Source organism: Streptopelia decaocto, assembly GCF_964273445.1.
Source record: "Streptopelia decaocto genome assembly, chromosome: 18".
Lineage (NCBI taxonomy): Eukaryota > Metazoa > Chordata > Aves > Columbiformes > Columbidae > Streptopelia > Streptopelia decaocto.
Genome location: NC_138673.1, coordinates 11,052,670 through 11,324,275, shown reverse-complemented (window position 1 = coordinate 11,324,275; position 271,606 = coordinate 11,052,670). Strand labels below are relative to the sequence as shown.

The 271,606-nt window shown below is 48.4% G+C and overlaps 11 protein-coding genes and 2 long non-coding RNA genes across 29 annotated transcripts; 4 read left to right on the top strand and 9 right to left on the bottom strand.

The window, feature by feature from the left end:
- Positions 1–32,440: 32,440 nt before the first annotated feature.
- On the bottom strand, positions 32,441–37,239 carry LOC309447818 (uncharacterized protein; the record flags this gene model as incomplete). The annotated part of the gene is made up of 7 exons (XM_082068796.1): positions 32,441–33,024; positions 33,123–33,218; positions 33,393–33,543; positions 34,626–34,746; positions 35,045–35,147; positions 35,391–35,430; positions 37,032–37,239. 7 exons carry the CDS (start codon positions 37,237–37,239, stop codon positions 32,658–32,660), a joined length of 1,086 nt encoding a protein of 361 aa, XP_081924922.1. The 3' UTR covers positions 32,441–32,657.
- Positions 37,240–43,255: 6,016 nt separating this feature from the next.
- Positions 43,256–44,895, bottom strand: LOC309447521. The gene is made up of 3 exons (XR_014185622.1): positions 44,735–44,895; positions 44,320–44,440; positions 43,256–43,772 (listed from the first exon to the last, which is right to left on the bottom strand). It is a non-coding gene; the product is annotated as an uncharacterized lncRNA (long non-coding RNA).
- Positions 44,896–57,493: 12,598 nt separating this feature from the next.
- On the bottom strand, positions 57,494–68,568 carry PIMREG (PICALM interacting mitotic regulator; the record flags this gene model as incomplete). Its single annotated transcript, XM_082068795.1, has 7 exons — positions 68,459–68,568; positions 67,334–67,646; positions 66,214–66,548; positions 60,980–61,138; positions 59,377–59,468; positions 58,722–58,826; positions 57,494–57,669 (listed from the first exon to the last, which is right to left on the bottom strand). The coding sequence occupies exons 2-7, from the start codon at positions 67,622–67,624 to the stop codon at positions 57,494–57,496; spliced, it is 1,158 nt and encodes a 385-aa protein (XP_081924921.1). The 5' UTR covers positions 67,625–67,646; positions 68,459–68,568.
- A 2,929-nt stretch (positions 68,569–71,497) lies between these two features.
- On the top strand, positions 71,498–75,035 carry FBXO39 (F-box protein 39; the record flags this gene model as incomplete). Its single annotated transcript, XM_082068794.1, has 3 exons — positions 71,498–72,690; positions 74,143–74,319; positions 74,907–75,035. Exons 1-3 carry the CDS (start codon positions 71,677–71,679, stop codon positions 75,033–75,035), a joined length of 1,320 nt encoding a protein of 439 aa, XP_081924920.1. The 5' UTR covers positions 71,498–71,676.
- Positions 75,036–75,762: 727 nt separating this feature from the next.
- On the bottom strand, positions 75,763–85,797 carry TEKT1 (tektin 1). Of its 2 annotated transcripts, none has more exons than XM_082068269.1 (9): positions 83,500–85,797; positions 82,570–82,674; positions 79,519–79,762; positions 78,965–79,130; positions 78,555–78,683; positions 77,974–78,117; positions 77,204–77,426; positions 76,426–76,622; positions 75,763–76,141 (listed from the first exon to the last, which is right to left on the bottom strand). In XM_082068269.1, exons 3-9 carry the CDS (start codon positions 79,706–79,708, stop codon positions 75,982–75,984), a joined length of 1,209 nt encoding a protein of 402 aa, XP_081924395.1. In that variant the 5' UTR covers positions 79,709–79,762; positions 82,570–82,674; positions 83,500–85,797; the 3' UTR covers positions 75,763–75,981. The 2 variants fall into 2 exon arrangements, with proteins under 2 accessions (XP_081924395.1, XP_081924396.1); XM_082068270.1 differs by lacking the exon at positions 83,500–85,797 and adding an exon at positions 83,201–83,414.
- Positions 85,798–85,942: 145 nt separating this feature from the next.
- SMTNL2 (smoothelin like 2) lies at positions 85,943–104,105 on the bottom strand. 2 transcript variants are annotated; one of them, XM_082068267.1, is made up of 9 exons: positions 103,482–104,105; positions 97,146–97,233; positions 95,868–96,107; positions 95,129–95,182; positions 93,509–93,584; positions 91,972–92,142; positions 91,283–91,400; positions 89,776–89,927; positions 85,943–87,493 (listed from the first exon to the last, which is right to left on the bottom strand). In XM_082068267.1, exons 1-9 carry the CDS (start codon positions 104,022–104,024, stop codon positions 87,367–87,369), a joined length of 1,569 nt encoding a protein of 522 aa, XP_081924393.1. In that variant the 5' UTR covers positions 104,025–104,105; the 3' UTR covers positions 85,943–87,366. The 2 variants fall into 2 exon arrangements, with proteins under 2 accessions (XP_081924393.1, XP_081924394.1); XM_082068268.1 differs by having other exon boundaries at positions 103,764–104,102.
- A 7,067-nt stretch (positions 104,106–111,172) lies between these two features.
- On the bottom strand, positions 111,173–160,398 carry PITPNM3 (PITPNM family member 3). Of its 11 annotated transcripts, none has more exons than XM_082068742.1 (22): positions 160,260–160,385; positions 158,343–158,452; positions 148,389–148,484; positions 145,405–145,438; positions 144,841–144,948; positions 140,153–140,200; positions 137,662–137,738; positions 136,443–136,678; positions 131,362–131,551; positions 129,361–129,480; positions 126,834–127,015; positions 126,036–126,205; positions 125,353–125,523; positions 124,896–125,090; positions 124,028–124,176; positions 123,470–123,586; positions 122,712–122,828; positions 121,678–121,826; positions 119,485–119,634; positions 118,429–118,612; positions 117,905–118,033; positions 111,173–117,544 (listed from the first exon to the last, which is right to left on the bottom strand). In XM_082068742.1, the coding sequence occupies exons 2-22, from the start codon at positions 158,376–158,378 to the stop codon at positions 117,236–117,238; spliced, it is 2,967 nt and encodes a 988-aa protein (XP_081924868.1). In that variant the 5' UTR covers positions 158,379–158,452; positions 160,260–160,385; the 3' UTR covers positions 111,173–117,235. The 11 variants fall into 11 exon arrangements, with proteins under 11 accessions (XP_081924868.1, XP_081924874.1, XP_081924877.1 ...); XM_082068748.1 differs by having other exon boundaries at positions 122,772–122,828; XM_082068751.1 differs by lacking the exon at positions 158,343–158,452 and having other exon boundaries at positions 160,260–160,392.
- A 4,209-nt stretch (positions 160,399–164,607) lies between these two features.
- KIAA0753 lies at positions 164,608–179,482 on the bottom strand. 4 transcript variants are annotated; one of them, XM_082068755.1, is made up of 15 exons: positions 178,869–179,482; positions 177,475–178,087; positions 176,901–177,007; positions 176,559–176,621; positions 176,091–176,306; positions 174,725–174,935; positions 173,807–174,036; positions 172,527–172,696; positions 170,624–170,713; positions 170,370–170,457; positions 168,904–169,077; positions 167,927–168,008; positions 167,703–167,823; positions 167,307–167,531; positions 164,608–165,800 (listed from the first exon to the last, which is right to left on the bottom strand). In XM_082068755.1, the coding sequence occupies exons 1-15, from the start codon at positions 178,956–178,958 to the stop codon at positions 165,683–165,685; spliced, it is 2,598 nt and encodes an 865-aa protein (XP_081924881.1). In that variant the 5' UTR covers positions 178,959–179,482; the 3' UTR covers positions 164,608–165,682. The 4 variants fall into 4 exon arrangements, with proteins under 4 accessions (XP_081924881.1, XP_081924879.1, XP_081924880.1 ...); XM_082068753.1 differs by lacking the exon at positions 164,608–165,800 and having other exon boundaries at positions 165,808–167,531; XM_082068754.1 differs by lacking the exon at positions 164,608–165,800 and having other exon boundaries at positions 165,808–167,531; positions 172,527–172,687.
- Positions 179,483–179,727: 245 nt separating this feature from the next.
- Positions 179,728–182,069, top strand: TXNDC17 (thioredoxin domain containing 17). The gene is made up of 4 exons (XM_082068758.1): positions 179,728–179,954; positions 180,710–180,791; positions 181,090–181,165; positions 181,785–182,069. Exons 1-4 carry the CDS (start codon positions 179,813–179,815, stop codon positions 181,851–181,853), a joined length of 369 nt encoding a protein of 122 aa, XP_081924884.1. The 5' UTR covers positions 179,728–179,812; the 3' UTR covers positions 181,854–182,069.
- Positions 182,070–182,408: 339 nt separating this feature from the next.
- MED31 (mediator complex subunit 31) lies at positions 182,409–185,544 on the bottom strand. The gene is made up of 4 exons (XM_082068757.1): positions 185,406–185,544; positions 184,960–185,037; positions 184,229–184,325; positions 182,409–183,540 (listed from the first exon to the last, which is right to left on the bottom strand). The coding sequence occupies exons 1-4, from the start codon at positions 185,413–185,415 to the stop codon at positions 183,348–183,350; spliced, it is 378 nt and encodes a 125-aa protein (XP_081924883.1). The 5' UTR covers positions 185,416–185,544; the 3' UTR covers positions 182,409–183,347.
- Positions 185,545–189,158: 3,614 nt separating this feature from the next.
- LOC309447751 lies at positions 189,159–191,458 on the top strand. The gene is made up of 3 exons (XR_014185667.1): positions 189,159–189,549; positions 189,931–190,129; positions 191,315–191,458. It is a non-coding gene; the product is annotated as an uncharacterized lncRNA (long non-coding RNA).
- Positions 191,459–198,758: 7,300 nt separating this feature from the next.
- On the bottom strand, positions 198,759–211,549 carry SLC13A5 (solute carrier family 13 member 5). Its single transcript, XM_082068187.1, has 12 exons — positions 211,276–211,549; positions 208,556–208,684; positions 207,569–207,705; positions 206,907–207,121; positions 205,675–205,846; positions 204,427–204,549; positions 203,671–203,883; positions 202,830–202,951; positions 202,426–202,544; positions 201,023–201,184; positions 199,681–199,818; positions 198,759–198,934 (listed from the first exon to the last, which is right to left on the bottom strand). The coding sequence occupies exons 1-12, from the start codon at positions 211,378–211,380 to the stop codon at positions 198,806–198,808; spliced, it is 1,764 nt and encodes a 587-aa protein (XP_081924313.1). The 5' UTR covers positions 211,381–211,549; the 3' UTR covers positions 198,759–198,805.
- Positions 211,550–211,747: 198 nt separating this feature from the next.
- Positions 211,748–225,667, top strand: XAF1 (XIAP associated factor 1). 2 transcript variants are annotated; one of them, XM_082068189.1, is made up of 9 exons: positions 211,748–211,875; positions 215,364–215,536; positions 218,279–218,345; positions 221,324–221,380; positions 222,175–222,427; positions 223,225–223,292; positions 223,566–223,913; positions 224,392–224,461; positions 225,333–225,667. In XM_082068189.1, exons 2-8 carry the CDS (start codon positions 215,436–215,438, stop codon positions 224,443–224,445), a joined length of 948 nt encoding a protein of 315 aa, XP_081924315.1. In that variant the 5' UTR covers positions 211,748–211,875; positions 215,364–215,435; the 3' UTR covers positions 224,446–224,461; positions 225,333–225,667. The 2 variants fall into 2 exon arrangements, with proteins under 2 accessions (XP_081924315.1, XP_081924314.1); XM_082068188.1 differs by lacking the exon at positions 211,748–211,875 and adding an exon at positions 220,234–220,369 and having other exon boundaries at positions 215,399–215,536; positions 225,333–225,660.
- Positions 225,668–271,606: the final 45,939 nt, after the last annotated feature.

Here is a 271,606-nt window from a genome sequence, read left to right as displayed (position 1 = left end):
AACCCTAACCCTAACCCTAACCCTAACCCTAACCCTAACCCTAACCCTAACCCTAACCCTAACCCTAACCCTAACCCTAACCCTAACCCTAACCCTAACCCTAACCCTAACCCTAACCTAACCCTAACCCTAACCCTAACCCTAACCCTAACCCTAACCCTAACCCTAACCCTAACCCTAACCCTAACCCTAACCCTAACCCTAACCCTAACCCTAACCCTAACCCTAACCCTAACCCTAACCCTAACCCTAACCCTAACCCTAACCCTAACCCTAACCCTAACCCTAACCCTAACCCTAACCCTAACCCTAACCCTAACCCTAACCCTAACCCTAACCCTAACCCTAACCCTAACCCTAACCCTAACCCTAACCCTAACCCTAACCCTAACCCTAACCCTAACCCTAACCCTAACCCTAACCCTAACCCTAACCCTAACCCTAACCCTAACCCTAACCCTAACCCTAACCCTAACCCTAACCCTAACCCTAACCCTAACCCTAACCCTAACCCTAACCCTAACCCTAACCCTAACCCTAACCCTAACCCTAACCCTAACCCTAACCCTAACCCTAACCCTAACCCTAACCCTAACCCTAACCCTAACCCTAACCCTAACCCTAACCCTAACCCTAACCCTAACCCTAACCCTAACCCTAACCCTAACCCTAACCCTAACCCTAACCCTAACCCTAACCCTAACCCTAACCCTAACCCTAACCCTAACCCTAACCCTAACCCTAACCCTAACCCTAACCCTAACCCTAACCCTAACCCTAACCCTAACCCTAACCCTAACCCTAACCCTAACCCTAACCCTAACCCTAACCCTAACCCTAACCCTAACCCTAACCCTAACCCTAACCCTAACCCTAACCCTAACCCTAACCCTAACCCTAACCCTAACCCTAACCCTAACCCTAACCCTAACCCTAACCCTAACCCTAACCCTAACCCTAACCCTAACCCTAACCCTAACCCTAACCCTAACCCTAACCCTAACCCTAACCCTAACCCTAACCCTAACCCTAACCCTAACCCTAACCCTAACCCTAACCCTAACCCTAACCCTAACCCTAACCCTAACCCTAACCCTAACCCTAACCCTAACCCTAACCCTAACCCTAACCCTAACCCTAACCCTAACCCTAACCCTAACCCTAACCCTAACCCTAACCCTAACCCTAACCCTAACCCTAACCCTAACCCTAACCCTAACCCTAACCCTAACCCTAACCCTAACCCTAACCCTAACCCTAACCCTAACCCTAACCCTAACCCTAACCCTAACCCTAACCCTAACCCTAACCCTAACCCTAACCCTAACCCTAACCCTAACCCTAACCCTAACCCTAACCCTAACCCTAACCCTAACCCTAACCCTAACCCTAACCCTAACCCTAACCCTAACCCTAACCCTAACCCTAACCCTAACCCTAACCCTAACCCTAACCCTAACCCTAACCCTAACCCTAACCCTAACCCTAACCCTAACCCTAACCCTAACCCTAACCCTAACCCTAACCCTAACCCTAACCCTAACCCTAACCCTAACCCTAACCCTAACCCTAACCCTAACCCTAACCCTAACCCTAACCCTAACCCTAACCCTAACCCTAACCCTAACCCTAACCCTAACCCTAACCCTAACCCTAACCCTAACCCTAACCCTAACCCTAACCCTAACCCTAACCCTAACCCTAACCCTAACCCTAACCCTAACCCTAACCCTAACCCTAACCCTAACCCTAACCCTAACCCTAACCCTAACCCTAACCCTAACCCTAACCCTAACCCTAACCCTAACCCTAACCCTAACCCTAACCCTAACCCTAACCCTAACCCTAACCCTAACCCTAACCCTAACCCTAACCCTAACCCTAACCCTAACCCTAACCCTAACCCTAACCCTAACCCTAACCCTAACCCTAACCCTAACCCTAACCCTAACCCTAACCCTAACCCTAACCCTAACCCTAACCCTAACCCTAACCCTAACCCTAACCCTAACCCTAACCCTAACCCTAACCCTAACCCTAACCCTAACCCTAACCCTAACCCTAACCCTAACCCTAACCCTAACCCTAACCCTAACCCTAACCCTAACCCTAACCCTAACCCTAACCCTAACCCTAACCCTAACCCTAACCCTAACCCTAACCCTAACCCTAACCCTAACCCTAACCCTAACCCTAACCCTAACCCTAACCCTAACCCTAACCCTAACCCTAACCCTAACCCTAACCCTAACCCTAACCCTAACCCTAACCCTAACCCTAACCCTAACCCTAACCCTAACCCTAACCCTAACCCTAACCCTAACCCTAACCCTAACCCTAACCCTAACCCTAACCCTAACCCTAACCCTAACCCTAACCCTAACCCTAACCCTAACCCTAACCCTAACCCTAACCCTAACCCTAACCCTAACCCTAACCCTAACCCTAACCCTAACCCTAACCCTAACCCTAACCCTAACCCTAACCCTAACCCTAACCCTAACCCTAACCCTAACCCTAACCCTAACCCTAACCCTAACCCTAACCCTAACCCTAACCCTAACCCTAACCCTAACCCTAACCCTAACCCTAACCCTAACCCTAACCCTAACCCTAACCCTAACCCTAACCCTAACCCTAACCCTAACCCTAACCCTAACCCTAACCCTAACCCTAACCCTAACCCTAACCCTAACCCTAACCCTAACCCTAACCCTAACCCTAACCCTAACCCTAACCCTAACCCTAACCCTAACCCTAACCCTAACCCTAACCCTAACCCTAACCCTAACCCTAACCCTAACCCTAACCCTAACCCTAACCCTAACCCTAACCCTAACCCTAACCCTAACCCTAACCCTAACCCTAACCCTAACCCTAACCCTAACCCTAACCCTAACCCTAACCCTAACCCTAACCCTAACCCTAACCCTAACCCTAACCCTAACCCTAACCCTAACCCTAACCCTAACCCTAACCCTAACCCTAACCCTAACCCTAACCCTAACCCTAACCCTAACCCTAACCCTAACCCTAACCCTAACCCTAACCCGACACCCTAACCCTAACCCTAACCCTAACCCTAACCCTAACCCTAACCCTAACCCTAACCCTAACCCTAACCCTAACCCTAACCCTAACCCGACACCCTAACCCGACACCCTAACCCGACACCCTAACCCGACACCCTAACCCGACACCCTAACCCGACACCCTAACCCGACACCCTAACCCGACACCCTAACACCCTAACCCGACACCCTAACCCGACACCCTAACCCGACACCCTAACCCGACACCCTAACCCGACACCCTAACCCTAACCCGACACCCTAACCCGACACCCTAACCCGACACCCTAACCCGACACCCTAACCCGACACCCTAACCCGACACCCTTACCCGACACCCTTACCCGACACCCTAACCCGACACCCTAACCCGACACCCTAACCCGACACCCTAACCCGACACCCTAACCCTAACCTGACACCCTAACTGTAAGTTTACAGTGGAGTTTGGCAGTGTAATGTGATATTATAACTGTGAAGTTACGGCCTAAGGTGCAATTGTCATACTATATTGAGTCTGTAATGTTGTGAGTATTGTGTAGTGATTAGTTTGTGGTGCTAATATAAATCTATATGGCCAGTGTTTTTTTGAGGGGCAATGAATGCATAGTATCTGTTTTGATTGTGATATTTCTGTATGTTTAATGAGTCTTGATGTTAGTGTCTTGGTTTCAGTTTGTGTTACTGTGTATCATTCTATGTGTTGTGTAAGCTGTGTGGTGTAACTATTATTGTAGTTTTGTGTATAAGGTTCTGATATTAGTTGATGTTGTTTTTGTATGTGTTTGTGGTGACTGTTGTTGCTCCTGTAGGTGATTAGTGAAGTGTATTATGTGTGGGTGATTGGGTTGTGGTGTATGTATTAATGTGTTGTTTTGGCCTTTGACCCTAATTTGCATATGTGATGTGTTGTGGTGCATTTCTGTTTATGGCATTTGTTGTGGCTTTTGGGGTGTTGTGGTATGTAATGTAGATGAGGGGTAGAAAAAAAATTTTTTGCCTAATTTGCATATTTAATGAGCTCATTTGCATAATTAGTGTTTTATTTGCATGGCCAGGGGAGTAGTCCCTAATTAATGTTGTGGTTTGTTGTGTTGATTAATTAGGGAGTACTCCCCTGGCCATGCAAATGTTTTTTTGTGGGGGCCCATATGGTGTATGTATATTTGTGTATAAAAAGAATAAAAATAATAAGTCTGGTGCAGCAGTAGGGCTTTGGATGCTCAAGGGGGGTACTTGATTTCTTTATTCTTTTATTTTTTTTTTCCTCCCCTTGAGCATCCAAAGCCCTACTGCTGCACCTGAAAAAACCAATAACTTTTAGTTTAGTTTTATTTAAAATGAAACTACCTGCCATGCAAAACAAACTCTACCATAACAGCACACTCAACCACATTCAAGCTGAACTGTCACTCCACTCAAAGTCCAGGACACACACACAACACAAAGTCCAGCATGCACACAAGACAGAGACAGAGACAGAGGCAAAGTCCAGAACACACACACACACACACAAGACAGAGACAAAGTCCAGCACACACACAGACACAAGACTGAGACAAAGTCCAGCACACACAAGACACAAGACTGAGACAAAGTCCAGCACGCACACAGACACAAGACTGAGACAAAGTCCAGCACGCACACAAGACACAGACAGAGACAAAGTCCAGCACGCACACAAGACACAGACAGAGACAAAGTCCAGCACGCACACAAGACACAGACAGAGACAAAGTCCAGCACACACACAGACACAAGACAGAGACAAAGTCCAGCATGCACACAAGACACAGACAGAGACAAAGTCCAGCACGCACACAAGACACAGACAGAGACAAAGTCCAGCACGCACACAGACACAAGACTGAGACAAAGTCCAGCACGCACACAGACACAAGACTGAGACAAAGTCCAGCACGCACACAAGACACAGACAGAGACAAAGTCCAGCACGCACACAAGACACAGACAGAGACAAAGTCCAGCACGCACACAAGACACAGACAGAGACAAAGTCCAGCACACACACAGACACAAGACAGAGACAAAGTCCAGCATGCACACAAGACACAGACAGAGACAAAGTCCAGCACGCACACAGACACAAGACAGAGACAAAGTCCAGCACACACACAGACACAAGACAGAGACAAAGTCCAGCATGCACACAAGACACAGACAGAGACAAAGTCCAGCACACACACAGACACAAGACTGAGACAAAGTCCAGCATGCACACAAGACACAGACAGAGACAAAGTCCAGCACACACACAGACACAAGACAGAGACAAAGTCCAGCATGCACACAAGACACAGACAGAGACAAAGTCCAGCACGCACACACACACAAGACAGAGACAAAGTCCAGCACACACAAGACACAAGACTGAGACAAAGTCCAGCACGCACACAGACACAAGACTGAGACAAAGTCCAGCACGCACACACACACAAGACTGAGACAAAGTCCAGCACGCACACACACACAAGACTGAGACAAAGTCCAGCATGCACACAAGACACAGACAGAGACAAAGTCCAGCACGCACACAGACACAAGACAGAGACAAAGTCCAGCATTCAAACAGAACACAAAGTCCTCCATGCAGACAAAACAGAGACAAAGACAAAGTCCTGGACACACACACACACTCACAAGACAGAGACAAAGTCCAGCACACGCACAAGACAGAGACAAAGTCCAGCACGTGCACACACAACACAGACAAAGACCAAGTCCAGCACACGCTCACCTGCACAATCCACACACTCTCAAACTTGGGTACGTGCACCAAACATCCGGCTGTCACTCCACTCGAACTGAAAAAAAGACGCCAGACAACAAAAACGTATGTCTGCTTTATTAGCTTTGTGGTGGCCCTTAGATAGGACCGACCTCTTCAAACCAAACATTACAACATCGTAACCAACTATTTGTTTAATCTAAGCCAGCAGATTACAAACATGCTTACTTTACACTGTTCCATGGTCACAGTTTCCATAACCTGAAAAACTCCTCCTTATTACAGCTTTTAAACATAATGTATCACAATGCATAAGGCGACAGAACGCCATCCCTTCAGGTTCGTGGCCGTTACGGCGTTTCTCACCCGAGGGCGAACCTTAAACGGACTCTCAGTTCCTGCATGCATTATCAAACACGCACCTTTATTACATATTGGAGGTATTACAATGATTACACATTTGAGGTAGTACAATTATAACACAACACAGAAAATCCAACTCATCTTTCTCACATCCCATTACAGAAGATAACACACTCCTATAGCAACCCTGTCCCTGTCCTCAGCCCTTTACTCACCCTGCTCCTGGGCCAATCGCGACCGCCTTCCTGGGACCTTTCCCTCCTGACGAGGACCAACCGCGGCCGTGATCCAGAACGGGTGTCAGTGGAAATGCTGTTCCTGGCAGCCTCAACGATAACCCTGCCTCTGAAACCGCTGTCCCAGACTGACCTGAATCTGAACATTGGCAATTAACATGACCGCATCAAGTGGTGTGGACCTGGGATAAAACACGCTCCTGAGGGCAGTGGATGGACAGGCGGGGAGGGAATCCCCTGGCTGGGGTTTTTGTAATCTATTTTGATTTTTATTTTTCCTTTTCAGGTAAATTTAAAAAAACCTACAACACCAAAACACAATCGTACCAGATCACACAGCCAAACCACACCGCTGGCTCGGATACCAAACCCACCGCTCACTCATACAGCACCTGTTCCCCCGGCTCGTTCCCTTGCCCCACGTCTGCGTCGCCCCTCGGGAACGCCGTTCCCGGGAGCCTCAAAAATGACCCTGCCTACCAAAACCCCGGCCCGACAGGCGCCCGCGTCCGAACCTTGGCGATGAACGTCGCCTCACAGAGCGGCCGGGACCGGGGAAAAAAAAACCCAGCCGGGGGAAAAAAAAAAAATCCCCCGGCTGGGGTTTTTTTATTCTAGTTTAAATTTTAAATTTAGCTGAAAAGAAAAAAAATATTAACCTGAAAGAAACAAATACAGGACCAAAACACAACCGTTCCAATTCACACAGCTAACCACACCGCTCATACCCCTACCGACACCACCGCACACTGACACCGCAGCCATTCTCTGCCGTTCTCCCTGTGTGCCGTGACACCGTCTCCCCTCGGGAACGCCGTTCCCGGGAGCTTCGAAAATGACCCTGCCTGCCAAAACCCCAGCCCGACGGGCACCCGCGTCCAAACCTTGGCGATGAACGTCGCCTCGCGGAGCGGCCGGGACCGGGGAAAAAAAAACCCAGCCGGGGGAAAAAAAAAAAATCCCCCGGCTGGGGTTTTTTTATTCTAGTTTAAATTTTAAATTTAGCTGAAAAGAAAAAAAATATTAACCTGAAAGAAACAAATACAGGACCAAAACACAACCGTTCCAATTCACACAGCTAACCACACCGCTCATACCCCTACCGACACCACCGCACACTGACACCGCAGCCATTCTCTGCCGTTCTCCCTGTGTGCCGTGACGCCGTCTCCCCTCGGGAACGCCGTTCCCGGGAGCTTCGAAAATGACCCTGCCTGCCAAAACCCCAGCCCGACGGGCACCCGCGTCCAAACCTTGGCGATGAACGTCGCCTCGCGGAGCGGCCGGGACCGGGGAAAAAAAAACCCAGCCGGGGGAAAAAAAAAAAATCCCCCGGCTGGGGTTTTTTTATTCTAGTTTAAATTTTAAATTTAGCTGAAAAGAAAAAAAATATTAACCTGAAAGAAACAAATACAGGACCAAAACACAACCGTTCCAATTCACACAGCTAACCACACCGCTCATACCCCTACCGACACCACCGCACACTGACACCGCAGCCATTCTCTGCCGTTCTCCCTGTGTGCCGTGACGCCGTCTCCCCTCGGGAACGCCGTTCCCGGGAGCTTCGAAAATGACCCTGCCTGCCAAAACCCCAGCCCGACGGGCACCCGCGTCCAAACCTTGGCGATGAACGTCGCCTCGCGGAGCGGCCGGGACCGGGGAAAAAAAAACCCAGCCGGGGGAAAAAAAAAAAAATCCCCCGGCTGGGGTTTTTTTATTCTATTTTAAATTAAACATTTACCTGAAAGGGAAAAACCATTAACCTGCCAAAACCAATAACTACAACCCCAAAACACAGTATTACCACATCACACACCTCTAACGCACCACTCATTCGCCTACCGACACCACTGCACCCATTCTCTGCCCTTCTCCCCCTGTGCCTTCGCCCATCTCTGCATCGCCCCTCAGAAACACCATTCCTGGCGGCCCCTAAACTCACCCCGCCTGCCTAAACCCCGGTCCCGGCCGGACCTCCGTCCGTACGTTGGGGATTAACGTCACCTCGCGGAGCCGCCGGGACCGGGGGAAATAAAACCTGGACGGGGGGTAAAACCCCCCAGCTGGGGCTTTTTTAATTCTTTACCTTTGGAATTTACCTGAAAAGGAAAAAAATTTGAACATCCAAGGAAAAAAAAACCTAAAACCCCGAGCTACATTCGCTCCAGGTTTCACGCTATCCCAACGTGCTGCGCGTCATCTACCGCACCGACCCTTTTAAGTACCTGCCTCGAGCTAATTGTCAGGAGAGGAAAACAGTTTGCACTTAATTCCCTTGCCATCCTTCATATAGTTCTTGACCATGGTGACCTATTCTTCCACGGCTTCCCGATCGTGACATCGTGGAAAGTGATGGCGAGGGACGCTATTACTTGCTAAGTGGACAAAATATGCCGATCAAAATCGGCTGGAACTTGATTCAGATTGATTTCTACGTGGACGGGAGATGCCAAAGGCTAGAGGGAGGCCTTTCCCTTGAGTCGTGAGGTTCAGAATGGACCCCCTTGCTTTCTAAACTCCTCCAAGAGGGGAGTCTAGGTGCGGCTGGATCCGAACTTAGCCCCGCACCGGATCTACGGTTTGGCTCCCGGACTCACAGGGGATAGGGGAAACACCTAAGATATTATATTTACCTAAGGCCAAAGGATTGTACGTGTACACCTCATTCCTTATATCGCTGAGCCTGAATTTCAGAATTGCATCGCTCTACACCTCGACGTCCCTGCCTCCCTCCCGGGGGCGTGGGGACGGGTGGGTTGGGGTCTAAATCCTTGATCTATTGGGGCAAACTCTCAGACAAAAACCCTGTAAATAACTAACCAAACAGAACAGTACAGTGGGAAGGCTGAGTGGAGCTGCTGCTTCTGCTAAAGTCGCAGCCAAGCATAGAGATCCCTGGGTATTGATACCCTTACAAACTATTCACCCACCCCTCTACACTGTCATTTGGGCCAATAGCAATAGCTGAGTCTGTGGTCTTCTTGCTTCTCGGTGGATCCTTTGCGCTGACCTCGGACAGGACTTGGCTCTGCGCAGCTGTAGATTTTGTTTACGGTCCGTAGGAGCTCCTTTCCGGCCTTGAATGTGGCGTTTTCGCTGAAAGAAGCCTATTTCTTCAAAAAGGTGTAAAGCGGGCCTTATCTCACGAGTGTTAATCGGAGTCTGTAGCTGCTTTTGTTAAGATCAAAAAAGGCTATAACTGAGTGTTACATAGCCTAACAAAATGCCTTTTTGTAAGTAAGTGACTCATATTGACAATGTGATCACCTGCAAGGAAAAGAAAATAAAAGATTTCATTAAAACACGCTTCATCTCTGATAAAACAGCACACTACAGAAAACACTAGTGAACAATGTTCTTAGTAACAACTGCAAAACACCACTAAAAGGACTATGGACTCCCCTGCCCACAGCTACTCCATCCCACATGACTGCACAACCTCTGCCTATGCAATTTAACACGTCACCAGATTAACTGGGGACTCCCAGACCTCCGCCCACCCCCCCCGACTCCACGTGTCCGGGCAGAGCAGCTCCAGCCAAACGCGCACCCGTGCAGACAGACGCTGCACAGCATGTTATAGACCACACGATGGCAACGGCACCGACAACACCCAACGATGAGAACGACGCGAAACCAGACACGCATCGACCAAAATAACCTGCGGGGAGGCAGTGGCATAGCAAGGAGCCTCCACTGTGACCCCAGAAAACAAAGGAGCCGAAAGTCAGGGCCCCTTATGAGACGGCAGCACTGAACGACAAGAACGACTCCAAACCAGAGACTGCATCAATCAAAACAACCTGCAGGGAGGCAGCGGTGAGGCAAGGAGCCTCTACTGCAACCCCAGAAAAACATAAGAGCCGAACATCACGGCCCCTTATGAGACAGCGGCACTGGCGCAAACACACACAGAGACGGCGGCACTGGCGCAAACACACACAGAGACGGCGGCACTGGCGCAAACACACACAGAGACGGCGGCACTGGCGCAAACACACACAGAGACGGCGGCACTGGCGCAAACACACACAGAGACGGCGGCACTGGCGCAAACACACACAGAGACGGCGGCACTGGCGCAAACACACACAGAGACGGCGGCACAGCTTAAAAACTTCAAGATGCTGGGAAGAAGTGCCAGTCCCTGAGACTGGATGGGTAGAGAGCAGAGCTGCCGACGCAGCCCTCAGCAACACCAACTGACCAGAAACATCCAAAACGCCACGACCTGCCACACTTTCAGCTGCTGATATGGGAAAACCAGCACCCAATTGGCGCTACGTCAGTCAGCACCGGTGTTCCAGATCCCAGGATGGCACCTGAGGTGCCTTTCATGTCCCTCAAATGCAATAAGACCCCAGGATCGTCTGACAGGCGCAAGGCAGGCTTCCCGAACTACACCACAACGCAGACACAAGCTGGAGCTGCCCTGCCCGGCACACGCTGCTGTCGCACTCGGAAATTCTCTGGACCCTTCACCTGCCCAAAGGGACAGTTCCTGGAGGGCCCTTGCCCCGAACAGAACTTTACCCACCTCCCTGCAGTTCCCAGCCCCTTCCCAGCCCCCCAGTCTCCACTTAGCTTTCAGAGGGCCAAGAGACTGAATCCATCTTCAACGGATGAAAACACCACGTGCGCTGACAGGGATATTCCAGCATCGCCGGCTTCCTCCTCAACATCTACAGCAAGACGAGAAAACAAGCTCACTAAGCAGAGCAAGCACACAGTATAAAGGCACAAGGCACATCTTCCCACTGACACCACGCAACAACCCACCTGCTTGCGGCGCACGGCTCGCCTCCTCCGTCGCTCTTCTGTGCCAAGTTGTCCCTCTGCACCTGAAATCAAGGTATTCAACAAGTCACCCAGATGATCACCAACAGCTTGACCATCCCACAGGTCTGCTTTCTGTTTAGGAATCCCACCAGAAGCTCTAATTGAGTCTCTAAAACACTGGCAAAGGGACAGTCCGCTCCCCTGCCCACGGCTACTCCATCCCAGATGACTGCACAACCTTTGCCTGCGCAGTTTAACATGTCAACAGATCAACCGCGCACCCCTAGAGCTCCGTCCACCCACCCCTGACTCCACGCCTCCGGGCAGAGCAGCTCCCAGCCAAAGGTGCACGTGCGCAGACAGACGCAGCTCAGAACGTTATCGACAACACATCAACAGCGCCAAAGACGCTCTATAACAAGAACGACTCCAAACCAGAGACTGCATCGACCAAAAGAACCTGCAGGGAGGCAGGGGTGAGGCGAGAAGTCTCCACTGCAACCCCAGAAAAAAATAAGAGCCGAACGGCACGGCCCCTTAGGAGACGGCGGCGCTGGCGCAAACACACAGAGACGGCGGCGCTGGCGCAAACACACGAGGCTGCTGCAAGACTAAGAACTTCTTCCCAGCATCTTGAAGTGCCAGTCCCTTAGACTGGGTGGGTAGAGAGCAGAGCTGCTGATGATGCAGCCCAGAACGACGCCACAAATCACAACTGACCGGAAACATCCCAAATGCAAACACCATCCACACTTTTGGCTGACAACACAAGAATCCAGCACCCAATTGGCACCAAGCCCATTGGCACTGGCGTTCCACATCCCGGGACGGCACCCGAGAGGCACGTTGTGCCCCTTGAGCACAACGAGACCCCAGGATCGTCTGACAGGCGCAAGGCAGGCTTCCCGAACTACACAACGCAGACACAGGCTGGAGCTGCCCTGCCCGGCACACGCTGGCGTCACACTGTAAAGTTCCCTGCGCCCTTTACCCGCCCAAAGGGGACTGCTCCTGGATGGCCCTTTCCCTTACCAGAACTTTACCCCCCTCCCTGCGGTTCCCAGCCCCTTCCCAGCCCCCCAGCCTCCACTTAGCTTTCAGAGGGCCAAGAGACTGAATCCATCTTCAGCAGAGAAAACGCCACGTGTGCAAATGGCCGTCTTCCTGCATCGCCGGGTTCCTCTTCAATGTCTACAGGAACACCTAGGATACAGAGAAACGACCAAGCTCAGCGAGAGCCACACGGCACAGCTTCCCTCTGGCGCCACGCGCCGACCCACCTGCTTATGGCGCGCGGCTCGCCTCCTCCGTCGCTCTTCCAGGCCAAGTTGTCCCTCTGCACCTGAAATCAAGGTATTCAACAAGTCACCCAGATGATCATCAACAGCTTGACCACCCCACAGGTCTGCTTTCTGTTTAGGAATCCCACCAGAAGCTCTAATTGAGTCTCTAAAACACTAGGGAAGGGACGGTCCGCTCCCCCGCCCACGGCTACTCCATCCCAGATGACTGCACAACCTTTGCCTGCGCAGTTTAACATGTCAACAGATCAACCGCGCACCCCTAGAGCTCCGTCCACCCACCCCTGACTCCACGCCTCCGGGCAGAGCAGCTCCCAGCCAAAGGTGCACGTGCGCAGACAGACGCAGCTCAGAACGTTATCGACAACACATCAACAGCACCAAAAACGCTCTATAACAGCAACGACTCCAAACCAGAGACTGCATCGACCAAAAGAACCTGCAGGGAGGCAGCGGTGAGGCAAGGAGCCTCTACTGCAACCCCAGAAAAACATAAGAGCCGAACATCACGGCCCCTTATGAGACGGCGGCACTGGCGCAAACACACACAGAGACGGCGGCACTGGCGCAAACACACACAGAGACGGCGGCACTGGCGCAAACACACACAGAGACGGCGGCACTGGCGCAAACACACACAGAGACGGCGGCACTGGCGCAAACACACACAGAGACGGCGGCACAGCTTAAAAACTTCAAGATGCTGGGAAGAAGTGCCAGTCCCTGAGACTGGATGGGTAGAGAGCAGAGCTGCCGACGCAGCCCTCAGCAACACCAACTGACCAGAAACATCCAAAACGCCACGACCTGCCACACTTTCAGCTGCTGATATGGGAAAACCAGCACCCAATTGGCGCTACGTCAGTCAGCACCGGTGTTCCAGATCCCAGGATGGCACCTGAGGTGCCTTTCATGTCCCTCAAATGCAATAAGACCCCAGGATCGTCTGACAGGCGCAAGGCAGGCTTCCCGAACTACACCACAACGCAGACACAAGCTGGAGCTGCCCTGCCCGGCACACGCTGCTGTCGCACTCGGAAATTCTCTGGACCCTTCACCTGCCCAAAGGGACAGTTCCTGGAGGGCCCTTGCCCCGAACAGAACTTTACCCACCTCCCTGCAGTTCCCAGCCCCTTCCCAGCCCCCCAGTCTCCACTTAGCTTTCAGAGGGCCAAGAGACTGAATCCATCTTCAACGGATGAAAACACCACGTGCGCTGACAGGGATATTCCAGCATCGCCGGCTTCCTCCTCAACATCTACAGCAAGACGAGAAAACAAGCTCACTAAGCAGAGCAAGCACACAGTATAAAGGCACAAGGCACATCTTCCCACTGACACCACGCAACAACCCACCTGCTTGCGGCGCACGGCTCGCCTCCTCCGTCGCTCTTCTGTGCCAAGTTGTCCCTCTGCACCTGAAATCAAGGTATTCAACAAGTCACCCAGATGATCATCAACAGCTTGACCATCCCACAGGTCTGCTTTCTGTTTAGGAATCCCACCAGAAGCTCTAATTGAGTCTCTAAAACACTGGCAAAGGGACAGTCCGCTCCCCTGCCCACGGCTACTCCATCCCAGATGACTGCACAACCTTTGCCTGCGCAGTTTAACATGTCAACAGATCAACCGCGCACCCCTAGAGCTCCGTCCACCCACCCCTGACTCCACGCCTCCGGGCAGAGCAGCTCCCAGCCAAAGGTGCACGTGCGCAGACAGACGCAGCTCAGAACGTTATCGACAACACATCAACAGCGCCAAAGACGCTCTATAACAAGAACGACTCCAAACCAGAGACTGCATCGACCAAAAGAACCTGCAGGGAGGCAGGGGTGAGGCGAGAAGTCTCCACTGCAACCCCAGAAAAAAATAAGAGCCGAACGGCACGGCCCCTTAGGAGACGGCGGCGCTGGCGCAAACACACAGAGACGGCGGCGCTGGCGCAAACACACAGAGACGGCGGCGCTGGCGCAAACACACAGAGACGGCGGCGCTGGCGCAAACACACGAGGCTGCTGCAAGACTAAGAACTTCTTCCCAGCATCTTGAAGTGCCAGTCCCTTAGACTGGGTGGGTAGAGAGCAGAGCTGCTGATGATGCAGCCCAGAACGACGCCACAAATCACAACTGACCGGAAACATCCCAAATGCAAACACCATCCACACTTTTGGCTGACAACACAAGAATCCAGCACCCAATTGGCACCAAGCCCATTGGCACTGGCGTTCCACATCCCGGGACGGCACCCGAGAGGCACGTTGTGCCCCTTGAGCACAACGAGACCCCAGGATCGTCTGACAGGCGCAAGGCAGGCTTCCCGAACTACACAACGCAGACACAGGCTGGAGCTGCCCTGCCCGGCACACGCTGGCGTCACACTGTAAAGTTCCCTGCGCCCTTTACCCGCCCAAAGGGGACTGCTCCTGGATGGCCCTTTCCCTTACCAGAACTTTACCCCCCTCCCTGTGGTTCCCAGCCCCTTCCCAGCCCCCCAGCCTCCACTTAGCTTTCAGAGGGCCAAGAGACTGAATCCATCTTCAGCAGAGAAAACGCCACGTGTGCAAACGGCCGTCTTCCTGCATCGCCGGGTTCCTCTTCAATGTCTACAGGAACACCTAGGATACAGAGAAACGACCAAGCTCAGCGAGAGCCACACGGCACAGCTTCCCTCTGGCGCCACGCGCCGACACACCTGCTTATGGCGCGCGGCTCGCCTCCTCCGTCGCTCTTCCAGGCCAAGTTGTCCCTCTGCACCTGAAATCAAGTTATTCAACAAGTCACCCAGATGATCATCAACAGCTTGACCACCCCACAGGTCTGCTTTCTGTTTAGGAATCCCACCAGAAGCTCTAATTGAGTCTCTAAAACACTAGGGAAGGGACGGTCCGCTCCCCCGCCCACGGCTACTCCATCCCAGATGACTGCACAACCTTTGCCTGCGCAGTTTAACATGTCAACAGATCAACCGCGCACCCCTAGAGCTCCGTCCACCCACCCCTGACTCCACGCCTCCGGGCAGAGCAGCTCCCAGCCAAAGGTGCACGTGCGCAGACAGACACAGCTCAGAACGTTATAGACAACACATCAACAGCACCAAAAACGCTCTATAACAGCAACGACTCCAAACCAGAGACTGCATCGACCAAAAGAACCTGCAGGGAGGCAGCGGTGAGGCGAGGAGCCTCTACTGCAACCCCAGAAAAAAATAAGAGCCGAACATCACGGCCCCTTATGAGACGGCGGCGCTGGCGCAAACACACAGAGAGACGGCGGCGCTGGCGCAAACACACAGAGAGACGGCGGCGCTGGCGCAAACACACAGAGAGACGGCGGCGCTGGCGCAAACACACAGAGAGACGGCGGCGCTGGCGCAAACACACAGAGAGACGGCGGCGCTGGCGCAAACACACAGAGAGACGGCGGCGCGACCAAGAACTTCTTCCCAGCATCTTGAAGTGCCAGTCCTTTAGACTGGATGGGTAGAGAGCAGAGCTGCTGATGATGCAGCCCAGAACGATGCCATAAATCACAACTGACCGGAAACATCCCAAATGCAAACACCATCCACACTTTCGGCTGACAACACAAGAATCCAGCACCCAATTGGCACCAAGTCGATTGGCACTGGCGTTCCAGATCCCGGGATGGCACCCGAGAGGCACGTTGTGCCCCTTGAGCACAACGAGACCCCAGGATCGTCTGACAGGCGCAAGGCAGGCTTCCCGAACTACACAACGCAGACACAGGCTGGAGCTGCCCTGCCTGGCACACGCTGGCGTCGCACCGTAAAGATCCCTGCGCCCTTTACCCGCCCAAAGGGGACTGTTCCTGGACGGCCCTTTCCCTTACCAGAACTTTACCCCCCTCCCTGCAGTTCCCAGCCCCTTCCCAGCCCCCCAGCCTCCACTTAGCTTTCAGAGGGCCAAGGGACCGAATCCATCTTCAACGGATGAAAACGCCACGTGAGCGAACAGCCGTCTTCCTGCATCGCCGGGTTCCTCTTCATTGTCTACAGGAACACCTAGGAAACAGAGAAACAACCAAGCTCAGCGAGAGCCACACGGCACAGCTTCCCTCTGGCGCCACGCGCCGACCCACCTGCTTACGGCGCACGGCTCGCCTCCTCCGTCGCTCTTCCGTGCCAAGTTGTCCCTCTGCACCTGAAATCAAGGTATTCAACAAGTCACCCAGATGATCATCAACAGCTTGACCATCCCACAGGTCTGCTTTCTGTTTAGGAATCCCACCAGAAGCTCTAATTGAGTCTCTAAAACACTGGCAAAGGGACAGTCCGCTCCCCTGCCCACGGCTACTCCATCCCAGATGACTGCACAACCTTTGCCTATGCAGTTTAACCTGTCAACAGATTAACCGTGCACCCCTAGAGCTCCGTCCACCCACCCCTGACTCCACGCCTCCGGGCAGAGCAGCTCCCAGCCAAAGGTGCACGTGCGCAGACAGACGCAGCTCAGAACGTTATCGACAACACATCAACAGCACCAAAGACACTCTATAACAAGAACGACTCCAAACCAGAGACTGCATCGACCAAAAGAACCTGCAGGGAGGCAGGGGTGAGGCAAGGAGGCTCTACTGCAACCCCAGAAAAAAATAAGAGCCGAACGGCACGGCCCCTTAGGAGACGGCGGCGCTGGCGCAAACACATGAGGCTGCTGCAAGACTAAGAACTTCTTCCCAGCATCTTGAAGTGCCAGTCCATTGGACTGGATGGGTAGAGAGCAGAGCTGCTGATGGTGCAGCCCAGAACAAGACCATAAATCACAACTGACCGGAAACATTCCAAATGCAAACACCATTCACACTTTTGGCTGACGACACAAGAATCCAGCACCCAATTGGCACCAAGCCCATTGGCACTGGCGTTCCACATCCCGGGACGGCACCCGAGAGGCACGTTGTGCCCCTTGAGCACAACGAGACCCCAGGATCGTCTGACAGGCGCAAGGCAGGCTTCCCGAACTACACAACGCAGACACAGGCTGGAGCTGCCCTGCCCGGCACATGCTGGCGTCGCACTGCAAAGTTCCCTGCGCCCTTTACCCGCCCAAAGGGGACTGTTCCTGGACGGCCCTTTCCCTTACCAGAACTTTACCCCCATCCCTGTGATTCCCAGCCCCTCCCCAGCCCCCCCAGCCTCCACTTAGCTTTCAGAGGGCCAAGGGACCGAATCCATCTTCAACGGATGAAAACGCCACGTGAGCGAACGGCCGTCTTCCTGCATCGCCAGGTTCCTCTTCAATGTCTACAGGAACACCTAGGAAACAGAGAAACGACCAAGCTCAGCGAGAGCCACACGGCACAGCTTCCCTCTGGCGCCACGCACCGACCCACCTACTTATGGCGCACGGGTCGCCTCCTCCGTCGCTCTTCCAGGCCAAGTTGTCCCTCTGCACCTGAAATCAAGGTATTCAACAAGTCACCCAGATGATCATCAACAGCTTGACCATCCCACAGGTCTGCTTTCTGTTTAGGAATCCCACCAGAAGCTCTAATTGAGTCTCTAAAACACTGGCAAAGGGACAGTCCGCTCCCCTGCCCACAGCTACTCCATCCCAGATGACTGCACAACCTTTGCCTGCGCAGTTTAACACGTCAACAGATCAACCGTGCACCCCTAGAGCTCCGTTCACCCACCCCGGACTCCACGCCTCCAGGCAGAGCAGCTCCCAGCCAAAGGTGCATGTGCGCAGACAGACGCACCTCAGAACATTATCGACAACACATCAGCAAGACCAAAAACGCTCTATAACAGCAACGACTCCAAACCAGAGACTGCATCGATCAAAAGAACATGCAGGGAGGCAGCGGTGAGGCGAGGAGTCTCTACTGCAACCCCAGAAAAAAATAAGAGCGGAACATCACGGCCCCTTATGAGGCAGTGGCGCTGGCGCAAACACACGGAGACGGCGGCGCTGGCGCAAACACACGGAGACGGCGGCGCTGGCGCAAACACACGGAGACGGCGGCGCTGGCGCAAACACACGGAGACGGCGGCGCTGGCGCAAACACACGGAGACGGCGGCGCTGGCGCAAACACACGGAGACGGCGGCGCTGGCGCAAACACACGGAGACGGCGCAAATACGAGAAGCTGCTGCAAGACTTAAAACCTTCAAGATGCTGGGAAGAAGTGCCAGTCCCTTAGACTGGATGGGTAGAGAGCAGAGCTGCTGTTGCAGCCCACAACTACACCGTAAAACACAACTGACCGAAAACGTTCAAGATGCAAGAACCGTGCGCCCTTTCAGCTGCCGATACAAGAAAACTGGCAGCCGATTGGTGCTACGCCGATCGGCACCAGCTTTCCAGACCCCGGGATGGTGCTTGAAATGACTTTCGTGCCCCTGGAGCGCAATGATACCCCAGGATCGTCTGACAGGCGGGAGGCGGCTTCCCGAACTACGCGACAACAGACATGGGCTGGAGCTGCCCTGCCCGGCACACGCTGGCATCGCACTGTAAAGGTCCCTGACCCCATTTATCTGCCCAAAGGGGACTGCTCCTGACTGCCCTCTTCTATCTCAGAACTTCAAACCCTCCCTGCAATTCCCAGCCCTTGTGCCTGCACTTAACTTTCAGAGGGCCAAGGGACCGAATCCATCTTCAACAGAGGAAAACGTGACGTGGACTAACGGAGTTCTTCCTGCAGTTGTCACTTTCTCCATCATCACCTACAATAAGGAAAACAAGGACATGCGTACGATTAGGCACCCGAATAATATTTATCGGTAGTAGCCTACGAGTCATTGCTCACCTTGGCTGAGTTCCGGGAGGTACATTTGAAAGACCTACCGGGGGCCGTTGCACGCTGCAAAGGTTCTGGAGACGAAACACTCTTCTAGGATAGGAGATTATATTAACAGCTATTAATACAGCAATACAAACCAAAAAACAACACTCCATCTTCATCGTGGTCAGGAATTACTGGAAAATGCAAAGCCCCTGGAACTGAATCAGCAAATGAAACATAATGACAAACAACCTTTCTACTACAGCTGCTACTGAACCTTTGCTGCGCCCGAAGCTCTTACCTCAAACAGACACCTCCGCTTCTCCTAAGACATCTGCCCACGTAGCTTAAACAGCTCAAAAGCTGCCGACTGCCAAAGGAGCGACAGAGAACCGGCACCGAAGCCGTCCTGGAGTGGAATGAGCTCCCTACCCGGGGACTGGGGCTCAAATACCCGGAGCCCCACCCACCCCTGCCCACAATCCCCTGGGAAAGGGGAGGGATCAATCACCCCAGGCCCTGCCCACCACCCTTATCAAATTACCTGGAATCTCACTTGAAGTGACAGCACCTGCACTTCGTTACTGCTATTGCAACTACAATGAGACTCAGTATGGATGTCAACTTAGGTTTTCTAGGGAGCAGATAGAAAAGGAGATACAATAACCAATGCTCCATCTTCATCGTAGTCAGGAACTACTGGAAAATGCAAAGCACCTGGAACTGAATCAACAAATGAAACATAATGACAAACAACCTTTCTACTACAGCTGTTACTGAACCTTTGCTGTGCCCGAAGCTCTTCCCTCAAATGGACACCTCCGCTTCTCCTAAGACTTCTGCCCATGTAGCTTAAACAGCTCAAAAGCTGCCGACTGCTGAAGGAGCGACAGAGAACCGGCACCGAAGCCGTCCTGGAGTGGAATGAGCTCCCTACCCGGGGACTGGGGCTCAAATACCCGGAGCCCCACCCACCCCTGCCCACAATCCCCTGGGAAAGGGGAGGGATCAATCACCCCAGGCCCTGCCCACCACCCTTATCAAATTACCTGGAATCTCACTTGAAGTGACAGCACCTGCACTTCGTTACTGCTATTGCAACTACAATGAGACTCAGTATGGATGTCAACTTAGGTTTTCTAGGGAGCAGATAGAAAAGGAGATACAATAACCAATGCTCCATCTTCATCGTAGTCAGGAACTACTGGAAAATGCAAAGCACCTGGAACTGAATCAACAAATGAAACATAATGACAAACAACCTTTCTACTACAGCTGTTACTGAACCTTTGCTGTGCCCGAAGCTCTTCCCTCAAATGGACACCTCCGCTTCTCCTAAGACTTCTGCCCATGTAGCTTAAACAGCTCAAAAGCTGCCGACTGCTGAAGGAGCAGCAGAGAACCAGCACCACAGCCGTCCTGGAGCGGAATGAGCTCCCTACCCGGGGACTGGGGCTCAAATACCCTGAGCCCCGCCCACCCCTGCCCACAATCCCCTGGGAAAGGGGAGGGATCAATCACCCCAGGCCCCGCCCACCACCCTTATCAAATTACCTGGACCCTCACTGGAAATGACAGCACCTGCACTCCTGTCGGGCTCTGTCAGACACTGTTGGTTTTTGTGAAGACCTGTCGAGACCTCTTGGGGCCTGTCAGGCTCTATCAGGCTTTGATGGGCTCTGTAGGGCTCTGTCGAGACCTGTTGGGGTCTGTCAGGCTCTATCAGGCTGCGATGGGCTCTGTAGGGCTCTGTCGAGACCTCTTGGGGCCTGTCAGGCTCTATCAGGCTTTGATGGGCTCTGTAGGGCTCTGTCGAGACCTCTTGGGGTCAGTCAGGCTCTATCAGGCTTTGATGGGCTCTGCAGGGCTCTGTCGAGACCTCTTGGGCTCTGCTGAGCCCTGTCAAGATTTCTCAGGCTCTGTTGAGGCCCCCAGGGCTCTGTCATACACATTGAGGCTCTCTCAGGAACTGACAAGATTTGTCAGGCCCTGACGGGTCCTGTTGGGCTCTGTCAAGCTTTGTCGGGCTCTGTGAGGATCCGTCAAACTCTCTCGGGCCCTGTCGGGCTTTGTCAGGCAGTGTCGAGACCTGTCGGACTTTCTCGAGCTCTCTCAGGCCCTGCCTGGCTCTGTTGGTCCTTCCTGAGCTTTGTCTGCCCCTGTCATGCCCTGATGGGTACATGGCTCAGCAGGGGCGGGGAAGGAGTTGTAGGTCTGTAGGCCACACCCCCTGCAGGGAGCCCACCAAGGGGGGTGGAAGTGTGGGTCAAGGGGGAGGAGCTCAGCTGGGAGGGTGGGGTGCTTGGAAAGGGGGTGGGGCCTGGTTGGGGCACACCCCTCCGGGAAGGCACATTGGGGACAGCTTGGGAGGGGAGTGGGGTTGGCAGTGGCCCCACCCACACTTTCAGCCCCACCCTCAACCCTAAACCTCACCCCCAAATTCCTCACTGGAAATGGAACAAACCACATGCTTAAGGTTTTTAACATTATTTTATTGGGTGAGAATTGGCCCCAAAACCAGGTTAAAAATCCCCCAGCATGGCCCAGGGGAGCAATGTCAGGATGGCAGCGGCACAGCGCTGCCCTTTTCCAAGATGGCCATCGGGGTAAACAGAGTCACAGGTCCCACCACCCACCTTGGGCACCACCCCAAAATGGCCACCCTAGGCAGGCCCCGCCCACCTCAGCCCCACCCTTCCAGCACAGGCTTGGCAGCCATGGCCCCGCCCACCAGCAGGGACACAGCAGCCGAGATGGCCACCCATCAGGGCAGCCATCTTGTTCCCATGGGCAGGGTGCAGGGCCACAGGGGCAGCCAATGGGAGCAGCCGATACAGCCGGGAGCTGCCGCCTGAGCACGGCCCAGATGAGCAGCCCCTCCGGCAGTGCCAGCAGGGCTGCCAGCCCCCCCCCAGCCATCTTGGATTCCAAGCCAGGTGGAGCCCAACAGCCATGCTGTCCTCATTTTCTATTGTACACAGGGCCCTGTGCAGCATCACAACCCAGGACATCTGGTGGGGTGAGGGGGCCCAGGAATGTGGATCTATGCGCAGAACCCAGTAGCTGTGGGCTGCTACATATCAATGGGGCAGAGTGCTGGAACTATATGGTGCTGCAGAGCAGTGCTGTGGATGTATAGGGCACACTGGATGTGTAGGGCACTGAGGGGCATTGCTGTGGTTCTATGGGGCAGGGTGCAGGAGCTACAGTGTGCTGTGGGGCAGCACTGCTGGCCTATGGGCTACTGTGAAGAAGCTACGGTGTTTTCTGGGACAGTGCTGTTGATCTATAGGGCAGAAGAACTGTGGGGTGCTGTGGGGTTACACTGTGGGTCTATAGGGCAGAGTAAACAAGATACAGGGTGCTGTGGGTGATGTATGGGGCAGAGTGGAGACATAGGGTGCTGTAGAGCAGTGCTGTCCATTTATGGGGCAGAGTAAAAGCAGCTATGGGGTGCAGTGACTCTATAGGGCAGAGGGGCTATGGGCTGCTGTGGGTCACTCACTCATAGAGGGTTCAGCCTCTTCAGGGGTGTTTCACCCGACAACAATCCCATTGACCCCACAGCCCCCCTGACCCCCACACCCGCCCCATAGACCCTTGTGACCCACCCATAGTGGGCAGTGCAGGCGTGGCCAGGAGGGAGGGGTGGTCAGGTGGACAGAGGTGTGTGGTGCTGTGAGGCAGCACGTTGCACCAACAGGGCAGAATGCAGCACCTACAGGCTGCTGTGGGGCAGCTCTCTGGGTCTAAGGGGCAGAGTCGAGTCCTATGGGGTCCTGTGGGGCAGCACTGTGGGTCTATGGAGCAGAGTAGAGTCACTATGGGGTGCTGGGGGGCACTGCTATGGATGTATGGGGCAAATTACAAGAGCTATGTGGTGCTGTGGGGCAGTACTGGGCATCTATAGGGCAGAGAGCAGGAGCCATGGGGTGCTGGGGGACACTGCTGTGCATGTATGGGGAAGAGTATAGGAGCTATATGGTGCTGTGGGGCAGTACTGGGCATCTATAGGGCAGAGTGCAAGAGCCATGGGGTGCTGGGGGGCACTACTGTGGATGTATGGGGCAGAGTACAGGAGCTATATGGTGCTAGGGGGCAGTACTGGGGATCTTTAGGGCAGAGTGCAGGAGCCATGGGGTGCTGGGGGGCACTACTGTGGGTGCATGGGGCAGAGTACAGGAGCTATATGGTGCTGTGGGGCACTACTGGGCATCTATGGGGCACAGTGCAAGAGCCATGATGTGCCGGGGGGCACTACTCTCGATGTATGGGGCAGAGTACAGGAGCTATATGGTGCTGTGGGGCACTAGTGGGCATCTATGGGGCAGAGTACAGGACCTATATGGTGCTGGGGGGCACTAGTGTGGATGTATGGGGCAGAGTACAGGAGCTATATGGTGCTAGGGGGCACTACTGGACATCTATGGGGCAGAGTACAGGAGCTATGTGGTGCTGGAGGGCAGTACTGTGGATATATGGGGCAGAGTACAGGAGCTATATGGTGCTGGGGGGCAGTACTGGGCATCTACAGGGCAGAGTGCAGGAGCCATGGGGTGCTGGGGGGCACTACTGTGGATGTATGGGGCAGAGTACAGAGGCAATATGGTGCTGGGGGGCACTACTGGGCATCTATAGGGCAGAGTGCAGGAGCCATGGGGTGCTGGGGAGCACTACTGTGGATGTATGGGGCAAAGTACAGGAGCTATATGGTACTGGGGGGCAGTACTGTGGATGTATGGGGCAGAGCACAGGAGCTATAAGGTGCTGTGCGGCAGTACTGGGCATCTACAGGGCAGAGCGCAGGAGCCACGCGGTGCTGGCGGGCACTACTGTGGATGTACAGGGCAGGCTACAGGAGCTATATGGTGCTGTGGGGCAGTACTGGGCATCTATAGCGCAGAGTGCAGGAGCCATGGGGTGCTGGGGGGCACTACTGTGGATGTATAGGGCAGAGTACAGGAGCTATATGGTGCTGGGGGGCACTACTGTGGACGTATGGGGCAGAGTACAGGAGCTATATGGTGCTGTGGGGCAGTACTGGGCATCTATGGGGCAGAGTACAGGAGCTATATGGTGCTAGGGGGCAGTACTGGGGATCTTTAGGACAGAGTGCAGGAGCCATGGGGTGCTGGGGGGCACTACTGTGGGTGCATTGGGCAGAGTACAGGAGCTATATGGTGCTGTGGGGCACTACGGGGCATCTATGGGGCACAGTGCAAGAGCCATGATGTGCCGGGGGGGCACTACTGTCGATGTATGGGGCAGAGTACAGGACCTATATGGTGCTGGGGGGCACTAGTGTGGATGTATGGGGCAGAGTACAGGAGCTATATGGTGCTGGGGGGCACTACTGGGCATCTATGGGGCAGAGTACAGGAGCTATATGGTACTGGGGGGCAGTACTGGGCATCTACAGGGCAGAGTGCAGGAGCCATGGGGTGCTGGGGGGCACTAGTGTAGATGTATGGGGCAGAGTACAGGACCTATACGGTGCTGGGGGGCACTACTGGACATCTATGGGGCAGAGTACAGGTGCTATATGGTGCTGGGGGGCACTACTGGGCATCAATGGGGCAGAGTACAGGAGCTATATGGTACTGGGGGGCAGTACTGGGCATCTACAGGGCAGAGTGCAGGAGCCATGGGGTGCTGGGGGGCACTACTGTGGATGTATGGGGCAAAGTACAGGAGCTATATGGTGCTGGGGGGCAGTACTGGGCATCTATAGGGCAGAGTGCAGGAGCTATATGGTGCTGTGGGGCACTACTGGGCATCTATAGGGCAGAGTGCAGGAGCCATGGGGTGCTGGGGGGCACTACTGTGGATGTATGGGGCAGAGTACAGGAGCTACATGGTGCTAGGGGGCAGTACTGGGCATCTATGGGGCAGAGTAGAGGAGCTATATGGTGCTGGGGGGCACTACTGGGCATCTATAGGGCAGAGTGCAGGAGCCATGGGGTGCTGGGGAGCACTACTGTGGATGTATGGGGCAAAGTACAGGAGCTATATGGTACTGGGGGGCAGTACTGTGGATGTATGGGGCAGAGCACAGGAGCTATAAGGTGCTGTGCGGCAGTACTGGGCATCTACAGGGCAGAGCACAGGAGCCACGGGGTGCTGGCGGGCACTACTGTGGATGTATAGGGCAGAGTACAGGAGCTATATGGTGCTGGGGGGCACTGCTGTGGATGTATGGGGCACAGTACAGGATCTATATGTTGCTGGGGGGCAGTACTGGGCATCTATAGGGCAGACTACAGGAGCTATATGGTGCTGAGGGGCACTACTGGGCATCTATAGGGCAGAGTGCAGGAGCCATGGGGTGCTGGGGGGCACTACTGTGGATGTATGGGGCAGAGTACAGGAGCTACATGGTGCTAGGGGGCAGTACTGGGCATCTATGGGGCAGAGTAGAGGAGCTATATGGTGCTGGGGGGCACTACTGGGCATCTATAGGGCAGAGTGCAGGAGCCATGGGGTGCTGGGGAGCACTACTGTGGATGTATGGGGCAAAGTACAGGAGCTATATGGTACTGGGGGGCAGTACTGTGGATGTATGGGGCAGAGCACAGGAGCTATAAGGTGCTGTGCGGCAGTACTGGGCATCTACAGGTCAGAGCACAGGAGCCATGGGGTGCTGGGGGGCACTACTGTGGATGTATAGGGCAGAGTACAGGAGCTATATGGTGCTGGGGGGCACTACTGTGGACGTATGGGGCAGAGTACAGGAGCTATATGGTGCTGGGGGGCAGTACTGGGCATCTATGGGGCAGAGTACAGGAGCTATATGGTACTGGGGGGCAGTACTGGGCATCTACAGGGCAGAGTGCAGGAGCCATGGGGTGCTGGGGGGCACTAGTGTAGATGTATGGGGCAGAGTACAGGACCTATATGGTGCTGGGGGGCACTACTGGACATCTATGGGGCAGAGTACAGGAGCTATATGGTGCTGGGGGGCACTACTGGGCATCTATGGGGCAGAGTACAGGAGCTATATGGTACTGGGGGGCAGTACTGGGCATCTACAGGGCAGAGTGCAGGAGCCATGGGGTGCTGGGGGGCACTACTGTGGATGTATGGCGCAGAGTACAGGAGCTATATGGTGCTGGGGGGCACTACTGGACATCTATGGGGCAGAGTGCAGGACCTATATGGTGCTGTGGGGCACTACTGGGCATCTATAGGGCAGAGTGCAGGAGCCATGGGGTGCTGGGGGGCACTACTGTGGATGTATGGGGCAGAGTACAGGAGCTACATGGTGCTAGGGGGCAGTACTGGGCATCTATGGGGCAGAGTACAGGAGCTATATGGTGCTGGGGGGCACTACTGTGGGTGCATGGGGCAGAGTACAGGAGCTATATGGTGCTGGGGGGCACTACTGGACATCTATGGGGCAGAGTACAGGAGCTATATGGTGCTGGGGGGCAGTACTGTGGATGTATGGGGCGGAGCACAGGAGCTATATGGTGCTGGGGGGCACTACTGGGCATCTATAGGGCAGAGTGCAGGAGCCATGGGGTGCTGGGGGGCACTACTGTGGATGTATGGGGCAGAGTACAGGAGCTATATGGTGCTGGGGGGCAGTACTGTGGATGTATGGGGCAGAGTACAGGAGCTATATGGTGCTGGGGGGCAGTACTGGGCATCTATAGGGCAGAGTGCAGGAGATATATGGTGCTGTGGGGCACTACTGGGCATCTATAGGGCAGAGTGCAGGAGCCATGGGGTGCTGGGGGGCACTACTGTGGATGTATGGGGCAGAGTACAGGAGCTATATGGTGCTGGGGGGCACTACTGGGCATCTATAGGGCAGAGTGCAGGAGCTATATGGTGCTGTGGGGCACTACTGGGCATCTATAGGGCAGAGTGCAGGAGCCATGGGGTGCTGGGGGGGCACTACTGTGGATGTATGGGGCAGAGTACAGGAGCTATATGGTGCTGGGGAGCACTACTGGGCATCTATAGGGCAGAGTACAGGAGCTATATGGTGCTGGGGGCACTGCTGTGGATGTATGGGGCAGAGTACAGGAGCTATATGGTGTTGTGCAGCAGTACTGGGCATCTACAGGGCAGAGCACAGGAGCCACGGGGTGCTGGCGGGCACTACTGTGGATGTATGGGGCAGAGTACAGGAGCTATATGGTGCTGGGGGGCACTGCTGTGGATGTATGGGGCAGAATACAGGATCTATATGTTGCTGGGGGGCACTACTGGGCATCTATAGGGCAGACTACAGGAGCTATATGGTGCTGGGGGGCACTACTGGGCATGTATAGGGCAGAGTGCAGGAGCCATGGGGTGCTGGGGGGCACTACTGTGGATGTATAGGGCAGAGTACAGGAGCTATATGGTGCTGGGGGGCAGTACTGTGGATGTATGGGGCAGAGTACAGGAGCTATATGGTGCTGTGGGGCAGTACTTGGCATCTATGGGGCAGAGTACAGGAGCTATATGGTGCTGTGAGGCAGTACTGGGCATCTATATGGCAGAGTACAGGAGCTATATGGTGCTGTGGGGCAGTACTGGGCATCTATACGGCAGAGTACAGGAGCTATATGGTGCTGGGGGGCACTACTGGGCATCTATAGGGCAGAGTGCAGGAGCCATGGGGTGCTGGGGGGCACTACTGTGGATGTATGGGGCAGAGTACAGGAGCTATAGTGTGCTGTGGGGCAGTGTTGTGGATCTATAGGGCAGAATGGAGGTGCTATGGAGCACTGTGGGTCAGTGTGGGTCAGCGTGTGGATCACTCACCTGCAGGGCGTTCAGCCTCTTCAGGGGTGTTTCACCCCACAACAGCCCCATTGACCTTAGAGCCGCCCTGACCCCCACACCGCCCCATAGACCCTTGTGATCCCCCCTCCCGTCCCCGCCATGGTGTGCAGTGGAGGCGCAGTCAGCCGGAGTTGGGGGGCGCAGTCAGCCGGAGTTGGGGGGCGCAGGCAGCCGGAGTTGGGGGGCGCAGTCAGCCGGAGCTGGGGGGGGCGGTCAGCCGGAGCTGGGGGGCGCAGGCAGCCGGAGCTGGGGGGCGCAGTCAGCCAGAGGGGGGCGGCCAGGCTGCCTTCGCTGTTCTCTGAGCAGGAGCTGCAGTGGGAAAGGGAAGGAAAGGGCCGTTATTTGTGTCACAGTCCTGGGAAACAGCCCCGAATCCCCCCGCTTCAGTATTAACCCAGTGAGCAAATTAACTGCCAAAAAAATGGATCTTAAAAGCTTCTTTGAGCACAAATTATCCTAAAAACAGCCCCAAAATGAAGTAAATTGAATTTGAGACCAAGCAGCCTTAAAAATCTCAAAAACCCGCCCAAATATGGTCCCTCACAGCTTTATATAATAAGATATCTATGTAAAAATAGATTAGATACATTACATAGTAATTATATATTAATATAGATATTAATAATATATAATGAATATCATTATTATTACAATATTAAGTTATATATCATTATATTATGCCATTATATATTAATTATAAATTACATTAAGTAATATCATTGAATATTAGTTGATCAGTTAATTATATCAGATTATATATTATATATATTTCTGCTATTCATCATATTATATCTTGTTGTAGTATATTACTATATGGATTTTATTTATACATTTAATATTAATATATTATTTAATAAATTAAATAATAAATTAAAATTAATTTAAATTAAATTAAAATACATAACTAAATGTAAAAATCCCATGTAACCAATGCAGCGGGTTCACCTTCCTCTCCTCGAGACAGCGCGCGGGGCGGAGCCAGCGGGAGGCTTTCCCGCCAGACGGCACCGGCCAATCAGCGAGCGTCTCCTCGGCCCCTCAGCGTGCGGGGAGAACGGGACGGGGAGACAAAATGGCGGCGGGTTAAAAAGCCGAATTTGTTCCCGCTTAAATATTAATTCAGTAAATTATCAATAAATAGATTTTTAAAGCTTTTTTGGGGGCGCAAATCAGCACCAGATCTGGGACCCCCAGCTCTAGACACGTTCAATAAAGTGAATTCAGCCCTAAAACCCCCAAAAAGCAACGAAATGCCCCTCCCGACTTTAAACACAATAATTTACACACTGATTTCAATAACTATTTAAATTATTTTAACAATTAATAATTTAAACAATTAAGCGGCTTTAGGAGCCTCCGAACCGCCCAAAATGCTCAAAAAAACCCTCATAAAACCTCAAAAAGCCCCGTTTAAATATAATAATTTAAATTAATAAGCGGTTAAAAGAAAAAAAAGCATTTGGACTCGCAACCCTGGAAACAGCCCCGAATCCCCCCCGGGCTTTAAACATCAATCTACTGCAGAAATTCTGATCACAAGTAGATTCAAAAAGCTTTAAAGTGGCGAATCGGCCCCTCGGGCTCCAAACGCGTTAAATGAACCTTTAAAAGCCGATGGAGCCCAACGGCCCGAGCGGCTCCGAGAGCTGAATGATTGAAACAAATCAGATCTGCAGGAGCCGCGAACCGCACCGCGCAGGGAATAAAACCGCAAAAAGCCCTTTAAACATCATAATTTAAATACATAAGGGCTCTAAAAACCCTGATTTGGACTCAAAATCCCGGGGAAAAGCCCCAAATCCCCCCGAGCTTTGAACTTTAATTCTCCCGATAAACCGCCAATAAACAGATTTTAAAGGCGCCTTTTGGCACAAATCGGGACCCAAAATACCCAAAAATTACGTAAAAAAACTTTTAAAAGCCGAATTCGACCCAAACCAGCCGCGATTCCTGAGAAAAGCCCCGAACCGGCTCCGCTTTCAACACAACGATTCAAACCGTTAAAGCGGCTCCGGGAGCCTTAACCGCCCCCCCCCCCCCCCCCAACACAAACCCGCGGCTTTAAAACCCCAATTTCCATCAAAACCCCCAAACCCACCCCAGCCCGCCGCTCGCTCACTAACCCGCCGAGCCCCAATTAACACCCGCACGATAATTACCGCCCTAGCCCCCCCCGTTACCCGACTCCGGCCGCTCTCGGGTTTCCCGCCGCGGGGGGGGGGGGGGGGGGGGGGGGGGTGCTCAGCCGGTTCGTCAGCGCTGAGGATCTCGCGCAGCCGCTGCCGCCTCCACGTGTCTGGTCCTGCGCGGGCTCTGCGCCGCCCCCTTTATCACCTCGTTGTCCCGCCCAGTCCCGCCCCCCGCCCGCCCTCCGGACAATGGGCGAGCGGCGCCCTCAGCCGCGCTGCCCAATCAGCGCTCCGTTGCTGTGGGCAAACGTCGGCGGGAAAACGACGACCAATCAGCGCCTTCTCTACCTCAGGAGCGCTAGCGAATCAGCGCCGGTTACTGGGAGCGCGAAATTTGGCAGAAAGGCAGTGACCAATCAGTGCCTTCCTCCCCTCAGCCACACGATGACCAATCAGCGCCTTTCTCTCACCCCCTCTGAGAACCCCACGTGGGGATTAGCCAATGGACGACTCCCGTGGCTGACACCGTCAGCCAATCAGCGAGCGCCTCCTCCCTCCCTCGGTATAAAAGAGCGAATGCGAACAGAAGAGGGAGACAAGATGGCGGAAGAGGAAACGTCATGGCTGCGTGCGGCGGCGATTGAGGAGGAAGGAGGACAGTCGGGGCTGGGCGGAAAACCGGCGGCTCCTCCGGCCGCGGCGGCTCCTGCGGCAGCGGCAGCAGCAGCGATCGGGGATGTGGGGGCGGAAACCGGCGGCTTCTCCGGCCGCGGCAGCAGCAGCGATCGGGGATGTGGGGGCGGAAACCGGCGGCTTCTCCGGCCGCGGCCAGGACGTGGCTTCACCGGCACCGGGGGCGCGAGCCCGCGCGCTGCGGGGCTGCGGGCGGGTGCGGGGCCGGGGGCTCCGGGGGTCCCGAGCGGCGGCCGTGGGGCGGGAGGGGCGGCTGTGGTGATAACCTGCGGGGCACTGAAGTGGCTGCTGTGGGGGCTCCTCAGAGGCGTGTCTGGAGTTATGGGGCAGGAACGGGGCTGCTATAGCGGTACCGGTGGGGCAGCCATAGGGCTGCTATGGAGTTACTTTGGGGTCACCTGGGGGGGGGGGGGGGGGCGGCAGCGCGCGCAGCTGAGTGTGGCCCCACCCACGCGGGTGGGGTCAGTGCTGAGGGGCGGGACTGGGAGGACACGCCCATTAGGAGGTCCCCCTGGGGAAAGTGGGCAGGGGGTGGAGCCTCCTTGTGTCACGCCCCCATAGGAGGAGCCTCTTGGGGTAGGGAGAGGGGCACGCCCGAGGGGGGCGTAGCTTAGGGAGGGAGGGGTGGAGCCGAGGTAAGGGTGGGCTCTGTACAGCACGTGCTCTGAGGGGCGTGGCTTAGGAGGGGCTGAGTATGGGGGCGGGGCTTTGATACATCATGATGCTGGGGGGTGGGCGCGATGAAAGGGGAGGGATCTGTAAGGGACACGCCTCTCAGGGAGGGCACAGACTGGCAGGGGCGGAGCTTTTGATGGGGTGGAGTTGGGGGTGTGGCTTTGTCAGACCACGCCCTTGGAGGGAGAGGCCAGACTGGACAGCACACTGAAAAATTAAAATTAACTGTTGTTAACCACATCGAGTTTGCTGTCTTTTATTTTAACTCAGAGGTAATTAATACCAGTCATGTTTTTGCACAACCCCAGAAAAGCTGTGGTTAAATTCAGACTGTCATAACTCACTGTTTTCTGATTTTATTTTACATCTAAATATCTTTTACTGTTCCGTTGGGAATCATCACTGCCTGGGAACTTTTTAATACCTCTATTTATAAACAGCCACTATTTAGTGGTTCCTTTTTACTTCTCTTTAAAAAAAAAAGTAACATTTTGACTCCGTTTGGTTCTGAGCTTTGTTGCCTCCAATCTCATGGCTCTGTTATAATTTAAATACTAAACACTCCCCATTACTTTCCAATGCTCTTTAAAATCTAAAGCTTCCTTACTTTGTTTCCTATGCAGTCATTCGTGCCTGCAGTTTATTTCATAACGGTTGTGCAAATGGAGCTACCAATGACTCCACATTAGTTTTCTGCCTTTACCATTTCAAAGGAATTCCAAACAATGTGGTTTTAAACTAGGATTCAGATTGGGAATAACTGCTGCCTAGTGCACCAAGAAGTAATAGCTGAAATTAAATTTAGTTATTGCTCACGCCTAAATAATTTCATTTATTTACACTTTAACATTTTTATCATTACATTACTACCAGCCGGATTAACTAGCACACATTATTTTTTTATTATAAACTAGAGATTTTTTCTCCACAGGTATTACTTCCAATTAGTGCTCCAGTATTTATATTCCACTCTTTTAAATTTTACTACATCAACTGGAGATAATTACTGTCTGCAGAGTTTTGAGTAACAGCTAGAGTAGATGACAGGCATTATTTACTCCCAAAGACTCTTCTGGTTACTCTTATTTAAGTTTTCATTCTAAATGTCTTACAGTAAGTAAGTAGTTACAATCATAAAACACCAGCGCCTTGGAATTTCCAGGAAAACCCACCGCAGCGCCTCGACGTGTCCAGAGATCGTCGGTGCCGGCTCCGCCAACGACGCGTCCAACCAGCCCCACCGTGCTGCCGAGGCTGCGGCAGCGCGACGGAACCGACCGGAGCGGGGGAAGGAGACTCAGCCCGGCAGGTACCGCACGGAACGGGAAACACCGGGCAGCGCAACTTCATTTCAAAGGAGGAACACGCACACGGAGCACAAAGGATGTTGTTCTGCACGGGACACGCGCTGTCCTTGGCAGCTGCACGGCAACGTTCTCTCTGTGACTTGGAGATCTGGTGGCAAATGAGGGAGCTCTGCACGTTGCACCTTTCAAACCTGCGCACAGAATCACACTTCACCCCGCAGGTGACACCAGAAACTAGGAAGCCTCCAAAAAGAATTTACAACCCCACACCCAAACCAGTTACACTCACCTCCACAACCAGTCCTGCTCTACACACATCTCCTCCTCCTTCACACACCCTTCAACAGCCAGATCCACAGCCGGCTCCTCACGGTCACTCACTGCACTAAACGCAGCAGGGCGGGGGGAGAAAGCTAAAGGAATTTTTTTAAAAACTCCCTGTGTTTTTTTCGGTGGCAGTTCTGGCGTTATTTTTGTTGGGGGTTGGGGGACATGCTGGGGTGTTTTTCGTTAAGGAAACTGCTGTTTCAGCCTGCAAGTGAAAACAAACCACACGCACAAGGCTGGACACGGTCGAAGAAGTCCCAGCTCGTCCGGCAGTCGCTGACAGCGCGTCCGTTCAGCCGTCTGCCCACCCTGACGCGCTCGCCCCCAGACGGACCGGCTGGACACACACACGTGTACTGGGGAACTCGCACCAGCGCCGCGTTCTGGGGAGGAGGGAAGGACAAACCAGAAATCAATCCTGCAAGAATCCGTCTCTAAAACACTACAGACCAACAATGACAGTTGTAAGTCACAGAGACTCCTCATTTTCTCTCTGACTCTCACAACAGTAACAAGGAAGTCCCGAAGGATGGAAAACACCAGGATAGGCTGGGAACAACAACAAAGGTAGGTAAAAGAAGATAAATGGGGGCTCTCAGGGTCACAAAAGACAAGCTCAGCTGTCCTGAGAGGAGCAGATGGGAATCAGAGGAGTTCTGAGGGGATCGCGGTGGGGGGCTGTCCTGGTTTTGGTAAAAAACAAGTTTCTCTTTTAGTGAATTTGCCTGTCAGCCGTGCGCTGCAGTACCCGAGTTTCGCCACAGGGTGCCAGCACTGAGGCGCGCCGCGGCACCGCATTGGGGCGGCCGGGTGCAGCACCGCGCTTTGTCCACAGGACGGCGACACTGAGACCCGCCGCGGCACAAATCTCATTTGTGCATCGTTTCTGTCCCCCCAGAACTCCTGGGTCCCCCCCTGAACTCCTGGGTCCCCTCCGGAACTCCTGGGTCCCCCCCCTGAACTCCTGGGACCTCCCTGACCTCCTGGGTCCCCCCCTCCTGAACTCCTGGGTCCCCCCCTCCTGAACTCCTGGGTCCCCCCCTCCTGAACTCCTGGGGGAAAAAAACATGCCCCTCGCGGTGGGGGGCTGTCCTGGCTTTGTTAAAAACCAAGTTTCTCTTTTAGTGAATTTGCCTGTCAGCTAAAGCTTCATATTAGCTGCATTTTCCTGGAGAACCAGATACATGTTGTGGTAAACAGAGTAATGGAATGCTAACTTGTTGCTAAGGACAGATTCACATCTTGCAAGAGGGGCAACAAGAAACAGGTGACCGAGAAACTGGCCAACTGTGTATAACATCCCATTCACGTGAATACTTCATATAAAAGTGGGAGATCATGAGGATCTCGTCCTCTTTGCCCTTTTTCGTCCCTTCTGCTTATGGCGACATTAGGCGAGTAAGCTGGTGAAGGGTCCAGAGGCAAAGGGACGTGCCCTGAGGAGAACAAATCGAAAGGTTCTTACCTCCGAGAAGTTGTCCTGGACTTTGGTTCCGCCAGCAGCCGTCCTGTGGTCCCGGCACAGCCTGGGGATCCCTGACCCGCACCACCGCAACCTTTAACAGGACACTGGGCCGTTCTAGAGCCTGAATGACAAACAGCAAGTATTTCTCTAGGACAGCTTTGATGGGGGATTGTTCTGTTTTCCCTGCAGCGGACAGGGAGAAATTTCTCCTCCTCACACTACCACTGAACACCCCGCCCGTGATTCTTCAGGCATTTTGGGGCTATGAGCCCCCAGCTCTCGCTGGCCTGCTCCTCCGGTAACATCATCGTCATCCCCCGAGTCCCCCCATTGATTCACTCCAAAAAAAAAGTTAGAAAAGGAAAACAGCCCCAGCGGGCAGCTCATTACTTTAAAATGCCATTTCCATACGTACATACCGGAGCCACCTCCAGAGAAATCCCTGGGGCGCGCCGAGAACGTCCTCGACTCCGCGCCGCCCTTGCTGCCGAGAAGATGACAAACTCGGCTGCCGGCTGCAACCTGGTCGGCCAGAGAGGCAGAGGGTGTAGAAACCTGGACCTGATCCTCTTGCTAGGAGTGGGGACTTACTGTTCCCAACTTAGCCTGGCCAACCCCTGTACCAAATGCTATGAGCGCGTGAGAATAGGACGACTGACACAGGATGTTCTCAGTTATCACACTCATGTTAATTCTGGGTGTTATGACAGAACAAAATTGGAAAAATGTGAAATCCAAGGGCAGAAGTTACAGGTAGCAACTCACCTAGGGAAAGGTGGACTCGGTGTGGGCTCTGTCTCCTGCCCTAGGGGAGAACAGAGTACCTGTTTTACACAAGCTGCTATGTGCGGCTGTTCAGATGGAGGGGGGGTGCAAGATCAGTATAAGGAGGAGTTAGTTAAGAGTGCCACTCAGGAATTGAAAAGAAGGCAAGAGAAACAAAATTGGTACCGAAAAATAGCGATCGGTATGAAGAAATAAGGAAAAAAGACAAGGGATTACAATTACCAACAGTAGGGAAAAACCTGTTTACAGATCTTATGGAAAAGAGAGCCCGGGAAGTAAGTTAGTGTTACGGGCAAATTCATCAAATACCTCTATTCCTCCCACTCGGTGGCCAGGTCCACCTAATGGATATTGGTCTCGAAATTGTAGCCTGGGAAATGAAACGACATGCTGGAAGAATCGAAGCAAAGCAAACCCCTTGGAGGAAATGGGGGATTTAAGGGGATCTTGGCAGAATCCTGCCTCTACTGATGTCAACGAACCGTGGAAAGCCCCCGATAGATTATTTTGGATATGTGGGAATAGAGCTTAGAACGAGTTAATGCCTAAATGGAGAGGGTCTTGTACAATAGGGATAATTCAACCAGCATTTTTCCTTTTCCCAAAGGAAAAAGGGAGTCATCTGGGGAAACCTCTGCACGAAACTTTAAAGAGAGAGAAGAGGGGTTTAACAAATGTCCCCATAGGAGGAACGCAAACTTGGAAAGATGATGAATGGCCTGCGGAAAGGATAATTGAATACTATGATCCAGCCACCTGGGCCCAAGATGGAAGCTGGGGATACCGTACCCCAATATACATGCTAAACCGAATTATCCGGTTGCAAGCAGTGGTTGAAATAATAAGCAACCGGACAGCTGAGGCACTGAATCTCATAGCGAGACAATTGTCTCAGACCAGGGCTGCAGTGGACCAAAATCGGGTAGCCTTAGATTATCTTTTAGCTGAAGAAGGGGGTGTCTGTGGGAAATGGGATACTTCTGAGTGTTGTTTAGAAATAGATGGTAATGGGGAAGCTATCATGAAAACAGCAGAGGAGATAAAACGAGTTGCGCGTGTCCCAGTACAGAAATGGAATTCTATACTTACCGGCCATTGGTTGGATCACTTCTTTGGGGGAGCTGTTTGTACCGGGTATGATCCCGTGCTTTATTCGGTTAATACATTCAGTACGCCAAGCCATGCAAATCTCAGCCGTGCCTATAGATCCTGAAATGGCAACAAAAGGAACAGGGTATAAATTGATGATTTTCAAAGATAACACCAAACTGGACCTGGCCGCCGCTAGGCAAGTACTAGCTAACTTTGAGGCCAAAGCACGAATCAAGAGGATAAAAAGAAAACGTGGCAACTGTCAAAAATGCACTTGTGATTCGTGCTAAGATGCTGAATGTTTACAGATATAACCAAATGAGGCACGGGCTCTGAACCTGGAAAAGGGAAAAGCTGTAGTTTTTGCCGTTCCAGTGCACGGTCAGAACCAAGGCCTATCCAAGAATTAAACCGAACTACGGCACGCCTCACCGCTACATACAGAGCCGGCTTTACACCGCAACGGAGCACCGCAACAACCGGTACCAAAAGCCCGGCCCCAGCTCTCCGCAAAGAAAGACTCCTCACCCGTCCTCGCGCGTCCCCTCGTCTGGGCGACCCGACCCAGACGAGGAGTCTCTCCACAGAAATCCCTGGGGCGCGCCGAGAGAGTCCTCGACTCCACGGGTCCTGCGGCCGCACAGAGCGGGTCCTCCGGCCGCCTCGCCGCCTGACACGGGGAAAGAAACAGGACGGCAGAGTCAGCGGCGCTGCTAAGCCGCGTGCTGTACTGCATTGGATGAGGTTAGTTATAACCGTTTAGTTTCTGGCTGACAACACATCTGTTAATTATTAGTTAAATATAAACTAAGCTCTCAGCTTCTAAACAACGTGTTATTTAATCTTCTGTCTCCCTCCTCTCATGCAGAAGGATCTAAAAGGCGAAAAGTGTCCCCTCACCGTGCAGGCACTCAGAAAGCATTTCCCTCACGTCAACCGGTTCATGAGGGCTACATCTTCTATAACTTCATCGCAGCATACGTTAACTTGGCAGCTTCTCTTCAAAAGCGAGAAGAGAACACAGGGACAGGCACCTGAAAAAACAAGGCAGAGAACAAAGCAGCTGGGAACATTGTGTCATTTACACGTGCACGTACCACCACCCCCCAAAAGTGGGGGGGCTCCCCTAGGAAAACAAAGCGGAGGCAGCGCCCCAAACAGCCGCAGCCCCCGGCCCGCAGGCCGGCAGCTGCCCCCCGGCACGGCAATGCTGCTGGCCAGCCTGAGCAGGGAGCTGTTCGTGCCGGCCAATATCGATACCCCCCTTCGCTCTCTCGCGGGAGAGCAAGTTCTTCAGCTTTCTGGGCAGAAGTCCCTGGAGGTAAAGGTTCAGCTCCCATTACCTGCTGGGCAGCCGTCCCCGCACGCCCGGCTTCACGTACCCCTTGCTTTACGCAAAGCTGCTTCCATCAGTGACCCGGGAGTCTTCGGCATCCTCCAGCGGCCGGTCCTTTCAATCCGCTCCTGCTGTTGCCGAGCATTCGTGTGCCACCGACTGCAAGACGGATCCACTGAGGAAAGAAGCCGCACCGACAACGTTAGCAGTAGCAATATTTACGTCATTAAACGTTCTAAGGAGGCACCGAGAGAGGGATGTTGTTTGCACACAAACGGGGACCTGACCCCCGTCGGGGGGACGGACACTGACACGCGGAGACCTGACTGCGAACCCCGCGGGTCACACAGCGTCTCTGCCCCCTGGCAGCTTCTCTTCACAAGCGAGAAGAGAAAACAGGGACAGGTATCTGAAAAAACAAGGCAGAGAACACAGCAGCGGGGGGGACAGAGGAAAAGAGGCCGGAAGAGCACCGAGGAACAGGGCAGAGGAAGAAACAAATCGGCGCGGCGGGGCGGAGACGGAGGAAAAAAGCCCGGCACGGTCAATGGGACAGAGAGGAACGCGGCCACGGGCAGGGAGCGGGACACGGGGACGCAGCGAGAAACCACGGGACGCGGGGAGATACCAAAACGTCGGCAAAAAAGACTCCTTAACACTGTTCTGAAAGTGTTAAACGGCAGGCAATTTTAATACAGCGCACCGCACGCTCAAGGATCGCCCCTGTAATCCAGCGCGCATGTGACTCACGCTTCTTGGTATTGATTACATCTACCTATTGGATATTCATTTGCTCCCAGCGCTTAGTTAATGCATTAAACGGAAGCTCTTTCCATAACCCCACCCTTCGCTGGCAGTCCCTCCTTGGTGTGCCAGCGTGTCCACCAAGGGTCTCCAGCGGTCCCCGGTGCCCCCCCGCCCCGGTGTGGGCTTCTCGACCTCATTTCTTGAGCACGCCCACTGTCATTTTGTGCTGCTACTAGAGTAGCTCCTTCTCCATTCTGTGGAACGTTCCATTTTCCCAGCCTGCAAGCCAAGGACATCCCGCTTTGCCCCACCTCCAGTCCCTGTAGAGCCAGTTTTTCTCTGTTAGGTTTCTGTTACGTTAGGCCTGGTCTTGCTACCTTATGCCGAGGGCTTTCTAAAAGATTTTTGTTCCTCCTATCAACGGGAAGCAAGAGGGAGAGCAACAGGCAAAACCGATGGCAGAGCGAGAGAGACCGCGGGGAGCACAGGGGGCTGGAGGAAGAAAGACAGGAATGAGGAGCCCCGCGGAGAGACGGAGGGCAGGGAAAAAACAACAAAAAAAGAGAAAAACGGGGCGGGGGGCAGCACGAAGGCTCAGAACAGGAACGAGGACGGGAACAGCGCCGTACAGAATGAAGAACGCCAGCAACGCTGAGCACGACAAAGGCACAAAGAGAGCAGACGAAGGGAGGGAGGAAGGAAAGAGAAAGACAGGAAGGTCGGGGGACAGAGCAGCACGTACAGACACAGAGAGGAAGAGAAGAGCGCGGGGACACACAGACGAGAGCGCAACGGGGGGACACGCACACGGACGAGAGCGCAGCGAGGGGACGGACGCACAAGAGAGTGCAGCGGGGGGACGGACGCACACGAGAGCGCAGCGGGGGGACGGACGCACACGAGAGCGCAGCGGGGGGACGGACGCACACGAGAGCGCAGCGGGGGGACGGACACGGACACGAGAGCGCAGCGGGGACAAGAGAACAGCGGGGACAAGAATGGGCCAGAGAAAGCGTGGGGAAAAAGGAGACGGAGGGGCAGGGAGGCACCAGGACACGGAAGCCGGGGACGAGGCCCGAGGGCCAGGGACTCACAGCGGCTCTCGCTTTTGGTGGCTGCCAGGAGGCTTCTAACATCTCAGACGCTCCTGTCCCCTCCTCTCCTCCCTCGGGGCGCTCGGCCGTCCTCAGCCTAGGAAAACACGGTGGGGTGTCAGGGCTGCTACGAGACGAGGCTTCGGGGACACGGAGCCTCGCTGGCTCGCTCGCCACGCAGCCGTCCCGCTCCGGGATACGCGCACAGACCTGCCGCGCACGTTGACGGCCTGGCCCGCTGCACGCCACGCAGAGGGACCCTTCGCCACCCAGAGAGAGGGGCTCCCTCTCTTGCCCGCCGCAGGAAGCAGACGTCGGCCCGACGGCCCCGCATTTCTTCCTCTTTACCTCTCCGGCTCCAGCCGCGGCAGCACCCGTCCACGGACGGGACGCGCTCCCTCGTCGCTTTTCCCGACGCACTGCCAGACGAGCCTCGCCAGCCCGAGGCGGGCGCAGCCGACGGCATCCCCGGGGTGGCAGCGAACGGCCGCATCCTCAGCGTGGCCTCTGGGAGCGGGAAAGAAGAAGCGGCGGCCGTTAGCACCGTAGCTCACCCCTGCCTGAGCCTGCTCCTTCCGCACGGGCCACCGGAGAGGTGCCGAGGGCCGGCCGGCCTGCCGCCTTCGCCATGGGGCTCGGGAGCGGCCCAAGAACACGGGACGGCTTCGCAGGAGCTGCCGCAGCTGGGGGCGGCTGCACGGGGCGAGCGGGGCCGCGGGAGGAGGCTCAGGGGGAGCTCTGGCGAGCTGGGGACGCACCCGGTATCTGCCCCCGGCCGGCTGGCGCCTCCTGCTCCTCTGCGGCACGCTGGCCAATACGCTGACAATACACCTATTAGTTAAATAGAAACTAAGCACTCTGCTTCTAAACAACGTGTTATTTAATCATCTGTCTCCCTCTTGTCATGCAGAAGGATCTAAAAGGTGAAAAATATCCCCTCAGCGTGCAGGGGGTCAGAAAGCATTTTACCTCACATCAACTGGTTAATGAGGGTATGAGTTGTATAACTTCATCACAGCATACACTAACTTGGCAGCTTCTCTTGAATTCCCCCCTTTGCAATATACTTGCAAATTCTTTGGCAGTATAAATCTACAAAATATTATCATCTCGTGCTGTGGTACAGCACAATTATTTGTTACCCACTAGCACTGCCAAACAGAACACTGTAGCATAATGTAAGTCAAAATGACTAGCATCAACATCAGACTCATAAGATCAACGCTGATGGAGCTCTGAAGCCGCAGCTCCTGCCGGTTCTGACGGTTGTTTCTTATCTGGCACTTTTGAGTGCTTGTGTTTCTTATCTGGCACCGCTGGCTGCTTCGGGTCAAGCAGCGTCTCTGCCCCCTGGCCGTGCGCTGCAGTACCCGAGTTTCGCCACAGGGCGGCGACACCGAGACCCGCCGCGGCAGCCCCGGGCGAGCGGTCGCGCCGCGTGTCGCGGGAATCCCGAAAAAAAAAACCCCAAAAAACAAACGCAACAAAACAAAAAAGCACACGGAGAGCCGCGGCACGAAAGCCGCGCCTACAGGACACGGAACCCGCCGCACCTCGCCCGGAGCTCCCGCCGAAGCGGCGCCCCACCACCGAGCCTGCAACCGCGCCTCAGCTCCGCTTTTAAACGTGCCCCCACTCACGGGGGCTGCGCCGCTCCCGGAGGGACTGCCGGACCGGGCACGGGCGCTGCGCCGGAGGGAGACGCGGCTCCAGACCGCAAGCCTTCAGCGCACCTGCCCTCGGGGTCGCACACCGCCCACCAGCTTCGCCAGCTCGGCCGTAAGGGCGGGGGGGAAACGGAGCCCCTCCCGCTCCCCCCGTTCCAGCGGCACGGTCCCCGTGGCCGTGGCTGCACTCACCTGCCGCGTCTCTCGCCGCTCCGTTCCCCTCACGCTCTCCCGCCGTCCCGCCGGGCTCCGCGGGCACCGACCCCGCCGGCCGCAGCGAGCGCTCCGCAGCAGCCCCGACCCCCGTTCCCGTTCGCTCCCGGTTACCCCCCCCCGCCCCAAACCGAGGCGCTCACGGCTTGGACATGCGCAGTAGGGATACCGCAGCACCCGCCCCTTGCCGCATCTCGGTTGGCTGCCTAGGACACGTCAATCACCTCTCTCGCCGCCTATCAGCGCTCGCTATTGGGGCATGCGCAGTAGGGAGACCACAACGCCCGCCTCTCCGGCAACATCATTGGCTGACGGCTGCACGCCAATCACCATGTTCTCCGCCTATCAGCGCTCGCTCTTTGGGGCATGCGCAGTACGGAGCATTCAACGCCCGCCCCTCCAGCAACCTGATAGGCGGACAGAGTGGCAACTGACGTGCCTAGGCAGCCAACCAGCGCTCCGCCCCTCCAGCCCTCCAGCCCTCCCGCGCCATCTGATTGGCCCGCTCCGAATCCTCTCAATCCTCACCCGCACGGCCTCTCCTTGGGGAAAAAACATGACCAAACACTAGGGAGCCGTGGGGAAACCAGTGAGAGACAAGACGGACAGCAGCAACGGCAAGTGCAATCTGGCTTCAATTCTGATCGTGCACTTCAAAGCCTCTCTCAGTCCTACCAATGACTGTTCCTTTTCTGGAAGGACAAACTTTCTTACCCGAACATCCTAAATTGAAGACTCCACGGAACAGAACGGGGATTGAGCCGCAGGACAACGTGCCATCGATTTACACTAATGGGGAAAAAAAACCCTAGAAGTCAACCCCAAATTTAAAATGGCACGTGTCTTTTCCAAGCAGAATGAGCCTGTGATTCCGCAAAAAAGGAGGACAAAGAGCAGGTCAGCTTATCAGAGAAAGACAGTGACAGGGAGCCAGACAAGGTGACACAGAGAGAGGGAGAGCGAGGCAAACGGGACGGAGAGGCCAAAATGAGCGCTCCACAGCCTCCCCCCCCTCGCCCCGAGACACCACGGAAGCGTTTGCAAGGCAGGCAGCTGTTCAAACGGGATTGAGTCGGCACACTCTGATTGGCTGCTTTCCACCCCACCGCGCCGTCCTCCTATTGGATGCGCCTTCCGCGGTCCGCGCCCAGGTGCCCGCCTCACGTCGGACCTGACTGAGGACTGCGCACTTTGGGCATGCACAGTACGGACAGCCCAACGCCCGCCCCTCCGGCAACCTGATTGGCTGCCTAAGCACATCAATTGCCATTCTCCCCGCCTATCAGCGCTCCGCCCCTCCAGCCCTCCCGAGCCATCTCATTGGTCCATTCTGAATCCTCACCATTTAGAAACAGCCGCTATTTAGTGGTTCCTTTTTACTTCTCTTTAAAAAAAAAAAAAAAAAAAAGTAACGTTTTGACTCCGTTTGGTTCTGAGCGTTGTTGCCTCCAATCTCATGGCTCTGTTATAATTTAAATACTAAACACTCCCCATTACTTTCCAATGCTCTTTAAAATCTAAAGCTTCCTTACTTTGTTTCCTATGCAGTCATTCGTGCCTGCAGTTTATTTCATAACGGTTGTGCAAATGGAGCTACCAATGACTCCACATTAGTTTTCTGCCTTTACCATTTCAAAGGAATTCCAAACAACATGGTTTTTAAACTAGGATTCAGATTGGGAATAACTGCTGCCTAGTGCACCAAGAAGTAATAGCTGAAATTAAATTTAGTTATTGCTCACGCCTAAATAATTTCATTTATTTACACTTTAACATTTTTATCATTACATTACTACCAGCCGGATTAACTAGCACACATTATTTTTTATTATAAACTAGAGATTTTTTCTCCACAGGTATTACTTCCAATTAGTGCTCCAGTATTTATATTCCACTCTTTTAAATTTTACTACATCAATTGGAGATAATTACTGTCTGCAGAGTTTTGAGTAACAGCTAGAGGAGATGACAGGCATTATTTACTCCCAAAGACTCTTCTGGTTACTCTTATTTACGTTTTCATTCTAAATGTCTTACAGTAAGTAAGTAGTTACAATCATAAAACACCAGGGCCTTGGAATTTCCAGGAAAACCCACCGCAGCGCCTCGACGTGTCCAGAGATCGTCGGTGCCGGCTCCGCCAACGACGCGCCCAACCAACCCCACGGCTGGGTGCCGGCTCACCACGCTTCGGGTGCCGGCTCTGCAGGTGCTGAGACATTCAAGATTGGTTTTGTATATTTTGTATTATTTTCTCTATTCTTATCAGTAGCATTAGTAAAACATTGTTACTATTTCCAGCTCTCTTCTCTCTGTCCTTCTCCCCCTCCCGATCGCCTGTCCTGAGTGGGACGGGGGGAGAGGGAGGGGCAAAAGGGGGAAGTGGGGGGGAGAGGGGGTTAACAATACACCTGCCAGGGTTTTACTGTCACCCCGCAATCTAAACCCTCGACAGCGGCCAACACATGGGGGGTCCTGAGAGGAGACAAGAGGGCAAAAATGAGGCCTCTGGGATGTGTCAAGAGCAAATGGGGAAGTTTTCAGGGGAAGAGAGAAAAGAGGGGAATTTAATGGGGCAAGAGGTCAAACGGGCACCGTGATGCCACCAAAGAGCCTGCAGGGACCCAAAGGCAGGCAGGGTCATCACAGAGGAGCTGGTAGGAAATGGGTTTCTGAGGGAACCAGGGGGCGAGTAAGCTGGTGAGGGGGACAGAGGCAAAGGGACGTGTCCTGAGGAGAACAAATCGAAAGGTTCTTACCTCCGAGAAGTTGTCCTGGACTTTGGTTCCGCCAGCAGCCGTCCTGTGGGCCCGGCACAGCCTGGGGATCCCTGACCCGCACCACCGCAACCTTTAACAGGACACTGGGCCGTTCTAGAGCCTGAATGACAAACAGCAAGTATTTCTCTAGGACAGCTTTGGTGGGGGATTGTTCTGTTTTCCCTGCAGCGGACAGGGAGAAATTTCTCCTCCTCACAGTGCCACTGAACACCCTGATTCTTCAGGCATTTTGGGGCTGTGAGCCCCCAGCTCTCGCTGGCCTGCTCCTCCGGTAACATCATCGTCATCCCCCGAATTCCCCCATTGATTCACTCCAAAAAACAAAAGTTAGAAAAGGAAAACAGCCCCAGTGGGCAGCTCATTACTTTAAAATGCCATTCACATACGTACATACCAGAGCCCCCAAACCCGGGGGGGCAGCGCCCCGAACAGCCGCAGCCACGTCCCACAGGCCGGCAGCCACCCCCCGGCACGCTGGGGATGGACGACGGTGCCGCGTCTCCCGCTCCGGCGCTGCTCCCCCCACCGGGGCTGGGGGTCTGCTGAGCATGGGGCGGTCACAGCTCCCCCTGAAACACAGCAATTCCACAGGAGAGTTCTTGAAACATAGCCCCTCGTTTTGCACGTTTCCAGAAAGCATTTCTTATGTCAACTGCCTGATGACAGGCTTGTCTTTTGTAACTTCATCACACTATACATTAATTTGGCAGCTTCTCTTGAATTCCCCCCTTTGCAATATACTTGCAAATTCTTTGGCAGTACAAATCTACGAAATATTATCACCTCGTGCTGTGGTACAGCACAATTATTTGTTACCCACTAGCAGTGCCAAACAGAACACTGTAGCATAATGTAAGTCAAAATGGCTCGCATCAAAATCAGAGTCATAAGATCAACGCTGACAGAGCTCTGAAACCGCAGCTCCTGCCGGTTCTGACGTTTCTTTCTTATCTGGCACCTCTGAGTGCTTGTGTTTCTCATCTGGCACCTCTGACTGCTTGTGTTTCTCATCTGGCACCTCTGACTGCTTCGGGTCAAGCAGCGTCTCTGCCCCCTGGCCGTGCGCTGCAGTACCCGAGTTTCGCCACAGGGCGGCAGCACTGAGGCGCGCCGCGGCACCGCATTGGGGCGGCCGGGTGCAGCACCGCGCTTTGTCCACAGGACGGCGACACTGAGACCCGCCGCGGCACAAATGTCATTTCTGTCCCCCCAGAAATCCTGGGTCCCTCCGGAACTCCTGGGTCCCCTCCGGAACTCCTGGGGGGAAAAAAACATGCCCCTCGCGGTGGGGGGCTGTGCTGGTTTTGTTACAAAACAAGTTTCTCTTTTAGTGAATTTGCCTGTCAGCTAAAGCTTCATATTAGCCCCATTTTCCTGGAGAACCAGATACATGTTGTGGTAAACAGAGCAATGGAATGCTAACTTGTTGCTAAGGACAGATTCACATCTTGCAAGAGGGGCAACAAGAAACAGGTGACCGAGAAACTGGCCAACTGTGTATAACATCCCATTCACGTGAATACTTCATATAAAAGTGGGAGATCATGAGGATCTCGTCCTCTTTGCCATTTTCGTCCCTTCTGCTTATGGCGACATTAGGCGAGTAAGCTTGTGAGGGGTCCAGAAGCAAAGGGACGTGCCCTGAGGAGAACAAATCGAAAGGTTCTTACCTCCGAGAAGTTGTCCTGGACTTTGGTTCCGCCAGCAGCCGTCCTGTGGTCCCGGCACAGCCTGGGGATCCCTGACCCGCACCACCGCAACCTTTAACAGGACACTGGGCCGTTCTAGAGCCTGAATGACAAACAGCAAGTATTTCTCTAGGACAGCTTTGATGGGGGATTGTTCTGTTTTCCCTGCAGCGGACAGGGAGAAATTTCTCCTCCTCACACTACCACTGAACACCCTGCCCGTGATTCTTCAGGCATTTTGGGGCTGTGAGCCCCCAGCTCTCGCTGGCCTGCTCCTCCGGTAACATCATCGTCACCCCCCGAGTCCCCCCATTGATTCACTCCAAAACAAAAGGTAGAAAAGGAAAACAGCCCCAGCGGGCAGCTCATTACTTTAAAATGCCATTTCCATACGTACATACCGGAGCCACCTCCAGAGAAATCCCTGGGGCGCGCCGAGAACGTCCTCGACTCCGCGCCGCCCTTGCTGCCGAGAAGATGACAAACTCGGCTGCCGGCTGCAACCTGGTCGGCCAGAGAGGCAGAGGGTGTAGAAACCTGGACCTGATCCTCTTGCTAGGAGTGGGGACTTACTGTTCCCAACTTAGCCTGGCCAACCCCTGTACCAAATGCTATGAGCGCGTGAGAATAGGACGACTGACACAGGATGTTCTCAGTTATCACACTCATGTTAATTCTGGGTGTTATGACAGAACAAAATTGGAAAAATGTGAAATCCAGGGGCAGAAGTTACGGGTAGCAACTCACCTAGGGAAAGGTGGACTCGGTGTGGGCTCTGTCTCCTGCCCTAGGGGAGAACAGAGTACCTGTTTTACACAAGCTGCTATGTGCGGCTGTTCAGATGGAGGGGGGGTGCAAGATCAGTATAAGGAGGAGTTAGTTAAGAGTGCCACTCAGGAATTGAAAAGAAGGCAAGAGAAACAAAATTGGTACCGAAAAATAGCGATCGGTATGAAGAAATAAGGAAAAAAGACAAGGGATTACAATTACCAACAGTAGGGAAAAACCTGTTTACAGATCTTATGGAAAAGAGAGCCCGGGAAGTAAGTTAGTGTTACGGGCAAATTCATCAAATACCTCTATTCCTCCCACTCGGTGGCCAGGTCCACCTAATGGATATTGGTCTCGAAATTGTAGCCTGGGAAATGAAACGACATGCTGGAAGAATCGAAGCAAAGCAAACCCCTTGGAGGAAATGGGGGATTTAAGGGGATCTTGGCAGAATCCTGCCTCTACTGATGTCAACGAACCGTGGAAAGCCCCCGATGGATTATTTTGGATATGTGGGAATAGAGCTTAGAACGAGTTAATGCCTAAATGGAGAGGGTCTTGTACAATAGGGATAATTCAACCAGCATTTTTCCTTTTCCCAAAGGAAAAAGGGAGTCATCTGGGGAAACCTCTGCACGAAACTTTAAAGAGAGAGAAGAGGGGTTTAACAAATGTCCCCATAGGAGGAACGCAAACTTGGAAAGATGATGAATGGCCTGCGGAAAGGATAATTGAATACTATGATCCAGCCACCTGGGCCCAAGATGGAAGCTGGGGATACCGTACCCCAATATACATGCTAAACCGAATTATCCGGTTGCAAGCAGTGGTTGAAATAATAAGCAACCGGACAGCTGAGGCACTGAATCTCATAGCGAGACAATTGTCTCAGACCAGGGCTGCAGTGGACCAAAATCGGGTAGCCTTAGATTATCTTTTAGCTGAAGAAGGGGGTGTCTGTGGGAAATGGGATACTTCTGAGTGTTGTTTAGAAATAGATGGTAATGGGGAAGCTATCATGAAAACAGCAGAGGAGATAAAACGAGTTGCGCGTGTCCCAGTACAGAAATGGAATTCTATACTTACCGGCCATTGGTTGGATCACTTCTTTGGGGGAGCTGTTTGTACCGGGTATGATCCCGTGCTTTATTCGGTTAATACATTCAGTACGCCAAGCCATGCAAATCTCAGCCGTGCCTATAGATCCTGAAATGGCAACAAAAGGAACAGGGTATAAATTGATGATTTTCAAAGATAACACCAAACTGGACCTGGCCGCCGCTAGGCAAGTACTAGCTAACTTTGAGGCCAAAGCACGAATCAAGAGGATAAAAAGAAAACGTGGCAACTGTCAAAAATGCACTTGTGATTCGTGCTAAGATGCTGAATGTTTACAGATATAACCAAATGAGGCACGGGCTCTGAACCTGGAAAAGGGAAAAGCTGTAGTTTTTGCCGTTCCAGTGCACGGTCAGAACCAAGGCCTATCCAAGAATTAAACCGAACTACGGCACGCCTCACCGCTACATACAGAGCCGGCTTTACACCGCAACGGAGCACCGCAACAACCGGTACCAAAAGCCCGGCCCCAGCTCTCCGCAAAGAAAGACTCCTCACCCGTCCTCGCGCGTCCCCTCGTCTGGGCGACCCGACCCAGACGAGGAGTCTCTCCACAGAAATCCCTGGGGCGCGCCGAGAGAGTCCTCGACTCCACGGGTCCTGCGGCCGCACAGAGCGGGTCCTCCGGCCGCCTCGCCGCCTGACACGGGGAAAGAAACAGGACGGCAGAGTCAGCGGCGCTGCTAAGCCGCGTGCTGTACTGCATTGGATGAGGTTAGTTATAACCGTTTAGTTTCTGGCTGACAACACATCTGTTAATTATTAGTTAAATATAAACTAAGCTCTCAGCTTCTAAACAACGTGTTATTTAATCTTCTGTCTCCCTCCTCTCATGCAGAAGGATCTAAAAGGCGAAAAGTGTCCCCTCACCGTGCAGGCACTCAGAAAGCATTTCCCTCACGTCAACCGGTTCATGAGGGCTACATCTTCTATAACTTCATCGCAGCATACGTTAACTTGGCAGCTTCTCTTCAAAAGCGAGAAGAGAACACAGGGACAGGCACCTGAAAAAACAAGGCAGAGAACAAAGCAGCTGGGAACATTGTGTCATTTACACGTGCACGTACCACCACCCCCCAAAAGTGGGGGGGCTCCCCTAGGAAAACAAAGCGGAGGCAGCGCCCCAAACAGCCGCAGCCCCCGGCCCGCAGGCCGGCAGCTGCCCCCCGGCACGGCAATGCTGCTGGCCAACCTGAGCAGGGAGCTGTTCGTGCCGGCCAATATCGATACCCCCCTTCGCTCTCTCGCGGGAGAGCAAGTTCTTCAGCTTTCTGGGCAGAAGTCCCTGGAGGTAAAGGTTCAGCTCCCATTACCTGCTGGGCAGCCGTCCCCGCACGCCCGGCTTCACGTACCCCTTGCTTTACGCAAAGCTGCTTCCATCAGTGACCCGGGAGTCTTCGGCATCCTCCAGCGGCCGGTCCTTTCAATCCGCTCCTGCTGTTGCCGAGCATTCGTGTGCCACCGACTGCAAGACGGATCCACTGAGGAAAGAAGCCGCACCGACAACGTTAGCAGTAGCAATATTTACGTCATTAAACGTTCTAAGGAGGCACCGAGAGAGGGATGTTGTTTGCACACAAACGGGGACCTGACCCCCGTCGGGGGGACGGACACTGACACGCGGAGACCTGACTGCGAACCCCGCGGGTCACACAGCGTCTCTGCCCCCTGGCAGCTTCTCTTCACAAGCGAGAAGAGAAAACAGGGACAGGTATCTGAAAAAACAAGGCAGAGAACACAGCAGCGGGGGGGACAGAGGAAAAGAGGCCGGAAGAGCACCGAGGAACAGGGCAGAGGAAGAAACAAATCGGCGCGGCGGGGCGGAGACGGAGGAAAAAAGCCCGGCACGGTCAATGGGACAGAGAGGAACGCGGCCACGGGCAGGGAGCGGGACACGGGGACGCAACGAGAAACCACGGGACGCGGGGAGATACCAAAACGTCGGCAAAAAAGACTCCTTAACACTGTTCTGAAAGTGTTAAACGGCAGGCAATTTTAATACAGCGCACCGCACGCTCAAGGATCGCCCCTGTAATCCAGCACGCATGTGACTCACGCTTCTTGGTATTGATTACATCTACCTATTGGATATTCATTTGCTCCCAGTGCTTAGTTAATGCATTAAACGGAAGCTCTTTCCATAACCCCACCCTTCGCTGGCAGTCCCTCCTTGGTGTGCCAGCGTGTCCACCAAGGGTCTCCAGCGGTCCCCGGTGCCCCCCCGCCCCGGTGTGGGCTTCTCGACCTCATTTCTTGAGCACGCCCACTGTCATTTTGTGCTGCTACTAGAGTAGCTCCTTCTCCATTCTGTGGAACGTTCCATTTTCCCAGCCTGCAAGCCAAGGACATCCCGCTTTGCCCCACCTCCAGTCCCTGTAGAGCCAGTTTTTCTCTGTTAGGTTTCTGTTACGTTAGGCCTGGTCTTGCTACCTTATGCCGAGGGCTTTCTAAAAGATTTTTGTTCCTCCTATCAACGGGAAGCAAGAGGGAGAGCAACAGGCAAAACCGATGGCAGAGCGAGAGAGACCGCGGGGAGCACAGGGGGCTGGAGGAAGAAAGACAGGAATGAGGAGCCCCGCGGAGAGACGGAGGGCAGGGAAAAAACAACAAAAAAAGAGAAAAACGGGGCGGGGGGCAGCACGAAGGCTCAGAACAGGAACGAGGACGGGAACAGCGCCGTACAGAATGAAGAACGCCAGCAACGCTGAGCACGACAAAGGCACAAAGAGAGCAGACGAAGGGAGGGAGGAAGGAAAGAGAAAGACAGGAAGGTCGGGGGACAGAGCAGCACGTACAGACACAGAGAGGAAGAGAAGAGCGCGGGGACACACAGACGAGAGCGCAGCGGGGGGACAGACGCACACGGACGCGAGAGCGCAGCGGGGGGACGGACGCGAGAGCGCAGCGGGGGGACGGACGCGAGAGCGCAGCGGGGGGACGGACGCGAGAGCGCAGCGGGGGGACGGACGCGAGAGCGCAGCGGTGACAAGAGAACAGCGGGGACAAGAACGGGCCAGAGAAAGCGTGGGGAAAAAGGAGACGGAGGGGCAGGGAGGCACCAGGACACGGAAGCCGGGGACGAGGCCCGAGGGCCAGGGACTCACAGCGGCTCTCGCTTTTGGTGGCTGCCAGGAGGCTTCTAACATCTCAGACGCTCCTGTCCCCTCCTCTCCTCCCTCGGGGCGCTCGGCCGTCCTCAGCCTAGGGAGAACACGGTGGGGTGTCAGGGCTGCTACGAGACGAGGCTTCGGGGACACGGAGCCTCGCTGGCTCGCTCGCCACGCAGCCGTCCCGCTCCAGGATACGCGCACGGACCTGCCGCGCACGTTGACGGCCTGGCCCACCTACGCCATGCAGAGGGACCCTTCGCCACCCGGAGAGAGGGGCTCCCTCTCTTGCCCGCCGCAGGAAGCAGACGTCAGCCCGACGGCCCCGCGTTTCTTCCTCTTTACCTCTCCGGCTCCAGCCGCGGCAGCACCCGTCCACGGATGGGATGCGCTCCCTCGTCGCTTTTCCCGACGCGCTGCCAGACGAGCCTCGCCAGCCCGAGGCGGGCGCAGCCGACGGCATCCCCGGGGTGGCAGCGAACGGCCGCATCCTCAGCGTGGCCTCTGGGAGCGGGAAAGAAGAAGCGGCGGCCATTAGCACCGTAGCTCACCCCTGCCTGAGCCTGCTCCTTCCGCACGGGCCACGGGAGAGGTGCCGAGGGCCGGCCGGCCTGCCGCCTTCGCCATGGGGCTCGGGAGCGGCCCAGGAACACGGGACGGCTTCGCAGGAGCTGCCGCAGCTGGGGGCGGCTGCACGGGGCGAGCGGGGCCGCGGGAGGAGGCTCAGGGGGAGCTCTGGCGAGCTGGGGACGCACCCGGATCTGCCCCCGGCCGGCTGGCGCCTCCTGCTCCTCTGCGGCACGCTGGCCAATACACTGACAATACACCTATTAGTTAAATAGAAACTAAGCACTCTGCTTCTAAACAACGTGTTATTTAATCATCTGTCTCCCTCTTGTCATGCAGAAGGATCTAAAAGGTGAAAAATATCCCCTCAGCGTGCAGGGGGTCAGAAAGCATTTTACCTCACATCAACTGGTTAATGAGGGTATGAGTTGTATAACTTCATCACAGCATACACTAACTTGGCAGCTTCTCTTGAATTCCCCCCTTTGCAATATACTTGCAAATTCTTTGGCAGTATAAATCTACAAAATATTATCATCTCGTGCTGTGGTACAGCACAATTATTTGTTACCCACTAGCACTGCCAAACAGAACACTGTAGCATAATGTAAGTCAAAATGACTAGCATCAACATCAGACCCATAAGATCAACGCTGACTGAGCTCTGAAGCCGCAGCTCCTGCCGGTTCTGACGGTTGTTTTTTATCTGGCACTTTTGAGTGCTTGTGTTTCTTATCTGGCACCTCTGGCTGCTTCGGGTCAAGCAGCGTCTCTGCCCCCTGGCCGTGCGCTGCAGTACCCGAGTTTCGCCACAGGGCGGCGACACCGAGACCCGCCGCGGCAGCCCCGGGCGAGCGGTCGCGCCGCGTGTCGCGGGAATCCCGAAAAAAAAAACCCAAAAAACAAACGCAACAAAACAAAAAAGCACACGGAGAGCCGCGGCACGAAAGCCGCGCCTACAGGACACGGAACCCGCCGCGCCTCGCCCGGAGCTCCCGCCGAAGCGGCGCCCCACCACCGAGCCTGCAACCGCGCTTCAGCTCCGCTTTTAAACGTGCCCCCACTCACGGGGGCTGCGCCGCTCCCGGAGGGACTGCCGGACCGGGCACAGGCGCTGCGCCGGAGGGAGACGCGGCTCCAGACCGCAAGCCTTCAGCGCACCTGCCCTCGGGGTCGCACACCGCCCACCAGCTTCGCCAGCTCGGCGGTAAGGGCGGGGGGGAAACGGAGCCCCTCCCGCTCCCCCCGTTCCAGCAGCACGGTCCCCGTGGCCGTGGCTGCACTCACCTGCCGCGTCTCTCGCCACTCCGTTCCCCTCGCGCTCTCCCGCCGTCCCGCCGGGCTCCGCGGGCACCGACCCCGCCGGCCGCAGCGAGCGCTCCGCAGCAGCCCCGACCCCCGTTCCCGTTCGCTCCCGGTTACCCCCCCCCCCGCCCCAAACCGAGGAGCTCGCGGCTTGGACATGCGCAGTAGGGATACCGCAGCACCCGCCCCTTGCCGCATCTCGGTTGGCTGCCTAGGACACGTCAATCACCTCTCTCGCCGCCTATCAGCGCTCGCCATTGGGGCATGCGCAGTAGGGAGACCGCAACGCCCGCCTCTTCGGCAACATCATTGGCTGACGGCTGCACGCCAATCGCCATGTTCTCCGCCTATCAGCGCTCGCTCTTTGGGGCATGCGCAGTACGGAGCACTCAACGCCCGCCCCTCCAGCAACCTGATAGGCGGACAGAGTGGCAACTGACGTGCCTAGGCAGCCAACCAGCGCTCCGCCCCTCCAGCCCTCCAGCCCTCCCGCGCCATCTGATTGGCCCGCTCTGAATCCTCTCAATCCTCACCCGCACGGCCTCTTCTTGGGGAAAAAACATGACCAAACACTAGGGAGCCGTGGGGAAACCAGTGAGAGACAAGACGGACAGCAGCAACGGCAAGTGCAATCTGGCTTCAATTCGGATCGTGCACTTCAAAGCCTCTCTCACTCCTACCAATGACTGCTCCTTTTCTGGAAGGACAAACTTTCTTAGCTGAACATCCTAAATTGAAGACTCCACAGACAGAACGGGGATTGAGCCACGGGACAACGTGCCATCGATTTACACTAATGGGGAAAAAAAACCCTAGAAGTCACCCCCAAATTTAAAATTGCACGTGTCTTTTCCAAGCAGAATGAGCCTGTGATTCCACAAAAAGGGACGGCAAAGAGCAGGTCAGCTTATCAGAGAAAGACAGTGACAGGGAGCCAGACGAGGTGACACAGAGAGAGGGAGAAAGAGGCAAAAGGGACGGAGAGGCCAAAACGAGCGCTCCACAGCCTCCCCTCCCTCGCCCCGACCCCCGTTTCCCCGTTAACTCCCGCTACCCGCCCCGAGACACCACGGACGCGTTGGCCAGGGAGGCAGCTGTTCAAACGGGATTGAATCGGCGCGCTCTGATTGGCTGCTTTCCACCATGGCGCCGTGCTCCCATTGGATGCGTCTTCCCGCGGTCCTCCCCCAGGTGCCCGCCTCAGATTCGGACCTGACTGAAGACTGCGCAATTTGAGCATGCGCAGTAGGGAGACCTCAACGCCCGCCCCTCCGGCAATCTGATTGGCTGCCTACTCACATCACTTGCCATTCTCCCCGCCTATCAGCGCTCCGCCCCTGCAGCCCTCCGGAGCCATCTGATTGGCCCGCTCTGGATCCTCACCCGCCTGCTCTGCCGGGACCCCCACGCCCTTTGGCCGCGCGGCTTCCAGCAGCCGCGTTTAAAAGGAAACAGCAAACCGCGCTCATTTGCTTTACACTGAAAAGGGCGGCGGGTGGTCACCTACCCATAAATTCATTGAGAACAGAGAGAGCCCTAAGGAGCTCCGGCCGGCAGGTTTATCTCCCCTGTGCCCGGGACCGAGGAGACGCCGCCGCCTCCTGCTGCCGCCTCGCCCGTTCCCCTCGCAGCGGGGCTGCCCCCGGAGAGCCGGGGCCTCTTTTTTTCCCGGCGGCTCATCCGACCGCTGCCCCCCCCTTTCTGACCGGCACGACCCCGCCCGCAGCGGCAGCGCCCCCTCGTCCCCCCGGCACGGGCACAGGGCGCCGCTCCCCAGCTGCAGTACCGGGCTGTGGCCACCAGACGGCAGCACCGAGCGCGGTCACGCAGCGCCCCCCGGGCCCCGCAGCGCGGGCGCTTGTTCTTGACCCGTGGGCAGCCTGAGCTCCCTGAACGCGCTTTCCCAGAGCCGCGGACATGGCAGACACACTGATAAAAGATAAAACCCCGACATTTATAAAGTATTATTTTTCCTCAAGATGTCTTCTGGTCTAATAAAATATATTGCCTCTGCCTGTTCCCGTGTCTTGTCTGCAGCAATAACTCGGCTCCTGCGCAGCTGTGGCAGCTCTGGGGTTGTTACAGGGTCAGTTCCAGCCCTTACCCACGGCTGAGCAGCAGCCGGGCAGGTGTTGCTGTTCTGGGCGCTTCGCATCCTTCAGGAACGGTTCTCAAACGATCCTGCACAACGATGTCCAGAGCCAGGACAGCCCGCGGCGGTGGGACAGGAGCACACGGCCGGGGGCGCGTCCCGGCTCGGGGCTGTTTCCGCAGTCGCTGTGAGTTGTTCCGTGAGCTGGAACCAACCTCCCGATGCCCCGGCCCGGCCCTTTGTCCCCGGCTTTCCCAGGGCAGCCCAGCGGGTCGGTCACACAAACTGTTCTCTGCTGGCACCACCCAGCCGGGCCACCTCTGTCTGTGGTTCTGGGGACACCCCACGGACTCCCTGGAAAATGGACATCACAGCACTGACAGGGGGCGTTCAGGAGCCTCTGCGCTTTTGGGTTGGTTTGTTTGCGGTTTTTTGCCTCTTTTGTTGTTTTTATCATTAGCTTCTTGTTGTTGGTTTGTTTGTTTTTAAGCTCTTACTCTATATAGCTCATCGATGGTGCTTATAAAGTACGGGTAAATCTACCCTGCTTCCTCACAGGAGACAACCATCTTGCTTTACAACAGGTGACTGAATCTGCTATAGAAAAGTTCAACCACCTCCTGTACAGCAAAGGATAAAAGAAAGTATGGATTTTTGTTGCATCTAATCCATAATGCAAGTACCAATTAACAATACATTAGCAGTGGGTTCCTCAAATATTCACTGTGAAGGCAGTTCCTGGCACGATTATATTATCATTCTTACTATTTTACAGGAGAAACACAGGGCACGGCTGATTTTGCCCACGTGCAGCGCAATGATCACACGGGTGCGGTGAAACGGGTGAAAGGCCCTAGAGAAGGAAAATCGGGCTCCGTGTGCTACAGGGGGTATAAAGCAGAAAAAAGAGCAGTGAATGTGTATAATGACACAATTAGATGGTTTTTCAGCTCCATGATGTGCTCTTCTACTAACAGCATCTGCTGGAGTGGATATGCTGGACACAAACAGGCGGTTCCTGGTGTTGTGCCCACGGTGATTCATCCACTGGGGCCGTGGGTGACAACAGACACAAAACCTTGGGAGGGAGGTGATCACAGGAAAACGCTTAAAGATAATGAGCTAGCAGACTTGATTTAGTCTTTATTTAAAAATACACACGGCTGCTGTCTTTTTTCCAGTTTAGCTAGGACGGGCTTCAAGATCTCTATTAATTCTAATTACAATATGTGACAAAAATTAAGGGGGGAAAGCTTTATTTTTATAATGGTGTTTAAATCGCAATTTTGGAAAACAGATAAAGGGGTGTAGCAAATGAGGCACAGACTCTTTAAGGTGCGAAGAGACATTTAATACAAACTCAGGTTTGCATTTGAAACATCGCGTACCTCTGTCCCTGATGTACCGATCCCGTATCAATCCCTGTCCCTGAGGTACCGATCCCGTATCAATCCCTGTCCCTATCTAGTATCTAGTGCAGAGCCTCAGGGGTCAGTACTGGGCCATTATTATTCAATATATTCATTAACGATTTGGCCGAGGGAATAGAGTGACTGTCAGCAAGTTTGCTGATGACACCAAGCTGGGAGGAGCGGCTGACACGCCAGAGGCTGTGCTGCCATCAGAGACCTGGACAGGCTGGAGAGCTGGGCGGGGAATAACCTGATGAAATTTAACAAGGGCAAGTGTAGAGTCCTGCACCTGGGCAGGAACAGCCCCAGGTTCCAGTATAGGTTGGGAGATTACATATTAGAGAGCAGTGTGGGGAAAGGGACCTGGGGGTCCTGGGGACAGCAGGGTGACCATGAGCCAGCACTGGGCCCTTGTGGCCAGGAAGCCAATGGGACCTGGGGTGGGTTAGAAGGGGGTGGTCAGTAGGTCAGAGAGGTTCTCCTGCCCCTCTGCTCTGCCCTGGGGAGACCACACCCGGAATATTGTGTCCAGTTGTGGCCCCTCAGTTCCAGCAGGACAGGGAACTGCTGGAGAGAGTCCAGTGCAGCCACCAAGATGCTGGAGGGAGTGGAGCATCTCCCGTGTGAGGAAAGGCTGAGGGAGCTGGGGCTCTGGAGCTGGACAAGAGGAGACTGAGGGGGGACTCATTCATGTTTATAAATATATAAAGGGTGAGTGCCACGAGGATGGAGCCAGGCTCTTCTCAGTGGCAAACAATGATAGAACAAGGGGTAATGGGATCAAGCTGGAACACAAGAGGTTCCACTTAAATTTGAGAAGAAACTTCTTCTCAGTAAGGGTGACAGAGCCCGGCCCAGGCTGCCCAGGGCGGGTGTGGAGTCTCCTTCTCTGCAGACATTCCAACCCGCCTGGACACCTTCCTGTGTAACCTCATCTGGGTGTTCCTGCTCCATGGGGGGATTGCACTGGATGATCTTCTGAGGTCCCTTCCAATCCCAAACATACTGTGATACTGTGTGATACTGTGATACACGAAAACTAAATTGGGCTCATCCAGTGACCTGTGAGCAGTAAAACCCATCACCACACAGTCACTCAGAGAGCTCGCAGCAGCGCCCCGGCTGCTGCAGCCATGGAATAAAGCGCTTGGCTGGCACACAGACCACGGCAGCCCCCGCTCCCACCGCGGACCGGGCGCAGGGGCCGTTCTGCTCCCCGGACAGCTCAGGCCTCTCCCTCTGCGGAGCCTGAACCGCCGCTGCTTTGGCTGGGGGGTCGAGTGCACCCGCCAGAGACATTTCCAGGGGAGGATGAGTTTCTTAATCCTTTCTATAAACAGGATTTTTTTTCATTTTAAACACCTTATACCTCACTGACATTTACTCCTATGTCTCTTTTTACACATACATATGTATTTAGGGAATATCTTTGTTTCATATGTATCATCTATTTCCACTGTAATATATATCTACTTAGACATCTACACACTTGCGTACGTATTTACATGTATATAACTGCTTAAACTTATACAGAATATTGTTTACGCTTATATATCAACACTTATCTACAATATCTATTTATACTTATGCACCTGTTTAGCCTTCTCTTTGGACACAAATATCTTTTTAGACTTGCAGATGCTGGCACATTATTACAATCATATTATTACAATGATGTATTTAGACAGAGATACCGATTCCCACGTGGCGTGTGACACGATGAGCAGCGACACGTGTCCAGCCGCACGGCCCCAGCAAGAGGCGCAGCCCTGACCCGCCAGGGACACGCGCCATGGAACCAGACAAGTAAAGTATGTCAGAGCGCTCTGCCAATATTGGGAAAACACTCACAGCATCCAGTTGCCTGTCTTTGTAAGCGTCTAGAACAAATACCCATATGCTTAAGTACACCTAATCATATGCTGCACCTACTCAGCAATTACTCTTTTAACTATGGAAGTCAACATGTAAATTAGACCATTTTTTTGTTTAAAGTTTCATTGATGATAGGAAAATCAGTGAGATAGAAGTCATGGGTTTACTTAAAGATAAATAAATATCCCCATTCCTGCAGTACAGCATAAGGCTGTGAAAAAGGAGCGTCAGACCCGCTAACGCTTTTGGCTGCGCTGCAGCACACAGGGGAACACGTTTCTGTGACAGCTCGACTGTCACAACTGGGAACCCAAAGCCCAGCGGTGCCACCAACCTTTGCCAGGCCTGCTGTGCTGGGCTCTCTGGAAGGAAATGGACTTGGGTCGGTTGTTTCAAAGAAAATGAACGGTCCTGTTGCTGATGAGGCCACTGCCCATTACATCACCTGGGAAGATCCACTCGGAGGGCAGGTTCATAAAACGCAGCTCCTTGGAATGAGGAACACTGCCGTTCTGGAAGACTTCTTGCCAACTGAAGTCAGAACTACACACTGTACGTTAAGAGAAAAAAAGTCATTATTGAAACAGTAACTCACCCAAACCACACCAGGACTCACTGCCGCCAGTTACGAGGCTGAAAGTGCTTCTTGGGAACACCTGGCAAATGCGCAGAACAAAACCGATCTGCCCAGGTGCCTGTATCTCAGTCAGAATAGCACTCAAAAAGCTACGATATTTTAAAAACCTGTTGGCTGAAAAAGAACAAAGCATTTGTCATTGAAGCAGCTGTTTCTTCTGGACATCTGAACTCTTACAAACACCTCCTTTCCTCGTTTAGTACAAAATCATTTCCACTGTATCATTCAATCATAAGCCCACAGAAACAGAAGATTACGCTTTCAGGAAGAGAAAATACGCAGAGGGAGGTGAGCTCTGCACAGTGTACCATGCTCCAGAACAGACCTTACTTTTAGTACATGTGGTAAAATGTTTGGTATTAAAAATATAGGAGAGACGGTGCATTCTTAATGTTAACTTTAAAGTCCACTCTACAAGTACCTCAGGAAAAATGCAGACACACGTCTCAGCCGCACCCTGTACGGGCAGACCACTCCGGATTCTGTCTGTCTGTCTTGTCCTTCTGTAGCAGAACACGAGGCAACCGCAGTGAGACGGTGGCAGTGGACACCCAGCTGAAAGAGGAAAAAACCCTTCAGAACAAAGCTGGATAGGAATCTGACACTTCCTTTTTTCTTGCGAAGGCTACAGCTGAGTGGAGGAAAAGGTACTTTGCACCATCTTTAGTACAGTTGTTGATACGGCCACTGGAGCGTTTGCATTTTTTAGACAACCAGGCCGTTTTTTGACTCATTGGCAGCCTGAGTTCCCTAGAACGCACTTTCCCAGATACACACAGAACACAGATATCACCTAAGTACAGCCAAGATTTCCTTCCTCGCCCTGAATGTTGGCATTGAAGAGTCCAGCAGCCCATCTGTCCTTGTGAACTGCCCCACTGAAAAAAAAAAAAAATTATCTTTCCCAGGCTGTTTCTTCAAAGGGTAAAGATATTTTAAAATTGCAGTTATCTTTTCCAACAAAGTGATTTTGTGATTCCTTTGAAAAGGAGGGTAAGGAGCAGATCAGCTTGCCAGAGAAAGATAGGGACAGGGAGCAAGACAAGGTGACACAGAGAGAAAGGCAAAAGGGCCAGGGAGGCAGCGCAAAGGGGAGCCCAAAATCAGAGACAAGGAGCAGGAGACAGAGACGGTGGGAAAAATCCTAAAATGGGCAGCGGGAGAGACAGTGGGAGAGAGGATGGAGATGGAGGAAGAAACCTGGGATGGCCAACAGGACAGGGAAGAACATGAGTGTGGGTAGGGAGCAGGGATACAGTGAGAAACAATGGGACAGGGAGCAGCATTAAAGGTCAGAAAGAACAAGAGATTAACAGGAAGGAGGAAGGGAACACTGAGATGCTGAACAAAAAACGCCAGCAACAGTGAGAAAGACAAATGAATAGAGAGAGAAGGACAAGGAAGGAAGGAGAGATAGGAAGGTAGGGAGATAAGAGCTGCATGTACAGGCACAGGGAAGGAAAGAACAGCAGGGAACGGGCCAGAGAAACCGGTGGGGAAAAAAAGAGACTGATGCAGATCCAGACGAAGAGACGGAAAAGAGAAAAACAGCTACAGAAGATGGAGCAGGACACAAAAATAAAGAGAAAAGGAGAGGTATAGGGAAGCAAAATTAAAAAATAATAATAACAAAAAAAACCAAAAACACCACCAAGGATGGGCAGGGAGGCACTGAGACATGCAAGTGGGGGGCAAGGCCCTGAGGGCCAGGGACTCACAGCGGCTCTCGCTTTCGGTGGCTGCCAGGAGGTTTCTAACAGCTCAGACGCTCCTGTCCCCTCCTCTCCTCCCTTGGGGCGCTCGGCCGTCCTCAGCCTAGGAGAACACGGTGGGGTGTCAGGGCTGCTACGAGACGAGGCTTCGGGGACACGGAGCCTCGCTGGCTCACTCGCCACGCAGCCGTCCCGCTCCGGGATACGCGCACAGACCTGCCGCGCACGTTGGCGGGCTGGCCCGCTGCACGCCACGCAGAGGGACCCTTCGCCACCCGGAGAGAGGGGCTCCCTCTCTTGCCCGCCGCAGGAAGCAGACGTCGGCCCGACGGCCCCGCATTTCTTCCTCTTTACCTCTCCGGCTCCAGCCGCGGCAGCACCCGTCCACGGACGGGACGTGCTCCCCCGTCCCTTTTCCCGCCGCGCTGCCAGAGGAGCCTCGCCAGCCCGAGGCGGGCGCAGCCGACGGCATCCCCGGGGTGGCAGCGAACGGCCGCATCCTCAGCGTGGCCTCTGGGAGCGGGAAAGAAGAAGCGGCGGCCGTTAGCACCGTAGCTCACCCCTGCCTGAGCCTGCTCCTTCCGCACGGGCCACCGGAGAGGTGCCGAGGGCCGGCCTGCCGCCTTCACCATGGGGCTCGCGAGCGGCCCAGGAACACGGGACGGCTTCGCAGGAGCTGCCGCAGCTGGGGGCGGCTGCACGGGGCGAGCAGGGCCGCGGGAGGAGGCTCAGGGGGAGCTCTGGCGAGCTGGGGACGCACCCGGCATCTGCCCCCGGCCGGCTGGCGCCTCCTGCTCCTCTGCGGCACGCTGGCCAATACACTGACAATACACCTATTAGTTAAATAGAAACTAAGCACTCTGCTTCTAAACAACGTGTTATTTAATCTTCTGTCTCCCTCTTGTCATGCAGAAGGATCTAAAAGGTGAAAAATATACCCTCCGCGTGCAGGGGGTCAGAAAGCATTTACCTCACATCAACTGGTTAATGAGGGTATGAGTTCTATAACTTCATCACAGCATACACTAACTTGGCAGCTTCTCTTGAATTCCCCCCTTTGCAATATACTTGCAAATTCTTTGGCAGTATAAATCTACAAAATATTATCACCTCGTGCTGTGGTACAGCACAGTTATTTGTTACCCACTAGCAGTGCCAAACAGAACACTGTAGCATAATGTAAGTCAAAATGACTAGCATCAAAATCAGACTCATAAGATCAACGCTGATGGAGCTGTGAAGCTGCAGCTCCTGCCGGTTCTGACGTTTCTTTCTTATCTGGCACTTCTGACTGCTTGTGTTTCTTATCTGGCACTTCTGACTGCTTGTGTTTCTTATCTCCACGGAACAGAATGGGGATTGAGCCACAGGACAACGTGCCATCGATTTACACTAATGGGGAAAAAAATCCCTAGAAATCAGCCCCAAATTTAAAATTGCACGTGTCTTTTCCAAGCAGAATGAGCCTGTGATTCCACAAAAAAGGAGGGCAAAGAGCAGGTCAGCTTATCAGAGAAAGACAGTGACAGGGAGCCAGACGAGGTGACACAGAGAGAGGGAGAGCGAGGCAAACGGGACGGAGAGGCCAAAATGAGCGCTCCACAGCCTCCCCTCCCTCGCCCCGACCCCCGTTTCCCCGTTAACTCCCGCTACCCGCCCCGAGACACCATGGACGCGTTGGCCAGGGAGGCAGCTGTTCAAACGGGATTGAATCGGCGCGCTCTGATTGGCTGCTTTCAACCCCACCGCGCCGTCCTCCTATTGGATGCGCCTTCCGCGGTCCGCGCCCAGGTGCCCGCCTCACGTCGCACCTGACTGAGGACTGCGCAATTTGGGCATGCGCAGTACGGACAGCCCAACGCCCGCCCCTCCGGCAACCTGATTGGCTGCCTAAGCACATCAATTGCCATTCTCCCCGCCTATCAGCGCTCCGCTCCTCCAGCCCTCCCGAGCCATCTGATTGGCCCGCTCTGAATCCTCACCATTTATAAACAGCCACTATTTGGTGGTTCCTTTTTACTTCTCTTTAAAACAAAAAAAAAAAAGTAACGTTTTGATTCCGTTTGGTTCTGAGCTTTGTTGCCTCCAATCTCATGGCTCTGTTATAATTTAAATACTAAACACTCCCGATTACTTTCCAATGCTGTTTAAAATCTAAAGCTTCCTTACTTTGTTTCCTATGCAGTCATTCGTGCCTGCAGTTTATTTCATAACGGTTGTGCAAATGGAGCTACCAATGACTCCACATTAGTTTTCTGCCTTTACCATTTCAAAGGAATTCCAAACAATGTGTTTTTAAACTAGGATTCAGATTGGGAATAACTGCTGCCTAGTTCACCAAGTAATAGCTGAAATTAAATTTAGTTATTGCTCACGCCTAAATATTTTCATTTATTTACACTTTAACATTTTAATCATTACATTACTACCAGGTGGATTAACTAGCACACATTATTTTTTATTATAGATATAAACTAGAGGTTTTTTCTCTACAGGTATTACTTCCAATTAGTGCTCCAGTATTTATATTCCACTCTTTTAAATTTTACTACATCAACTGGAGATAATTACTGTCTGCAGAGTTTTGAGTAACAGCCAGAGTAGATGACAGGCATTATTTACTCCCAAAGACTCTTCTGGTTACTCTTATTTAAGTTTTAATTCTAAATGCCTTACAGTAAGTAAGTAGTTACAATAATAAAACACCAGGGCCTTGGAATTTCCAGGAAAACCCACCGCAGCGCCTCGACGTGTCCAGAGATCGTCGGTGCCGGCTCCGCCAACGACGCGTCCAACCAGCCCCACCGTGCTGCCGAGGCTGCGGCAGCGCGACGGAACCGACCGGAGCGGGGGAAGGAGACTCAGCCCGGCAGGTACCGCACGGAACGGGAAACACCGGGCAGCGCAACTTCATTTCAAAGGAGGAACACGCACACGGAGCACAAAGGATGTTGTTCTGCACGGGACACGCGCTGTCCTTGGCAGCTGCACGGCAACGTTCTCTCTGTGACTTGGAGATCTGGTGGCAAATGAGGGAGCTCTGCACGTTGCACCTTTCAAACCTGCGCACAGAATCACACTTCACCCCGCAGGTGACACCAGAAACTAGGAAGCCTCCAAAAAGAATTTACAACCCCACACCCAAACCAGTTACACTCACCTCCACAACCAGTCCTGCTCTACACACATCTCCTCCTCCTTCACACACCCTTCAACAGCCAGATCCACAGCCGGCTCCTCACGGTCACTCACTGCACTAAATGCAGCAGGGCCGGGGAGAAAACTAAAGGAAATTATTTAAAAACTCCCTGTGTTTTTTTGGTGGCATTTTTGGTGTTATTTTTGTTGGGGGTTGGGGGACATGCTGGGGTGTTTTTCGTTAAGGAAACTGCTGTTTCAGCCTGCAAGTGAAAACAAGCCACATGCACAAGGCTGGACACGGTCGAAGAAGTCCCAGCTCGTCTGGCAGTCGCTGACAGCGCGTCCGTTCAGCCGTCTGCCCACCCTGACGCGCTCGCCCCCAGACGTACCGGCTGGACACACACACGTGTACTGGGGAACTCGCACCAGCGCCACGTTCTGGGGAGGAGGGAAGGACAAACCAGAAATCAATCCTGTAAGACGGCTGCCAGGGGTCAATGGGGTCATAGGTCCCAATACCCACCTCGAGCCCCACCCCAATATGGCCAACCTAGACAGGCCCCGCACTTCCAGCACATGGCAGTCATGAATGCCGTGGCCCCGCCCACCAGCAGGGAGCCTGGCGCCCATGGCTTGGGGGAGAATCCGGTTGTTGCAAGTGGCGCCGCAGTCAGTGCAGGGCAGAGGCCGGGGCTGGCCCAGGTGGAGACCTGGGTCTAACCCTAACCACCAAAGCAGCACACAGCTCTCTGCAGCCTGCTACCGCACCTTGGCGGCGTTTTTATACAGCTCACCTGGGGAGCGCTGCATGGCTCCCAGAGGTACTGCAATACGAGGAACCACTGCTCAACTGGAGACACAGGTCCAGAATGGACTGCTTCACCCACCTCCTCCGTGAGAAAGGCCAAGCTCCTAACAAGCTCAGATAAAAAACTGCCAAACCACAATAACACCCCCCTCACCTCGCCCCACCATCACGTCACTCTTGCTACGCCCGCACCGACCTCCCACTTCCCGAGTAGTATAGCAGGAGGGTTGGCTTAAGCGGGGTACCTGCACAGAGGTCTCAGCCAAGCACTTTCAGAAATCCCTAGATTTTTATATCTTTCCAGATCATTCATATCATGATTCAGTCCAATAGCAATATTTGAGTCTGGGATCTCCTTGCTTCTCATTGGATCTTTTTCACTGATATCAGGTGGGCCTTTGTTCTATTTAACTGTAGATATTGTTTATAGTCCACAGCCTTGAACATGCCATTTTGCCTGAATGAATCCTTTTCCTCCCAGCAAAGTGCAGAAGGCTCTGTTCTGTTCAAATAATGCAAATTAAAATAATTGTTTGCCATCAACTGACCATGTCCAGCCAATCCCCAAGCAGCACCTCCCACCAAACTCCATCCCGTTTTATCACAGAGAATGACATCCCACGATTTGGAACACCCTTTGGTCAGTTTGGGTCAGCGGTCCCACCTGTGTCCCCCAGCCTGCTTGCCGGCAGGGTGAGGAGCAGACCAGGCCTTGATGCAAGTGCTGCTCAGCGGTAACTGACACAGCCCTGTGTTTCCAGCACAAATCCAAAACATGGGAGGAGAGCAGTGTGGGAGCAGGTGCAGGGAAGTGGGGGAGTGTCAGAGTTTGGGTGGGGGGCGCAGGCAGCGCCTCAGGGGTTCAGAGGCAGAGGGGGGCAGCGCAGAATATGAGGGGAGGAGGGAGAAAGCAGCAGAGGGGCAGAGAGGAGGGAGATGGACTCACGGGGGTGGGGGGAAGACCCAAGGGGAAAAAAAAAAAATCAAAAGATAAAATAAAAAAATAAATTGAAAGGTACAGCAAAGAAAAAGTCCAGACTGGGTGCCTCTCAAGGGGAGGAATCCTGAGACAAAAGAGGTTTGGGCTCTCACAATCTATACACCCACTCTTCACATGGTCCTTCACGCACTGCACACATGCCTTTAGTCCAACGGTAATTTGGGTCTGGGGGTTTATTTGTCTCTTATTGGATTCTCTTTCTCCATCCTCTGGGCAGTGTTTTTACTGTTCCCATCTTGATGGTCTGCAGCCTCTGCTCACAGTGTTGTCTCTTTATCTCCTGGCACTGGTCTTCAAAGCCCCCACCACCAAGCAACCAGGTTCACAATATGCAGCCTGGAATTCCAGTTAGCTTGTCCACTCATGCTAAGTTTAGCTACTCATGCTAAAATAGGTTATTCAAACAAAAGAATATAGCTAAAAGAACAGAATACAATTTTAAAGTTAGTTTGATTAAACTTATTTCAAAACATTTCCTAACTATTCAACTATTTCTTAACTATTCAACCATTCAGCACACCCTTTCAGGGGAATAGGATAGCAACCTTCATATCCTGCCTTTCACCTTACAAGATACTCTAATCACAGTAATTAAAAAAAAAAAAAAAGGAATAGGGTTTACAAAAGGATGTGGCTTACATCCTTCTGCTGGTAGAAGCAGGTGATAAATAAGGGCTCTTCAGTGCTGCTGTTCTTCTTGATCTCTGGAGAGAAATAGCATCTTTACCAAGCCAGGATGAGAAACCCCTCCACACTCTATGTTCTGATGCCTTTGCTGGCCCAAGCAAAGCTCTTTTGCTGGACCTTGGGGTGCCTTTGGAACTGGCTGCTGAAGTAACACTCTTCCTACGGCAAGGGGTTTGAGGTGTAGTACTTCTGGTTTTGGTAGAACTGGTTGCACAGCTTCTGCTGATGGATTCAGCTGGAAAGGTCACCATTGAGCATACTGGGCTTTGGCAAGACTTCTGTATTTTCTGAAAGAAGCATTACACACACATGTTATGCTAAATTAACTCAGTCAGCCTAGAGTTTGGAACCAGAATGACAAGGAACATTTGAGCTGAATCTCTAGCTTCCATTCTCTTATCAGGTTTAGCATAGCACAAATGCTTCCCAGCCCTCCATTTGCATTGGTGAAGTCATTTGCTTCCCCAACCCTTACAACTTGTCAAGCACTTCAGTAGGCACTGGAACAGAGTTCCTGCTGCTTTTATGCAGGAAAGAGACAGGGTCCCTAATATAAAATTAATGCAGTTAAAATCCACCAAAGGGAAACACAAGCCCAAGTTTTCTACTCTGCTACTATCTAGTGGTATTTGTCGGTCCAAATTAAGATTGACTATAACAAAGAACATGCTAACAAATAGTATAGGTACAGGAAAAGGAGTAAACAAAAAAAAAATCCCAGGCACTACATTTCTTAGAAACAATTCTTTGCAAGCAATGGCAGTCCTTACCCACTTTCCTCCTTATGAAGGCTGCTCTGCCGTACATGATGAAATACAGTAGAGTAAAAGCATTTATTTAGTAATAAAATAAAAGTTTTGATGAAACTACATCTCATATTTCTTCTTTTCACCTTTCTCCCTGTTCTGGCAGATTCATAATTTGCAGATTTTACTAGTTAGTAGCTATGAGACAACCATTATGGTGTGCGAGCATATGGGGTAGACTCTCTGGAGTACAGCTTGCGTACAGAGTCCAGTAATCTAAGCACTGAAGTTGAAGCAAAAACTATCCACGCTCCACTGCAAAGTACCTGGGACACTGTTCCGAAAGCATTTTTTGCTGTTCTTTTAATACTCTGAAGAGGCTGGCTCTTCTGTCTTGCTTCCAGACTTTCCCAAGTTGTGGTCTTACGAAAATTCAGCTCTACTTGCTTTAATGGTACTCGCTTCCTTAGAGACATGCGGATGGTATTGAGAGAACTCAAAGAAGCCCTTCTCTTGAATTTGTCAGGTATAGGGCTCTCATTCTCATCCAAGTCAGCCAGGAGCTGGTGTTTCCTCCAAGCCATTGTTGCCTTGACATTTTGGAGCACAGATACCATCTTGTTCCAGTTCTTGCTCAACCTTATTTTGAAAACAATCAGAACGAGTGCAAGAATTAGCCAAAACAACCTGCCGAGCAGTGTGAAAAAGGAGAAATGGGCCGGGCCCGGGGCGGTGGGGGCAGTTCGGCCGGGCCCGGGGCGGGGCGGCGCGGTGAGGGGCAGCTCGGCCGGGCCCGGGGCGGGGCGGGGCGGTGGGGGGCAGCTCGGCCGGGCCCGGGGCGGGGCGGGGCGGTGGGGGGCAGCTCGGCCGGGCCCGGGGCGGGGCGGGGCGGTGGGGGGCAGCTCGGCCGGGCCCGGGGCGGGGCGGGGCGGTGGGGGGCAGCTCGGCCGGGCCCGGGGCGGGGCGGCGCGGTGGGGGGCAGCTCGGCCGGGCCCGGGGCGGGGCGGGGCGGTGGGGGGCAGCTCGGCCGGGCCCGGGGCGGGGCGGGGCGGTGGGGGGCAGCTCGGCCGGGCCCGGGGCGGGGCGGGGCGGTGGGGGGCAGCTCGGCCGGGCCCGGGGCGGGGCGGGGCGGTGGGGGGCAGCTCGGCCGGGCCCGGGGCGGGGCGGGGCCCGGGCGGTTGGCGCTGCTCCTGCAGGACCTCGCTCTCGTGGCTGGCATTCCCCGTGCCCGCTACTGACAGCCGCGGCCTGGCTAACCGAGCCGGGTCCGTACCGCGGGAGCTGACACACGGCGAGCCCAGCCGACACCGTTACTTCACCCGCCAGGGACGGCTGAAGTGAGCGTTAAAGGCGATGCCGAGGCCGGAGGAGACCGGCTCAGGCTGTGCGAGAGGCGCACAGCCAACAAACACGAACCGCGACCGGACCACCCCGGCAGCCGCTGTACTCACCGCGGCGAACGAGACCGGAGCCGACCCAGCACCACACACCGGGAACCTCTGTGAACGCGTTTGAACGGCGCCCCGCCCACTCTGGCTCCCCGGATTGGCGCCGGCGCCGCCCGCCCCCATTGGCTGCGTCCCTCGCACGCGCGGCGGCCGTTACACGGCTCGGCGCCTGCGCATTAGCTCCGGCTGCTCCGCGGGGCGCCCCGTGGCTGCGGCGCCCGCGAGGATGGGGCGTGAAGCGCGGGCGGAGGGGGCGGCGGCTGCGGGTCCCGATAAGTCACACGTGCCCCAGCCCCTAGGCAGGGGTGTTGTAGAGGCGCTGATGGCGACGGTGCCTCTGTGGACCTGTGGCCTAGAGATCCAGGTCAGCAGGTGTAGCAAAAGGAGTCAGAGGCTGGGTTGCACCTGTTTGCGTATCCACGGCTCCTGTTGCTTCTGGTAGTTAGTTATGAGCCAGTGTCTTAAAAAAATTCTTGTTTGCTTGCTTTTTCTCCACCGGCTTCTGCAGCTCTTGTTGGAGGAGACAGCTGCTGTAACTACATTGCATTGTACTGGAAACAATCTAGGATGTGCTCTGTAGCGTATTGGCCAGGAAAGAAAGGCCATGTGCAGAGAATGTGCTTTGGTTGTTTTTAGTATCCTACCTTAGAAGAAAACAAGATATATAAAGCATTTATCTTTAAAACACTTCTACCTGAAATAGCGGTAGCAGCTTATGTTGTTTTCCAAAGGTTTGGTTTGGGTTCCCCCCACCAAGTTAAACTCGGAGCTGACAGCTAGAGACGCTTCCATAGTTGTGGCTTAGAGCTGTGGGGAAGCCAATCCAGTAACACTGCAGGATTCCTATCGAGTCCCACCTATGGCTTATAAGCATACTTTCTGTAAGTTCCTAAGATACATGGTTTTTAAAAAGTTCTATGTGATGGCGTGGGTACCCCTTTGTACTCACACACTATAGCATGGCTGAATATAGCTCAATAAATATCCCTTACTAACGTTTGTTTCTGTGATTACAGCCCTAGATGCTGTTCTGCTTTCCTCAGCCCATTGGCTTTATGGTTTCCAGATAGCTGCAGATGTGTTATGCCTCTTTCCCCATCCGTCCTCCTTCCCCACACCCCAGTCTCCATAGGGTGTCTCTTTCAGGCTCTTCTCACTAGCAACCTACAGCTTGAGCCACCATATTTTAAAACTTGTCTTGGATCTTTGTCTGGACAGGCAAAATAGGGTTATTAATCTAAAGACCTTCTAAATAAATGACTGACAGTTCTGCAAAAGAGCTCTTGTGGGGGCATGGGGGAGAGGAGGGTACTAAATACAAGAGATGAAGATCCTCATGCTCAGTTTCTAAGGGTTATCTTGAGAGCTGGGGGTTTTGATTGGCATTTTGGATGGGAAGAGGGGAGGAGGAATCCCCAAGAATGGACATGGTGCCAATGGACAGGCGGAGAGACAGCGTGTGATGGAAGAACTGTAGGCCAAAAGGGAAGCAGCAGGCTGGAGCTGAAGTGGGCAGTCAGCCTGTCCTTTTGTGCCTGTTTAGAAAATTAAAATAGAAATATCTGAGTGTTTGTAGTTGTAAACAGACTCTCAGGGATCTGAATATTTTCTTCATCATCTTATAGTGCCTCTGTTGTTTCCATCCAATTCAACTTGGTTACCCAACAGAACAGCATATGCAAAGGAGGAAGGGTAGATTGTTTGGAGATTGTCATCATGTACTTTTGAGTTGCATCTTCTTGTAATCATGTCAGCCAATAAGCCTTGATTTTAGGGTATACCAGAAGAAAGCATCACTAGATTTTCTTCCAGTTTCATCCCCAAGAGCACTAAGGAGTGATTTACCGAGTGGACACTATAAGGCACATGCACTATAGACGTGGAAAATAAATACATTCTGAATTTTTGCTCCTCTGCAGAGGTACTAACAAAACACTAGGTTTCCATGCCCTTTGTCTGCTTGCAGAGCGAATAGCCTGATCTGTAAAAGGTCTCATGAAAACAAGCACCTAACAGGGCAGTGGGATGTACTCTGCATTTCACAGCTGAAGCTTGAATGGACGCATCGCTTCCCTTCTCGACTGTTTATTGCTCAGGCTCTTGATCCATTTACCTGGTCATTGCAAAGTAACATAAGACATACAGCCTTCTCCTGGCTTGTCGATTGTGGCCTGTATTTCTCACTTCCTAAGGGACCACCAAACAAGGCTGCCTTTCCTTTTCACCATCTTCAGTTAGCCAAAATGACTTGGCTTAAGTTGGCTTTGTTCACTGTTCGCCCTTACATAAATTCAGTTGTCATGACATCACAAACATTACTTCTTTGCTCCATGGCAATAGCCAAGCTTCACAGGGGGAGGGGTCGCAGGTAGAGAAGACAGATCTTGAACTCTGGAGGGAAACTATGAGAGCTGGAAAAGTGCGTGGAGAGTTGACTACTTACACAGTCCTGTCTTGAGAGTGGAACTGGTAACTTCTTGCATTGTGGTTGTTTACTTATATGTTTTACCAATGCTCAGTGGTCTTCCAACTCACCAGCCTTCTCCCTGCCTATTGGGGCACAATGACTGAACATCCTGCTTGAACCGAACAATGGAACAGTTTATATTGCTTACTACTGTCTACAGGGATTGTACCTTAATCTATGGCAGGGCACTAGCTTAGATGATTGTCATGGAACAGCACACCTAAGATAAGAAAAGTCATTTGCACTAGTTTTGCACCGACAGTACTGTTCAAACGTGTACAGCCCAAAGCACTGGATACTTCTAGACACTAGGCACCAGGCCATAAACCATTATCAATTACAGCTGAAGCTAACCAAATGTTTCTGGAGGCTGTGGCTGCTCTATCAGCAGTTGATACCATTTCACTGTTCAGCTAGACTGAAGGCAAAAAAGTTTAAAAATGTGTCTTGTGCTTGTACTGTGATTGTTCTTAATTTTTGTTCCGTGGGTTTTTTTTGTTTGTTTATTTTTTGTGTGTGTGTGGGTTTTTTTCAATTTAGGTTTGACCATAGTTTAGACAAAAGAGCTTGTTTGACCCTGACAGCTTGAGTACAGAGGCAAAGAAAAGATTGTTGGTTTTGAATGTGAAGAAACAAACTTTCAACTGTTTTCTAAGAAGCCTATTCTGTTGGGAATGTCAAGAAATCTACGCACAGCTTTCTTCATCTAGGTTTGGCTCAAGACCCAGAAGAGAAGTGAAAAACTGTCTTCTCAATGGAAGATGACAGTGAAACTGAGCAGAGCTCCTGGGCTTATCTACCTGATGTCTGTCTGAGGCATGTCTTCCATTGGTTAGATGACAGGGACAGATCTCAGGCTGCCTTGGTCTGTAAGAAATGGAGTTGGGCCATGTACTCAGGATCCCTCTGGAGGAGCAGAACCATCATATTCTACGGCCGGCCATCAAGGGCACGCACAATGGAGTTTCAAAGTGCATTATGGTATGTCAAGAAGTTTGGCAAGTATTTGGAGCACCTCGAGATCAAGTTATCGAATCCTCACAATACTGCCTTTACTCAAAAATTTCAAATGACGATGAGAGGTCTTCTTTCACATCTGGGTAAGCGCAACAGTCGCCTAGTATCCCTGAGCATCAAGTACCTGGAATTAGACCGCTTGATCTGGAAAAATGTGGTCAGGGCTCAGTTTATCAAGAACTTAGCTACCTTTCTGAAAAGAATGAGCAAGCAACTTGATTATCTCAACCTAAAAGGAGCAAGAGTAACCTTGGAAGATGGCTGTGAACTTCTGAATTCTCTGACCTGCTTGACAAATAGAAGCTTTATATCTGAAATCAATATTGAGGATTTCTTCGGTCTTCACCTTCCGGTCTACAGCAGCACCTTGTTCCACCAGACTATGTCCAAGTTCCACAGCCTGGTTATCCTGACTTTCAATTATAACTGCATCTCTGATGAACTGCTGGACATCCTGCGGGAGCACAGCGCTCATTCCCTGTGCACCTTGAATATCAAATGTCATATCCATGACCCTCATGGGCAAGTGGTCTGGGGAATGTCATGGGCAAACCTGGCCAAGAGAGCCCCAAAACTGAATGTGAACTTCTTCTTTGAAAGAGTCGTGAGGCATGATCACCTAGCCAGGATCCTGCTAGCAGAGATTCCAGTCAGGAGCATCAGTCTACGGAGCTGCTATTCCAGTGACCCAGACTGGATAATGAGACCTACCCTCACCAACCTCCTCCCAGTCTACTGGCATATTCTGCAGGTAAGGGAAACAATAGTGACATCTTACTGCAGTAGCACAAAGGCAAAATAATCATATAGGCCTTCTGCAGAACAGCAGTAATCAATAGGAAGTCCTGTTCAGGGAGTAATTCTCCTAAGTGAGCCTTTCCAGCTGTAGTCTAGTTCAGGTAATTATCCTTGTCCAGTTACAATGCCCATTATGGTAGTCTTTGCTGTCAGGCTGATGTCAGGTTGCCTTCATAAAAAGCTAAAACACCCAAAATACTGGTGGTTGTAAGGTCAGCTGTGAGCAAAAACTTTCAGGCAAGAAAACATTTTTTTGTAAAATAGCTTTAGGCTTATTCTGGTTAGACACCACAGAATTGTAGAATCATAGAATGGTTTGGGTTGGTAGGGACCCTAAAGATCACCTAGTCCAACCCCGCTACTGTGGCCAAGGACACCTTCCACTAGAGCAGGTTGCTCAAAGCCCCATCCCGCCTGGCCTTGAGCACTTCTAGAGATGGGGCATCCACAGCTTCTCTGGGCAGCCTGTTCCAGTGCCTCACCACCCTCGTGGGGCAGAATTTCTGCCTAATATCTAACCTAAATCTCCCCTTTCAGTTTAAAGATATGACTACATGACCTTGTAAAAAGTCCCTCTCCAGCTTTCTTGTAGGTCCCCTTTGGGTACTGGAAGGCTGCTATAAGGTGTCCCTGAAGCCTTCTCCAGGCTGAACAACCCCAACTCTCTCAGCCTGTCTTCATGTTCAGTAACTGGTAACTTTCCTGTCATTTTGTAATTTTCTGAACCCCACCCTTTTGCAGGGAAACCTGCACCTGAGGAAGTCAGTATGCCTTGTTTGCATACAGACCTGTAGCCTGCATCAACCTACACTGAAGGTTTTGCTCCATTTTGGCAATGCACAAATGTCTTATAGCACATGTAGATTAACTGATGCCCATGTCAAAGCACTGTGGTGTCACCAAAGGTGTGAAAGAGCTGCCCCCTGTAAATAAACATCAGGTCTTTGCATACCTGAGGGAAGCACATGGCCTTATACCTGACGGTTGCTGATAGCTTTCTTTAAGTTCTGTTGCGCTGCAGAGTTTCCAATAAACACCAAAGACCTGTAAAGCATTCAGGAAATTGTCTTTGGATCTACTCTGTATCTGGGATATTTTCCAATACGTCAAATACAGTAATGGCATGAGCTGTGGGTGTAGCATCTTCTAACGGTAATGTAAGTTGTCTGTCTCTCAGCATGGTATATAATGCACTAGGGACGTCCCCCCATCTTAACAGGAGAGTGGAGATTACTGTAGACTATACTGTTGTCATAATACAGAAATTATTCTCTGCTGATGTCAAGTTACAAAACTGATTTGTTGACAGTCACTTCTGTTGGTAAAATTGGGAAACTGTTGCATTCTAGTTATTGTGCTCATAAGCTCTGTTCAGTAGTATTAACAGTGTTCATTCTTTTTCAAGAAATTAACACTTGAATTAGACAATGACCGTGAGCGGCTGGATGATGAGCTGCTACAGCTCATCTTGTCATGCAAGAGGTTGTTGTTTCTGAAAGTTTGGGCATTTCTAAGTGTCACCTTTATGGAGAGGCTGCTACAAAACCGTGCAGAAAGGAAATGCGTTTTGACTACCATAAAGGTAAGCCTTCGTGCTCTAAAACTCCCTTTCCCTTCCTCTCTCCACTACCCAGAGAAAGGTGAGGTCCCCATCCCCATAGAAAGGTCACTTACAGAAATGTTAACTACCTTCCCTATATTATGTTTTAGCATTATAACAAACCGGGGGAACCACTCACAGAAATTATACTTTCCAGACTGCTTAGCCAGGTACAGAATAATAACAAGCCCCAACAATTCCACAAGTCCTTCCGAGGCTAGGGTTCCTTCTGTCACCTCTAGTTCAAGCTAGGCATTCTCAGTCACTTCCCAGGCCCAGCACTTACATCTATGCTTATACTGAGGCAGGTGAATCCCACTAAACTGCAAACAAATACAAACAACTCTCATTCTTTAGGCATGCTGTGTTGAACTGGAGCTGGTGTAAACCATGCTGTTGTGCGCGTTAGATTCTGAATTCAGTAGATCCTCCCAGATCTGCGGAGATCCCAGGGATGCATCAGTTCTGGGGTTAAAAGGAATCTTGTCGCAGAGGCTTCTTGTTGTGAGCTTTAACGACTGAGCCTGCTACATGTATCTGAGAGACATGACCGCCATTCATGCATACAGGTCAGGATTTACACAACTCAGCAAGAGACCAGTGAGGAGGATCGGCTGTTGTGTGATATTTACAGGAAGTTCAAAAACCTGATTGACTCAGAGCTTAATTATTTTGTCATCGCCTACCCAATGGCGTAAACCACAGGGAGAGAGAAGAACACCCAGTGACATCTGCAAGCAATGAACGGATCCTCTGGAGGGCAATAGTAAGGGATTTGAATCTTGACAGCAGTGCCTCTGAAAGGAAGATAGCATTACAGCAAGAGAGAGGCAAGGGACAATTTTACACTCCATGCATTAAAATGTTGGACTTGGAAACCAGCCTCCTGTGTCTCCAGCATCATCTGTTCTTGTCCTTGCTTAGTTTTTCCTCACCAGAACCAAAGGAGGCAATGAGCCCTTTTTCACCCTTACAGGCATCTCTAGTTAAAATAAGGCCATCCTCTTTTTTTCAGCACGTCTCACTGTAGAGCTTCAAACACCTTACCAGTGAAGCCCATCGCGTTGTTTCCATTTTACTAAAATGGAAAACGAGACACAGGGTGAGGAAGTGATTAGCCCAAAGTCAGCTTTGGCTTGATCTTTGCTCACATGCAGTCAGATGCACTCTGCAGTGTATCACCAGTCCTTACCTCCCATTAAGTTTGATACACACCCTGTGCCTAGTTAACAACAGATGTTGAGAACAAAACACACCATGGCTAGTCCTGAGTCACCCTTTCCCCTTTCCTAGTTTTCCAACTAGGAAAACTAGGACTTAGGAGGAGACTCCTGCTCTAGCTTACACAGCTTCTAGACCTGTCAATGGCAAAATATATCATTGGTTGCACATGACATAAATAACATGGAAGAAGGCACATTTCCTCTTATTCTGGAATTTTATTTCTAAAAGTGGGAGATTTCATCAGGTGTTCTAGAGCATAGATAGCTGTGAAAGAGGTAGATATAAGTACTAGGTCTGTTTTAATTACCTTACACAACTGGAACCAGGACAGCATTGAGCCAAACCAATAAATGTGGAGGTTGTCAATAAAATTTCAGCAGGAGCTGGCTCTTTGGAACACAATCTCCCAGTATAATGGCTTCAGAAGTTTTTAATGTAAACAGACTCTCTCATTTGCATGCAGAGCACTTCATCAACGTACAATGTATTCTCCTTGACCTGGATCTCCTCCTCCAAGGAGAGCTGTCGGCGGCTCAGACCTTTCAGCTCTGTCTCAGCCTGTGCCAGAGTGTCCTTTAATCTAAGAGGGCAAATACAGACAGACATTAGTTGAAAACACACAGATACGTTCTTGTTTGTTTGTTTTCCATATGGGAAAATAATTAATTCTAAGTGAAAAAAAGATGGAAGGGGATTCACAGAGAGACAGTTTCCATGCAGCTTCCCTTAAACTGTCCTGCCTTTAAGGGAAAAGCAATTCCCAACCTTTCAGGGAGAATAGCTGGGAACCAATGTTACTTTCACTCATTAAATTAACACAGTAATCTATACCACAGATTTTCCCCTTTCATCATTTCCACTTGCCTTTGAATATTTTTTGTAATCTCTTGAACTTCACTAATCAGCTTGTATTGCACTGTGTCATAACACAATTCCACACTGGGACGATGGTTTCTTGCTTCCAAGCGGGTTTGAGCCACCTTAACAGGTCCTTCTTTATCAGCAATTGCTTTCTTTAAGGCTGCAATGTTCTTCTCCTGTGAGGCAATCTCATCCATCACCTTAACAAAGCCAATGGAAGGATGTGTTGCACACTGTCTCTTACAGTGGATGAAATCCTCAACATCTTCTTTAATAGTTATAAAAATCATGGTAACACTCATTAAGATCAAAAGACATTTTACAAAGGTCAGCCAGGATTATGATTCCTTCATTGGAAAGCAGGTGACACTGTTCTGCGTGAAACTGGTGGTTTATGCTCAGCAATTAATTTTTAACAACACAGTTTTCATGTATCAAATTTCGAGCACAATGACCCTGATTTCACAACTTATCAGGCTTTTATATCACAATCGTGAAAAATCTATAGGAGCTCCATGTAATTCAAAATCACAATCCTGACTTTACTGATGTCTACAGCAACATTTATATCCAGAAATTCACCTCTGTAATGGCTGAGAAAATAAAATGTAAGGTGACTTTTGGGGGACTGGAGGTGAGAAGGTAAATGTGGCAGGGGCTGCCAATATTGCAAAGATAAAATTCTTAAAGTAAAGTAGCTCAAGCCACTGGATTGAGAAAACTGGTAGATAAGCCAAGCCCATTGTTTCCACTCTTTTGCTGACTGTCCCTTACCACTTACCATTGCAAGGAGTGTCTGAAGTTTGTGCTTGGCATCCTTGACTTCCTTCACGCGACTTCTAAATGCGACATTCACCGCCTCACATTGCTTGTGCATGTCATTTGCTGTCTGTGAGAGGATGCCATCAATCAGCGCCCTCAGTGCCAAAGAATTGTTTCTCTGCTTTTCAGCTTTTTCAACATTTATGTTTGAGAAATCTATCCAGTCTTCAGGGCTAACAAAACTGAAAGAGATTCAAAATTAAAGGTCATCAGCTGGCAGCATCAGGCCCTCTGTGACCTCATAAATCTATAATTACCCCACAAAACTGAGAACAAAGCAGTACTATTAACTGCATGACCCAACAAATGCCAGTGCCCACACAGAAAGGGCACATTTGACAAGTTTAATGACTGAGTCAGAAACTGACTCCACACCTCATGTGTCCCAGTCCAGCATTCTCCCCACCAGGATGCTGTGGGAGAGGAAGTTAGATTAGTAAATCTATTCTGCATTTAAGCAACGTGCAATTTTTTTTCCTTAGCTAACTGTGAGCCTCAAAAGCTTTTAGTAAACTGCAGTTTACTGGGACAATGTTTACTGTGGCTTGTTTCACAGACATATTACACAGATACTAAAGTGATGGACAGAAGTATAAAAAACAATCTATAGCAGACAGATAATGGCCAGATATAGTCTGTTTTAGACAAAATTACTTTCATCTTGCTAATACTGGAACAGCTCATACTAGCTGTATAATTATATGTTCATTGAACTACATAACCACTTACTTTCCTTCTATTTTCACTGCATCATCAGCATATTTGATATCAGGAGTGTTGTTTGTCAAGCTAGCACAGTAATCGTCAATCATCAAAGCTGTGAACTTGTCCTTCAGATCCATTTCCAGGTTGTATTTTGCTGAACGGTTTAGTCTAGGAGGACAAACAACCAGACTCTAAGCCAAAGCGCAGGCACTCAAAGGTGTCCCTAACATGCATGCTTACATGCACCGGGTAATACAAATGCCATTATGAAATGATTCATGTATGAACTGTTAGTTGCAAAGTCCCAGAATCTAGATAATGAAACTGCCTTCATATAAACTGACGGTACAATGGCCATTGGAATTAGAGGCACAGGACTGTATCATGAGAAGACCAGGAATCATATGCAAGTACTCTGAGTTCTAACAAACAGAACTTCTCACCATGGCTGATCAAATACTATGAATTAGGACTGATTTCCTGTTACTGTTTAGCATTGAAGATAACTTTGGACCCATATTCAGCCCGACCCTACAACTTCTCAGGATAATGGCTGTCCTACAATTCAGCTAATCAGTGTTCTGTTATGCTCTTTGCCTCTGCACCTGATTTGCTCATTGGTTTGTTCCAATGTACGTCCAAGCAAAGCAATAACCCCCTGGAGGACTTCAACTTCCTTTACCAGTTCCTGTTCCACTTCATCATGGACCAAGTCAATCCCAGCTCGCCTCTGCCTAAACAAAAAGAGGAAAAGCCATCAGCCACATTTTTCAAATACCTGCAGCTAACAGATGACGATGAAGCCTAGCTTTCCAAACTGAAGGCTTTTCCTTGCCAGATGGGAAGTTTTTCCTTTATGGCCTTGGTTACCAACTGGTATAGCACCTAAATCAGACTGTGACACCACAGCAAAGAGAGGCAGGACCTTAGTTTGCAGGCATTTTTATTATTTGTTAAAGATTCATTACCTAGATTTTTTTCTCTCCCTGAATGCTTTTCTTCTTAATCATCTCACCTATTCAGGAGACACTTTTGGGCAATGATGAGTGGCTCTTCACAGCTCTCCAAAGATTTCTCCAGCCTTGTCTTGAAACTGAACAGTACCTCTGTCTCATGGACAATTTGTTCAAGTTTGTTATCTAGTTCTTGCTTCCAGAATTTTATTTCTTCCCGTCTCTGTTCTGCAGAATGAAAATCGCCAACAGGTATTAATACAAGCTCATCCTATATGCCAGAGCGCTGTGGATCAGACCTTAGATATGGCTAAAAATAGACTTATGCCATAGTGGAGTGCACATAGTGCTGTAGGCTGATGTGTGGAGACAGTTTTGCAACCCTGTGTCAGGAAGTTTGGTTGGAATGGCTGTGTTTTTTGGAGAGGTAATTTATTTGTTATAAAATTAAGAATCTGCTTCAAAATATTTTTTAACATATTTTGACTTTTTCCATGAGTTCAGAGAGCATGGCATTGATATATATTCCTATTTGCTTTCAACTAATTTTCTGAGTCCATATTAAACGTATAGCTCAAATAACACATTGTGACACTTGCAGAACATGTAGGATTACCTATTTTCTTGTTGACGTCACTCTGGGTTTTCCGAGTCGTCTTTTCTACTTCATCCAGCAGCCTCTGACTCTCAGCTATTGTGCGTTCTGACCTGGATTTCTCAGACTCCGTACTGGCACGCTGCATCTTGTTTGCAATGTCCCATTCTGAGGGATTAAACTTGGGTGGAGCTTGCAACAGTCTGGCCATTGTTTTTTGGAAAGTTTCTGGCTATAACGCAGGTCAGTTCTTGGAATGTTTAACCTGAAAACAAGAATAGCATAATATTTGGATACAGAAGCAAGAAAAGGAGAAGACAGGTCCATGAGGCTGAGAAAAATTCTTGCCTCTTTTGCCTGCAAAATGACATAGGTATGAAAAGCCTTCTTGCTTAAGGCTCCCCAAGACTTTCCTGAGGTGTGGGGAGAAAGTCCAGAGTGGGAGAATGAAGAAAAAGAAGAACTGGGGAATGGATGCTAGAAGAGAAAGAGGCTTGAAAGTGGAACTGAGAGGAAAAGATGGGCTGTCAGTGATAGGAAGGAGAAGCAAAGGGAGACCTGTGAGGAAGGACAGAACTACTAAATGAACAATCACAGAAAACTGAGAAAAAATGAACAAATATAAAAGATAAATAGTCTCCCACAGATTAGAGAAGTAAACATGAAGAAAAGGTGCATGAACTCTAGGTTGTAAAAAAAAAAAAAAAAAAAAAAGTAACAGTCATTAGGAAAAGAGAAAACAGGACCGGAAAAGCTGAAGGAGGAAATGCAGCAAGTAAATGAGGAAATGGAAGAAAAGTCTGGGAAGGGCTAAAAGACAGCAAAGCATAGTGAGGGCACTGGTTTATGGTAGGGTGAAACCAATGCCAAAAATACATGCCAAGTCACAGCAGTTAGATTATCAATTTTCCTGTTCTTGCACTATACTCATCCAGTGTTCCTGAGACAATTCCTCATCCCAAATGCGCACAGCTGCTCCTTAGCAACACACAGCTTTGCCCACAACCCAGCACAGGTACCCTTAAGCCAATCACCCTTCTCCCTCACACACCTCTTGGCTGACACTGCTTCTAGCATGGACTGCTCCCGAGGTCAAACAAACCCTGGCTAAGTGCCGTGTCCTCAGTTCCCCTTCAGTGGGCAGGGGTTTGCTCTTAACTGTCTTCCAGCCTTAATCTCCACAGCAGCAGCACACAGTTTCTTTTAAAATGTGCAGCTAAATATTCCAGGAGGTGGCTCAGAACAGCATGGAAGGTAAACAAACCAGTTGCCATGGGAACACCAACACTGCCTCTAGCAACCTTCTGCTGTAGCACCAGGTGGAAGCCGTGCAGCACACACAAGCCAGTGGTACTTTCACCCATTCCCAGTTAAGATCTGTCTAGAAATAAAAATCTATTATTTGTACATTAATTGAGATAGTTCCTACAGCTTCAGACAGTAATTTTTGATCAATTTATTGCAGAAATGCATAAAGATTGTGAAAGCATATGAAGTATTTACTATCTAAAATGTCAATCATAAAATATCTTTAGCAATATGCTCTTTGTGGCAACTATATTCTTTCCTGGAACAAAAGTGTTCAGAAGCCAGACATAAGAAATGAACAGAAGAGTATTACGTCGGTTATGCCCCCTCTATATAACCTTGATGCAACTTAGATCAGATCAAGGTTTCTCAGAGCTCCCAACAAAGTTCAAAGAGATTGCAAAGTGATAAAGAAGCAGGTAACACTGGTCAAAAGAAGTTGAGCTGGTTCAAGACAGAAAAGTGGGAAGCAACTGGAATTGCTGGCTGCAAATACAGTGCATTGATGACAGCTAGAAAGCTTCTGCTGATCTTTAATTTCAAACAGTAGCTAAATTCTGTCAGTGATCATTAAAACTGTTAACTACCGTGCCTCTCATGGTAGCTGCCATGTAAACAGAAATCTGCATGTACACCAGAAGAGAAAAAAAAGGGGGCTGGCTGAAGAAACGCTGTCTTACATAAAAATGCAGGTATTTCAGAGTTAGCCAAAGAAAAATACAGTCTTCAGAAGACAGAGGGTTGACATTAGAACTAAAGCCACTAGCCTGAGAGAAGGACCTAGAGATTCAAGAAGCTGCAGAGAATGGGGTGCAAGGCCAGCAAGGAAAATGAACAATATATGTTAACTGATGCAGGAGGGTGGAAAGCTGTGGTCACAGACACTCAGAATGCTCCTGATCCACAAGGCAAAGCAAACCTATGACTAGGCTGAACACTGATCAGAATTACAAAGACCACTACTGAGGTGGTCCTGTAAACCAGTTTATATGGTACTGCACACATAAAGTCTGCAACTATTTGTACAGGAAAGTGATGCTTCTATGTGCTGTCCCTTGATTTGTACATTCTGGCCTCCCTTGGTCTAGATTCCCTAATGAATATTTTTTTAGCAGAGTCTTAACATGCTAAAATGAATTGGTTAAAAGCAGTAATTTTTGTCATGTGAACAGCTGGAGCAGGAACTGGAGCCATTTCCATAATGACTGAAAGGTTTCTAATGACTTAAGTAGATCTGAACTCAAAGCAAGTTTGAACAAAGTTTTACTTTGGCCAGTGTGAGTCACAGAATACGTAGCGGGCTGCATATTGGTCATCTTCCACAAGTTTTTATTATCTGTACTCTCAGTAACATGGCAAGGCTTTTGAAAATATGAGCAAATTAAAGATGGATGGCAAAATTATTCATAATAAACTGAAATGCTCAGATATCTGAACAGTGGTTGAGAACCACAAATCTCTTACGTTTCTGAAAACGAGCTCAGTCACTTTGAAAGCTGAGGAATCCACAACTGACGGTCCTCAAAGGCACTATTGTAAGATCGACGAGACTTCATGTGGTTTTGATCTGAAAACCTAGTATCCCATGCTGGACTGACCCAGCTTGTGAAGGATAAAATAATGAAGTAATTCATCTGTAGCTACCAACTCTAAATCTGTTCTTCATTGTTAGCTGACCAGAAAATATTATTTCCTTTTAAACTGTTAATACAAAGTTTACAACTGATCCTTTAATATGAATTATACAACATAAGAAAGTTTTACCTTTGGTGGTTTTCAGGGGTTACATCATTGTAGACTTTCTGAAGTTGACAACTGTGCACTGTTCATCAAACAACACAGGCAAGATCAGCTCAGCAGCTAGAACCCCTTAGAAAAGAATGAAAATGAAAACGCTTGTTAATACCTGAAACCCTCTAGCAATTTAGAAGGGGAGAAAGCGACCCCGACGCAGGTTTGGGTCTGTAGCCGCTCGTAAAGGCTCCGCCCCGGCCCGACTCCTCCCCCGGGCAGCACAACGCCTGCAACACTCCCCTCCCTCCCCACCTCAGCACGCCCACGGCCCCTCAGCGCCGCCATCGCCCTCTCAGCGCCCCCATCGCCCTCTCAGCGCCCCCATCGCCCCCTCAGCGCCCCCATCGCCCTCTCAGCGCCGCCATCGCCCGCTCAGCGCCGCCATCGCCCGCTCAGCGCCGCCATCGCCCGCTCAGCGCCGCCATCGCCCCCTCAGCGCCGCCATCGCCCCCTCAGCGCCCCCATCGCCCTCTCAGCGCCCCCTCAGCGCCCCCATCGCCCCCTCAGCGCCGCCATCGCCCGCTCAGCGCCGCCATCGCCCGCTCAGCGCCCCCATCGCGCCCTCAGCGCCCCCATCGCCCGCTCAGCGCCCCCTCAGCACCGTGTGTCTCAGCAGCCGCTGCCCGCGCGCTCCTCGCTAACGGCCGCAGGCCCGCGCGTGGCGGCAGCAGCGCCGAACTCCCCGCGCCGAGCTCGCGCTGCGGCCTGTGCCGCGGGCGCCGCTGCGGCTGCTGAAACCCGCATCGTCTTTCCCACACAACACATTGGATGAAAAGGCAAATCCTTCTTGGTACAGAAGTACTGGCAAACTAACACTGCTGTGCTGCTGAAATACTGTTCACATACCGCATCCCATACAAAGGCCTTTATAAAGGATTTTACAAAGAAGCAGTTCCTCACCTTGGTGAATTGTGTCTGGATGTAGAAACTGGGTCCATTATTTGTCAAGAAGTGGTCAAAGTCCTCAGAGTCTGGAAAAATACATTTTCTGGGGAGAAGTCTAACCAGCATTAATGAGACTACATCTAAATGTGTTGCCACGTTCCTTATTGTGTATTAAAAACACCACAGTCTCATTCTTCAGAGGATGAAACTCATCCAAACCGCTGTGAGTTGAGTGGGAGAACTCTCCAGGCTGAGCTGATGCTGCAGCATTCACTGCTGCTTTCAGTGCTGCTGAACTTGCAAAGCAGACTAACGTAACAAGTCTGGATTACGGTGTTCCACCAAGTGTCTGGAATAACCTCCGATGAGGAAAGGCTGAGAGAAAGTTGGGGGTTGTTCAGCCCAGTGAAGAAAACACCCTGGGGAGACCTTATTACGGCCTTTCAGTACTTAAAGGGAGCTTATAATAAAGATGTGGACAAACTTTTCAGTAGGGCCTGTAGCAACAGGACAAGGGGTAATGTCTTTAAAGAGGAGAGTAGTGTACATACAAGGAATAAATGTTTTACAAGGAGGGTGGTAAACACTGGTGGTGGATGGCACCCTCCCTGGGCTTTATCTAGACATAAAGCTATTTTAGCATAACCAAAAGTGGCTTTTAAATGCACCTTAAAGGAATGCCAACTTTTCTTAATATTTTGGACGCTATAAAACTATCTCTGTAAACCAGGGCAGGTTTAAATTAATGACAGAGGTTGAACCATGAGGGCTAGTTTTACACCTAATTACATGTATCCAGGAGTTCTGCACTGCACTGGTTTGAGAATATGTTTAAACGCTTTACTGGAAATGTCACACACAGAGACAACTGATGAAAGGCATCCATCCAATAATTGTACTTCCAAGGAAGAGTAATTCCCTGTTGTGGTAAGCTATATGCAAGCATAATTTTTAAAAGTAGGTGATGTCTCTGCTGAGATTATTTTGAAAACTTTGCACAGAGCAAATTGATCTAGCCCTTAAAAGTAGGATCAAGTTGCCAATAGCCACCTTAAACAGCACCGAATTTTAGATACAGTGCAGAAGCACTAGAAAAGCCAGGAAACATTCCATCTCTGTAAAATATATATTACGCTGACTTAATATATCATTCTCTTGATCACTCATGCAAAACACATTTACTGGCACACACTCTGCATATTTTTTGAACTAAAAATACTAAAAAAACCCAGCAGCAGGCATACATTACACACTTCGATTTCAATTTAATTGTTCAATCTTATAGTCAAGGTTACTCATACAGATCAGACCTCGCTTCATGCACAAAGCTGTAGGTTTTTCTAAAATTACGTCATAGCACCATCTTCCCCATTTTCTCACACATGAACCACTAGCAGTTAAAATCAGCTTACAGTCTTCCACTCCCCTGCAGTCTGCTGGTAAGCACCAAGTACTTTTACCATCATCTCTCTGAAGTGGGAAGACTTTAGAAAACTGGGCAGCTTCTGGGTAGCTGTGAAAACAAGCCAAATTATAGAAAGGATGTAAACTCTCCCAGGTGGATTGGCAATAATTTTACTCTCTAAAACTCCCTTTTATATAATTATTTGGTACTAGGTTTAAATTGGCCAAGGACTTACCTGTGTCTTTAGAACTTGCATCACACAGGAAAATCATCCATGACTTGGGACTGTGAAGGAATGTAATGTATAAGGCCACTACTACTCCTCTTGTAGCTACGATGGAACTTGGCTCTGCTAGTCAAGGACAAGTATTCTACTGTAAGAATGTAAATGTGTGTATTGCGTCTGCCAGTTGTAGACAGATTTCTCTTCATGCTTACTCTAATTCTTCAAAACACAAGCACAGTGTGTTGATTCTTACAGTGCATTTTGTGGAGCAACAGATGCACAGTTACTCCTCAGAATGATGGTAATTCAAGACAAAGTAAAAAACTGAAGACGATGGCAGTCATATGACAAATACAAACAGCCCACCCAACCTCTGTCTACTTGCATTAAAGCTGTGAGATTAGCAATACCGAGGATCTCGGCAGTTTGACCAAGTATCTTTCAGATATTTCTATTAAGATGTGTATTTGGAAGTCTTTCACACTGTTTCCATAGTGTCATAGCAACCGCCCAGCTACACTTTTAACAGAACCTGATGATCCAGACCTTCAGCAGTTAAATTATACTTTACCTTTGTACACCTTTTTTTTTTTTCTCCCGAGACTGGTAACAAAGCGGTTGCTTCATTCATGGTTTCTTAAGTAAACTTCACTAGAGAGGCTGAACTAAAATCCTATTCCAAATGCCACCGAACTTCCGTACTTTTTAAAACTGAAATTCAGAGTACACAGCATTATGACTAGGACAAAAATCTTCTAAGAAAAACTCTGTGTTCTTTTCACTGATTTTGTTACTTGTCACTTCATTCTAACAAGAAGCAGTAAATATGAAGAGTGTTTGACATATTTTATTATAAATGGTCACCAATACAGAACCAAAGTCATCTTTATAAATATAGCTATGAAAAGCACAAATGCAGATTAAAAAACATTCTCTAGCATGAGCAGAGGGCTCACAGCTTTCAGTTTTTACTTTCTATGAGCCAGTTCTTAGGAAAGAAATAATTTTAAAAGGCTTCTTTTTTTGTTTAAAGTATGCTTTTTTAGTGGTTTTGTTTTTAAAATTGATTGCGAAAACAAAGCTCTATTGATTTACCAAAGAGAAAACCAGAAAGGGTGACACAAGACCTTTTTGTAAATCTGGAATAATCCCACTGTATTGTGGTTTTAACACTAATTTAACTGAAAATGGAAACTAGTTCAAGGCATTTCAAAAGTCCCACATTGTTCTTACTTTTTTTGGCATGCTGCCTGTCCACCTCAGAGTCACCACGAGGACTGAGCAAGCCGTAGAGACTTAGTTCCTGTCCACACTGCAGAGCTGCCCTCCCCTAGAGTCCAGGTCAAAGTGGACTACAGTCTTGCTTTTACTACAACTGCTCAGAGGATTTTGTACCTTGCTAGCTCCACCCTCTCCCATAATCCTAAATCATGCAAACATACGATCTCATACACAGGACAGCCCCAGCTGTTGCTGTTCTTCATGATCAAGAAATTAATCCACAACTGCCAGCAGTGGCTTTAGCAAGCCTCCAAGCAAATCAGTTTAGATTTGACTTTTACAGACAAACACTGTTGTGTAACATGGTAGTTACCTGTCATTGCAGCAGGTAAGAGGCTATGCTCTCTTTCTACTTTAAGAGAACAGAGCAATGCCTGTTTGATATGTGTGTGTGCATGCATGTATGCTGGAGGGGAACGTGGGTAGGGCTGGAGGAGAGGCAATATTGCCCTAGTGGTCGAGTACTCCAGGTTATTTGCTAAACTGAATTCTTCTTGTCCATCTGCTATTTCTTTTGTGCTACACTAAATGAAGCACTGGAATTGAAGGTGCTGTCTTCTGGAGTTTTACCTGCATTTTAAGAAGGAGCACCTTTGTAGCAGAGTTACCTGTCACTGCATAAAACTCTCTCCCCAGCCTAACAGAGAAAGGAGGAGCAAATTCATTTTCTGTGATCTTTAATCACAAGAATATTAAAAATCCAACCTAGTACTAGCATCAAAATGACAGCATTTGCCTTTCCCTATTTTCTTTTGCCTTTTTCAAACACATTTCTGTATTATTGCCATGCTGATGCAATCAACACTTTGGGGCACTGCCCAGCAACACCACAGTCAGCCAGCCACACAGTTGAATGTAAGAAAAGGGACAGTAAAAAGCAAGAAATAACACTGCGTTCCATTTGCAAAAAGTCCCTCTTCCCATTAGCATACTGTACTTGACCCTTCTGGCTGGAGAGATGTCGATGGTCTTATTCAAAGTGTCGTAGATGATTGTACAGAGACTGGACGTAGGTGAAGACACACATGGGATCTGGCTTGTGACCCATCACCATCATGTCATCCACTTCTATCAGACGATCACATTGAGCCATTTTCCTGTAGTAATAATAAAACACACACAGCAAAGAGTTAAATTGAAGGCCTGTAACTATTTCCAGGATTCATTTGCTGCTCTGATTTGAGCATCAATGAGGCACTTAAGATATCCCACGATTTATCAGCTACATTTCATTTTACAATTAAATGGTCAGGTTCAGGTCGGAGATTATTTTGTGACCGTGGAATACTCCTGTTCTTTCCCTCTCTTCCTCTATACCGGTATTTGATCCAAAATGCTGTAGGTTGGGGGGGTAGGGGGGAAGGTGTTTGTTGTTGTTTGTTTGTGGTTTGTGTTTTGTGGGTTTTTTTCTTCTGTTTGTTTTCTCCCACTCACATCCCTGATATCTGTAGCACGTAGCCCAATCTCACATTCCTCTGCCCAAGTCTCAGTAAGCAGGGTCATGCAAGTTTGCAAATCATGAGTTTTTCTGGCTATTATATAGGAAAATTAGATGTGCCAATGAAGGCCCATGTGGCTGTGGACTGTTCTCCACCACCCCCACATCTTTAAGATGTGAGTGACTTGGACAACACTACGTCAGACGATCAGGCTGGAGAGCAGAGACCTGACTGAGATCTGGACCAGCAGAAAGGAACATATCAGCTCAGGCCCAAGATGAAAAATCACAAGGACATGAAGCAATTTGATCAGCAGAACTCATACTGGGGTGAACAGCAATAACTGAGAGAAGAGCCTTTTCTGGCACCAGAAGAGAACCATTAGTTTAAAGACAATCACGGCTATGAAGTAGTCATTTCTGTACCTCGTATCTAATGATTCTTACTGTTGTGTGTATGTTGCTTTCTGTTCTCCACTATATGAGACAGAAAAAACACTGCAACTTTCCTTTGAGAGTGGCAGATAATTTTAACTTTAGAGATAAACCACCTAAAAGTGCCATAGAATCTCTTCCAAATCAGGAGCAACAAACTTTTTTATATATACATATATGTGTGTGTATAAAAACCTTGTAATTCCCAAATGAATTCCTTTGCTAGGGTCTGTAATAAGGGGAGCCAAAATTATGCTAAGAATTTCCAAAAATTTTCTGTGGAATGGCAAATCCAGTCCTGTAAATGATTGCTTTAATTTAAAAAACAACCAACCAACAAAACATGCTCTGAAATAACCCCGGAGCTTCAATGTGGTGGTACTGGTGTTCCAATCTGTATCAAAAGCTGCAGGAAACTTTAGCCATGTATTCCCACATCCTCTTAGTATTCTGAAAGAATGTACTAAACCCAACTGTACACCACACAGAGTGTTCTTTCTTTTGCATGAGTCAAACAAAACAGCAAGTAAGAATCACTTTGTTACTGGGTCAAAAAAGTTACTATTTCTAGCTGACAAGTTCACACTCATAATGACTTTAACAAACAAGTTATTTAATTGCCAGGTAGATTGCATCTAAAAGGATCAGGATAGTGTGACTGAGGGTATCAGCTCTGTCCATTTTACAAACATGCAATTACCAGGTTGAGATACTGAGAAAATCTCAGCCTTGATCTAATTCTACTTAGACTGAATTCAACATTCATACTTGTTCAACCAAAGCAACGTGTAGACAGAGATGAACCCTTCTGCAAAACTCTATTTCAAAAATTAATCTACTTGCTCCCTGCCATTCAGGGGTCACAGTTTTTCCAGAGAGGCTGGATGGATGTACGAACATGCCTCAAATTCAAATCAGCTATCAAACAGGTGGGATTGGCTAAGAAACTACAAGTTGTATGTATGTCCAGTTTCTGTGGACTGTCAGTAAACAATGGCTGCCTTATGTTCTATGAATTCAAATTTCTCTTTTACGATCAATAACAGCAAATTCATTGAGAATCATTCATTACTCCAAGAATAAAGTAATTAAAAAAAACCCAAACAAACAACAATAAACCACACACACATATAGGAGTTTTTTCCCTCTTTTGTCCAAGCATAACTCATGAGGCCGATGTCTCAAGTTCAGTGTGTCAGTGCTAAGGCTGGTGAGAATCACAGAAGTGAGAAAGCAGAATTCAGCTACTGCCTGAATCACTGTGAAAGACCTGAACATGGGACTCCACTGAATTACCTTGTGCCTGGTAAAACCACCTCTGATTTTAGCCTGTTGAGTCTCCTGTTTCTGCATTCTCTATGCAGAGCTGTATTACCTTTTTTTGGCACAACACATGTAAGCTAGTGAAACAGAATCTACAAGAACAATGACCAAACTCTTCACTGCTGCCCAGCTACATTAGACTCGAACTGTAAGCACTTCGCAGAGATCTAATGTGATACTCACTCAGCCATGGTGAAGGCCAGCTCAAAGTTCTGTTTGCGATTAGCTGGGTCAAGCTTATTATAATCAAAAGCTTCAGGAAAGAAAGAATGCACAAGAGCACAGAATGCCATCCCATCATTCCAGCTTGAGGAGAAGTTCTGGAGATCAATGTGCTGCCATGATGAAAAAAACATGCACGTTAATGAAACACAGAGGAACAGGGAAGAGCAGCTGCTTTTGCTCACTGCAGTTTTCTGTCCTCTCCTGCTAATCAAAGCAACAGAGCAGAGACTTTATGTTTCTCTTCCCCTTGTTGTATATCCATTACATTATTTGTATTCAGAGATACAATGGCAAGTTCAGCAATGAAAGCCTTTTGCTCGAAATGCCCAGACGCAAAGCAGAGACACAGTCAAGATCCCTGATCCAAAGTCCACTGAAAATACTGGGAAAAATCTTGTCAACCTCAGTGAGCTCTGGAGCACGCCCGATGCACCAGCTCAGTATCTGCAGAAACTAAGTACAGTGCTTATCCCTGTGAAGTATTTATAATTGAAGAACAGTTCATTTTGTGGCTGTGAATAACACTAAAGACCATGCTTACTTGCTTTGCTTTTCAGTAAGGCCCAATTCAATGCCTGTTTACACACAGATAAGTAGAAACATAGGAAGAAATACAGGAAGAATTACGTCTACTGCAAAACCTGGTTTTTAGAACAATTGCGTATTGTTACTTTCAAAGTGAAGAGAAACGTATTTGGCTTCTTGTCTCAGGTTGCTTTCCCATCACATAAAATTCAAGCCCCACCTTTTCCGGTAAGCAACTAACAGTAATTTTTGCTAGTTCTGCTTACGTATGCTACAATTTAGAGTCCAGCAACAAAAAATGCATGTTTTACAATAATATTGAAAAAAACATATTACACACACACACACAAAACACATAGCCAAAAAAGTTATTTCTGCTGGAAATTGCTTTGGCAATTACAGTTTAAGGCCAGGTAAAATTACCAAAATTTTAACCGCTGCATTCTTTTAGCTACACCGAAGTTACCTCATAAATATTAGCTCACTAACAGCCTGTGATTCAACCATTTACTACAAATTCACTTATCTAATACCAGGAGAGAGTACTTTGGTCTGCTGTGTGACAAAAGGGCCATAGTCTCCGTATACTAGCGAAATGTTACTCAGATCTTGCCACATATAATGCAAATGCAAAAATTACGGTCTGCAACTAAGAAAACAAATGTGAGTGTATACTGGTCTATATTCATAAGCATAAACATGTAGGCTTTCACACAAACAGTAATGCATTGCTTTGACAGACACACAGACTCTCACTCATGCAATCACTGACTGTCTTGAGTTGCTGCCCATGCAAACCGTGTTTGTGTTACCCGCACAAAACTGGACCTTGCAGAAGTTAATGCATTTTCTAGCACGTTTTACATTCATTTTTTTGAGTAGGCTTTTTTTGAAAATTCTTCTGAAAAAGACAGAGGTGAAAGTGCTAGCATGTCTTCACCTTGTATCCTATGGTTTTTGAGCGACACCAGTCTAACAGAATTTGTTTAATGCTGCTAGCGCTGGCAACTCCAAAACTCTGTGATCTCTTCAGCTTAGCTCTGGATTCTCCTTTTCCTCTGGAAAATTAACAGAGACCAAATTAAATTGCATTCTAGAAAAACTTAAACCTACTTGTCAGCAACATCTATGCATCCTTGCCCAGGTCAGCCCCTTCTGTCCAGGTGATATTTGACAAACACATTGCTGAAACCTCGACTTGTTAGTCCGGCAAGAAAAACTCCTTTTCATTTCACTAAAGCCAGGATTCCAAGACCTCTTCTCTTTAAATCATGCCCTTCATCATGGTGCATAAACAACAGTTCGTGCTTTTGTTCCTTAATGAATGGCAACAGAAAGTCACTATATTCCCAGTCTCTTATAATGGTAGAGAAGGTAGTTTTCACAGCACTCCTGAAAAAAGGCAGCTGCTTCTTAGCTGAACAACTCCAAAGCCAGAGGAATCTGTAGCTGTGAATAACCAGGGCTCAGTCTGTGAAGTCAGCGAAGTTATATGTGACCTCATATTGTCCCTTAGCTCAAAACCCTACATTGAGAGTGTCCTCCCACCCAGCTGTCCTCATCTGGTAATAATTGACAAATTAGTTTCCCATTAACAAACCCATTCTGGAAACAAGGGGTGTGACATACTTTCCACCATCGTGTTCAAGTTTCTCGAAAAGTGCTTTCCTGGCCTGTGTTCCTGTAGTCCGTGGGAGCGTCTGAGACCGCACCAGTTCTCGCCTCCTTTCAACCTGGCGACGTGCAGTGGGGGGAGAGGAGCGAGAGCTGGGGGTCACATCACGGCAACTGTCAGCGGCACTAGAGAAACGTTAACAGGAAAAGTATGTGGTTAAACAAAAAGTAACTCTCTCCAGTGCTGGGAGTCAGCATAAAGGTCCAGCTGTTGCCTAGTGTAGACCTCTCAAAACAGCTGTTTTGAGAGTACCTGATTCAATCAAAAGCAACTTAAGTAAAAGTCAAAGTTCCATTGACAGAAAACAGCACGTAACTAGAGAAGAGTCTACGGTACTTCTACAGATGAGACACAGCTGGACAAGTCACAAATGCTTTGTAGCACAATTAAATACCTTTAAGAAAAAAGAAAAGGAAAAAAAAGTTATGGCCACATAGGAGCACTAAATCCCTTTAATTTCCAACTTCAGAGCTCCTGGAGGGTAAGTCACGTTTGAAAAATGGTACTTGAAGAGTAATTCAGGAAGTAGTTTTGAAACTTTTACTTGCAGTACACAGAATCCTGAGCTCATGTCAGTGTTGCTTCACTGACCATAAGCTGGTAATTTGATTGAGAAATACAGGATTATATTCTGATTTGTGTTCATTTGAGCCATAAGCCACTTCATCATCACTAATGAAGTAAGCCACACATTGCATTTGAAAATATTTCCCATGACAGAGATGGGGAAACTGAGGCAAAGGGCTATGATACAGGTGCCACACATTCATTTCTGGTACAGATGGAGGTCAGATCTGACAGCAAGTTCTCTAGGGTGCTCAGTGTATCATAGTTCCAAAATCAGCACTTTGATATTTGAGTTCTCTCAGAAGAAATGTAAAGCCCAATTTGGGATAATTTTCAAGGCAGATGCAAGCCACATTTAAGAGATTTAAAGTGGCTGCCCTCCACTTTTTCTTGATGGATATTTTGCATGCTGAGGATGCCTTGATATGCCAGTAGTAATTGTGATACCATGTAATCCTATACTAAGCAACTGCAACTCCGAGTTAATCAAGAAAGTGTAGTAGTCCTCAGCAAGGCATTTATTTACAAACTCAACTCTACGCTAGCCAAACTAAGGATATTCGACAGCAGCCATATATTGGTTTCCAAAAATAAGCCCAAAGTACAAATATCAACACAGCTAAGTATTTTTAAAAGTGTTTTCAAAGGGCCTGACAATGTGCTCCTCCTAACAAAAACCCACTGCTGGCACTGAGAGTTTTCCTAACACTGTAAAAATGCTGAAATCTACAATTAGATCCACTTCAAACTGCTCTACAAACTGTTTTTGTCCCTTTCCAACTCTCTTCCACTTAGCCCTCATGAAAGCTCACAACCTTTAATGGGCTTAAAATACAGCACATGTTCTCCAAGCCAGCAGAACACCTGTCCCTTGAGACTATATTGACCACAATGGCCTAACAAAATATCAAGAAAAATGCATACCTTTCGCCAGTTTTGGTTCCACTACTTGTCCCATAGCTCACAGTTGAGACAGACTTAGCAACAGAAGTAGTATTCTCTGTATAAAGGCAAGAAAAACAAGATGCATCAGGGCGGAAATTCATTTTATCTCTTTTCCTCATATGTCTTTAAACCATTTCCTGATAGATAGCCATGCGCCGATTTTTACTCACCACAGTGAAAAGCTGCAGGCCTCTGCCTAACTTCCAGTGTGAGCTAACAAGCTGGGGAGGGATTTTCCCTAATGGTGCAATTCCTCTGCAAAATTGCTGCACTGCAGCGAGGATGGTGTAAATATACCAGAAACGGCTGTGGGAGGACGCCTGTGCAAAAGTGCACTGAGAAGGCTGGATCACTTCAGGGCCGTCTTGTCGACCTCAGAGGAGGGCGCACCGCCAGTGACATTTCAGTCAAAGGAAGAAATGGTGCTACAGCTCAGCCTCTAACAGTCATTCTGACAGCCATAAGGAGTCCTGGGAAGTCTGCCATGATTGAGAGCATAATTTAAATTACCTAATTTCTACCAGGAAACATTTTAGTTTTTAAGCCACCTTTGAAGTCTGTTCTGCTTTAAAACCACCTTTGCATCGTCCTAGCCCCACATCTGAGGTTCTACCTTTTGTACTTTGCCTTTTAGAGCCCAGCTCTAGACTCCAGCTATGCTCTGTAAATGCAGAACAATTGAGTGGATTGCCCAGTTTTAACACAGTAAAGCCAACAATTGTTGCATAATCCAGCAACTGATTTATTGAAGGCTCCTTCTACACATACAAAGAAGAAAGACTAGCACCTTAGAAGCAATCCAACCTGATCACTGTTCAAATCACTCTCTGAAAATGCTGAACTCTCCCCACTGCTTATAGAAAGGATCCAGATCAACTACACTTCTCACGTAAAACACTGGTAAATACCACCAAACAGATGTGACAAAATTGGGACCAAACAATTGTCAGATATTTGTGCAAATCTCAGAGGTTTTAAGATGAAGAAGAGTACGATCCCTATTATAGATGAGCTACATCTTTCCTATACTGACACTTGAGACCAGTGTAAAATGCCAGTACACTCTGTAGACAGTAACAGCTGGGTGAAATCAATCAGACGTACTTTTGGATGGAACTGTTTTTACTGAAATTAAAAATCCTCAAGGCATTTTGTCCTTTAACACATTCATATACGAAGGAAATTACCTACTGCTATTTTGCTCAAAGCAATTTGCTTCAATATCCATAGGGTGGGCCCATGACTTCCCATCTGCTATTACCTACCAGCTGAAATCTTCACTGTTCAAACTGTCTGTTCTGCCACACTTTTCTGGCACCTTTTGTTTCCACTGCACAGATTGACTAACAGTATACATGTACACCACCGTGCAGGTAAAGATCCATACCCCTCACTTTGAACTGACTGAGAATCTGATACAGCAGAACAAGTTTCCATGGTACCTGGGAAACTGAACCGGCACGCAGTCTTGTTAGCAATTTTAATATTACCATACACCTACCGACTAATTGGAACTACATGCTCTAATCTGAATCCCCCAGATGTGGATCATCACTCTCAATTTGTATTGCATAAGGTCATACTGATGGGAACACTCACCTCCAGTGGCAGATGACTCCATTGTTCTCACCATACTTGAGTTCCAGGCCCTGGCTGAAAAAGCAGAAAAGACAAAAAAGGCAGGCGTTGCTACACGGTTAGCTTTAATAAAGATAAAAGTTGAAAGAATAATCCACAAATAATCCCCGTCTCTTGCTGGCAATTCCATCTGGTCTCTCTCTGTAATTTCTGACCCATATATATAGTCTGATGTGTAAGTGAATGACTTCAATATGAATGAGATTTCTTCCTTTTTGCCTTTAGATTTAACTCAACTTAGATATAAATAAGATTCTGCAATCACTCTTACTTGAGTATATGTGTCAGTCTGCTGTCAGTCATTCCTCCCTCCAAATTAACGTTGAACCTGTTAGCCAAATGTCTGCTTAACTTCTCAAGAGGCCTCAGGTCTCAAAACAGTAAAAGCTCCTCCAAATTTCACTAAAATAGCTGGCCACATTGAAGAGATACTATTCAGTAACTGTGCTAGAAGATAAGCTATACTATGAACTCAGCTATATTAAGCAGCAAAAATTCTCAGCAGCTGTGACATTATAGCCCAAAGCTCCTACTAGGACCCATGATATTCTAAATCAGTGTCCCACCATGGGATATGTAGACAGAGAAGTGAGGTTTCATAATCACCACTAGGTCACAGGACAATTCCCAGAGCACTAGTTTCTTGAAGTTAAGACATGGGACGCAGCTTCGGCAAACAAATTATTTCTGTCTCTCTTACCTGACTGGTCAGAAGTTTTCACTGCCAGCGCAGTTTTGCTCTTGCTCTGTCCCAGCAGGCCAGCAGACGCATTCGTTGTTCCTGCTGAACAGACAGCCTCTCCTGAGAACTTCTCTGAAACCCTGGTTACTGCAGTAACAGGAAGGTGGGGCATCTGCAAGGTGACTGCAGGGGCATGGGCTTCAGGCAAAGAGTCTGACCTTTGAAAAGAGGTCAGTTTGTGGCAGAATTTTGCCTGACCTAGTGAATAAAAAGAAAAGGAGAGAAGATTATTTGCAGATTTATAACAGAGTTACAAACCAATTTCTATGCAACAACTTCACAAGTCATTGGAAATATTCCCCCAGTTCTTTCTGTGGGCCATTATACCATTTACAGCACACTGCAGAAACAACCCTAGTGTAGCTGATCCTTGCAGCGATCTCAGCAAGAACAAATTATCCGGGGAGACCTTATTGTGGCCTTTCTGTACTTAAAAGAAGCCGGTGGGAAAGATGGGGGCAGACTTTTTAGCAGGGCCTGTTATGATAGGACACGGGGGTGATGGTTTTACACTAAAGAAGGGGAGATCCAGGATAGACACGAGGAAGGAATTGTTGCCCCTGAGGGTGGTGAGAGCCTGGCCCAGGTTGGCCAGAGAGGTGGTGGATGAACCATCCCTGGAGACACCCCAGGCCAGGCTGGACGGGGCTCTGAGCGACGTGAGCTGGGTGAAGATGTCCCTGCTCACGGCAGGGGGGTGGAAAGGTCCCTTCCAAACTAAACCACTCTATGACTCCATGATTAATCCACCAGCATCAGCAGCTCGTAAGCTCCTCCGCTTGCTCTGTGCAGCCCCCATGCCCAATTTCCTGCGATGGGTCAGGAGTCAGCATTCTTGCGCTTTTCATGGTTTTATGAAATGCTGTGTGCCTTGGGGTTTTCAAGAAAATCGAGACATTACGTCCATCCTCCACTGAATGACGATGGAAGTGGACAAGTAATTTGCAAAATGTTTTTGGATGCGAGGCTACAGTGACACCCAGAATAGCAGGCCTTATAATCACTAGTGCCTCCAGATAATGTGACAGTCGTAGTCTCTCATTTATGGATGCTTAACAATAAAGTTAAGGTTTAAAAGCTGAACTCCTGATTAGGAAATAAAGTTAAATGGTATCAGTGACACAGTACGATACCCATAGCAGATTCTAATGCTTCCAACATGTAAGAGTTGCTCTGTGACTGCCAGGATCAGGTATTTTACAAGTAATGCTAGTTCATTTCATTCCTTGTTCATACCTGATGAACACTGATGCCCATTTTCAACAATGGAAGAACTAAAAACTCTTCTATACTCAGGTTTGTGGTGGCCATCCAGCTCTACACTCTGTCAGAACAGACAACAGAAATGACAGCTAAATTTCAAACAGAAGCAAAAGTTAGAGGAATATCCAGAGATACCTGCCAAGAACATGTCTTCCTTGTGCTAGTGAGCCCTAGGAGGGGTCTTCCACTTTGGTTAGATAAAGGTACCACCATCCACTGTGAAGGTGATAAACAGAAGACTTTGCACAATAGTAGAGAGACTGGTTGAGATTGCATAAAGTGCTAAATGCTCTGCAGGTTTTTCTTCTGTTTGCTACAGAAGAAAGGACACTCTGATAATGTATCGTAAAAGCATTACATAAAGTAAGGATGATCCTAAGCACTTTACAGCTGCATTATAATCTGCAACATCTGCAAGGACAGTATTTTCTGGAAAAAGCAAAATTTTTTCTCATTATGTTTGCCAATATAATTCCAGAATCATCAGCCAATATTTTTTTCCAGAGTTTGTTGTTGTTGTTGTTGTTGTTTTGGTGGGGTGGGGGCTGTGTGAAAAATCACAAGAAACTACATTAATTTTGGCTGCAGGAACTAAAGAAGAAACTGCGTCACGGACACACAACTACTTCAGTTTAAAAATGCAGCTTCCAAGAGCCAGCATATACAAACAGCAGACTGGAATTTCCCACACAAAGTCCATTAAAAAAGTTGTTATTCTAGACAGATATGTAACTACCAGATTGTCCAAAAATGTGCCATTATAAACATAATCCAGAATTCTTATAAACTCAATCCAAACAAGTTTTTTTTTCTTTTTTACAGACAGACAGACTGAAGACAGATACTGAAGAAGATCTTATGCTACAGGTAAGTATAAAAACAACAGAACATAACAGAAAAGAGGCAGGGTGTATACAAGTAGTAACTTAATTTGTCTCTGCTCTTCATACACACAAAATACAGAGCGAACTGGTGGTTTAATTTTACTTATTTATCCCATAGCATCATCACAAATTATATTTTTTCACCCTATAAATAAATTATTCTAATATCTCATGTAAAATACAGAAACCATACAATCAATTTAAGATAAACCAACAAAAATAGTTTATTGGAACTTGTCTGTGGTTTACCATGCATCTGTCTACAGTCATCCAAGCTTAACACCAGACAATGTTAACAGACCCTGGAGATTCTTTAAAAGCATTTAATCTTGTTAGATGATGGAGAGTGCACGCACTGTTTTAATATCCATTACTTGAGATACTAGAACCTTCGTCCCCTCAAGTACAAATACCAGTCAGCTCCTGGGAACTGTGATCTGAGATCTTGCTAAGAATTTTTTAACTAGTATTAGATTACAGTAAGGCAGCCTAAACACAATTTTGTCAGAGAGTGTGCAGTTGTGGGCTTAGATTTTGATCCTCCTAGAAATTTAAGTGTCAACCTCCAGCTGATTTGAACAGAACACAGGTGTACGCAGCAGAATCTGAGTTACGAGCTTACACAACTAAAGTTGAGGAAAATCCTTCTCTTGACTTTAAGGCTGGGCCCCACATCCTCAGATCACAATTGGTATCCAGGCTTTTAAAGACTAGAGCATAATTTGGAGAAACCATTCAAGTGTGGTAAAACCTCAATGACTTGACTTCAAAATGAGGACCTACTGCCTTGTATATACAAATATATATTACAATAAAACACAGAAAGGAATGGCAACAAGACACTGAGATACTGTGAATGCTCTTCAAAGTTCAGCTTGGATGCTGCATTTTATTATATTAGGTTGCATACTACTGTTTAACTTCGGCTCAGATTCTCGTGTCAATTATTTTCTACACTACGTATGGAAAAGAGATGGGATCACCTGGATATGATTTTCATACAACACAATACAAAGTTCAGAAGAGGACTGGAGACTTCCCAAAAATGTGGAAGATGTACTCTCGGAAGACTTTTAAAGGTTTCTCAGCCAGGAGCTTTCATTTAATTCTCTTGTCTAATTTCTAAGTCAGTGACCTTCCTGGTGTCATATGCGCACTTAGGTGCTCTGCTAGACAAGAGCCCAGAAGGTACATGATGAGCCGAAACATTCCTTAGTCTGTTTACCACTAAAACGCATAAGAGAGGATGCTTAAAACAAAACAAAGCGCGCACACACACAAAAAGCAGACAAAAAAACCCCAACAGCCACAAATCAGAACACTCGCAACAACCACCAGCACCACTCAACCAACCACACGCTCCCGCGTGCTTTAGCACAAAGTTGCTTACAGCACCGTCAGCCAGACCGACGGATTCCCACTGACACCCAATAAAGGCTCAGGTTTACCCAGCACAGCGGGGAATTAGAATGTCCATTCCACAAACAGGTTACGTTAGCCTGCTTTAAGATAACACTGCAAGTTCCACAAATCAAATCCGTAATGAAGGTCAGTGTATCAACCCAAATGAGAAGAACTTCTGTTTAATTTTATTTTCTGTCTCTCTTTCTTATTTGAAAAGAAAGGAGAATAAACTAGATTGGGGAAGTTGGAATGTTCAGAACTTCTCACCCTTTCCCAGCACTTAAACCTTTCTCACAAGCAAAAGCACTACAATTCAGCTATCTAGGATCCACTCATTGTTGTGGGATCTCTCCCATTTAGAGGCTTCATTACTGACAGGTCTTCAGAAGACCTCACATCAACAAGGTACACTCTTTCAACAGTTACTCAGCTTAGGCCCAAAAGGAGTGATCGAGTTCTTTTGCAAAACTAGTCTGCAAACTTTTTTCACAATGCATCACCAGAACAACTTCTTTAAAACAGCATTTGTCTCTCCCGATAATTAAAAATGTTTTTCATTTTTATACCATCTGCTATTCCCACAGAGAATGCTTCCATATGCACATAGTCTGACTTACTGCCGCTAAAATAGATCTGTGTCATTGTATCCAGGTCTTTTGACCTGTGAAAATAAAATTATTTTGAAACTTTTTTATCTGTCAAGAAGGTACTAGGCTTAGTTATCACTAGCTGCCAGGATTAACTTGAGAAAAGTACACCAAATATTAATCGTACAAACCATGCAGAATCAGGGGTTCTGAACTTTTATTGCTGTATTTAGTGTATTTGAGACCCTAGTCAACAATGACCATTTCCAGAACTGAAATGGAAAGCACAGCTAATGCAGCTCACTAGAATGTACTCATGGCATATAGTTAGAACTGTTTAGCCTTTTGTGTCAACCATTACGATCTGAACACGTCAAATACCTGTGCAGACTGTAAACATGAATCTACTTTATATGCTGGGGAGTGGGGGTGAGCAAAACAGTCAAATGAGATGGTCATTGCAAAGATCATGTAGTATCCTGAACACTGAACTGGTTTCCTAATGAAGTGACAGGTGCTGCATTAATTTATGCAAATCTGATTACCACATTTTGGCTAACGCTAACAGCGCTGGGGAAGAACCTGATACCAGGCTGGAGGAGGGGAAGGCCAATGTGCTAACAGAATGCCGGGAGGATCTGGGATCAGATTCTACTGTGCACTTAGTAGCGTCAGGCTAAAGTACTTTAAAATCCACTTTGTTTGGAGATGCCCAGCTCCTGACAAACCCGTGTGTGCAACAGTACTTCCCGTGTCAATGCTGGCCACATAGATTGTAAACAGCAGGACAGGTACCTACACCTGTGCTTAATGATGAGAAGTACCCCTTTGTACAACTTGTGTGACAACAACAACATGACGAGGAACTGGTGAAGCTGGAGAAAAGAGAGTTAACGCTAATGTTTTGCGTGTCTTAGGCTTGCTCTTAGAACTAACCTCTCTCTAGCTCAGAAGTTTCTGGGTAATGTAGGGTGATAATACTTCCCACAGCTGTATGGCTAATGGAATTCCTCCTCCACTGCAAAGAAGTTAGACCTTGCAGATCCATAACTGGAAGTTGCTATACAACAGGCAAATATCGTAACCCAGAAGTGAAAATTCCATACATTCAGAAAAAGTAAGCACCGGGTCATGAGATTATAAAGAAAAGAAGCACAATTTTAACTTCCTTTCTGAGCCTCTAAGGTGCTCATCTGTCTTCAAGCTTTTGCCTACAACAAGGTCAAACTATAGAAGAATGACAGACAAATGAGATTCCTCTCTCGCAAATGAGATACAATAGTCATCCAAAGTCTTTCATAAAAGCACCAATTATCAAGAGGGTCACGATAAAAATCACTGGATTTAGAAATGCTGTTTATCTGCAAGAGGAACTTCCCTCTCTTGTTACTCATGCTGGATGAAATAGATGCTTCACTTTGGTGAACAGCAACACCACCACAGTCTTACGCAATGCAAGACTTGACACTGTTCCTCGCATATGAAGAGATCACTGATACATCAAAAATGGGGAATGATGAAACGCGTGAAGAAATCCAAACAAGGCTGCTAGACATCAGCAAGAACGGCACCACATTTACCCCTTAATTCTCCTACTAGTAACCCATTGCCTGTCAGATAACACAAGTATTCTTTATCCGTAACCAACCCTGCAGCTTCAAGAAACCTTGAATGCCCTGAGCATATTAGGAAAGCTTTTGCACATGGAATAATCACTGAAGAAAAATAGAAGCAGTACTTTTCACAGAATCTGCGGGAACACTTTTTTCATTACAGAGAATCCGGGTGACCAGCACATTAACGAATGCTTGTTCTATAGCCATTTGAGCACAGCTACATCTGAGCCTTACCCACAAAATCATGTTTTCACTGCATGCATTTGCTGTGTGTAGCTCTAGCTGCATCTCCCATGGTTCTCAGTACTGAAATTCCTTCTCGATCAGCCATGCTAATTCAGAAAGTTGTCCAGCCTTCCAGGGAAAACTGAGGGAGGGCACTGAAGAACTATCAGTACTTAAGTGATCTTCCCTGAACCCTCAAAGCAAAGCGGGAAGGTACCGATCCAAACAAAAGCTCATTTTGTGTTTTAATGCAGACTGATACTTAAAGTTGGATATTGCCATAACCTCTATGCAAGACTTCACAGAGTGTGAAGTACACGCTTCAATGTAAGGCAGTGGTGATGGAGCAGGCAACATTGTGTGAGGGACCCCACAACCCCATCCATTCCGTGTCACTCAGCTCACTCCTGTTCCTTGCAATACGAACATGTGTGGATGGCTCCATGGAACAAAAAGGAACGGTTCTAAAAGTCACATGTACGCTGCTTACCCTTGTCATGTGGGGGAAAAGGCAGCAGTTGCCACGACTATGCTGGAACAATGCATCCAGCAGCAGCTCTACCTTTGGACTCATCCTGGCTGTGGCAAGCCCTATGCCCCCATTCTTCTGTCAATAGGAATAAAAAGGGCTGGAATGCAATACAGACTCTCTGTTCACTCCTCGTGATTTAGCCTTGAGTGAATTTCATTTCCAAGCTTTTATTTTCCATCCCCAAAGCCTGGATAGACCACAGACCATCTTTCCATGCTCCAACAGCCTTAAAGACCCCCAAAGACATGGCTTAGTCAACATTACCCAAAATAGGCTGTCAGCTGTGAAAGCCAAGTCTCTAGTATCACATAGTTTTATGGGACTGAATCATAGTGTACTGTCTGGCTGACACCTCCTGGCGTCAAAGATTGTACAGAGCTCTCAGCTCTTTCCATAGTCGGACACATAAAAAGAAGTATTACACAAAACATCTCAGTGCCAGATGAGCTTCCCACTAACTGAGGTTTCCATGCACCGAGCTACAAGGCTCCACTATGTTGCACAAAGAGTTTTATCACCAAGAGGAATGTGTGTGCTTGTCCTAGTACAGGTCATGCAGAACACCACAGCTCGTGTAAGGCCCACGTCTCAGCAAAGAGCTGCAACAGTGTGGGACAGTGGTTGCACAGCAAAACTCTCACTGCAGGATGCTAAGTCACTATCTTAGGAAAACATGCTACTGCCTGCTATACGCTGAGCTGTTCTCCTTTGTAAGCCTGCCAGCTGGCAAACTGCATTGCTGGCACACAGATTCCCTGAATCGAGTCCAGAAAGGATACACAGATATTCACATATGTACGTATATTGATAGCTGAGGCTGCCTCAGCTTCTCTTCTTACTTCTAACAATACTGAACTGACATGTTGCCACTACTCTAACCAATATCGCAGTTTGACCAAGCAATGCCATAAACAGGAACCCCAAACCCCACTTGACCCTGCACTGCAAAAGTGGAGCCCCGTGCCGCTAAACGTTCCCCGTGCCAGTGCAGATCCTGGCAACACCCGTGAAGCATCTGCTCATGCACTCTCTTGGCCCTCCCTCCCACCGCCAGCACTTACTTGGCTCCGACCGGTGACCGCTAGCTTGGCCTGGCTAGAGAACCTGCCGCCGGCCGAGCCCTGCCCCGGAGAACCGGGCCCCGCGGCGCTCCCTGCCTCCTCCTCCGCCCACTCCTGCGGCAGCCCCGCCGACCGGCCGAGGGCCTCCACCTGCCGGCTCAGGCGCTCCAGCTGCGCCCGCAGGCGCCGGTTCTCCTGCTGCAGCTCGGAGACGGTGTGTGCCAGGGGGCTGGCGAGGCGCAGCACCTCCTCCACCTGCCGGCCCACCCCTTGCTTGAACACCTGTATGTCCGCCTGGATCTCCCGGACGGCGCCGCGCAGCGTGTCCTCGTAGCGCCCCAGGGCCTCGCAGACGGCCTGCGCCTCCCGGCTGTTCGGATCCGCGGTCTCGCTGGCCATGGCGCCGGCGGGCCCGGGAGCCGCTCCCGGCAGGCGTCCAGCCGCCTCCCCTCCCGCCGCTGCCTCTCCCCTCGGAGGGCGCGCTCTGCTCGCGGCGGCCCCAAGCCCTGCCCCCGCGACGGCCGGCCCCCGGCCCGCTCCCATGCTGCCAAGGTGCAGGCCCCTAGGGCCCGCGCCGGGGGGGGAGCCGCGGCTGCGCGGTCTGCGGCGCTCAGGGCGCGCTCGTCAACCGGGAGATGTAATTTCAGGAGGCAGCGGTGGGACAGGGAGAAGGGGCGGGCTCGTGCGCGACTGCCGCGGGCTGTGAAGGCCCGAGGGGGCTGGGCGAACGGGACGGCCCGAAGCGGCAGCGGCGCCGGTGTGGAGGGAGAGGACGGCGCGGGAGGCGGGGGTCGGGGCGGAACGGCACGGAGGCAGAGAGAGGAGGGTGTTATCTCGTCTTTCCCGGGTTGCTCGGAGATGATGCCAACGTAAGCACAGCTTATCTCTTCCGGGGGAGCACTGAGGAGGGGGAGAGAACTGCCTCTGGGACAAGCGAGACAGAAATGCACAAACGTGCTGAGCGCTCATACGACCCTTCACGCACACGAACTTGTATACACACCCACCATACTCACCCTCGCGAGTTTCCCCCCCCGTGGGCTGCAATTCGTTGGGCAATACTAAGCTGCCAAATCATCCAGCAGATCCGATGTGTGTGCATGTGGGCGCGAGATCCACGTTTCTGTCAAACTAGACAGAGCCACTATAGGGAACGCTCTTTGGTTTACTCTGTATCGCCTGCTGCAGCACAAAACAATAACTCAGGTATAAAGCCTCTCAGGAAATCTGGAAGTATTCTAAGCCACTTTACACCAGACTGAGCCTATATATATCTAGCCTTTTTATCAGGTAGCTACAATTCTTTTTGGTACCATACAACATTTACCATGTTACTCACTCATTGCCTTTCTCTCAGGAACGCTGCATTCACATGCAAAACTCACTCGCATTTACGAGCATGCCTACAAAATATTCCTCCCCCCATGGTAAAGATTTCAATTTTTAGAATATTTTTAAATTACTAAGGAAAGCTTGTGCTTTTTCATATAATATTAATCTAGTTGAAAGTTCAGTCTTCTGAGAACAGATGTTTTGGAAGAAAATTTTCAACCCACTTTCAGCAGGGTCTAGCAGAGCCAAGAAAAACAAATTCTTTTGTTGTTTGCAGACTCAGCAACCATAGAATAATCATAAAAACCTAGTACTTATTTGAAAACAGCTGAAGATACCAATCACTTTGTGTGGGCTACTAGCCACGAGCCATCAGTTGTTTAACATAACTGACAGGCAACTTTTCTGTGTCATCCTTGCTTGGCACCAGGCATTATCGTAACACTGAAATGATGACGGCAGAAAGGAACAGAGCGCACGCACAAGGCATGTGCCGGCAGACATACATGCAATCGCATATATCCGCAGGCAGCAAAAGGAGCAGCCATTTCCCAATTTGTGCAAGGTCTTTCACCTCCTCTGGCCCTGCTCACCCACAAGAAGGACTAACAGTCTCTGTTACACTTGAGGGTGCCAAGCTGTGTAAAGGGTAACATTTAAGAGGCAGCAGTTGCTGCCATGGCTGCAAACTTTGTTTTCTCAATACGCATCTCAGGTAACACTGAGGCCTGGCCATCCTCTCCTCAGCAAATTGCTATCCGATCGTGTGTCTGACAGTTCCACGGGCAGTTCCAATTCTTTCCAGATCAGAGTTCTAGCTTTTCACGGCAGAAGGCAACCTAATACTCTGGCCCAGCTCCAGCTGGCACAGGACTGCCAACTGAGAGGAAGGCCTCAGCGATGGGACATTTTTTGTCAGCAGCTGTCTCAAAGCGCTCTGTTACAGAAGAAGCGGAAAAAATCTCCAGTCACTTCACCAGTGCCAGGTCCTTAATCACATCTCCTCCTCAGCACCTGCTTCATCATGCACAGCATCTTACAATGTGACTTATTATTAGCCATTACTTTCCACAGCACTCAGCTTACACAGTCTGTGCTTACAACACAGAGCTGACACCACTGGAAATTCCAAGACCAGGGCACAAGTGGACAAAAGGGAGAAGGAGCTGTGAGTCTTACAGGGCTCTGGTCTGCTGCGAGAGCCACCCAGGCCAAGGGTCTCACAAGCAAATTGCTGGGAGGGAGGATAAAAACTTGCTAATGTAGTAACTGACCTTTGGATTTGGCATTTGAAAGGAACAGGGTTGCCCAACACTACAGGAAGGAGACAGCTCCATGGCTGACACCCTGTCTGGCTGGGACACTGCTGCATGCACCCATGGTTGGGGAGCTCCCCCTGGGGACTTACCAAAAGACATATAAAACTCCAGCTAAAATGGCTAGTGCTTAGTTCCCAAATCAGCTAATTGTAGTCTGGTTTTATTTCCATTCTAAAAAACACCTTTGCCAAGTATCTGGAGAGCTTCAGGAATGTAAAAAGACCAGTAGCATGCTGTCCTTGCTCATACCTCGGGTGTAATCTACTGCTAGGCACCCCACTATCTCACTCTGCATTCCCCAAACACTTCATAAACTACTCCAGCTTCCATTACGGAATTCTTCAGGGCTCTTTGACTATTTATCAGTGGTGACAGTGGCTTTCCTGTCTGACAATGCTGGCTGGTGAGTTCCTCAGGCATCCTTCACAAAACCTTCAACACATTCCTGTGACCCACATAAAATTCCCACCGTTTGGAGAGCGGCCTGACCAGTATGTTGACTTGTCTCTTTTCCTGACGGGGGTTCTCTCCTTCCCAAATGCTTTGTTTTTCTGGCTTGTTATCCCTCCCAGCTTGCTATGATCTGTCTCTCTCCTTCTTGTTCTACAGTTAATTGATTTTATTATGTCTCCTCCTGGAGGGAGACTGCGAGTGTTAAAACATGCTCACAGCCTATGCAAACTTGTAAAAAATTGACACAGTCCCAAAAGCAAACAGCTCTCTTCCTTCAACAGGAGAATTTAGCCCTTAGCTACTGTGGCATTTCAGTCTGTGTGACATAGGTGACATGGCTAACGTTCACTAAATCACCCACTGCACCAGCAAACGGCAACAGAGTCAGACATTTACCAGGGGCAGCCATGTAATGCTTACAATACAATGTCTGAAAGAGTGGGAAAGTCTTCTACCGAAGACAGAACCCAGACCTTGCATATCTGCATTAAGCATAATGGAAGGAATGATCTGAAGCTCCTAATCAAGTAACTCTGAGAGAGCTTCCACATCAGTGTTTTGGTCACAGTACCATAATACTAGACACTTCAAAAATTATGATCTGGAATGCGGAGAGGCAATTGGTGTCCAGATGGTCTTCAGCCAGCTGCTGGAATGCTGGCTGGTTAACCGGCAGACCAAATTAAATGGGAAGTTACTTTGGGGGTGGTGGGTGGGTGCATTTGTACAGACAGAAAAAGAACATGCCATGGCCACTGCTTACCCACAACTGTGCCTTAAGTTACCTGGCTGGGCACATACGGAGTTTGGTTCTCCAACCAATGGCTGGTATTCAAAAGCTGAGGCTTTTGTGACACTGGACACTGAGAGAGCTGAACGAAATGTGCATTCATTCACTTGCAGCTTTCCATGCTAAACATGAAACTATCGTTTCAGCAGGAGTGAAAACGGAGGTGTAGAATTACCTCTCATCAATCAAATTACCAAAGGGTGAGGGGGGAAAAAAAAAAAACAAAATAAAACAAAAAAACCCCAAACAAACTCTCCTCTTGCCTCTGCCAGCTAGACACATTAATGTAATCTGGATCTATAAGAGTCTTAAAGAACAAGCAAGTTAATTCATCCTCTGCACTCAAGCAGCACAGCTGCAGCACTGACATGCAGGGAAATAGAACTAAGGGACAAAGAGCAGCATTGACAACCACAACGCTAAAAGAATAAACTCGCTAGCTGTCACCAGCTGTCTTCCTACAGCCCAAGGAATTGTCACTGAATCCTCTCTGGAGACGGCACATGCTCCACAGATTGCCTCATCACTCATGCTGTGTTTCCAAGGATAGGCTCAGCCTTCGAACATGTCACAATCTTCCTAAGAAAGGCAATAACCAGGTCCAAATGAAAGTTATTAACAGTCAAGAAGCCCTGCTTTCTCTCCACAGAGGAGACAGGCTAAGTAAATACGCAATGCAGAAAAGCCTCTGCGGGAAAGGTCCCTTGTCCATGCAACTAAGTAGAGCAGGCACATCAGCCATGCTAGGAAGATGTAAACTCCTACTGCCCTTGAGTACATTCAGCTAACTAAGCTTAAGACAAAACACAGAGTAACCAAACTGCCTCACCATCCTAAAATACAGCACTTTTGATTTTATACAGATATATAATCTTGATCACAAAGCTCCAAGCACTAGCAAATCCAGTACCTCATTGGAAAAGTTGTTCCAACAGTTGATTCGTCCCACGGAGGAAAAAACAAACAAATTTGTTTGTACAGTCTGAATGTGCTTCATTTCTGCTTGCAAGCACTAGATCTCATTGGGCCCTTCTCAGATGGCACAAACAGCCCTCAGGAAGGATGCCTCCCCAGAGGCACTCCGAAGACATCACCGCGGTGTGCCCGAGTGAACCAGACGTGGGCTGCCTGCCTCCACTCTGCGGGGCTGGACTCACACACTGCCCAGCGTTACCACCACGCTCTGGGGCCGCACCCAGTGTCCCCTGGCCTCAACACCCACAGTTGCTGACAGACACACCATGTCATCATGCACAAGCGCAGCTCCTGCAGGCTTGGTTCTCGGGTGTGCCACTGAGGTTGTGCCCAGCAGCAGCTTCCTGTGGGGGCCAGTCAAATCCACGTCCCTCTGCAATCAGTAAAAAAATGTTTCAACACGGAGCTCCAGGGAGGATGTCACACATCGTGCCAGAGGAGATGCACACCAGTCCTAAGGGCCCTTGGACCATTTTAAGGTTCCTTAAGGTTCTAGCTCAACCCTTGTGCTGTTCACAGGACTACAGAGAATTTCTCTTGAATTGCCATAGACATTCGACTGTTAGGAACTGTTTGCATCATTCTGGGGGCAGCCATGGTCCCTTCCAATGCTGCGCAAGGTCCTGAAAACCACTCCTGGATTATCCTTCAGCACCCTGAGACATTCCTGGTGTGTCTGGCGCAAGGGCTGGAGCCTTCAGTGGCAGGGCTGAAATTTCCAGAGGGACAGATGACTTCCTGGCAGCCTCACTGAGCCCCACTGCAAGCACTGGTGCGTGCCAAGACCTGCCAATTGTCATGCAAGGTGTGACAAAGTTTTCTGTTTAGCCTTCTTTTCTGTCTCAGACTTTTCCAGGTGCTTTTTACTGTACTGTGGCATTTTCTGATTTCCTTTTTGCCAACTATCAGGCCATCCTCTTGCCTTTCTGTGCTCCCAGAGCCATCCATTTCTGTGTCACCCTCTGGTGTTTCTTTTTTCCTCTTGTTGAGCTGCAAAGTTCTCTTGTCCTCTTAACACTACTTCTCCTTGCACAATCCACATCTATTTGGCTTTCAGCATGTTGCTTTCAGGAGCTGGGCACACCCGAGCTGCTTGGGCTGACCCGATGGGGCTCGGGTGCCGCCTCAGGCAGTTCTGGTGAGGGGCTGGTGGGCCGGAGCGCAGCTGCGGGCGGAGGTACCGGCTGCGATGCCCCCGGGGCCAGTCGTGCGCCAGGGTCTTGCCCGGCTGGGACCAGCGCTGCGACTGCAGCCGTGAACCGGGCGGCACCAACGCAGTCCTGTGCTCGGGCAGCGGGTTTCGCCCAGTTCAGGGCGGGGTAGACGAGAACGTCCCGGGCAACTCGGCAAGAGAGGTGCAGGTCCCGGCACACAACGAGCGAGGGGAATGCGGCCGGAGCGCCGGGGCAGGCCGCGGTACCGGGCCCGCAGCGGGGCGGGGCGCGGCGCTGGCGGAACCGGGGGGGGGCGCGCACGGAAGCGATGCGGGGCCGACGGAGGGAGCTTACAGAGGAGCCGCAGTAGCCTTGGGTCGGCCGGACACGGCCCTGGGCCGGGGCCGGGGCCGTGCCGAAGCGGAGAGTCGCGGGGAATCCCGGGGCTCACGGTGGACGGGCAGGTGAGGCGGCGCGGGAACGTTCTGGAAGCGGCTCCCGCGCCTGGAGGGCGCAGAACACCATGGGCGTGGTCTTCCGGCGCCTGACTTCCGGCCTGTCATATTCCGCGCAGCATGCCGGAAGCTCTAGGCTTCGGTAACGGAGCTTCCGGCCGCCATTTTGTTCTGCGCGCATGGCGGGAAATTCATTTTCCGTGAGTCGGCCCCGGCGGGTCGGGCCCGGGAGACGCGCCCGGAGCGCCGCTCTGCGGCTCCCGGAGGCGTCTTTCTGTCAGTTAGACGCAAAAGTTAGTGGCTACAATGAATGTAACCTCTTAAAACTACTGTACCACAGCAGAGGTATTTTATTTGATGAATTTGATAGCATTTGATATCTGTATGTTGCTTCCAATTACTTTTATTTAAAAGTAATGTTCACTTGACAAGCCTTTTTTGGTAGGTGATTTGGTTTAACAAAGTTTGGTCTTTCAAACTGAAGCACAGATTTCTCAAGCCTCCAGAGCTGTTTTGCACGGCAGCAGCTTTGCGCAGGTGTCTCAGGTTAAACTCACTCTCACATGAACCTTCAGACATAAAACTGATGTGGGAAACTTTGCTCTACTTGAGAGTTTCAGATGCAAATGTAATTCAGTAAAACTGGAACCACTAAATTTTTAATGGTATTCAGTAGGAATATGGGAAGCAGTCATGTTCAGTTCTGATTTACGGGCAAGTATTGACTTTAAACTTGCTCCTGGTTTTTCTTTCCTCATGTCAAACTAGACTGTTTTAAACTATTGGAATAGTGGATGGTGCCTGGAAACATGAAAACAACCCTGGCTTCAGGCTTTCCGAAGACCGAGAGGTTGAGCTTGCGTTTCTTCTTGATTCAGTCTTTCAGTGTTTTCTGTGTTGCGGTTTTGTTTTTATTTTTTAAAACACCTTTCTATATGGAACAGCAGCTTGAAGTTATTCTTTGCACATACTGAACCACTCTCACAAAGATGGTGTCTCATTACTGAAATATTTTCTTACATGACTTTTCAAAAGGAAGGAGGGTTGGAGTTCTGTGAAAACTCAGCCTCTAATCTAAGTTTTATTCCAGACAGTCAGAAGTATTAAACAGCCGCTATTTATAGTGCTTGACTGCCTACCAGGACATATACAATGATGATCCAATACTTCCTGCATTACTGGTAGGAAAAATCAGTGACACTGTTTGTTTAAAGGCAAGGAAGGTTTTATTTAAGTGACTAATCTGTTATAAGACTTTAAAAACCATCTCACATCAAAATCTATACCAGTTGTAGAAATCTTACTCCTTATTTCATATTAAGAAATTCATTATTGTACATTTTTGAATCTTTACAAGGCAGCCATAAGAAATATAAACATTTGTCACCAGATAGAACCTTCTCACTGACAAACAATATTTAAAAGTATGCACTTAATAAAACTATAGACTGAAAGAACATGTATAATTTCAAGTTTCCTTGTATTAATTCAGCTGTAAGTGGACTGGCCCCTTCCCTGCCCCACAAATAGAAAAGTAAGTTATGCAGAAGGCTTGGGGTTCTGTGAAAGGACTGCCATTCTGGGCCCTACACCAGTCCTCCCGGAATAACTCTATATTTAAAGCTCGCAATCTGTAAATGGTGTGTACGTTGTGATCTCTGGTATTATCATCTCCAAGCAAGTCAGAGTAAACCTGCCTCTCTCTCTCTTCCCCGCCCATGAGTTCTGTACATCTTTACAAATTAGAAATGAACTGGCAAATTTGTTTCACATTCCCCCACCCACCACAATTATATCCAGTTTCAAAGGCATCTTATTGAGAGAAATACAAGTAGATGGTAAACTGTAATCCCCTTACCTTGGGCTTGAACTAAAATGAGGGAGAGAGGAAATACCGACACCTGACTTCAATTCCAGAGTCCATGGCACAGGATTCTAAGCTGCTCCAGGCCATTTCTTATTTCTGAAAAAAAGAGCTCTTTTCATCCAGAAAAAAAAAGTGTTATTACCTCAATTTTTTAAGGGGGACTGAATTTAGGATCAACTGTAGGAACCTGTATTTACACTTGAGTGATTAAACATCATGAAGTCAGATTACCTTGTTAACCCCACAATTTCTGCTGAAGCTATGAACACGGATCATGAGGAATCACTGCTCTTAGAGAAGCTGAGGAAGTATGTTGTAAAGTTTTGTGTTTATGGGAATTCTATCCTATACCAGCTCCACATGAGGATGGAAAGTGCCACTTTCTCCCCTGCATGCCTGAAATGAACAATTCAATGCAGCAATCTTGAGTTCAGATCCCACATTTTTAGCTCTAACCAGAAAAATTATGACATTGCAGTGTACAATCTCTTCTCTCCATTATTAAGCTAATGAGCCTATTAAAAAGGTGCCCATACTCCAATAATCTCTTATGTTTATGATGTACTCACCTTTCTGTGGCTTAGATGCAAGAGGGGGAAAAAAATACCTGGGCAAAATCCTATTTGTTCAGTAACAATTGTTGTACTTACAAATTTTAAAACCCAAAAATGCTTATTGATTTTGGGTATTATAAAGATGCTTATAAACAAAGTTTTTAGCAAATTTGAGACAGGAAACAATAAGGAAAGAAGGAAAAAACTCTTGTTTTATCTTCCAAATCTATTATGTGAAGTACATTATGATACTATATATCTAAGTTTGGGGATTTGCTTAAACACACACATTAGTAGTGCCCTGGACAAAAGACTGCAATGTATAAGTGGGACAACTTGTTCACTAATAATGGCAAACAAAGGCTATTTTGCAGAATGGTGGAGCTCCCAGATAAAGTGTCATTGTTCTGCTTACTTTAATAGTAGATTAAGATACGGTCATTTTTTTTCCACCAGTTTACTGATAGTTCCACTTCTACATAACCAGTTCAAGTTTTAACTCTGTTTAGAAGTGACTTCCCTAAGTACTAAAGGAACAGGTGAAGTAATCTGTAAGAATTTTGACTCCGTTCTCATGGAAATAAATCAAAATGGCAGTTCTCATGAACCCCAATAAACAAGAACAATTACCAATACCATGTCATTTTTACACCTAACAAAATTTTATGCTGAATAGATATAAATCATGCCACAAAACTAAACAGGAGTACTTTGGTCAAGCAAGATTCTGTTCCAAGAGCACTAGTGTATGCAAACACTTTAAGAAAGTTATTCAAAATAAGCAGATTTGGATCAACATCACTATTCAGGTCTATGGAATATTCTGCACTCTTTATACAATGACACCTTTTTTCAAACTTACTTAACTAGACAACAAAACTGAATACAACCAGTGCTGTGTGGTTAGTGTTTGGTTTGGGGTTTTTTTGTGGTGTTGTGTTTTGTTTGTTTGTTTCTTAAAAAGTATACTGGTTACAAATTTGTTGTGACAACAGAAGCAAAACTTCACTTAAGGTGTCTTCCAGTAGATACACACACATACACACAAAACCAAAACACCACAGTTGTGAAGGTATGTTTTAAAATTATCTCAAATAAGTCTACCACTGCTATTAGTCATAGCAATTTTCTTACATAATTTAAAACTGGATCCATATCAACAGGGCAAAGTGAACGCTTCCAGCTGTGGCCTACTTTGTGCTGACCTGTACTGCTGCCTTAGCACCCACTGGAATGACAAGTTTGTGTTTTACAGTTTCGCTTATGCTCCCTCCACTTAGCAGGTAAAAGAATGTGCTTTTCTGTAACAGGAGGCACTAAAGGTGCTGAAACTAGTGATGAGTCCAACCTGCACCCACCGTTCCCACCTGACTTCTCGGACCCTTTCCCTTTGTGTATCTTTAACACCTCCATATCCTATAAAGTTTGAGTAAATGTTGACTGCAAAGAAACTGCAGCAATGAAGACTTGCAATCAGAGAGTAAGAACACTTGTAGGACCAATCTTATCCTTAGCAAATGTCCTGCTTAGCAGGATTGATAATCCTTCTGTGAAAGCACAATTAAAACTGAAATCCAATTGCAAACTGAATACCCATGAACCACTGCATGCAGTTTCATGTGGACAAAGTGTATAACTAAAATTCTGACCAGAAGGAAGGGTTTTAAGAGAAAATACGATCGAAAAAATTATGTTCTAAAACTAGTGTTTCATGGAGGAAACCTCAGGGATCACCCTAGGCAAAAAAAACAAGCTACCAGTTCAACGTGTATAAGGTTCCCAGCCATTGCCTCAGAGTGTGTGTTCAACTGCCAGCCTAGTTAGAGATGTCTAAAAATCACACTTGTACATACTCTCAGCTTCAACCGAAGTTGTTGTTGTTGTTTACCGTTTTAGTGGCAACTGGCTAGTGCTTTCAAAACAAGTGCATCTGGCACCTGATGTTTCAGAAGATCAGCTCCTGATGAACATGAAGCCTTAACCTCCAAGCTGATGCCTGTATCACTGTTTGCCAAAGTGCTCAGCTGGAGGCACGTGGTCAGGAGATAAACCATTCTATCCCTGAGCAATAAGTCGTGTTGGAATTCTGCAAAGGCCATATGAGCCCTCGCATATGATAGGAAACATAGGGAGAATATTTCCAGCTTGATTTCAATACCATGTGTAGAAACTCTGTAATTGCCACCACTCTAAATCATGCACACACACTAGCATTTGTTTTACTACTATTAGCTCATGATATTCTTAAGAGAAGCCAGCACAGTGACTACTGTAAAGGTGACCCAGATATTAATAAATGACATTGTGTCTGCAAGAGTAAAAGACCTTAACAACCTAGGTGATTTCTCTGACCTTGTGCTCAGATGCTAGTTCCTTTAATACAGTCACAAAATTAAACACAGGATGCCCCTTTTGAAAGACAGTAGGCCCTTCTACTACGGCAACTTAAAAACAGAGTCTTTTGAATTATAGAGATAGATGGCTAAAGCAACATGAGCTTTGAACTTTGCAGCAGGAACAGTATTTACTGTCAGGAGACATGCTACACAACACCCAGTGCTTAAAGAGAACTTTGCAATCAACGTTGCTTTTAGGTCCCCTCAGCAAATTAAAAATTTGCCTAGTGAGTGCCTTCCTCAGAGGCCTTGGATTCCCACATCTGTTTAAAACTACCAAGCAGGAACTGACTGGAGGGAAGAGTCTGGTGCACCTGTGCCATCTGCTCCTGGCTGCAGAGGACAGGAGAGGAAACACCACGTGATTAGAATTAATACACACAGTAAGCCAAGACAGAACACAGAATAATTCCTCCAGGTTTGTAGGTTAAAGAACTAGGTATGATCTTACTGGGAAAGAATTTGTAAACCTGAAGACTGTCTCAATGTAGTTTGTGGATACCTTTCATTTAGCTTTTGTAGCTGCCTGACTTGGCAACAGACCATAAAAACCCAGCCCCCTGTAATGCAGTTTTTACCTGCTCCCAATTAGTTTGAGCTACCAAACGTTTAATATGTTTCCTAACTCTTCAGCAAAGATTACCCCTTCCCTCAAAGGCATTATCAAAAACAAATCACTGATGTACCAAAGATCTTTCAGGTAGTTTGAAACACGTAACTGACAATTTTTAGACACGTAATGTCTAAAAAACATCAAATATCTCCATCTATAAGCTACTTTGCTGCCTTTTAAGGCAAAAGTCACATTACTATGCCATTCAAAAAGCACACTGAAACGTTTGGGTAAATGGAGAGTATACACCTAGGTTTACTCCTGCACTGTCTTAATAGTTTTTCATTGCATTTCCTGTTTGCTTTACATGTCAACTTTCAAAATCATTAACCAGGCTCATTGAAAGACTTTCTGATATAGCTACAGGCTAGGAAAACCTGAACGTTAGGGGTTGGGGGTGGGCACAACACCCTGTCCGCCCTGACTCCCTGAAATTAAAAACAAACAAATCAACCTGAAAAAGAAATCTCCTTTTGACTTAAAGCTTTCTCAGTGTCAATAGTCTGGTTTTAACTTTTAAAGAAAAGGGGGTTTTATGTGCACTTGTAATTTCATTGCAGGTTTTAAAACATGCTCCAGTTCAGCCATAGAAGTTCTCTGTGTGAATTTAGTGCAGACGTATGTACATGAACAAACTGCTACTATGTTAAACTAACTAAAACACTTCAGAAATATTACCACCTGGGGAAGATTTCACACATTTTTACTTCTAATGAGTTCACTAAGAGATCAGAGAGAAATTTAAATCGGCAGGAAAATGTCTATTTGGCACCTGTAATTTGGTATGCTCATTCTTTGAAGCTCAAATGCTGTAATTCTGAATACTACAGATTGTCCTAAACAGTAGTTGCTATAAACCACAAGAAGGAAAACAATTTACCCACAGGAATTCTGTTACTTTTTTTCTCCTCCAGTGTAAAGATTCTAGTTAGAATAATGAAAAAAAACGATTGCTCTGAAGTTTGCAGATCCCTTAGTAAAAAGGCTCCCTTTAGCTTACCACCTCAGGATCTGTCTCTCGAACTGAGATGGTCAGAGCCATCTCCTTACTCGGAGTAGTCCACACATTTTACACAGTCACCAAGTTCCACAAAACAATGTGATCTTAGTACACTTGCACATTACTTTGTATACAGCAACACTAACTGCTTCAAACTGTGGCAGACACATTTATTTCTAACATGAAATTTTTATGATTTGGTTCATAAGTGGAGTTCTCCCATTTACTTGATGTCCAGCACTTCACACAAACACGAGTGCCCATGTTGGGGCCTGTTGACCAACACTGTAAGCTGAAAGGAAATCTTGGGTTTAAGGCACCCAAAAAGCATCTTGCTGTACAAATCCTGACCACCCATTATTGTAGTTCCCACTTCTGCTTCCCTTGCAAGTGTACCACTGTATCAAAAGTCAAGTGGAAACAGATATAACTGTTTAAAGTGTAAACTTTCTCTGTAACCCATGGGACGTACTGTTTATACTGGTTTGGGCGCAGCTAGTTAGCGGATACCTCAATCCTTCTGAGTAAAATCAGCTTGTTACAGCTTTTTCTCTTATTGCACATTTTGTTATTATCTGTTGTAAAAATAGCCAAAGATATTTCATGTTGCTTTGATGTTAGAAGCACTTGCGATAGTTTCAGATTGTTTTAAAATTTCCTAATAAACATGTCAAGAGGAACAGACTGGAAGTTCCCCAGTTGGTGTAAGAAGGCAGATTCCAGAACAGGGAAGACTCCGAGGTACAGGTTCCCCTCTACATCTCTTAGTTTGAAGCTGCCTAATTATCATTGAGGCATGCCTACAAGTTTAATGAGGTGCACCCAAGATCTATATTCCCAGGCTTCCTAGGGGACAGATTCAAATTTGTGAACTCCACCTCGAACCCAAGCAATGGAGGGCAAATGCCTGTCATGATCTTTGTCTGATTCGGGCTGGCTCTGGGCACGCTCTGGCTTGGGGTTCAAAGAAGGTGGGTCGGGTTGCTGTACAGACATAGTCCTGCGGAGATGGTTTCTCTTGCGCAAAAACTCGGGTTGGGAGTGGAGGCCAAAGCTGCCTTTTCTCAAGATCATCCGAGAGTTGTTCTTTTTGGGTCGTGAATGGAGACTGAACTCCAACGATGCCAAGTGGGCTGCATAACCTTCACTGAGGAACTGAAATAGGAAGGAAAGAAAGGGAGTGACAAATTACTGCTGCCTCAACCTAAGTTCCTATTTTGGGCACCCCAGTTAGATACCTACAGGGTACTAATACTCCTCTCCCCTCACTGTTCCATTTCGTTATTCAGCAATATGCAATACATGCACTTGCAGACACAACCTATGATCACTCCATTCTCTTTACTATTCACCCTGCCAGAAAATGGCTCACCTGAAACCAAAACTGCCCTTCTTTCTCTGAAACATCGTCTCTGCTCGCGTGTGTGCGTGTGTACGAGGGCACGCACGCATTCACATGCATGCATCTCCTTGCTCCCCCTAGGGCCTCCTGATTGAGTGGCAAGAGTTACTTACTTGACACTGTGCCTGGTACTTCTTTGTTGATCGTCCAACTATGTAGATCTGGGATGGCGACAGAGCCAAGACATTGTACACAGAAATATCCTTCATGGAACCATATGCGGCACAGATTTTGATGTGGCACTGAAACAAATATTACTTCCAAAGTGAACGCTCTATTGAACACCATGCACTACAAGGATGGCACTTGTTTTGCAATGAAGCAGCAGATGAGTTCATTGGTAACAACCTCATTCTGTAAACCACAGAAAGCTAAATCTGCCTACCTGCATGCCAGCAAGAACTACAGACATGCATGCTGGAAAGAACATGCAGTTCATTTACTTATTTGTCAGGCCCCTTCAGATGTTTTATCAGCCTTCCTTGCTCTTTAAAAAGTGAGGAAAGAAATGAGGAATGGCAAAAAGACTTTGTGATGGCCAGTGAGATTCACTGTTCAAAAGGCAGGGAGATCTCTAACTTCACTGAATGACATTCTCTGGAAAAATGTTTCAAGGCTATAAACAGGTTTCTAGTACCTCTTGCATGAGATTCCGGAGAAAAATGGTCTTTTGTCGCAGTGGATCATGAACAAGTCCATCTGAGAAGAAGATCATCCCTTGTGGGAAGTTGTGTTGAGACAACCATGAAACCACACGCTGTTTTTGCATATCTGGACGGCCAGTAATATAGATAATCAGATATCCCAGGTCCTGCCAATGCCTGTCAGAAACAGTGGGTAAATTATGTAGGTGCAGAAAGAGAAACAACACTCACAGGTCAGGTCTACATTTCTTCGCTCAGCACAGACCCAGTTAGAAGTCAGACGTTATCCGTCTACAAGTGGAGAGCAGCATGCCTAGGTCTCTGCTCCTATTAAGAAATCAAGTAATAATGTCACATCCTGAGGAAGACAGAGGGAAGCAAGAGAGATTCTTACACAGTATGTTATATAAAATATGAGAGCCACTTAAAAATGTATTTACAATAGACCTTGCTACCCATCAAGTCCTGCTACATTTGAAACCTTTAATGAGATTTCCTGCCATTTTAGCTCTAAGGAGTGGAAACCCTTGAAAACTGACATCTCTCCATTCCCATGCAAGTTCCAAAATGAGAGCTGTATTTCCCCGTTTGGTGCGACATTAATGGATTTGCAAGAGTGGATTAAAAGGCCTTTTAATTCCTCCTCCAAAAGATGCTCTTGCATTCATGGCACTTGGTATTTCTGAAATAGAAGTATGTCTTTATTTGAAGTTAATGAAACACAAAGTAGACTTTTTGCTAATAACAGTAACACATGGAATCATTATTAATTCACTGCACACGCTTCAAGCCCATATTCCCAAGAAGCAACCTTTCATCTTTAGGCAACTTAAACTACATATTTCAAAGTAAACCACAGTATTCTAAGATTCCCCTGAAAATCAGGCAGACCTATGTCCAAGTAAATATAGAAATATATCTGTAAAGAATCCTGGCCTTTAAATAATTGTTTATTTAGTAAAAAAAACCCAAACTATTCAGCCCTCTTCCTTCCTATGGTGTTCAAACAGGAAAGGCAGAGATATAAAAAGTGCACAAATTTCACTTACCTGACCACATCAACAGCCCCAGCTCGGACTTTGGGGTCACTGCCCATAATTGAAACACTTGCTGCAAATGAACCATCAATGCTGAAGACAACACATTCCATTCCTCGGGGAAGCACAGTCAGGTAACTTGCAGCACTGCTCTGGTCCCCTCTGGAGAGTCAAAGCAATAAACACATTTAAAAAGCAAAATGTCAGAACATTTTTTCTGCGCATTCCAGCTAAGACCCAAAATTACATCTGTCTGGATCTACATCTTCAAAAAAATCACTGTCACATAGGACTTCTGATTTCATTCCTACATGGAACAAGTAAAACTTGCTTTTAGGAAATAGCATTCCAAAGAAAAATTCGGAATCTGACTTTAATAAGAAATCACATGTGTATAAATGCCAAAAAGAATTACGAGAAAAACCTCAAAACAACCTGAAGTACTCCAACTGCTACTCAAACATGTTGTCTATATATGTATATATACGTCTACATATGTGCACAAACACACGTACCTATACAGATAAATTAGCTAGTTTGTTGTTGTTTGGTTTGAGTTTTGGTTTTGTGTGGCTCTTCTGTTTTGTTGGGTTGGTTTGTTTGTTCTTCCCCAGCAGTCTACAGCTACTGGAAAATTATTAGAAATTACAAGGGAAGAACTGACATGCAGCTTTTATTGGCACGTACTTACACAAATTAGCTTTTCTCCGTTACATAAACTGTTGGTAATACAAGCACCACCCACCCCTCCATCCTTGCAAATTACAATGGGAATGCCAATCCAGAAAAGCTTTCTTAAAAACAAAACAAAACAAAAAAAAAACCCAGCCCACCCCAAAACGAACATAAACCAACAGAGAAATGCAATCATAGGTGGCCTTTCTCATGGAAAGGCATGCAAAATGCAATCTTATCCTCATGATGCATTTTCACCAAGAGGTCTGGACTTTAAGACACTAATAAAGCACAAAGTGATCCAAAGCTCTCACCACTCCATGACCCCATGCTCCCTAAAAAACATAATCTGAAGACCACATCTTCTTTCCTTTTGAAAGATGATTATTGTATGACCTAGAAATTCCTATCTGGTGATGAAGATTCTTGCTGTACATGTGAACAGCTTATTCAGGAAAGACAAGACAATTTCTTTCATTCCTGCAGTCTGAAAGTCCATGGAAGCTTGACTTCTGAAAACACCTGATTTCATTTTTAAGTAACTCTCTTTTCTTGAATTGTCTCTTCTATTACACTGATGTAAAACATTTCTTCCTCCTCAATTAGCACTACATTAGATTGTAAATTGACTTTGGACTTGGTTAACTGGTCGGTAACAACACATACTGTTTGAGCTAAATTCATCTCACTGATCAGCCTCTGAAGTAGGGGTTCAAAGGAAGCTATAAAGCTACTTCCTAAGGGGCTAGGCATTTTAATTTTAAATGCAATATTAAACTAAAACTCTGTGTGAAATCAGACTGGGCTTTTATTAAACTTAAGACTTTTTTTAAAGCACAGCTACACCAGACCTGCACCTACCTAGGCCAACAAGTTTTATTTCACACATCATTCTTCATTCTTCATGTTTTACTTAGCATAGAGATTTTTTTAAGAAATGCTGGAGTGCTAGGAGAGCAGCCTGATTTTGCTTCAGTGAATTGGTATTTTCAGGTGATGGTTTTGGTGTTGTTGTTTTTCCCAATTTAAAACAAGCACAGTCCTGAGTACAAAATTAAGGCAACTTTCTTGATCACCCTGATATCAACAGTTAAACAGGAGGCTGAGAGCAGGGCAGTACCTCCTCTGCTGCTAATTTCAATATTAAAAGCTTCTTATCAGTCTGACGAATACAAAGCTATACCCTCCAGCAGTCTTTTCTCCACAACATATCCCCGGCCATGCATCTTCCCACAAGAAGACCAATTACAGTCATCCAGTCTCCATATTTTGCAAGACCAAGTGCTCCTAAACAGAATTGCACTGAGGATTTGTGCTGCAGTAGGGATAAACCCATTGGCCTGGGCACCTCCAAACTGGCCAGTAAACAGTTTATCACTGCTTCAAATCGAAGCTGACACCACAGTGACAAGACCAAGAAGAGGTAACTGATCAAAATCTCCCTCCACGCCTTCTTCAATCTTACGCATCCCGCTCTCTTCCTGAACACAACAACCCACCACAACTGTAGGTCCAGCTTGGAGCTATTACCTGACCACCATTTTGATGGGATACACACCAACTCTCAGTCTCTTCTGTGTGGGTATGTTGTAGGATATCCGTCCACTGCTGTTGGATATCTCTGTGTCAAAGTACACCCACCTACCCGAAGATGGCTCAGTCATTATGAAGATATCAACCTGCAAAAACAACAAAATGGCCATCTGGTGTGACAGCAGGCAACACACCCCCTATTTACGAGGCCTGCCCAACCAACATTAGTATCTCCAACTATGGCTTCTACTAAAAGCTTACAAGGCAGTTTGAAGGAACTTCAAAACTCAGTAAAAACTTCACAGAGGGTCCTCTCAATTAGAAAATGCTTCCTAACACACAATACAAGAGTTTATTGCCTTCATCGTTTAAAGCACTCAGCTTAGCACTGCCGGTGTCAGACAAGGGTACAGAGCTCAGAAATCTGGCAGGAACCCTTCATTAGAATATCAGTGTATTCTTTTTTCAATATCAATGTGAAAGCTACTAGAACAGCATTCTGCCGACTGTGGTCATTTAACTGTTCTGTCTCACTTTTCCCTCTTTACATCAAGAGATTATGACAAATAGCCTTTTATGTAAAGTTAGACAAGATTCTTGGAGGGACAACATGCAAGTGCCTGGCTACTACAGGCACCCTTAGGAGTGACAGTTCCAATCCATGTCACATTACTACTTAAATTCTAAAACTAATATTTACTCTTCCATGTCTAAGAGAAACAGCAGCCACCTAGCCTCTAGAATCCCTGTTACCTTAACTAGTTGTCTTACTTGGGTAGGAGGTTATACATTTTTGTTTTAGTGATTTGCCAACCACTATAAAATTCTTTTTCCTCCTTGCTCATAAAGTTAATTGTCTCCAGCAGGTTGGCACGTTCAGAAGTCACGGCACACCACACTTGTCATTAAGCAGAGGAGATGGCCAGCATCGTGTAAAGATGGATGAGAGCTGGGAAACGTGCTACATTACATGACTGTTTCTAGTAAAAGCTGCTTTAGAAAAACAGGGAAATTGATTACTCGGACTTCACCTTTTCACCTGTTAAAGCCACCATGTCCAGAGGTCCATACATAAAGCGCCCAACCAGTACCTGAGGACCATCTTCTGCTGCAATGACGTCATTAGCTCGGTGATTAGCAGTCACATTCTGAAACAAGAGCAGACAGTCGGAAGGGTGGTGTTTGCTTCTGTAATGAGGCTACTGTCTCCGTTTCTATGAATGGTGGCACAGGACCACAGTCCTGGACAGCGCGCCTGAGGTACGTCACAGCACCTCAGAGCACCTAACAACACTGCGCTCCTGGTCCAGCTGCAGCCAGGGTGCCAGGGAGAGTGCTCAAGATGACCAAGCAAGAGAGAACATAAAAGGGAATGCCAGTTATCTTCAAGTGGTGCCACAAATTCACACGATTATATGCAAGACAGATGCATCTTAATTGACATTTCTAACTGAAGTGGCATCTGAAGAAGATAATATTTTTTTCATGAGTTACAGATTCATCTAGCATACAACAGAATAGAAGAACCTCTTTGCTTAACTGAAACCCAAGGCCCCTCTGTTATTTAAAGTAAGAAATATACTTTCTCCCAACATGTGGAGATAAAGCAAGAATAAATAGATCCTATTCCCTAACTGTTAATTTGTTTGCCTCTGGATTAGTTTAGCAGTTTTCAGCTCTTTAGTAATATTCAGTCATGTAAACTCATGCTTTGGGAGATCAAACTCCATTTAAATTGCTGCCAAACCCAAGTTCTAGAGCTGCCATATATATTCAGATTTATACTTACTCTCAATTTGACATGTGTCCTTTTGCGCAGCCATTTTTCTCGTGGATTGGATGGACTTAGTGTTGCTGGATCCAGGTTGTCACTTTCCTTGAAATTCACATTTTCATACCTCATCACCTGAAATTATATTAATATTTTAATAAACAGTGTGTGTCCTGGGTAGTCCTGGTACTTGGCAAAGAAAGGTCAAGTACACTGCTGCGCCAGCTGAGTGACACTGCAGAGCCAAAAGCACAATGACAGTAAAAAGGTACAGGCTATACATCCATGTTAATTGTACAGACTCTGTTGGCCAACACTCAGTTTCAAATACTTATTGAATGGCTTTTCTATTCACAACAGAGCTTGAACATTCTTCCAGAGAAGATGGTGAAAACATTAGGGTGGTATCAAGTGACAGTCACATTGTCTGCTCACAGTCTGTAAAGTCAGTAAACGAGCTTAGACGGTTAGCCATCTAACTGAACTGAAGATTAAAAGACTGATACCCTCAGAAGATGCAATTAGCAATCACAAGGTTATTCATTGCAGAATAAAGAAACTGAAGAGATAAATGACCTGTCTTAAAATGAAGGCCACAACGTCTGTCGATTCCCAGTAGCTGGCATGGAAGAGATGTGGCAGGGCCACAGTTGGAAAGGCTGTCAGCACATCTGGACAATACAAGGCATAATCTATCCGTTTTGTTCCCCACCACTTTGCAGTAACTACAGAAAAACCCCAAACAAAATAGCATCACATTTCTGTAAGATATGTTCTCAATAAATCTCTTGCTGCCTTTATGTATAAGGTAGATAATTGAACTAAGACTTCTGCTTTTTTAATCTTGACATTTAGAGCCTGTTAAAGGTATCTATCAAACACAAAAGTACTGTTTTCACTGACTGCGTCATTACTTAAATGTCTGCAGTCTAAACAGTTCTATTGAGTCCAACTTTTGGGAAGCAGAAGTCACCTCACCACGATTCCCATTGCTTTCTGATCCATAGGAAACATACCATGAAAGACTGCTACTTTTGTGATCATGTTATAGAGTAAGAATTGCAAATGCTTCTCAAATAGTGAACAGAATATTGATGCATGACTGCAGTCCATAACAGGACACTATAGTAACTTAAAGCACTTTTAATGATGGGCAACAAATCTTATCTATATTTCTTAATGCTGGAACATGTTTCTAAACCCCTGTTAGTATGAAACCCTTAATGAGTATGAGTCACAACTTAAAATAAAACTGTGACTTCACTTGTATTACTTTATCTACTTAATTACTAACAGAAGAGGAAGCTAAATTGTGTTATTTAAAATAGCAGAAACTTAGGCTGTTCTCATTCTCCCCAAATTTCCAAGCAGGTAATTTTCCTTCTCATAATAAACTTTTGCACAGAAAGGATGCGGAGGGCAGACGGCGCGTGACTTCACTCACTGCTGGTGAGGTATGCTGATGGCAAGCTTTCTGCTGACCCTGAGTTTTCACTGTTCGTGCTGGCCAAGCTCAACTTTCTTGCTTTTCCTTGTGGTTGATCAGATGCATTTGGAGACCCAGGACTCTCCTGAGAGAAAGGTATGTTCGAAGAGCTGTTCTCAAGGAACAGAGCACTGTGGTTGTGGATAGCATCACCTGCAAGTTACAGAAACAAACAAACCAAATTTAAAAAGCCACAGTGGGACGAATAACGTGTTTCACAAAGCTCATACACAAGAACAGTTTTTCCTTTGTAATCTTCTTTGGTTCCACACTTCCTAAATACGTCTGTGCCATTCTATGCCAGATTGTTTTTAACATCTTAGCACACTGGTATTTCAAAACCTCTGGAGCTGTGTAATGAGAGAATGCTTAGAAGAACAACAGGTGAGGAGAGCAATGAAAACAGGCACCGTACCGAGGTGGTGAGATCTGCCGTCCCCCAGCGGGTATCTCTGGTACCGCGGGACGCTGAATGGAGGCAGGAGATGGAACCTCCTCTCCAGCAATGGTTCAAGTCTGCAGGCAGAGGGGTCAGCGGAGTGAAAGAAACTGTACACTTGGCTGCAGGCTGGGCGGACCTGGCACACTTGAATGAGAATGAGACGGAGAGTTCAGGATTGCTCTTTCATAACTTTCAAATAGTCTACACAGAAACAGGGTTAATATGGTCTTCTGCAAACTCCAGACTAGCACACACCTGGCCACAAGAAACTTAACCAAGTTGTTTGCTATTTCATACATAAAAACCACTTCACTGTAAGTTAGTTTACAGACACATCATAAGCTGAGATGCAGGCACGTAGCAGACACGAAGGCCAGCCAGAGAAATAGACAGGATGGAAAAAGAAGTTTAAAAATCTTGTGACTGTATTATTGAACATCACAGTTATCATGTTCAGCACTTCAAATATTTATGAGCAAAGTGGTTTGATGGGCCTGTTACATCCAGATGACTTAAACCTAGGTGACAACAGGAGCAGGTAGATGACAGAAAGCACTGCCGTTTCTGAAGTCACCTTATGGAAGTTAATGTATAGAAATGAGGCTGGTCATTAAGGTAATCAAGCAGCCTGTACTCTAACCCCGGAAAGAGCTTACCATCCAGGCCAGGCAGAACAGTACTCCTCATGGCCAGCACCAAACCAAGCGGCGATCCAAAGAGGAAGAAATCAGACACCTCAAATTCAAATCGGCCCAGGTTTACTTCTGAGAGACTGGAATTCACAGGAGGAAATTCTGCACCATCTTTCAACACACTTGAGTGGATGCTGATGAAAGAAAATGCACTGATTCAACAGTAACGAAGAGGGCATCCAGAGAAAAAAAAAGTTACCAAAGCAGACTTCTTAGAAAGCTCTAGCATCTGTATCCAGATCCAAGCAATATACCTTCGACTGCAGACAGATATTGCAGTATAGTAGCCACTTATTATTTTCCGTGCAGCTATTCAGGAAATTTACTGCCTCCAATATGTAAGAGTTCTCTACAATTATTCTACAGAATACCCACTGGTAAGTGAGACTGAAGTTTAACTCACCTCCCTTTTAGTAGTACAGAGGTATCTAAGTTTATTCTGAAACTTCTGCTACAAATTCTGATCTACTCAAGTTGTATAAGAACAACAATATTAAAAAGTTACAGACAAAGCATGTTACATAGGTACACAAAAAGCGTTGTTCTAATCTGTTCCCCGAGCTATGAACTAGAACTTCACTGCTTTTCAACTACTTATTACAGGTTAAAATTAATGATGTTTATACACATCTTTTAATCTTTTAAGTGATTTTAACACTTTCATTTACTTTATATGCCATATACATCAATAAGGTAATGTGCTGATAGGCTCCATTCAATGGCAAGTCTATTTCTTTTAGTCAGTCATCAAACACGAGTTACCTAGACAGGAAAGCATGATGCTGGGCTATAGTATCACAGTCATAGGTGGATGAGTCACTCTGTTTCCTAGACAACGGCTGCCTTGGCTTCTCATCCGCCGTGATTCCCAAGATGTCAGTGTTGCTCTTGCTCAGGCGTTTGCTGCCACCCAGACCGGGGTCCTCTGCTAGGAGGGGATTATCCTTCAGAGAATGAACAGAGCAAAAGGAAGATTTGGACAGTGACCGAAATACGACAGAGCTTATAGGAAATGGTATGCGTTTGGCTTCACTTTATCCAAGAAAGGGTGGAATGGGTTAGGCTTTTTCTCTGCAAGATAAGGAAAGAGATGAAAACTAAATTTCCCTCTAAGATGTACAGCCTAAAAGCTGGAAGGAGAATCAGGAATAGTAAGAGAGGGAAGTGTCACACAACAGCTTTATCCCTCATGACTTCCTCATCCTTAGAGATCCATAAATATCATAAGCTAATCAGAAAGGGTCTTACCTGCGTGCACAAAATGCCCATTACAACATTAATGGTCTTGCTCATCATGTTCCATGGATGTGGGACCTGATTTTTTTAAGAATGTGAACTTCTGCGGGATTCAAGAGGAGACCGGTGGTACCATGTCTTTAAGGTACCCCTTAAAATAGGAAATATATTTATTTATTGTTCGTTTCCCCCAGCAGGTCTGCAGCTTGCACCAACATCCTCCCTGACATATTCCTATTATCCTCAGACTTTTATTCCTGCACCCATTTCAGTAGCCAATACAAATGCTGCTTCTCAAAACAAAAGCCATTAGCCTGAAACGCCCCCGTTCATGCACGAGATGTGGGTGCATGAGGCACACAAGATCTGGTTCTTTCTAACAACCGTGTAATCCAATTGTCTGTAAATCTCCTAAATCTGTGAACTATTCAGAGAATGTAACAGTCACTGCATCACCAATCTGGCTTATTATAGACTACTTTGAAATAAAGAGAAGGGAACTATATAAACCCAATTTACTCTATTTTCACAGTTTATAAATAGAATATAAAATGCAATGGTTGAGAGTACCTCAGTCTCATCCTTATTTCCAACTAGTTTCATTTCACAAATGCCCCTGACATTTGTGAAATGGTAAAGTAACAAATTCTACATTTCTGCATCTCAAACTCTTCCAGTGAGATCCATTTCTACTGGAGACACCGTGGGTGGACGTAAAACAAAGCAAACAAAACAACAACAAACAAACAAAAAGGTTTCTTAAAAAATATATAGTCCTCCTGTATGTGCTTCACAGGAGCAAGCTGAGAACAATGGACAGAAAGACAAGGAAGGAAAAGAATACTGAACACAATGAGTAGTAGAGATGAAAATAGGAGGAGAAAAGGGAAAAAATGCAAACAGGAATGAAAAGGGAAGCTCTGTGGTTTCAGGAAAGAGAGGAATACAGGAAAGTTGGAACTATAAGAGCACTGAAGTCAAAAGAACCTATACTGCCCAAAGCCTGATCCCCACTCTCAGATTCGTCATCAGCCCTGGCACAATCAACCCCAGAGCAGGACTGGGATGCAGAAGGACCATTTCTCCATTTACTTTGCTTGCAATGCACTGTCCTCGACGCTGGTACGCCAAAAGCCGGCTGCTGAGAATACAGAGCCGTGTCACGAGTGGTGAGCAGTTCCTCCTTGAACCACTCAGGGGGGGCTCGGAGTACTCCCGTCACACAACTCCCAGCTGAACCAAGCAGGCTGGTATCACTGAGCCCCCTTTTCAGGAGTTAGGCAAGAGTCAAGAGATGAAACAATGTGGCCAGGGTCACAAAACCATCAAAGAACGGAGCGTGGGCACCTCATTCAGTGTTAGCTCTAACACATCACACCTCCTCTCCATATCCATCTGAGTCTGAAGTAATTAAGATTAGTTGAACTTCCATTTTCTTTAAGTGTTGAACACAATAATGAAGCTTACATGCCAGCATTACTTTAAAAAATTGTGCTTTTACTTTCATAAAATCTTTCCTGGATCACAATTAGAATTAATCCTCTCTCCTCTGCAAACATAGCACTCAAACAGTCACATTCACAGATCCTCGGGTGACTTGCGCTCCTCATCAGGCAGGAGGCATTCTTTCACCAGCCACTAAAACTTATTAACGAACACATTTTAATGCTAGACGACCTCCAGGCAGTAGCATAAGGAATTCCAGACCCTATGTGAACAAATAAATTATAAAGAGAAAAGATTTTGGCAAAAACAGGAGTCTACCAGAGACTGAGAGAGGACACGTTTGCACGACAGACAGGGATAAAATAAAGGGCACTCAGTAATCCTGCTTTAAAGTTTTACAGATAAAGCCTTCCCTAGTGATTGCTATATATCGTAAAACTGAAGCTGCAAACTTCATTTCAGACAGCAATTTTTTGATACATGAGCAAAATCCCATGATATCGTGGCAATTTACCAAATACTTAAATTTTCTGTGGTTTATATGGAGACGATTTCCTCCAGGAAATTAATCTATAGGGTTTCAGCTGTGTGGAGTTTTTCTCTTCACCTGGATGCTGCTGATGCTTCCTCTCCTGCTACTGTTCCGACTCTCACCAGCCGTATTAGAATTATAGCAGATGGCATCAAAGCCCAAAATTCCTCCAATGCAGTCGCCAATGAGATACACCTGAGGAAACAGAAAGAATTTTTGGGGGGAGATGTAGCGTGGGTTTTGTTCTTTAAAAAAGCACCACAGCACTGCAGAGGAGTTGCTGTCTCACTTTACACCTGTGTTTCTGGTTTTCACACCTTAGGTCCTATTGCAGCTGAAAATGTGGAGCCACTTTCTCCCACTTCCTTTTATCTCCAGACATATGCCCAATGCCAAGAATACTTGTCTCAGGGACTATTTTGACCAGCTGGGAGTTCTGCCAAATGGATTAAAATTCTTCCAGCTGCTTGCAGCCAGATTCCAGCTCGAAACGCTCAGATCACCAGACAACTGGTCTCACAAAGACTTTAAGCCACTTAACATTTCCTTCAGAGTCATACAGGGAAGAGCACCAAGCCAGATCAAACACAGACTGGGACTCCCCTGGCAGGACAAGGGAACAGAACTTTTACATGAGGTATTAAGCAGAGCGATTCATTCTTGCTTCACATTTAATGTAAACACACAAACTACATTCAAAGTGTAGATCTGTGAATTAAGATACATACAGTACTAAAATTGATAATTCAATAGTTGGAGTGATCACGCTGGAATCCACCCCCCGGTCAGTTCCACGGAACCCCTCTCCACTCCTCCTGCCCTGTGCCCCAGGACGGGTAACGGCTGCGCTGCCTTTCCCTTGGGTAACAACCCCCACGGTTCCACAGGCTGTAGCAACCATTTCTCTCCAGTTCTCAAACTGAAGCAAACATCCAGTCCTTTGTTCCCAACTCCAATTAGTTTAACAGAACACACTACCTCTCCTTGGAAAACTTAACTTGCTTCTAGCCTTAATTCAGCTTACCTACAACACTAAACTACAAGTTTTGGGTAACAGGATGTTGTGCATGATTTCTTCATTGTAAAGTGTGTAAGGACAAGCAAGTGCTTCAAGATGCAGATAGGGAAAAACCTCAAACCTCTCAGTGCATCCCCACATACCACACTCTCTTAAAATAGCACGTCTTGGGATAAAAACATTTTTTAAAATAAAATAAAATATAAAAATACATGAAGGTAACCCTATATTCTACATTAAATGTCTTTTTCCTTCTTCTGAAGCCTGGAGGTCACTGTACTTTAAGGAAGTGCACATTTCCAGCTACATAGAGGGCCTCATCACAGAACAATTTCAGTAACTCACACAGGGCAGAAGTACCATATTTATTCTAGGTGAAGCAGGAAAGTAGCGGGGTTTGTAGCCTAAGGATGGAGAAGCAGGAACAGTAACTGTGACATGTCAGCCAGAAGAAATCTGCAGGTGAGTCACACCAGAAAAATCACCCGACCTCCCCCAGGTGACACGGGAAGGCCGCAGCGCTGCTGGCCACCGAGTATTTGTCCTTTAAGTTTCTTTACCGTCAATTGTTTTATAACTACTGTGATGGATGCAAGAGAAAACAGCAATAGTTAAATGTTGGATTCCTTTTGCTCTTAGTGAGAAAGACCCCAGCTTTTTATCAGCTATAGCAGGTGTGTGAGAACTCAGTAACACACGTTATCATCTGTCCTGGGCTGGCATGCTTGTTCGCGGCTTACCACACCACACAACTAAGGCTCTTATACATCAGCAGAATTCACAGTAAGTAAGAGCTTGGGGGTCAAAATGCTTGTGGGAGAAGGCACGGTATCTGCTACCACCTGAGTAGGTCCAGGTTAGATACCGCACAGGGTTCAGAAGTGTCTTTCTCATGGTGGGCACTGCGAAGGCATTTTGCGTAGGTAATGCCACGCTAACACTCATTCATCGTATTCACAGCATTGTTCCACAACTCAATACCCTGAACACAATGGCTTAAGAAGAAACAGCCTTGCTCCAAATAAATTTTACTTTGATGTAAGAGAAAATAGTCCTACCTGTCCATTAAAACCAGCCCCATCTGTAGATTTGAGAAATTCATTGTAAACTTGATTGGCTCTACTGATCACCATGGCAACTGCCTCCTGGTACTGAGGGGATGAAACAGCCAGCAAGGGCAAGGCAGCCAGGGGGATGTGGTCTTCACTGCTGCTGAGACAGCTCTCATCGTAGCTGTAGGGATTGAGGCTAGAGAAGGACAGGCTATCATCAGGAAAAATGCAAGAGGCAGCACACAGCATCAGAGAATGAACAGTTACTAACAGAAACGGGTTGGGCTATTGCAGTTCACAATGACAGAATACAGGAAGGATCATTTTCTCACAGAATTCAACTGCTTAAAAAAATGAAGGAGTTACTGCTTTATGCGAATGGGATCATGCTAGAAGGCACTTCTGTAGTTAAACATACTTGGTGCAATTTTTCCACATACAAGTAGACAATCTAGAACAACAGAGAGATTATTCCATTTTGGCGCTTTTTTTTTCCCCACGTAACAACTTACTACATCAAATAATGGGATCCAACCATCATAATGGAATATTGTTTCCTAGAACACAAGTGTGACACACGCGTACATAAACATTTTTCCCAGTGTCCCATCCTTTCAACAAGATTGAACAATGCTGTACACATTCTGAAATCATACTTAAATGTCTCCCTACTAACATTTCACCAAAAGGAGGTGACTAGACTGAAAACACAAGCTTAAATTTGATAGGATGTCAACCTTATTTTTGCTTGGATGTGCACCTTGTACGTTTCTCAGCAAATCTGTCACTCGTGTCCTGACTGATTTTTACTGACGAGTGGGACACAGTTCACAGGGAGCCCAGGCCGCGGGCACGCTCGTGTGTGCGGTTCTCCTGCGGTTAACTGACTGTCCCTTGGAGCTCAAAGTCAGAAGTACTTTGGATAATTCAGCTCATCCAAAGTTCATCCAAAACTGCAAGCGGGCAACTTCAACACTGTTTTGTATTCATGTTCTTCAGGAAGTTGGTGGGCTATCCCAATATTAAAAAGCAAGCTGCCTGAAACAGAATGAATCTCTGTCTTTTCTAAAACCTGCATGCTTGAGTCTATTAGGAGGGTAATGGAAGAAGAACAGAAGACTTGCCATGCTCAGGTATGGAAGCTGCTCTGTGTTAAGCCCTGAGCCCCACTGGACATCTCCACGCTTGCCTCTCGTTGAAGCCCTCCAATGATGGTGTGTTTTCCATCCAAAGTGGTGTAACAGCTTCCCTGTCCTGGAGCTCGGCTGCTCTGCCAAGCTGTGTCAATTCAGTAACTAACACAGCTTCATTTTGCCAGCTGATTAGATCATCCAAATGCACAGCAGACATACAGTTACTAATACTACCTCTAAAAATGAAAAATGAACCTTAAAAACCTACATTAAAAAGCCTCATTTACTATAACAATTGGTAGATAACACCTCGGAAAGGGAGGAACACAGAAGGAAAAAAAAGTTAAGTGAATGTTTGAAATGGACAAAAAATACCTTGTGTATGTTTCCATAATAGAAGTAAAATGCAAACAATATTCACAAGAGAACTACAAAAACCAGAGTCAGTGGCTGAATAAATAGCTGGCAATTCTTTTTTTTTTTTTTGTGACTAAAGGAGTATAGATCAAACTGAAACTGAGCAATTTTTGTCTAGACCATTAATCACTGCTGACTGGCTCAGAAATGAGGCCTTAGGTTTCTTAATTTCCATTTATTTTATTGTAAAGGTTGCAGCCACAGAGACCTCTGTTATTATCATAGACTTAGGCATAGGGAAGAAAGATCCAGACCACTGAAAAAGTGCATGGAAGAGATGTGGTTGTTTCTCAGAGGGGACATGCTGAGTGTTAGTGCTGAAGCTGAGACAAACAGGTAAAACATCAGCACTGGAGCCAAGAGGAACACAAGCCTTGTTATCTTGATGCATTGGCAAGACACCGCAGGAGGTCCTAACGCACACTCTTGGAAATTCCACACTTTCCCAACGGCTGGAGAGGGAAATCACAAGGAAGCAGCTGGAATCACTAAGTGACAGATAATTGAGTCTCCAGTGCTAGAACCAAACACCTCCCTGACCAAAGGCAGCAAAGACGAGGCGGCACGACCCGCGGCAAGCACCCGGCTCCGGGAGAGGGGACGGGCGGCACCCGCCAGCTGGGACCGCTGGGACCGCTCCGGGAGATGGGGCTGAGGGGCCTCTGACCTTGGCGGGGAACTGGTGAGGAGGAAAGGAGGCACAAGTGAACAAAAGTCTATTCTGAATGCAGAAAGCATCTGGCTAGATGCAGATCAAGACAAAATACCAGTCCCTCCTCAAAACTTCCTCAGATCAGCAGTCCTTGACCATGGCAGAGGTGAGAGGAGAAAGCAGAGGGGGAAATAATCCGTATGTGAACACTTATCTGGATAACACAGCAGTTTTTTGAGGTTTATGATTTGGCTATCTGCACTCCATGCTGACAGTCCTAGGGACTTGCTATTTCTGTCTCTGAATGCCAGAATATGCATTTACTTCCTCCGGTTTCAGGATAAAAGAAAAACAAGTAAAGGAAAATACTCAAATCATAATGACTGGACTTCTCCATATACTTTCTAACTGAATTATAAAAGTATTTAAAAAAAATCAATTAGGAAAACGCAACACTAAGAGCCTACACTGCAGGACCAACCTCTGTGCAAGAGGTATGTAAGGGGCTGAGCACTCCAAAACTCATCCAACAAAACACTTCAATCTCATTTCATTGTTCACCTGTTTGTTTTCCTACTTAAGTGTTTGCCTCCTAAATTTAACTTTTGGTTTGGCCTTTTTTTCCTTCTGTCTCCTCCCCCGACCTTCCCCCCAGATCTGCAATTACTCTTCTCCAGTGTGGCTAATACTGTAATTCAGGAGCTCTAGTCTAAGTGTGAATCGGTGTATGTTCATCAAATCATATGCTATAAAAAGCATAACAGTTGATCCACTCTGGCGTATTTTTTCTCCCTGAAAAAGGAAGAGATGGTTCTCTTAGAGTCATCTAGCTGGAACAAGAATGTGCCTTAGTTTTAACCCTTATCTATCCCTAGCAGCAGAAACAGAGCTAAGTGTCACAGAAGATCATTCTTATATTATAAATGTACACAGGCTGCATAACAGTGTCTTTCTGATTTATATGAGAAATACGGGCAACTGAGTGTCATAGGAATAGATGGGAACAGACCGGATTAAACAATCAAACATTTACTAGATGGAGCGATTTTGCCTTGAAAGATCCCTTTCCTTTGAGCCACTCTGTAAGCAGGGAGGAGCAGCACACAGGTGCATTCAGACGAAACCCCAGGGGAATCCCCCGAACCTGGGCAGGCTCAGCACCTGTGCCAAGGTGCAGAGGGGGTGCGCTCACTTGGCATGCGCTACGCCTGCGCATTCAGAAAATGGAGGATACGTTCCAACCAAACAAGAAATCTTGTGCTGCTGCTTAGTCAGTCATCTGGCTCACCCTCGATGAAACGTTACAGTAATTAAGAACACACACTTCCTCCCCCACAGTTTGCTACATGAAATGTTTAACACAAGTTTATGCTCCACAGCTGCATCCTGGAGTTCTGGCTGTGAAAGCTGCTGGCATGAAGCTGCAGAAACGCGAGAGCACAGAATCATCTCTCCTTTTGTCAGCCCCAAACGGGTACATCACAAGCAGCTCCACGCAAGAACACACCAAAGCAATACCAATCTTACGTCAGTGCTGGCAATGATTCTACAGGACGTGCAAACATCCAGCTCTGCTGTTTTCAGCCTGGTTGAATACTATGTGCTGCAACAAGAGTAAATCAAAAAACAGAGAAAGAAAGTGGGAGCTCCACTCACTTGGGCTGCAATCACACACTCGTCCTTTCACTCTACCAGCTCTTCTTGCAGACAGCTGAAACCTGCAGGCACTCAATTACGGGATACCCAAAAGACACTACCGAGCCCTGTGTCAATCAACGGCCTCGATGAGCAAGGATGACCTCCCAAACACTCTTTGATGCTTCACCTCCTCTTCTAACAACAGTCCTCTTGCTTTACGGGGCAGTGACTTGGACATACACACACACCTGTTTTCCTGGTTGTTTCAGTGTCCTTTCCCCTTGCTGTGAACAGTCAGACACACCTTCCTTCCTTCCTTCCTTTGAGTTCTGCTAACTCTTCTTCCTATATGCCTGCCACAGCTTTAAGTCCAGCTAGTACTTCAGAACATTCATGTATTCCCCATGTCTCCTCTCTAACTCTGCGATCTGGAAAGCGGACGTCACCTTTCCTGCACGTTACGGTCCAAAATATGGTTGTAGACCTCTTCAACCTCAACTCTTCTGCAGGGTTTTCTGCTCAAGGTGAGGTTCAAATGTAACCTTGGGCACTATATTGCAACAAAAAGTATAAAAGCGACCATCACTTAGGGGAAGCCCCAGACAAAGCTGACAGGAGTTTCTCCTTGCTTAGAAAAGAAGAAATCAAGCAAACCTGATTCTCTTCTCCCCATTAGTACAGAATTCACTAGATATTCCTGGTTCAGACCTGCAGAAGAGTTGAAGCAGACCCAAGAGGGTGTGTTTCTTTCTCCTTTATCTATCATGTCATTAAAATATTTATGTCAAGGAAAATATCACTAAGGAAAAAAATGTTACCTGAAAAGGTTCTCTCATTTAATGAGTGAATTTCAAGACTAAAACGTGGGTGAGAAAGAGTAGCTACTGAAGCGGATCTATCCAATGGAAATTTCTATTTGTTATTTCTAAATGAATTTCACTAGAGCCACAGGGACAAATAACATCAAAAATATTTTAAGATGTTAATCCTTTCCCTTACTGAGTATTCTGTATCTCCTCAGCTACCCTGTAGAATGCTGCTTGGGCTAGTACCAGAGCCACACGATCAGAACTGCACTACCAGAACTGACAGAATATAATCGATTATCATTACAACAATGTGGAGCCTTGCAGTAAGCAAAAGATTAAGAAGGATTCACAACATTTCATTATGAAAAAGACAGGTCACAGAGAGCCATTTGAAACCACACTGCAAAGTCAAACATTAGAATATGCAAATCAACTTACTTGGAAACAAGAGAGAAAGCTGCTGAACAGATTGCTGGGCAGGGAACAAGTCTGATTAAGATGTGGCCCAAAGCAGCAGGGAAATGGGCTTGGGTCACCTTCTCAAACACAGAACTGAAGGTGTTGATGTCTGCCAGCTTGCTGCTGTGGTCCCCGCCTCCAGTGTCCAAGATGTTCCCCCCATGCAGGATCAAAATTAGCACATGAGTTTTGCAGTTCTGGTGTTGAACTCCTTCCTGTGAGAAAAACAGGGAATAAGAAGGGAGGAGGTATTCTTACGGGCAGCATTGTTACACCCGCTGTCAGTGTTCACAAGCAGATAGCAGTGATTTTTTCCTCCCACCTCCGCTGGGATGTTCTTGTGGTATCTGCCTTCCCTGGTGGTGTGTGCGCGCACGCCGTGTCACAGTTAATCCAATTCTGTCTAAACCAGAAAACCCTTGCAGCACAGATGTAGGTTTCATATCAACAAAGATCATAAACCGGTCCATGTACATCAAAAGCTATTTAAAATATATTGAGACTGGGGAAGAATTCCAGCATCCACAGACAGCCCAAGCGAACGTCTGTCTAGGTAGTGCGAACAAGGTCGCTGCATTTACTGAAAAGCTTCTAACTCAAAGCATCACAGGTTCTAAAAAGACAAATGTTTTCTGCCAAACAAACACCCTGTAACAGCAGATGATGCAGCTCTCCCCACCTTTTGAGACTGGCAACGTTTTATCAACATGAAAAACGGGGCTAACTTACCCACACATTTACTGAAAATGTAAAAAAAAAGTATCATTGCTGATATCCATAAACCTCACAAATACATTTATGAATATGTGAACACATGCATACACAGACAATAATCAGTGTGCTCCACAGAATGAACAAGATGTTATGAACTTGAGACTGGAAAAACATTCTGAATGTCTCAACTCCACTTTTTTTTCTTCTTTACGCCCGGAGAGTTACATGCACTCCGGTAAGAACTCACTAATACATTAGAGATTAGGAATTCTGCTTCACTTTGGATCACATGGCTTCCGGAGACTTCCAGTTCCTAACCAAATATGAACACAAAATAAAAATAACAGTAACATGTATTGTATTTGTAACTAGGTCGTACTTCCACCTAAGTTAATGATGCAATGTCTAAAAAGCTTGTGATGACATGACAGTATTTCCACATGCCTTGGAAATCAGCACAGCTTGTTTTGGGAAACAATCTCACCTCATTGTCCTCCTGTATTTCAACACTGCTTTGTGCCGGGAACCTTTGTTTTCTTAAAGAGGCTCTATATAATTCACCTGAAAGGAAAAGAGACATAGACCACATAAATATTCGGCTGGCCCATCTTTTACAGACACCTGTGCAGGTAAGGCACATTTCTAGTTTCAAGACAGAATGATCTGTTCACAGGAAATCCCGTGGACAGACAAGGGCTGTATTTTAAAACTTCAGCTCACTCAAGCGTCGCAGCCTGAAAATCCAACTTGACTCACCAGGGTCAGCAGTTCTGAGAAAAACTGGCAGGCCCTCCTCCCCCCACGACACGCACAAGCTTTAGGAGTTAACGAGAACGGACTGTACCAAATGAAAGTATCAAAGTAGTTCACTGACAGCTCTCTTGATTTGAACATATCTTCCTCTGTTTCTTCCAACATGTCAGAAGAAAAGAAACCCATCACATAACACTATAGATTACTCCATTTACTGTTTTCTTGGCATTCTGAGTCCACACCCTGCTTGTGGCTCCACTCCATCTGATGGATGTTTACAGGCAGTCTGCCAGACCCCAATCGACCAGGCTGCAATTTCCACCTAAAAGTACTGAATTTAGTCCTAAGCACTTTCTGAACACTCCCTACTCTTCTGCACTAGGGTTGAGTGCTAATTCTACAGCAGACTCTACCACGATCATTCCTTAGAGCCACTAGAAATTTATTTAACCTCCGTGGCTACGTTTCTCTGTATTTAAAAGCAAGGTAATTACTCTTGCTTTCCCAGGAGACAAGGATCTAAAGGTTTAGTCATTTAATACTTGTATAAAACAAAACAACAAAACCAAAACACCAGAAAACAAACCCAACAGTAACACCACACACCCATAAACCCTGAACTTCCACCAAATGCAACTGCTTTCTGAAGTCTCTGCAATTTAAAGCTGCTTCTACTTAGAGTTGTTTCCAAGAGCCTGTCCAGAACACTTATTTTTTCTGGAGGTCGTCTTTGAAAACCTGACAGGTTTTTAACACTTCAGCTCACAACGGAACCAGCATCACAGAAACATTATCTTCGTGTCACGAAAAAGGATTATTCCGGGCCATGGGGCACCACCTTATAGTGAACCACAGTATTTATGTTCAAGGGATTACCGAAACAGGAAACTCGGGACTCCTCAACACCTGCTCCCAAACCTCTTCAGTTACGTATACAGTGCATCGCAGCAGACAAAACACTTCCCCAGACTACGTGTGTGCTGTTAATTAGGGTGGAATTCAGAATAAAAACAAGAGAACTTGCTTTAGGTACAAAGCACAAGGTGGTGACAATTCCCAAAGAAAATGGCTATTTCCATTATTGCGCTCCCATGAGAAATTATGCTGGTTTTTGCCATCTGCTGTGCTGTTACTAGCCATTTATAATGACAAGTCCATCATGAGAAATATGTTCACACAACGCTGTAACATATGCTTTCTATTAACAAATGATAAAGAATACTGTAAGACACTGCAGATGCAGTTTCACAAACTGCACTGTTCAGAAGAAAACAACAGCACGTATCACGGAGCCCAACCCTGTTCTGGACGTCGGAACACAGCAGAGAGCCTGTGTTAACTTCCACGCTGGTTCTTCCTGAATCAATCTCACACGCACGTGTGACCAGATCCCGTACACGATCCCCGCAGAGCACTGGAACAGAAGCGACACGCAGGGCTCAGCCGAGGACCCAGCTCCAAGGGCTCCGGATCTCAGACCGGGCCAAGCACAAGTTCCACAGGGGAAGGGCTGGCACAGAGCGGCAGCGTGTGCTCCTGAACACGGCTGCAGAAACAGCCACAGGCATCTCTCTGCACTCCACGAGCGCAACCAACAACGGTCCCGAGAGAACGGTGATGACAGAAAACACCTCTCATTCTGTAAGCCAACTTGCTCTCTTTCACAAGCAATGCAAAAAGAAACAGAGGAAGATCAACAGCACAATGCCAGGGGAATACACTCCTCAAAGCGGCGCAGCAGCGGCAAGGGAACCCTACCAATGCCAGGCATGGCACTACTTTTCATTCCTACAGCACTCGGAAACTTTAACAACAACACCTCTTGCACCTCTTTAATCGCAGATGGAAGAAGGAACTCTGGAGCACGAAGCACCGAAGGCTTCTATGCTCCAAACTGAGCCACATTGCACTGCTCTGTGTGAGCTATTGTGTGTCCCAGCAGCTCCACCCTCCAAGGCTACATCTCTGCCACTCCAGCCAATGCTATACGGCACTAATGCCTTAAATAATGTTACAGGCACTTGCTTGATACATTTTCATAGTCCACATTTAAAATAAATACATTTAAAACAAAACTCAGATGAATCCTAATCCTAGTCCATCCACACCCATCTCCCTTCCCAACATAACACCAGACCTGTGCTGGTTAACATTTCTATTCTATTCTCTTTAGTTGTTGTATGGCCTTGGTACAAAGGAAAATGAGAAGAACTTCAGCTCACGTTGTTTTTCCTGTAGAAAGCCAGATGAGCAAAATGCAGACTCTTCACCTGCAAAAGGAAAAAACACAGAAACCAAAACACGCAGTGTGAAACAGGGTTGCTTTACATGAATATCAATTTCTTTGCTTTTTTTTATGGTATTGCAGTAAATATTTTGATTTGCTTCAGTGGGAATAGCTCAGCACACGGCACACTGGACAACTGCTCTAATCTATTCATCAAACTGGTTAGTCTAGAAGCCAGATTTTACTCTTCATTTCAAGAAAGGCATCATAAGCAATAGCTTATTTGATTGCCTGTAGCATTAGCCACTGAATCTCTAGATAACTAAGAATTAGCATAGCTTGTCTAGCTACACAAAATAGATGCTTAGTCCAAATATTTAATTAGCAGTGCTTTTAATCATGTCTCTGTCCTTCCATTCCAGTCCACTTGTCCAAGGAAAGTTGCAAGTACAAAGGGATTTCCTCAGATGTAAACAGAAAAACCTAAAATACAGACACATTAGGATACAGGAATAGAGGGGCCTTTCACTTACTTTGTGCATATAGATAAAGGTCTCCTACAGCACTCAGGCCGTTTCTGCCATGGAGGGTAAGCACCTTTGCCATCATTCTGCTGCTAGAGAAATGAAAGCCCAGTGGTACCAGCCTACAGCTGCTATCAGAGCCGGGAGGGAAACACAGGTTTCTCAATCCCTTCTCTATTACAGATTCCTTCTTTGGAGGCCCAGGCAAAACTCACTCTTTTTCCTGGAGCCTACCTACTACTTGAACATATTCAAACAAGCAATAGAGATGTTACTTTTCTGCTGAGACACAGTCTGAATAAACAACAGAGGCAATGTTATATTCTGTGTATTTGGAAATAAAAACCAGACTGGTGGAATGGCAAGGAACAGGTGGTGGCACTCCACGCTATGTGAATAGAACAGTGCCCATGTTGCAGCGGCCTGCCCCCTGATTTTTTAGTTTAGTGAAAGCTTCTACTCGGTGCCTCAAGAGCACTACAGAACCTGTACGCACTGTTCCTCACCTCGGGAATTCAAAATGCTGTTACACTAAACCCCATTAGGGTTTACACATAGTGAGCAATAATTTTCCTCCTCTGATGGATGCGGCAGTACAGAATAAGAGCTCCGCCACAGTTCTCTTCTTCTTCAGATGCCCCAGCTACTCACAACTGACCACTTGGCTTTTAAAGGGAGTAAAAAGAAAGTTAAAAACGACAGCCTCTTCAATCTACAGCATAGAAATCTACTCTTCCCCATTCTTTGTGCTGAAACTGCAAGCAAACAGCCCACCTTGGTACCTGACCTTTGAGGAATGAAAATTATTTGAATGAACCACTTTCCACACTCCACATACAATCTCTTTCATTTTCAGTTCCTCACCACAGACATTCACAGACTGTTGTCCTGCCAAAGCGCCTGGGTCACAACCATTATCTGCTTTCGGCTGTTATGGAAGAAGCATTACCTGCAACAGCTCACAGGAAAAGTAACTGCGGAGGCAAAGCTGCCGCCAGGCACTGCCCTGGAAAGAACCCGCGAAGCTCTGAGGAGGCGAGAGCACAGCCCAGCCTTCCGAAGTGCTTATGTACACGATTCTACCAACCCCACCACGGCCGGAAAACAGGTTTCATGGAAACTCCTTCCCATGACAGCTTTCAATGGCTCGCGACAGAAATTCTCCATCTCGAAAGAAGAACTTCTGATGGAAAGTGAAGTCAATTTCACTACAGAATTGAAATTCATTTTTATTTGGTAGGTTTCAAAAAACAGAGAATTACTTCTTTTTAAAGCTTTACTATCAAATTTCAACTCTGAATGTAAGTTTGTAACATCTAGATTCAGGTCTTTTGGTATGCGTTACTGTGTCTCTCCACATTTGTCATTGTTACAAGAGAATACCAAGAAGAGGGCAGGAGAAAAAATTACATGAAAACATGAAGGCAAAACAAAAACACCAGAAAGGAAAGGCTTGTTTTCAGATGCCAAGTGGCATATAAAAGTCATCACTGGTGTGAGCACAATTATGTCAAATTTGGGAAAGGAGCCGATGCGCCTCCAGATGGCGGGACCGCGGCACCGGGAGCCGCAGGCGCAGCGGCGCCGGGCGAGAGCGCGCGCTGATTTCAGCTCGTGGGCCAGACCTCGGTACGGCTTGAGAAAGGGAAGAGAAAGCGACGCTCCCTGCAGCAGGACCCCGCTCTCGGCTAAAAAATACTTTAGCCCTCAGCTTAAACTTCCTCCCTTATGTGTGTATTTGCTGAGCTGTATTCTGGAACATACAACATCACGAAATTAAATGACGGTAGTTGCAGAACAAGAGTAACCCGCCCCAGTATAAACTGCTGCCATGATGATTTGCAGAAATCAAATTCACTACATCTCTCAAAACCTGCTGCTAGAAGGAAACTCTTCTTTACACGAGCCATCTGATGTGTTCTAGAAAGCTGTTGACTATTCTAGTTTCCAGCCTTCCCTTCCACTGTTCACTAAGCCAAATTTTCTGTTTGCCATTCTTCCCGTTATTAGGCAGTGGCAGATGCTACTGCAATAAATTCAGTAGCAGCGCAAACACAACAGCCGGCTGTGCACAAACACCCTTTAACTAACCACAGGGCTCTAGGAGGACACACAAGGAGCAGGAGATCACAAGTGCCTGGGGAAGGAGGAGAGCAGCTCGTTTCACAGAAGCTCCCGTGGACAAAGAGGCCAGGCGGGCTCCCGAGGCGACGGGAGCGCCGTGCGGGCTCAGACCACCGCACCGAGCGCGGGGCACGAGGGTGTACGGAGCTGCTGCTTTTGACATCGAGCGTTTGGACCATTGCATAGATGCTGGAGAACCACAACTGGGAAGGCATCCGCATCAACGTAATTTATGCGGCTCTACAAGTTTTTAATTCGGCTTGATTGCTGTTTCTGTTATTTTCTCTAATGAAAACTTAATAAATTTAAAAGCTGCTGCCAGTTTTCCACCAAACTTATTTCTGCCTCTGATGAGAAAGGTTGTGCTGGTCAAGTGCTCTCAGCTGTACTTACTGAGAATCAATGGCTAAATTAAATTATGTACTTGCCATTTACAAAGTTTTCTGAGAACCTTGTCTGTCTCGCATTGGAACTGCAGCGTTACTTACGTAGAATGCAGTGGGTCTCCAGCTCTGCCTAGAGCATACTGCATATTCTCATACATCTTCATTTGTCGAAAGAGCCCATAATTATGTGCTTTATTAACCAATTTATTAAACCATGAAAAAGGACCAGTGCTCTGCTCTCAATAATCTTTCTATTATCCTTGTTTCTTAACAGTAGAAACCCTTAAAAACAGTCTCTTACAGCTCTTTCCTTAGCGCACAACACAAATGACACTACAGGAAAAAAACACAGAACAAAACACACACACACACACACACACACACACACAAAGCAGCGCCAAAGAAAACCGTCCTCACGTCACGGGAGTTCAAATGAAAACAAGCATTCTGAATCTTTGCCAGCCCTGGAAGAAACAGAGAAATATCTGCAAGAATGGAAGGACAGCTGGTTCTTGGCAAGTTACTTAGAAGACTAACTCATATTTGATGCAATACTGTATTAATTTTTCTCACTGCTTTGTAGCGGAGAAAGTGGCATATTTACAAAACATATAGGTTCTCCTAAAAATTGCCATTGAATCTCTGACTCCAAATGAAGTTACCAAGCAACGTGAGGCCTTGATATCATTGTTAAAAGCAAATGCAGAACAAAGAACTTTTTTCTTCTCTAACGATCTGTTTAACAATTGTAAATACACTCTGTGTATTGTGTCTACCGGTCAACTAAATACTATAAAAATAAATCGTTCTTATGGTAGGTAATCAAGAAGTTCGTGACTCAAATATTACTTTCATATACCTGCATACTAGAATAGACCTGTTCACAGCTATCTTCGAGACTGACAACATGCAGCAAATCCATAAAGAAAAGCCTCCTGAAAAGGCTCTAAAAATGGGCAAATTCATCAAGTTCTTTAAAAAGCTAGATTAATTAACAAGCACCATTCTGCATGAGCCCTATACCACTGATAGATAAGGAAGTTAGGTCCTTCTCTCTCCCTAAAGTCAATGAGGTAACTTTAATTTCCAAACGACTAGGTAATTTAAGAGCCAAAGTAACAATTAAAGGAAGACTGCTTAGGCTTTTGTCCTAGGTCCCATATTCTTACTGGTGTATGAATGCCCATTTCCCACTCATTTCAGAGGCACATAGTTACCTAAACATTTACCTAAAACTGGCCCCAAATACTCCTAAAAGTGCGCATGCCCTCAAAAAGTACATATAATGATTTGTTGACTTTAAGGAGCAAAATAACCCTGTGACAATGACCAACAAGTCTCTTGTATACCTTGCGGTCTCGTAGTCTATCTCACAGTTGTGGAGTGAGTCCAACACCAACTTCCCACTGAAGTCAATAACCTTGTACTACCTGGCCTGCCAGAGCAGAAGTTTTCTCCTGAAAGAGATCATTGCAGTTCACCTGACAGCCCTAAAATACTGCTTACATGGCTGTGTAAACCTTTTAACTGTGAGATACTGTAAATGATATTTCTACCGAGTATTTACATAATATCTGACAACTAATTGCTTCAGTAGCCAGATTTTCTTGTTAACTTTAAATTAATACGCAAGGCAAGCTAAACATTACCTTGATTTTCTTCCAGCTTCCCAATTGTTTCTATCTGTTCAACAAGGTCGTTTGAGTTCCACTGGCTCATCCCTATGAGAATGGCACTTTTTCCTTCCACCATCTCTTCTGTAGGAGGAAAAAGGAGAACATAATAAATTGCAGTGACGGACAAGAGAAAAAAAGACAGAGTGAGAACTAGTAATTGAGAGAGAAATAAACACTCATCGTGGTCCCTAATGGGCATACAAACAGGTTAGCATATGCAGGACTCTCGAGGAAAACTGCTGGCTTACTGATACGCCCTACAGCATCCCCACATGCTTCGAACTGCAGGAAAAGCATGGAGAAGAGAGGACTGCCTGCATTTTTGCAAAGCAGAGGGAAGAATGGACACACAGACCAGTTTAAGGCATAAATGAATCCGAGTTCAAGGCAAGTGGGAAGTAAGGAGGAACAAGTACAGAATAAATTGAGCCCTTCTAAGGAAAACAGGAGTATTTGTATCCTTTTGTCTTCTCATAAAGAAGATGTAGGACAAAGTAACTTTTGTAAGGATAAACTGCATCTGGTGCTTTAACTTACCAAAGGAGGCAAATAACAAGAACAGACTCCAATGCTGTGAAGTGAAAGGGTATTTGAAAATGTAGATTGGTTATGAAGGTCAAGCCTGACTGTGCAACTGGAACCCCCGGAGTGTGCCTAGGTCTGCACTGGGAACACTGGCCTGCCCCGCAGGCAGCCCGCGTGCGGCGCCCAGCCCCTGCAGCACCCAGCCCCTGCGCCCCCCGGGCAGCCCGCGTGCGGCGCCCAGCCCCTGCAGCACCCAGCCCCTGCGGCGCCCGGGCAGCCCGCGTGCGGCGCCCAGCCCCTGCGGCGCCCAGCCCCTGCGCCCCCCGGGCAGCCCGCGTGCGGCGCCCAGCCCCTGCGGCGCCCAGCCCCTGCGCCACTCGGGCGGGCGGGCGCAGCACGTCCTGCCCGCTGCCGCCACTCCTCTGGGCCTCTTCAATAACTGACTACAGAGAGGTGCTAATCTATTTTGTGCTAGAAAAAGTAAAGTGGAGCCTTGACATTTTTGTGGGCAGTCTGGTAAGGAGAGAGAATACCTTTTATCTGTAATAGTTTTTTCCCCTTTTATTGATGATGCTTGCTTGAGATTGAAAGTCATAACAAAATTCAAAGTGAGTTGTTTCCCCAATTACCCTTACTGAATACATAAATTTGGGCTTGAGTTTTTGTGCCCGTTTACCACAGTGTTTCTGAAATGCAGTTAGTCCACAAAGAATGCAACTATATGCATCTAAGCAAAAGATTTCCCCCTCCTCTCTTCACGCGTTTGCTTATCCCCACCCCTCTGCTGCTGAGCTGCTGGCAGCAGAATACCCTGGAAGTCTAAAGAACGGAGAACTTTCTGCATGCCACATGGAAAGCAAGAAACAAAGCAAAGTTGGGCAAAAAGAAACAGTAGAATGTTACTTCTCCCTCTCTCCATGGATTTCACTAAATGAAGTAGCTAGCCAGGGCAGATAATCAACAGCGATGAAACGTACAGCTGCTCCACCTCAAACACAGGTGCTCGACTCTCCGTTTACAAGGCTGTCAGCCAGAAATTCATTTGACCCCAGCTGTTTTTCAGAACACAAAAGCAGCTCACTGAAGTACTGTTTTAACTGTGCCCGCTGCTGTGCCCTCTGCCTCTTACTTCAGGCTGTCTCTGAAGTGCAAATTACATGTGGGCAGATGCAAAGCCTGGGATAGCTTCCAAATTCTCCCATACAGAAACATGGTACTGAACTCCAGCTGCACTGTGCAGAAGGTCCTTTCAGCTGCAAGAGTACCAAACGTGGACAAAGTGCTCTGTATAAATAACAGAGAATGGGTGAGAAATACAGGTAAGAAACATTACAGGAAACTGTAATGCTGTAGATAGAGTCAGGATATCAAGCTACTTCATTTCTAGGAGGTGAAAGCTACAGTCTCTCCTCACCCCAGCACAGACAAACTCCTGCAGTTTCTCTGGTGCTATGTTTAACCCACTGATAATGCCAATTACCGCAGCCCACACATGCTTTCCTCTGCCAAACATACAAGCTCCATCATCACCCAGAGAGCTTCTGAGCACAGAAACGTCTTCTGCCTCTTTTGCTAGTATCTATGCTTTTGTGTATATTTATTTTCCTGACATTTAAACACTTTGTTATAGCTGACTGTTTGGGAGAAAGTATCTGTCATCAGGAATAGACACCATCTATCTATCTGCTTCAGGCAGCAGCTTCAAAATATTTATGAGCAGGGAGGTTTAGAAGACTGTTGCATACAGTTTGCACAGAAATATCTGGAAACTCTCATACCTATATTTGTCTCTTGTAAAGTCTTGTAAGCAGAGGAGGTGACAAAAGACCATGAGTGGACTCCATGGATATAATATACTACAAACACCAGACACAAAGAGCCACTCCAGCGCCACAGATGCACGAGTAGCACTGTCATCATCAGGCACTTGGGGCTCTTCCAAATGAATGGTAAACCACGTATCATAAGCAATTAATGTGTCACATGGAAAATAATACACAGAAGTGCTTCCCATGGACGTTTGAACTTGAGGCACGGGGAATGACACCCACTAAAAACTGAGGCAAGATACACATCTTTACATTAAGACATTCACAAGCCATCTTTGCAACACAGCCTTTCTTAAAATTACCGTACTTGGGTGAATGAGGATCAGCTTTTCCACAGCTTGAGGCTTTTTGCTAAGCACAGTAGAATTTTACCTCACACTGCTGCTTAGAGCACAAGCACACTGAGGAGTGCTCACATCTCCCAAACTTCCACTCTAGTTCCTTGACAGCAGCTCCAAATAATATTCAAGTTGCTCAGCAGAGCATTTTAAAATTATATAAATGAGACTAGTGGATCTATTTGCAGGAGAGGAAGGTGCAGCAAATTAAGGGCAGCTCTTAATTAGCAAAGAGCTGCCATAGCGTCTTCCATGAATAAGAATACTGAGAAAGCGCACAGAGAGCCTGTCTTGAAATATATACCATGTATCTATTCGCTTCAACTTTATATAAAGCAAAGTAATACAGAAGACAGTGCCAGAGGCTCATTTGAATAAGGCAAAAACTAATGACAAAAGTTTTTACGCAGACTAAATAAACCTAGCTGGAGAAACGAGGCGGCTGTACGCCAACGACCTTTTCAATTCTTAGCAAAGCCGCCAGCAGGCTTTTACCTCCAACATCTGCCACAGCTGCTCGCTCACGAGGCAAGGAAAAAATGCCCTCACATTCCAGCTGGCACCAGAGACCCCGCGAAGCTCGGGACTGTTGCAGTCACGCTGCTTCTAACACCGGATCCAGTCCATGGCAGCTCGCTCACCCACCCCAGCACCCACCTCCAGTAAATTTAGGCCCGTTCACAAATCCTTGAGAGAAGATCGGATGTTCTTTTTTCAGATCTCAGTCTGAAGATAATGCATGTTGCCAGTTCAGCCCCAAAGGAGCTTGGTTACTTGCTGCAAAACTGGGGAAATAACAGGGAGGAGAAGACTAGAACCATGTACTGACCTCGCGCATCAAAGAATTCATCATCGGAGCTCTCCACAGAGTCTTTGAGGACGTTCTGCATGTGCCACTGAGCAGCACTGAATCGGCGTGGGCCAGCTGGAAACACAGAGAGACTCACGTTAACCCTGGGGAATCTCACCTCTGCTCCAGGCTTAACGAGAACAAAGGTCACAAACAGCTTGTGTAGATGGCTCAAGAGGACTGTTGTGGTCGGAGCTTGTGCTTTAATCTCCACAGCCAGCCAAAGTTCCCAAGATGGCACAAAAACTACACCTCTCACTTTCACCTAACAAAAGCAATTAAAACAAATTCTTGTTAAAGATAAGCCTGCATCACTTTCAGCTAATGCAGTGACTTGAAAAGATAAATTCTGTTGAATTCACAAGGCTGTTCAATTCCAACACTCAAACTGTACATTGTTTATTAAGTAGCATTTCCCCGGGACATGGCAGTAACTCCCATTTAAATTCCGTTTCACTTCTATAAGAAATGCCATCCTATTTGGCTCACAGATTTAGAGACAAACTACTGCATTCTCACTCACCGAGCTGTTTCCATTAGACAGCTTTGTTTTGCTGGAGCCTGGGGCTCTCATTTGGCGCTTGCCACTCGAAGACAGCAAGGTAAAACCCCATTAGAATAAGTACAGTACCAGATGCGGTCATGACAGCTCAGATGGCCCCAATGGACTGTCATATTCAAACTAATTTGTAATTACTAAACCAGACCTGCCTAACTATATCAGTTCTCCTCCGATCTACAGCAACTCAACACTAGAAAGTAGTAGTGAAATGTATTATTTATGTTAACAAAGTCCCCCCTCAAATCAGTGGGGAACCAGGGATCAAATTCCCCATACCCATAACAACACTGCAGCTGTTGGAGAAAGGACTCTCCTTGCCAAACAGAATAATGTTCTTGGTTTTATTAATTTCTCTAAATGATGACATCAGACCTGAAATCTAATATCCTGTGGCCCTGTCCACAAAAGCCATCTCCTTCTAGCAGCAGTAAAAAGCAGCTCAGGCAGGAGAAGCATCCTTCCACATTATTCTGGGGAAAACGTGCCACTGGGTCACAGCCTTTTGTTCTACTTTCACTCCATCTATAGATGAACTAATTAGAAATATGAATGAAAGGTGGTAGGCGGAAGCAGATTTTAGCTGTCCAAAAATGAAGCAAAAAAAAAAAAAATCAGTTAACAGCATTTTATTAGCTAAAAAAAAAAAAAAAAAAAAATCAAAATAATTGTTTATTAAGGAGTCACTGTTCATTACAGGAATACAGTGTGTATCGGAATGTGTCCAGTGATACTTGGCAGCTACCAGAAAATGCATACAGATCACATTTACTGTTACGGATTTCTGGAACCTTGTACTAATGATAAGGAAGAGCAGAGTGAGCTATTCCTTACCAAACACCACCTTGCTGTCTCTGCATTCAAATATCTATTTGCTAGAACTTATCACTACAGTTGTCGAAACAGTGGGAGAAAGAACACTAGTCTGAACTTGAAACCAAGAAAAGTCTGCGTTTGGCCAGTGCTTGGAAGACCAAGAATTCCAACATTTTAAAGCATGAGAATGGGAAGCAGCACCTTTTTTAACCTCTGTTTTTATTTCTGTTTAAGAAATTCCTAGTAACAATATGCAATGTTTTTAAAGGCTGCCATTTTTTAAACCATCGCACAAATACTGAAGAGATATTTCAGGCTTTTACTTAACACAGTAATGTGCATATTCAGGTTGTTTGTTAAAAAATACCACTGCAAAAGTATGGTTTGCAAGTTACCAGATTGATACACAGAAGACGAGTTTCTGTTGAAAGGTATTTAACAAGTATTTGCACAAGATGCTCCAAGTCGCATCCACAGCAATATACACTGTCCACTGCAATTACACGAAAGTGCCGCCATCGCAGAAGTCAACCTAAGACCTCAGACCCCTCTGTCTCAGCCTTCAGCACGTAACCGAGGCACGAGCCAGGACTTCAGCGCTCCCTGACAGCAGAGACAGCGGTGGAACACTAGCACACTTCACAGGGGTACCTCTTTCTTGACATCTGCCTTGCACGTATCCAGGCTCGGACTGGATTGATCGTACATGATCGTTACTAGGAAAATAATCAATTACAGTATTTTTATATTGCAGCATGTACAGTAATACACAGGACCTCCTCCAGCGCAGAGACTGTTCTATGTATTCTGTGTTTCTCACCACTTCACATAATGCGATCTCAGTCTAGGACTGAAGTTCCTGGTTATTACAACAAATCAAAGAACGATCCCACAGACTACGTAAAAAACAATGTACAGGCAGATTAACAAAATAGCAGTTCTACTTTTATTACCTGTGGTTATGACTGAAGCCATGCTGATTGGCTATGCTGAGGAAAAAAGAAAACAAAATAAAGCCCACACAAGACACCATCAGGTCCTAGGATCACATTTGGTACCGTATTTTTTTTTCAGTCAAGCATCCACTTGAAAAACTCTCCAATTATGCATTCACCTGATCCAGTTAGTATGATTCACTGAAGACTCGTTCCTCATTATGATTATCATTCATTTGCTATGATTCATTGATACAGCAGAACAACTGTTTAAAGACCTCGTAACAGCCACTACTTTTCCTTAATTCCCAGTTCCCTTAAAAATATAGATAAATTTGTACTCACTTTAAGAAAAAGCAGATTCTCGCCTTAAGCTGTTTGCAGACCAAACTAAGGAGTAAAAAACCTATAAGTATACAATTGCGCGCACGCAGGTGTTTGCAAGCATGCACATAAGAAACTCTGTGACGTGAAGCATCCCAGAGAGACACTGAACCGTGTGTCTCAAGCTCACGCTGTGTAATTGCATAAATGGCACAAAAGGGCACAGAACTATATTGGAAAGGGAACAATCTACAAACCCGGTAATAGCGATGGTGGTGGAAGAAGCATAAGCAAGAGAAGATAGACTGGTGGGGTAAAAAGGCACTGGAGATGAAGGACAGCGAGGACGTGTAAGGACCTGTGTATGAAAAGGTCTGCGTTTTTTTGGCCAGGTCAGACAATGCAGCCCAGGAGCAACGTGGTGGCAGATCTGAGATTTAAATGTAGAACGTAGCCGAGAACTCAGGGTGCAAGCAAAGTGGATTCTGTTAAGTCAATCCACACCCGCTCAGCCCCATGGCCGCTCAGGAAAGCTCACTGATACTGCATAAATTCACTGTCTTGGCTCTAAATTGAAGCATACCTATAAACGATAAGCAATGCACAATGTCTGTGCAGCATCTGCTTGTACTAGTAACTGTTCTTTCCTGTACACTTCTTACCAGAACCTACCCAATTTGCTTGGGTTCTGTCTCATCTTCTGATTCCCAAGTTCTTTTGTTTTCTTGTTTTCTTTACTCTTTGGCAGTAGGGAAGAATATCTTCTGATGTGTTCATTTTTAGGCTTACAGAGGTTGTGTTGGTTTTTCAAGGCAGGGAAAGACAAAGAAAACTGATTTCAAGCATGGCAATTTCAAAACGTTTCTGCAAAATAGTCCTGCTTCTTAGCAATAGCCTTAAAATAAACCCAGCCAGACAAAAAGAATGTGAATCTCAAGGCACAGCAATGTAATGCAGCAATGAGCACATGCAGATTTTTACATAATCTATACAAGGTCCAGATATAAAGAAAAGTAAAGAAAGATGCCTAAGTACTTAAGTACCCTTGAAGTCCCACCAAAGATCACTACTTACTTCGATTGTGAGTAGAGCCCTGTTCTGCCCTGCAGCTCCGCCAAATTTCATTGCTAACTTGATGGGATGCAGAAGACATCCGAGTTTTGCAGAGTTTGTCAGAATCAGGTTTTTCTACTCTGTTTGATGGTAGTAACTGCTCTAGGGACTCCTGCCCTTTAGGTGCCACTGTCTAAGCTCTGATCCCAAAGTCCAAGGTCAAAGAGTTTATCTACATTTACACCAGAGAAAGCTTTGAAGTTGTATGGGGTTAACATGGCAAGGTTTTGGCAGCAAAAGGGCTACAGGGGTGGCTTCTGTGAGAAGATGCCAGAAGCTTCCGCAACGTTCAACAGAGCCAGTTCCAGCCGGCTGCAAGACAACCGCCGCTGGCCAAGGCTGAGCCCACCAGCGATGCTGGCAGTGCCTCTGTCGTAACGTATTTCGGAAGGGGGAAAAGTTGCTGTGCAACATCAGCTGGAAAGAGGAGTGAGAATATGCAAGAGAAACAGCCCTGCAGACACCGCGGTCGGTGAAGAAGGGAGGGAGGCTCCAGGCCCTGCAGCCCACAGTGCAGACCACAGCGGGGCCGGCTGTCCCCGGCAGCCGTGGAGGGTAACGGTGGAGCGGATATCAACCTGCAGCGCGTGGAGAACCCCGCGCCGGAGCACGTGGACGTGCCCCAGCGGAGGCTGTGAGCCCATGGCGAGCTGGTGCTGGAGCAAGCTCCTGGCAGGACCTGTGGCCTCATGGAGAAGAGCCCATGCATGGTTCCAGTGACCTTGGGGTTTCGTGCAGACTGTGACGGGAGGGCAGAGAAAAGTGTCACACATCTCCAGGCATAAATTCTGGCTGCGAGAAAAGCCCCTGGGAGCATCAGTTTTATTACATTGCACTAGGAATGCTTCTAGATTTAAAAGCAGCTTAAACATAGCAACAGTCAGCAGCACAAGTCTGTGTAAGCTCACTGCAGCAGCTCTTCACATCTACATTCATTTGCTGGCTGGACTGCATTGCATCGCCCTAATACATTAGTCTTATTGAGTCTGCTTCCTTCTGTGCCAGCAGATTAGCATTAGCCACCTTAACAGGACTCTATTAACATTTCTTGATTGCATTAGACACTGGCATTGCCTGGACTCGCTGATTTGATTTACAGTGTCAACTGCTGCATGTTTTATTTTATTACTTCTTTTCAGAGAAGGAGAAGATAAGCCTTAACTTCAAATACAGGTTAACTCCTTGATGCTTCTAACTCAGCAAACTTTCTCTTTATCAGATTTTTGACTAATTCTTAACAGCCAGATTTCAGCAATTTTTGCAAGCAGGGTAGCAACTTAGATTTCATTTCAGTTCTTCGGTATCACAATACCTAAGCACAGAAGGGGAAACCATGTAGAAATGCAATGCCTTTAACAGAAACGTGACACATCACTAATTTTCCAATCACAATAGTTGAACTAGAAGCACATGTAGTAACTCCCACAGGCTGTTGAGGCAGCAGGACAAACTGACAGTAGGATCCAAGGGGAACATTTCCAAGCGGCAGAAGGAGAGTTCACAGAGATGTACAGGTGCTTTTCTTCCAGGAGAAGCAGAAGCCAAGTTTCTCACCTTAACTGGTTGGTTTTGCGTAGTACTGCAGGTTGCTAAACTGGGCTGTTCCAGAGGGAGCTGACGAGGGGCTTGCCCTGAGTGCACCCACAATAGCAGTGGGGGAGACGATAAAAGCAGAGCTATCATGCAGCACCATACACAGAAGCTGCATTCCCTAGTTAGGCTAACACTAATTAAAATTAATTGTAATTATAATTAAGATTGCAATCAGTGATTTTTTTTCTGTTGAAAAAGTCTTGCCTTTTTTCTGCAAAGAACAGCTGGAATTCATTCCATTGGTACTTTACTGCATCTGTGATCTGCTGACATGAGATGAGGTGATGTGATGCATGAGTAAAATGCAACTTTGAAAAGCACTCTCCCGATTTTCCCTGAACTAAATCATGTCACATTTTAATTTTTCTGTGGCTGACACTATCACATATCTGGGTGAACACAACTCTTGCAGGACCCACAGAAAACAATTTTCCCCATCATGGCTAAACTAGATCTGGGTTTGCAACTCACCATACACCTCAGTCTCCCAGTAGCTCTCATACATTGCTAACTAAAAGCAAAGTCACTTCTTAATGTTGTTGAAAAATAATCCTTTAAGGTAATATTTTTAGATTCATAATATGCTCATTATCGCATTTACCCATGTTAGATATTGATTTTCTTAACACTAAGACCTATAAATAAGTATCACAGTTGAAACCTATACCCTGTACAGCAGCTTCCATAAATGCAAGAGCAGCAGACACAATCAGTTGCATCCTCTTGTCATAGGCAGTAAAACAGCTGACCCCCCACTATCACTCAATAATTCCACATGTTCTGCTACTAGTACCAAAAATGCTGTTTCAATATTACTTGTTACGCAAAGATCATATTTAAAATGCCTATCAAGTCGGGAGAAAGAAAAGGCATCTACTTGCTCCATTCCAGTAACTGACATTACCTCTGATTTACAATAAACCAATACCATACATGGTAGGCCCAATCTCTTTAGGTGCAATACATCTGGAGATGAAATGTGCGCAGAGCATAGCAATACCTTCTATAAAACAGAAGGAACGGTTGCCTGTGGAAATTACGTCCTCTAGTGGACAGCACACTTTACCAAGATACACGGCTCTGCCATTGGATCTAATGAGTCGAAAAGTCATTTTACAAAAGCAATGGGAAGTAAGCCTAGCCTTGGTGTGAAATCACAGCCACATTACCTGTCTGCACTGGTTCTGCTTTCTCCTCCGTTTGAATTAGCTTTTACAAACACTGCCTGCAGCTGAAAATGAAACCATGACTTGCGTCATCACTGTTTATGTGAGAGGACAAAGCAGAACAGCAGACACAGGCCAGGAGAGTCAGTTTAAGACTCACTCCAGCAGTTCCTGAAGGGCCTCTTCTCCTCTACAATGCATGAATCAATGTTTGCCTTGTCAGGCCAACAGGACAGATGGAAAGAAAGCAGGCTGACCTGGATGCCCGTCTGGGAGGCCCTCACCTGCTCGGGCAGTATCGCTAACGCACCAGCCCAGTCCAGTCCAGCATCCAGACCTCCCAGGAAGACGCGTTCAAGCAGCCTGGGACAAGAGCAGCAGTTTTCAGCTGATGCGATTACAGCAGCAGGCTTTCCTGTGAAACTAATCCAACGCGATTCACGTCACTGTCATAATAGCCCAGATTTCAAGCTTTGCAGCAGGCCCAGCAGTTTGCTACATATTTTGCTTGGTAATAAGCACTTGCTGATCAAGCCTAGACATAAGCACATGCCACAGTCAGGCAATCATTGAAAAAGCACTCCTGAATACTGCCAAACCAACCTACTTAGCAGAGACAAAATAGCATGCAACAGTCTCATAGCTACTGAAAACTCAGTCTTTCACATAAAGTGCTGAAGACTGAATTAATCTCAATTATAAAATAATCAAAACTAGACTAACTAGACTCTGTTGCACAGATTAAAACATTTCCACTTGTCAAGAGTTGTTTTGGAATTGTTACCATTTGAATTCAGGGAAGGTCTTCCTAATAAAATTTTTAAAGCACACATCATTTTTCCATTTGGAAAGAGATGCTGGGTAGAAGAAACAACCTTTGCTGTTACCACTGGCTGCTGTTGCATAATACTGCTTCTTTCTCTTCTGCTGGTTTCAGAGGCTTTCTGCCTACCCATTAAGTGATTTAACTGAGCTACCCACATAGTGTTATTTGGCAACTCTGCAGGTGAGACTTACCAGAGGCCAAAATCACCTACTGTTATTTTCTAGTTTTGTTTCATTTCTTCTTTGGTAAACATAGAACTGAAGATGTACTTTAGAAATATGTGGATTTGACTACTACCAGAGACAGTCCTCGGACTTGGGAGCTCAGGTAAGACAGAGGGAGATGCTGATCCTCCCTCCAACTACTCCAGAGTGAAAACCACTCCAGAGTGAACAGCTCACTCAGACTAAGCCCTCACCTGTGCGCAGACTGCCAGAAAAGAAAGGCCATACACGCCATTATTGTTAGCAAGGCCACACAGAATTCATCCAAAGTCACACAATGAATCTGTAGCAGAGACTGGAACTGAAATGAAATCAGCTGAAATCAACATGCAATCCACTGCCCGTGGAAGGGGCTGGGGGTGCAACGGGAGGCCCACCGGAGGCCTATCAAAGTGCGAAGCCAAAGGGGAGAGGAGGCCAGAGGGAGGGAAGGAAAAGTAAAAGTGGGCAGCTAGAGGGAGTCAGAGAGAGCACGGCCAAGGTGGACAGAGAAGTAAGAAGGGGAAGGTCAAGGGGGAGAGTGCTCAGAGGACAAAGTGGGAGGCCAGACAGGTGGAGGAGAGAAGGAGGGAAATAAAGGGAAAACCATTGGAAGAGATGGAGGCTGAGAGTGAGAGGGAGGGAGAGCAGCGGAGCGAGGGGACGACGGCAGGAGGCCAGAGGCCGAGGGGCAGCCGGAGTGGGGCTGGCGGCTGCCGGCAAGACGGGCCCGGGGGGAGAGCGCGCAAGGCCAGAGGAAGATGGGGAGCCGGAGCGGGGGCCCCAACAGAGGGATATAAAGGTGGGGAGAATAAAAGAGTAATGGGCCGGGGGGAGGAACGTAGGGAGCCAGAGAGGGGGAGGCAAATAAAGGAGGGGAGGCCAATGCAGGGGCGAGTGGCGTCCAACCTGCCTGACTGGTGATCCCGTCTCCTTCCTCCCTCCAGGGAGGGCAGCCACCTGGCCCTGCGGTGAGCAGCTGCGGGCTGTAAAACCAGCAGGAAACAAACTTCCTAAACATTTAAGACAACAAAGAGTTTTCCAGCTGTTTGGTTCCCAGAACTAGTCTGCAGACAAGCTGAGGAAAATTAGGAGCTGACATGGGAAAGCAGTGGAAACATGCACGATTTATCTCACTGTTTGCAGCGCGCCACCAGATCAAACCATACCGCCCGTTCATGAACCTGCAGCGCTCCAAGCACCGGCCAAGTCCTGCCCTCCCGAAATCTGTGGACACTTACAGCCTCGCGAACTGCAGACTCAGCAGCTTTGTTGGCACTTCAGAAGGAGGACAGAAGAGGAAGAATTAAAAGGGACAGAAGTGGGACAAGCACTAGGAGAAACTTCCTGTTTTAAGAGGCAGCAAGATGAAAGGCAAGAAGTCACAAGCATGTAAGTGGGAGAAAAGGAGAAGAAAGGTAATCCTTAAAGTGCAATAAACAAGTAGAGTCTTGGAGTGAACAAAGTCAGCAAGTCCGTCAGAGAAGCCGCAGCCCGGGCAAGAGACGTTACAGCGCTCCCTCGGAGCCGCGCTGGGCGGACGGGCGGGCGCTGACTGCCCTTCCAGGAGGAGAGAAAGGCTGATGGGTACAAAGGAAAAACGGAAAGGTGAAGGGAAGCATTAAGGGAAGAATAAAGTGGTCAGTTTTGGAAAGAAAGCAGCTCGGGACAGAAAAAGGAGAGGAGAGGCAGCAAGACTGAGCAGATACCAAGAAATGTTAGACAGGAGTGTCAGGAACTCCCTTTATTCTCACTGTGGCTGCATCGGTCCCTAAATTAAAATCAAAAGGAGAGCAAAGAGCACAGTTGACAAAACCAGTGACATAGTTACAGGCAGAAGACCACATAAAATGCAGGTTCCATTGTCAAGAAGTAAAAGAGCTAACTACAGGAAAAGTCCAGACACCACGACGGTCAGAAGCAGCCAATATAACCAACTCCTCTCTCCCATTCCTCACGCAGTGCCTTTCATCTCATACCAATTCAGTAATTATAAGTCCCTGGTTACCTACTCTGTATATCCTTCAGCTGGCAGTTCTGCAGCAGATGGTAAGGACAGGAACGTATTTGCTTACTGAGTACAGGAAACAAATCAAGAAACTAAGCCATGCAGCCCTTTAAGCCCCTATTTTAAGGTACCAGTGACATTTCCAGTCTTGCACCTTATGGGATTATTGGCGAAATGGGAGGAAGACAGAGAGGAGGTTTAACACGACTGTTCAGGCTCCAAATCCTAGATCAGGCTTTCTTGTGAATGTGGTGCATCTCTTAGAGCCGTTCTTGATGCTGCGCATGCCAGCCTCCCCACCGCAGAAATTAACTTCACCCTCCCTCTCAGCATCATCACCTCCTACAAACTCACTCCCCAAAACCAGAGAAGATATGAATAGTCTCTAACCTTTTCCTGCAACGACTGTAGGTGGACTGCCTGCATCACATCTGAAGGACTCTGCTTTCACAGTGCAGAGATTTTGGCTTTCTGAGGAGGCATTTTTGAGTCACTGCTGCCTGTTAAAAAATGAAGTAGGAGATGAAGAGCGGATACCACACCACCCCCAGAGGGACATGTCAGGTAGTGATCTGCAGCTGCTGCTATAGGATTTTGCAACCTACAACCCTGCAAATGCCCAGTAATTTTTTTGTGTGGGGACTATTCCAAATGCTTAAGATCTGGAATCCTCTAGGCGAGATCTGGCTACTCAAACAAGTCAAGTCAGCCACCTCTAAAAGCCCTTTATAACCACACGTGTCATTCAACTGTGATCAAGCAGCAGATTTAATGGCTACTAAAATGATGGTCTTTCTATTTGTCATAAGGTTACAGTATTGGCAGGGGCTGCAAGGCAGGGTACATACAAGCAAGGGCCACAACATATTGGTGCATATTTGTGAAAAACTCAGTAGGCTAAATTTATAAAAGCTACACATTTCCCCTGCTCCTAACTCAGACATGTTCTGCCAGAACTACGTGGTGAATGGTCAGTTCCTGCTTTTCTTTACAATAAGAAGTCGTGAACACATCATGAAGCTACCATCAAAGTCCTATTTTGTCTACTGAAGTGAGGTGGAATCGCATCTAAGACAAGTACCATCCTTTAAAATTCCTAAAATTCCTGTGCAAAGTTGGATTTGAGCAAGCTACATTATTCAAGTACCACTGACAGTGAAAGCAATGCTCCCTCATTTTCCAAATAAAGTTAAAAGCTCTACAAAGCAATGCCAAAGAAAAAAACAATGAGACTTTTTCCTCACTTGATTATTTCTTCATTTTCCAAACATGGAAACAACCATTTAGTTCAATACTTCGTTTGCATCTTCCAAAATTATTGATGTTCTCGTATTCCTGAGCACTATGTCTCTAGGCTGCCACCAATCCCTGTGTATTTTCACGGCATGATAATAAAAAACAAACGAACAAACAACAAACACTGCTGAGCAAAAACTTTGGGTTTAGCTTTAATATTACCACGCTGCTGTAAAGCTGTGCAAGAACTGACACCAAACACCAGGCAAGGCGCAGGTACAGACTAGCAGGCATTCAGTCGTAGCACAGTTAGGCCTCCACCTTAAACAGCAACGGGCTCCGTGTGCAACCGAGCAGAAAACCCCTTCTGCAAGAGGTTTCCCACCCCTTCTGCAAGAGGTTTCCCACCCCTTCTGCAAGAGGTTTCCCACCCCTTCTGCGAGCTGGCACACAGCACAGGCCACTGAGGTGGGGCTGCCCTGGCACCAGGCAGGCAGGGCGCAGCGGGGCGCTGCTTCTGAGTAAGCCCAAGCCCTCTGGCCTCAGCCCCAGCCGAGCAACCTCCCAGCTGCTCAGGATGTGGAGGCCGCACGGGTTCAAGTGTGTGACCCCGCACGCACAGGAGCGACTGCACCTGCCTGCTCCTGCAGCCGGGCATGGGCGCGCCCTCCTGCCTGCAGACGAGCCCGCGGCTGCTGCGTCCCAGGCTGCTTCTCCCGAGCGGGCGGCAGCGAGCACCGGCTCCACCAGGCGGCAGCCACAGAGCTGCACAGACACGGAGACCCTTTCCGGCCCAGCACCGGGAGCAAAAGCGGGAGGCGGCCAGACGGCGGCGGCCGGGGCGGGCGCCCGTGATGCGGCTGCAGCCCCGCGCGGCGCCACCGCGGGCTCCGCAGACCGAGCGGACCCCGCTCGGAAAAGATGAGGAGGGCAAGCGCACCTCTGCCTCGTTCACCGAAGTTTGCATTTACCGCTCGGGGGCCGGCGGACACGGCGCCGGGATCGCCCGCGAGGGCCGCAACCCGCGCTCCCTCAGGGCTGTCCCGTCCGCCGCGCGGGCGCAGCACTCACCTGGGCGCGGAGCCTTCGCCATGTCCGCTGCCCGCCGGCCGCCTCAGGCGCTCGCCCGCGGGCCCCCCGCGGCGCGCCGGCACCGCGCGCCCCGCCGCCCCATCTGCTCCCGGCGGCCCCGCGCCGCCCACCCGCCTGCGGCGCCGGGAGACGCGGCCGGGAGACGCCGCCGCGCAGCCCGCGCGCCGCCGCGCAGCCGCCGTCGTTAAAGGCGCAGCGAGCGGCTCCGCGGGGGGCGGCCGGGCCGGCGTGACGCCGCTCGTGACCGGCCTGGCCGCGCGGCCGGCGCGGGCCCCGGCCCCCCCGGCGGGGTTTGACCCCACGGCCCCACGCGCGCCCGCCGGGAGCTGTCGGCGCTCCCTGCTGTCTAATTATAGACATCGAACCGTGTACAAAACATGGTCTGCATGCTAATTCATGAAGAAAACGATCAACACAATTGGCAATGCCATCTGTTAGAGGCAATACAGAGCTGCTCAAGGATGGGAGCTCAGAGAGGAATGTGATCGACTGACACCGTGGCCTCCTCACTGAAACCATCTGCCCACCTAAAGATCCAAACCTGCCTGTGCTGGGCAGGGAAAGTCGCTCTGAAGGTGCAAGGCAGCAAAGCCGAGGGTTGGTTGGTTGGTTCGTTGGTTAATATCTCCAGGGCTGAATTCAAGCCCGGATTCTATTGAGTTGTGCCAGCCGACACTTGGTTCAATCTGGTTTAAGCAGCCTTTGGAGCCCAAACGAGGACTGTTGAGGATGTAAGAGAAATGGAGAATCTGTGCTCTAGAGCCAACATCATTTGTCCAAAGTCAGAAGAGAATTGCTTAATTCAAGAAGGGGTTGATGCTGAGTGCAGTTCCATCAGCAGTTGTGGAACTGCAGCGATAGAGCAGCGTGGGACGCAGGGGAAGCGGCTCATGAGGCTGCAATGATGACCAGCAGAACCCTTTAGGCTCAGTTCCTATATCCTGCCTGAAGTCACCACAGGGAGCAGACACCACATTGAGTCAGAGGAAAGAGCAGGCAGCGGAGCAGCTCACAGCCCAGCATTGCACATGAGCCACCGCCAGAAATGGGTTGCACTATGCTGTTCTACAAGGAAGGGCAGCAGCCACCTGTCAAAGAAGCTGTTCAGGATCCAGAAACAAGCCTTGAGATGGCAACTCTTGGCAACACAACTTCAAATAGTTTATATGTCACCCACAGCCAAAATAATAAATAAATAAATAGCCAGGATGTGTCAGCCAAAAAACAAAGGGAACAAAAGCATAATCCACAAAGGCATAACAGAAGACAGCAATGGGCGGGCAAGTGGTCGCAACACAGACTTTATGCTCCTCACAGGTACAGGCCGCTGGCCAGCACGGAGGTACATGGCTTGGCGAGGAGGCTGCGATGTTGCCAGATTGCTGCTACTTCTAGTTAATCCCGGATACCAGAAAGGCCTCTTATTGCTAAGGCTGCACTGACTGACATGAGGGTTACTCAGCTTTGCGGCTGAAGCTGGACGTGTGGCTGTAAAAAGTCCACAAAAGACACAAGGCAGCCAGACAAATGCCTGTGCCTGGCAATGAACATGTTCCTAACAACATCACAGGTCTTGCTCTGTAGAGAAGCAGGGTCTAACTCATGGTCAAGACAGCTGTCAGTAGCTGCCGAAGCAAGAACTGCTGAGTCCTGAACCAGTTGGCCTCCTCTGCTTGACTTCTTCATTGGCTCTGACCTGAAAGATGTGTTTTCCTCCTGCCTCCAGGCTTCTCAGTAGCTAGAGGCTACCGAACTAAAGGTCTATCAGAGCAGAAGCAGACTTGTACTGATCAATATTGTCAGGCTGAGGCCTTCTTAAATGCAGGCAAGGAAAAACGGTACTTGCTGTTTTAACTGCAGTGCTCTCCAGTGTTGATAGCTACACGAGGAGGAAGCATAAGGAATAAAAACAGATGGAAAGAAAGCTGGTAAGAATTAACATCACAGGATTTAAGCAGGATTTCATGAGTAATTAATTTATGAAGACTGGGTTTTTTCTTTGCACTGTTTACAATTCTATAATAAGGTATTCAGAGCTTCCTGTCAATTAACAATTATCATTGTCCTTCTGATGCACACAGAGACCGCATCGTCTATTTCAATATCCACTTTGTCCCCAATAAGAGGAGTGAAAAAAAAGTCTCTACCTGTGTAAAGGAGAGGGAAAAATCTCAACATTAATTAGAAAGTTCCCTAGAAGTCCCAGACTGGGGGGCTGGACAAAGCCGACGCTCTAGTTGCAGAACTCTGGCTAAGGGTGCTCTGATTTGTAAAGCAGTGTCGCAAGGGTCGAGGCAGATGCAAACACACAGGTGAAGCACAAGGAAACTGATGATAAATGACCAGTTGGGACCACTGTCCTTCAACCTGCTTCTCTTCTCTCAGACCACACTACCATCCTAGAACATAAGTGTAATCTAGTCCTTCAAGCATGCTGCAAGAGAGAATGCGGAGTCTTCTGAGGAAGAATATGCCTGAAAACTGTTATGTTCTTCCAGAACACGCCTTGAGCAGACATACTGAAGCAGTTCTTCTATTTGGCTGATAACTGACTGACATGACATACAAAAAAAAAACCCCAAAACCCCAATCCAAACCAAACCAGAAAACCTGCACCTCTTTTCCTAGTGGAAGGAAAGTAATCCATAGGGAAGCAGGATATGCAGAAAGTTAGCCTCCAGGAGTAACCCAGAAACAAAGCAAGATAAAGAGAAAAAACTAGTTCAATTATGCTCTTATGTTGACATTAATGGAAGTTGAACTAGGTCCAGCATTAATACAAAAAAGTAGCTCCAAAGCACTGGTAGAAAAAACACTGTTGCCATAACTACCTCACTCCCAGAAGCACGTTGATTTAATTTCTACAGTTAAATATTTACAGAGCAGATTGCATGTTTTCAGGAGTTGCAGGAGCTGCTCATAGAATGCAAATGCAAAGTCCTGTCTTCAGGGTTCTGACAGATTCCCAGAGTCACCCATCAGGAGGGAGGAGCACGGCCACCCGGCAGGGAGGGCACACGGGCCGGGGCGCCCGCGGCACAGGCTGGGGAGCGGCGGCACCGCGGACACGGTCCCACAGCGCCTGAGCACCGCGGACACGGTCCCACAGCGCCTGAGCACGGCGGGACACGGTCCCACGGCGCCTGAGCACGGCAGGACACGGTCCCACGGCGCCTGAGCACGGCAGGACACGGTCCCACGGCGCCTGAGCACGGCAGGACACGGTCCCACAGCGCCTGAGCACGGCAGGACACGGTCCCGCAGCGCCTCAGCACGGCGGGACACGGTCCCACAGCGCCCGAGCACGGCAGGACACGGTCCCACAGCGCCTGAGCACCGTGGACACGGTCCCACGGCGCCTGAGCACGGCAGGACACGGTCCCGCAGCGCCTGAGCACGGCGGGACACAGTCCCACAGCGCCTGAGCACCGCGGACACGGTCCCACAGCGCCTGAGCACGGCAGGACGGGACAGGCACGGGTCCCACTGGCAGCCCAGGCGTCACCAGAGCGCACCAGGACGAGCTGGGGACCGGGCTGGACGAGCAGGGGACACACGGCTGCACCTGCGGAGCAGTGAGGACCAGGGACTTGCGGGCTCTTGGCCATGGGCAGAGGTCCCGGACAGGCCAAGTCAGGGCAACCAAAGCCTGTTGGTGCACCCAGGATATGGCACTGCCCTTGCACCAGACTGTTCTGACACGCTTCTACAGCCATGCCCTCTATCACTCCAAACCACTGAACTTTAATTCTACTTCAGCTGTACATCACTACAACGATTTCTATTTGTTGGAGTCATTCAGTAGCTAGAGGCTACCGAACTAAAGGTCTGTCAGAGCAGAAGCAGACTTGTACTGATCAATATTGTCAGGCTGAGGCCTTCTTAAATGCAGGCAAGGAAAAACGGTACTTGCTGTTTTAACTGCAGTGCTGAAGTCTTTCATCCTGTTTTTGCTTCATCCCTCTCACAGCTATGACAATGAAGAAACTTGCACGTAAACAATCAAGGAAAAACCAGGCCTGCAAAGATCTTACAATGAAATCTATTCCAGACCCATGCAAGTGGATCCTCTGCAATACCAGGTTGATACTTGTTTTGGATATCTAACCTGTTCCTAAAGACTTTCAGCAATAAGAAACAGTCTCCAAGAAAATGTATTCTTCACTATCTCTGCCAAAAAATACCTGTAAATCTGAAGCTGCTTCTGGTAGTCCCCCATGACTTATCTTTAAAGAAGTACGGACGCAGATGCATGACAGCGCTGGGCGCTGGCTATTCCAAATGGGTTCAGGTGGAAGTTATCTTACATTAAAACTATGTTCCGTCCTAAGAAACAAGTGTTGTTTATTAAAAAATAAAATGTCTTGAAAATACATTCACAGGCATATATACGCACACATAGAGACACTATGGCTCTAACCTTTCGGACTTAAAACCAGGCTCACATTGTTTACATCATTTGGTGTAAATTTCAAGACGAACAAATCAGTAAACCAGGTTTCACTAAAAACAAAATTAGTTTTAAAATGCATGTTCTAGTTGGAGGAAATTAAATAAACCTTAGGTTAAAAATTCTTCTGTTATAGGTTGAGCTCTACTGGAGAAACTCGTCACGGGACACAGACAGTCCCAGGCGGGCACCAGGGGAGGGGCCCTGGTGCAGAGGGACCGCAGGACGCCCAGCGGGCGCTGCCGAGTGCTGCGCCGCAAGAATCCTTCCTTTGGGCAGCCACCTCCCCGAAAACCTACCCTGAGGACGCGTACCAAGCACGGAGGTCGGACGACATCTTTCTTCCATGATACTGAAAGTGCTATACAGCAAACAAAACAGATTTTACTCTAGATTGTTCCATCTTGGCTCTAGAAATGCTTCCTTCTTCTGACACAACTATCACATATATTAAATGCATTTTACCAAGAAGAATAAACTAAAACCCATAGCTCTGTTATGAGGTAGATAAGTCAGATTCTCTTAATTTTTAAGCAGAAAACTGAGGCACAGTCCAGCTGAGTCCACGGCACTGTTTGAACACAGTCCTCCTCTCAGTATGTTATTCTAGTAAGAAGATCACACGTAAAAACAAACGAAGTAATACAGGTATACAAATGGATCAGCATTTCTACCAAAATATATAAACTTTACCTGTAACAGTTCATTCTATTTGAAACACTGGCTACCAAAAAAAAAAAAATCCTGATAAGCATAGTGTAATAAAGTCTGAAAAGGAAAACATTGTGATAATGGTTTTATAAAAATCTGAGATGAATCCTTGATGGACTTAATTTATTTGATGAACAGAATCTCACAGACTTTTAAAAAACCATGAAAAATGAGATCATCTGATAAGACTGTTGGACTGCGGCTGACGTTGCATTTGATAATGGGGCAGGTTTGAGGGCGTTTACTGCACCGGCTGCAAAAACTCTGACGTAAACACAGCTTCTGCGTAATCCTCACAGGCATCCTGCAGCTCGGCGGCCACGTCACACAGCGCTGCGTCTGCCAGCTGCTCTGCAAGACTGGTGCACAGGGCGGGAAATTGGGACAAGGAAAAGGTTCACAAAGTCAGATTTCAAATTCCAGTCATTCATTCCAATGATATCAATGATCTGATTTTAAAAGGCCAATACTCATGTTTTTTCATTATTTTTACTGCTTAGCCCAAGAAAAGATCTGATATGTGTTCAATAAGATACCAGAAATTCCTTCCTCAGTCTGCTTCATAGCAAAGAACATACTTGAGGCTCAAAAGTGCTGAGAGATCCCAGTTGCTTCCTTGTTTCAAACTCTTAGATACTAATCCTGCCTTTGGAATAAGAGTTGCCATAGCATGGTGCTCATCCAAAGGCCGCTGAAGTAAAAGGGAAGCACCTTCTTGATTTAGCTGCCACTGAATCAAGCCCTACTGAGCATAGTGACGTTCAAGGAAAAGCGAGACCAGAATTTTCAGTTTTCATTGATCTCTAGACCGCAGCAGATGTTACAGAAGGGAAAACTATTTTAGTGTAAGAACACGATTGTTTACTGGCCTCTTGAAAACTTCTCAGTTTTGCATATGTTCTAAAATATCATAAAGTTAGTCCTTCTAAGGCCTTTTGAGCACAGGATGGGAGTGTTTCTTTTAAACATTGTGATACTATGCTATATAAAACTATTTCTAATGCCCTCTGGTGGTAAGAGCAAGTCAGCGAGGCATGCTGGATATCGGATTGCTTTGTAGCTTGGTTTGGGATAACAACCCGTATCAGGAAAGGGCAGCACGAGCTCGGCGGGATGGCAGCTCTGAGGACGGACAAGGCAAATTTCAGTGGTTCAGTTCAGTAGATTCAAATACAGTAGCGTAACCACAGTTATTGAAAATGTGCCTACTTATCCAGAGTTGGGCAAACCGTCAACACACGATTAATTTCATACATGCAAGTCATCTCAAATATTGCAGGACCTGTTCCTGGAAACACTGATGCAGATGCCCAATGTTACTCAAATGAGCTGTATCACTGATTTCAATGCTACTGCATTAAAAACGTGAGCAGAAGTTTGAAAACTCTTGGCAATTAAGCCTGATGTCCAATCTGCCAATATGGACAATTATGGCAAACCACTCCATCTACAACCACTGAAGTTAGATTTTGTAATTCTTAATACGCCAGAGTTTTCTACTTCCATTTATCTCCTCCCATACTCAGAATTCTTCTGATTTCCACCCTGCAGGGAATTAATGTCCCCTCTATGTCAACTCATGTTGTGCCAGTATTTCTTCAATTCTGAAAGAACAGGACTAGCAAGGTTCAAATTCAGCCTGTATTTCCATGCTTTTTGGGGGGCTGGGACTTTACAAGACCAAGAGGTGATTTCTGAAGTACATCATATTTCCAGGCAATTGTAGGCAATCACTCACAGACTGCTTCTGGCTTTTAATTTGGAATTTAAATGTCCCCTTCCCCACTCCTTTCCTGAATAAAGATAGAAAAACCTGCTCATCAGCTGATACACTCACTTCAAAACCACAAGAAGAGTTTGTATACCTCTCAGCGATCTGCCATGGATCGAAACTGCCTACTGCCTCATGGGAAATGAGCTTTAAGTGATGCTGGTATCTGCTGTTGTAATCCAAGATGCTCTGGAGCATATGCTTTGGCACAGAGAGACACACATAGCACTCTTTTTGTAGAGGGTTCTGAGTCAAGGGCTGCAGAATGTCATTTCCAGGCTGCAATTTCTCCTCTGCTTCTTTGTTTTCATCAATATCACTGGAAACATAACATCGTCATTAAGATAGAACATGATTTTTAAGTATCTTTTTGAAGGATCAGAAAATTTCTTCAAATAGTACCCATACTTTTCTGTAATTAAAACACTATAATGAAGACACACACCTCACATGCACTACAGTTTAGCGTAAGGCTGAATATTCTACTTACTTGCCATCAAAACGTTTTTCAGACAAAATGTCCATTTCTGGCTCTGTGTGTCCAATTAATTTGGTTATCTGAATTGGATGAGGAGATATAGGTCGTCTAGCTATTGATTCAATTTGTTGTTCTAGAAGGAAGAAAATAACATTTAAAATTATTTTGATTTCAAAATATCTGAATTTGAAGACACAGATTACAGGAAAAACAAATTGCTTCAAAAAGACACTTACCCATTTTGCCTTCCTGGGCCCAGAACTCCGAATCACAGTACACAATCTGGGTAAATCTCCTGCGTACAGCCTCCTGGTATTTCTGGTTTTGAACATATAAAATCAATTAATCAACACATGCCCAGCTGTTCAGCTGTACTAGTTATCACTCAATAAGAAAGCAGGTCATGATGCTCTTTGGTCAAAGGAGGCTTATTTTGCCTAGTTAACACAGAAAAGGGGCAGGGAGGTGAAATAATGCTCATCATCTTGTTCAAAATGCCACACTTAAAGACTCGGCAAGTTGTCAGCACCACGTCAGCTCCTCCCATTGCAGACCAACAGCAGTTAGCAGAGCAACCGCGGAGCCCTCACGCTGCTGCTCCTGCCGTACCCACAGTGAATTCAAACGCAGGCTGAAGAACCTCAAAGGGACAAGGACACCGCACAGTGCAAGCTTTACACTTCCAGCTTGTGAACAGATCTCACTGACATTTACAGAGAAAGATGGATAAATACAGGGACAGACAACCATGTATTTGTCTGACTTCTCCATGTTGCCCTGTAAAATGTTTTGGATTGCAAGTGCATATTTCCTTGAGATGCTCATGCTACTAGAATCCAGGATTCTATATTTTAAAAAAGGAAAAAAAAATCATAAATATTCAAATACTTCAAAAGCTGTGAGAGAATCAACATAATCACCATACTGATTGTCCCATTGACACATGATGATATAAGCCACAAAGTCTTGAAGTGGGGAGCAAACTCAGGTCTACCGACTCTAACATTAGCAGCAAAACCGTCAGGGCAAACATTCTTCCATTCTTACACTATGTTTTGCCTGAAGTGCAAACTCCATCCAAGTCCTTAATTCACACACTGGTCCAGTCAGACCTTGCTTCATTTAAGAATGTAGATACTTACAGATATTACAGGGTATGGGCAGTAAACAGGAAATTGGCACTAATGAGACCAGCCAACAAAGAAAATCTTACTTCAATTTCTTCCATTCTTTGCAACATCGACTCCAGACTGTAGGTGCCAGCCAGAGGCAGAGCCTTGGTCTGGAGTCTCTCACGCTGCTCCATGCTCCACAGCTCCTCAGCAGTATCTTCCAAAAGATCATCCAATAGCTTTTCACTCAGAGTATCTGCATTTGCCGCAATGTGCTGTTTTAAAAAAAATCAGAAAATAAACAAAAATCCCCCCACCACACAGCCAATGCAAGAAAACAAACCAAACCAAACAACTGGGGGAAGAATGCTTACAAATCAAACATTTCTGACATGGAATAATCCAACTGTCATTTCAACTTTTCCCTTCAATGAAAATGCAAATAAATTCCTGTTGTCCTTCCACCCACACAATAGGCCAAATCAATAAAAACAGCTTAGTGTGTTCCCACCAGTCAAACCAGTGAATATGGAAAAAGCTTGCTACACAACTGTGTTCCCAAGGTGAAGACAAATTGTCACCGGTTCAGAGATCACCCAGGAATTCAAGAAAGTGACGGCTCCCATCTTACAAAACATCACACACATTTAACTTATACAGGAACTGTCCCACAGCTGCTCCAGGTGCTGATGAGTAAATAGACAGGATCCAGGCCACACCTGTAGCTTTCAGTTGTGTCCAGTTTTACCAGTTAGCCATTGTACAATATCACTGTTTATTTACCTGTATTATTTTATATTAAAACATTTTTCCCCTTATGCAATTTCATACGTTCATGGTCACATCAAGAAAAAATATACAAAAGATATGATGTTAGAAAGAGCTTCCTCATTTTTTCCTATTGGTTACAGAACAATACTTTAGAGGCACACATCCCCATTCAGTGACACCGCTTTAATGATGTGGCTTATGTAAGTTGAAATTGCTAAGTTCACGAAATCAGTACTACTTTTGCAGATGCATTCTGCTATATGGCAAAGATAAAAATTCATCTTAAATGTCAAACAGCTTTACTCTATGACATACAGATAGAATACACCTTCTCAGCAGCAGCAGTTAAAAGGTAGTGTATAAATGAAGAATTATTCAAACGACAGTTTGTTTTCCAAGGAGAGACTGATCTTATAAATAAAATGTAAATCCTCTCATAATAATAAAGCTTTCTGTATTATTAGTCATTAATATTACTGGTATTATAAGAATTATTAAAATAATCTTGTCAAGTCCGGTCACGATCAGCGTGGAACTGTTATGACCATTCAACAACTTAAAAATGCATCTGCTTGACAAGAAGCTAACAAAAAAAAATGCAGCTTTGCCAAAGTTAATTACAATCATTCAAGACCCACCTACTGAAATAGAAATGCACTCTCCAAACGCCCAAAACTGTGTTGACTAAATAAATATGACTTGCATTAAGTTGAAAAGAAACTGTGTTGCCCCTTCACAAATGTTTTACAGCCCCAAAGGCATCATTCAGACAGTGGCATGAACTTGACCGTACTACCTGTGTCCCATCTAACAGAGGTTCTGAGCGCTCCCGTGCTGCCTTCTCAACTTTGTCTGCACACCGGGGTGGAGAAGCACTTCGAGACCTACACAAAAAAGAACAAATGAAAATGCCATTCTTAAACCTGGCGTGACTACAATAATTTCAAATAAACAAACAAATAAATGTACTTTTTAGGGGACTGGTGGGAGTGGGGAGAAAACCCTATCAGATCTGACACCATTTATTAGTTGCTGAAAGTAAGCCATTACCTTAACTTTTGTGTTTTTTTCATTTCTCCTCTGCTAAGGTCAGTTAGAACCTTCGCTCTTCTTGAAGCTTCTGCTTCAGGCCACACTAGTCTTCAAAAATAAAACAGTAACATAGAGGATTACAAAATGCACATTCTAACAACTGAAGAATGGAATCACATAGAATCACAGAATCGACTGGGTTGGAAAAGACGTCAGAGATCATCCAGTCCAACCCTTGGTCCAACTCCAGCCCATTGACTAGATCATGGCACTAAGTGCCATGGCCAATCTCAGTTTACAAACCTCCAGGGCCGGTGAGTCCAGCACCTCCCTGGGCAGCCATTCCAATGCCTGACCACTCTCTGCACAGAATTTCTTTCTAATCTCCAGCCTCAATTTCCCCTGGCAGAGTTGAAGCCCATGCCCCCTTGTCCTATTGCTGATGCCTGGGAGAAGAGCCCAATCCCCACCTGGCTAGAACTGCCCTTCAGGTAGTTCTAGAGAGTGCTGAGCTCAGCTCTGAGCCTCCTCTTCTCCAGACTAAACAAGCCCAGCTCCCTCAGCCTCTCCCCATAGGGCTTGTGTTCAAGTCCCTTCCCCAGTCTTGTTGCTCTTCTCTGGACCCGCTCCAGCACTTCAATCTCTTTCCTGAGCTGAGGGGCCCAGAACTGAACATGATACTCCAGGTGTGGCCTCCCCAGTGCAGAGCACAGGGGAAGGGTCACTGCCCTTGTCCTGCTGACCACGCTGGTTTGGATACAGGACAGGATGCCATTGGCCTTCTTGGCCACCTGGGCACACTGTTGGCTCATGTTGAGCTTCCTGTCCATTAGTCCCCCAGGTCCCTTTCTGCCTGGCTGCTCTCCAGCCACTCTGGTCCCAGCCTGGAGCGCTGCAGGGGGTTGTTGTGGCCAAAGTGCAGGACCCGGCACTTGGCCTTGTTGAACTTCATCCCATTGGAATCGGCCCATTTCTCCAGTCTATCCAGATCCCTCTGCAGAGCCTCCTGCCTTCCAGCAGGTCCACACTCCCTCCCAACTTGGTGTCATCAGCAAATTTGCTGACGATGGTCTCAATCCCCTCATGTAAATCATCAATAAAGATGTTAAACAGGACTGGACCCAACACTGAGCCCTGGGGGACACCACTAGTGACTGGCCGCCAGCTGGATGCAGCCCCTTTCACCAGCACTCTCTGGGCCCATGATTCTGAGTATTAGTTTAGAAAACTTGCAGAAAACTTCACAGAGAAAATTAATACTGATGTTAAGACCATATAAGCCAAGAAATGCTGTCAGGAGCCAGGGATCTTCAATTATGTTTCTGCTACTGGCAAACAAGCAACTTCATGGCTACCTGCAAACGGTGCGCAGAGACAGGCTCCATATCTTACCGTGCACGCTGCCTACTACCGATCCTGCAGCGGATCAGCAGCTGCATCTCCTGCTTCAACTGCCACAGACAGCAGTCCCAAAGCAAACTAAATTTGGGGAGCCCTGGTCTACCAGATGCTGAATATAGTTTAAAATAGACAAACCTGCACTGTTACTGGCTAGGACAAAGATATATATTTTGTGTTTCTGGAACAGGGAAATAATTATTTACCCTCTTAATGCAGTGCAGTGAACATCCGTTCTGCATGCTGTGTGTTTTGTCAATGCCTTGCCCAGCACAGTTTAGCCTCTGACTCCCAGACAGTACTTGGACCTGATCCAGGAAAAAGCACAAAGGGACGCTGTACGAACAAGGCCACTTTGTGCTGAGTGGGAAAGGAACACAACCACCCAGTAGTAAGCTGTGCTGTGCCACTTGCCTTCACGGTCTGACAGCCAGGCCAAATCCATCCTGTTTACCAGTACAGATACTGCCGCGTTTCCACAGCAAAGCAGGGAGAACAAGGTTCCACCAGGCTGTGAACGTACCGCTTAGGTGGAGCACGTGGAGACGGAGGGTTTGGAGGCGTGTAGGCTGTTCTGCTCTCCTTAACAAGGCGTTTGTTCTCTTTTAGCTGGAAAGCTATAGTTGTCTCTTGAAATCGGGCATGCTTTCCGTGAGGCCGCACCCGCCTTGATTTTAGAGATTTCTGCATTCCCTCAAAATTAACACAATCACATTAAAAACATATATTCCAGTTGTTGAATTTTTCAAGTATTCTGAAGCATTCTGCTTCAGAATTTGTCCTGAAGTCATGCCGGCTGGCTTTGTTGCACAGTCAGTGCAGGTTGTACAACTGATCTAAAAGGAAGCACAGCTGTGCCGAACAGAACATATGCTTAATCCAGCTATTGCTTTGTAAACAGTTCAAATTTGTCCAATGTCACGCTTCCTGGGGAAAAACTTATTTTGAAATCTAGAAGGTTGCCAAGGTAACATTTTATTCAGCCATGAAACTACTATTGCCACATTTGTATTTGCTACACAGACACTTCGACTAGTCCCCTCAGCATGAATTATTGAAATGCTTAACCTTCCTGCCCAAAATCCTGGCTGACAGATAGATATGGGAAGCAGTAAAAGTTACATATGTGTACATCTGTGTTACTGTATCAGATCTGATTTTTCAAGCTGAGAGTGATACTCTGAGGAAGATTTTTTAAAAAAGGCATTTAATATAAAATGCCAACTATCTGTAAAATTTAGCAGCTCGAAATACTCTTTAAAGAACTCATTTGTTTGCATTACAGAAGCCTCTTGCTGGTTGCAAGAAGGACTTAACCAGAAGCCAGGATTGGTATGGTGAAGTTTGACAATTTCTGTAATCAATGAACACATCCTAACATGAACATGCTTAACATAACCTCCTACCAATGATTAGCATTAGCACAATATGACTGCTGAATGCATTCTTCATGGCAGAAGATGACCAATAAGAGGAAAATATTTCAGCTTTGATTTCAAGTTGAAAAATAACCATGCTAATTTCAAACATGAAACTAGGTTAGGTGAAAGTTCTCCTTGCTAGTTCTGTTATTCATTGTTTCAAGTTGTACAGGAATAATAACACTACTTTCCAAAAACATTTGATAAAACAGTCATAACCACAAGAAATCATGTAGTAGATGACATAGTTTATCCCCCTATGCCTCCTAGCTCAAAATAAAAAAATTATGAGGAAGTGCAAATCTTGACAGTGTCTTACATTATGTAACAAATCCCAGAGGACAAGTAGAAGCAAGCATAAATCCTTTTATCACTTCCATACCTGTGATTTTGCAGGTAATAACACACCTTTCTTCTTCAAAGGGCCACTTTCAAGGACGGGATCTCTTTTTACAGCTCTGGCTCTCACCAATGCTTCCACGCTTCCTTGCAGAGTGGCGTTTCGCTCTGGAGTGGGGGGGTCATTTTCTTCTCTGAATTCATTGTGCACTATATGAGCACAGCTGTTTGCCTTCTGAACTGCTGAAATGTTTGTAACATACCGATGTGTATCTGTATCAAAAATAGTAAATGAACTTTCAACTGTAAGCTGAAAGGGGCAAGAATCATCTTCATTTCTACATTTGATAGCTCTGTTATGCTAGGTATAGCAAATCATGAACTTCTAAGCTCTAGCGTAATTTAAAAAAATTAAATAAAATAATTTTAAAACCCCTTGTATTTCCCAACAACTATTAAATAGGCTTTATTACACCATTTTAATGAACAGAAGATTCGGGGGTTAGTGTGCATATACATATTTATATATATATATTTGAAAATACACACATATATGAAAATAAAGGGAAAGCCTTTTGGTAGTAATTGCCTTGGGACATCTAGGCAATAATAATCACAGAATGCCAGCATGTCAGGGGTTGGAAGGGCCCCGGAAAGCTCATCCAGCGCAATCCCCCCGGAGCAGGAACACCCAGCTGAGGTTACACAGGAAGGTGTCCAGGCGGGTTGGAATGTCTGCAGAGAAAGAGACTCCACAACCCCCTGGGCAGCCTGGGCCAGGCTCTGCCACCCTCACCAGGAAGAAGTTTCTTCTCAAATTTAAGTGCAACCTCATGTGTTCCAGTTTGAACCCATTGCCCCTTGTCCTGTCACTGGTTGTCACTGAGAAGAGCCTGGCTCCATCCTCCTGACGCTGGGGGAGACTGTGTCAAATGCGTATTGAATAATTCAAAATACAAACCAGTTAAGAGACCCCTGGCAGCTGGAAGCTTTCTAGGTTCTTGTCCATGCTGTCCCTTTAAGATGAGAGGTTTGTTTTCTCTTTTTGGAGGTATAAGCTCCTTTAGGGGTGGAAATGTGTCACTGTTCCTTGGAGATTTGCCCTGAGAGGCTGAAATACACTTCTTCACTTTTTGGGGTGCTTGTTTCTTTTCCAGCAGTGAATCCAGATCCTGCACCAAATATTTAGAATTGTAATTACTCTCTCAAAAACCCGATGTAATAATGAGAAGCAAATTCAAGAGATTCTAAGTAGCTGGAACTTTTTGGTGTGGTTTTGGTTTTTGTGGTAGTGATTATTCCTGATAGCTTGCTCATGCAGAAGTTTCTTCAGATTATTAACTTAAATCTTACAGAAAAGGCTTGCATTTTGTATTTACAATTGACTCCAGCACATTATCTGCTTACAGCATGTTCAAAAAAGAAGTGGACACAAAGGCCACAGACATTAAAAAAAAAGCCAACCAGACTATGGTAAGACAGACAGAAACTTCTTCCAGTGCTAAGTCCGAAATTAAACAGTTCTACCTCCTTTCCTGTTGCCGGGCAGCCAGCGCTGCTACTGTTCTCATAAGCAGTTCAGAACAGTAAAAATGAAAACACAGCTCTTACAGTTAGAAAAATATTAAAAAAAAAAAATATATGACTATTGTATTGGTTGCTTATAGTCAAATTAATTGAATACTGGTTTCGTAATAGTTCAGGTTGCATAGGTTCTTACTTAAAGAAATAATCCTGTAGATAGGAACTGCAGCAGGAAATGTAAAGCAGAACTTGTCTATTATACCAACAACACGTTTTAAGACATCAGATACCACTTAGAAGAACCACTGGAAGGGCATAGAGCTTAAGTAACTCTTGTAGCTACAACTTTATCTTCTGCCAGAACAATTCTGTACCCACCACCACCCAGACGCTCATCACCAGTCCTGATGACTAAAGCACGCACTGCAAAACAATAATCACCTTAACTTACACCAGTGTATTAAATGCGGTTATTTCAGTCCTGAAAATGGCAAACAAATCAGGAACTGGTATTTGTGTTACCACCATCATTACCAGTCCTCATTCTACCAGAAGAGCCAATAAAGATAGGAACAGCATCAACAAGAACAGCAGCAAGCAGCTTCAGTGTTTAGGACACAACTCTATTTTAGACCACCATTACTTGGGAACATTGGAAGCATATTTATACATTAGAAAACAAACCCACACCACAAAACCAACAGTAAGATATTCTGCCATTTCAGGATCACATGATACAGTCTGCAGTCTCATATTTCACTACATCTTTTCTGCCTTAGCAAAAACAAAGTGTTTTTTCCTACCTCAACTTGCAGCAAAATATCTATGATAATGTCAGAAACAGAAGAATCCACTTCTAGTTTGGCGGAACAGAGAGACAGTTGCCGAATGAGACTGCCCAGCTCCTTGTAGTGGGCAGGAATCTGCTGCTCTGTTTGGTCTGTGAACTGACTGGCAAATGCCTGCAAGGCTCGTACAGCTCCTCTGTGTGCTGCTGCCAACCTGGATGCTGCTCGAGACTGGAAAAATGAAACAAAAACGCTCAACAGCTACAGTTTCTATGACCGCTAAGAACTGAGGAGAAAGGGAAGCAGCAGAGGCAGTATCAGACCAAGCGAGACACTTCTGTGAGGATGAGATGAAAGGTGCAAGATGCAAAGAAAATCTCCCTTCTGGACAGGGCTCAGATGTGCCCTAGACAACCAAATTAATTTGCTAGAGAACTTTCTGTCAACAAGTTACTCACAGCCTGAAGAATAACTACATCTTACCTTTTTAGTATGTTTGATTTTATGAGGACTCAGTTTCTCTAAATCATCCTGAATTTCTTTTACCTGTTTATCAAGAAAGGAGGCAGAGAGGAGAAAGTCAGTCAGAATTAACTCTATATCTATAAATGAACAATTTATCTTCACTGTAACATCTGAGTGAAAGTCCAAATTTTCCAACAGTAATGCTTATCTCTCTGTCCAGTCACACCATTCACATCTAAACTAGAATGCCATGCAAGTTCAGAGATAACCTGATCAAATTTCTTGTTTCAATTCATTTCTGTCAAATTCATCACAATAAACTCGCTACTATACATCCCAATTTAAAATGCTGTTTCCTACCTGTTGGCGGAGTACATACAGCATCCGAGCTGATCGTGCAGCTTGTTTCTGTCTCCTAGCACAAAGTTGTTGCTCTTTATCAGGATCTAAAATTTCTCTCTCTCCCCCTAAAAAGCATTAAATGTAAAGTTCTATGTCTTAATTTAATGTGTGAAAGTCCCATTTAAGCCACAATAACAAACATAATTTAGCCATAAGCCTCCTTCGTGCAGAACCAATACACAATATACATTTTGCAGGGCTCCCCTGGGCAGTGATGCAAGGTAGATATTTTAACTCTACGTCGCCAATAGGCCTACAGACACAAATATTTTTTCACCCACATTAAATAGCCTACCACTAATCTCCTGTATTGCAGGGTGGATTGGAACTCCCCACAAACAGAGGTATTAAACCCTGCTATTGCCTAAACTGGCTACGCATTCTAGCTTTAATCTACTTTTGAAAAAAGCAGATAGTTCTCAAAAATCCAGAACTAAACACAGATTCTAATCTAAGCCAAAAAAACAGAAAGGAAAACAAATCAACAAACTGCTGTAGACTTTTATAACATTATTATTGCTCAGTCTTACACCTTTTTTAGTCAGTTCTTCAATTTTCTGGACATAGCTCCTCAATTCCTTTTGCAGCCGTCGGACTTCCTGCAGATTTCTATCTTCCTTTTTGTTCCCGCTTGGCCTGGGGTCTGGTCCTGTGGCAGGGGTGGAGGGAACACCCAAACCAGCCGGTGCGGGCTTCCCCTCACCTGGTGTGTAGAGATAAACCTTAGCGCCAGAGGTGGTACTCTCCATTTGGGAAGGCTCACTGAGGTTCTGCTGATATTTCAAGCAAGTTTGAGACTTCAGTGCATTTTTATTTTCTGGGCTTTCAAATACTTCAGTCTTCTGCTGCTGTGACTTCTGGGCCAACAATGGTTTACTGATGGCACCTCCAAACACTTGCTGTTTCACTTGCTCTTCAAGATGTCTTCGTTTTATGTCCCTTTTGGCAAGCTGAATAGCCAATTTTAGTCTCTCTTCAGATACCACTGAAAACATGCTAGTGCTTCTTGTACTGGGGTCCTCACTTCCAGCCAGATTTCTCTGATCGTTGGATGCCTTCAGTTTTTCTATTATAATTGGGTGGGGGTTAGAGAATCTGAGAGCCAAGTTCTCTGGAAGCGCAGGAACATTTCTATTAAACTGGAGCTGTTCCGAAGTGTAAAAAAAGCTGATGTTACATGGAACACTTTACACAGGTGATGTACCTCTACTGCACCTCACATTAGAATGCATTCTGTCATGCTGGTACTTCCTCAATGCATGCAAGGCATCCCATCCACTCAGACAAATGCCAGTGTTCAAAATTATTTTGAATTAAGCTTTTAGATCACCCTGTAAATAACATAACGCACTTATCTGCAACTTAGGGTGGGTACACACACTGAAAAATCTGCTCCAAAGCGACCAGGCAATGGACAATGAATGCCCTCACAAATATTTTTTTTAAGAGTTCTAACAATAAATTTAATGAGTTATAACAACAATTAACAGTTGGTTAATTGGGTATGATGATATCACAGTGATTTAGTAAGGCATTACTAAATTTACAAAGGTAACTGAGGAGAAATTATGAAGATGCATAATGAAGAAGAAATGGAAAGCTGAAGCATGGTACCAGAATGAAGTTTCTAGGTTCAGTTTCCATGTAGTAAAGTAAGAGGTTAAGATAGTGTAATGGTGTAGACTGGGATAGAGTTAAATTTCTTCATAGTAAATTTCTTCAGGTAAATAATATTTACAGGTGTAGTTTCTGGTCTATACCCTTACAAAAGGGCAGTGTCAAGATTATGTATGACAGCATCATGAAAGCAAGTATGAAGATTTGATACTCACTAGTTGGCTGTCCCAAGAAGTTGGTCATAATAACCTTTTTGTAACGATCTCAAATGAAAACCAATTCAGCATCACTGCAGAAGTCAAACAATACCTGTGTTTGTAAAGCTTTTGCTTCATTCCTGTATAGCTGGGTAGTGAACGCAAATGTAGCATCAGACATAGTTGGCTCGCTGGGTCCCATCACATTGGCTTGATGCTGAAAATCCAGTTATTTGTCCTTTGCTTACAACTATGAACATAAGAAGGGGAGAGTCAGGCAAGACATGAGGAAGAAATTTTTTACAATGAGGGGGGTAAAATACTCAGACTATGAGGTTCACACTGTGGACCATAAGAAGACCGACACAGAACTTCTGCAGCTATTAGTGCCCTAAAAGGGAAGCAATACACTACCGCGGTGAGAAAACAGAGCAGGATGGCCCAAGGCCACGCCGAAGGCACCCAGGTCCGCACGGAAAACGTTAGTGTCACAGGAAATCAGGGACGTGCTCATACCTAAACTTCTTCACGGAGAAGGATTTAAAATATGATGTGTGGGGACTGACAGAAACTTATGTCTCCTTCATCTGCCTCTGAGAATTAAAAAATGAGTAGGACCCAACACATACCCTGTCACAGCTCCCCACCGCGCCGCTGTCTCCGCTGCTCGCACCTCCTGCGGGTCCCGCGCAGCTCGGGGCCGGACGCCTGTTCGGCCGCGTCTGCCGGCGGGCGCTGGGCAGAGGGGCCACCCCGCGGTGCCGCCACCCCGCGGGGCCGCCTCCCTCGGCCCGCTTCGCCTCGGCGCTGGGGGCGACGGCCGCGGCGGCTGCTCCCGCTCCGCCTCGCCCTCACGGCACCCGGGCGGGACCAGCACCAGCGGGCGGCTGAGGAGCGGCGGGGGGCCTGGGCGGGGGCCTGGGCCCGGGCCGGCACCTCCCGGGACGCGGTTCAAACCTGCTCCTGGCAACCGCCGCCGCAGGGGCCGCCGGGAAGCGGCCGCAGCGCCGCGGAACTACGGTGGCCGGCGCGGAGCGCGCCTTTCCCGCCGCCGCCATGGGCTGGGAGGAGAAGCAGGTCCGCGGGTACCCCGAGTTCGTGCAGACGGCGCAGCGCTACCATGGCCGGCCCATCTTCGCGCTCTTCTGCGGCGACAAGGATGCCGAGGGCAGGAGCTGGTGCCCGGACTGCGTGACCGGTGAGTCCCGCGGGGCGCCCCCTTCTCCCTGCGCCCCGGCAGAGCGGGCTCGGTGCCCCTGGGGTCCCGGCGCCGCTCGGCCCGCCGGGCGGCCCTGCCCGCGGGTACGCGCTGCCTTTCCCGCTTGCCGGAGGAAGCTGGAGGGGGCCCGTGCGCTTCTTGGAACGCCGGGATGTGCTCCTGGGCAGAGCGGCCTCACCACATCCCGCCTCCGTTACCGGGGACCGCGGGGACCGGGCGCTGGCTGCCGCCCCAGCGAACCGCCCGTGCCGCGCTTGCTCTGCCGCCGCACTCACCGAACGGCACTAACGCAAGGCGGACACCCAGCAAACAATTAGATGTGGATCTTAGGGTCAGTTCCTTCCCCTCAGGAGGCAGGAGTGACCTGCCAGCCGGGATCTGGCAGCAGGCTGTGAAGGCGGTTCCTCAGAAAACACTGCACCGAGCTCTCCTGATCGTATATGCCCGAGTGCGTATGGCAGCCGCGTGCCGCTGTTCTGGGGGGCTTTCATACAAATAGGAGATTCGGCTTTTTCTTACTTGTTAAAACAGAAATTGACCTTTACTCAAAGGCCAGGCTCTTCAACATTGAACATGGAGAAAGCCTTTGGATAACCAGATGGAACAAAATACAGATCTCTGCCTGAAGCAGACGAAACGTTAATTGTCGATCTTGGTGGTCAAAGTAAATCCGTGTGATTCTGTAGCACAGTAACAGTACTAACTACTAACAGATTTTTAAAATTACTCCCTAGCTGAACCGGTTGTGAGGAAGGAACTTCACAACATGCCTGATGAGTCTGTATTCATCTACTGCCTAGTAGGAGACAGAGCCTAGTAAGTAACTGCTTTAATAGCAACAGCTGATATAACTTTGCTATTCATGGACTGGAAGTTAACTAAACTGTCAGAACAACTTGCTGAACTGCCCTTTTCTGCTAGGAATGAAGCAAAATTTTGAGTTTTGAGGTCTACACTATCCCTAACATCAGCTACCTGCATGCATGCTTGTTCTGAGAAGTGGGCTGGGCAAGTGTGAGCAAAGACCTTTGAATTATCCTTTTGAAGGAATTTTAACAGGCTAACTTCAAACCGCACCTCTATGAACTGTACTAAACTCCTTCCTCCTGAACAGCTGGAAGGATCCCAACAATGAATTCAGGAAGAACCTGAAATTAACAGGAGTGCCTACACTACTTAAATATGGAACAGTAAGTGGTTTATTTTATGTTCTGGATCTACAGGCATTCAGATGGGAAAGCAGCAGGAACTTACAGCTGTAAATTAATCACTCATGCATGGTTTCCGATACCCTCTCCTTTAACAAGAGCAGACAACTGGAACAGCTGTTCTGCTCCCACCCATGCACTCTTTCTGGCTCAGAGAGAATCACTCTGCTTTCTGTATAATGTTGTCTATAATATAGTAAAGAAAATGTGTACCCTTAGCACATAGTGGTTAAGGGGTAGAGAAGATACTTAACCACATATTGTTACCTCCCTGACTTGCAGCTCCTCAAATTTTAAAAAATCCAAATGCTGAATTGTGGGAGTGAAATAAGGTTACATGCAGTGTTCTCTTGATTCAAACAGACTACAGTTCAAGTTCTAACTTGTGCATATTGTTTAAATTAGCCATTACTTTATTTGCAATGCCTCTTCCAAGGCCAGAAAACCCTCAGGCATTTTTTAATTATTCTTACCCTTGTCTGCTCCACCCCACCCTCCCTGGACAAACAATGGTTGGCATGGCTCATGTTGGTATGTGCCAATGGATCCAGGGGGTAACATTCTTTGAATCGCCTCTGAAACATTTTAACTTCTCTTTCAGCCTCAGAAGCTGGTTGAAGAAGAATGTTTCAAAGCAGATCTGGTGCGCATGTTGTTTACTGAAGACTAAATCCTCCAGTAGTCAATCATTTACAAAGACATTAAACTCAAGTAATTTGCAATGTCCTTTCAAGGAATCCTAAACCTCTTAAAAACTTTAATAGTTAATTACTTCAGACTAGTCAAGATGTTATTAAATTCTAGGTCCAAACCTTCCAGTGAAATCCTCCAACAAAAAAACCTGTATCTTTCCTTCCATGTTCAAATAAATTTAACTTTGCAAACAGTCTCTTTTCGAAGATGCTGAGCTCATGTTCTGAACTGAGAGAGCACCCTACAGTTACTGAAGAGTAAGACTTAAGTGCTAAATTAGATCTTTAATAGTGAGAAAGGGGGGTGTGAGAGCAGGAGATACAGAAAAATCTGCTTATTCTTCCTAAATCTGAATTTACATAGCTACTGAATCCGTTAAGATAAAATTTCAGCACCAGAGATGTTTAATGGTTTATCTGTTCAGTCTAAGTATGGTAAATGCTGACAGTCCTGGTGTCACTGATCACGTTAAGGGTTAACAGTTGCGGTACCTGCTCCTACAAGGATAAATATAACAAGAATGCTGCATAAATACAATCTAAAATATGAAAATTAAATCCCTGACAGCTGCTGAATGCAGCACAAATACAATCCAAAATATGAAAATTAAATCCCTGGCAGCTGGAAATCAGTGTTCTTACAATAAAAACTATACAGGAATAAATGTCAAATGCTTCTCCAATACTGCAAGCATTTACACCTTTTTTGTACCACAAATTGTTTTCACTACATGTACTTTAGAGAAGCCGAAGAGCCACTATTTCACTGGCAGAAAACCAATATTAAAGTAAGCTCGCTTTAATGGGATAGATACGGCTACAGTCTCTCTGCTTCTGTTGCATATCTGCAAAGTTCATTACTACTTATCTCTGCTCCACTCCTGGGATCCTTGTCTGCTCACACCGATTTCTATCTCTAAAGCATGCTATAAGGACAACTGTGTGAGGCTCCCAGCAACAATCAGTACCAGGTGAACAGAAATGATAATAACACAGCTTGGTTTCAAGGCAAACATCCACATTTTAGATTTTGTACAATATCATCACTCCGACTTTGCTCATCCTGCAGTTGCAGAAGCAGTACATGAGGGAGCTCTTAGCTGCACTTTAAGACATTTATTCTCCAGGGAAAATGCCTCCTAAAAACAGACTTCGGAGCTACACATTTTGTTAGATACCTAAATGGCAGTGTCCTCAAAACTATGTTTTGTTTTCAAAATCAAGATGAACCAATAAGTACAGTAAGTAATCCTCTTACAAGATTTTCCACGCTACAAAATAAACTGCAGAAGTAGGTATTTATCAGTCTTGTCTCTTTAAAAAAGTTGATGAAAGAAAAAAAAGCCCACCCATCACCTGATAGAAATTACATGTACACACACCCAGAGTGAAACCTACAAGAGTTCTTCCCCTCCTGTAAATAGTTCAGCAGACACAAAGGACACCTCTAGCGTCACTCTCCCGAACGCTTTTCATTTCACAGAGGCGTTGTTCTGCTGCTGCTGCTCTGCAAGTGCTTGCTGGAGGCGCATTCTTTTCCGCGAATAGTGCTGCCAGTGAAGAATCTGTTGCTCGTCAATAAATTTAGCACACTGAGCATTTACCAGTTCTTTGCGGAAATGTTCATACTGGAGCAGCTCTAGCATATGCAAACATTGAGGATACCTGGATTAAAAATAAACATACTTTAAAAGGTACACTAAAACTGGAGTCTTCAATAATTCTTCAGTTTTATTTTAGTTTTGTCATGTATGTGTTTTACTCAAGTATTGAATCATGTAAGGCTGTACATATTCCACAGGCTGTACCTTAACAACTTCAGTATTAGGCTAGGAAACAAGGAGCCCAATAGCAGTTTATAAATGGATATACACGCTTGCTTGGAGTAGCTTTTCTAACGGCTAGATTTTACTAAAACAAATACATAACAATACCTGTTTGAGAGCTCATTTAAAGAGCATAACCAAGAACTGTTTTCCTAAAATTTGAAGGAGTTTGCACACTCACAAACATGCCAAGTCACTCTAACAATGTACTCACTGGGCCTAACTGAAGCAGTTTTGTACCATAATGTTCAATAGCTTTATTTTAAACAAATGCTAAAGTGCAGATACAGGCTGCAAAAGGAAGATTCCATGCATGACTCATGAAAGACAAGTTTTATAATTTTTTCTATTCTTGCTACATCTGGCACTGGAAACAGGAAAATCTGTGTTGCAGACAAGCACAGTGGGGAGGACAAAGGTAAGGGTACAGGCAGAAGTCAAATACAGACAGGCTACAGTACAACACACAAGAGAAGGTGAACATCAAATCATTAACACGCAGAAAACTAAGTGACTTTAACACTTACTTCAGGTATTTTGCATATTCAGGTTCTTTCCAATAAAGTAAATATTTAAGATAATTTACAAAAGCTTTGTCTTTGAAGTAGCCTCTTTGTGCAAGAACTGAAATAAAATCACAAAGGAATTGTCAGTTACGGATGTGTGAAAAAAATCTGCCAAACTTGGAGAACATATAATCACAAAACTATTCAAAGAGGCACTTCAGTTAAAACTATCACTGCAATCAAATGTTGATAATTCAGAATGAAAAAAACACAGAAGAATATACTATGTCAAGATATTAGGCATAACAGACTGGTCTCTCCCTTATAGCAGGTATTTTTCATTCAACTGCAAAGAAGAGAACAGCTTCTTAAATATGAAATTTTGACTGTAGCATCAAAATTGGCAGGGAATTAAACACCTGAAACTACTATTAACATTAGTAAAAGTCTATTTTCAGCTAAACAAATACTGTGAACTTGACATTACTTTTTAACTACAGACTTGCACTTATTTTGTTCTCCACCAGACAGGCGCGTATCTTCTCCATTTCAACCAGTAAAACATTCCACATCTGGAAAAACCCGCCTGCGAGAGATCCAGACACTCTGAAGTACTTACAGACAACCCTTAAGCTGTGAAAGACCCGGTCCCTTCTCTTTGTTCAGCCCTCTCTCTTTTTAACGTTACCAGTAACAATAAACACCATTAGACTATATTTAATTCTCAGGATCGTGATATTTCCAGTACTCACAGTTGAGGTAATTTGGATTTGCCAGACACTGCACAAACTCCAACTCCAGCTGGAACCGAAGTCGATTTCCTGTATCATCTGATACATGGAAGAATTAGTGAGAATTGGACTCAGACAACAGATCGGAAAGTAATTTTCTCGGTTTGAGCCAGACAAATAGAGATAACATGTTTAAATAGGATAAAATAATAATAATAAACATAATAAACATAATAAACAGAGATTCATTTAGCAAAGCCTTCATCGCACGAATCAGCACCGGGCCCGCATTATTAAACACCGTGGTGTGTGGTTTTTTGTTTGGTTTGGGGTTGTTCTGTTCTTTTTTTAAGCCAAGCAATGCAAAGAACGGCAGAACGCCCCGGGCCTGTGCGGCAGGACCGGCGGCCTCTCGCGCGGGCCCCGGACCCGCGACCCGAGCGCCCGCGGCAGCGGCCGCCGCTCACCTGCGTCCATGGCGGCCGCGCGAGATGGCGGCGGGCGGAAACCGGCGGCGGACGGAAACCGGCGGCGCGGCACCGAGGCACGCTGGGAAGGCGGCGGTTGCCCGGCAACAGGCCGGGCCGCGGCTCCTCGCTCGGGGCCACCGGGGGCGGGGAGGGGGAGGAGCCTCAGGGAGGAGGAGCCGCTGGGGGAGGAGGAGCCGCGGGGGGGAGGAGCCTCGGAGGTGGGGGAGGAGCCGCGGAGGGGAGGAGCCGCGGGGGGGAGGAGCCCCAGAGGGAGGAGGAGCCGCGAGGGGGGAGGAGCCGCGGGGGGGAGGAGCCGCGGGGGGGAGGAGCCCCGGAGGGAGGAGCCGCGGTGGGGAGGAGCCGCGGGGGGAGGGGAGGAGCCGCGGGGAGGAGGAGCCGCGAGGGGGGAGGAGCCCCCGGGGGGGAGGAGGAGCCGCGGGGGGCGGGGCCGCTGGGGGCGGAGCCGGGGCGGGCGGGGTCCCGTTCTCCGTCCGCGGAGCGCGGAGGGCGCGGCGCGGCCCGTGCCGCCCTTTGCTCGGAGCGGCCGCTTTCCCTCGGTAGCGAGAGCTCCGTGAAAATTTCCGTTCATCATCCTGGCAGGATTTCTCATCAGTTTTACATACTGATGTTAATCCCTTGGGCGAACGCTGATTATTTCACGAGGGAAACGCACACTGCTCAGAGGAGGTTTTTTCCCCATAACAATATTAAACAGAAACATCTCGATAAAATACACAGGAATTTGGATTTCGACTGCAACAGGCATCATACGTTTTGCACTGAAACATTGCAAAGTTGGCTGGAAGAAAAGCTTTAAGAACTACTAATTTCATATAAAACAAGCGCTCTGTACTTAAAAATCAGACAAAAATGATTACTTGACATTTTGATCTCTGCATGACCCATAGTAAGAGTCTACTGCTTTTCTAACTACGAAATATTTTAGTTTAGAATTCAATATAAGTGATTTTAAAATCGCTTTATTAAAGCTAGGCTGTGCCAACAGAAATGAAAATAAGCCAAGTAAACACCTGACCAGCAGCACTTAGGAAATTCGCTTTCCCGTGGAGGTTTTTGTCACGTGTGAGACTCGGGGTCCCGCTGGAGCCCCCTCCCGGCCCTGGGTCTGTGCGCAGAGCAGCCGCGCGGCGCCCCCAGCGCGGCGCCCCCACCGCGCGGCGACCCCCCCCAGCGCGGCGCCCCCCCCGCGCGGCGCCCCCCCAGCGCGGCGCCCCCCCCAGCGCGGCGCCCCCCCCAGCGCGGCGCCCCCCCCAGCGCGGCGCCCCCAGCGGCTCCGGGCGGGAGCTCCTCGGTGCCTCCGCGGCGCGGCCGCCGCCGTCCTGGGCCCTGACGCCGCTCGAGGGGCTCGTTTCTGTTGCAGATCTTTGCATTTACGTTTTTAGCATTTCTGCCATTAGTGAATCATCAGTCCTCCAGGTTTTGCAGGGAGACTTTATGGTCCAGGTCTGAACTGTTCATGCTTTAACATCAAAGATTTAGAGATGCACAATGTGAGTAAACAGCCTTTTGAAGAAAATTAATGTTGGAGTAATTATTTGTTCTGTCATGTGAGGAAGCTTTCACTCTATAGGCAATTTGTTTCCAAACCCATTAGAAGGTACCTTCAGCATCAATGTTCTAGTCATGGTTTTCCCCAGATCGATAAAAGCTTGAACTGTGAAGGATAAAAATGTATGATCTTGTGTTTGTATTTCCAGAACATTCCTTTTAACTTTCTACTGGGCAAGCCACTGTCGATCACTTCCAGAGCAGGAGGAAATTGAGATTCAGGTCCAAAATACTAAACTATGTTGGTTGTGGGGTTTTTTGTTTGCTTTGGTTGGGTTTTTTGTGTGTGTTTGGTTGGTTTTGGTTTTTTCCTTTCTGCATATTGGACAGAGATTTGAGCTTGGACTTTGTTCTGTTTTTCACAGCAACTTCACCATGAGCCAAGTAGATTTCAGTCATCGTCCGCACTGAATTCCTCATTCACGAAAGACTTGTGTGAGTGGAAGCAGTTAACAAACAAACGCTCCGCGCAGCAGCGCAGAACCGCGGCTGCGGCAGCGGGCGGGAGAGGAGCTCCCGGGGCTGCGGGGCTGTCCCGCAGGCTGCGGTTCTGCCGTGTGCCACACACCAGGTTTTCAAAACTGGGCTGAAACGAAAGCCCCGCTGGTTTAGCTCTGTCAAGGCAGTTCAGGTTCACCGCTACAGCAGCCGCGTCACCAGGCACTCGTGTGGCCGTGTCACCAGGCACTCGTGTGGCCGTGTCACTCGTGTGGCCGTGTCACTCGTGCGGCCGTGTCACCAGGCACTCGTGCGGCCGTGTCACTCGTGGGGCCGTGTCACTTGTGCGGCACCGCACACAGACCCACCCGAAACACCACTGATGTTTTTCCTTGGTGTTTTCCCTTTCTTCCCCCCCACTTTTTTTTTAAGTGATTTACTATTTTCACTTGAACTATTTTCCGCATCTTAGTTAGCAATTTTCTGTAATATAATACTATTTTTTCCTATGCAGTGTGATTTTTTTTTCCCTGGAAATTGGGTTATAAAAACCATCTAAAAAGGATTTATGCATACTTTTCCTTAATAAAATAGGGTTGGTTTTTTTTAGACGAGGTTTAGTGGTTGTGGAATACTACCACTGCTGCACCAAAACACAAGTCCCTCCCCAGTAAACACAGAGTTTGGGCTAAAAGTGGAGATCAAACAGCGCCGCGTGTCCGCGTTGCTATTCTGGAATGCGATTTCCATCTCGAGACTGAATCCAGAGAGCGAATCCTAAGAAAGGAATAAATTACTATGTAGGTTTGCTAGAGTTAAGTCAAACATCTCAATCCTTGGCCATCAAAACTAGGAACAAAATTGAAAGTCAGGATTATATTATAATAACTAAGAACATTCTCTAGGAACAGTGGGATTCTCTCCCGGTTCCAGTGGTCGGTTCAGCCGAGCTCTGGAGCGTGCGCTGGCACGTCGGCCGAGCAGGAGCCGCGCGCGGTGACACCCGCTGTCCCCTCGCAGGGGCTGAGCCGCGTCCTGTTGGTCAAATAGCTGTGTCTGGAACCTTATTTTCCTGAGACATTTTGAAAAGTTTGCTAAAATTATAGCATTTATATATAAAAGAGAAAACTTATCTAACTAATAGAAATAGATATTTACTACCTTAAGCAAATTAAGGTGTTGAAAATTGAAAACTGCATTAAAAAAATAACACGTGGCTCCAGTAGTAATTACAGATGGTAACTAAGTGACAAAGAATTTTAAATTCTATATAATAATAGTAGCAAGTTCTATATTTAGGAAAACCACAGACACCAGGACACTGAAAGGTCTTTCCACCCCCACGAAGGACACGACGCTCCTCCCAACACCCGGTATTTGGCCTCAGCACGGGGGTTTCAGCCTCTTTTTCCAGCTGCCACACAGAACTTCGGACTCTTTTTAATATTCAATGGAGTATCCCCCATCTTTCCAAAAAAGGTCTCTCCTTCAATAGATGAGATATCATAAACGCACTTGATTCTTTGGAGGCCTTGGAGATTCCATTTCAAACGGATACGAAGATGTCTCAGGTAGATAAAGATCTTGCATGTTCACGTCTATGACTTCATTCAGAGTTGCTCCTGAGGGCTTGAGGGTGGAAACCATTCTCTTCTAGCGAGCCTTGTCATTCTCGGTCACCTGCAGCGTTGGCCACACTGCCCACCTGTCACTGACAGAAATAAAACTTTAGCTAGATATGCCTTCCACTTATTTAAGCTTAAAATTTACACCCGTGGGTTTCAGAGAACATGAGAAGCTATAGGCCAGGTTCTGGCATGTTTAGTTATGCTGATCAGTACCGCGCTGACCGTGACGCTTTTCAGGCAATGTGATGGTTTATGGTGAAAATACAAAATAACATCTTCAGTGGCGCAGAGACGCAGCCAGTAAACGGAGCCGCGTCTGGGATGCGAAGGCGTTGGGACACAGGAGAAGGCAAAGTCTTGTCTAAGTGCCATTAGACCTCCGGGCGGACCGATGCGGTGACACGGTGCAAAGGCTCTGTCTGTGACATCGGGGCGCCGTGCATTTGCCTCAGGGGGAGGAGGAGACCCAGCAAGGCTCCACAATGGAAAACTGATCAAGAGAAACAGTGAGTATTTTATACCCAATGATTGGAACCCAAGACATCCCTTTTTGTTCATACATTTACCCATCTGCTTTAGAATAGACTGCAAACTTGTACTGACATGGATAATGACACCTTAAAGGATTCTACCCATAGAACGCAAGACGGAATTCTGCAGACTGGAGAGCATCCTGCTTCAAATACGGTTAAATAACAGAGAACAAAGTATGCATTATGTTATATTTATAACAAGCCAGTACAAAGTCTGCAATTTTTTTACTCCAATGTTATAATTGTAATTAAATAGAAACAAGATCATAGTTATCAGAGACTGAAACAGTTGTCAGAACATATTTAATTAAAGGCTTAACTGTTCACCGAGTTCTATTTTCTGGGGCCGGGAAGCTGGCAGGTGCCGTGGTTTCAGAGCCTCTGGCAGTCGCGGGAGAGCCGCCTTCCTCACGAACACCAGGTGATGAGCTGGAAACCAGGTCGAGGGGTGTAAAAATGCCTAAAAGGCTGCGACTTAGCGCCGCTGCTGGAACGTGTACTCACATGACTGTGGTACCCCCGAAACTGCGGGGTACGCTCACATAGCCTACAGGTGAGGACATTTTTCTTGGGAATCATAAGAATAGACCAACAGCTCTGCCAGCCGACACGGCAGCGTATTCCTCCCAGGAGGCTGTTCTGGGCTGGTGTGTTTGGTTTTAACTAAAACACAGGGAAGTTTGCTGCCAGTGCCGCTGAGAACGGGGCCCTGGGAGCAGCCTCGTCCTCCGGCGGAGCCGGCGAGCCGCGCGCAGAGCCAACGCACCTTTGGATGTCTGGGTTCAGTTTGCTGAGCTCTGTCCGTACCAGACGCCAGGTCGGCTCCTTTTGTAACTGGCACAAAGTTAATGCTGGGCTGCTGCTTTTTTATTTTTCCTATTTCTGAACATAAGCGGCAGAAACGAGCAGCGGGTACTTGGGTATCGCTCACGGCTGCTCTCAAACAGAGCTCCTGTGCAGCCAACGAGGCTGAGGCCTCAGGTCTTTCCAGAAGCTTCCAGTGAGAGGGCTGGCGTAATGGGCTGCAGAAAGAAAGCTGGTGGTAAATATTCTACTTGCTCATCCCCAAATGGGCCAAACTGCTGGAACCTGAGCTGCCAGCTCAGGTCTGCAGGAGCTTCAGGCTTGCCCTGGCAAATCAGGGGTCTCAAAACCAAGAAACACTAGTTATGTGGAGAGCCAGACTTCAAAACGTTGGGCTTGTAGGTGCTACCTTAATGCTAGTGATAACAGAGCAGGGAAATACGTACCGATGTACAGCACTGATTCAGGCTCGAGGCTGACCTTCCCAGGTATAAACCGGATGAGCAGCTGGAGTTTATACAAGCCTGCCAGTTCATGTCAGCTAAGGATCAATTAACAATTAAAATTATAATAGTTACAAAAGTTATAATAAAAATGAGTAATGTTAATTCAGTCACTGGGGATAAATAGAAAAACCAAATAATTTCTTTCTAGTTTTTATACCAGCATCTCGACCGCCTGGCTTAAGAAAATTAAGGGGGGGGGGGAAAATCACATTCTCCTATTCTTGCACACAATCATCTGCCTATACTGGAAACAGCACCGCAGCTGCTTTCACAGATAAAGAAAGCTGGAAGTGCATGGTTTCCAATAATTAAAATATGATTAGCAAGACTCTTTGCTACTGGCAAGTAAAGCTCTGAATACCCTGTTCACTCACCACAACCTCACCCATTCATAATGAAAATAACTTCAATTCTTGGTCGTTGCACAGGTGGTGCACAAATAGTCACGGTTTCCTGGATGCCTACATAGATTTGTGGCAGGACTATAAACGCCTCTTCAGCTGCAGCGGCCGGCGCTGGCGGCCAGGGCTGCGGCACCCGGGCGGGCGGACGGGCCGGCTGCTGGGAGCGAACCGAGCTCGGCCTCCCGGCAGCGGGCAGCGCTGGCGGCCAGGGCTGCGGCGCCCGGGCGGGCGGACGGGCCGGCTGCTGGGAGCGAACCGAGCTCGGCCTCCCGGCAGCGGGCAGCGCTGGCGGCCAGGGCTGCGGCGCCCGGGCGGGCGGACGGGCCGGCTGCTGGGAGCGAACCGAGCTCGGCCTCCCGGCAGCGGGCAGCGCTCGGCTGCGCCTGACACGTGAACCTCACTCGTGTGAAGTAACCTGGAGCTCGTTATTAGTGACACGCCAGTAAAAAGCACATCTTCACATGTTACTTGCATTACAATCAAATTTATTTCCATAATGCAAGTTAAAATTTTAATTAAAGTATTTTGAGCCTGGTGGCCATAAAAACACCGTTTATTTGGGGTGGTGTCTTCAAGCTCTCTTGGTTCCTTGCTTATGTCTTACAATCAAGGATAACTTTGTTAGCTGTTTTCCGGAGTTCAGTGAAAACAGCCTTTGTTTTTCCATCTGTTCCTTCACTCTTCTCCGCCAGGAGGCGAAGGTGATTTCACAGAGAAAGGGGGTACGGTTGAGCAAGCGCCCAGCTGGGACCCCGGCCCGCCTGGCAGCCCACGCAGCAGCCACCGCCGGCCGGGTCTGCGCCGCGCCGCTCTGCTCGGCCGCCGGGCAGCCCGACGGTTACCCCGTTATTCCTGGAGGGCGCTTTGCTGGCGCAGTCACCGTTAGAGCCAGCAAGACAGAAAAGCAGAGAGGCTCTTAGCACGATTTGACCCTGGGCAGCAACGATCTCCATAACAAATGCCCTGTGACCGACATTAACAGACACCTGTGCATTTCACTGGAGACACACATCTTGACTTTATGGCCATCTTGCATGGTATTGCTTGCTTTTCTTTCTTGTCTTTATAAACACGCTCCCCTCTGATACACCTCAGTGTGCAACTTCATAGCTCCTGCTTCTCTAGGAACATCTCCATAGCCAGCCCGGGTCTTCACAGCATTTTTCCCAGGTGCAAACAACAGAAAAACCACAACCCAAAGCACTTACCGTTTGTGATGTCCATGTCCTAAGTGTTCCTCGGGCAGAGAATCCTGCGCTCTTCCCTGAGCTCGATCTCTCGTGCGGCCTCCAGCTCATGGTGGGTCAGTGCCGGGAAGGGAAGGGAAGGGAAGGGAAGGGAAGGGAAGGGAAGGGAAGGGAAGGGAAGGGAAGGGAAGGGAAGGGAAGGGAAGGGAAGGGGCCCCGCACGGCCGAGCGGCCGCTGCAGCGGGACACGCGAACGCCTGAGGGGTCCTTCAGGACACCTGCGCCTCATTAACTCCCAGAGTGCTGGTCGTTATCAACTTAAGTCACACCCCTCCCCTGTACGGGCGAGACAAAACGGTGCAGCGAAACAGAAATAATCTTTGTTTAACTGGCAGATTTTGTTAACTTTGTTTCTGGTGGAAAATTTGATCTTTAACTGGCTTGCTAAAATATTTGCTAAGACCCAACCCATGTTATTGTTCACAAAGAACAGTTCACAAATGAAAATACAACAAACTCGTTTCAGAGTCTGAAACATTCAGTTCTTTTAAGAGCATGGTTTGTCTATAAAAGTAGTGTTTTATGAGCCCTGTAATGAGGCGTCTGAAACAGCTTATGAACATTAATTGAAGATCTTTGTGCCAAATAAGGCTAGAGAGTAATTTCACGTGGGTAAATAAAGTACTGAAGTAAACATGGGGAGGATAACACCTTTTTACTTACAGAAGAAATAGTCTTTCTTATGACCAGAGTTCCCAGTCCACTTTTACGCCATAATGAATGGGCAACTATTGACATAGTGGCCCAGGGAAAGCTAAATGGCCAGAAATAGTTCCGGTACAGCCAGCTCTGTTCACGGAGCCGCGGAGGGTCCCGCGGGGCCGCCCAGCGCCGCGGGTGCGCCCGGCCGGGCCGCCGGGGACACGCGGGACACACCTTCCCGAGGGCTCCCGCCGGAAAACGCAGCCACGAGTGTCAACCGGCCATGCGAAAGCACAGCATAACTTAGTACATCACTTCCAGCATATGGAGTTCACAGTTACTGCATTGAGATGCTACACCACAAATTAAATAAGAAAGCCTTTGGGGAAATCTGCCACAAAGAGATCAAGAAACTGCCTGTTGATATATCACATTTTAGGCTTACATTCCTGTACAGGGATCGATGACAAGGGGAAAAGCAGGGAACAGCAGGCAGAAAACAAATGCCACATTGTGTCCGCGTGGACTCGGTGCTGCTGTGCGCTGGGAATTGTTGCACAAAATCACAAGCCACACCCTCAAAATTGCCGGTCTGCATCAAAACTCAGCAATTCAAAACTGCAACAGGGAGTTCCTGTTACTTATCTTCTGGTTTTTGAGGCTTCAGAGCTGCCATTCGAAGACTCTGCTCCCACGCTGCCGCAGCTCCGGGCTGGCTCGGGCTCCCGCGGCTCAGCGAGCAAGAACCGCAGCTCCGGGCTGGCTCGGGCTTCCGCGGCTCAGCCAGGAGGAACCGCAGCTCCGGGCTGGCTCGGGCTCCCGCGGCTCAGCCAGGAGGAACCGCAGCTCCGGGCTGGCTCGGGCTCCCGCGGCGCTGGGGCTCCCGCGCTGGGGCTCCCGCGGCTCAGCGAGCAAGAACCGCAGCAGTCACAGCGAATTTCACACACATTCCACAGACGTTCGCATCATCGTTTATTCAGTAGTTAGGCAAATCATTTCAGCTTTGTCTTCATGCATGAATTAGCAGGGCACATTTCTAACCAGTTTTGCAGGTTGTTAAGCACAAAATACAACATTTTAGACTGAAACAGGAAAGTTGAACAACTTGCTTAAAGTTTGAGAGTCCCCAAAAGCCTCAGTAAAGCAGTTTCTGGCTTCTTCCTTTATGCTCCTGCTGTCTCCCTGTAATACATACACATTTCCACACGCGTTTTCGCAGTGTCCCAGACTGGTTTATACACTTACTCTTACGCAACCTAGACTCACATGAAACACTCAGAACAATTTCCTCCTACTTTTAATATATAATACATATATAATACACACATATAAACATATGTGCAACCCTGGTGAAGAGCTCCTGGACATACAGATCACAATAGACCTCAGTCTGAAAAATAAAGGGGATGATCGGCCATAAAAACCAGTTACGGGTACAAGGAGGCAAAAAGAGCCTCTGACACAGCACGGCTTCCTGCGGACAGACAGACATCGGCGCTCAATACAGGGTCATTTCATGATGTCATTTATTAGATACAAGACAGTGCTGTAAAATGCAGAGTCCAGAAAATCTTTGAGCGATCTTTAGGTAACCGCTGTCTAGACACAAGTCTTCAAAAAAAAGCTCATTGGTCTTCTAGGAGGAAGTATGTAAAATTGTATATGATGTGTCACTACTGAAAAGGAAGAGGTGCCTTTGTGTTGAGGAATCACTGCTGGCTTTTGGCTGGGACTGATCCAGGGACCCATTTCACTTCTCTGCTGATTTTCACCAACTGTCCAATTCCAACACATTGTCAGCAAATGGTGTTTTTACTACAACCCGGTCATTTCTCTTCCAAGTGGTAACACGCCCAAGGTGGAAAACAAGGTCTGAATAAACCAAAGACTAAGTTCAAGTGAGAGCAGAACTGAGCTGGACTGAACCACCTGCTGCTCTGGCTTCGGCAGAGGTGGCCGGTACAGCGCGGACTGACTTCAGGCTCAGAGCTCTGCAGTAGGGCCAAAGGAGAACGTATTCGTACTTGGAGAGAAAGGGGTGACTTTTGCATCCATATTAAGCTTGAGTCTGTGTCTGTATGGGTACTTTTTCAGCTTGGTAACTTCGAGATCATGTAGAGAATTCTGAAATGAAAGGTTTTTCTCCCCTGTTCCACAGATCTTCAACACATCGTCAGGAAAAGCTTTTGTCCTCCTTTCGTATGTTTTCCTTAGCTTGGTCATTCACGAACTCAGGCACACAGGAGCCCCCTGTGACAGCAGCCCGTACCACGATTCTGCAGGTTTGAAATATTCAACGTTTGCACTAACAGTATTAGCAACTTGGTGTTCTGAGAGGAGAAGGGTGAAGTTAAGGACACGCTACAGAGAGCGAAGAGAAAATAGGAAAGCACCAACGGAGCTCGTCAGAGGCAGCTCTGCCCGCCGCTGCCCAGCTGGCGCACCCATTAACCGCGCGGGTTCACACGCTGCCCACAGACGGGAAACCAGCAACTGCTTGCTGGTTCAGTGTGGCCCAGCAACCCGTCCTGACAGAGTCCACACCGAAATCTCGGCTCTGGTGGCTCTGGTGGCGCCTGTTTTGAAGTGGGGTCAGAGGGATTCCTTTGTGCCGCTGCCGTCGGACCCGCAAAACTTCTGCATCTCAAACAAAACCCCTTCGATGGGAAGCAAAATAAATGCCATGCAAGTGGAGAATCTATCGTGATGCTTGTCCTGCAGGGGATGTAACCCAGCCGCAGTAACGAGGTGATTGTCCTTGCATTACCCATTGTGAAGAACGCATGTATTTACTTAGGACACGGGAACAGGACAACGTGTGTGCTTGGTGCTGAAGAAAAGCTTGTTTGTGCCTGTTATACTGGACAGTTTGAACAAGACTAATTCTTGAAAACCAGTTGTGTTTCTTGGGGTCTTAGAAGCTTTTACTCTGAAACGAATGGGGCAGCTCGTAGGGTGAGCCACCAGACGGGTCCCACCTGAGCACCTGTGAAGGTGGAAACTCGAGTTGTCACTTAGCTGAGGAAAGAGGAACTGATATGTAGATCTGAAAGAACTTCAAGTGGTATCCAGACCTCTGCTTTGCGCCGATTCCCTGTGGTGCGCACCCTCCTGGACCTTGCGGGAGCAATACCGTGCTGCAGCGGCAGCTAATGCAGGAACGGGCCGCCTGCCGTGTCACACGGGAAACAATCCACGCCACAGCGGAGGCACTTGTAGTAATTTTTTATTTGCCAGGCTCTAATTCTACAACTCACCATTTAAATTAAATACAAATCAATGACAGGATGTCATAAAAGTGTCTCGGAAAGAAACATTTGCTATTAAAAGGACAGAGAGATGACACATCAAATGTACCACAGTTGTAATAAAACCAGTGTTCTTTATTACCCCATACGTTCGTTCCCCCCGCCTTGGGCCTCCAGTCAATAAATCACCCTGTGCGACCACTGATGAAGGTGCCATTTGTTTTCTGCTTGCACAGCAACAGAGCCGAGCTCTTCCCTAGCCGAGAGGAAGGCACTTTTCAGAACATTCCTTCCTGCAAACGGGACAGGGAGGCGTCTGTCCTGCAGCTGTCAGCCGAGCCGGCTCTTAGAGGAGCTTTGATCTGCATGAACCCGGACAGGCAAGCTCTGTGCTGCCCATCCACGTGGGCTCTGCTCTCTGCTACTCGCAATAGTGAAAAGCAAGCACCATGAAGTACCTGGCAGGGGTGAAGTGTCCTCATACTGCGGAGTCCATCAGAAGGCAGAAGAAGTCCCTTTCTCAAATGCATTTAGGTACTTACAGGTGCAAATCAGCATCAGGTGACTGCCAGAGCACAGAAGGTGCTTAATTGTTCCTGCTTTCAGTTTCTTCAGACAAATACTGTGATGAGCTTCAGGTGGTGACAAACGTCTGACGCAGACACTCACCTCTTGCTGCGCAGCCCTGCAGGCGCAGCGGGGTCACCGCGCCGCGGCGGCGGAGCGACGCTGCACCGCGCAGCCGGGGACGGGTGCTGAGGCACCTGGACGCTCAGGGGGAGCTCACGGTGCCCAGCACTCTGAAAGAGCACAGAACACAAAGGCGTGAAAAATCATTCTTGAAGTAGTTTGCTGCTCAGAAAAGCACCTTGTCATTTTGTGGATAAATAACTTCCCTCACGGTTAACAGCAAAAGTGTCAACATTTTTCCAGTTCTATAAAGAACATTCACATTAATATAAAACCTCTTAAATATCCTACACACACTACTATGCTAGAGGGCGGATCATCTGACCAGAATTCGCTCATTCTATGTTTTGTAACTTCTACTTTGCATCCCTCATCATGAGGTAGGGAATCACCATGGATGCAGAATTAGACCCTTCGGTTCTCACAGCACCCTTGTGAGGTAGATAGGTACCTTGACATCTTCTTCAGAAGGGGAAACTGAGGCAAAAAGAGGTGAACTGACTCGCATGAGACTGCACAGCAAGTCTGGGAGCAGAATGTGGGTCATGCCCACACGTCTCCACTGTAACGCGCTGCCTCACCTCTCACCCCGCTAAATGAAAAGCACCTGTGTGCCACTGACAAAACACACCTGGTCCAACATCCATCTTTCTGCAGACCCCTCCTGCTTCAGAGCTGACACACACAGGTGCTACGAACACTTTTCTTGCAGGACCTGAATTCCAAAGGACACAGGACAACTCCCGTTGCTGTCAGCCAGCACAAGCCCTGATATCCGGGCCCTTGAATTTTTACAAGACCTTCAATTAGAGCCTTTCTCATGCCTTGTCTCCACTCCAGAATTCCAGAGTTAATTAATAAGGCACATCAGGGGCTAGCCAGGAACTTTCACAATAGGTGTGAAGTCCTATAGGCCACTGGTCATTTCCAGGCTGGCACTAACGAAACACCGCTTGGCATGTGAAACCACATCCTGCGGCCAACAGAGGGAATGGCTCCCAGCCCTGCCAGTGCCACAGAGCGGGAAACACGGAGCCAGCCTTAACTCGTCATTGCCCAGGACACCAGCTGAATCACGACCAGCACGGAATTGGGGAGTGAAAACACGGCAATGGAAAATGTGTTGGATGTCGACTTGGAAGGATTCCACCACACGGCTACGGCCCAACTAAAACATAACATAATGTAAAGGAATGTAATGCCACGTCAGGTACCGTAGCACACGCCTTCCTTCGCTAGCCAAGTGACAACAGGGATTTCTCTGTACAGTTGCTGACTTGTGGATATAAGTAATAGCTGATGAATTTTCAGCCCCTACCTGAATGCAGTGTTCAATGCTAATGATTTACAAGTACACACCAGTGATATGAATGTTCACACCATTTCAGAAAACAGCCTGCTTTCTCTTTATTTAAAGTTCTATAAATTCTAAATCTTGATCTTGACTGAAGGTACAACAGATCACTTGATCATACTTATGATCCAGACACACGACCCTTAGGGTTCCGTAATTACAAAGGACATTTGGCTCCAGCACAACTGGAATAAATTTATAAGTTGGTTCATGCCTGGAAGGCAACAAACCTCTCACATTTGATCTGAAATGATGAGACTCTACATAGGGATTCAGGCAATAGGGAGTGGTATTAAGGGTCCTTTATTTGTTTAACACATGAATTCTTCACTGCTCACTGGCTAGTTGTGCTGTTTGCCCAGGTCGGGAATGTGTCCAGCTCAAACAACAGCTTTCCCCATGTGTTGATGGCCAGTGTGACACAGAAGACTCCAATGATGTTCAACACTATTCCAGTTTTAACCTGTGGGGACAAAAGTCCAAACCAACAACAATAACCAAACATCAGCACAGTAAACTGCAGCAAGGCCTATTTGTATACGCGCAAGAAAGACACGTGGTCAAATAAATCACATAAACAGCCATTGTACCTACTGCCCTATGTTCTTGCTTAGATAGAAATACCAGGGAACACACTGTGCGAAGCCTTTGAATACTTTGCTCTATGACTAGTGTGGGAGCTTTAAGGCACGTACAAGTTGCTCGTATTAGTTAAAGAACAGCTTCGGCCTCGTTCAGGTCTCCAGTTAGAAAACCGGTAACGCTTGGGTGTTCGGCACCGAGCCTGGCACTGGGTGGCCTGGCAGGCAATCCGAGGACCAGAGCCCGGCCGCTGATCGTTCCCTTCTGCTTCCCGCTCCGCTGGGAACAGGGCCTCGCTCCCCTCGCCAAACCCAGCACGCTGGAAAGCACTGACTCGATTTTAACCCTTCAGTGGTTAAGAGTCTTATGGCCTGTCAGTTTTTAATTTCAATTGGGTTGGGATGTCTGCCTGCCAAAGCCTGCGAGAAAGGTCCTGTTACTTCAGAGATGCAAACCTTTATTGCAGTATTAGCACAGCAAAAGAGAGGGGCACAGGGTGCTAGTTACAGCCCATAAGAGCTTCCTAGTACTTGCAAATACTTGGCTAATAAAATTGAACTCTCATCATATTTCAGGATAAAGGCAATGGAGAGCTCCAGATAAGAGACCAGGCAATTATCATCTTACCATATCCAAAACACGGATGTGGCCATAGGAAAACACTATTGCATTTGGTGGTGTTGCAACAGGCAGCATGAACGCGAAGGAAGCGCTGAGAGTACCGGGCAGCATAACGTACAAGGGATGGATCCTGACAGATGCAGCCTGCAATGAAACGGAGAGAATATCACACTGGAGGTGTTCTGAAAGAAAGGCAAAAGGAGCATTTCCCAAACCACCCAGATACACCGACTCATTTTGCGTCATGGTACTATATCACCAGGCTAATTTACTGGCGTTTTATTCCAAAATCCACATGTGCTTAAAGATAACTTTGCTCTTGTTTCCTATCCCACAATCCTTAAAAAAAAAAATGCTTGATTCTTTCCTTAGTTTGCTCTATGGTATAATTTGGAGTTCTGGGCAAGTTTATCCAATGATCTTTTCTTTGACCTCAGACCACACTTTTGCAGGGTAACACAGGGATGGGATTATAATTACTAGGCATGTGGCCTAACACTCTTAAACATTACACAAACTCCGTGGGACTCAGAACTTAAGTGCAAATTTAAGTCACTAATAATGCAGCACCTTGACTGGGATAATTTTACTTTGATGAAATGGTCTAGAATAAAGTGGTTGTGCTTTCCAAATTAAAGAACAAAGTAATCTATTTTTTCCTTTATGCTACAATTTCAGTTCTGCTCAGAAAAGGCAGCAAAACTTACCAGGTTTTCTCAGTAAGTTTCAAAATTGTTCTGGTTTCCTATGGAAAATTAAACTTTTCTAATAATCAGGCCTGCCACCTTCTGTATACTAGCATAAAACCATGAAGGAACCATTCAAGGGGATGACTAAAAAGTGCTGGGTTTTGTTCTGGGGTTTCTGTGTTTTTCCAGTTCCTGGCTGGTGGTTCAAATACAGAATGACCAGAAGTAACTGATGTTTGTTGATCTATATTAAAAAAAACAGACCCCACCTCACTTTCTCCAGGGCCAAGGGACACACCTTACAGAGGACTCGCACGGGCGTCCTGTTCCGTGAGGGTGCCGCAGGGAAGGCATCCCGAATCAGCTTCTTTCCCCAAGAAGCTGGTTCTCGGGGCTCACGCATATAGGTAGGGCAGACTGGAGAAAGTCTGCATCCCCCCTTTCTATCTCCATATGATGCTACAAACATAGCAGTGAACACCAGCCATAGTCACTATCCATTATGGCATACTGTCAGATGGACTCTTACGTCACTGGCTTCCAGATTAACATTGGAGCAACATTCAAGACAATAAATACCATATTGCTTTGCCACTAGAGACTGTCAGTTTAACTCTGATTTCCCAGCTGATAGGATAACAGGATGGAAGTAATCTTACCAAGGTAGAAAAGACAGGTATGAAGAGGGTGGCTGTGGCAACATTACTGGTGCATTCAGTGAAGACAGCTATAATCAGCGAAATTATTGTTGCAATGGCCCACGGTGGGATAGATCCTAATGGGGTCATTTGACGACCCAGCCAAGCCGAGAGCCCAGAGCTCTGACGAGAAAAAAACACAGTGTTTTCCAGTGAGGCTTAGAACCCATGGTTCACAAACAGGGAACTCGTGTATCCTACCAAGTAACTCTAAACGACTCCCGAATTATATGAATACTATCCAGGAAAGTACAATGACATGTCACAATCACCAAAAGACGCTCCTTGCCTACTAGACATAACACTGAGTCCTACTTTCCTGATTTTTCTGGAACTCAAATACTTGCTCAGACTTTGGTTACAAAATAATACTTTTTGGCTAAACAGAAACAATTATTGCTGAGACTATGGCAAGTAATTAATGTACCACTCAGAAGTTTTCTGGCATGTTTTATAACGTTTCTGAAGATACTGATGCTGCATGAATGCCCTATTGTAGGAACATAAGCAGTGATTGACTCAAAACAACTTACAAAACCTTTGACTTGATGGCTTCTGATGCTCCAGAGCTTTAATAATGTATGTACAATGCATGTAGATGAACCTAAGGCCCTAGAGCTTTCATTTGCCCCATGGTTTCAAACTACCTAGCCACAAAACTTAGATCTAATATGAATTTCCCCACAGCATGGCACTGTTGATAACTAAGGTTTGCTTTGATTTAGATGCATCTTAGCTGTGATGAAGGAAACAATATGGTTCGAGGTTGTTTCCTGCTTTGTGAATTCAGCTGCCTTTTCTGTGAATTTATGAACACGGGATCAAACCATGGGCTTATGGAGCGCGGCACATTGCCTGGCAACAGCCACTGACAAGAAGTTCAAGCAAGCCCACTGTACACAATTGTGGAAGATATCTACCCACAATTATTTTCTTCCTGACCACTTCAGTAGCGGTTTGGTTTCAATCTAACGATAAATATTCTTTAAACACATCTCAAGTGGTTCTGAAGATCTTACAAGTATTATCTGTATTTCTGTTTTCCTAGTCAGGGCCAGCATTGGGATGGTAACAGAAATAAGAAAGGCTGGTTTTCTGGTGTTCCAGCCAGTGAAGGTCTCAAACTACTCGGCAGCCTCCAAGATGTGAGGTAAATTGAAGAAACTTGGTCAGAGCACACAAATTCCTGAAAAAGATGCACAAACGTTCACCTCTCCTCCTAACTTTTGCTAATTTGGATCTGCCTTTAGATCTCAACATCTCTGCTGGGGTTGGCTTTGGGTGCATGCCCAGTAACACAAGACTAGATAACAAACCAGGGAAGTTCGCCTTTGAGTCAGAAAACAACAGATGTCAGGACATACTGCGCTTGCATCAGCCAGAGCAAAACCTCCTCCCAGCAGCAGCACAACGCTCCAGGGCATCTTCCTCTGAACCATGTTCCAGTCTAGCAGCGGGGCTGATAAAAACGGCTTTTTTATATCTGAAGTAAGAAATGAAAAGCAGAACATATTTTAGGAGAGTGAACACATTTTGTCTCCTGTTCTATAAGATACCAGGGAAAAACCCAACAGACAGGTGCCTATTACTGAGAAACCTGCACAGGGTAAGGGTAAAACACACAGCAGGGACCACGACCCAGCCCTGCGGAAGGAACGAGGGAGGTGAGCTGTCCCGAAGAGCTGCATCCAAACCCAGCACACATTTCTGCCATGTTAGCTGGAGCTGACTAACTGTTCCACAGCGTTACAGTTCCCCTTTTAAATACCTTCTTCAGCCTGTTCAGGGTCAGACATGCTTGGGTTCCAGCCTTTGACTTTGGGTTTATTGGCAGGAAGGATAAACAGCAGCAGGGCAATAAACACAGCAGGAGCAGAGTCAGTGATATACCTACAGAAGAAAAGAGAATATAGCTTAGAAAACAGACATCGTTCTCCTGGAAGATGGCTGCCTTCCAGCATTGCAGTCACTGCTCTTTGTCACCCTATGGGGCTTTGTATATTAGTAAAATGGGACATTAGTTCACGACTGAGGTCTCTCAGTCCCGCCACAACACAAACACAGGAATAAGAGAAACCAGCTGCTCTACACATTAATAACCAGCCACAGGTGACCATGGCTCCTGGGAGCAGGGTTCCTTCTCTGTGGTGACACCAAGATTCAACAGTTTTATCTCAAAGAAAGACGTGTAAAGAAAGGGCCTAAATTATCGTCCCATTGTGCATTTTATGTTAATGTGCCACTGACATTATGTGAAAAAGCCATGCAAAGCACCAAATCAATTTCCCAGTGAGTTCTAAGCTATTGTTTAGGGGTGATGTTACCAAATATTCAAATAACGCTGCAACTGATAGGAGCTCATACAAACAAAATACTAAGGTGCAGGTCAGCGTGACTGAGACGAGCACTACGGAACTTGCTGTTCCTCCGGGAGGTTCAGCGTGCTCCATGTCTCAGAGTCCGAACTGTCAAACAACAGATCTGTTGGTGATCTCCTGCACAAGCAACAGGACCAAACCCAGCACACGGGAATTCAGATGAGGCTGGAATGAACTACCCCGCACTCAAAATGGAATGTAAGAGCAAGAGAATCTGCTTTAAAAACTTACTTTTCTCCTCCGGGGAAGAGCATGGAGGCCCAGCCTTTTACAAAGCCTGGGTTTCTGGAAAACCACAAGAGAACCAGCAAAACAAACATTAGGAGGACATTGGATTCAGCATAAGAGATAGGGCCTAATTTCTTCATTTCTGCCTTCAACACGTTGTATGCAGCTTTTTCTTTAGCAGTTCTCTCTGTCCCACAGCCCCAGCTTTTTTTAAAGCTTTAAGAAAAAGGGAGAAGAAAAGACTGTAAATATTAACATCCTAGAAGGATTTAACATACTTGCCAGTCGGAAGCTGTCGCTCCCGGGACAGACGCAGGCTACAGCAGAGGCCAGGAACACAGAAACGACAACAGTGTCAAAGTATTTCATGGGGGCGTGCCAGTTCTCACAGAAGAATGGGGTCAATGAATGGATGTAAGTCTCTGTCCAATTTGGAGCAATCTGGGATGAAAACTCCGGTTTTGAATCAAGGGTAGCAAACCAGATATGCCAGCTCTCCTAGGGCTGAAATTTTCTGATGTGAAATTGAAAAATAAAAAGGCAATTCTGTCTGAACATTAAGAATCAATAAAGCTTTCGCCTTACTGCAACTCCCATGAACACAAAAGGTTTCCAGACCTGAAAAGTTGCCATGAAATGGAACTGCTCTCTGATACAAAACTGGTAACTGGTCAGTGCATTTGTTTTAACCAGATTTCTCAATAAGCTGATCTGCATTAGCTGAGGGGTTTACACAATATCATGTAGTTAAATACTCACTTCAGTCCCATGAAGAAGCACTGTAGCCAAAGCCAAGCTAGTACCAACATCAGAATCATGTTTGGGAATGCAAACCCAAACCAGGAAGCAAAATTCACAATATCATTGTTGTTGGGATATAACCTGAAAAGAAAAATGCTTTCTGTGTGAATGTCACAACATTTAGTGATCTACTCTCTCTTTAACATGCGCTAGTGACAATAATACCTGTAAATCTAGGACAACCATTACAAGTAATCCTAAGCAACATCCATAGCCTAACTGAAGTCAACAGGAAAGCAGCCTGGATATCAGAGCAGAACTTAAATGATCCTCTGTTCCCCTGTGTTTTACTTCAATGCCTATAGGAGCTCATGTTGATATTTTAGGTCTCATCAAGTCAAGCACTGCTGAAAGATCTCCCAGACATTCCAGGTACCTTTCACTTCCAACATGCTCTGATAAGAGAGTAAGAATTGTCTTTCCTGAAATTATACCCGTACCTCTGCTCACATCAACAGAAGACAAAGTTGCTAGTTGGCTCAAAAGAATGAAGCCAGTGTTTTAAGAACAGCAATTTTTGTTCCTCCCCGCATCCAACAATAGTGACTGGAGGAAAAATATCAATAGCAAATTTTCAGCTGTGTGTTAAAACCAACAGGTAGTGTGGGAGCTGAGGCTGGAGGACTCCCAACAGAAGGAAGCAATGTAGAGGGACTGTTGTGGAGCCTGTAAAATTTCCACTGTTACATCAGGTTGCATTTAAATCAATTCCCAAACTCAGTTTAGCAAGACAGTATTTTGTGGATAACTCTTTTCCTTTACAACAGTATCTATACAGTTTCCACAGCACAGAAGAATAATATTATAGGAGCGGCTAAGCTATTTTTAGCTCTCTTAAGTGTGCTTATAAGAAGAGTTAATCATACATTCTTCTGGTGCTCTTCATTGCAGTTCCTTTGCTGATGTGCTGCATTTCAGCTGAAAAAGAGGGGGCAGAAGAACCAGTATCTCATGATCAACCAGCCATCTGCCGATTACCAGCAACTATTTCCAAGTTTCTCAGAAGACCCATAATCCCAGTGCATAGCTGCCTAAAAAAAGGCTGAAGTAGGAAAATGAGGCCCATCACTTCATATACATCCCTCACTCTCAGTTCATCAACTGGTTATTGCCTATAGTTTGCAACTGAAACTGTCACCTAAGACTAGTCGGCTGATATCAGAAACAGTGACAGTGTAAGTAAAAGAAACAGCGCGGATGACTTACTGATTCATTTGGCCTTTCAGTACCATGTTCGGTCCTGTTCCAGTGAGTGTTGCGGTTCCTCCAATGCTGGCAGCATAGCATATACAAAGTGTCATTCCCTTACATATACGCTTCCTCATTTTCTTTTCCTCAGAAGATCTGGGGTCATCAGGGACTTGTCCATTGCTTATGACTAGAAACAAAGAACAAGACTTGCCCCAGGTAAAGCCAGGGAGGCAGAGAGTTCAGGATGGGGTCGGCAGGCTTCACGCTTCCAGTTTGTGTAATGCCATTTATTTTAATTCAACAAAACACAGACAGTCCCTAAATACTTTAGACTCATGTCCATGAGAAGCTGAAGAGAGAGGCTGACAGCCTGGGTCTACACGATCCAGGGACGCTGTTGTCCACACCACTGCCACAGTTTCTCAGCAGTAATTCCTGTTTCACAGAGAGGTTGCCACAAGCAAGATATCGTAGTCACTGGAAACATCACAATACCGCAGCAAGAACCCAACAGCTATGAACACGGGCAGAAAAGCAACCCACCCAAAGCCAAATTCCTGCCTGGCATAACTGTTAAAACCAATATGTTTTGTCAGTTTATATCAACCATGAAATTTTGGTGCTTGGTCCACCTACTGCAGAAGTAGTGACAGAAGGACCTTGTGGTGTCAAGCATCGGGGTAAGATCACACTTTAAAGTGTGCCAAAGAGTAGTTTGTCTACTGTGAGTCAAATGACACCAGCTCCTATTTTCCAAGTAGCTTTTAAAGTATCCCTCTTTCTTCTCCCTACCTCCTGGTCAGTAAAGAGATATTTATTGCCACAGAACCAAAATAGTTTGCGTTGGTTCAAAATTTTTCAAACATTCCTACATGGCTTAGAAGCTGAATCCCCACTGATAATGACAAGATTTAGAAAGCGGGATGCTGGGGTTTGGACGGTATTTCCCACAGGATATGCTTTCCACTTCTCTGAGCAGGCAGTTAAGTCTAGGGAAACTATGGGAGGATGACCCAAGCTTGAAGGAAAGAACAGAAGAATCTGCATGGGATCTACCACTAAGCACAACACAACGGCAGCCCCCAAAACTGCAAGGCATTTTGTAAAACCTAAATGCCATGCATTTAGGGATTTCCAGTCAGGTTACCACCCTCTTTCCTTGGAAAAGGTATAGAGTTCTCCTAGGTCAGGGAGCTCAGAGCATAGCAAGTTCAGTAGAATCAACTCACTGCTGAGTAGGCCCTTACCATGCACTGAAGTGGGATCTGATGCGTTCTTTTCCTCCAGCTCAATCACTGTATTTGTTTGTGCGGCTGCTTGTTCCATCATGGTCACATCGTGCTCTGTGTTGTCCATTTGATCCAGGACAGCCTGGACAATGGGAACCATCATGGCAGTGGTGGCTGTGTTACTTATCCACATGGACAGGAAGGCAGTGACTACCATAAATCCCAGCATGAGGCTGAAAAGAGAGAAACGGGCAGAGGAGAAAGAGGAAAGAAAGCACATGTTGATAGACTTCGTAGTCACTGTAACTTAGAGAGCAGAGCCCAGACAGGGATGTGCGTAGCATCCAGTAATAAAAAGCAGAGCCAGGTTCCCTTCTAGGACAGCTCTACCACCTTCACTGAGGAATCCCAGAAAGTCCTTCAGCTCCTTAGTCTGCACATGATTAAGTTGGTCATCCTTTTGTCCCCAATGGCAAGCAAGCATCTAAAATTTAGCCAGATGTTTTTTTTTGGCTAAAGGATAAATAAACTGTTCCTGCTGCCAGACTTCACCTCTGGAAAATCTGTATAAGTGCAGCTAAAGAGATTTTTTGAAGGTTCCCTTCTCTGCTGACTGTTAAACACCAGCCCTAGGCCTCTGCTAAATTGACACAGGCAAAGAAGCAATGTAATACTCTTACAGTGCAGGTTTCACCCCAAGAATCAGCAGGACCCTCAGAGCAATCCTTTTGTGAAGATTCCACTGTTCAACAGAAATTGCAACGATCAGCCCTCCAAAGAAGAGCATGGTTGTGTCATTTAGGTACTGCAAGCACACCTGAAAGACAGACAGTAGGTCAGGGCCCCAAATGTTGCCTCACGCTAGCTGCACCAGCACATCTTGCCTTCCATCCTCCCAAAGCCATTGACTGCACCAGGGCCCACCCCAGCACTGGCAGAGGGGCAGCTGCAGCCTCAGAGCTACCTGCAGGTTTCTGAACCCTTGATCCCCCGTTTAAGTGCTGAACTGCCCAGTGCAGGGGCTCTTTGTGCATCACAAACCTTCTTTTTGGAAAGTAATAAAGTACAAAATGACAGCAATTACCTAAAACACAGGTGCAAAGTCTTGTGTAGGTACCAGAAATGCTGAGCTCCAAAACTGATTTCTCAGCACCTTTAGCAACTACACCTGGCCTTACCAGCCTGTTGGCCGGCAGAGAAGCCAGGCTGCAGTACCTGAATACAGCCCCTGCCCTCGGGCTGAAGCGCCAACAGCCAGAATGACCCTGGAGGGGACACGCTGTGCTCACTGGCACCGTGCTGCCCATCCTGTCAGAAGTTTGTCCCACGCATTTTGAAATCTCACAGTGGAAGTGTCAGCCCTGCGCTCTCATGGGACGGGTTATGAACGTGCAAGCTGCTGGCACTAGTGGGATGCTCTCTAGCAGGACCTACGTCCAGAAATGGATCTTCCCCTCTGCCACCTCAAGCCCCACAACACACCCTTAACGTTTTGGGCAAATGTGTATTCAGCTCAGAAACTTCCCAGACAGGGACCCTGAACATTGCTCAACATGTTCAAAACCAGCACCACTGAATTGGAGCGCTATCCCGTCAGACTTGTTTGCAAGATATTGATGGGGGATCAGAGTAAAGGATATCACTGCATCCCTGAGCAAGTTCCTTACTGATTTAGAGCTCCGAACTCCAAGCAGCGGGAAAAATACCACAGGCATGAGGGAGGTAACAGCCAGTGGGATCACCTCGGTGCACCAGTACACAGCCATGATGATGATGATATATGCACATTTGGCCTCCTGCAACATAATGGAAGACACATTCAAGCACAGAAAGCTGTTATTAAAGATAAGAAACATATTGGTCGCTCTTATAAGGGACCCGAGCACTTCATTGCCTGTGGTTGAACAAGTTGTGCTGAAATAGGTAGCAGAGACATGAGGATTTGAACTCCTACTTTTAAACCTTGCTCTGAAGTCACTTGCATAGATCTTTTTTGACCACGGTGTTTTTTCTAATGCACCCCCCAAAATGTAGGGTGTGAGAAAAACAAACCTTCCACAAACAGGTAAGTACAGGGTTTGCATTGTGCAAATACCTCTTGGCAGTTGAGCGAAGCAGATTTCACAGCTAGGAGCCAAGAATTTTAATAACGTTTGTAGATTTTGGCATTTGTATTTTAGGTTAATTATTTTAAAATGCATGGCCAAATTTCCCAGTGTGGACTAGTCCATCTGACACTCACAGGTCTTAGAGGTGTGTCCAGTAACATACATGAGCCAGAAACTATATAACTGAATAATTCAAATATTCTTAACTTTTAAAAGTAATTCGTAAAGTAAAACCCTTCTACTGTTGGTTTCTTGGTTTTGTGTGTGTGTGTGTGACTAAGCTCGTTACAGGTATTTAGTTACTTTTACAAATAATAATACTGTGTTTACCTACTAGGGGGCTTCTCTAGATTAGAAATGTTGCAACATGTCTTTTTACACTGTTGATCAGGCATTTCTGTAACTCAGCATTCCTTGGTTTGTACTTTCAAATCGTCAGGAGAAGCAAGCATTCATTAGCCAACAGTAAACAGTGGTTTAAAGCTTAAGTCAGTGTTCTGTAGTGCAGAATTTGCTCATATTTAGAGTATGTGTTTATAGGATTTTATTCTAATACAAATGTGACTTTATTGCAAAAATAAATGGTGCTACAGTGACATTTAAAAATTGCTGTACGGTGATATTTATAAATAGGGGTGTGTTTTCCTTAATTTTGTTGAGAAGCTTAAGAACCAAAAAACAGCCTTTGTAAGTAATTTGATTTCTTTTTCTTTAGGTTTCCAGGAGATTAATAACAGCACAAGTTTTGAAAACAATATTTCTTCAGAGACTAAGAGAGATCAGACAGATATTATTAAATTTATTTAATATTATTTAAGTCTCTTCCCTTAATAAAGATGAGGTGAGCTCATGATACAATTAATGCTGTACCACAGCAACTAAGTGCTGGAACTGACTGTGCTTAACCTGTTGCAAATACGGCAGATAGATAGATAAACAACCCTAAGTGAACAAAATACACAATCCAGAAGAAACACTGGCTTTGTGGAGTTCAAAAATACAAGCACACTTACAAATTAACTCCAACAACTACCAAAGAATTAAATATATGTCTTCATCTACATGTATATCTATCTGTGACTCATGGGAACAGTCACAAAATGTTTCTTTGGTGTCTCTGGACAGCTGACAGAAAACACAGTGATCTGTTGAAAAAGCAGGGACAGACGGAAATGTTACTCTCCCATTGTGAAATACTGTAACTTCCCAGATTAGAGCGATGACACAATATTCCTACAAATATCGGAAAGCTGAAGACATACTTATTTTTTAAAGGAAATTATCATTCTTAGTATTGATCAAAGTAGTGCCTAACAGTCAGGAATGTCTCTTTCTATAAAGCATCAGCATTCAGCTGAAAGGCAGGGCTGATATTACTCAGACAAGTAAACGAGAAGGGCTGGCAATTGTCTTTATAAATATGCATGACATCTTCCTGCACTTTAAAATACATGGAGCAATACAGGTCACTCAGAAGAAAGACTGGTTTTAGCATTAGAGTAGACTTTAAAGCTCTAGTAGGCTAAAATACTGTAAACCGAGCTTTCACATTTTGTCAAAAAGGCTACAAGACATTAAAGACCAAACTCTTCACTATGTTATTCCAGACGAATGCTGGTATAACTCCATTGAAAGCAAAGGAGTTGTGCCCTCGCTGGAGTCAGATGGATGTGAATTGGAGGATACTGGATTTGAAACCCTGTTCCGATCACTGCATAACACACAATCACAGCTTCTGACTGCGCCGCTGACGAAGAACGCCACGCAGCCAGTGTTGGTGGAGTATCTCAGAGCCTTAGCAGCAGAATGAGCTGGAGAACCCACAAGTCCTGTCTTTCAGTCCACTGCCGTCATTACTGAGTTATAACGGTGCAGTTATAACGGGTTCTAGCAGTGGCACAGCCCCCAGGATGCACAGAGCCCGGCGGAGCCGCCCAGCGCCAGGGCCTGAGCATCCCTGGGGAGCGGGCCGGCAGCACGTGCTCCCGAGGCGCGGGGCTGAGCAGCGGACCGAGCTCCGGGACGAGGGGCGGGATGAGGCACCGCTCGCCCAGGTGGCCAACGAGATGCTGTGGCGAGGACGCGCCGGGCGGCCCGTGCCTGCGGCGAGGCGGGCAAACGGGCGGCGGGGGCAGGAAGCCCCGGCAGCGCCCAGTGTGGCTGCCGGGACAGGGGCTCTTCGCAGCAGCAGCGGGACCGGGGGTCAGGGGGCGGGCTCTGGGGGCAGCAGCGGCTGCACCGGCGGGGCCTGTTCCCCGCCGGGGCCCGCGGGCACTTACCCGCGTCGGCACAGCGATCGGCAGCGGCAGCAGCAGCAGCGGTGTGAGGAACAGGGTGGCGAAGGAGCGGTACCTCAGCAGCGGCCGCAGGCACGTCGGGGCCATGTCCTGCGGGGACAAACGGTCAGGGCGCGAGCAACAGCAGCGCCGGCTGTTGCCGCCTTAAGTACGGGGCGGCGGGGCCGCGGCGGGAGGGACATGGCGGGGGGCGACATGACCCGCCCGCGCCCTGCCCGGGCACCGGCCCGCCCGCTCCCTGCCGGGGGCCGGGCGCTCCCGCCCTGCCGGGGCACCGGCCCGCCCGCTCCCTGCCGGGGGCCCGGCGCTCCCGCCCTGCCCGGGCACCGGCCCGCCCGCTCCCTGCCGGGGGCCGGGCGCTCCCGCCCTGCCGGGGCACCGGCCCGCCCGCTCCCTGCCGGGGCCGCGCCCCCGGGTAGCGGCGCAGCCGCGGATCAAGAGCGCGGAGCCGCCGCGCGCTGGGCGGTGTCCGTCCCGCGCGGCCGCGGGGCGCCGGCACCCGGGTGGCACCGGGAGCTGCCCGGGCCTGGCCCTGCCCCGGGAAGAGTCCGCCGGCCCGCTCCCTCGTGTGGGCACTGGCACGCAACTCCGGCGTTTCCCGTCTCCCCAGTCCTTACGGGCACCCCTGTGCTCCTGCAGCCCCGCCGTGAGCAGGGAAGGCTGCCCGGCGGCTCTGTGTCACGCTGTCACACCGGCTGTGAGAATGTTTGGAAAAATCTCTGTCCTCATGGTGCCTACAGAAGGCTGCCGGTAAGCACAGACTCTCCTCGCACGCGTTGCGTGCAGGGACCGCCGTGCCGACACGGCTTCTCCCGGGCGCTGGGCTCGGGAGGTGCTGGTGGGGCCCAGGGACGGTCGTTCATCCACGCGCTGGTGAGAAGGGACCGAGCTTCTCTAGGGAGATGGAGAGTTAAAACCACAGCGGGCTCTCCCCAAAACAAAGGTCTGCGCAGGCATGCGTGGCTGTGTTTCACTGCCTATTGCTTTGTGAGGGATTTTGTGTCTGCAACCTGGGTTAAAAACAACCCAGAAAGGTTAACTTGAAAGGTGGTTTGTAATGTCATCCACTTCAGCAATTTGGTCTACAGTGTAGCTACAGAATCAGGATCAGAGTGATGGCACTACTGAAAGGGTGGCAAGCACTATCAGAATGGCAGAAGCTAGACTGAAGACAAATAATTTGTTGGTATTTTATGTTCTGCTTCTGGGATGTCAACAGCCACCTGAAACTGAAGGCAGCATAAATAGTATCTTGAAAATTTGATCCTGTAGTCTCTTAGTACAGTCTTACCAAGCAGCTACTCACAGAAATAAAGAATTTCAGATTCCACAGCAAGTAATGAGGGAACTCTGACTACAGCTTGCACTATTTGTCCTCTGCTGACCAGAGGAACTTCAGTGACAAAAGTACAAAACAAGACACTCCAATGTTAGTGTTCTGTTTGCAAAAGCTGTGAATGCCCACTAAGAAAAATAGCAGCCAACCGGATCTGTACAGATTCCAAATCTCCAAGTCTTTAGTAGCTGTCCCTCTGGGTAACTTACCAACACAGAGGAAACTTCACACCGGAGCAAAGCCTAGCAGAAAGTGGGGAATCAGCCAGAACTTGCATTCCTACGGACTGTCTCCAATGAAGAAAACAAGGAAAGCAGATGGTTGTTGCAAAGCAGCAAGGACAAAGCCCTGCACAGATCTGAACCTGTAATCTTGAAAGGTAAATTCTGAGCGTGTCACTCCCTTGCTCAAGCCATCCTGCCGCTGCACACTTCATATTTAAGATATTTCCATCACTATTTTATGAACAATTGGAGGTTTACACGTCAATTCATGCTTTACCGTAGGAATCAGGAGGCTGAGAAGTTGATTGAATCCAGATGTTAGAACTGCATATTCACATACCATCACAACCAGCAGCATCACAGGCAGGAACAGTAACACAGTGAGGGCAAGAGAGAAGACACCTACATTCAGATAGAGCGTGGAAAAGCTGTGCAATGCATAGTCAAGATGCAGGAAGAGGAGAGCATGACTGGATGAGATCAGTTTACAGTGCGTGCCAAGGCTGGGTGCCGCTCTCAAAGGGGTCAGCATGTACCACCAGAGAGAAGCGCAGAGGAGCATGTTCGATTTGGCAAGTTTTACAGCTGTTCCCTGTCTCCCTCAGTCTATGCTTACAACTCAGACACATTTGGTACCGCCTGGATATGAGAGCGCTACAGGAATGACAGCTCTTTCACATAATTTGCCCCTGAGCTTCCTCTTCATTGTGCCAAAGAGAAGGTGGACAAAGCTTTGGCTGCTTTTACAGAACTAGTCTGACAGCCGGACAAAAAGAAGCTGCATAGAGCCCACCGTGCTTGCAAAACCTCCAGCAAGAGAAGTTTTAGATGCTTCAAAGAGAGCATTCAAACAAAAACCTCCCTCAGCATGAAATTCAGCTCATCCTAATTGAGCACTAACTGCAGGCCTTCGAGAAGAAAGCATCCTTTCCTCCAGTCAGATCTGAACATCGCAGACACCAGAGCAGGATTTACAAATATGTATGGGAGATTTGTGGCTTCGTGGTCTTTAACTACTGCTTTAAAGACAGTAGTAGTGTGGTTTAACCAAGCAGGCAGCTAAAGACCACACAGCCATTCACTCACTCCCCTCCCGGCTGTGGGATGGGGGAGAAAATGAAAAAAAAAAGGTAAAATTTGTGGGTTTAGATAAAGATGGTTTAATAGGACAGAAAAGGAAGGGAAAGTAATAATAATAATAATAAGGGTAATATGATGACGATGATGATAATGCGACGCAAGCGGCGCACAGTGCAGTTGCTAACCTCCCGCTGCCGGGTGCCCAGCCAGTTCCCGAGCACAGCACTATACCAGCTACTGGAAGAAAATTAACTCTTTCCCAGATGACACCTGGACAAATAGGTAAAATTAGCTTTTGCTTGCAGACACCATTTAGAAGCAGGAGATTGTAGCAGCCTTTGGGCTGAATTTTGATACCCTAATGTTGAATAATAAGCTCCTCTTGTTCTTCTTGGTAGATATACTTATGTTCTGCCTCTAATTCAAATGCTGTCCAAACACACAAGTACATTTTGCCTGTTAAAAGCAGTCCATTTGACCTAGATAACTGCTATTACCTCTCAAGACAAAATCTCTCCTCACATTCTTTTTAAAGTTCTTTTATGTTGCAGGTTCCATGCAACACCCAGAGGTACAAACCTTTTAACAAAGTTGTATCAAACAAGGACTATAAGACCTATCATACTTGACAATGAGAAACAAAAATGAAAAAACTGACCCTGACACATTGTAGGACTTGGCAGAAAAAGAAGTGTCTTCTACCCAGGCTTCTGAAAACCACATTTAAAAACCAACCTTCTCAGAACTTACCTCTGTGTGATGCTTGACCTAAAAAGATGCATAGAAGAGGTCTCGTACAATCACGTTGTGCACTGGAAGGTTCACACAGAATTTAAATGGAAAGAGTTATTACTGGCATTCAGAGAAAATCACTGTTTCATTACTTTCTCTTTTCCCCCCAGTAAGTACTTTCCAAGCAGTGCCAGTCCCCTCCGTAGCTTCAGGAGTATCTTGCAGCTAAGTTCCCAGTGGAGCATCTGATATTTTTCCAAGAAATGCTTTTGAGATGCTGAACCAACAGTCCTTTCAGCCCAACAACTTTCTACATAAAAGCCCTCATTATGAATTTTGAGTCTGTGGAGTTTTCTCAGTGTGTGTTGCTGATCAGGATTTCTTGACCTAGAATTGGTATTTCCTGTCTAGTTTGCAAGAAGCCCTGAAGTACATTTGAATGCTATTCAGGCTAATGACTACAAAAGAGGGAAAAAAAAAAAAAAAGAAGAAAATAACGTTAAAAAATTTGATTCGGAATTGGCAACTCTGTAACCTCTCCCTTAGCTGCCATCTCATTAACATATTTGTTCAAAAGCCTTTTCTCTGCTTCATTACATAATTTGTGTTACAAAATCCAGATAAACACTCATTATTCCCAGGTCTAAATAATGGCCTACAGGGCTTCCTTTTTCTTATTTTTCTTCATTTGTTCACAGAGAAAAATGGGAGACAGAAGGGGCTTTTTGGCATTGCCTGGTCCTGTGCTTTTAGTACGTGGTGCTTAAAAAATGACAAACACTGATGCCTGGTCCATCATACTGGTACAAGAAATGCAAGGCCTTCCATCAGAAAATCCTGAAGACACTGGTATTAGCATTGAAATGAAAAGGTAAAGTTCTGTTCCTTTTTCTCTCCAACTTCTATTTCTTCTAAAGTTGCCTGTGTAAAAATGTAGAGCTGTATGACCCCCAGCTGAGGTGCAGCGCCAGGCAGGACCTGCTGCACCGGGGCCTCTGGTGCTGTCCATCAGTGCCAACCACGAGAGAACGGCACCAGGGGAGAGGGGAGAGCTGGTTAATGCACACCGAGGTGTCACCTTGCCCGTCCTTAGAGACACTGAAACGGTTTGAGGGCTGTTGGGGAACAGCGGGGCCTGGGCGTCTGCGGCGGCACAGCCGAGCAGCCGGCTCTGGGCCTCGGTGAGGCGGCTGGGGGACGGATGCTGGGTTTCTCACCCACGGTGACGGCAGGCAGATATTTCCTCAGCACCAGCTGGCTGTTTGTCTGAGTGTGACAGCATTGCCCCAGGGATGCCAAGGTGGGTTTGTGAGGCTCGATATGACCATGACCACCACTCACCGCTTACCGCCCTCCCTGCTGACTGCAAACCAGCCCTGCGGCCCGCCAGCCTGCGCAGGCTGAGACAACAATGGCTGTGGTGACATCAGCCGGCAAGGGCTGCGGCCGCGCGGGCACCACCGCAGCGGCGCACGGGGCAGCCCCGCAGAGCCCGCTGCCTGCAGGCAGCCTCCTGCTTCGGACCGCAGCACCGGGGGCTCGTTTCATGGTGCTGCCTCTCCCTCTCTGCTGGCTCCTGCCCAGGCTGTGATCCGGTAGACTGCAATGTTATGGTTAACAGTAAAATCCCATTAAAGGTGAGTTCACAGGTGGGCTGTCATGCTCCCTGCGGGTTCCTCTGTGGGTAGGTGCTGGTGCTACACCTGCACAACACAGCACAGACGCTGGGCAGGACGGGCCGAGGGCTCCCTGAGTCACTGCGGCTCCAGGCGTGGAGGGCGGATGGTGGCCGGAGCGCTCCTGCCCTCCTGGGGAAGCGCTGACGACGATGGTGTCCTGCTGCCGCTCCCGTGCCAGGCGCGCTGGCGGCCGGCCCGCCACGGCGTGCTGCCTCCCTCTCCCTGCCATGGCGTGCTGCCCCCCTGCCACGGTGTGCTGCCTCCCTCTCCCTGCCACGGCGTGCTGCCTCCCTCTCCCTGCCACGGCCTGCTGCCCCCTGCCACGGCGTGCTGCCCCCCTCTCCCTGCCACGGCCTGCTGCCTCCCTCTCCCTGCCACGGCGTGCTGCCTCCCTCTCCCTGCCACGGCGTGCTGCCTCCCTCTCCCTGCCACGGCGTGCTGCCTCCCTCTCCCTGCCACGGCGTGCTGCCCCCCTCTCCCTGCCATGGCCTGCTGCCCCCTGCCACGGCCTGCTGCCTCCCTCTCCCTGCCACGGCGTGCTGCCTCCCTCTCCCTGCCACGGCGTGCTGCCTCCCTCTCCCTGCCACGGCCTGCTGCCTCCCTCTCCCTGCCACGGCGTGCTGCCTCCCTCTCCCTGCCACGGCCTGCTGCCTCCCTCTCCCTGCCATGGCCTGCTGCCTCCCTCTCCCTGCCACGGCCTGCTGCCCCCCTCTCCCTGCCATGGCGTGCTGCCCCCTGCCACGGCGTGCTGCCCCCCTGCCATGGCCTGCTGCCCCCCTCTCCCTGCCACGGCGTGCTGCCCCCCTGCCATGGCGTGCTGCCCCCCTCTCCCTGCCATGGCGTGCTGCCCCCTGCCACGGCCTGCTGCCCCCCTCTCCCTGCCATGGTGTGCTGCCCCCCTCTCCCTGCCATGGCGTGCTGCCCCCTGCCACGGCGTGCTGCCTCCCTCAGGGATCCAGGGCCTCACTCAGCTCCTTGGCAGCGTCTGCAGTGGGAGAGTGAGAACAGAGAATCATGGAATGATAGAATGGGTTGGGTTGGAAGGGACCTTTAAAGGTCATCTAGTCCAAGGCCCCAGCGATGAGCAGGGATATCTTCAACTAAAACAGGTTGCTCGGAGCCCCCTCCAGCCCTGCGTGCCCGGTGCTGGGGGCAGGGGCCGGCGGGTCAGCCCGCCCTGCTGCAGCGGCAGCGGGACAGGGACAGTCTGCCCGGGGCAGCTGCAGGCAGCGGGACAGGGACAGTCTGCCCGGGGCAGCTGCAGGCAGCGGGACAGGGACAGTCTGCCCGGGGCAGCTGCAGGCAGCGGGACAGGGACAGCCTGCCCGGGGCAGCCGCAGGCAGCGGGACAGGGACAGTCTGCCCGGGGCAGCTGCAGCGGCAGCGGGACAGGGACAGTCTGCCCGGGGCAGCCGCAGGCAGCGGGACAGGGACAGCCTGCCCGGGGCAGCTGCAGGCAGCGGGACAGGGACAGCCTGCCCGGGGCAGCCGCAGGCAGCGGGACAGGGACAGCCTGCCCGGGGCAGCTGCAGCGGCAGCGGGACAGGGACAGTCTGCCCGGGGCAGCCGCAGGCAGCGGGACAGGGACAGCCTGCCCGGGGCAGCTGCAGGGGCAGCGGGACAGGGACAGCCTGCCCGGGGCAGCTGCAGGCAGCGGGACAGGGACAGCCTGCCCGGGGCAGCCGCAGGCAGCTGGGGCAGAAGCCTGCCTGCTGCAGATTAACGTGTCTGGGCAAGAAGGAAACGGACACCCCGCAGTTCCTCTAAGGGCTCGTGAACTAATGTGTATGTGAAACTCACACTACAGACACATACTTGTCTGGCAATGCTGCTGTTTCTCCTTTAAAGAATTTTTGGCCAAGCAGCTGTTTGGGGTGGAGTTACTGCAACAGAGGCTTTCAGTTTCGTTTTTTTTTTTCTCTCTCTACTTTTAGAAGAAAAGATATCAAGGAAAATAAAAAGAAAAATAATGACAGAAGAGAGCAGGTTCTGCAAAAACTGGTAAGAGATCTTTCTTCCTCTCCACCCCTACCGAGCGTGGGGATTTCAAGAGTTTTGTAGGATTTTCCTTAATGTTATCTGGGTCTCCTGTAGCAGGGGGAGAAGAGGAAGGACCACAGGACAGGAGGGGTGTATGCTAGTAGGAAACAAAAATACTATTTTGGATGCATTTTCACATTTCCAGGTTGTTGCTTTCTTGCTACTTTGCTGTGGAGGGATTTCTTCCATAGCCCTGTGCTGTATGTTCTCTTCCTACATAACACCACGGTGGATAATTTGCAGTATCTGGCAGAGGAGTCAGTGTATGGACCATGCCAAAACCAGCAGCTGCCTCAGTTTCCCCCCATGGCTGATGTTTCTGTTGCTATATTTGCAGTTAAGTGATAATATATTCATTTTTTCAGGGTAATTGGCCATTTCTCATAGAATAGAAGGCTGAGAGGGGCCATGAGGATAGCATTGCTTGCTGTGTCTCAACTAGTAGCTAAGCCATTGGGCAAATTATATGAAGACGGTGAAGCACTGCAATTAAAAAAGTGTCAAACGTAGAAAGGTTGAACATGAGCTTCGCCTCAGTTTGATTTGGTCACAAAGGAAAACCCACGCTTAGCCTTGCACAGAGAGCCTGTGCGTTATGTTCTAGAAGGTTGTAGGGGATGCTTCGAACAAAGCAGTTTCTGCACACTGATCAGACCCCTTGGCAGACCTACTTTGCCGAAAACTCCTGTTAGATGCCTCTAACCAATGCTTAAAACCTCTGTTGACAGAGATGACACCTTCCCACAATAAACCCATTCCTGTTGAACTGTATCTCAGTTCTTGTCATTAATGTTGTGAACACGTCCATTATTAAAATCAAATAAGTGATTTCCCAGATAAATGTGTTGTCCCTGAACCCAGCGAGCGCGGTGCCATCCGTGTCTCTCTGCTCGGGGGAAGCCTTTGTCTGAGCAGAGCAGCTGCTCAGCTGGGCTACCTTCAATTGCTCTGCCAGGAGCCCGAGCTGGAAATTTGGTGGCTCCTTAGGTGACACCCAGAAGAGGGACCATCCTTTTCTTTCCGCATCTGTAAACAATGTAAACGAGAGCTGGAGCCTTTCCTGAACAACTGTTGGAGAAATATACCAGGCGCCTCCAGCAGCTACCCTGTCCCTTTCAGAAGTATTCCTGGTAATATGGCACAACAGAATGAGTAATAGAATCCGGTCTCTAAATGTCTCATTAAGATGAATCAAAAATGCACCTATTTCTAGTTTTTAGGGACAAACTAGTTGCATGTCTGGGTTTCGCGTGGGATAGAGCTGATTTTCTTCCTAGTGACTGATCTAGCGCAGTGTTGTGGCCTCGGTGTGAGAAGAATGTTGATACTCCACTGATGTTGTGGTTGCTGCCAAGCAATGTTTGCACCCAGTCAAGGACTTTTCAGCCAGAAGGCTGAGGGTGCACAAGCAGCTGTGAGGAAACAAGGCCGGGAGAGTGAGCCCAAACTGCCCAAAGCGATGCTCCATGCTATGTAACTTCATGCTCAGGAATAAAGACTGCATTAGAGGAAGAGGAGCAGGGTTGAGGGGTTTTTTTGTGCGGTGCTCCTTTATTTTTTGTTTGTGCTTTTTTGTTTGTTTGTTTTCTTCTGAAGTGGCTATTGTTCAAAGACTGGCTGGGCATAGGTATGTCTGTGGGAGGTCATGAGTAGTGTTATTTGCTTCACTTGTTTTTTCCCGTCCCTCTTTCCTTCAAGAATTAAACTGTCTGTATGTCAACCTACACATTTTCTCACTTGGGTTCTCTGTTCCCGCCGCTGTCCCGCTGTGTGTGTGGCGTCTGGCCAGAGTCAGCCCACCACACCAGTTCATCTGCTCTTCTCTCTTTCCCGTTTGTGCCCTTGGTAGTAAACGAGATGTGTCTGCTGCCAATTTCTCCCTCCATGAGGCCCACTGCTTGCGATTTCTCAGTCTCTGTCCAGAATGTGAGGAACCAGTTGCCCAAAAGAATATGCAAGACCATCAAACAGAAGCACACAAGCAGGTGAGGAATGCTACATGATCTTTTTGCAAATAGCAGAAGGTTTGTTCAACCCTCAAGTAGTATGTTACTGGTACTGTGCTCTATATTAATCTATAAGGGTCTGATACGACCCTTTGGGCCTTGTTACAGCACCTTTTGATCTTGTTGCACACTCAACTTAAGAGAACAAAGCTTCCACTGTGGTTTCCCCAGCACTGCAAATTACAGATTAGGTATGGATGCATGCTCCTGGTGCTTGTGAGTTAGCCAGAGAATGCAAGTTACATTATTTGATTAGAAGAAGACAGACCTGATCTGACATAAGCATTGCTTGTACAAAGCTATGACATCAATGCACTCTTCTAACAAAACTGAACTGGCAGAGTAAATTTATCAGCTCTTCATATAGCAAGGCAATAGCATTTTTGGTATAGCATTAAGAACCCTGTAGCTAGAGGTACTATGTTGAAGCATGGATACACAGGCATGGCTTTTTATTTTGTCTGACTAGCTTTATTATTTTAGCAATGCCATTGATTTCAGTTACTTAACACAACACAAGGAGCTCTCGTGGCAAACCCACAGAGAACTAGCATGCCTCCTATGTCTTCAGAGGGGCTATTATCATTTAGACTAGCTGAATATCAGACCTATAATTTTAGGTTAAACCTCAGTCAAAATTTTGAATACACGCTCTTTATTTCACATCACACCTTGCATTTCACATGGGCACCCTTGACAGCTGGATCCTTGCACCGAATGAGAGCTTCCTGCAGAATCGTCAGGTATCTGTTCTCAAAATCTCATCAACACAGCTCAGGCCCGGCAGAGAAACAAAAATTTACCAACAGCTTATCAATGATTAGGATGAAAATGACAGGAAGATCATGTCAGCAGCCTGAAGTTGTATCGACATAGGAAAGCACTAACCATCCTCCTGTGATCCTGATGAACTGCTGTGTGTTTTGCTTGCAGGTCAGGTGTAATCTTTGTCACCAAAGCATGCAGCAGTGCCAGTTGGAGCACCATGAGGTACGTATGGAGTGCAGTACTTTCAGCTTGCTAGGCTGACCCCTTTGGCCAACAACCAAGAGTCACTCTAATGGATTCACCACTAAAAACGGGTAAATCTCTGGCTCTTGTCCTGGACCATGAAGAAACTTAAACCTCTCAACAGCTGCAGTGTTTTGGAATACCTTTTCTTCTTTGTAAATAAGTATATCCAATGGTGGTTGCCCATCCAGTTGTGATGAGGCAGTTTGTTCTAGGTACTAATCTATTACTTTCTCATCCTTGGTGCCTCAAGCTGATGTTCTTTGAGGCTTCCTGAAGACATTTCCATCCTGTCCCCACACTCATATTACCGTCTTTTCCAAAGGAGTGGTTATACAAAGCAAGAATCAAGGAAGCAGCGTAGGAGGAGATACAGAAAAGAATTGGCAGAGGCTGGGAAGCGAGAGCAGCCTGTCCATGCTAGCTTAGTCTGACCATTTCAAGGAACCAAAGCAGTGAAGACACAGCAGGCTTCCCTCGTGGTGGTAGCTGAGGTATTGGAATATTCTAGGTGGGCTTGTGCTCTGTTGCTAATCTGTACTGACGCAGAACATCTTCACTGCTATTGATTCCCATTTTGCCTTATATTGCCAAAATTATCTTAAATTAAAGATGGCCAAGACAGGCAAACTCCTCATACAGCTAAGCCTGCCTTTGGTTGTGTGGATATCCCTTAACAAGAGCATTCTTAAACAGCCACTCATTGCTGTCGCCCAATGCCCTCTTTTAGTATTGGTAGAAAATGTGTAATCATTTCTTCTATTCACGTGCAGACCGAGGAATGCCACGAGCGGGCAATGAAGTGTGAGATCTGTGAGCTTGAAATGCCCTTCAACAAGCTGCAGGAACACTTGAACACCTGCGCCAGCCGAACCGAGCGGTGTTGGGAGTGTAACAAATACATCATGTACAAAGACCAGAACAAACACAAAGATATTTGTCAGAATGGTGGTCTGTCCTACCGTAAGGATGTGGACTTTCAAACCAGTGGCACATCCACTAATGCAACATTTATTTGCCCCACTGGTAAGCAAAATTCCTCATTGTCATGGACTGCATCAGCTCTGTTAAATCTCAGTGAAAATTCTCCTGCCTGCTTTACAACTCCGAGTAATCCAGGCTAGAGGGGGTTTTTCTTTAACCAGCCACAGTGAGAGGTCCAAGTGTTGCTTTATATTATCCTGGTTATTGTAAAGCCAGAGTGGTTCCACTGACTGGTAGGTAGATCATTTGCCATGTTCTTTTATGCCTCCTGTATCCTGGAAGTGAAACTCCTGTCAGAAAATGAGTGTAACTTCTTTCTACTTGGCACACAGGAGAAACTATTATTTAGAATTTCCAGCTACTTCATATACAAGGGCAGTGAAGCATACCTTGATTTCTTGAAGTTGAGAGCAGCTTTATTAGGCCTAAAGTATTGGACAGAGTATGTCAAGGCAAAAAATGCATAAATCCTGTCACTGATTCCAGAAAAGAGCAGGCGTCAGTAGGTGCAGTGATTGGCAAAATAAACGACAGAGAGCAGAACCCAAACCAAACCGCACTGCTAGGCCAGGGTAGGAGGGAAGCATCTCAAGCCACAAAACATGGGGCTGGAGTGGAATTTCAAATAACCTCAAGTCTGAGAGAAGGGATGGTGGATTGGCTTTGAGTGGTGCCAAAAGCAAAACGTAGTCGCAGCTCTAATTCCTTCTTGGCCAGTGCAATCAGCATTCTTTGTTTCTGCAGAACCAGTGGTCAGATGTAGATCTGACAGCCTGTCTAGATGACAAGTGTCCGTGCATCAGGACTGTGTTTCTCTCTCTCTCTCTTTCTTTCTGAAGGTACTGGTGGCAATCTTTGTCAGAAGTGTAATAAGTCCTTCTCAGATGACCAGTACTCCCAACATCTGGTAAGCACATTTGAAACTGGACAGGAGAATGGCCTGTGCTTGATTTCCAGCCAGGTTATTTCTCTGAAAAGCTATATATTAGGTAAGAAAGGACTGTATGTCTTGGGTCTTCAAACTATAGTTTTGTGATACAATTTATTCAGCTGAAGCATCACTGTGAGGTGGTGTCCACTGTCTGTCCCCGTGACTCAGGTCTGTTGCAAATCACAACATCCTACACAGTTGGCTGCAATGCCAATCTTCACCTCAAATATGCATGCTCTCTTTTAACAGAATAAATGCAGTGCAGCCCATAAGCTGACAGAAGTTCTTGCTGACCAGTCAACTTCAAAATTCAGCAGTGATCCACCAGAGTCTTCTTCCTCCCTGGCTGCCTCTTCCTGCTCCAAGAATGCGACCGTGTGGACGGATGTCCGTCCCAAAGGGAAAAGGGACCAGCCACTGACCTCCAAAACCTTGCTCAAACCCAAAAAGAACAAAAAGGTTGGCTTTCCCTCTCCCACAAGAGGCAGACTTTCTACATCACCTCAAGCTCTCAAAGACACCCAGTCTTTTGACATGCTGGTGGCCTGTGCCCATTGCAACATTCTTCTGCCACTTCCAACCCTTCAGAAACACGAGGTGAGAATGACAGGTTGGGTCCCGCGAAGGGCCATGCCCACAGAGTCACTATCTGTCTCACGCTGCCTGGGGTCCCGCTGCCCGTGTCTGGATTTCATAGCTGCTTGAAATACTGGCCATAGGGACACTTTCTGTCTAAAGCATGGAATGTATTAATTCCATTGACTATTTATGCTCACATCTATACAAACAAGATCCATTGCCTATGGGCTGCTTGAGTTTTAGGAAAATAATAGCCATAATTCAAGCTATTAATTTTAAGCTCAAATCCTGAAAAGTCTTCAGCAACTGTCATTTGCTGAAGGCTGATGCTGTTCCTGCTAAGCGAATAGTATGATCATCACTCAGCTGCACAGACGGAGTTCTGCATACTTTACCATTCCAATAGAGGGGCTCAGTTGCCTCCCTACTGAATATAATTACATATTGAATATAATGTTAAATTCTCCTCTGATATGACTTTTTCTTATTTTTCTAGATTAAATGCCTACGTTTGACATCTTTGAAAAATGCTGGGATGAAAAAAAAATAGAGCCATGGAGAAAAAGGTACTGCAGAATTTCAGAAATTTAGAACAGAATTCGTCATTCAGGATTATTCTACATTGGGTTAATAGAAACAATGGGATATTTTGCAGAGGAAGTGTGTCTGGAAAAGCTAATACTCAGAATATCACAAAGCACTTTATATTCCAACACACGGTTGGTTCATGAGGTTGCATTAGGCAAGCGTTGCTTTAGACGTTCTCACTCTCTTGGCTCAGCACCCTCCCTGCTGGGAGCAGAGATCAGCACCGGAGCTTTCACGGAACAGATGATGTGTCCCAGTCTGTCTGGCCCAGCACTGAATGGAGTCTTAAAGAATAATTTCAGAAGACAGGAAGTACAATTATTTTTTCTCCATAGTAAAAATTGCATGTTAGAAGAAGCATTGATGTAATTATGCCAGACAATACCTTCAGTTGAGCTTACACCGATCCATAGTCAGTATGTAAACTCATTTCCTCAGCCTGTCCCAAACAGGCTGTGAATCTTCACACTATTTCTTTGCTCACATCCCCCTCCACTTTTCAGTTCCTAAGCAGCATCATTTCTGCCCCACCCAATTAATTAAATGAAACTAAAAGCAGTTGTTCTCAATCTTTCCTTTTCCTGCTTGTTTCAGTAAATAAGTTATTACTTCTGCCTGTAAAACCTTCTTCTCCTGGTAAATTAAAGAGAGAAAGCACCAAAGTGATAAATAGGGGGGTTGTCTAGTTTTGAATTACAGGACTCGTGTCTTGAAATAAAAGTAAGTACATGGTAATTACATGGATTATTTGGATTGCGTTGTGGTCTTTTTATATTGTTCAACTGAGTGATGACATGAAAAGGCTGAAACTTTAAAAATGCTCATAACTGGGCTTGGCTTGTTTTACAGAAGACTCTGCAGCACTCAACATTAACCCTGGAAATCTGGAAGTAAAGGCATGTCTTCAGATTGAAGTGCAATAGCTTTATCGACAAATAAAAGTGACTTGCTACTCTGGATCAAGAACACAGAGTGACTCAGACTTTTATTCTTTATCAAGAGAGGCATTTAAAAGGTTTTACCAGAAAAAGTCATCACTGTAAAAGTGGTGGGGACTCAACAGCTGTTATTTGAAATATTTCTGAGCAAGCTTGCCATAGGAATGTATTTTTTCACCAGTTTCAGCAAGGAGAGCAGCATATTTTAAAATGTTTGTTCTGAGGGAGACAAGGAAATTAGGAATTCAGAATTCCTTGTCATGTCGAGTGCCACCAATTCCCCTTGCTCTCGCTGAGAGCTGAGGCCTTAGTGTTTATCAGGGCATGGCCCAGTTAAATAAAAACCATTAAATCCTGCTGTCCTTCCCTTCAGTGGCCCTGTGGAGCTAGGGCTGGCACAAGCAGCGTGGCGCGGGAGGCTGCAGACACACCCGGGTAACAGCGTGTTCACCTTCTGGTACACAGATGGAGCTGGTGGAGCCCGGCGGAAGAGGGAAACACGGAGATGCTTTATGCCAACGCCGTGAACGTTTGGGAAGCAGCCTTTGCTGCTCGGCATCTTACATTAATAAACACTACAACATGTTAACAGTTTTACTACAAGGTGCCATTTTCCTCTCATGCACCTTAAGGAACAGACTGCCTTAGCTTATTGAATTACCTGTTATACTGCTTCTCAGAGAACTCGCTTAGCATAACTTCTCAGCATATCTTCTAAGTTTACTTGGGCTGCAAGCTGTGAACTGTTGAACTTTCTGCCTCGTTAAGCAGAAAGTGTCACACAACTTGCATTAGAGCGTCAGTCCAGCGTTACCCCTGCAGCCCGGGGCTGCGGAACCGCCGTGTGCTGCAGCGCCCCCGTGCGGCGGCGCCGGGCCCGGCCGCGCCGTGGCGGGAAGCGGCGCCGTGGCGGGAAGCGGCGCCGGGCCCAGCCGCGCCGTGGCGGGAAGCGGCGCCGTGGCGGGAAGCGGCGCCGCGCGGCGGCCGGGCTCAGCCGCGCCGTGGCGGGAAGCGGCGCCGCGCGGCGGCCGGGCCGGCCCTGCGCCTCGGGCCCGCTCCGGCGCTCCGGGCCACACGGCCCGCGACACTGTCACCGTCCAGGCATTAATTACCGGAGGCTCCCAGCCGGGTTAAAGGCAACAGCATCTGGATAAAGGGACCAGCAAGTGCCCAAGGGCTGGGGTGCTCCTCAGGTTTTCCTGGGCTGCTTTGGTGCCTGTGAGCAGGCAGGAGAGGCAGCTGGGGAGAGTTTGTCCCAGCAAGACAAGAGCCACTTGTGGGCACCCAGAAAATACCAGCCAAATTAAAATACCCCTGTGAAGTACCTTGAAAAGAGCTGAGAACAATCCGGCTCCTCCTGGGCCGAGGAAGCAGCTGCTGCAGCTCCGTGGCACGTTGGCTGGTCCTGGCAGCGCCGTGCTCGCCCCCTCCAAGGTGAGCCCAGCTCCACCAACTCTCAGGGAGAAAACAAAGCTGTTCTTTTCTGCAGAATGATCTCTTTCTAAATTGCTGAGCTCTAGAGGGTAATGGACTTATTAATTTGCACAGGACTGTATGAAAGCAGCAGTGGCCTGCGCTGGCTGCAGACCTGAGGGGCCGCGAGGGATGCGGACAGGGCGCGTGAAGTCAAGGGTGAGACGCAAGCTTCCTTTCTCTCTTCCTCGTGTTGATTTCAAAATTCCCCAGATTTGTAATCCCATTTGGTGTGAAAGTGTGTCCTGGTTTCATCTGGGACAGAGTTGACTATCTTCTGGTAGCTGGTATAGTGCTGTGTTTTGGATTTAAGATGAGAATAACATGGATAACACACCGATGGTTCAGTTGTTGCTGAGCGGTGTTTGCAGCCAGGCGAGGGCTCGGGGCGGGGGGGCGTGCTCAGGGTGGGGGCCGCGCTCGGGGGGGGGTCCCGCGCTCGGGGGGGGGTCCCGCGCTCGGGGGGGGGTCCCGTGCTCGGGGGGGGGGCCGTGCTCGGGGGGGGGGCCGTGCTCGGGGGTCCCGTGCTCGGGGGGGGGCCGTGCTCGGGGGGGGGGCCGTGCTCGGGGGGGGGTCCCGTGCTCGGGGGGGGGTCCCGTGCTCGGCGGGGGGTCCCGCGCTCGGGGGGGGTCCGTGCTCGGGGGCCGCGCTCCGTGCCGCGCGGGAACGGGCCGCGCCGGCAGGGCGGTTGTGCCGCGGGCACCACGCGGCTGTGCGGTTGGTGTTCGGCTGCTGCTGGGCTGCACCACAATAAAGCGGAAATAGCTGCGGTCGCTAGATGGCAATAAAGAACCAATATGGTCTTCCCTGTTCAACAGGGAAAGTTTGTAGGAGCTTGGCCTAGATTTGCCCTGGGAGAAAGACCTGGAAGATACTAGAGAAACCATGAAAATAAGTATGCAATCATTCTGCTTGGCAATTGGGATTTGTTTTGTTATTGTCTGTTTCTTAAAAAAAATCAGATTGGTTGGATTTATCAAGCAGAAAACGATGATCAGATTAAAAGTGTAATTCTGAGTAAGAAGAGGCAGCTCAGCCTTGCTCGCGCAGGTGCTCGGAGCACTGATGGTTCAGTACACCGGCGTTTCAGTGTATTACCCTGAATCTTAGGATACATTTTTATTCTTTAGTGCGACCAGGAGGCAATCCAATTCCGGATGATGCTGCTGCCCTGGTAAGTGCTTACCTACGTGCCTCTACGTGCACTTAGTTTTTAAGCAATCTTTTGTCACAGTGCAAACTTTAATACAAATCTACGGGACACTAGGGTGAAGCACTCCTCGTGTTTGTCCTTTTCCCAGGTGCTGTATGTTTGTGGCTTCTCTTCTGCTACACCGGGGCTGTGTGTATCTTAATTTTGCTTGAAGGTTAATCTCATTTGAAGGCAGAGTTTTGTGTGTATGAACCTGCTCTGAAATACTGTTGTGATTCTTATGGGAAGCAGAAGGACCTAAGTGAAGAAGTTAAGCTGCCAGTACAGCCTGCGGTGAGCTGATGGGGAGAAGCTGAGCGACTTGTTTCTGGATTTGCCCACTGCTGTTTCTCAGTGGTTCTGTTGCAAAAGGCAATGTGGGATCTCGGTACTTAATGCTGGCTTTTATGGGGTCCGGATTTTCAGTAATCCTGAAGGCAAAAGTCATCAGCTGAGAGCCAGCGCCGGGCCCCACACCTCCTCAGCATGTTTAGAGAAAGAATGAGCAGCGTAGTTTTTACAAACCTTACCCAACTGTGTAACTTGCAAAGTACCTTATGACTGGCAGCTCTTCATTTGCTGTCGAAGGGCTTTCTGGGTTGCTGGAATTGAGTCACTTTGGGATAAAACTTGTCAGGAACTTGAGCCCAACTATTTTTTTGAATTATTATTTAGAAAAAAACCCCACAAAACCTAATCAAACTATTGGATAGATACAGTATATGAACCTTTTTCCCAGCAATTCAGAAGGAAATTCAGTAAATGTGCAAGTAACCTGTGTGTTAAAGGAGCGGGGTGACTGCGGTGGTTTCGGAGCCGTGCGTCTCTCTGGGTTCGGGACGCGTGTCGCCCCGTCCGCCGGCCCCGATGCTGCTGCCTCTGCTGGACCGGGCAGGTGCGGGTTTCTCGTTATGTCACCATGATTAATTTATAAGCTCAGAAGTGACACATCATGTTTATTATGGAGATGACTTTCTTGAACAAGCTCCCCGAAATAACCTCCAAGGATTTGTAAGGAACCTTACCTTTGGTAATTAATTATGCAAACTTACCTTTAATATATCTTTAGGTAATCAGAACAAAATAAGACCGTTGTCTTTGTTAAATATAATGAAAACTTGCTTATGAATATTGTAATTATGCACATTACTGTGTCTGCTGTCACTCATGGCTGGGGTACCTTTAGGCAGTATTATTTTCCTCTTATTATCATCATTAACAAAGGGCTAATGAAAAGGCTGAAGCTAGAGCTGCTGTGGTGTAATTTCAGAAAACGTGATTTGCTTGTTCAGATGAGACACTGACGCTGCTTTGACGTTTTCTGTCCCCTGGACCACTGCAACGCACCATTTTGGTGTGCAGGTAAAGCAGAACTTTTTTTGTGACCGCTTAAAATTGCTCTTTAAGTATTTGAGAGTACTTCCATTTATTTTTGAGATAAAGCTGTATGTATCCATATCAGCTAAACTAAGTTTTAGTGAAGTGTGCTCCCAGGTCGGGTTTTCTTTGAGGTGATGAGTCACAAAGCTGAAGGTCCCTGGCCAGTTCTGGAGAGCTGGACGTGTGTGACAATTGATTATGGACTCAAATGCAGGTTGCTGGTACTTGTTGTGGCCAGGGCCCTGTCCTGCTGCGGGGGTGATCCGCCGACGGGCCAGCTGCAAGATGAGGCCGGAGCAGCGTGTTTCTGCCTTTTTTCTTTGCTTTTTTTGGAGGCGCGGGCAGAGCAAAGTAGGAGGGAAATTGGTTCTCTGCTGCTTTCTAAAATCAGGAACAAAACTAGCGAATAATAGTCAAAACTGAGTTCAAATTTGAGAACTGGAGGATGCAGAAATAACCAAAAACTCCTGAGATTGCTTTGAAGTCTTGTTTTTAGGTCTGTTTTCATTCCCCAGATATTTAAAACTGTAGACAGAGAGAGAGGAGACTGGTAGAAACATAGGAGGTGGTGTTGGTCCCTGATTTCAGAACCTGACCTAAATGGCTTTGATCTCTGGGAGCAAACCCGCTTCGTGGGCCCCCGCCAGCGCGGCTGCCGCCCTGCGCATCATCTCACTGCCGTGCACTTAGACGCTACAAATATGATGCCACTTCAGCTTTGTAGTTTGCCCTTTTAATTTTGTCTGTTGCTATGGCAGCGGCAGATGATTGCAATCACTGCTGTTTATATTACAATCCAAGTCACATCAATAGAGAGCTTGGAACCTAAACAATAAAAATCTGACTTAACTGTATACTGCATTTGTTGTTGTACATAACGCATTGTTCACAATAATCAGAATTCATTCAAATATTTTGTTTCTGAAACATTTGGAAAATTCCTTTAACTAAAGGGTTGTCAAATTATAATTTATTTTCAATTCATACTCACCCAGGGCTCTTCACACAGCTGGACAATATTTCTTTTGCCCCGTTTCCTGAGTATATGCTTGAAAACAATTATTTTAACAGCCTTTCTAGTTTCAAAGAAAGGTTACTCTTTTTTTTTTTTTTTTTACCTTGTACTAGTCATAGTAGTCTTTTAGTATCTAAAATAATAGATCTTGAAAAAGATAATTCAGTACTTTCTCCCACACTTTGTCTGTCTCGTCAGTTTAGGTTACACAGGCTCTTTGAGGAAGGGCTGTATGTTGTGCTTGTATAAAGGAACTTCTGTGAGCTACAGCATTAATAAACTGTAGTGTCAGTTTTTGATTGCTGAACATCACCTGCTGAGCTCTGGAGAAGCTGAGAGCGAGGGAGGAGAGCGGAGGTGGGTCCGGCGCCCTGGGGGACTGGCGGGGCTTGTGTCCCTGCCCCGGGAGCGGCATCGCGGCGCTCGGGGTTCACTGGGGACTGCAGCGCTGCCTTTGGAAGGGAATGTAGCTAATACTGCAGCGCAACAGTGCGGAGTCCTGCGCTCCTGGAGCGCAGCGTCTGTTGGTCCTGGCTGCCAGGGGCGAGGCGGGGCCGAGGGTCTCACAGCCACAGGGTCTCAGGGCCCTCACGGCCGCTGCGGCCACGCGGCCCCCCCCCCTGCAGCCAGAGGTGCCCCCCCTGCAGCCAGAGGTGCCCCCCCTGCAGCCAGAGGCGCCCCCCCTGCAGCCAGAGGCGCCCCCCCTGCAGCCAGAGGCGCCCCCCCTGCAGCCAGAGGCGCCCCCCGCTGCAGCCAGAGGCGCCCCCCGCTGCAGCCAGAGGCGCCCCCCCTGCAGCCAGAGGCGCCCCCCTGCAGCCACAGGCCCCCCCTGCAGCCAGAGGCCCCGCAGCCTGCGGGAGCCGGTTCGATGTTCTGCTCCGGCACCTGCTGTGTCTGGCCCGCAGAGCTGCGGCCGCTCCCCGGGCGCCTGATGCGCAGACACCGCGCTCCCCGGGGCTGCCGGCGGCTCCGGGCGCTGGAGCGGCTGGGGCTCATCTACTGGGCGGCGCATCTTTTCTTACAGAAAGTTAGTCTAGACGGTCTAAATAGGAGGCTAGTAAGGCAATTTGCTGTTTAAATGACCCAATGCACATCGGGCATATTGAAGAAAAAAGCCATTTCCTAGTGACTAAATCTCATTAAAAAAGCAATTTTCCAATCAATTACAATGCAATTTAGCTGCTAACTGTTTAATTATCAAAAAAGGAGCTATTTTGTTCTCTGTCCCTATATTTATGAACCATGCTTTAAAATCTCATCTTTAGAGTAGCTGTTTGGAGGGATATGACTGCTCTATTGATGCAGTTATATTAAAAGTTAACATTTTCAGTTCAATGTATTGTGTAAGTTCAAGGAAATATTGTTTGCACAAAAGCTTTTGAAATAGGAGATACATTGATTTCTACAAAAGCTCAGATCTTTATTATTATTTTCATGCACTATAAAAATTGTATTATGTAGGTTTTATTAGAGGAGTTTGGTTGTGGGGTTTCTTTATTTTTTTTATTTTATTGTTCTTTTTTTTCAATCCTGTGCAAGAATTTCCGCCCTGGGCACATAAACTGGAGCGGGCCGGGGCTGCTCTGGCAGGAGGGAGCGAGCGGCGGGCGGGACCCGTGGGAGCCGGGGTGCTGGTGCCTGGGGTGGCTCCTCGTCTGAGGTGAGCCGCGCGGTGAGGGACGCGCTTTCGGATCAGTGCTGAGAACAGGAGGACATTAAAGCAGCAGTGGTGCCATGTCTTGTCGGTTTTATTGAAATCTTGCAATACTTGATATTTCTTCTTAAAGCTCCAGCTTGCAGAGTTATCTGAGACTTTCATAATTCCTTTTTCTAATGCTGTTTCAAGTCTTTGTAGTTTAAAGGAATTCTCAAACCCGCAGATTTTTCAGCCTTCAACAATGGATTAAAATGAAAAAGGAGGCAAACCTATTGCTTCCTCACAGCTTCTGCTCTTTAATCCTCTTTGGGGGTAATCCTGAACGGTGTAACCCGTGGGGTGCTGTGACACTCTCCCGCCCTCTGGAAGCAGCGGTAACGGGTGCAGCGGTGGCAGAGCTCGTGCGGTAACCCGGGCCCGGCCCCGGCGGGTTCGGGCGCTGGTGCCGCCGTGCGTGAGCGAGCAGAACAGCTCGGGGGCTTTGCTGCTTACTGCTCGTGTAGCTCATCTCGTGCTTCTCTGAGCACGGGGAATGGCGGGGCAAGGGAGTAGGGAGGGCTCTCAATTAGGACATAATTAAATAGGCAATGCTCCAAGATGACATGGGTATTAAACAGTTTAATGGTGATGGTGACTGGATGTCTACATTTTCTTCTTCTTACTCTCACAACTTTTAGATTATTGCAGGAAAGTTGTTGCATAAAACTCCTAAACAGGTCAAGACTCAGGTCACTACGGTGTGGTGTATAGCGACTGCTTTGCTAATGTTTGCGTGTGAGCAGCTGTAAGTGTGCGTATATAAATAAAATATGCAAACTTGCATGTATCCTTGTGAACTGAAATGTGGTTTTGAAACAATCAGTTACCAGCCAAAATTTCACCAAAATGCCATTCTGCTCAAGTGAGTAATGCAGGAAATAATTATTTGCAATAATTACATACCTGAGTTGGATTTACAAAAACACAATTATTTTATACATAGTTTGGGATGACTTTGATAAACTTGCTCATTTTGTGCTATCAATTTAGAGACTACAGGAATAATTTGTTTATTGAAATTACCATAAATAAACAATGAGACAAGACCTAGATTTATGGTTTAATATTGTAATTGGGTTTTCTGAGGAAAAATAAGTCTTTTGAGAGAGTGAACTTGTAACTGTGTACACGAAGGAGGTGCAGTGTATTGTAGATGGGTTATAAAGTGCCTGTCAGACTGTTTATGTGGGAATTGCATTCAATGCCAAGCTTACTGGGGAGATACAAAATTTAACAAGATCTATCGCAAATAAAAAAATTTCTAAAGGCTTGTGTGTAAGCACACGCGGAGCCGAGGCCGGAGGCGCGGTGAGCTGCAGCAGCTGATGCAGCGCTGGTTTCGGGCATGCGTGCGCGTGTCCCTGGCACCCGTGTTCACGCAGGGTCACAGCGAGCGGCTGGCGCCAAAGGGTGATTGAGAGGGCCCTGCGCGGCGGAGCGGCCGGGGCAGCCGCGCTGCGGGGCTGCTGGGGACGCTGTCCCGTCCCGTCCCGGTGCTCTGGCTGCGTGGGGCTCTGCCATGGCCACGCGCTGCTGGGCATGTGGCAGCGCTGCCAGACTGCCTGGGGACCGGCTGTCGCTGGGCGTCCTTCTCAACGGCACGGCTGCCGCTGGCACGGCTGCCGCTGGCACGGCTGCCTGCAGCTCCGTGCGCTGCTCCTCCGAGTCCCCCTTGCCCGCGTGGTTATTAGGAATATGTCATCTTTGGAGAGGCTATTATTCGCAGTAATTGCAGAGGGCAGTGTGTCAGACGTCAGTTTCGGCTGGTTCCCATCTCCTGTCACCTACTGCTGCCCCTTAGAAAAGAGGTCTTACCGAGGACAAATTGAGTGGCTTTGCAGGTTATTTGTGCTGTTTTGGGAGGACTTTGTGAATGTGAAAAATGGAGCCTCCACATCCCTGCGGATGGGAACGACTGAGCAGCTGCTTTGGGGCGGTGATGACACCGAGTACCCGGCTCCTCGCTGGAGCCTGCGGAGGTGCTGGATGGGTACAGGGTCTGGCTTCAGCTCTTACTCTCCTCTGCCATGAGCCACTTTTCTTGCAGTCAGGTCTTACAGTATTTTCAAAGGTTTCAGTGTGCAGAGACTTGCCAAAGAGATTTTTCGAAGTTGCCTCATGCTGCCTAAGAGCTGTTGATTTCAGAGCAGGTGATGTGTTGGAAGGAGGGCCTGGGCAGGACGGGGCTGTGGCGGCGCGGACACATCCGCAGGCGCGTCGCGAGAAGCGCCAGAGGCCCGGAGCGCATTGCGAAGAGCGAGGTCTATTCCAGCTCCCTCTCTGCCGGGGTCTCCGAAGCCGCACCCGAGCTCCCGGCAGCGGGGACGCCGGGGACGCAGGCGCTGGTCAGCCCAGCCCCGCGGGGAGACGCCGGCCCGCTGAGCTCGCCCGTGTTTCACGGCTCCAGGCGGGCGCCACCTCCCGCTCCTTCTCACAGCAAAGCGGGAACCTCAGCCATAGAGACAGGTGCCTGGAGTTCCTCACAGGCCTCTGTTATCTAACGCAGCGGTTCTGCTCATCAAGCACACAAGGTCAGTAAAACAATTAGTGTGATGTATGTACTTTTCCTACAGACAGGCGCAAGTCACTTGAGCGTATTTACATTTAACTAATCTCCTCGCCAGCCTTGCGCTGCATTCCATACGGGCGGCTGCTGTGGGGCTGGGGTTCGGCTGATGGCGTTCACATCTGCTGGCTTCACCTGAGCTGAGGCAGCTCGAGTCTGGCGATGTGGTCAGGGCAGGCACGGGAGTCCCGTGGAAAGCCGATCCCGCTCTAGGGTTAGATGCTGAACCTACTCCAAGAAAGTCGCAGCCCAGAAGCCACTTTCAGTTTCTTGACTACCCGGACCCAAGTGATGTGCTCCACGGGCCCGGGGACGGTGGGCCTGGCCGCCTCCCGAGCGCCTGGCCCACCCTCGCTGTCCGAGGAGCAGCCCCGGGAGGACGGCCCGCGCCGGGGCAGCTCGCGCAGCCCGTCCCGAGCGCCTGGCGCTGCTCAGAGAATCAGCAAGAGGACTTTGAGAATGTCCTTTAAACTGGGGGGATCTGCCGAGAACAAATCCCTGCCAAACTTTATAACCTTTCTTGGCAGCTGAACAACAGCTGTTACAGTCTAGTGGTTACTGGATATTACAAACGTTATTTCCAAACACTTGGCTAGCACCTGGGGAGAAAATATATGCCTTGTGGTTGAGTAGCATCTGAGTGCTTCCTTTCGGAGGATGTACGGCTCTAGTGTAATGAATACAGCAATCATCAGGTGCTGTGAGAAAAGGACAAATATTGTCATGATTAAACTGTGAAGGTTAAATGAATCATTTGAGAGGGCTGTGGTGTACTGATATTAGACCTACTGGGGAACACAGAGGGAGGAAAGTGCCTTTCTCTGTGCTGTTGATAGTGTTTTCTATCCCAAATAGAAGGCCTGTTCTATTCATTTTGGCACCCCTTGAAATGAAAATGCTGCTATTACGCGTGTGTTCCTCCTTTAAAACTTTCTCGGCCCGTTGAACCGGCCCGCAGCTCCTGCGGTGCCGTGGGCGTGGAGCCCGGCGTGGCGCGGCAGCGCTGCTCTCCGCACGGCAAACGGTGCCCGGGGAGCCCGGCTGCTCTCCGCACGGCAAACGGTGCCCGGGGAGCCCGGCTGCTCTCCGCACGGCAAACGGTGCCCGGGGAGCCCGGCTGCTCTCCGCACGGCAAACGGTGCCCGGGGAGCCCGGCTGCTCTCCGCACGGCAAACGGTGCCCGGGGAGCCCGGCTGCTCTCCGCACGGCAAACGGTGCCCGGGGAGCCCGGCTGCCCGGAGCAGCGGGGGACGGGGGCCTTTCCTCTGCGGAGGAGGCCGAGAAGGCTGCACCTAGAGAACGTCCCTGCCGGATCGCAGAACAGTGTCACCTGAAGGCGTAATCTATTTCATCTGTTTATCTTATTGTGTTGACATTCAGCCCACGTATTCAGTATATACTGATATTTCAGGCTGCAGTTTTGGCTTCCATTTGAATTAAAAATATTGTCTCTACCTTGCCAGTGAAGAAGTGCAGAAAAGCTCATTATTGGCCAGCAAGGAGAGTTTTATTTCAGATGTGTAAAAAAGAAGGAAGACACTCTGTAGTGGCTTGGTGTTGGGTCCTTTTATTCTTTCGTAGCTCCTTTGCATTTGTTCAGAAAAGCTGAAAACGTAAGAAATCCCTTTGTCTGTCTGCGTGAAGACTGTACCATGTTTATGGCTTGGATTTCTAATGTGTCCTCCATCACTATCTGCTGGGTTACTTTGGGCAAAGCATTTTCCTGCCCATTCCCCAGCCGCACAATGGAGATACTGAGGCTGTTCAGAGCTTAGGGACGTGTGAGTGGAAAGCAATGTAAAAGAACAGCATATTGTGAGATATAAGGTTTCACCACATCATGCACTAAGGGAAACGGAACTACTAAGTGTTGTTATTTTTCAGCAGATTTCTCTGAGTTCGTGCTTATCTTTAACAGAGGAAGTGGCTGTTTTACAAGCATGAGCTGCACTCCAGTGCACAGCTGTGCCTCTGAGAACTAATTGGATTTGGTACTTACCTTCCTCTTTAAGGCTTTAGAGTTATTGTCCCAGACATAGACCATTATAGGGGAAACGATTTTTAAACAGACTTAATCAGATCTTAATTTCACCTGCTTGCATTAAAAATTGTTTCACTGATCATACCTTGAGGTAAATATGGCAAAAGCAGCTCTTAATTCTCAGTTACGCTGCTGTCAGCAGCAGAACTCTGAAGCTTGTCTCTCATGCCCTAAGGAAAACTCTGTTTGCTGTACCATGTTCAGAGCGGGGGGGAAAAAATCGTCTATTTTCTGGGATTGCTGGCCCACGTATGCATTCCAGACTATGCTTGAAAGGAAAACCACTGAGGCTCTGGCTGTTTTTCAGTCTGCACTTCATTTTCTTTTGTCAACTGGCTGCCTGCTGGGTTGCAAACTGTAATCTTCAAATTAGCTGGAAAAAAAGCACCACCAGCCCCCTAAAACAAGACAAAATGGAATGGAGATTCCTGCAGGCTCTGCGTTTTCTGTAACTCAGGTCTGTCGTCTGGAGTCCAAGGTCTGCCCTGCAAGGTTCCCCCGGTGTGAGCCATCGGTGTCTGCTGGTGCGTTCCCGCAGCTGCCGTGCGGGCAGAGTGTGTTCCGACGGGCTCTTGCGCACACAAGCGCCCTTCTTTCATTCCCTCTTTTAGGTTTTGAACAAACTTGGACATTGCTCCCAACATTTTTGCTGCTCTCAGTTTGAGGTCAGAGTTATAAACCCAGTGCAATCTTTCTTTCCTTCATGCAAGCGTGGCAGGCAGGGGAGCGCAAAACCCAGGGAACTGCATTTTGAAAGCTTCTGGCCATCTACGCAACTGATAGAAATTGATTGCAGTGGGGCTTGGTTCACTGCAAATCTGGCTCTGAGTATTTTAGTGTTCTTCTTTACCCAGAAAATGCAATAAGACTTTTTAAAAAATAAAACATTAAAGAGCCAAGTTTTTCTTATAGTTTTGCTATGACATTTCATAAAGCAGGTAATTGTAGAGGAGATAAAAACTCCTGGCATTTTCAAGCAGAGATAGAGGAGATAATTTGCATATAGGTTGAGAAATACCAATGTTAATTGTTTAGTTTTTCCACTGAAGTGCTTAAATAACATTCAGTTGAATCCAGAGACAAAGCTGAAAACATGAAGGACAGAGCTGATTGCTGCTGCAGGTTCAACCAAACCAAGCTGTGTGACCTCATCTGGGTGTTCCTGCTCCGGGGCTGGGCTGGAGGAGCTTCCCAGGGCCCTTCAGCCCTGACATCCGGGGTTCCGTGAACATGGCCTCTGGAATTTGGCCCGGTATAAATATCCCTACTGGATTTTTTTAATGATGCATTTTGGAAAAACTAAAGCAATTCTGCCACCAATTTTGTAGAGACAATCAGACCTTCTCAAGATGCCTCTGATTTTTCTGTCAAAAGAAATGTCTGTGTTGAAGCTAACAAGGAAATAGAGAGGAAAGGAAATCCGTGCTGCAAGCACAGCATAAGTGATAAGAGATGTCAAGAGGATGGGACCAGACTCCGTTCAGTGGTGCCCAATGGTAGGATGGGACTGAAACACAGGGGGTTCCATGTGAATATGAGGAAAAACTTGTTACTCTGAGGGTGCCAGAGCCTGGCCCAGGCTGCCCAGGCGGCTGTGGAGCCTCCCTGGAGACATTCAGAATGCCTGAGCCGACCCTGTGACCCTGCGCGCAGGGCTTGGGCCGGGTGATCTCCAGAGGTCCCCTCAACCCCAGCCGTTCTGGGGTTCTGAGATAAACCATGGGGAAGTGCGGCCTGCGGCAGCGCCGAGCCGGCTGTCCCGGCGGGCGCTGGGTGGTCTCCGGAGGTCCCCTCAGCCCCAGCCATTCTGGGGTTCTGAGATAAACTGTGGGGAAATGGTGCCTGTGGCAGCGCCGAGCCGGCTGTCCCGGCGGGCGCTGGGTGGTCTCCGGAGGTCCCCTCAGCCCCAGCCGTTCTGGGGTTCTCAGATAAACCATGGGGAAATGGTGCCTGCGGCAGCGCCGAGCCGGCTGTCCTGGTGGGCGCTGGGTGGTCTCTGGAGGTCCCCTCAGCCCCAGCCGTTCTGGGGTTCTCAGATAAACCATGGGGAAATGGTGCCTGTGGCAGCGCCGAGCCGGCTGTCCCGGCGGGCGCTGGGTGGTCTCCACCGCGCGGCCCTCGGGCACCCGCCAGGAGAGCAGCGTCAACCGGGATCCGGCTGCTCGGAGCCGCGCTGCCTTTCAATATGTTCTCCCGTATGTTTTAACACTTTTGCATTTCTTCCATCTGTTTCTGGGAAATGTGAAGGAATTTAATGATCTTTTCTAGGGTTATTAAACCAACAGCTGTTGTCATTAATAGAGGACATTCTTTATGGCAGTGTGCAAATTCCAGTGATAAATCCAGCCCGGCTACCCTGTATTTCTTTTTAATGAATACAGCATTTGTACTGAAACTGAGGTTACGAATATACGGAGTTCTTTAACTATTATTTTAGGATATAGCTTTGGCATAAAAATAGGGCTTTTTTTTTTTCGTCCTCTTGTTCCTAATGGCCTTTTCCACGAAATACCTTTCGTGCTGGGTGAAAGAGAATTTTGTTTGTTTCCATTTTCGCTCCTCTCCCCTCTGCGCTCCCTGCCAAGAAAGAAAACTGAGAAACTGGAGCAAAGTTGCTCGGAAGAATGGAATAGATCACAGTTGGATAACCTTTTGTGATGAAGTTTATTTGCAGAAAGAAATGATCTTTTTCTGTTCACTTTAAAGGTTCCTCTGGCCTGCAAAATTGATGGTGACTTTTGTTGTATTTGGAGCGGGTTTTTTTGCCTTCAGTGACTTACTACCCTGAGTTGTAATGAAGACCATAAACATCTGCTTGGATACACTTTATGTCTAATTACAGGCTATCCTGTTTTTCAATACTTTCACTTAATACTGTATAGTAAAGAGGGTTTTTTGCTGCATCACTCTATTTTTCCTACTTTTTTTTTTTAAATAGTAACATAACCCAACTTAATAGTTACAACTTTGACCTCAGTGAAATGCACAATGTAAGGTAATGATATTTATGTACTTGGACAGTGGCCTCATATCGACCAATGTCAGTAACTAGTCTCGGAAGGGTTCGAGAGCTGCCGGAGCCCTGCGGGCTGCCCGGAGCCCTCCTGGAGCCCTCCCGGAGCCCTCCCGGAGCCCTGCGGGCCATCCGGAGCCCTCCCGGAGCCCTGCGGGCCGCCCGGAGCCCTGCTGGCCATCCGGAGCCCGCCCGGAGCCCTCCCGGAGCCCTGCGGGCCGCCCGGAGCCCCGCGGCTGCCGTTCCAGGCTCGTGCGGCGCAGTGAGGTGCGGTGTGCTGACATCAGACTCCAAACTAGATGTGATTTGAACTTCGTTGTATGTAAACAGCCAGGAGACTTCTGATGAATTTCATTTAGGAGTAATCACTGCATTTGTGTCATTAATAAATGAAAATGAGAAGAAAATGCTATTCTGTTGTCTTCGGTGACTTATTCATCCTGCACCTTAAAAAAAAAAAAAAAGCACACAACAAAGTAGTTTTTCATCTTGACTGAAATGCATTTTAAAATTAATTGTTTTACTGGCTTGAAAGCTTCATAAATGGCATTAGAATCCCATATATTTACCAGCCTCGGGTAACGGGTGATCTGGCCTGTTTGTTATCTTTCTAATGATTTTCGCACCTGGTGTTTTAATTAAAATAATCCCTGCACTGGCGTCGCAAGCAGAGGTGGGCAGGAGCAGAAACGTCCTCTCTGCCGGGGGAGATGATTTGGGCTTAAATTACCGATTTAAGGGGGATTTACCAAACCTGCACAAAACGCAGATATTGGACCCTGAATTAATTAGCATGGAAATGACTGAGCATGGTTAAATGCATGTGTCTTGTTAGTATTCAGCGTTGCTACCATGAGAGGAAAGAATAAGAAATGAAAAAGATGGGATAAAACAAGCAAGAACAGGAAGAGAAAATACAGGTGTTTCTTAATATGCGGTAGTCCTTTCAATAAACTGCAGACCATGCTAATGATTCATAAGAAGTAGTTTCACTGTAGGATATGTGTGTCCAAGGGCTCCTGGCTGCAGGGGAGGTAACTGGTAAACGATTATGTGTCTATCTAAGGGCTTTATGCTGTCACTTAGCACTGCAGTATGTGCCTTCCTTGGGAAATGGAATGCAATAACTGAAATTTAGGGGTCTTCACAGATTGTTTGATGTATATATGTATTTTTTAATTGCTTTTTTGAGCCAAAACTCTGTTAAAAGCAGCAATCCTTTTCCCAAAGAGCAGGTGCTCGGATATTGTGATTGCGAACATCCTATAACTTTGTGGATGTATGGATAGTGGGACAGATGTACAGTGACACAGATAGATGGATTAAACACTTGACATTCACCTCTGCAGAGAGAGATCCTGTTTTGAAATATAAACTGGAACTGAAATAGAAGTAGAGCTTTTGTGGAATTTCAACCCTGGTGTGCACAGGTACTTTGAACAAAAATATTAGCTACTTTTTGACAAGCTGGATTTGCAGTCTTGTTCTTTTCAAAGGAGAGAGAAAGCAAAAGGAAAAATGCAGCTTGTCTTTAAAGTGCAGCAAGAGCTCTGGATCATTTATTCCCTGCAGCATTTCCCCTTAAAAAGAACAGGATTAGACCAAAACATGCATCTTTTCTTGTCTATTAAGCTGGGAAGATCCTGCTAATGTAGAGTTCCCAGTTAACCCTTAGTCTGGTCTGTCTTTGCCAGAGCAAGGGGCATTAATTACCCCAAGCAGCAACCTCTGCACAGTCCTCACGGAAGCGGCTCCGCAGGTACAGCCACATCCAGCCCGGTGCCCGGCTCCTGGTGCGCTCCGGTGACGCCTGTCTGCCAGCGGGACCCGCGCCTGTCCCGTCCTGCCGTGCTCAGGCGCTGCGGGACCGTGTCCGCCGTGCTCAGGCGCTGTGGGACTGTGTCCTGCCGTGCTCAGGCGCTGTGGGACCGTGTCCGCCGTGCTCGGGCGCCGTGGGACCGTGTCCGCCGTGCTCAGGCGCTGCGGGACCGTGTCCGCCGTGCTCAGGCGCTGCGGGACCGTGTCCGCGGTGCTCAGGCGCTGTGGGACCGTGTCCGCCGTGCTCAGGCGCTGCGGGACCGTGTCCGCCGTGCTCAGGCGCTGTGGGACCGTGTCCGCCGTGCTCAGGCGCTGTGGGACCGTGTCCTGCCGTGCTCAAGCGCTGTGGGACCGTGTCCTGCCGTGCTCAGGCGCTGTGGGACCGTGTCCGCCGTGCTCGGGCGCTGTGGGACCGTGTCCGCGGTGCTCAGGTGCTGTGGGACCGTGTCCCGCCGTGCTCAGGCGCTGTGGGACCGTGTCCGCGGTGCTCAGGCGCTGTGGGACCGTGTCCCGCCGTGCTCGGGCGCTGTGGGACCGTGTCCACGGTGCTCAGGCGCTGTGGGACCGTGTCCGCGGTGCCGCCGCTCCCCAGCCTGTGCCGCGGGTGCCCCGGCCCGTGCTGCCCCTGCCGGGCGCCCGTGCTCCTGCTGGTGCCCCAAATGCTCACAGAGCTCCCCTTTAAAGCTGGGCTTAATCTGCAGTGTTGTCACCATTGTGTGGAAAAGGTGCGTCAGATTCATTGCATTTCAGAAATGAATCCATCCTGAAAGGGAAGATTTGCATTTGAAATATATCTGGGCTTGGTAATGTTTTAAGTGTAATCCCTCTAGCATTTTTCACTTTCAAGGTGACAGTAATTGAAAGATGGATTCCTGCAGTTTTGGCATTCATAATTTGACTGAGAAAAGGTCAACTTCTTCATGGAGTCTTGTTTAAACTGGTAGAACGGCATGGAAATGTCACATTGTCTTTCTGATAGTGTCACCGGTGTTTTGATTAACAGCAGGTTCAATCTGTAATGCAGAATAAAACCCAAATGCCACAAATAGCTCAACAAGAGCCTAGTCCAAAGTGCTTGAGACATCAATAGAAAGATTTCCCTTGGTTCCACTAGTTTGGGATCTGCTCTAACTGTTCCTTTCTCCGGGGTAACTGACACTCAATTTCGATTCACCAGTAAGCAGACAAAAAGCTCTCGGAGTTCATGATTGCGAATCTCCCTAAGCTTGCAAAGCAGAAAAATGTAGACCCAGGATATATGTCCTGCATATGTCATCATGCATAGCAATGAAGCAGTTTAGAAGAAAGTAAACAAATGAATGGTGCATAATGCACTTCTGACATCTGGGTTATCGCTGCTTTGCTGTGTTTGGGGGCAGTAAGCAATCTGACTGTCCTACTGTATGTAGGTTTATTCTGCAAAGTCAGGGGGCAGTGAAACGCCACTTCTCCTCTGTCACAGCATCCCTGTGACAGCCGTGATGAAGGCAGGAACCCACACTTGCGGTTTGCTTTTCAGGAAGCAGCTTTCCTTTTCTGGTGCCGGAGAAGTGGATTGTTTTAGGTAAACCTGCAGCTTGGAATCTTGCTGTGAAAACAGCCTTGCCAGCTGCTTCCCTTCATGAAGCGCTGTGAGGTATTTGTATGTGTATCGCAGTTGTAACAGCACCAGCTCTTGCAGGGAATCGACTGTGATAAGCAAACCTTCTCTAAAGCTAACCAGCTGAATTGCGTTTTGCCCGGTAGGCTGATTGTGACAAGCAGAGGGACCACTGAAGATGTCACTGCCACTTGAGCAAAATGCTTTTGGTGGCGTTCAGATGCAGCGGCAGGACAGATGAAGGGGGCGGGTGTGCAGGTCGCCCGCCTCTGACAGCGTGTTCACGTGTGCAAAGTGCGTGTGGCAATAGCACCTGCGGTAGGACAGGTGAAGGGGCTGGGTGTGCAGGTCGCCCGCCTCTGACAGCGTGTTCACGTGTGCAAAGTGCGTGTGGCAATAGCACCTGCGGGAGCCCGGCCTCCGCTGCACTGGTGCAAGAGAACAGGTTGGGCCGTGGACTATGGCACAGTTGGGCATTAGGTCCTGATTTTGGCAAGAACAGAGAGAAAAATAAACTGTGTGGAAGAGATCACACAGGAGAATAACGGCCTGGGTTGCTGTCTTGAGTTTAAACAAGGATTTGCATTATTAGTGCTCTGAGTGCTGCTGGGGAGGGTGTGCCGAGCAACGGTCCTGTCTGCATCGCTGGCCTGGAGCTGCAGCCGTGCATTGACATTGTTAGTGCTCTGGGTGCTGCTGGGGAGGCTGTGCCGAGCAACGGTCCTGTCTGCATCGCTGGCCTGGAGCTGCAGCCGTGCATTGACATTGTTAGTGCTCTGGGTGCTGCTGGGGAGGCTGTGCCGAGCAACGGTCCTGTCTGCATCGCTGGCCTGGAGCTGCAGCCGTGCATTGACATTGTTAGTGCTCTGGGTGCTGCTGGGGGGGGTGTGCCGAGCAATGGTCCTGTCTGCATCGCTGGCCTGGAGCTGCAGCCGTTATCGACATCAGGTGCCTCAGCTCAGCGAGCAGGGGGCGTGAAACGAGAGCACACAGCTGCCTGCTAGAAAGGGTGATTTATGCACCGAGGCCAGAGTAATACACAGCCACTGGAGTCATTTTGTCATTACAAGATATTTATACAGATTTCCAAAGGCAGAAAAGTAGAAAGTGCTGTGGAAAGTATGGGGAAACCGGGCCCAGACTGGTCGCGCTGCGCAAGCCCGCGCCCGCACAGCCGGTCCCGAACGCCGAGGGCAGCGCCTCCGTCCCTCCTCGGCACCTGCCGCCCCCGCTCCTGGGTGAAGAGAGGGGGCCGGGGGGGCTCGGGCAGGGCGCGGGCGGGCCCGCTGCCCCGGGCGGAGGGCGGAGGGCGGGCAGCAGCCGGGCGGGCCCGCTGCCCCGGGCGGAGGGCGGAGGGCGGGCAGCCGCCGGGCGGGCCCCCTGCCCCGGGCGGAGGGCGGAGGGCGGGCAGCCGCCGGGCGGGCCCCCTGCCCCGGGCGGAGGGCGGGCAGCAGCCGGGCGGGCCCCCTGCCCCGGGCGGAGGGCGGAGGGCGGGCAGCAGCCGGGCGGGCCCCCTGCCCCGGGCGGAGGGCGGAGGGCGGGCAGCAGCCGGGCGGGCCCGCTGCCCCGGGCGGAGGGCGGGCAGCAGCCGGGCGGGCCCCCTGCCCCGGGCGGAGGGCGGAGGGCGGGCAGCCGGGCGGGCCCGCTGCCCCGGGCGGAGGGCGGAGGGCGGGCAGCAGCCGGGCGGGCCCCCTGCCCCGGGCGGAGGGCGGGCAGCCGCCGGGCGGGCCCCCTGCCCCGGGCGGAGGGCGGGCAGCAGCCGCCGCCTCGGCGCGCTGCGGGGCCCTGGGCAGACAGGAGCCCCTTGCGTGCAGCCGGCGGTCCGGTAAGGAGCCCGTGTCCGGAGGCGGAGGGGACGGGGACAGGGCAGCGCTGCGGGGCGGAGCGCGCAGGCTGCGCTGGTGGCGGGGCATGGAGCTGGAGCGGCTTTGCCAGCAGGTCTGGAGCACGAGGTGTCCGCCCTGCCCCCAGCGCTGCGCTGGACAGGCCGAGGGGTCTGTGGCCTTTGCCCTGAGGTTCCTGGGCAACACTTGGCTGTCCTACGTGACTCTTTCCTACGCCTAGGTATTTGTTTGATGGTATCAAGAAGTCTTTCTCTAGGAAAAAAATGCGGATTTGCTAATTTTGTTAGCAGAACAAAACACAAGCGAGGTTTCTGTTTGTCTGTTTGTTACCTGGAGTGGCGTTGCTGCTGCCCTGCTAAGTGAAGCTCCATACTGTGCCCTGTGCTTTGCTGCCCACAGCTGCGTTCCAGACCCGCGATCTGTACCAGGACTCTGGAAGAGCCTCCAAAGCAGCTGAAGGTAAATGAGAAGACTGCAGGCAGGTTTCAGCAGTGAGAAATAAGGACCCGTCATGTTTTCTGCTGTCGGTGAGTGTTGGAGTTGTCCTCTTTCCAGTCCTTAATCAGAATGCATTTCGCTACATCTGTAATGTGGCTGAAGATGCCAAAATGAAACTCATCCAAGCTGCTATTTTAAAGTGCTGCCCCAGCTATGTTATAGTGCACAGAGAAAAGGCTATGTAGAAATACTGCCGTTTTCTAACATAAAAATGGTGTTTGCAGATCAAGGAAACATACTACAGCGGCTTCCTTGCTTTTAATACTGTAGTGGGACAGGCGCTTCATTCTTTTCCCAATGCAGCAAAGAGCTTTAGATGATAAAGCCCTGCAACCAAATGGCACCGTTATTTTGAAATGTCATCATTGGTGGGGCGGTGATACTCGTGGAGCTATCCTGGCCTGACTTTTTCCAGGTTTTTTGGGAACTTGGCCTACATGGGATTAACAAGTTGAATCCTACGCTGTTCTTTCGTGATGTTCCTGGCTCTAATATCACCCTTACTGTATTTTCGTTCTCCTTGTGGTGGTGTCAGCTAAGGGTATTACTGTTTTCTTGACCCACCAAGGACTCTGTTCTACTGTAGAATAATGTTCTAGACATGGGCCGTTGCGCTTTAAATGGCAGAGAGGGTGTGTGAATGTCAAATCTGAGTATCTGAAACAGCAATTCAGCCAGCGTTCTTTTAGTCTTCCTGACGTGGATGTGAAGAGGCAACACTGCCTGGTTTCCTCTTCTGTTCTCGGCTTTGTTCCGGGAAGGCTCTTTGTTTTTCCATGGCTCTCTTCCTGCCCATGGAAAGGGGAGAACGGGACAAGGCATGATGTGCCGTGCGGGTAAACATTCTGCAGTATTTTGGTAGGCTGCAGATCCTGCTTTTCTGTGCGCTGTACAGAGAGTAACTGAGAAATCTGAAAGCAAACTGGAGTTTTCCTGGCTTTTAGCATAGATGGATACAGGCCAAGGATGCCTGTCTGTAGAAGTTGCACTCTATCTATCATGAACTCTGTGCAATAAATCCATAGTTCAGGTTTAAGACAGCTCCCAGTGTCAGCTCAGTATTGATTCAGCTGCTAACTTCATTGCCAGAGGAGTGACAGTCTAAAGAACTGTTGGGCTGCAGTTTTCTAAGACGTAAAGCATGTGGGGCCAGCTCTCCAGAGCGGTATGCTTGGTTTAAGGTGCAGACGGGTAACCAGTGGGAATTTCCAGGCCTCCTAATGAGTGAGACGCTGGATTCTGAGAGCAGTCAGTTGGGAGCTAGGCACGTCATCTGTTTATCGTGAATTTTGAAAAAGCTTTTGGCCACAAAGACCTACAGTTAAAAACTGATGTAGGGAGCCTGCTTCCCATTGACTTTTAAAGGAGTTTAGACCCTGTACTGCACTTGCTCATTGCATGTCTTCTGGTTTAACCTTTACTTATTACAATTATTGTGTATTATTTGTCCAGGAGAACCTAGGGGCTCCAGGGAAGGATGGGGCTACGTGGTGTTAGTCAGCACATGCGCCAGTCAAAAGATGAACCCCTGCCTCAGGGGGCTTCCTACCACTCATACCACATTTTCCTATGTGGCATTTGGTATTTTTAAGTGTTAGCATTATTAGTTTAACAAATTAGATGAAACGTAGTCTGGTTCAAAAGAAATGACCGTCTGACAAGTTGAATAAGATGGCTTTAGATGGTACACTTGTTGTGATGTTGGGTCTGGGATTTGGAACCTCACACGTGGGTGTGTGGAACATGCGCAGCGTCCCCGTGATGCTCTGGAGGCGCAGCGGTGCGGGCCGGAGGAGCTGTGGGCACGGCGGAGCGCGCCGGTTCGAGCAGCTGGGAGCAGCACTGGCGCGGCGGCCGCGGGCTGTGCCGGTCCCGGGGCGCTCGCCGCGGCGGGGCTGCTGCTGGGACCGCGCACGGCCGTGCTGGCTCGCGGAGCGACGCGTCCCAGCGGAACGGGACTCTTTGGTGTTGGATGCTCTCACTGGTTTAGTTTTGCCTCAGAGGCTGGTGTTCCATCGGAGAACTGGAGGAAGTTCAGGTCAGGCTGATTGTTCATCAGCGATGTTACTGGTGCAGTGGTGCCATAGGAGAATCAATGCTTCTCCCAGGAAGAGCTGGTTCATGCTGAAGACCTTTCTTCTGTGATACCGTGCAGGAAATCGGCCCCAGAGGACTGTGAAAACAGCAGCGAGCCCATGGCTAGAAAAGCTGGTCCAAGGAATGTTTTAGAAGTAAGTGGTTTGAGCGCTCAACTGCGCTTTTGTAAAGAGTCCATTCCTGAAAGAAATGTGATTCCTGGGAATCTCACGGGCAGCAGCAGTGACTTTAGTAAATCAAACAGCTGCTGTGGTGCTTAAATATCTTTAATTCTGTAATTAAATATATCAGTTGTGTCTAATTCTACAAATTGGGAACTCTGGATGAATAATTAATAACTGGTGGATCCAGGTCAGATAGCATTATAAGTAACTGTATTTTGCCTTTGAGGCCACTTACCCCAGAAACTGTATTCAGTTATAAACGAAGTACATTAAACTCATCAGTAACATACGGCTTGGTTGGCATGATGGGCAGGAGTATGGATGTGTTAATCCGTTTCCTCACCTTTTGGTCGCTGTTCTGCTATTGAGTAGTCTCCAGTGCTCCTGCTTGCCAGCATTATTTCAGGCCAGGTAACGCTGTCTCACCTCAAACACTTAATCTTCTGATAAACTATCAAGACTGTGATTAAAAAACCCTCCTGTTTTGAGAGTCACCTGTGAATCTGTTGTAGGCCGAGACTCTTGAGGCGCAGTTATCACAGGTGCAGCAGATAAGCTGGCTCCACAGGCTGGACGTGCTGACTAAAAATAACTCAGCTGTCGATTCTGAATGTTAATCTTGCGTGGTTTAGAGATTGTGCGCTACCAGAGCTCTCCTTTTCCTCAGGATAAAATGAGATTGCTGTTTTGAAATTCTCTTTGCTTTCCTTGTTTTCTTGATGCTCGTCTGCTGCCGGTCTTAGCAGGATGAGCTTCAGCAGCCACAGCTTGCAAATGTAGCTGGTCGTTCGAATGTCCCTGAGGATATGTCAGTTGGTGTAATTTCACAAAATGTCAGCTGTGGAAGAGACAGCCATTAGAAGGGATATAGCGGGTCATTCATCTTGGTCAGCAATACTGCCCGAAAAGGTGGAGACTTGTTTCTTGATACTGAGAGTGCTAGAAAGTTTCTGATTGTCACCTCTTCATGGCTGCGTCGCAGTTTATATGGGCTGAGGAGCTCGCCAGGATTTCCCGAAACAAGGTTTCCTGAGTCGCTGTGGTTTTTGCCGGTTTTGTTCTCTTTGAATTTCATCAATGGTAAATGCTTTGTTTCTAGGGAAAGAAACAAATTGAAACAGGTCTCTGTTGGGTAAGACAGAGTGTGAAAAGCTCCACAGACTGAGTGGTGCAGGAGTTGATGGGTAATTTCCTTCCCCTTCCTCTGCCTTCCTAGTGTGTTACCAGGGCCTGGGTATCGTGACTGTACTTGCAGTCACTCTCTGAACACACTGTCTTTGGAAAATGAGAATTTGGAAAATTATTTGGGTCAGACAGTTACTTTAGGCAAACATTGTGCAATATGACATTTCACTGATGACAAAAACCCCAGTTTTTCTAAGCATGAAGCATAACTCATAGAGTGCTTGTAAACAGAGGCACATTAAAGTTCGGACTTGATTTCAGACAGCCCCGTTTTCACTGAGGTGTTCAAATAAGGGACACTTTTCCAGAAGTGCTCACTGTCTTCCCGCTGTGTTAATTGACTTGAAAATATGATGGCTCGACTTTGTGCTCAGCTGGGCATTGAGTGGTTCTGAAAGCCCAGTTTTCCTCTTACCCTTTGAAGCCCTGGGGCACAAAATCCCAAGAAGGCCTGTGAATCTGACCATCGCCTCCCCGGTTTGGCGGTCCTGGAGCCGTGTGTGCAGCGGTAGCAGAGACAGCTCACGCCAGCACGGACACCGCTCGGCTTCCGATGCTGCCGCTGAGAGACACGTCTGACCCGTGGATGTCACCTTGTGAAGAGCAAAGATCATTTTAAACCTGCGTGTCTGCGTCAGGAGGCGCTGGCGTTCGCAGCCGAGTCTGGGCAGTATAAATGCGCCAGCAGCAGCTGGTGTGCGTGTGAGGTGAGCCTGCCCGCAGGCTGCTGGGCACGCGGAGCTGGCTCCGTCCTTCCCATGGCTTTCTTTTCAGGCCCCTAACCAGTGACTTGAGGTTGCTCTCAGCATGAGCAGAAAGTGTCTGAATTTGTCTCAGATACTAATATGTGTGGCAAACTGCAGCACTTATAAAACTGGCTGTGGCCGAGCTTCCTCGCGTTCTGTCCCGTTGCTGCTCCGGCCGCGCAGGCGGGGACGGGCTGTGCCTGCGGAAACCTGTCCTTCAGAACCTACATGGAACTGGGCGTCTCGGCAAATCCCAGCGAGCTCCTTGGACCTGCATTGATTTTAGTGGTCTTTGATTCAGACTTTTAAAGTTTCAAGGACAAAGGTTGCTTCTATCTGCTGTTTCCCACAGGGCTACTTGCTGATCCTTAGGTCTGACCCTCCCTTGAATGAACTAATCTTTCTCTCTCGCTGAACTCAGCAGAGCCTGCAGATGGTCTGAAGTCTGTATTTGCCTTTGAACAATTATATCAAAGCATGACATTTTCTTCTGAGAGATGGTTTGGTTTTGTAGGGAGTTTTTGTTAGGTTTCTTTTGTCACGGAGACAGTTCAATGGTGCTTTTGGAATTTACCCAAGAAAATTAATAGCTCTTTCCACTAATAGCCAGCTATGCTTTGCATCCTTGGATCCGTTGAAATTCTTCATTCCTTTTCTTTTTCTGGCTTTGGTATAACCTATGAAACACTGCACATCATTGGGTGAGTCTGAATAAGGAATGGTTCTAGCAACTGCATCTGATTTTCCAGAAAGCTCGTTCAAAGGCGTAGAAGATATGTTAGTGCATATTCCAAGCAACCAATACCAATAGCATGAGTTAGAAACGTGAGGCGTAGCAGGAAATCCTGCACTCTGAGGAGCCCGTTAGTAGGGGCGTACCCAGACCCATTTTGTTTCACAAATTGAAAATCGTAACTATCTGAGAGAATAATAAGGCTTATACCTACTAATTTGAACATTATGTCCTTTTTATTATGGGAAGAAGGCTCTACAATGTAGGTATTATCATCACATAATGCCTAGCGTGTGCCATTCTGAGATTTAGATGGCCACTCTGGGATAATAATTCACACCTTGCTGGGACTTTTAGACTGAAGTCTCACATGCAGGTTTATTCTGCAAGGTTCAGAAAGTGGTGCCACACTGAGCTCTTGTGCTCGCTGAACACGGTGCGAGGGGCAGGGGGCTGCCGTGGAGAGGCTGCACTCCGGATCAGCGCGACACCACGAGCAAGATGCCTCGTTCCTTAAGTGCCTCCTGCAGTTCTTGTGCTTGCTGAACAACCTGGGATAAGAGGCAGGATGGTCTCCTTCCGTCAGTGCGGTGTTGCCCTCCAGGGCAGGACTAGCTCTTACAGCACAGCTAGGGCGGTGGGGCATCACATAGCTTGAAGTCTCCATGTGTTGGCTGGCTTCTAACTACCTCGAAATGGTGATCTTGGCAAAAAATAGCATATTGCAAGTTACGTCTTGTGAGCAGTGAAGGGGTATAGCATCACTTAGTACAAGTGTTTGGATTTTAGACATTAAGGAAAAAGGCTGTAACGGGAATGGTTTTCTTTCCTTGCGTGTTACGTTTTCAGGCTGGAGCTCTGAGCTGCCTCGGGTGCCTTGGGCAGAACGCATTGCTGAATGCAGCCGGCCCTCCCACGTACCAAGGGCTGAATTGCAGGCTGTGTCACCAACAGTAATGTACTGAATTGACTTTGCAGTAGGCAACAGGTGCATTGCTGTGAAAGAGATGGAAAGGGCTGGGCCTTGGCTTGTTAGACATCCGTAATGCGCCCAGACTGTGATGAACAGCGAGTTCAAAGCTGGCAGCCAGATAAATTGCTGGAGTTAAAGCTTTGGTCGGAAATGAATGGTTATGAAGTAAGAATTGCTATTAATATTCTCTCACTGATTTAATTAGCCGGAGTGCAGTGCTAAGGCCTGACTCAGAAGGGCTGCTCGTACAAAGTCCGGTGCGCGGTGCTCTCACAAAGTGCGCTTTCCCAGCCAGCCCCTCGCGCGCGGGGCCGGCGGGCACGGGGCTGCTCGCGGCCGGCACGGAGACGCAGCGTCCAGGTGGAAAGTGTTTCTGACTTGCTCAGTTTCTCCTACTCTCACCTGCAGGTTCTTTTTGAGTAGCATCAGCTCTAACTATGTTGTGACTTCAGCCAGCAAAAAAAGACATGGGCGTTAGGTAGTCTGTTTCCTGCAAATCGGCATTTTGCAAGATGTAAGGTTAAGAGAGAGTTTATAAGTACTTATACGTGTTGTATTGACCGAGTGATCAAAATTGGGATGGCTTGTTTTCTCAACGTCGGCTAAAGATTCGGTGTTTGCTGGGGATTGCCTCAGACGGGGCAGCTCAGCCAAAAGCTGTCTGCTCCGTATCACGCTACAGAACTCAGATATTGCACCATTACTGGGTAAATCTTGACCTTGCTTGTAGTAAACACGACTGACAGTTGATCTTTAACTTAATTAATAACAAAGGATTTTGTTTGCAGAAGTGATTCTAATTGTCCTTTTGCAATTTCCTATCCCTGAGACAATCAGCACCATTGATTGTAATGTTCAATTCAATTATTTCAGAAAATTCATTAGCATGCTAATTCTTAACTGCTATATAGCATTCAGCTTTCTTTTTCATCAAACCGTGGGCTTGAGTTTCGGTAGCTGACGGTGGCTGGGGAAGATGAAGAACAAATCCCAGGAGAACCACCTGTTTTTCAGAAAGGCAGTAAAGAGGGAAGTGTTCGTCATGGATTCATGCTGAAAGCTGGACGAGAACAGAACCAGAACTAAAGCTTTGTTTCAGCAGGACTCTTGGCACTGAAAAAGGCTGACACGGGAAAGGTAGGAAATACACCCGCCTATTCTGCAAAGCCATCAGCTCAACAGTGGTGATGTAAAACCGGAACAATCTGGTAAGCGAGGACCCAAATTAGCTCTTAGAGCCAGATTCTTACACCTTTATTCAAGCGGAGTCTAATATCCCTTGGTAGCAGACCACAGTGGAGTGGTGAGGCGCCTGAGAGAGCAGAGTGTGCTCTATTGCCAGGCACCTTGGAAGCTCCCTGGCAGTGGTTGTTGGCACATGGAGGAACTTACTGAACTTTCTTCTGATGTTCCCATCTTGATTTGCCTATCAAGATAGATTTTTTGGTTTTGAGTTGCATGGATGTCTGCGCCCGGAGATTCTCATGTAGGTTTCTGGAGAAAGCGAGAAAAGTTCCTAGCTCCATGTTTGATGTCATTCTTCCTCCTTTCTCCGACGCCAGAGTGAAGGGATGTTAGCGCTCTGTCCTTTTGTTTGATAGTCTCCTTTTGAAGATTCAAAGACGAAGAAGCCTTTGAGTATTATCTCCGCAAACAGCGGGTAGACGATAGGGAAGCTCAGAATCAAGGAATGCTCCCCAGTTCTTGTGAGGATCATTTGGGGTTAATTTCGAGGGTAGATTTTTGTGTCACTTCAGGAGACACTGAAGAGATTCATAATAGTGCTCCGTGCTGGTATCAACAATGGCTACCAACAAAACATGGGTAAGCTCAAGCAGAGATGGGGCATCAGCAGTTACTTGTCGTGGTGCTTTGGCTTTTATCGTTTTTCTGACGCGAATGCAGAGCGTGAAGGAACACAGTTAAACCAGAAGGTGGTTTCTACCAGTCCCATGAATTTAATAGTAGCAGTTTTTTCTGTAGACGTTTGATCCAGTTTCAGCTTTGCTCACTTTCTGTTTTTCCGCGGAGCAGTGATGCGTTTGGCTTTCCTCCATTTCCTCCGCTGGCTCCAGTCGTCGTCAGCTTTTCGTTTTCTGGAGGAACCTCCTACACCTGCCCGCCGCCTGGTCTGACTGGTTTGCAGGTCATCTCCTCTCAGGACACATCATTAGTGTGGTTTCAGAAGGTAATGCAAACGTAGTCAGTGTTTGTGTAAGACAGGAGCTGGTGCTCTCTTTAAGTCACTTTTCCATTTTGCTGTAGTTGAGTGAGTTCTCCACGTGAAAACTGTCTGGGTGATACCTGAATAATGGCTGAAACACCATGGTCCTGGGGCAATTGCAGCACCTTGGTAAGTCTTTCTGGCTAGAAAGACTAAAGGTTTTAAACACTGTAGATAATTATCAATAGGGCCTGGCTGCATTTCTGCTGAGCCATAGATATACATACAGAGCTCCAAATTAGGAGTCAAGCAACTTACCATCTGCGTTCTGTATGAGTTCAAATACCTCTTGTCTTAGTATTGTGACCGTGAATAAAAGGAAACAGTTATGTAGCATCCATGTAGCTGAAGTGCCTCTACCAGCGAGCATGTCATTCCACTGAAGGGTGAGCGTCATCTTGAAACGAGCAAAAGACGCAAGATGCAGAGTATTGAAACAGTGGGCAGCAGATGGACATCTGAAAAGATAAGACAACACTTACAAGCAGGTACTTCGAGTCCGTGTGATATCCACGGGGCTGTTGCTATGTCTGGTACCGCTTTGGAGCTGTTCCGGTCCGTGAGTCACCGTGTGTGCCTTGAAACGGTAAGAAGAGTGTGCTTGAATGAGGATCTTGGGGCTCTCATTAACTTTGCCTGCAACAGCTCTTCAACAGCTGCTGCTGGGGTTGTAAGTTAAAAGAAAAAATCCTGAAATCTGTATTTAATCATGCAGGCGGTAGATGTTGGATCAATACAAGAATATGTATCTCTGTGAATTTGAATCAGATCACATGTCATTTATCTCTAAAGCAAGTTTCTTCTTGCAAATGATGGTGAACAAGAAGGAGCGTTGCCCCATCTGCAGCACGGACCTCTAGGTGGTGAGGTGCACGTCTTGACTGCCGTCCCGGCCCCCGGGACGCCTGCGCCCTGGGAGCAGCGTCCTGGCCCTGCTGGTGTCGGAGCGGTCGGCAGCGCCGGGCGCAGCGGGGATCGGGTTCCTTCGCCCCTCAGCTCTGCCGGGGTAGCTGCACAGGCTTTTTATTGCTTGCATTCTTCATAGGAAAGGCAATCCTCTGAGTGTTTTTCCTGTAATCGGGGTTTATCATTCATTGCTCAGTGCTCTGGCTCCGCTTCTTTCCCAGAAGCAAATCTCTACTTGTTTATCACCTTGCTGTAGATAATTATTCTAAAATATTCACACGGGAATACTCAGAGAAGGTTTCTTTTTCACCAAAACAATAGCAACCAGCTACTTGTGACCAATAAAACTTAGGGTGCTTCTTCTACTTCCTTATACACCAGAAACCAGCTTTCTTGAGCTGCTTTCTTGGAATCCTTGGTAAATGGCCTTTCAGCACTTGATAGGCAAGAACAGTATAACCTCCTAATTTATTTGCCCATATAGTTTTCATTTCTCTTCTTCTTTCTCCCATTAGCATTGTATGAATAGATTGTTTCTACAGGCAGGGAGCTTGTTATTAATATCAGGTGAACCAATTACTGACACAGGAGCCCGTCGAACTGCTTGAGTGCGGAGAGATAATGAAGCCTGGCATTTCAAACCCAGTGACCTCATTTATCTGAGCTGCAGTGATTCATAATGGAAAAGTCCAAGCAACAGGCTGAGCAAATACTTGTCATCTTTTAAAATACAGCATTTAAAAAAAAATGCTGCTCATACCTCATCGAGAGGCTGGAGACAAAGGCAGATGTACGTTGCTGGTTGTGAATGAAGCGACCACCGCCCGCTGAAGTGAACTGAAGCTGCCTGACGCACACCGCGGGTGTCCCCTTTGCCCGGGGGTAAGGGGACGCCTCCTCTTGCGTACCCTGTGCAGTCCCAACAGAAAACGTGTAATTTCAGTAAGGCCATGTGCTATCCTTGTTCCTTCTCCTGTGCCTTCCCACAGCTTGTTTGTGAAGATGTGGCAAAAACATTAACAATTACGTCAGCTGCTTTTAGGATGCCATCGTGTGAATAAAAACATGTTGTACACTAGTCCTCAGATCAGGAGTGCAACTACAACTGATGAGTATTGGCAAGTTAGGTACCATTACAGATGCTTTATTTAACAAGTCTCCTCCCTTTCTCTCTTGCTGAATGAGTCTGTTGCAGACTTGACTTGCTAGGAAGCAATTTGAATAAAAAATGGCACAGATTAGGGGTTGGTGCCTTGAAGCTTTAATACATGTTTGACAGCACTTACAAGAAGAGGCCCTTTCAGTGCACTCGTTTTCTGTTCCTGTTTTTTTTACCCAAATATGACAGTAGCAATAACAAGATGCCCCATGTGAGTATTTTCCTGAATGGCCGGAGCAGCGGGGCGGGCGGTCCTGCCGAGGGGTGTCCTGGCTCAGGGGGAGCAGAAATGTGCGGAGGGCTGGAAGAAATCCCGCTGGCTACTGGAGATCTCCCGTGCAGTTGTGCCAGCTCAGCACGTGGGCCTCGCACACCATTTCTGCTGCGCAGCGTACATCAGAAAGATCTGAAATGCTTTCACTGTTGTTAGAGAATGATAAATATTAGTGGGACAGTATTTTGGAGGTGGTGAAGTGAAAGATACCAGCCAGATAAGGATTTCCGTTTCGAGTGAGTCCGGGTGGGAGCTGTAGTCAGCCCTTTGTTGTCTGCGTGCCGAGCGCTCCCCCCGTAGCCGTCAGCGTGGGGGGCTCCGCGGCGCCAGTTCCTGCCTGTGGCACGAGATGCAAAAATGGCTCCGCTTGCAGTTCCGTCTGCAGTTCCTTAGATGATCCGTGTACAAAGACCCTATTTAAACACAGCTGAGAGAATATTTGCATACAGAAAAGGGCAGAGGAGAATGGAGCCGGACGAGGGGTCAGGAAATGGAAAGAAATGTATTACTTCAAAAAAGCAAGACATCTCTTCAGTATGATGCGATTAATTTGCTCTCTAGTGCTACCAGAGTTCATATCAAACTGCACTTAACGCCTACTTTATTGGGGCTATGGATCTGACAGCTGATTGGCGTGGGTGCGTTGTTTCTGCCGTCGGTCTGCGGGGCGTGTGCCGCTGCTGATGCTGGTTTCAGGTTCTCTGGGTCTTGCTGAAGGAACCTGAAGTCCTAGAAGCAAACTGCAAGTCTGATCAGATAATACGCAATTTTGCATTCCAGTCATAACCCTGCAGAAGTTACAGCTGTCAGAATCCATCACTGCAATTCTAACATAATTATTATAAATGTAATCTGCTTAGCACCCCGGGGTGTTTGCTCCGATAGGCAGTGAAATGGCCCTATGGACATGCAGGAGACAGCATTTCTGTGCCGCTCTGTTTCAGATATTGTTCTACAAAATCAAGATGCTTGTCATTCAAAGCTGTGCTTCTAGGAAGGTACTAAGGGTATAGTTTCTCTAAATTAAACTGCAGCATTTGTACCCATTAACGGGACAAAACCAGTCTGTGTGTATTTCGAATGGCTCGTTGATCGTGTCCCGTGGCTGTGCGGCTCCGTGGGGCTGCGTGGAGGAGTTTCTGCGCGGAGCTGTGGTCGCGATGGTGCATTTTCTGGCAGGTCTTTGTGAACGGACTGTGGTCAGTTTTCAGATAGCACGTGATAGTGTTTTTAATTATAGCCAAAAAATGAAGTGTTTGAGATTATATTGGAGAAAGCATCACACAGGTGATACAAGAAAACTTTGAGCTGTTGAAGTATTATTGGTACCATTGATTTTCAATTAATATTCAGTATTGACCATTACTATAAAGAAGATGGCAACATGCTGTAGCAGATTTATGGATGTTTTTACGAGCCATTGATTTTTTTTCTTACTGTGCAGCTGCTTCCATTGAGAAGGCACACGTGGACATACTCTGGGGATTCCTGTCCCCGGTGCCCGGAGGCAGCGCGCGGGTCCGTGTGCCCTGGGCGTCCTCTGCAGCGCGGGCCGCGCGTCCCCGGTCGCGGTGACGCCGTTTGTCCCCGGTCGCAGTGACGCCGCGCGTCCCCGGTCGCGGTGACGCCGCGCGTCCCCGGTCGCGGTGACGCCGTGTGTCCCCGGTCGCGGTGACGCCGCTCGTCCCCGGTCGCGGTGACGCCGCGTGTCCCTGGTCGCGGTGACGCCGTTTGTCCCTGGTCGCAGTGACGCCGCGTGTCCCTGGTCGCGGTGACGCCGTTTGTCCCCGGTCGCGGTGACGCCGCTCGTCCCCGGTCGCCGTGCGGGTGGGCTCTCCCGGCCCAGCTGCTCTCGGGCGCTGGGTGTCGGGAGTCAGAACTCGGGCCCTTCGGCCGCTGTAGATCCCGTGGTTAGTGTGGGAAATCAGGAAAGGCGCGTTGTCAGAGCTCAGGCCAGAGCTGCAGATTTAGATAATTTGAAGTAAGGAAACTTCACGTGCTGCTCATGGGTGAACTGGAGTCTGAGTGAGTCATGTAAGGCTCTGTTTTGTAAGAGCGAACAGAAAATTTGAGATATGAGTATCCGTAAGCGCCTTTATTCCAATAATAGTAATAAGAGGGGGAAAAAAAAAGCCAACCACAACCCACAAACAACCCGGACAATAACTGCAGTATCAGTCAGAAGGTTAACGTGGGGTCGGGAAGAAGATACTTTTGCTCCCTGCTCAGACCGAACTGTCTGTTCTCAGAGGTCTGGGAAGGCGTCCCCCTGCGTCCCTTGCGTCTCTGCTCCGCAGAGGCAGAGCTGCTCTCCTGTGGCCACGGAACCGTCACAGGAGGGAACCAGAACTGCAGTGCTGAAAAAGAAGGGCTGGGTCATGACCTGGTACAGTCAGGTCAAGTTCTTACATCCGTAATTAACCACTCGGACCATCTTGTTTCCACGTGCCCTGAGCTGCTGCACATTCTGTAGAAATTTCCTAAGTTTCAAATTGTGAAGGAAAAACATTTTCTGGAGAACCCATGAAACTGCGGTCTGCCTATTTTTCTCCCAAGACTATGATTTCTTCCACTGGTTTAGGTTATTAGTAGGTATTTGTGAATCCATTTTGAGCAGCGGACAAGCTAGGTGAAATTGGGGTAACCCTAAATGCATCTGTCTGCCAGTAGTCACTTCTACGTATGGGTAAAGCTGTCAGGGCAGATCAGATGTCCCTCCTGAGCAGAACGAAGCTCACCGTGCAGGCTGATAGCAGGCATTGATCTGAGAAATGGACACGTCCCAGAGGTTTGGTCAAGACACCCTGCAACAGGCAGAAATCGGGTCCTACGTCTTAATCACGTTTCAAGGAACTGGGTTATTCCATCCTTTTATTACATAAAAGGCTGGTGGAAAGCAATGTAAAGTGTCGGGTTCAGCTGTCGCGGGGGCGCGGGGGTTTCGCCGGGACGCGTGTCCTGCCCACGCTGCCGACGGGAGGGAGCTGGCGTGTCCCCGTGTCCCCCGTGGACGGCGCAGGGATCGGGTCACTGGGGCCGTCTCGCGGCGTCGTTCCTGAAGGCTCGAGGGCGCCGGCGGGGTGCACAGAGGCGGGAGCGCAGGGCTCCTGGGCTTTCTCGGTGCTGTGCTGCTGGCACAAGGAGCCAGGAAGGTTTCTTCTGAGATCATACAAATCAATGTATAGTGAAGAAAAGGCTTTATTGAGTATGTACTTTAAATGTTATTACGGGAACAACTCTGGCGAAGGCAAATCAGCACTTACGGTTTCTTGCTAAGTGCTGTAGGTCTCACGGTGCTATGTTATAAAAATGATATTATATTAAATGTATTGCAGTGTGTGGCTTTTACAAAGCCCAAGAGTAATTCTTGGAAAAGCAGGCTCGTTCTGTCCCTGTAGGGTTCACAAAGAACTGCAACTCTGTAGTGAGGGGAAACAACTGCACTGTTTGTCTTCATCGTTTTAGGTGGTTGTGTAGCATTCGGGCTGGGAAATGCGCCATGTAAATCACAGCCACGCCGGTACTGCCGGTGCAGCTCTGCCCGGCTGCTGCAGCTCGGCTGCCCGCGTTGCAGCCGCGATCCCGCTGTCTGTGGCTGTGCCGGTGGGAGCGCGGGTGGGAGCGCGGGTGGGAGCGCGGGTGGGAGCGCTGGTGGGAGCGCTGGTGGGCACACTGGTGGGAGCGCCGGTGGGAGCGCTGGTGGGAGCGCTGGTGGGAGCGCGGGTGGGCACACTGGTGGGAGCGCTGGTGGGAGCGCTGGTGGGAGCGCTGGTGGGGGTGCTGGTGGGAGCGCTGGTGGGGGTGCTGGTGGGCACACTGGTGGGAGCGCTGGTGGGCACACTGGTGGGAGCGCTGGTGGGCACACTGGTGGGGGTGCTGGTGGGCACACTGGTGGGAGCGCTGGTGGGCACACTGGTGGGGGTGCTGGTGGGCACACTGGTGGGAGCGCGGGTGGGAGCGCGGGTGGGAGCGCTGGTGGGAGTGCAGTGGGAGCGCTGGTGGGAGCGCTGGTGGGAGTGCTGGTGGGCACATTGGTGGGAGCGCTGGTGGGAGTGCAGTGGGAGCGCGGGTGGGAGCGCTGGTGGGAGCGCAGTGGGAGCGCGGGTGGGCTCCTGCGCGGAGGTTCGCAGGCTGCGGCTGCGCTGGAGCTGGGTTGCGAGGGGATCCGCTGAGCTGCCTGGGCGGCTGCGCGTCCACCCGGCTTCGGATCGGTGCAGGCTCTGTCACCGCTGCACGGGCTCCTGAGTGTGGCATCCCTGCCGCCTCAACCCATGTGTTACCTCCAGGACTTGAAATGCAGCACTGGAATGTCGAAGGAAGATTTAGCATTTAAACAGGGCAGGAAATTCCACCTTGGGGTTATTGACGGGTTCTGATTTATTCATGACATTAATAATGTCTGGGTAGGGCAGTGCGCGCAGTCACACCTCCAGGGATTCATGCTTCACGGTCTTCTTCCTTCGCACTTTGTAAGAGCAGAAAAATGAGCCGTGTGACAGGGAAATCAGAAGTAATATTAGAAATATTTCAGGAATTTAGTGAGCATTCAGAGCTTCAAGCCCTTCTTGTTCTAGGATAAACTTCTGGGAGAAAAATATTAAATATATTTTTTCTACCCTCTCTGTAGAATTAACAACTTGGAGCAAAGAATTCTGTCAGCTGGGTGCTTCGTTGTTTGGGTGCTTTCTGCAGGAATTGTATTTGCAAACAAAGGAAAAAAATAAGACTAAAGGGATAAAGAGAGTGAAGACGAGTTCAGCAGCAACTGTAGCACCAGGATCGCAGGTAGGTGTGTTTGTGCAGGACTGCAGTTTAGCGATTAGTTTGGTAGAAAATGATGCCGCTCACAGGGGTGCATTGCACATACATGTAAATTTACAGAGGTCTGATCTATAGCATCAGATGTGATTTAATATACTATTTTTTCATGTTTCACACACCTCACCCCCATGAATATGCCAAAGATGAACATAAAGGTCAATGCAGAGCTGTGCCTGTAGTGCTGCTGGTGCAGGAACGGTTTGAAAACGTCATTCCTTGGTGTGGCTGGAAAAACGCTGTAGCAGGTGGTAGGTAATGCAGAGATGTAAATCTGTTTGGGGTGGGAGCTCAAACCTGTTGTGCTGCTGTTCAACCTAAGTCTTCAAAATCTTACCTGGTATGTGTTATTTCCTGATCCAGCAAGTGAGATTTGTGCCCATCATCAGTTTCTCTGTTCAGAGTGACAGTAACTGGCAGCATTTCAGGGTATGACCTGCATTTACAGGGCCCTGCTGACCCCGTTTTGAGTGTGTATATATTTATTTAAACGATTTGTCTACTGATATATCGCAGCTTGGTGAAATGAGTTGTTACCACATTAACCTTTCAAGCACTTAAGTCCAGTTTAAGTGATTATTAGATCAAATTTGACAGAATATTGGCTATTACCACAGCTTATCTGACATCTACTGTAATACAGCACTTTGGGTTTTTCCTGGAGCGCCACCAGCATCCGAGCGTTTCGGTCAAAACCCCAGTTTTCATTTCTCAAAGCGGTGCTGTCGCTGGGCGGCCGCTGCCCGCGTGTTCAGGAGCTGCCCCCCAGACCTGAACCGTGAGCTGCCCTGGGCCGGGCCGGGGGCACGGGGGCTGGTCCGACGGACGCACAGGGAGGTTGTCACCGGCAGCCGGGGGCACGGGGGCTGGTCCGACGGACGCACGGGGAGGTTGTCACCGGCAGCCGGGGGCACGGGGCTGGTCCGACGGACGCACAGGGAGGTTGTCACCGGCAGCCGGGGGCACGGGGCTGGTCCGACGGACGCACGGGGAGGTTGTCACCGGCAGCTGGGGGCACGGGGCTCGTCCGATGGACGCACAGGGAGGTTGTCACCGGCAGCTGGGGGCACGGGGGCTCGGACGCACAGGGAGGTTGTCACCGGCAGCCGGGGGCACGGGGCTCGTCCGACGGACGCACAGGGAGGTTGTCACCGGCAGCCGGGGGCACGGGGCTCGTCCGACGGACGCACAGGGAGGTTGTCACCGGCAGCCGGGGGCACGGGGGCTGGTCCGACGGACGCACAGGGAGGTTGTCACCGGCAGCCGGGGGCACGGGGCTGGTCCGACGGACGCACAGGGAGGTTGTCACCGGCAGCCGGGGGCACGGGGGCTTGGACGCACAGGGAGGTTGTCACCGGCAGCCGGGGGCACGGGGGCTGGTCCGACGGACGCACAGGGAGGTTGTCACCGGCAGCCGGGGGCACGGGGGCTCGGACGCACAGGGAGGTTGTCACCGGCAGCCGGGGGCACGGGGCTCGTCCGACGGACGCACAGGGAGGTTGTCACCGGCAGCGGGGACACCCGGGGGTGAGGGACAGCCGGGCTCGTCCCAGCCGCATCCCCCCGCTCAGAACACGGGCCTGGCAGCGCGTGCTGAGCCTCTTGCTGTTTTCTCTGTTAGATTAAAAGCCATTTAGTCCCTTGTATTTTTCTCCCTGTAAATGTATTAATACGCTGTAGTCAAGTCACCTTTGGCCTTCTTTTTAATAAACTAGACAGACCGAGCTCTTCACTCGCTCGCTGTAGAGCATTTCCTACACACCTCGATCATTTTTTCAGGTTCTTTCTGAGCTCCCCCCAGTGTTTCAACCGTTAGCAGTTCTGAGCCTTTAAAAATACCTGGGTATCATCTGTGACCCTCAGTCACATTTCAGGAGCTGCGCCTGGTGGTTAAGGGATGAAAAAAGAAGAGAGAAAAAGAAATGAAACTGCGCACTTGCGCATAGATAATATTAGCTAAGACATCTGGATGAATATCATCGCTTGAAGCGATGTTCGTACTATTGCTTCTGGTATTTGAGGAGCAAATAGCCTCTCATTTAATTTATACCGTAATAAAAACTCCTATTGATTTTAATAAAATGGAAGACGATCATTTTGAATGAAATCCCTAAGGCAGCTTCTCCATAAAAACTGACTCTTCTTGTTTTCTTTGCACATGTACGTTGTAATTCATGTCTGATAACAGTGAACTGGGACTCTGTTTCTGAGAAGCTGGGGAATAGTTTTGAGCAAAGAGTGTGAAGAAAGCCTTCATTAGAAAGAGGCGTTGGAGAGCTGGGCCCAGCGCGCCGTGGGCTCGTGCGGCACAGCGGGCAGGGACGCGCCGCCTGTCCTCCCGTCCCCGCCGCGCTCTCCCTGGGGGACCGCGCGTGGGTGACAGAGATGCTGACATCGCCGCCCGTGCCGCCAGCTCCTCCTGCCCCGGGCCCTGCGGAGCGAAGGGCCGGAGCGGCGGCAGAACAGCGAGAACGGGAACAACGCGGCGTCCCGGGGCGTGGGCTGCACCCCGAGCTGCCGCCCAGCCTTACGCCTGGGCTGTGCCGGGCTGTGCCAGGCTGTGCCGAGCTGTGCCAGGCTGTGCCATGCTGTTCGGGAGCTGTGCCGCGCTGTTTGGGAGCTGTGCCAGGCTGTCCTGTGCTGTTCAGGAGCTGTGCCATGCGGTTCGGGAGCTGTGCCGGGCTGTCCTGTGCTGTTCGGGAGCTGTTTGGGAGCTGTGCCGGGCTGTTCGGCTGTGCCGGGCTGTGCCGTGCTGTTCGGTTGTGCCGGGCTGTGCCGGGCTGTGCCGGGCTGTTTGGCTGTGCCGGGCTGTGCCGGGCTGTTTGGGTGTGCCGGGCTGTGCCGTGCTGTTCGGGAGCTGTGCCGGGCTGTGCCGGGCTGTTCGGCTGTGCTGGGCTGTGCTGTGCTGTTCGGCTGTGCCGGGCTGTGCCGTGCTGTTCGGCTGTGCCGGGCTGTGCTGTGCTGTTCGGCTGTGCCGGGCTGTGCCGTGCTGTTCGGCTGTGCCGTGCTGTTCGGCTGTGCCGGGCTGTGCAGCCGGCAGCGTGGGGCCGCTTTGGAGAGCGTCTGCATCAATGTACCACGTTCCTGAAAATACACACACCAAAAACACCACTTAAAACTTTTGCTAAGACTCGCTGTTGTACAGGCTGTGCTGTTTTCTCATTTTATTGCTATCTTAAGGGAAATAAGGAATTATTTTCACATCAGATTTATACAGTCAATAAGACATGAGTTGAATAGTGAGTAAGCAGCCCGGAGGAGATTGCTTTGTCACAGCGTATAAGGATCTGGTGAGAGCATTTCATTATCTCTGCTATGTGACTGCAATTCAGGGCAAAAAGAGCCATTCTTATTTTGTCCTGCTCCTCACTGGCTTTTTTTCTTTCTCAATTTGTTTGTTAATTATGGAAAGATTACGTAATACAGAAACTGAGGCTCTGATTCCACAGGGTATTTAAATGCTTGCCTAACGTAGGGCATGGAATTAGGTCACTTGGCTTGCCTGGAATTGTATTTATTTGAAACCGTATTATTGCTGCACAAGGTAAAGATTTTCCGATGGAGTATGAAGAGGTGAGGCCACAAGGTGACCCGCTGGCCAGCACAGTTAAAAAAGGATCATTTCCTCAGAAATTCAGGCCAAAACCTCGTAGCGTTGAGAACGCGCATGTCCCTCTCGTGTCCGTCGCTCCCCGCGCTGGTGCCCGAGCGAACCCTGCGGCGCGCGGCCGCGCCTGGCCGGCAGCAGACCGCCTCTGCTGATGGAGCCTTGGGTGCCGAGTCAGGCTTCAGTTCCGCGAAACGTAACGGCAGGTTGTTTGTCAGCCCGCTGAACGCTGAACGGGCAAGCTGATCACGCCCCTGTCCCGGCCTGCCGTGTCAATCAGGGAGGTGACACGTTTGCAGTCCCCAGAGGACAGTTTGCAGAACAGATGGAGGCTGTGCAGTGCAGGGACTTTGAAAGACTTGTTTGAAAATCTCCCCCGTATTACACTGGATGTGGACCCAGAGACTGGCGGATTGTACAACTGATTGTCCCCGCCCGGGCCAAGGCCGCTGTGAACCCGAGCACGCTGCTCCTGCACGGCTCTCCGCGGGCCGACCGCGCTCCGCAGCCCGCGGCGCTGGCACGGGCTCGGCACCGCTGTCCGCCGGACGGCGAGCGGCGGCGTGCTCCCGGCGCCGGGGCTGCTCCGTGTCCCGAGGGGCAGCCCCCGTCCCTCGAGCAGCCTCCGTCACTCCTCTGCACGTGTCTGCGGCTCGTCTGGGCTGACGAACCCCGCCTGCCGCCGGCGCGGGAGCGAGCGCCGCGCTGGGAGCGGCGGTGCCGGAGCGGCCGGCTCTGAGCCACAGCCTCCGCTTCGGCAGCATTGTCCGCGGCTCGCTCAGTTTATTTATGTATTTATTTGTTTATTGGAGAGACTTAATTTTTCAGAAAATGAGCTGGCTGTTTTGAACGTGCCGTCACGATGCGGTGACCGTGATGGGGATGTGGGTATCTGTAAGAAAACCAGAGACACCCAGACTACCTTCCATTTGTCTTATTCATGAAGGCCAATTTTCTTCCCTTGCTTTATGTAATTGTCTTGTCCTCAATCTAATATTCCAGTTTTATGAGGGACAACAAATCAATACTCTCTTTTTTGAAAACTGCTGATAAATTGATTGCTGGTGTCTGCCTGCATGCTACGATTGTATTAGATGTCAGCAGTAATTAATTTTTAAAGGAAATTGTTCTTGCTGATTTTTGAACGTCAGCTCCGATTCCGTCCTCAGCGGCGATTGCTCCCGGGGGGCGTGTTCCTGCGGCGTGAGCAGCGCCCGCGCCTGCACGGCGGCTCCAGGAGCCTCTCACGCCATTTTCACGTTAAATATGTTACTTTGGCCTCTGAGAAAGTGAGAGTGCATGCAGAAAACTGAGACAAAGATATATATCCCTTTGGAAAAAAAGAATAACCATCTTTACCAATGTAGAAAAGAAAGATCCGCAAGGTCCCCTTCTACTGCTTTACAGACACATTTGCTGTTGTATCCTACGTACTGTGAAGGAAAATCAAACCTCAGCTTTTCTCGCTGGCGTACAAATTACTTCTTGTTAAAAACCCAACTGAGCTGAGCTCTCGTTATAAGTTTTAGAGAGACTGCAGATAAACAGGAAGGACACCAGCTGTCCCCTCCTGCTTTTCCTCACCGGCGGCGGTGAGTATTGCGGAAGGCTTTGCTCAGGTGGGCTCTCGCCCGCGGGGTCGGGCGAGGAGGCTCAGCGCCCTCACTGCCTGCGACCGCGCGGCCCGCCCAGAGAACCGTGCGCTCCATGCGAGGGGCGCTGGAGACCCCGCTCTGGGCTCTGCACTGAGGAGGCTCAGCGCCCTCACTGCCTGCGACCGCGCGGCCCGCCCAGGGAACACTGTCCGTGCGCTCCACACGGGGGGCGCTGGAGACCCCGCTCTGGGCTCTGCACGCGGCCTCCTCAGCGTTACTGCCGGGAGCCTCCCCTCGCTCCGTACGCGGACGGGCGAACAGCGTGGTCCTGCCGTTGTCCGAGCTCTTGTCCGGAAGCACGCACCTCGCCGGAGTCTCGGTGGGCGCAGGGATGGTGCGTGGCCGTCATTTCACCCACCACCGTCGGCCCCGGGCTGGGTGCTGCAGCTGCTGCGGCGCAGAGCGCGAGGACACGGTCACGGAGGCAGAGGGAGACCGTCCTCCCAGCTGGCAGCGGGCGGATCTGAGGATGCTGGGATGTAATTAAACAAACTGCAGTTCTGCCAACTTTACAGCTGAATAAATGCCGCTGGCACCCCGGGAGCAGCGGTACGACGCCGGCGGGCGCCTGCGCCTCGGCCTCGTTGGAACCACGTGCTGAAGTCCCAGGGACTTGAAGCGATGGGGGAAGAGCAGCATACCTTTTGCTGAGTTGCTATTATGCCTTAAAAGTGCCCCTAAAAATTCTAGTGAAACCTCACCTCTCTTCCTTGTTTCAGTGACTTATTAATTTAAATAGTTTCTTAATCTGATAGACTTTTTCCTCTGCCTTTTATCTGTTGCCTCAGGGTTATTTCTGCAGAATCACTTGAATTTCTTGTCGCACAAATATATATCAGTGCTAGCAGCATTGATTTACTAGATTGTGCTGTGAATTAAGGGGTAATTCTCCAATGATACTGGCTGCAGTTGGTATCCCTGCTGTCCCACTTTGGTCCTCTGAGGGCTGAGCGTTCGCTGTGCAGCTGTGGAACAGCTGGACGGCCGGGGCAGCGCAGGGGCTGGGGAGGTGGTTGGGCCTCGGCGTCCTGTCCGGTTTGCCATCCGTGCGTCTTGGATGCTTCTCTTCCCCTGAGCCCTGTGTGCTCCCTGCAGCCCTGCCCAGCGTGGGGGGCGGGCGGGGTCCCCTGCTGCCGGGTCTGCCCTCCGGGCTCCGCAAAGTGCGGTGCCGCTGCAGAGCCCCTTTGTCACGGGGGAAGGGGGGAAAAAGCCCTTAGAGGCTGGAAGTCCTGCTGCCGCAGCAGCCTCTGCTTTCATCAGAAGGCTTTCTCCCGCCTGCCTGAGAAAACGCTCCTGCGGTGTGAGGTGTGAGGTCCAAAGTGCTTGGCAGATGGGGAGCGAGGTAGCAACGCGAATCTGCTCTGAGTTGTGAAAGTTTGTAATGAGGGCATCTTGGGCCAAGTTCGTTTTTGTAGAAGCTCTGCTCACAGCTGCCCTTCTCAAAACGTTGCAATGGCAGAAAATTTGAGTCCCACTCACTGCTGCAGGGGAAAATGCAGGATATGGGCATATGTTTATTGTCTTTATGGCTATGGGTCTGAGTTGGCACAGTCCCGGGTTGCTGCTGTTCTGCTGGGGCCATGCACACATCCCATAGGGGACCGGCATGAGCTCCACTTGCGGCTGTGGGCAAGTCACCTGCATCCCCCGCAGTGCATGTTGGGATGATGGTGTCCTAGGGTTTGCTGGTCCTCTTTGTGCTTGAAAACCCTCCAGGGCAGTGCCAAGGCTGGGGTGTCTGCTGCTCTGAGTCACGGTCCAGCCTTTGAGCTGCTGGAATACCTGCTCTGAAAGCTGGAGGGCAGCTCAGCCCGGGGCCGCCGCTCGTCCCAGCGCTCCGGGTCAGCCTGGTCTGTGCGAGACCCTGCTCAAGCAGCGGCCGTGTGGCCGTACCGGCTGCGGCCTGTCCCCGGTGCCGCGTCCCAGCGCGGTCCTAAGGATGTCCCCTCGCCCGGCGCGGTGACAGCGCCGCAGGGCTGCGGGGCCGGGCTGCGTTACAGCTGTAGGTGTGAAGGTGTGCGGAGGGGAAGATGGAGCCGTGCTAACTCTGCTGACCTCTTGTTTAAAAACATTTGGCACTGCAACATTCAAAAGGTCCGGTAGCATATTTTTCAATAAATCTTGAATGTGGCAGTTATGTTTTCCATACTGTGCTGGGAAAAGGATTACAGTATTTACTGCAAAGACAGGAAGATTGATTCTCACTTGGAAAATCTGCCAGATTTCTTGATTTAGAGAACTGATGATTGGTGGAGTGCTTAGACTTGATTTATATCAAGTTTTCTCTCTCGCTTGCTTGCTTTCCCTCCTCCTTTTCCCCTCTGCATGTTCTTTTTATGTTAACATGAGCTAGTCATATTCTGAATGGTTCTCTGTTTAACAAATACTGTTTTCTTTGGATGTTTTTCATATTCAGGTCAAAATTCTCTTTTCTAATCCTTGCTTTCTTGGAGTAATGTGACTAAATTTCACTTGCCTGAGGTCTAAATGAAGTCGCTGTGCTTTGCAGTGAGACCACCTCCGCTTGTGTGTGCTGGGGACAGTTCAGAAACGTCCGTCCTTCCTGGGCACCCCGTCCGAAACCTTCAGAATCATCTGAGTACCTGAGCTGGTCAGCGTGTTCTCCTGGAACGCTCAGAGCCCTCGGGCGTTAGCGGGAGATGTGACCGAGGAGCCGGCACGCGGGTGGGTTCCCCGGGCAGCCCCTGCGGGGCCGGGGGGCTCCTGGTGGGTTTGCCGGGTGTCCGTGGGCTCCGTGGGCTCTTCATCCTGCTGAGGAACTCTAAACTCAGCTGAATAATTTAAAATAGAGGCAAGCAAGCAAAGAAAATGAACCCACCAGAGTAAAAGAAACGTAAAAGGCTAATTGATGCCCTATCGTTATCGCTACAGCAAGCATTTTATAGAAGTAATACATGACACTCCTATGCTACAACTAGTTCTATATCATTAATTACACTATAAGAAGCTCACTTTTCTCAGCTTTATTTTCTGGCCTAGCCAGCCAGGCCCTTAGTGCCTCTGAATAGCTCGACCCAGCGCCCATCTCTTCCTCCCAAAGTCTTTGCTAATTGGGTACCCTGTGTGTTCTTTTGTCTTCTCTCCCTCCCCTATTTTCAAGCAATTTTACTACGATTATTTAATAGGATGTGTTACCTTCAAATATTGATTCAGCAAATCAAGTGATCGTTAAAAAAATGCCAGGCAAGAAGTGACAGCTATTCTGCTGTGTAATACCAGCAATTAATAGTATTTATGAGGGAATGCACAGATGCTTATTTGCTTTGTGGAAAAGTCATCTTGGCCCAGAGAGCTCCGCAACAGATGGCCTAGACCTTTAAAAGTCAAGGTAAATAACATTTTCTTGGCCTGGCTGTGGGAAGGAAGACGGAGCAGAGACCGATGATTCCTCCAGTTCCTGGTCCCGCCGTCAGGACTGGGAGCAGACACTCCAACCCGCAGCGTCTGATGAGCCTGATTGCAAATGAATGCATGCATGTAAAATGTTTAAAATGGTCCTCCACAAAATACCCATCAGAATTTAACATTTACATTCATATTTTGAAGGGAAGTTTTGTTTTCTTCTGTTCAAATATCACGTGGTTAAGCAGCAGCAGTCAAAGTGAGTAATAGTTGAATGTGCATAATCTTGATCTAATTACATTGGTATTGAGTTGCAGGTGAAGCATTAAATTGATTTGAAAAAAATCTCTTTGCAAGTATCTAGTATTGATGAAAAAGGTCATTATGCATTTGTGGTGAAGGCTGCTTCTGTGCAAGGAGCTCAGATCCGGACCAGCGCAGCACCGCTGCCTCCGGTCGGGCTCTGCGTCAGGCAGCGCCGCAGCGGCGCGGGGGCAGGACGCAGCGGGACGGGGCTGCCGGGCCGCGCCGGCGCTGCTCCGCGTCCCTCGGTCACGCCTGGAGGCGCCAGCGACTCGCTCATCTTGGAAATCATCCCCCGGCAGATGCGTGGTGGGATCTGGCCGAGGTCCCGCGCTGGGGCTCACATCCCAGGCAGCTCCCTGCCTGTCAGTTGTGGCGTCGGAGCTTAGGGGAGTGTCCTGAGATGCTCTGAACGTGCAGAGGAGGCGGGAAGTCAGGAGAAAACAGGAAAAACTGAAATAAAGCAAATAAATACAAAAGCAGGTGGAAGGAGCTCAAGGTCATTTCTTGTTCTCCTCTGTATTCATTACTCAGGCAAACAAAAAGAGACATTTTTTTGGGTACAGCTGCTATCAGTGCTGCTGTCCTTTTTTTCCATCAGCGTTTCCTTGATGAATACATTCAGATTATGTACCAGAAATAAAAATCAGCCATCGTGCTCCTGAAAGTAGAGGTCAAGATAACATCTGCCTTCCCTACGCTGTTCTGCGCTTACCAGTGTAATAATCACACACAGGAAACATCTGCTTTGGAAATAACAAGCAGTGAAGAAGCCCGGCTCCGTTGAGTCACAGCATCCTCGGTAACTTGTCATTACGGCCACCTGCGTGCCAAGGGGGCTGCGTGGCGCAGGCGGGCGACGCCGCACGCTTTAGCAGAGTGGAAACAGTGGTGGTGGGCTCTGGCGCTACTTTACCAGGTGCTGTTTTGGCTCTTGTTGGGACCTCCAAAGGTCCCCGCAGCCGTGTGCGCCATGGAGCCCCTTCAGACACCGGTGTGGTGGTGCCGGGCAGGGGGAACGCGAGTCCGAGGGCACAGAACAGCAGGGGTGGGACGGGTCCTGCTCGGGGCAGAGCGGTGCTGCGCCGGCGGGGCCGTGTCCTGGTGGGGCCGTGTCCCAGTAGCGCTGTGTCCCGGCGGGGCTGTGTCCCAGCCACGCTGGGACGGCTCCTGGGGCGATGTCCCGGCTCTGCAGAGGCGCTGGAGGTGCAGTGGCTGTGCGGGGCGGCAGCAGCTGCGGGCCGTGCCCGGGGAGCCTGCTCCTGCCCCTGCCTGGGGAGCCTGACCCTGCTCCTGCTCCTGCCCCTGCTCCTGCTCCTGCCCCTGCCTGGGGAGCCTGACCCTGCTCCTGCTCCTGCTGCTGCCCCTGCTCCTGCTCCTGCCCCTGCTCCTGCCCCTGCCCCTGACCCTGCTCCTGCTCCTGCTCCTGCCCCTGCCCCTGCTCCTGCTCCTGCTCCTGCCCCTGCTCCTGCCCCTGCCCCTGCTCCTGCCCCTGCTCCTGCTCCTGCTCCTGCCCCTGCTCCTGCCCCTGCCCCTGCCCCTGCTCCTGCCCCTGCTCCTGCTCCTGCTCCTGCCCCTGCCCCTGCTCCTGCCCCTGCCCCTGCTCCTGCCCCTGCTCCTGCTCCTGCTCCTGCCCCTGCTCCTGCCCCTGCCCCTGCCCCTGCTCCTGCCCCTGCCCCTGCTCCTGCCCCTGCCCCTGCCCCTGCTCCTGCCCCTGCTCCTGCTCCTGCTCCTGCTCCTGCTCCTGCCCCTGCCCCTGCCCCTGCTCCTGCTCCTGCCCCTGCCCCTGCTCCTGCCCCTGCCCCTGCTCCTGCTCCTGCTCCTGCTCCTGCCCCTGCTCCT

What these genes read in the sequence shown, in the direction of transcription:
- MED31 (XM_082068757.1), bottom strand. An exon ending in AAATCCAAATTACCTCAACT is followed by an intron (nt 184,326 to 184,959) that starts GTGAGTACTGGA and finishes ATTTTATTTCAG; the next exon opens with TTCTTGCACAAAGAGGCTAC. An exon ending in GAATATGCAAAATACCTGAA is followed by an intron (nt 183,541 to 184,228) that starts GTAAGTGTTAAA and finishes TTTTTAATCCAG; the next exon opens with GTATCCTCAATGTTTGCATA.
- PITPNM3 (XM_082068742.1), bottom strand. Translation starts at nt 158,378, where the DNA reads ATGCAGGCAGTCCACCTACAGTCGTTGCAGGAAAAG. An exon ending in TACAGTCGTTGCAGGAAAAG is followed by an intron (nt 148,485 to 158,342) that starts GTTAGAGACTAT and finishes CTGTGTTTCCAG; the next exon opens with CTGGCCCACGCCGATTCAGT. An exon ending in GAAGCATCAGCAGCATCCAG is followed by an intron (nt 127,016 to 129,360) that starts GTGAAGAGAAAA and finishes CATTCTCTGAAG; the next exon opens with GATAATCCCCTCCTAGCAGA.
- KIAA0753 (XM_082068753.1), bottom strand. Translation starts at nt 178,958, where the DNA reads ATGGGACCCAGCGAGCCAACTATGTCTGATGCTACATTTGCGTTCACT. An exon ending in AAATCAAACATACTAAAAAG is followed by an intron (nt 176,307 to 176,558) that starts GTAAGATGTAGT and finishes TCATTTTTCCAG; the next exon opens with TCTCGAGCAGCATCCAGGTT. An exon ending in TATTACCTGCAAAATCACAG is followed by an intron (nt 172,697 to 173,806) that starts GTATGGAAGTGA and finishes GTTAATTTTGAG; the next exon opens with GGAATGCAGAAATCTCTAAA.
- XAF1 (XM_082068189.1), top strand. Translation starts at nt 215,436, where the DNA reads ATGACAAACACTGATGCCTGGTCCATCATACTGGTACAAGAAATGCAA. An exon ending in AACATTTATTTGCCCCACTG is followed by an intron (nt 222,428 to 223,224) that starts GTAAGCAAAATT and finishes TTCTTTCTGAAG; the next exon opens with GTACTGGTGGCAATCTTTGT. An exon ending in CAACCCTTCAGAAACACGAG is followed by an intron (nt 223,914 to 224,391) that starts GTGAGAATGACA and finishes TTATTTTTCTAG; the next exon opens with ATTAAATGCCTACGTTTGAC.
- TXNDC17 (XM_082068758.1), top strand. Translation starts at nt 179,813, where the DNA reads ATGGGCTGGGAGGAGAAGCAGGTCCGCGGGTACCCCGAGTTCGTGCAG. An exon ending in GTGCCCGGACTGCGTGACCG is followed by an intron (nt 179,955 to 180,709) that starts GTGAGTCCCGCG and finishes ATTACTCCCTAG; the next exon opens with CTGAACCGGTTGTGAGGAAG. An exon ending in CTAGTAGGAGACAGAGCCTA is followed by an intron (nt 180,792 to 181,089) that starts GTAAGTAACTGC and finishes CCTCCTGAACAG; the next exon opens with CTGGAAGGATCCCAACAATG.
- TEKT1 (XM_082068269.1), bottom strand. Translation starts at nt 79,708, where the DNA reads ATGGCCAGACTGTTGCAAGCTCCACCCAAGTTTAATCCCTCAGAATGG. An exon ending in CAAACCAATGAGCAAATCAG is followed by an intron (nt 78,118 to 78,554) that starts GTGCAGAGGCAA and finishes TTGTCCTCCTAG; the next exon opens with ACTAAACCGTTCAGCAAAAT. An exon ending in TTCAGACACTCCTTGCAATG is followed by an intron (nt 76,623 to 77,203) that starts GTAAGTGGTAAG and finishes GGCTTTGTTAAG; the next exon opens with GTGATGGATGAGATTGCCTC.
- SMTNL2 (XM_082068267.1), bottom strand. Translation starts at nt 104,024, where the DNA reads ATGGGAGCGGGCCGGGGGCCGGCCGTCGCGGGGGCAGGGCTTGGGGCC. An exon ending in CGGTCACCGGTCGGAGCCAA is followed by an intron (nt 97,234 to 103,481) that starts GTAAGTGCTGGC and finishes CTGTTCTGACAG; the next exon opens with AGTGTAGAGCTGGATGGCCA. An exon ending in GGAGTCATCTGCCACTGGAG is followed by an intron (nt 93,585 to 95,128) that starts GTGAGTGTTCCC and finishes GCCTTTATACAG; the next exon opens with AGAATACTACTTCTGTTGCT.
- SLC13A5 (XM_082068187.1), bottom strand. Translation starts at nt 211,380, where the DNA reads ATGGCCCCGACGTGCCTGCGGCCGCTGCTGAGGTACCGCTCCTTCGCC. An exon ending in CTGAAAGGCCAAATGAATCA is followed by an intron (nt 204,550 to 205,674) that starts GTAAGTCATCCG and finishes TTTTCTTTTCAG; the next exon opens with GTTATATCCCAACAACAATG. An exon ending in TGCTTCTTCATGGGACTGAA is followed by an intron (nt 203,884 to 204,426) that starts GTGAGTATTTAA and finishes TTTTTCTTAAAG; the next exon opens with CTTTAAAAAAAGCTGGGGCT.